Source organism: Colletotrichum karsti, assembly GCF_011947395.1.
Source record: "Colletotrichum karsti strain CkLH20 chromosome Unknown Scaffold55, whole genome shotgun sequence".
In the NCBI taxonomy this organism is placed as follows: Eukaryota; Fungi; Ascomycota; class Sordariomycetes; order Glomerellales; family Glomerellaceae; genus Colletotrichum; species Colletotrichum karsti.
In genome coordinates, this window is record NW_024065955.1 from 1 (window position 1) to 235,632 (window position 235,632).

At 54.6% G+C, this 235,632-nt stretch overlaps 52 protein-coding genes across 52 annotated transcripts; 27 read left to right on the plus strand and 25 right to left on the minus strand.

Annotated features, from left to right (window-relative positions):
• Positions 1-4,542: 4,542 nt before the first annotated feature.
• Positions 4,543-5,455, plus strand: CkaCkLH20_12145 (uncharacterized protein; the record flags this gene model as incomplete). The annotated part of the gene is made up of 2 exons (XM_038894858.1): positions 4,543-5,083; positions 5,142-5,455. 2 exons carry the CDS (start codon positions 4,543-4,545, stop codon positions 5,453-5,455), a joined length of 855 nt encoding a protein of 284 aa, XP_038739759.1.
• Positions 5,456-8,265: 2,810 nt separating this feature from the next.
• Positions 8,266-12,206, plus strand: CkaCkLH20_12146 (C2H2 type zinc finger domain-containing protein; the record flags this gene model as incomplete). The annotated part of the gene is made up of 5 exons (XM_038894859.1): positions 8,266-9,286; positions 9,355-10,104; positions 10,162-10,920; positions 10,979-11,020; positions 11,539-12,206. 5 exons carry the CDS (start codon positions 8,266-8,268, stop codon positions 12,204-12,206), a joined length of 3,240 nt encoding a protein of 1,079 aa, XP_038739760.1.
• Positions 12,207-13,379: 1,173 nt separating this feature from the next.
• CkaCkLH20_12147 (uncharacterized protein) lies at positions 13,380-14,528 on the plus strand (the record flags this gene model as incomplete). Its single annotated transcript, XM_038894860.1, has 2 exons — positions 13,380-13,530; positions 13,618-14,528. The coding sequence occupies 2 exons, from the start codon at positions 13,380-13,382 to the stop codon at positions 14,526-14,528; spliced, it is 1,062 nt and encodes a 353-aa protein (XP_038739761.1).
• A 2,171-nt stretch (positions 14,529-16,699) lies between these two features.
• CkaCkLH20_12148 (methylenetetrahydrofolate reductase) lies at positions 16,700-18,617 on the plus strand (the record flags this gene model as incomplete). Its single annotated transcript, XM_038894861.1, has 2 exons — positions 16,700-18,398; positions 18,448-18,617. The coding sequence occupies 2 exons, from the start codon at positions 16,700-16,702 to the stop codon at positions 18,615-18,617; spliced, it is 1,869 nt and encodes a 622-aa protein (XP_038739762.1).
• Positions 18,618-19,450: 833 nt separating this feature from the next.
• CkaCkLH20_12149 (RNase3 domain protein) lies at positions 19,451-24,427 on the minus strand (the record flags this gene model as incomplete). Its single annotated transcript, XM_038894862.1, has 5 exons — positions 19,451-21,022; positions 21,073-22,635; positions 22,692-23,645; positions 23,701-23,804; positions 23,854-24,427. 5 exons carry the CDS (start codon positions 24,425-24,427, stop codon positions 19,451-19,453), a joined length of 4,767 nt encoding a protein of 1,588 aa, XP_038739763.1.
• A 1,401-nt stretch (positions 24,428-25,828) lies between these two features.
• On the plus strand, positions 25,829-26,929 carry CkaCkLH20_12150 (tor signaling pathway regulator; the record flags this gene model as incomplete). The annotated part of the gene is made up of 1 exon (XM_038894863.1): positions 25,829-26,929. The coding sequence occupies one exon, from the start codon at positions 25,829-25,831 to the stop codon at positions 26,927-26,929; it is 1,101 nt and encodes a 366-aa protein (XP_038739764.1).
• Positions 26,930-27,359: 430 nt separating this feature from the next.
• CkaCkLH20_12151 (uncharacterized protein) lies at positions 27,360-30,462 on the minus strand (the record flags this gene model as incomplete). The annotated part of the gene is made up of 2 exons (XM_038894864.1): positions 27,360-28,994; positions 29,047-30,462. 2 exons carry the CDS (start codon positions 30,460-30,462, stop codon positions 27,360-27,362), a joined length of 3,051 nt encoding a protein of 1,016 aa, XP_038739765.1.
• Positions 30,463-33,837: 3,375 nt separating this feature from the next.
• Positions 33,838-37,551, minus strand: CkaCkLH20_12152 (cation channel family; the record flags this gene model as incomplete). Its single annotated transcript, XM_038894865.1, has 5 exons — positions 33,838-35,632; positions 35,684-35,752; positions 35,801-35,872; positions 35,921-37,196; positions 37,260-37,551. The coding sequence occupies 5 exons, from the start codon at positions 37,549-37,551 to the stop codon at positions 33,838-33,840; spliced, it is 3,504 nt and encodes a 1,167-aa protein (XP_038739766.1).
• Positions 37,552-42,122: 4,571 nt separating this feature from the next.
• On the plus strand, positions 42,123-51,073 carry CkaCkLH20_12153 (uncharacterized protein; the record flags this gene model as incomplete). Its single annotated transcript, XM_038894866.1, has 6 exons — positions 42,123-42,738; positions 42,791-45,261; positions 45,618-49,175; positions 49,229-49,266; positions 50,084-50,193; positions 50,358-51,073. The coding sequence occupies 6 exons, from the start codon at positions 42,123-42,125 to the stop codon at positions 51,071-51,073; spliced, it is 7,509 nt and encodes a 2,502-aa protein (XP_038739767.1).
• A 470-nt stretch (positions 51,074-51,543) lies between these two features.
• Positions 51,544-52,687, minus strand: CkaCkLH20_12154 (uncharacterized protein; the record flags this gene model as incomplete). Its single annotated transcript, XM_038894867.1, has 2 exons — positions 51,544-52,319; positions 52,495-52,687. The coding sequence occupies 2 exons, from the start codon at positions 52,685-52,687 to the stop codon at positions 51,544-51,546; spliced, it is 969 nt and encodes a 322-aa protein (XP_038739768.1).
• Positions 52,688-62,118: 9,431 nt separating this feature from the next.
• CkaCkLH20_12155 (uncharacterized protein) lies at positions 62,119-62,580 on the minus strand (the record flags this gene model as incomplete). The annotated part of the gene is made up of 1 exon (XM_038894868.1): positions 62,119-62,580. One exon carries the CDS (start codon positions 62,578-62,580, stop codon positions 62,119-62,121), a length of 462 nt encoding a protein of 153 aa, XP_038739769.1.
• Positions 62,581-65,800: 3,220 nt separating this feature from the next.
• CkaCkLH20_12156 (uncharacterized protein) lies at positions 65,801-66,610 on the minus strand (the record flags this gene model as incomplete). The annotated part of the gene is made up of 1 exon (XM_038894869.1): positions 65,801-66,610. The coding sequence occupies one exon, from the start codon at positions 66,608-66,610 to the stop codon at positions 65,801-65,803; it is 810 nt and encodes a 269-aa protein (XP_038739770.1).
• A 2,193-nt stretch (positions 66,611-68,803) lies between these two features.
• Positions 68,804-69,118, minus strand: CkaCkLH20_12157 (alpha-mannosyltransferase; the record flags this gene model as incomplete). The annotated part of the gene is made up of 1 exon (XM_038894870.1): positions 68,804-69,118. The coding sequence occupies one exon, from the start codon at positions 69,116-69,118 to the stop codon at positions 68,804-68,806; it is 315 nt and encodes a 104-aa protein (XP_038739771.1).
• Positions 69,119-69,276: 158 nt separating this feature from the next.
• On the plus strand, positions 69,277-71,359 carry CkaCkLH20_12158 (calcineurin-like phosphoesterase; the record flags this gene model as incomplete). The annotated part of the gene is made up of 5 exons (XM_038894871.1): positions 69,277-69,376; positions 69,913-69,952; positions 70,013-70,136; positions 70,193-70,283; positions 70,341-71,359. The coding sequence occupies 5 exons, from the start codon at positions 69,277-69,279 to the stop codon at positions 71,357-71,359; spliced, it is 1,374 nt and encodes a 457-aa protein (XP_038739772.1).
• Positions 71,360-71,613: 254 nt separating this feature from the next.
• On the minus strand, positions 71,614-73,191 carry CkaCkLH20_12159 (uncharacterized protein; the record flags this gene model as incomplete). Its single annotated transcript, XM_038894872.1, has 1 exon — positions 71,614-73,191. One exon carries the CDS (start codon positions 73,189-73,191, stop codon positions 71,614-71,616), a length of 1,578 nt encoding a protein of 525 aa, XP_038739773.1.
• Positions 73,192-82,109: 8,918 nt separating this feature from the next.
• CkaCkLH20_12160 (mitochondrial ATPase) lies at positions 82,110-83,933 on the plus strand (the record flags this gene model as incomplete). The annotated part of the gene is made up of 4 exons (XM_038894873.1): positions 82,110-82,359; positions 82,412-82,495; positions 82,560-83,007; positions 83,060-83,933. 4 exons carry the CDS (start codon positions 82,110-82,112, stop codon positions 83,931-83,933), a joined length of 1,656 nt encoding a protein of 551 aa, XP_038739774.1.
• A 312-nt stretch (positions 83,934-84,245) lies between these two features.
• Positions 84,246-85,058, minus strand: CkaCkLH20_12161 (uncharacterized protein; the record flags this gene model as incomplete). The annotated part of the gene is made up of 1 exon (XM_038894874.1): positions 84,246-85,058. The coding sequence occupies one exon, from the start codon at positions 85,056-85,058 to the stop codon at positions 84,246-84,248; it is 813 nt and encodes a 270-aa protein (XP_038739775.1).
• A 1,124-nt stretch (positions 85,059-86,182) lies between these two features.
• CkaCkLH20_12162 (uncharacterized protein) lies at positions 86,183-87,207 on the plus strand (the record flags this gene model as incomplete). The annotated part of the gene is made up of 5 exons (XM_038894875.1): positions 86,183-86,335; positions 86,387-86,424; positions 86,491-86,628; positions 86,683-87,102; positions 87,150-87,207. The coding sequence occupies 5 exons, from the start codon at positions 86,183-86,185 to the stop codon at positions 87,205-87,207; spliced, it is 807 nt and encodes a 268-aa protein (XP_038739776.1).
• An 821-nt stretch (positions 87,208-88,028) lies between these two features.
• CkaCkLH20_12163 (leucine aminopeptidase 2) lies at positions 88,029-89,353 on the plus strand (the record flags this gene model as incomplete). The annotated part of the gene is made up of 3 exons (XM_038894876.1): positions 88,029-88,217; positions 88,275-89,021; positions 89,078-89,353. The coding sequence occupies 3 exons, from the start codon at positions 88,029-88,031 to the stop codon at positions 89,351-89,353; spliced, it is 1,212 nt and encodes a 403-aa protein (XP_038739777.1).
• A 909-nt stretch (positions 89,354-90,262) lies between these two features.
• Positions 90,263-96,084, plus strand: CkaCkLH20_12164 (uncharacterized protein; the record flags this gene model as incomplete). Its single annotated transcript, XM_038894877.1, has 4 exons — positions 90,263-91,217; positions 91,699-91,769; positions 92,193-92,475; positions 92,534-96,084. The coding sequence occupies 4 exons, from the start codon at positions 90,263-90,265 to the stop codon at positions 96,082-96,084; spliced, it is 4,860 nt and encodes a 1,619-aa protein (XP_038739778.1).
• A 1,069-nt stretch (positions 96,085-97,153) lies between these two features.
• CkaCkLH20_12165 (uncharacterized protein) lies at positions 97,154-98,492 on the plus strand (the record flags this gene model as incomplete). Its single annotated transcript, XM_038894878.1, has 3 exons — positions 97,154-97,393; positions 97,469-97,703; positions 97,771-98,492. The coding sequence occupies 3 exons, from the start codon at positions 97,154-97,156 to the stop codon at positions 98,490-98,492; spliced, it is 1,197 nt and encodes a 398-aa protein (XP_038739779.1).
• Positions 98,493-98,971: 479 nt separating this feature from the next.
• On the minus strand, positions 98,972-100,387 carry CkaCkLH20_12166 (uncharacterized protein; the record flags this gene model as incomplete). Its single annotated transcript, XM_038894879.1, has 3 exons — positions 98,972-99,193; positions 99,248-100,024; positions 100,271-100,387. 3 exons carry the CDS (start codon positions 100,385-100,387, stop codon positions 98,972-98,974), a joined length of 1,116 nt encoding a protein of 371 aa, XP_038739780.1.
• Positions 100,388-102,319: 1,932 nt separating this feature from the next.
• Positions 102,320-102,771, plus strand: CkaCkLH20_12167 (acyl CoA binding protein; the record flags this gene model as incomplete). The annotated part of the gene is made up of 3 exons (XM_038894880.1): positions 102,320-102,416; positions 102,487-102,554; positions 102,622-102,771. The coding sequence occupies 3 exons, from the start codon at positions 102,320-102,322 to the stop codon at positions 102,769-102,771; spliced, it is 315 nt and encodes a 104-aa protein (XP_038739781.1).
• A 185-nt stretch (positions 102,772-102,956) lies between these two features.
• CkaCkLH20_12168 (tyrosyl-dna phosphodiesterase) lies at positions 102,957-104,620 on the minus strand (the record flags this gene model as incomplete). Its single annotated transcript, XM_038894881.1, has 3 exons — positions 102,957-103,369; positions 103,425-104,190; positions 104,246-104,620. The coding sequence occupies 3 exons, from the start codon at positions 104,618-104,620 to the stop codon at positions 102,957-102,959; spliced, it is 1,554 nt and encodes a 517-aa protein (XP_038739782.1).
• Positions 104,621-106,249: 1,629 nt separating this feature from the next.
• On the plus strand, positions 106,250-108,637 carry CkaCkLH20_12169 (thioredoxin; the record flags this gene model as incomplete). Its single annotated transcript, XM_038894882.1, has 3 exons — positions 106,250-106,440; positions 106,506-108,237; positions 108,290-108,637. 3 exons carry the CDS (start codon positions 106,250-106,252, stop codon positions 108,635-108,637), a joined length of 2,271 nt encoding a protein of 756 aa, XP_038739783.1.
• An 858-nt stretch (positions 108,638-109,495) lies between these two features.
• CkaCkLH20_12170 (uncharacterized protein) lies at positions 109,496-112,662 on the minus strand (the record flags this gene model as incomplete). The annotated part of the gene is made up of 10 exons (XM_038894883.1): positions 109,496-110,821; positions 110,880-110,982; positions 111,037-111,318; positions 111,373-111,472; positions 111,527-111,646; positions 111,705-111,728; positions 111,779-112,049; positions 112,126-112,136; positions 112,197-112,370; positions 112,425-112,662. The coding sequence occupies 10 exons, from the start codon at positions 112,660-112,662 to the stop codon at positions 109,496-109,498; spliced, it is 2,649 nt and encodes an 882-aa protein (XP_038739784.1).
• A 1,905-nt stretch (positions 112,663-114,567) lies between these two features.
• CkaCkLH20_12171 (GNAT family) lies at positions 114,568-115,191 on the plus strand (the record flags this gene model as incomplete). The annotated part of the gene is made up of 2 exons (XM_038894884.1): positions 114,568-114,984; positions 115,039-115,191. 2 exons carry the CDS (start codon positions 114,568-114,570, stop codon positions 115,189-115,191), a joined length of 570 nt encoding a protein of 189 aa, XP_038739785.1.
• Positions 115,192-115,967: 776 nt separating this feature from the next.
• On the plus strand, positions 115,968-116,598 carry CkaCkLH20_12172 (carbonic anhydrase; the record flags this gene model as incomplete). The annotated part of the gene is made up of 3 exons (XM_038894885.1): positions 115,968-116,147; positions 116,202-116,353; positions 116,418-116,598. The coding sequence occupies 3 exons, from the start codon at positions 115,968-115,970 to the stop codon at positions 116,596-116,598; spliced, it is 513 nt and encodes a 170-aa protein (XP_038739786.1).
• Positions 116,599-117,861: 1,263 nt separating this feature from the next.
• CkaCkLH20_12173 (DNA topoisomerase 2) lies at positions 117,862-123,246 on the plus strand (the record flags this gene model as incomplete). The annotated part of the gene is made up of 2 exons (XM_038894886.1): positions 117,862-121,542; positions 121,594-123,246. 2 exons carry the CDS (start codon positions 117,862-117,864, stop codon positions 123,244-123,246), a joined length of 5,334 nt encoding a protein of 1,777 aa, XP_038739787.1.
• A 1,462-nt stretch (positions 123,247-124,708) lies between these two features.
• Positions 124,709-126,078, minus strand: CkaCkLH20_12174 (cell lysis protein; the record flags this gene model as incomplete). Its single annotated transcript, XM_038894887.1, has 5 exons — positions 124,709-125,131; positions 125,203-125,504; positions 125,565-125,726; positions 125,808-125,840; positions 126,003-126,078. 5 exons carry the CDS (start codon positions 126,076-126,078, stop codon positions 124,709-124,711), a joined length of 996 nt encoding a protein of 331 aa, XP_038739788.1.
• A 3,625-nt stretch (positions 126,079-129,703) lies between these two features.
• CkaCkLH20_12175 (GTPase activating protein) lies at positions 129,704-133,060 on the minus strand (the record flags this gene model as incomplete). The annotated part of the gene is made up of 3 exons (XM_038894888.1): positions 129,704-131,687; positions 131,794-132,404; positions 132,458-133,060. 3 exons carry the CDS (start codon positions 133,058-133,060, stop codon positions 129,704-129,706), a joined length of 3,198 nt encoding a protein of 1,065 aa, XP_038739789.1.
• A 3,756-nt stretch (positions 133,061-136,816) lies between these two features.
• Positions 136,817-138,791, minus strand: CkaCkLH20_12176 (glutamine repeat protein-1; the record flags this gene model as incomplete). Its single annotated transcript, XM_038894889.1, has 3 exons — positions 136,817-137,267; positions 137,326-138,244; positions 138,530-138,791. The coding sequence occupies 3 exons, from the start codon at positions 138,789-138,791 to the stop codon at positions 136,817-136,819; spliced, it is 1,632 nt and encodes a 543-aa protein (XP_038739790.1).
• Positions 138,792-141,156: 2,365 nt separating this feature from the next.
• On the minus strand, positions 141,157-142,249 carry CkaCkLH20_12177 (gdsl lipase acylhydrolase family protein; the record flags this gene model as incomplete). The annotated part of the gene is made up of 2 exons (XM_038894890.1): positions 141,157-141,230; positions 141,289-142,249. 2 exons carry the CDS (start codon positions 142,247-142,249, stop codon positions 141,157-141,159), a joined length of 1,035 nt encoding a protein of 344 aa, XP_038739791.1.
• A 1,436-nt stretch (positions 142,250-143,685) lies between these two features.
• Positions 143,686-145,007, plus strand: CkaCkLH20_12178 (histidinol-phosphate aminotransferase; the record flags this gene model as incomplete). The annotated part of the gene is made up of 2 exons (XM_038894891.1): positions 143,686-143,747; positions 143,834-145,007. 2 exons carry the CDS (start codon positions 143,686-143,688, stop codon positions 145,005-145,007), a joined length of 1,236 nt encoding a protein of 411 aa, XP_038739792.1.
• Positions 145,008-148,571: 3,564 nt separating this feature from the next.
• CkaCkLH20_12179 (uncharacterized protein) lies at positions 148,572-150,186 on the plus strand (the record flags this gene model as incomplete). The annotated part of the gene is made up of 3 exons (XM_038894892.1): positions 148,572-149,713; positions 149,772-150,093; positions 150,145-150,186. The coding sequence occupies 3 exons, from the start codon at positions 148,572-148,574 to the stop codon at positions 150,184-150,186; spliced, it is 1,506 nt and encodes a 501-aa protein (XP_038739793.1).
• Positions 150,187-150,655: 469 nt separating this feature from the next.
• Positions 150,656-151,780, plus strand: CkaCkLH20_12180 (uncharacterized protein; the record flags this gene model as incomplete). Its single annotated transcript, XM_038894893.1, has 1 exon — positions 150,656-151,780. One exon carries the CDS (start codon positions 150,656-150,658, stop codon positions 151,778-151,780), a length of 1,125 nt encoding a protein of 374 aa, XP_038739794.1.
• A 463-nt stretch (positions 151,781-152,243) lies between these two features.
• On the plus strand, positions 152,244-153,935 carry CkaCkLH20_12181 (uncharacterized protein; the record flags this gene model as incomplete). The annotated part of the gene is made up of 1 exon (XM_038894894.1): positions 152,244-153,935. One exon carries the CDS (start codon positions 152,244-152,246, stop codon positions 153,933-153,935), a length of 1,692 nt encoding a protein of 563 aa, XP_038739795.1.
• Positions 153,936-155,262: 1,327 nt separating this feature from the next.
• Positions 155,263-157,077, plus strand: CkaCkLH20_12182 (cytochrome P450; the record flags this gene model as incomplete). Its single annotated transcript, XM_038894895.1, has 2 exons — positions 155,263-156,306; positions 156,370-157,077. The coding sequence occupies 2 exons, from the start codon at positions 155,263-155,265 to the stop codon at positions 157,075-157,077; spliced, it is 1,752 nt and encodes a 583-aa protein (XP_038739796.1).
• Positions 157,078-161,771: 4,694 nt separating this feature from the next.
• Positions 161,772-163,464, plus strand: CkaCkLH20_12183 (glycosyl hydrolase family 76; the record flags this gene model as incomplete). The annotated part of the gene is made up of 4 exons (XM_038894896.1): positions 161,772-161,868; positions 161,921-162,000; positions 162,070-163,065; positions 163,114-163,464. 4 exons carry the CDS (start codon positions 161,772-161,774, stop codon positions 163,462-163,464), a joined length of 1,524 nt encoding a protein of 507 aa, XP_038739797.1.
• Positions 163,465-164,499: 1,035 nt separating this feature from the next.
• Positions 164,500-165,260, minus strand: CkaCkLH20_12184 (uncharacterized protein; the record flags this gene model as incomplete). The annotated part of the gene is made up of 3 exons (XM_038894897.1): positions 164,500-164,866; positions 164,920-165,056; positions 165,111-165,260. 3 exons carry the CDS (start codon positions 165,258-165,260, stop codon positions 164,500-164,502), a joined length of 654 nt encoding a protein of 217 aa, XP_038739798.1.
• Positions 165,261-168,071: 2,811 nt separating this feature from the next.
• Positions 168,072-168,815, plus strand: CkaCkLH20_12185 (uncharacterized protein; the record flags this gene model as incomplete). Its single annotated transcript, XM_038894898.1, has 2 exons — positions 168,072-168,361; positions 168,476-168,815. The coding sequence occupies 2 exons, from the start codon at positions 168,072-168,074 to the stop codon at positions 168,813-168,815; spliced, it is 630 nt and encodes a 209-aa protein (XP_038739799.1).
• Positions 168,816-169,856: 1,041 nt separating this feature from the next.
• On the minus strand, positions 169,857-170,674 carry CkaCkLH20_12186 (large conductance mechanosensitive channel protein; the record flags this gene model as incomplete). The annotated part of the gene is made up of 4 exons (XM_038894899.1): positions 169,857-169,919; positions 169,978-170,122; positions 170,186-170,386; positions 170,487-170,674. The coding sequence occupies 4 exons, from the start codon at positions 170,672-170,674 to the stop codon at positions 169,857-169,859; spliced, it is 597 nt and encodes a 198-aa protein (XP_038739800.1).
• Positions 170,675-171,052: 378 nt separating this feature from the next.
• On the minus strand, positions 171,053-171,821 carry CkaCkLH20_12187 (uncharacterized protein; the record flags this gene model as incomplete). Its single annotated transcript, XM_038894900.1, has 2 exons — positions 171,053-171,616; positions 171,669-171,821. 2 exons carry the CDS (start codon positions 171,819-171,821, stop codon positions 171,053-171,055), a joined length of 717 nt encoding a protein of 238 aa, XP_038739801.1.
• Positions 171,822-172,664: 843 nt separating this feature from the next.
• Positions 172,665-173,628, minus strand: CkaCkLH20_12188 (SUR7 protein; the record flags this gene model as incomplete). The annotated part of the gene is made up of 2 exons (XM_038894901.1): positions 172,665-173,170; positions 173,226-173,628. 2 exons carry the CDS (start codon positions 173,626-173,628, stop codon positions 172,665-172,667), a joined length of 909 nt encoding a protein of 302 aa, XP_038739802.1.
• Positions 173,629-175,077: 1,449 nt separating this feature from the next.
• Positions 175,078-180,184, plus strand: CkaCkLH20_12189 (ABC transporter; the record flags this gene model as incomplete). Its single annotated transcript, XM_038894902.1, has 13 exons — positions 175,078-176,235; positions 176,286-176,502; positions 176,552-177,264; positions 177,318-177,491; positions 177,540-177,705; positions 177,770-178,120; positions 178,182-178,305; positions 178,349-178,420; positions 178,477-178,527; positions 178,580-178,644; positions 178,698-178,863; positions 178,928-179,887; positions 179,950-180,184. The coding sequence occupies 13 exons, from the start codon at positions 175,078-175,080 to the stop codon at positions 180,182-180,184; spliced, it is 4,452 nt and encodes a 1,483-aa protein (XP_038739803.1).
• An 84-nt stretch (positions 180,185-180,268) lies between these two features.
• CkaCkLH20_12190 (putative tafazzin) lies at positions 180,269-181,630 on the minus strand (the record flags this gene model as incomplete). Its single annotated transcript, XM_038894903.1, has 1 exon — positions 180,269-181,630. One exon carries the CDS (start codon positions 181,628-181,630, stop codon positions 180,269-180,271), a length of 1,362 nt encoding a protein of 453 aa, XP_038739804.1.
• Positions 181,631-193,656: 12,026 nt separating this feature from the next.
• Positions 193,657-195,204, plus strand: CkaCkLH20_12191 (putative NDT80/PhoG like DNA-binding family protein; the record flags this gene model as incomplete). The annotated part of the gene is made up of 1 exon (XM_038894904.1): positions 193,657-195,204. The coding sequence occupies one exon, from the start codon at positions 193,657-193,659 to the stop codon at positions 195,202-195,204; it is 1,548 nt and encodes a 515-aa protein (XP_038739805.1).
• Positions 195,205-204,107: 8,903 nt separating this feature from the next.
• On the minus strand, positions 204,108-205,610 carry CkaCkLH20_12192 (diacylglycerol kinase catalytic domain-containing protein; the record flags this gene model as incomplete). Its single annotated transcript, XM_038894905.1, has 1 exon — positions 204,108-205,610. The coding sequence occupies one exon, from the start codon at positions 205,608-205,610 to the stop codon at positions 204,108-204,110; it is 1,503 nt and encodes a 500-aa protein (XP_038739806.1).
• Positions 205,611-206,783: 1,173 nt separating this feature from the next.
• On the minus strand, positions 206,784-208,796 carry CkaCkLH20_12193 (N2, N2-dimethylguanosine tRNA methyltransferase; the record flags this gene model as incomplete). The annotated part of the gene is made up of 1 exon (XM_038894906.1): positions 206,784-208,796. The coding sequence occupies one exon, from the start codon at positions 208,794-208,796 to the stop codon at positions 206,784-206,786; it is 2,013 nt and encodes a 670-aa protein (XP_038739807.1).
• A 613-nt stretch (positions 208,797-209,409) lies between these two features.
• Positions 209,410-210,315, minus strand: CkaCkLH20_12194 (uncharacterized protein; the record flags this gene model as incomplete). The annotated part of the gene is made up of 1 exon (XM_038894907.1): positions 209,410-210,315. The coding sequence occupies one exon, from the start codon at positions 210,313-210,315 to the stop codon at positions 209,410-209,412; it is 906 nt and encodes a 301-aa protein (XP_038739808.1).
• A 2,309-nt stretch (positions 210,316-212,624) lies between these two features.
• CkaCkLH20_12195 (uncharacterized protein) lies at positions 212,625-216,180 on the plus strand (the record flags this gene model as incomplete). The annotated part of the gene is made up of 5 exons (XM_038894908.1): positions 212,625-213,241; positions 213,303-213,358; positions 215,162-215,627; positions 215,694-215,981; positions 216,048-216,180. The coding sequence occupies 5 exons, from the start codon at positions 212,625-212,627 to the stop codon at positions 216,178-216,180; spliced, it is 1,560 nt and encodes a 519-aa protein (XP_038739809.1).
• A 12,029-nt stretch (positions 216,181-228,209) lies between these two features.
• Positions 228,210-229,451, minus strand: CkaCkLH20_12196 (DNA-binding protein creA; the record flags this gene model as incomplete). The annotated part of the gene is made up of 1 exon (XM_038894909.1): positions 228,210-229,451. The coding sequence occupies one exon, from the start codon at positions 229,449-229,451 to the stop codon at positions 228,210-228,212; it is 1,242 nt and encodes a 413-aa protein (XP_038739810.1).
• Between the last annotated feature and the right edge of the window lie 6,181 nt (positions 229,452-235,632).

The window sequence follows — 235,632 nt, forward strand, 5'->3', positions numbered from 1 at the left end:
CTCTTAGTTTATTATATAAGAATAAATAAAGGGTTTACTCTTTATTTATTTAGTCGTTTTATTAAATTACTTATTTATATGTATAAACTAAGGATAGGTAATATATAAGATGCAATTATGCGTCTTTCTACCCACAGCAATCATATGAAGGATGCAATCTCTTAGCGGTTTGCGCTTGCTATCCTGCTACCCTTTATTAGTTGTTCCCCTTTTTAGAGGTTGTGGGTTCGAATCCACTTTTTGACTGTTTTTTATAGCTTTTATATATATATAGTATATAGTAGACTATTCTTTAGTCTTATATAAGTAGTAAAAAACCTATTAAAACCTTTTATAAAGGAGAAAAAGTAGGAAAACTACTTTTAAGATCTTAATACTTTAGATCTTTATAGCAGATTAAGGTATTATTATTATTATTATTATTATTATTATTATTATTATTATTATTATTATTATTATTATTATTATTATTATTAGTATTATTATTAGTATTAGTATTATTGTTATTATTATTATTATTATTATTATTATTATTATTATTATATAGTATTATATCTTTTAAGTTATTAAAGATTACTTTGCCTAAAGGCTTTATAAGAATATCTACTATATTATCTTTAGAGGCAATATGGTATAAGTATATATCTTTATTAACTATATATATTCTTATAAAGTGATATTTTATATCTATATGCTTAACTTTCTTATGAAATTCTAGATTTTCAGCAAGCTTTTGAGCTGCTATATTATCTATAAAGATTTTTAGTTTATTAATTTTATTAAAATCCAGCTTATTTAGCATATAATTAAAAGAGTTATATAAGTATATAGCCTCTTTAGTAGCATCAGTTAAAGCTATATATTCGGCTTTACAAGTAGATATAGCTACTGTTTTTTGTTTAGTAGTATTATAAGATATTATATTATTATTTCCCCAGCAAAATATATATACTGAAGTAGATCTTCAGTCTATAAGATCTCGACCCCAGTCAGAGTCAGTATAGCCTATTAAATCCATATTATTTATATTATTACAGTTATATATTAAACCGTAGTTAGGATATTTATTTAAATAGCCCTATATTCTATTTAGAGCTATAAAATGCTCTTTAGAAGGATTTATACTATAGCGCGAACAAGTTGTTATAGCTAAAGTATTTTTTACCCTTTTTATTAATTATATTATTAATATTAATAAGCACTTAGTACTTATAAGTAAGTACTTAGTAGTCTTAACTAAGCGTTTAGTTTCCTATTTTCTTTATTTAGTTTTATTTTATTATTATATAACTTATATTATAGTTCTTTTATTTTAAGAGATCCCTTTTATTCCTATAATTCTATATATAAAGTATTATCATAACTGCCTAGCTCCCTATAGGCCTTAGTCCTACTAATTATACTTAATAGGTTATAATATAAGGCTTCTATTATATAAGAGTAAATATCTTAAGGTCCTTAGTATTATAGATTATAATCTATTACTTCTATATAGGGCTATTAGTAGCTTAGGTCTTATTAGAGAAGGTAAGTAGTATATATATTTAGTCCTTAGGGTTAAGCTATTAAGTAAGGTAGGTATAATAGAATAAAACTTATACCTACTTATTTTATACTATATACTTAATCTTATATATCTACTTCTTTTTATTATAGCCTATTTTTTTAATGGTAGTATAGATAGTATACTTACTATATATCTTAAGCCTTAGGATAAGCTAGTAAAGGTTAGCCTATAGGACTATATAGTAGTAACAGTCCTCTATAAAGTAGTATATCTTAATAAGTAACTTATTAGGTATAAACTACTATATAATGCTAATTAACTTATAAGGTATTAAATTAAGTATATAGGCCTTTTATACCTACTAAATAATAAAGCTAATCTTTTTAGTAATTATAGTATAGTCTATACTAACGTTAATTTATAGGGTTTAGCAGTATAGGTAGTTATTATATAAGAGCTCTTTTAAGTATAGCTTCTTATTTTAATAGCATAGAGATAGTTACGCGCGCGCGCTAGCGCACTAGGCTTATATTTAGAAGAATCTTTTAGTAGAAGGAGATATATAGATTAAAATAGTATAAAGTAGGCCTTATTAAGTATACTAGCTACTACTACTAACTTAAGCAGTGTAGGTAGTAGCACCCTTAAGTATAAGTAGTATACTATTAATAATTTAGCTAATATCTATAATATAGTATTAAGATATTTATATTAGTAAAAAAGATAGGCTTAATAGGCTTAAAATTAGTTAAGTTAAGTAAATAAGTACTTTTAGCTAGAATTTATAGTAAAAAGAGCGGTAAGTAACTTTAAAGTTAAATAAATTAGTAGGGTAAAAAAGCCTGAAATATCCCCTGAACTTACCCTGTTTACCCCCCTGTCTTATATACGCACTAACCTTTCAGATGCCGGGATAGGTGTAAAGCCAGAACAGGTTTGGTGACAAGGGCGGGGGCTGAGGAGCTCTGATGAGGCTAAGTGCTGAGAACAGGGGTTGGAAGCTCAAGCCAAGCCGAAGCTGGCTTTCTAGGCAGGGTCATCCCGGAAGCTTCATTTGTCTTCCTCTCCCCTTGAAAATCGACCTCGCGTGTCTTTGGCTGCCATCCGCAACGTTTCCACGCTTTTCCCGCATCAAGAACTCGTGGAAAGTCTGTGAGTGTTGAACAAGTTTGTCAATCAAAACCCGAGCCGGGTCGCCCGCCTTACGTCAAGCGAGAAACTGGCAGCATCTATCTATCTTTCACTGGCTCATCATCATTTCTTGTGTAACCTGCTTTTGCTCTGGCCAGTACGAAGTAGACGGGTTGGTAGATAAGATGGAGCTGACAGATGCGGTAATCTTTCCTCACATAGCATTCTCTGATAGGTCTTTTTGGAAGAGCCACACCACCATTACACCTACGCGCCCGCTGCCGGCGGGATCAAGCGAAAGCTTGCAAGACGCATCAAAAGACTCGATCGTCGATTCGTACATGCGAGAAGTCCCCGACCAGAGTCAGCCGTTGCCAGCGGGAAAGGCTTGAGCCCCCAAGATAAAACGATAGCGGGAGCGCCACAAGGGCACAAATCATTGCGGCACACAATCAAACGCCTCTGCCTCTCGTCCGGTTTCTAATCTTAGCACTTTCACTCAGTAAGACAACTCGGACCAAAAAGCTTCGCTGAGCGCCGCGCCAACTTACGTCTGTCAACAACAGGCAGAGCGAATTGACGGACGTCAGAATGAAGCATGAAAAGTCACTCCGAACTTTGAAGCCCGAGAAGTCGGCGACCTACCCATGAATAGGGTTGCAATAGGCACTCAACAATCCCGGCTCAACTCCACAAACCATCTGCGACTTTCGAAATCATGGGTCCCCCGACCCCAGCCGGTCAGCGCTAGGAGACCGAACGAGATGTCGTGATGTCTATCTTTTCACGCTGGAGAATTCGATTCGGACTCTATGATTGGCTCTTATCCGGCCCTCGATATGTCTCCGGGGAAGTTTTCATGGACTGAACGCAACCCACCGAGCTTCCTCGGCCAGCCATCGTAACCAATTTCCGCTTAGAAATGGGTTCACAATCGCATTATTGAGTCTCCATCTGCCCCCCGTTGAAAGGGGGGAAAACACAACCGACCGCTTCATCGATCTGTCCTGATCAACCAGTCTTCGAGGGAGTGGCGTGGCCAAGACATGCAGATGCTGTGCCGTGCCTCGCCCACATACACTCACACTGTCACGTCAAGCTTTCGTGGCTGGCATTGTCCAACGTCGCCCATACCTCGCGGCTAACCCGTTAGCGAAGCGCGGGCTAGGCTTTCTGTTCAAAATCTCACTCCAGACGGCAAATTGGAAGGGTGACTAGCGCCAGACGTGGCCAACCAACCATGCCTCTCGCGATCGGCCAGTTCATCTCAACGAAGCTTCTTTTTTTGCCTGCCCTGCTGTGCCGTCCCGTCCTCTCGTTCAGCTCATGTAAGGATGACGCCGGCAGATGGCCAACCAGGCACCCAACATTGAGACCTGCGCCTAGCGGTAGCCCTGCAAGGTTCATGAGATGGAGTGCTGTGGTCTCGGCCCCCGTTCCCGCACCCTTGTAATATCTTCGCCCGCTCAGAGACAGTGTGGTGACCACGGATTGGATGCCGGCCCCCTCTAGTGTTGCAAGCTACGCAGTAGGCCCAGCTGCTGTTCATCTTGCCGAGTCGATAATCAGCCCAAAGGATGGGTAACATGGGGTATCCGCCGAGTTGTCAGATTTTACTGCAGACCAGACTTTAATGTCGTTCCATCCGCCGTTCCTCCGCCGATGTCCCTTCTTCTTCTTCCCGGTCTAGCCTCGCGTTTTCCCCATCCCGCCAACACCACCCTCCTGCGATCCTTCCGTGCTCTGACCTGAATCTGGCCGAGCTATATGAGTAGGGCGGAGTATATAAAAATGGCCCCTGTGGTGAGTCCCCGCCTGTTACTCTCGTCTTGGCTTTCTTCTCCCGGCTTCTGGCTCCTTTGGATCTTTACCCTTGACCGGTACCCGTGAAGTGCCTCACTAAGATGTCGAAACAACAGGATTACGACCATGGCCCAGAGTTGGCACCTCAGCATGCATACCCCGAGGTGTACCACCCTCCTGCTCCGTCAGATCCCACCTCACCGCAACCGATTCCCATCACGCCGAAGAGAGAGGATTCGACATATGGTGCATACACAGCAACGGCCGTCGACCCGTCCGTGTACGGCGGCACCGTAGACCACCGCTCGACATACCACGCGCCGGCCGGGCAGCACGTCCCGCAAAGAAGCAGGAAAACCATCTGCGGCTGCACATTCCTCGTCTTCATCCTGTCCATCATCATCGCGGTTTTGGCAGCGGCTGTCATCGGTCTGGCAGCAGGAACGGGCGTGGAAGCAAGCCGTGCGAACAACGCACTCGATCAACTGGCGGCCCTCCAGGCCTCGGGCACTACACAGGCATCCGCCACGGTGACAGTCACGGCGGCCAGCTCCTCGGCGACGGCGACGGGGTATGCGTCCATCACCAACAACTGTTCCAACCAGGACGAGACGACGACAGGTCAGAACTACACCACCGACTGTAAGTCACATACGCGAAACCTACCGTTGCGGGAACCCCCACTAACACTGTCAACCAGTCTTCAACAAGGTGACCTTCACCATGTTCTGCAACACCAACGCGCCGAACGCTCCGCTGATGTCGCTCTTTACCGCCAACTTCGACAACTGCATGGACGCATGCGCTTCCTTCACCTCGTCCGAGAAGGGCTTCAACGGCAACGCCACGTGTGAGGGCGTCAGCTTCATCCCGCTGTGGACGACGAGATCAGGTGCCGTCGCGGGCAAGGCGCCAGGAAACTGTTATCTCAAGCCCGGGCCGCAGAACCGGACGTCGCTCGAGACGCCGAATATTGGTACCGAGTGCCATGCCGCCATCTTGAACTCTTCATGAGAGAGGCGGGTCTTCTGGTTTCGGGGTCGGGTCGGGTTTGGGTTTCTTCTTCTATACCACCTTGGGTCAATGAAGGGTCTTGTGTATACAAATTAGATGCCGGCGCAGCGTCAGGGCTTCGGGGACGGACAGCACGTCTTGAGACGGCGAAATTCCATGAAGAAAATTATGTCAGCGATATATAAGTCGAGCCGTTTTTGAAGCGAGTGTGCGACTTTCGTTGGATTCTGAGGCACCACAAAAGTGCTTGCCCGCCATGACGAACGTCGTTGTGTTCAACTTGCCGCATGCCCGAGCCAATCAAGTGGCCAGGGAAATGATGGGAAGGCTTTTCTGTGTCGGAGAACATCGTTGCTGGCCCGATTCTGCCTGGCCTAGGTCGATCGTGGTGATTCTCCTAGATTGTGATTTGAGTTGCTGTGAATAACAAAATTGTTGTGAGAGGTCAAGCGAAGCGTCTGTAGATGGCTAGGTGATCCGTCTGCCGTGTGTGCAATGGACCGGCCTTTTCTGTTGAACGCTGAATTCTTTTTGGGCAGGCTTGGAGCTGGAAAGGTTATCGCGGCGGTGAGGTAGGTAGATCTGCTTACTGCAGAAAGGTAGGTGGTCGAAATCGAATGCGGGAAGGAAGGTCCTCTCGCCGCGGTCCTTCTCTCGACTCTTCGCTTGCAAGTTTCTCAAAAAATGAAAATCAGAATCGACTTCCTCCTACCAACATCACCACGGCAATCCCAATGTCTCGCTAGAGAGCGTTCCGAAGAACCACGTGCCGTTAATTAAGCTACAAATCTCTTTTTAGGTTGTCATCAATCAGCCAGTCAGCTTACCGGTCATTAGCAACGTCAGCCAAGCCAACCCACAGTCAGCGCTGTTCGAACATTGCACAGCACCAAACGCCGGGCTACGATTACCCACTTCCGCCCGATACTGAGCGATGCAAGCCATATAAGTCGGCCGAACTGCCTTATGCCGTCCGGCATTGACCAACCACATGTCGAAATCTCTGATGACCCTCCGACCTCGCAGACGGCCGACAAAGGGTCCAAACCAACCACGCCTCAATTCAAACTTGTCGTACGGCTGTGGGGTCCCGAGTGGGTGGTCTTCCGAGCCTAGCGCACGCCGAGACAAGGACCGACAGTGGCCTCGATCCATCCAAGACGGGCGGTCAGTCTCCAGGGACGGGATGCGGCTGTCGGCGAGTCGGCGTAATATGGTCATTCATGCCTGCATACGAGCGCGGAGAAAGCTGCCGCAGCGGCCCTCCTGCTAAAGAGATACGGATCGGAGTGTTCTCGACATCACGAGTCGGATTCATTTGCGGGCGACGGCGAAAATACCTGCAACAAACTCTGCCGTGCCGGGCGCGGGCGGGATAGCCAGAAGAAAACTGAAGTGGAAAGAAAGACAAGAAAGAACGGACAGAGGCGGTTTCTTTCCGCCAATGTCTTGGCATAATTGTTACCGACAAGATGATTCCGTCCGTCAATGAGTCGGCTTGAATGCTGAATCGCCCTCCGAAGCCGAAGCCGCTCTCCTCTGACATCAAACAATGGTTGCAGAATGAGGTTAGAGGCCAGCGCTGATGACTACGCGCTTGTTTCCTCCAACTGTCCGCGACACAGGATTCTTCCCTCCAGAGACCGGCGACCAGGTGGGTGGCTGCACTTGGCGGGTCAATTATTAATACGCGTTACACGGGAGGACGATACAGCGTCCGTAGTGACACGCCATAGGTTGGGCGCAGCGAAGCTTGACCATCAGCGTGTGGACGACCTCACCGTAAGACGGTTATGTTGAACGCCCATCAACAAGCAAAACATGGGCACAGCAGGCTGCAACGCAGCCTGCGGGAGGGGATTGCCAACCAGGTAGCGAGCCAGACCTCCAACCTGCAGCCTCTCTGCTGCAATGGCATGTTCAGTTCGTCCTTTGCAGTGCCTAGAAATGACAGGAGATTTCTAGAAAGCCCCCGGGATTGGGACCCGGACAGTGATCCCTCCAGTCCCCAGCCGCCTCTTGTACTCGAGATATCGTTGTCGACAGATGGAGCGGCTTTTACACTCATCGGCAACTCTCAACGACTCAGGTCTTGGTCGGGATAGTTGTCCGAGGAAGGATTGCTTGATTTGGCTTCTTTTTAAACCCGATTGCTCTCCAAAAAGACCACATACTCGCGGGCCGACAGACAGCACGGCTATCTTCAGCTACACCCACCAACTCCGCAGTTCCCTCCGCAAAACAGAGGCTATCATCCATGCATCCAAGCGGCACACCGGCGCCCCCCTAAATGTGGGGGGGTCCCCGTCCGAAGGGTGTAGACTTGTCGAACGAAGGGCGCACTCTTGACAAGTTGATGCACACGCGACCCATAGGGACCCTGGTCGGGCGAGCCAACCATTGATGACTCCCACCTGGGACATCCGTCGACGCTGGAGTCCATCTGGCTTGATCCGATCTACTACGGGAGTAGGAAGGCTTTGAATAAAAGAATTCGACGCCGGGAACCAGTTTTCCCACGTCTTGTATCCTTCATCTATATACCGTTTGTCAATTTGCCTCCGGGACGACTTGTATTTGTCAAAACACCGCCAAAGCCGGGCTAGCCTCTTGATCTTCTTGTCGTGACAAGATTACATTGGGCGGGGCTTCGCCTTTTGGTCATTGACAACTGACAAGACTCTTGACGCGACACACATCGAGCCTACGCCCTGTCGACTTACATCTGCAGGAGAGGATCAATGACACATACGCCCTTCCGCAAGTCGTTCCGTTCGTCCCGCGCCTTACACTAAGGGCGCTCCCTAATCATGACCACGATCCACGAGGAGATGGACGAGTTCGTCAACTGGGATGCGGCCGCTGCTGAAGTTGGCAACATCTTCAGCATGCCCTCGGAGGACGCCTCCCTCGCCGATCCCAACTTGGATCTTGTGCTGGAGAATGCCGACGACGACGATTTTGGTTTCTTCGCTCTTCAGCATTTCTCTGCAGAGAATGCCCCTGCTGCCGAGCCCTCGACCAACACCACGGGTCCTCTGGACCCTCAACTCCTAAGTGGCATGGATGATCGCACCAGCTGCAACTACGATAACGATCAGTGTGACGAGCTTCAGGACTGGTGGGTTGCTCCAGAGTTTCCTTGCAACAACTGCGCCCTCGGAGGCTATCAGTGCAAGAAGATACGGGAGGGTCGCTACAAGAATTATTGTACTTCCTGTGTCGCCCTGCAGAACGACTGCAGTTTCGCTACTCAACCCGGCATGTTCTCAATGGAGAACCTATCCCAGAACCCTTGGCCCATCACGGGAGACCATCCGATTGCTCTGCACCAGGACGACTCGATCCCAGTCAGCGCGCCCGGCACGTCAACACCGGACCTGCTGAGGAGCTTGACAACATCCTCCGAAGAGCATGTGCCTATGCCCAACCAGGCGCCACCAGCCAAGATCGGTGCGCGGTTCTCGAGGGAATCAGTTCGTATTCTTAAGAACTGGCTGTCTACGCACACCCGTCACCCCTACCCTAGCGATGAAGAGAAAGAGATGCTTCAACGCCAAACAGGCCTCAACAAAACCCAGATCACCAACTGGTTGGCGAATGCCAGGCGCCGCGGCAAGACACAGGCACCTCGTTCTACCTCACCCCATGTTCGCAGCAGCTGGAGCGGTCCCATTGATATTCCTCAGAGACGAGGAACTCCTGCCCCGGATGGCAGGACCAGCCGCATGAATCCCTTGGAGCGTTGGGTGGACTCCCCGCCCGAAAACGAACCCGCAACTGTCACGGCCATTGCTCGCGCCGTTGCTTCCAGCTCTGGAATCTCATCAGGTATGATCAACCAACTCAAGATCCTAATCGATCTTTCGCTGCACAAGCACGGGCTAACTGTTCCTCAGGCCTCAACAGTCCTTACAGCTTCAACTTCACCGACGATGGATCCGGCAGATCTCAATGCAATGCCTCCTCTGCAAGCAGTGTTGGCACCTCACACTCCTCCGGCGGCTCCTTTGCTTCTGCCTACTCTCACGCATCCCGCGGGTCGTTCGGCTCATTCAACTCCTTCAACCGCGGACGTAGGCGCCGCAGGAGGCGCGCAGACGGCAAGCCTGCAGAGACGACATCTCTTGCTACTCCTCTCAAGACTTTCCAGTGTACATTCTGTACCGAAACGTTCAGAACCAAACACGACTGGCAACGGCACGAGAAGTCTCTTCACTTGTCTTTGGAGAGATGGGTATGCGCCCCTGACGGCCCGGTGTCTCTCAACCCTCAGACGAACCAGCCTTCTTGCGTCTTCTGCGGCGAAGCCAACCCCGACACTGCGCACGTCGAATCTCACAACCACACAGCTTGCCAGGAGAGGACGCTTGAAGAGCGCACATTCTACCGCAAAGACCACCTCAACCAGCACCTCCGTCTAGTCCACAACGTCAAATTCGTGGATTGGTCCATGAAGGGATGGAAGGTCGCCACACCGGAGATTCGGTCGCGATGCGGTTTCTGCGGAGTGGTGCTGCCAAACTGGACGTCTCGTATTGAGCATCTGGCGGAGCATTTCAAGACTGGTAATACCATGGCGGACTGGAAGGGTGACTGGGGTTTTGAAGCGCCCGTACTCTCGATGGTCGAGAACTCCATCCCACCCTGTATGAGACCCCTCAGATATCCCGTAGATCAGCTCCCGACATCTAACTGGTAAATAGATCTCATTGATAATGAGCGAAACACTCCCTATCCGTACAAGGCCAGTGGTGCACCTGCCGAGACCCCCAGGAGCGCTTACGAACTCATCAAAATGGAGCTGGCGTACTTTATGCAAAACCACCACGACAAGACCGGCCGGATGCCCAGCGAAGAGGAGATGCAGCTGGAGGCCTGTCGTATCATTTTCGCCTCTGAAGTGTTGTCCATCAGAGAGATTTCGTACCCCTTCTCGTGGTTGCGTGATGTGATCATGTCGTCGGATGAGATCATGCGACAAGCCAAATTCGGTCCCTTGCGTTCGCAGATTGAAAACAGGCTGTCTACGTTGAAGATTAACGGCAAGGACAACTTGTTCGAGGCTTGTCCACTCGAGAATCAGCTCCACGAATTCGTCAGAGCGAAGCGCCTATTGGGTCTCACAGCCATGGACGAGGAGCTTCAAGAGGAGGCTTGTAAGATTGTGGGACGCATCGAAGAAGTATCGACGACCCCTTCCGATTTCATCGCCAACTGGCTGGTCAAGATGATCTACACTGGTACCGGCTGGCTTGCAAACTTCCGACAGCGCGCTCATCTCCCCCGAACGGAAGACATCGTGAATGCGAACGAACGATCAACCGACCTGACCAAAGTCGACTCGACCATCCATAACTACAGCAGACTGGAGCGGTCGTTGGCGGACTACATGAACTCACAGCGGGCCATGGGCATTGAGCCGAGTGATGCCGACCTCCAGCGACAAGCTCGTATCATCATTTGTAAGTGATATCATCGAAGGAATCTAAATTAAAGAGATGTACTGAGTTGCAATACCAGACGAATTCGACGACGGCTGGAATCAAACGGCGGCAGATGCTAGTTCGTGGTTATCGGCCTTTAGACAGCGTCATCAGCTCAACCCATCCGTATCAAGCGTTACCACTTCGCCTGACGGCCAAGTGGTAGTAGGGGGAATCCAAATGTCTCTGTCGGGAACCTCCCCTTCCAACACTTCCACCGGCAACGATACCCGTAGCCGGATCTGTCCGCTCGTTGGGGAAAGCTACACGGGTTCAGGTTCGGGCCATGCCTCATTTGTCAAGACCGGCCCGTTCTTCTTGAACGACGCAAACTGCTACCGACGTCTCGCGCGAGAGCTGGGTCGTTGGGCCGCAGCTTTGATGTCACCCAACAACCCGAACTCCCATGTTCCAACAGATGCGGAGATTCAGCACCAAGCTCGTTGGATTCTATACGATGAGTGAGTTTCTTCCATGGCCGACTCATTCCGATACCATGCTAATCTTTACAAAAAAGCGATGACCAATGGAACCAGACAGCGGCAGGCATGTTTATCTTGCGGTGCATCACGATCATATGCTAACAAACGGCTGCAGATAATGCTGAGTGGCTTCAACGCTTTAAGCGCGACGCCGGTATCGCAAAGGATCCCGGGCCGGGTCTACCGGTGGGCGACTCGTGGTCCCTCTCGCAAGGCGGATCCGGATTCGCGCCGCCCTACGCCTTCCCCAGGGGCGACATGGCCCCCTTCAGCGACGGATCCGCGGGTGTGCCGGTCCGGGACTTGCGCTTCGACACCGACTCGGCCGTGCTCAACACATACCTCCAAACATTCAAGACCCGGTACGCCAAGCCGGCGACCATCTTCTGCGCCCGAGAGCTCGAAGACGGTCTCATCCGTTTCGTCGAGTCGGACATGTCCATCACCGGCCGCTTCCCCGAAGACGACGCCATCCGCGCGCAAGCCAGGCTCATCCTCAAGCAGCCTATCACTGCGGCGGACGACCCGACTTTGTTGGAGAAGTTCAAGAGCTGGATGATGGCTAAGCAGGCGGGAACACAGCAGCAGCCGCAGTTGTCGGCTTCGTCGTCTGCGGCAGCTCTTCCCGCAGACATGAACCTGACCATCTCTGATGCGGAGATGAACAACATTCTACAGGACATGAACATGGATTTCAGCGCGGCGGACCTGGAGGGTCTCGAGATGAGCATGGGCATGGATCTGGGGGGTGGTGCGCCCCTTGGTGGTGGTCCTCCCAGCTAGACCGGGGAGGGACGATGCATGATGACTTTTCGTACATAGAGGCACTGGTTTTCCTCCGCTCTTGTGTTTTTCTGATTTTGATAAAAGTTATGGCCAGCTCAACAGGCTGTGTTAAAAATGGGGATGGAACGGATGGCGGTGATGAGATGCTCTTAGACGTATCAACACGTATACCCAATAAAGACGTAATGGAATGGAACGAAAATCAAACCTCTTCGGCCAGTGACTGTTGAATGTTATCTTCATTTCAGCTTTCTTCTCATTCTGACCGGTGCCATTGGCGACTGGACCAAGGCGGACGAGTGTTCTGCGCATTAGCAACTGATATAGCTCTCTTTCGAGCGTCTTCAAGACACACCTTTTCGGAACCTTCAGCACTGCTGGCGACGGCAGGATCATGTCTAAAATAACTCGGTTGCTGTATATGGTATGGCGGTGAAAAAGTCGCCGTTACGTGCTTACGTGATGCGGCAGTGCTTTTCGGCAAGTTTTCCGGACATGGGTGTGAGTCTCTTCTACTCGACCAAGATACAACGCAGTCTGAATGTCTTGCACAAGAATCCGATTCCAGCAAGGAAAAGCCTCGTCATTCAGACTCATTGAGGAGTGACTGAGATGTTGCTTTGCTGACTATTACTTGACTTGCGATTGTCCGGCGATGATGGCAGGGAGAGTTTGATTTCCAATAGGCTCAGCCCTGCAATTTCTCAGTTATATCATCGATCAAATACACGCTCGGAGAATAGTTACGTTGAAAGTTGCGTTAAACAGTGCTCCGATTTTGAACACAAGAAAGGGTATGAGAGACGCTGGTGGACCACGTCGGAAGACGACTGGAACGTCTGTCTGGCTTGACACTGTAACGAAGTCGAAGTCACGCAGAAATTGCTAAGGAGGACATCAGACAATGCGGAGTCCTGGCGCAGAATAGGGTACACTCTTATCCGTTATGCTTACACCGTAAACATAACGCACACTTTGACACGGTGTAAGGCAACGCCGATTGATCAACATTCTTAAATAACATGCTATCGGTTCGATGGCAAACGTCCCTTTAACGGAAATGATAGTGTTTTACCCGTTGAACCACCACAGCCCCCATCAGCAGTCCGACAAACCCGGTCTGCCTTCCTATTGACCTCTATCAAAGACAGGGGTCTCACGAAGCCGAGCATGACAGACGCAGCCAACCCCACCACTTACATCCGCCCCAGGACACGGCAAAGAGTCCACAAGGCGCCTCAGTCTCTGGAGGTGCCGGACATCGAAGACGACGCCCCCGAGAGGAAAAGGGTGTTGAACGTCCTGGCCCAGCGCAGATACCGTAAGCTCACCGCTCCGTCGCGCCCCCCCTGGGCGCCTCATTGGCCGCCCTTGCACGTCTCGAGCCGTCCAGACTGACCCAGAACAGGAGAGCGCAAGAGGCAAAACCGTCTCGCCAAACAGAAGCAAGGGGCTGCTGGCTCGGAATCCCAGGTGTCTCAGACAGTTCCTGACCGCCCTGCACTGCCGGTATCTGAGGCTGTCAACCCGATCGCGGGGCATGCAGACGACATCTTACCGTTCACCGGCGATGCAGGGGACGCTAGCGCGGCGGTGGTGAGTCTGGATGCGGCCGTTGCCTGGCCGGGCGATCTGTCAGACGGCACCGCCATGACGGATTTCATGTTCATGCCGATGCTGGATCACGGGATGAGCGGCGACGCGGCGGTGGCGGATTCGTACAGCTCGCGATCGACAATCGACCCAGCGTCTCTGACGACCAGCTCGTCCTCATCGCCGTCCCCGGACAGCTACCTGCTCCCGATGAGCGACCTCAAGGTGCTCAACGGCCTTCTTCGCATAGCGACGAGACTCGGGTCGTACTCCGTGATGTGGGACCCCGCCGCGAACTCGCCGTTCAACCAAGGCGCTGGGACGCCGTCGGCACTGTTGCCCGAGACGTGGAGGCCCACGGCGACCCAGGCCCTGACGCCTCATCATCCGATCATGGACTTCCTCCCGTGGCCGGAGGTGAGGGACCGCATCATCAGCTTGTTCAGTCTGCCCGACGCGGCACGACCGCCGGCAGCCCGGGGCCCGCTTGGGCTTGTCAACTTTGCATACGACTTGGAAGATTCGTCCGAGGGCGCGCGTATCTGGGGCGCAGATCCGTACGATGCTTCGAGCTGGGAGGTCGGCCAGGTACTCTTTCAACGGTGGTGGTTTGTGTTTGATAGGGGCGTCATTGAGCAGAGCAACAAATGGCGTGAGTTGAGAGGAGCCGCGGCTTTGCACATGCAACCCGGGAGCATTGTGGATGATTTGTCCGATTCCAGTTGAGGGAATTAAGTTGCATACAGTAGATTTAAGTGACGACAATACTGTCTCAGGTTATGATGATCACGACCACCTCGCCAGAGTTGAATATTCGTATGGGAATCGCGGTATTGGGAGATATTGGCATGGTCAAGTTGAAATGGTTGTCACACTGGAAGCATAGGGCAATGCAATTCACCGCAACATCAGAGAAGACGGCTCAACCAGAAGAAGAAGGCATAGCCGGAGACAAGTTAGCAGCGCGACATGCAGCAAGCAGGTCGGCGGGCTAGTGCATGTAGTCGCGGGTTGAGAGAGGCAAGAGCAGAGCTCATTGGTCTTGTTCGGAAGCGAGCGCGCGGGAGTGGATGAATGGGTGAATGCAACTCGAAACTGGCAAAGGCAGAGGCAAAAAGTGTCTCGGACTGAGAAACGAAAGTTTGCCAGTCACTAGTTGGCTGCTTCTCGAAGAGAGACTGGACCGGGACTGGGGCGGGATCTCGGTGCTGAGGCCGCTTTTGCGAGTCGGATTCGGAAGTCCCAGTGGCTCGGAGACTTCGGCCGTCCATGTCATACTGCGTAACGGAGGTTGAAGTCGCCGATGTATCAAGAGGGCCAACCCCCGATAAGTCAACCTTATTAGTAAGTGGCATACGTAGCCTTTAAGGTCGGTAGCATAAACACAGAATCCCATTGCGTCTGGGACAGCGTTTTGCAAGTCGCACAACCGGGACTGACAGTTGCGGGCTGCAGCCGCGGTTTGTTCAACCGACCAGGGATGAGTTGCCCAACAACCTTTGCGGCGACTTTTATAGTTGGTTTGACAAACATGGAGGTGTGTGAGTCGTGGTACTCTGTAGCAGTGCAGTGCAGGCAGTACTGGGTAGTATGTACTACACAGGACAGGAGCGGTCTCTTCCCGAATTGCGTGCTTTCTGTGTAGTTGATTCTGCCTCCGTCTCTGCGCCGTTTCCCCAGAAGTTTGCGCGGTGTAGTCGACAATTGAACCAATGGCAGAAGGGATTTGTAGCATGGCATCCAGGGATGTGTCATTGATAGGAGAAACAGAAACAAGACAGTGAAAAAAAACAAAAAAAAAAGAATTAAGCGGGTATCTGGAGATGGACGGGAGAGAAACGGAGGCTGGAGATGGCCGACGACGGCTCCGTGCGCGGTCCCTGGTCGCTGTTCAAAGTTTCGGAGGGGGCAGAAAGGCGTGTCGTCATTGGCAAGAGGGTTGGACGGAGGGACCTGCTTCAACATTTGTGAACCGGGTCTGGCGGTGAAGCATCGCCCCGAGGCGAACACCGCCTTCCCGGCACGGCATTCTGCCGCACATCCCGCAGGAAGGAACGGGGCACCGGGGGCCACAATGGAGGACACTCGTGGATGATGGAGGGGTAAGGTACGTTCCCGATGCAATTAATCGCCAAAGCGGGACATGTTCCCTCCATCTTCGGAGCTCAGCAGTCACAGTACCTTACGTAGCAGCCACCAGCAGCAGCACCAGCAGCATCATGCGTTGGTTCCCATGCTGTGAAAACAGTGTTCCTACGTCGCTGCACCCTCCCACACCCTCCCACGCCTCGCTTCTAGTGGCCGCTGCCCCTCCAAGTGGGGGTCCATGGCTACCTTAAGTACCTTTCCTGGTGAGGTATGGTGTGCGGTGGTGCTGTGCCACTGGCTCTTTGCTATCCTCCGGGACGTTTCCCCCAAAATTTCCATTTTCTTCCCATCTTCAAACCTCTGCGTTCTGGACTCTTGAACTACGTTGGAAACTTGGGCTGTACTTTTCCACACAGATCCGGGGTCGGTGCTAGGAGACAATCACTACATTTTTCCAGAGAGAGACTGTCTTGTAAGTTCCCAATGATCCCTTGCTTCACTTTGTCTAGCTTCCTTCCTCCGCCGTGCCTTAACCACGCGGTTTACCCCTCGATCATTCCTCCTGCACAGCCAGCCATTCCACCCATTACTTCTATTTGCCATCCCGCGTGGGCTTCCCTCCTGGTCTACAAAGCCTCTGCTTCTCCTCCTTCGCCGTTTTTATTCCGCATAGTCGGTCCTCCAAGCCAATTGACTCTAATAATCCTTCTTCCTAGCACCCTACGAAATCAGAGTGCCCTTTGGTGGCCTTCACTTGCACATCACCGTTTTGAACCACCCCGAGATAATCCCCCGCCCCAACCGCCAACATGCATATCAAGTCCATGCTCGATGAGTCCCGGAGGACGGGCGAGCCCTCCTTCTCCTTCGAGTACTTCCCTCCGAAGACCGCCCAGGGTGTTCAGAACCTCTACGACCGTATGGAGCGCATGTACGACTTCGGACCGAAGTTCATCGACATCACTTGGGGCGCTGGTGGCCGAATTGCCGAGCTCACCTGCGAAATGGTCCTCCAGGCCCAATCCGTCTACGGCCTCGAGACCTGCATGCACCTTACGTGCACCGACATGGGCCTGGAAAAGGTCAACGACGCCTTGCGAAAGGCTTACAAGGCCGGCTGCACCAACATCTTGGCCCTTCGCGGCGACCCTCCGAGAGAGCACGAGAAATGGGAGGTCACCGACGACGGCTTCCGCTACGCGAAGGACTTGGTGAAGCACATCCGTGCCACCTACCACGACCACTTCGACATCGGTGTTGCGGGCTACCCCGAGGGCTGCGACGACAACAAGGATGAAGACCAGCTGTTGGACCACTTGAAGGAAAAGGTCGACGAGGGTGCCACCTTCATTGTCACCCAGATGTTCTACGATGCCGACAACTTCATCCGCTGGGTTGGCAGGGTGCGCGAACGCGGCATCACCGTTCCCATCATTCCGGGTATCATGCCCATTGCCACATATGCCAGTTTCTTGCGCCGCGCCAAGCACATGAACTGTAAGGTCCCCGACGACTGGATGGCTGCCCTCGAGCCCATTAAGAACGACGACGTGGCTGTGCGTGAGATGGGCAAGGGTCTCGTCGCCAACATGTGCCGCAAGATCATTGCCGCCGGTATTCACCATCTGCACTTCTACACTATGAACCTGGCCCAGGCCACAAGAATGGTCCTTGAGGAGCTGAACTGGATGCCTTCGTCCGAACGCCCCTTGAAGCACGCCCTCCCCTGGAAGCAGTCTCTCAGCCTCGGTCGCAGAGACGAGGACGTGCGTCCCATTTTCTGGAAGGGCCGCAACAAGTCCTACGTGCTGCGCACACAGGACTGGGACGAGTTCCCCAACGGTCGCTGGGGTGACTCTCGCTCGCCTGCCTTTGGCGAGCTTGATGCCTACGGCATTGGTCTGACGGGTACCAACGAGCAGAACCGCAAGAAGTGGGGTGAGCCCAAGTCCATCAAGGACGTTGCCAACATCTTCGTGCGCTACCTTGAAACCGAGATTGACTCGCTCCCCTGGAGTGAGGCCCCTCTCACCAGCGAAGCCGACCACATTCGGGAAGAGCTCATCGGCTTGAACAAGCGCGGTCTGCTCACCATCAACTCTCAGCCTGCCGTCGACGGCGTGAAGTCGTCCCACCCGGTCCACGGTTGGGGACCCGCGAACGGCTACGTCTACCAGAAGGCCTACCTCGAGCTGCTGGTTCACCCAGACCTGTTCCCCGAGATTGTCGCTCGCATCGACAAGAACCCCGACATGACCTACTACGCGACTAGCAAGAACGGACCGCTGATGTACAATGCATCCAACGACAGCCCCAACGCCGTCACTTGGGGTGTCTTCCCCGGCAAGGAGATCGTGCAACCGACCATTGTCGAGGGCATTAGCTTCATGGCGTGGAAGGATGAGGCCTTCCGCCTCGGTACGGACTGGGCGCGCTGCTTCGAGGCTGGAACTCCCAGCAGAATCCTGATCGACCGTATCATGGACTCATGGTACCTGATCAACATCGGTAAGTTCATGTGACAAACAACGAATCGACTTACACTAACTCATACCAGTCAACAACGACTTCCACCAGAAGACTGCTCTTTTCGACTTGCTCGACGGTCTCTCCGTGAAGGAGTACACCGACATCCCAACTGAGCCTCAGGCCCAGATCAACGGAGCCAGCAAGGAGCATGCGACGGAAGTACCCAACGGTACCACGGGAGCTGCCGTCACCGCTTAGGTGACTTTCATTTCTTGTCTTAACTTACTCAACCCCCTTTACATTTTTCTAAGTATGCATCATGAGCGGCGTTTTCAACAGGTCAAACGGATGGAAAAAGGGGGCAACTCGTGTTTTTTCAACAAAAAGGCACTTTTCACATACAGTCATCCACAGCGGCATGTAAGCGGTAAACGCATGCGGCAGTGGGTGAAATCTCAACAACACACAAATCAAACCTCGGAGAAGGGAGAGTGGAAGGCTTAGGACGGAGCATGCATATATCTCAACGATACCCCCAAAGGACTATGAAGGTTTTTTCCCCAACGAAAAAAAGTCTTGGAAGCCGCGACAAGAGCTAGGAGTTTCAACACGGGTCTGTTTTATAGATGATTTCTTTCATTTCTGGATTTTATTCTTTTACATTTAATGGCAGACCATGCCATAGGATGGGAAGAGATGACGATGAGACGTAGAATGGATGGATATGAGAGGAGACGATGGAAGTGAGCGGAGGTAGCGAGAAGATGGGAACTGGTTGACTAGAACTTCGGCTTCGGCCGTTGAGTAGTAGTCTTTCTGCGAAGCCGAATCAACTTGGGCTTGATTGTTCCCTTCAAACTATTGCTTTCATGTTGGGAGGTCTGCGTGATCGCCATTGTGATGGACACAGACCTCACGTTGAGAAATGCCGCTTTACTAAATCTAAGTCGCTCCATTGTTTTGTATCTACTCGCGGGTTTGTACGCTATGGATGAGCCAAACGACCCAAGCAAATCAGAAAAGTCAACGCTCCCAGATTCTGCAAACCCGGGCATCGCAAGTAAACCCCCGGAACACATCCCTCGATCTCTCTAAACCGCAGTGCCATGGTCAACAGTGCCCGCTCCCTCCTCCGCCTTGCAGGTGCAACCGAATTCCCGCTTGTAATCCTCTGCACTCATACCCTCCAGGCTGGCAAGAGCCACCTTCGCAGCCGCGACCTTGGCGTATCGTCCGCTCTCTGAAGTCGCGTGGAAACGAACACCGCCGTGCAGAATTACTCCGCAGAGAACCTTGGTGTCCGTGAGGGCACCGATTCCCTCCTCGACTCCGGGGGCGACCTCGGTCACCATCAGGCGCCATTCCATGCAGCCGAACTCCTCGCTGAGGAGGTTGCTGAGCTTCGTGACCGGGTGGCGGCTTGCGAACGAGTCGTAGAGAGCCATGTCGGTGAAGAAGGGACGGATGTGCTTGTCGAAGAACTTGCGGACCTCGTCGTAGTTGTACTCCGAATCGACAAAGATGGCGCCGACGTACGCCTCGAGAATGTCGGAGAGGTACTTGGGGGAATGCTTGACGGCGGTCCAGTAGTCCTGAGAGAACATGCCGTCTTCGCCCTCGGCCTCGGCCTTTGCGAACTCGAGCGAGGACACGTACTCCTCCTTCTGATTGAACATTGAGGAAGTGCTGACCAGCATGTGCTTGTGAAAGCCCAGCTTCACAGACAGACTGGCGAGGAACTGGTTGCTGACCATGGCCATCTTGTGCTCGGTGAGCCACTGGGGGTCTGCGTTGGGGAACTTGTTGAAGAGAAAGTCGACGCAGACCATGTCAAGCAACGCATCGCCCAAGAACTCCAAGCGCTGGTAGTTTGGCAAGTTGTCGTACGCTCTCGGGTAAGAGGGGTGCTTGAAAGCACTCCGCAACAGGGCAGGGGACTTGAACTCGTATCCCATAGTTTCCTTGATCTGGCTCGCGACCTCGCGTTGCATCGCTGTCTCCTGTCTGAACTGCCAAGTCGGGGGGTTGTATGCGGCGTAGTAGTCTGTCCAGACGTTCATGCGGTGACTCTTCTCCTTGACCATGGCAGTCACTGCGCGAATGGCCATGTTGAAGTCACCAGAGTCTGCATAAGTGAGATACGATGCACCAATGAGCGCCTCGCAGACATCAGCAATGGACTTGTCCGCGAGCGCGTGGGTGCTGAGGGGTTTTCCCTGCTTTCCTCGCTTGAGGGTCAACCCTTGGGGGTACCAACTACGGCGATCAAAAGACTGTGAGCGCACGTATTCCTGAAGGCCCCTATCAACTGCTTTGTTGAAAAGGTTCTGATTGCAGATGAGAAGCATTCGCTGGACGTGGTACTGAAACTCGTCGTCATCTGGCCTGGACGTGAAAATGGCGATTGTCGTAGCCATCTTCAAGAAGCAGTCGCCGAGGAACTCTAGTCGTTCGTAGTTATTTCCCATGCCGCTCTGGAAGTTGATCTTCTCTTGGTCATGCTCATCGCTGTTGTCCGAATCCTTCGTCATCGCTTCAAGCGCTAGATCAGGACGGATTTCGAGTTCCAGCAGCTTGCATGCATCAAGTGCGATCATGACAGAGTCAATTCGATGGATGATGGCGGGGAACGCAAACGCCATGACCGTTGTCTCGATCGGAAGCTTTGACTGTTAGTTTATGCCTTTGATGGAGTAGAATGATTGGGACTTACAGTCGAAACTCTCATCGGCTCCAGAATGACCCAACAGATGCGCGACTCTTCTGCCGTATCTTGCATAAAGTCGTCGAGAAGGTTGCGCCTCAGGGAGACAACTTCAGCCTCAACAACCGGCTGAGTCTGTCGCCAAGTTCTCTTCTTTCGACTTCTTGCCCACAGACTGACGCTGTACTCAGTGATGTTCTTCTCCACGTCCTTGTCTTTCCACGACTTGTGGCCAGGATCAGGGACGCCGGGAGGAACCATGTCCATGGGTTTCATGTCCTTTCGAACTCCACGTAAATACAGCTTGCGAGATCCTGAATAGGGATCAGTGACAAGTTTGTCCTGGAAGAACTCATGCGGGGTATCATCGTCCCACTCCAAGTACTCCTTTCCCCTTGTTTCCCGAAGATGATTCCAGTCAACCAGCGAGGCGGCATCGTCAATCTGGGAAAGTTTGACTGAGTGGGAGACAGTAGTCGGAGCAAGGAAGTAGGGTACATCGGCGATGGGTGCCTCATACTCCTTGCTGAAAACGTCCTTGAAGACGCGGAAGGTGAACTCCTTCAGAGCTTCAGCGTCGTCAGCGGTCACTTTCACAGGGAAGGGCAAGGAAACAGGGTGGACTTCCGAGCGTTGATCGTTGCCAAAGAACAGCGGAATGGCGGGAAGATCAGGAAACTGCTCTCTCGTGAGGAGAATCAAAGGTCGCGAGGCCCGACCCATAGCTTCAGGCGTCTCAAGCTTCAGGACAGTGACGTAAAGCAGGTCGACGGGGCCCAACTTGGCCCAGATGCCTGGCTTCGACCGCATGTTGTACTCCGCACTCTTCTTGGAGCTGACAGCAAGTCTGGCGTTGCGCATGACGGGGAGTTTCTTGACAAACGTTGGGTTCAAGTGATGATCGATGTACTTCTTCTTGATCAGCTCCTTGCACATCTCGAACGCAGCCGAGCAACGTGCTGCTTGTTTGTTCTTGTGAGGGAAGCCGGTCATGCTGGTAATAGGCGATCTCGGAGGCAGCTGAACTTCTGCAAGGAACTTCTGGCCCTGGTTGATCACCACGTATTCGGGCGCCAGTACCTCGTCCTTGTTCTGACGAAGTGACGAGACGAAGTTGGATAGAACCTCAAGGCTCGACATCCATGTCAACCTTGCACCAGACGACTCTATGACATAAGTCTTGTAGTGAGATTCCCCGGCAAGCACGCTGGCACTGACGTCCAATCCGGCAATCTTTCGATCTTCGGGGAGAGCTGCGCAGAAACGTCGCAGCGTGGACTGGTCATACCCTGCCTGCGCAATCGTTCGACTATGTCTGCCGTTGCCCCCTTCGATGAACGTCAAGTATTCGGAGTTGTCTTGACGCGCCCGTCCCTTTGATTGAATGTACTGAATGGCAGACCGATAGAGGTCAAATCGGATGACGAGGCTACAGCCAGGAATGTCAATGCCCTCTTCGGCTACCTGAGTCGCGAAGAGGCAATTGATATCGCCGTGTCTGAACTTGGAGATGGTCCTGGCCTGTTCCGCAAAGGACATGTTGGCAACTCCGCCATCTGGGCGACTGCCGATCTAGACAGAATTATTAGCTAGTCTTCCTTGATGGTACTAATAATGGGACAGCTTACCAACACGGCTGGATTGAGGTAAGGCAGTCTCATTCCCTCCTGCTTGAACAAGTCAGTGAGTAGAAGTGCTGTCAGTCGCATGTCCACGAAGACGATGCATTTGCGATCTGTAGGCTTAGTGTATCGGGCCTTCAGCTCCTCCCAAAGTCGTAAAACCTTGATGGAAACGTGGTCGAGATTCGGTTCGGCAGGCTTGAACTGATGGTCCTTCACGGTCTCCCTCAGTTTTTGGACGGCTGCCGTCTCTTTGCCGCTCATGTCGAGACCGTAATATGTCATGTCGGTCCTCATTGTCAGTCGCGAGATCGTCGTGTCCGTGAGAAACAGCTGCCACAAGCGGTCGGAGAGCCATGGGCCAAGAAACGATGTAGACTGGCGCGCAAAGAGCAGCTCTTTGCCAAAGTGGTAGTTGTGCCGAACAAGACTGCAAATCTTGCGAAACAACTCGGTCTCGAATGGCATTGGTAGAGTGCTGTAGTGAACCTCCTTTTCCGTGATCTTGCGGACATGTGGTTTCAAGGATATGGCGTCTTCCGGGATTGTGGCGATACTACTATGTAGGAGACCCTCAAGGCGCGCAGCCGCTATCTTGACGTCGGTTTGAGCGTCCACGGGGGAGGCGGTCATGCCAAATATCTTTGGCCTCTTTTCTCTGTCCGGCTCCTTGATGTAGTAGTCCTTGATGATGCGGGCGTAGGGATGATCTTTCTTCGTGTGATGCGCCTCGTCGAAGATGAGCAAGTTGATCTGTTCCATACGGATGTAAGAATGCGCAAGGCACTTCTGAAGGATGGCTGCAGTGCAGACCACGACGCGGTATTCCTCGAACTGCTGGTTCCAAAATTCGTGAGACCACATTGCGTCGATCATATCTCCGCAGAATCGGGCCACGGGGTGGTCCAGGTTGCATTCAAGGACGGCATGTTGCTGGAAGACGAGGGATACTTTGTCGACCTGATGTGTGTAAGCTTCAGTCAGAGAAACCCAGCCGAAACTTCAAACGACTTACCAAGAAGAAAGCAATGCGCTTCGGCTTCCCGATCGCGCGATCCTCGACTTCCTTTTCCAGAACATGCTGCAGCAAAAGTGCAGCGATGAGGGTTTTTCCAGATCCTGCTTCGGCGTTAGTGAAACGCTGCCATCGAATTGAGAAAGAGCATACCGGTATCCAGAACTGCAATGATGTTCTTATCCTTTGCTCTCTCAAACAGCTCGATCTGGTACTCGCGCGGAGACTGGATGGTCTTCTGGATGTCTTTCTTGATAAGACCGGCCACAGAGAGATCATCGATCAGTCTTGCCTGAGTCTCTGACAAAGTCGCGGTCTTTGCGAAGTCCTGGAGAAGGGCCTGGTCCGCCCGCTTCTTCTGGGAGATTGTTCGGGGTTGCTCCGGGTTCAGTTTCCATTCACGGTACGCATCCTCTTCCTCATCCTCGTTATCTTCGTTGTCACCAAGTTGGTTCTTCTCGAGCTGCTCCTCAGCATCATGGAAGGAGTCATCCTCTGCTTCATGAAAAGAAGGAGACGAGGGGCGGGTTCCTTCCGAGTTCTCCCGAGAGCTTGCAGTTGAGGAAAACGGTGTGTCCTTGGGTGATGGGTTAGATGAACTGGTGTCGGTCTCAATGGTTGAGTCCGTCTTCCAGGGCCGCGACCGAGACATGGGGGGTGTGGTTGGCTCCATGACCTCGGTTGAGCAGCCGGCGGCTACGGCTGAGGCTTCCTTCGTCACGAGCATAGTGCTGTATCTGATTAATACCTCCGATCGGTTGATGCTCTTTTTGGGGTGAGAAGCTTAGTTGGATGGATGAGAATGTGTTACTGAGAAGAGGGTTAGCGATGAGAAGCTGAGGTTGAGGAAGGTGATCTCACCGGAGACTTCCTGAAGAAGGGACAAGCAGTGTGAAGTACGTAACTTCAAGGAAGGCGCAACCCAATGATTCAAAGTTCTGATGTCAAATGTAGAGAAAAGACAAGACAGGTCTGACGGGTGGGAGAGGAGGTGGTTGGGGCCCTCACCAGCGCCGCACCCGTTCTAATGTAGAAGAAGGATGGGGGAGAGTTCTGACGAAGTGGGTGGAAACGAGGGCCTGAATTGACTGGGTTCACACCGAACTTCAACACCAAGATTCTATAATGGTATCTCGTTGATACCTTACTATAGGTCTGGTGATGTGAAGTTGTTGTGATGTGAGTGAAGGGTGTTGGATTTGGGTGTGGAGGGGATGAAGTGAGGTATGGAAGGTAGAGACCGCACTTAAGTAGGCGGATTGCGAAGATCTAAGCCTGCAAGAGACATAAGAAGGAAGGAAAGAATAGAGCGAGACGACGGGGAAAGAGCAATCCAGAGTAAACTTAGGATTCAGTCAATCTCTCTGGTTTTCTGATTTGGAGCCAGGCTCGGGTAGCAACATAAGGGCAAACGGATCCAATACAGCAAACATAGAGCTGCCCGAGTTCCTGCCAATGAAAGGAAAAGTTGAGCTTGGCCTGATTTCTGGCTAAATATTCCATTTTCAATCACCACCACAGGCTGCCTCCAGCAAGACAAGTTAGTTCACGCAGAGAGCACCGTCAAAGCTACTTCACTACACCCAGAGGGCCAGGCCTCGTTATCATAAGTGAAGTGGAAACAAGTAATCGTAAACAGCAGAAATTTCAAACCAGGGGTTTATGAGTTGAGTTGAGTTAAAATAAAGTGCTTCGGCACATAATGCAAGTCATCAATACTTTCGCCATAAAGTGAGACTCGCTGAAGTCAATTCCAACCCGGAACTCTGTGATATTGTTGACCCCTGCATGTACCCCACTGTTCTAGACGCTAATGGAACATTAGATAAGATAAGAAGCTAGACCCTGGGGCGGGGCACCCAACAATCCCATCGCCACCAACCTAAGAAACGTCGGGGTCTAGTCGTGATACTTCCTTCCTACGGTTGTCGAGGTAGCGTTGGATTGCTAATTTAGCTCCAACCGTCACGCGCCATCAAAAGCTTCCAATCGCCTCCAGCCCCTCAAAAGACCTGTACTGTTCAGGGCCTCTCTTTTTACCCTCTGATACCCACTTCTCCTCTGCCTACCCTTCCATCCCCTCCGACAAACCACCTTGCTCGAATTCACGATACCCTAAACCGCCAGCATGTCGGACGAAGACAAACCCCAGACTCTGAAAGAGGTCTTCGCTTCGGCCGAGAAGAAGCGCCTCATCCTCGAAAACTCCTACGAAGCCTCCTCTCCCACCTACCACGACGACCTCCGCACCGCCATCACCGAGTACGAGTCCTGCCTCGACATAATCTCCCGTGTCGCCCTCTTCTCCCCCAACGAGTCGCTCGAAGACCTCCCGACAACCTCCCTGCCATACCTTCCCATCACCTTCCACCTCGCCGAGTTGCACCAGAAGACCCCCTCCCGCCGCCCCATCGAACGCCGCGTCGCCCTCGAACGCGCCCGCGAGTCCTACGAGACCTTCCTCGGCCTCCTCGACTCCTACGACCTCCTCGACGGGCCCAACAAGAAGCTCTACTCCCAGTACACCGACGACCCCGTCGCCTTCTCCACCCTCGGCGGCACCGACCCCGCCAAGCGCCGCGACGTCAAGATCGCAAACTTCAAGGCCGAGAAGGCCCTCAAGCAACGCCTCGAGACCCTGCGCCGCGACCCGCGGTACCAGGACGACGAGGGCGACGACGAGATCGTGCGCGACCTGCACCTCGCGCACGCCGCCTACGCGGCGCACATGGCGTTCCAGGGCCTGGAGGGCATCAACCGCGAGCTGGACATCCTGGCGCAGGCCACGGTGCCGCTGATGCCGTCGCCGACGTCCGTCGAGGACGACAACCGCCGGCGCGCCGAGGACCGCACCGCCGAGGGTTTCACGGACAGGCTGGAGGCGCCGCGCCGGCTGCACAGCATTTTCGGGCAGTCCGGCGGCCCGCTGCTGTCCAAGGAGGGTAAGCCCCTGCAGCCGTTCACCCTCGTGGGCAACAGGCAAGAGATGGCTGCCAACGTGTTCCGGCCGGGTCACAACCTGCCCACGATGAGCATCGATGAGTACCTCGAGGTGGAGCGCGAGCGCGGCGGTATCATTGAGGGAGGCGGCGACGCGAGCTGGCACAGGCCCGAGCCGGATGAAGATGATTACGAAAAGGCGGACGAGGAGACGATGAAGGCGAGAGCGTGGGACGAGTTCGTCGAGGCGAACCCCAAGGGCTCTGGAAACACGCTGAATAGGGGATGAAGAGAGGGCTCGGGCTACTGGAGTACATAGGACGGATGGGAGTTCATGCATAGACGGAGGGAAAATACCACAATACGATGAGAAGGCTCACAGTTTGGCGAGCTGGAATACACTGCATTAGCTGCTCGGCTTTCGGTTCCCGAAGGCATCTGCTCAGACTATTATGAAGGACCACAGCTTTCCTCACAAAAATTATCCTTTCAATTTATGTGTACGAAGTTGCTGTACAAAGCTGCCTGTCATCTGCCTGAGTGTCTGTATCATGAATGGTCATTTGCCCCCATGTTGGGGAGCAATACTTTTTCAATGCCCTCGAGTGTAACATCCATCGTCCATGCACATCCTGTGCTATCACAACCCCCCTGAACGCCCAAAAGAGATCACATCATGCAAAACAGAAAATATCAAAGCCAAGTCCTCAACGTGAAGCTCAAATCAAGACCATGTCATCATCAGAGTCGTCTGCCGTGGTCGTCATAAACTGATCAGAAAAGAAGGGCGCCTTTGTGGCCGACGTCGTGGTGGTTGGCTGCGCGCTACTCGAAGAGGACTGGGTGTCGACCTCAACCGTGGGCTCCGGAGTCGCCTCCCGGGATCGGCTATCCTCAGGACCAATCTCCGTCATGATATCATCCATATCGTCGTCCTCCTCCCCATTGTCGAGGCCGAAGCTCGCATCGGTGTCCGACTGATCGGGGGTTTCGTCGAGCACCAGTCTCTCAACAGCATCACCGATCGACTGCCCGTCGGCGGGAATAGCGTACTTGGCTTGCGCGAACTCTGACCCGCCATCTGTGAACGACTCAGAGTGGATGGAGACATCGTCCGCGATGACCCTGTTCGGGCCGTACACGGTTGAGATGCCATCCTGGACATCCACACTGCCGGGTCCAACGGTACTGCCACCGTCCAGACGGAGCTGCCTAAGCTCGCTGCTCATAGATCCGGCCACGCTCGACGTGTCGGACGGAATAGTAGCCCCCGTGTGGTAAGCTGGTCCAGGTCCCGCGGGTCCGTAATCGGCGGGTGGAAGAGAGGGTTCAAAGACGCCGCCGGTGCCGTCGTCGTTACCGCCGGCCCAGAGAGGGAGGAACTTGAACTCATTGTGCGTCAGGTTGAGCAGCAGATGCGATGACATGAACATGGGGATGCCGAAGTCGGCGCGGATGAACTCATAGCAGTAGGGGCGGAGGAAGTGCTTGAGATCTTGCTCGAACTTGGAAACGTTGAAAACGCGACGTCCGGGGTCCAGTGAGATACCGGGCGGCGCCCGCGCGGGCAACACCGGCTGCCAAGTCGGGTCCTGCCTGAACTCGGGGTGGTGGTGCATCACGATCTCCACGGCGTACCACAGCGAGCTCGAGAGGCTGTGGAGATTCTTTCCCGTCGCGAGGAATGTCATGGTGTCCCCGAGAGTGCCCCATCTCTTGCTGATACTCTCGTATACGAAGGGACAGAGGGCCTTCTGGACGTCGTTGAACTGGTTGTAGATCAGTTCGAAGCGATGGAAGTGCTGAACGTCGACGTATGTGGCGCGGTAGTCGTCGATCCGTATCAGCTGGTCGCCGTCAAAAAGCTGGTTAAAGCCTTCGCTGATGACGAGGCTTTTCCAGTTATTCTCCAATGCAGAGCTTAACTCCGTTGCCTTGGCAAGTGCGTTGCGAACGGCAAAGTGGCTGGAGATACTTTTGAGCATCTTGATGAGGCCTTGCAAACGAGTCCACTGGGGGTTTTCCAGGTCGTCGTAGATAGTGGGACTCGTGAGATTTCTCACGGAACGAGTGACGCGCTCGACCATGGCGCGGGCGGCATGCTGGATGAGGTTGTTGAGGTCGTCACCGGGGTCATGGCGCCGGCGGCCAAAGACGGTGTAGGGAGCAGCTTTGGGAATGCCGTTGGGGGCTGCGGCCTCTTCGATAGCCAATTCATTGACCAAGACGCGGAAGGCGCACTGCGTGATATCATCCAGCTTCAACGCCACACCGATTTGCAGACTCTCTTCCGGTAGGACTTCGACGAGAACGGTATTGCTAGGGCTCATGAGCCATTGAAGAACCTGATCACGCTGCGACCCAAGTCAGCAAGAAGCCCATGGGTAATGAGGAACGTGAACTTACAATGGCATCCGTGCAGTCCAGGATCTTCGCCACGGCCACCAGCGTCCAGACTCGAGGGGCAGAATCCAGGAGCACTCGCTTGTCGGCAATAATGCACATCAGTCGGAGAATGTTGACGCGATGGCGGACAGGGCAGTAGTCGGGAATCTGGCGCCAGGTAGGGATCGGATCAGGGGCTGTTTCTCCCGTCGACTTTTTCATCAGCAACCTCGCAGCAGCTCCCTTAACAGAGTAAGATGCTTTCGCCGGAGCCTTGACCTCTTCAGGCAAGCTGTCTTGCAAGCTCTGAGCGATTGCCCTCTCGATGGCGCGGTCCAGCTCGTCGTCTCGAAATGCGTTTGTGTCTGGCTTCTTGTTGTCGGTGTTAGCGACAGCTTCCATCGCCAAAGCAGCGTCAACTTTGGCTGCAAAATCCTGCGGTTCATCCCTCCAGCAACAGCAGATGTCGTCGTGTCCGCGGACAACGTAGTCGTCGACACCGTGCTTGTCGCCCGCTGTCCACCAGTTAATGATGCCGGGCGTCAGAGAGACCTCAGTCATCTGGAAGACGAGATCGTCTCCCTCGGAAGGCGGGGTTAGATCGAGGACGAACTTGACGCCCTCGGGAAGCTTGTTGACCAGCTTTCGGCGGCGCTGAATGCGGAACTGGTAAGACGGGTTGAGCATGTCTGCAAACTTGGACGATCCGGTGCCCAGGAGCTTCTTGGAGTCCATGCGGAATTGTACCGAGTCCCAGTAGTTGACAGAGCAGTCGACATTATCAGCGGCATTGCCCACGGGAGCCGGGAAGTCGACAAAGATCAGAGTATCACCCTCCGACAGCTCATTCTGGATCTTGTGAAGAAGGTACTGAGAGTACTGTCGGTCCTCGGAGTGCGTCATGTCGCGTTTGGCTGAATTGATCATCGGCACAGACGGTCCGGATTGAATGAGAGACGGGAAGGGTTCGCTGGGCGGGTAAGGCGTGGGACCGGAGATCTCGTGCTCAGTAAGTGTGCCTCCCCATGGATCTTGTTCAAAACCATGGTGTTCGGCGTCTTGGTTTATCACAGCTTCGTCGAGGTCGATAAGATTGCCTTCTTCTGAATCATTCGGGGCCGCGGAGCCGGGAATGGCGGGTGTCGGCCTGGCTGAGTAGTTCTTGAACGGGAGGGGGGCCACCTTGGACTTTTCGTACTCGTCCAGGAGGACTCGCCAGCGCTCACGTTGAGGAGATCCGTCGTTGGCTGTATCAACGGCACGGCGGCGTCTGAGGCCCTCAGGGATTTGGTTCGCCGCAAGATCGGTGACTTCGTCGAGATCGACATTGTCTCCATTCTCCGCGGTTCCAGGGCCGGTTTCGTTGGGAGACTCATAATAATCATCCCAAACCTGGTCGGACCAAGGGATGGGTCTGTCCATGTTCCGGTCTGACATCTTGGTGTCGCAAGAGTCTGGTGGGATGACTGTGGCTTCGGGCGCAAATGAGAGACGCCTGCGTAAGGACCGCCCAACGAGGGTGAGAATGTCGAGTTGCGCGACCTTTGCGGCAGAAGGGGAGTTGTGAGGAGGGGGTGCGGGAAAAAGATGTGAAGGAGAGCTAGTCGACAAAGCTCGTTATGATAAAGTGAAGCAAAGTCGGCTTCCTGCCACGCTTCAAAGGTCTCAAATCGGGCGCACCGAGTGGGAGGGTCAAAGTCGGGGTTGCGTAGCCTTGTCCAGGCAGCAAGGCCTCGAAGAGTCAGATGTCGAGGCAGATGAGTCTAGGCTCCCCACCTGGGCAGCGACCAGAGCAACAGTCTCTATCACGTATGGAAAAGCTCTAGAAAGCTCAAGGAATTGGGAATTTGGTCAGGGCTGGGGCTTTTTTTTTGTGACCAAATCTGTAAAAATGTCAGTCGTAGAAATAACGACCTCAAGGGTGTGAGATTCAAGTGAGGCTCGAATACCTACCAAGCAGAGAGGGGTTTGTGAGATAAGATATGGACGCGTCTCACAAGATGACTTGGGCTGAGGTACTTCTGTGAGAGTGTGGCGGTTCCGATGCAGGCTGGCGCAGGCCCTGGCGCATCAGCGAATGCAAAGGCAGAACCGAATTGGAAGACGAGGCAGCGAGGCAACCCGTGACACTCGGCATCGGAAATGTGATAGGTGCTTTGATCCACGGGTTGATTTGCATTCATTGACTCGATTCGCCCTTCGTCACGCTAGGTAGCTAGGTATCTCGTAGGCAACTCGTAAAAAGCAGAGTAAGCAATTCTCAGTGGATGAGAGTGATTGAGCGGCCTCATGAGGACCACGAGGCCTTACTGACGACAAGGGATGATTTCGAGACGCGGCCTCCTGAAGAATCGAAACAGAAAACTGGCGATTCGTCGAGGAAGGGAAAAAGAAGGATGCCTAGACGAATGATGCTGATCTTTTCCGGGAATGATCACCCAAAGTCTTTGCAATGGAGGAAACCTTCCCGCCCAATTGCCGTTGCAAGCCGCTAAGCCAAGTCTCTGTCAAAAGGTCTGTTTGTCCCGCCAAACACCCACGTCAAAAAAAATCACAGCTTTCATTGCTAACGCCAGGAACCAGTAATCTGCTCCTAAAACATGCCTCCCGTTTGCTGCCTGTCATCGGCTGTGGGGTATCGCGAATCGTGGACCCCCCGGGCCCCGTCCCGGCCGGCTCTTAATACTAATTAGCGGGAACCTCACTTGCCGCTTCTGGTAACCATCAGATCCCCACTCGGCCGGGGCCTCTCGTCGCCGGGAATTTAGGAATCTCCGAGTGGGTTAGAATACAGACTGTAGGAATAAAAGTCGGGTTTCTCTAACACGATATTTCTTAATGGCTTGGAAATTTTATCCGACACGATCGGTACACAGAATTCTAGAGCTGAAGAGGCATTCCTAACAGAGGTAGCGAAGCGGTCAACCCGGGTACAACTTTTATCTCGTACTCAAACTTCTCAGCTCAACTGCAAGGTAAAGCCATTTTTTCATCACCTAGAATGACTCAATCGATCTCATCTCTCAGCTCTCCACGTTAAATAAGCTTCTTCAAACATGCTGTTTCAAGCTACAAGTACATACCCCCAAACTCGTCAAGAACTGCTCGATAGACACTTTGCGGACACTAACCGTAAATCAAATCTCTTCAAGCACCAGTCCCTGTAACCTGTCAAATTCCAAACTACAAGAAACATCCTTGGAACACCGCAACTCGGTCCAGCTCAACTCTTCAGCCCGGAACCCCACATGTCGAGTTTCCTAGGTTCTTAGGCCGAGACCAAGATTGCTACGGCTCCCCCAACCCAACTCATCGGAGACATCGGCTGAAATCCTTCCAACTCTAAACACTCGGCTCCTTATCATCGAGGAACGTACTGTCACGAGCCGACGAGGTTTTCTTCCGAACTTCAGACTGTCAGGAATCCATCGAAATGATCTTCAAGTCCCTTGTCCGCGTAAAAACGCTTCAATCCGTGCAGCTTCTGGATTCGGGTTAAATTCAACATCCAACAACCCAAATTCTCTTGGAGGATCTCTTCCTTAAGCATGTAAACCGATCCCACGAACGTTAGCCACGTCGCGTGCGCAAGCCAGCCAAGCCAACGCCGCCAAAACTTACCGCGTTATCCAGTCGCCAACCCATCTCCCCTAACCCTCCTCCCCTCATCCTCCTTCCAAGAGCCCAACCAGCAAACCCTTGTCACGGCAGTCGTTCGTTACGCTTCATTCTAGGTTCCGCAGTACCTGATTAGCGTCACTAAAAACCACATCTTCCCCGAAATCTGGTCACGCAAATGATTCATCCAAGACAAGCTTCCCCATTTCCCCAACAAAAACACATATACACACAACTGTCCCCGCCCCTCCACATCCGCCCCATGATCCGGAGCTAGAGCTGTATGTGCCGAGGGAGGGAAGAGGGGGGGGGGGATGGCAAGCTCTGGTCCTACTTAACACACACATGTCTTCCTTTCACGACTGGCAGGTTGTTAATCTGACTCTTCTACAAACGCGTATGCTCCCCACAACTCTGTGATCAAGCTGGTTTAGCAATAACATCTACAACCGCACACTCGTCCGAGATGGACCCCAAGCCAACCATGACAGCATCCCAGATGCAGATGCGTCCGGCGTTGTTAGTCCGCCCTCCTCCTCCTCTCCCTCTCCGAACTGTCTCCATGTGTGAGAACCAAAGACTAACAGCCCCGGACACAGCCGTCACCGTGGTCTCCTCCTGGCCACCATGTTCATCACCACCGCCGTCGTCGGCATCAGATACCGAGCCAATAGCATCCGGACCAACGAGCTGAACCAGCGGTCACTTGCGCCGTATCATGTGAGCGTGGGCCGCAGCGGAGGCGGAATCTAAGACCCAACTTTTCACGAAGATCATTACGGCTTCGACGCCGTTTTACGGACACTTGGGCAACTACAAATTCCATGGTTGAAGCGCCCCAACCGACAGCACGAGGCAGCACGAGGGAATGATACGAGACAACGATGGAAGAGATAATGACTTTTTGTACGTATCAATACAGGAGACTTGGACGATCCCGAGTGGATGGGACTCGGGCCGATCCAGAAAGACTAAAACAACATCATTACTCCATCCACATGTCCAAACGCGTTACGCAGCCAGCTCGCGGTGTATATGCTGCATGCCTGTCAAAAGATAGAGAAATCGACAAACTCCCAGAGCACTCAAAGGCTTCTGGTTCCAAACGCCCCAGCGATGCGGTGATCACTAAACCGTGACCGAGGTATAGCGCGCCAGAAAATGCCCAGCAAATCAAAACGCGTTTCTCCCCTTTTACATAGAGCTTCGCTTCGTCGGCGCCAGGCTCTCGCTGTCGGATTCGTCGCCCGACGAGTGCGCGACCTCTTTGCCCTTTGCCTTCGCGCTCAGCAAGCCCACCTTGGGCTCCAACATGCTCTTGCGGCTGGGGGGGCGCTTCCCGGTAGTCCTTCTGACCATCTTGGGTCTGTCGCCGCCCCCGCCCTCCTTTCTCACGTCCGGGCTCGCGAGACCCGAAATTTTCTGCAACTCCTCGCCGGACGAGTTACGGCGGGTGGTCGGCGCAGTCGAGTTCGAGTTCGTCTTGAGCCCGCGCAGCTCCCTGGCCACGTCGGCGAAACTTTCTTCCAAAGTCTTCATTCGTGCAAGCACAAGCTTGCTCATGCGGTTGCTGTCGCCGGTGTCCTGGCCGCGTCCTGCTCCGCCCATTCGTGCGTCCTTCATCAAGGCCATGGCCATTTGCGTCTGGAAGCTCGACGGCATGCCTCCGGTGGGGTCGTCAGGTGCAATGTTATCTGACAAGATGCTCATGTCAACCGAGGATAGTCGCCTCATCTGGTTCGGGCGAAGCCGCTGGTCGATGCCCGTCAGGCCCGCACGGTTCGGCGCGGTTTGTGTCGCGTCCCGAGGCGGCATGATGGGCCTAGGTCGTGTGTTCGTCGTTACGTACGTTTGGCGGCGTGGTGAGCGGTGGCCGCTAGCAACGGCCGGCTCGACGACCGCGGTTCGACCATTTTGCACACGCGCGCGAGTCGGAGGCGGGTCGGGGGAATGAGAGGACGAGCTAGGTGGCCGTCGCAATTCCTGCGGGGCGTAGAGGATCGTATTAGTCGACATGGTCCGGCTGTGAGGCATACGGCGTGCAGAGCGAGGGGTTGCCGGTATGGACGGCCGTCCGCTTGAACCCACAGATGACGATGTCTGAGGAGGAGCGCTGAATCGCTTAGACAAAGGTACCGTGGTGAAGTAGTCGTCAATCTGGGTTTGGTGGATGATCGGCACCCCACGACTTTCGCCTGCGTTCGTGGCGACATCCTCCTCTTCTTCCTCGTCGTTCGTGACGAGCTCGTCGTCTCCGTCTGCGTCCGTCTGCTGGTTCTCTTCCTCCTTCGCTTTGGTTGCCGCGGCTATACCCCGGAAGAAAGAGCCGATGGCGGGCTGCGACAGAAGATCTGCAGGATCGCTCGCGGCAGATCTGATATCTGATATTTGACGAGATCTCTGCGATCGAAGCTCCCTCGTCAGACTCAGCCGCCTATGCCAGTCTGGTCGGATGCTTTGACCGCCATCCATCGTAGACCATTGACCAACCTGAGGGGACGCACCATCCGCCTCATCATTCTGATCCATCCAATTTCTGATGTGCTGCGTTTTCCTTCGCTCGTTACGCCTCTGGTTTCGCAGAGTGGTGATTCCGGGTCCGCGCCGGAACACCTCTTCCAGCGCGTGGTCTTTCTGGTAGCCAGTGACCGATTCTTCGCGAACCCGCACATTGGGGCTGAACAAAGCGGAGCGAGCGGCTGGGTCGGCGAAAGAGATGGTCCTGTCACGGCTGTGGAATTGGTTTTCCACGAGATCCGTGGGCTCGAACATTGACGGCGCAAGCCAATACTTCTCATAGAGGAAGATGGAGAAGAGCAGAGGGAAATGCGTGACCTTGATGATGGTTCTGTTCAGTCGGACGAAATGCTTCAGGGGCATGCAGTACCGCAGCGGCATGAGCAACCACGCGAAAATGTTTCCTGGTGCGACGTAGGAAAACAGGGCGTCGTTCTTGACCATGGAGATCGTGTTGATGGCGAAGAGGAACCTGATCTATGTTAGCAAGGCGAATTGAGGGTTATGGCTGAGTTTCACTCACTGATGCTCCTCCCTGGCGTTGGAAGCGATCTTCATGAATGAGTTGGTCAGAACTGTGATGAGAATTGTGCTGCGATTGTTAGCTGGAGTCGCCGCTGAGAGGTGAGGTCCAACTTACACAACAACGAAGTGGCAAAGAATTAGGAAGAAAGCCATGAGGCCCCTCTCAAGCCAATTGTATGTAGGCCATCTGTTAAAAGTTAGCGGGAGAAGTGCTGCCTGTAGGGAAGTAACTTACACGTCCCAAGCAGCCGGAGTGAAGCCCATCAAAAGCTGGAAAATCTTGAAGGCGATGTCTGCCGCATCGTTGTTGCTGTCGGCGAGTGTGAAGAAGACGAAAAACCCACTGCATGCTATGAGAATGAGAATGGCGACCGCCGCTAGGTCAACTGCCATCAAACGGAACGCGATGAGCAGTTGGGAAAAGTACTGGTAGTGATCCAGCACGCTGAAGATACGGGGCAGCAGCAGAATGGCATTCGCGGCAAGCACATCGTACGCAGAGTCATTCCAATGCTTCGGGTCCACAAGGAACACGCCGTACACACGCATGAAGTAGTAGACAATCAGCAAAACCAGGATCCCCAGGTCGAAGACGTTCCAGAAGCTCATGATGTAAAGCGAGAAACCCTGCTCGTTGAACCCGACAAGCTCATCCAGCATGAACCCGGCACTCCAAAACCAAAAGATCAGCTCCAACGAGCTGATACGAGCTGAACGCTGAGCGAGGACTGCGAGGAACAAGCCAATGAGGACGAGCAGCGATAGCGTCGAGAGGAAGAATCTGTAGCGAGGAACTCGTAAACGAGATAGCTTGAACAGAGACGCCTGACGAGGATCATAGAGAATGACGCTGCGTCTTCCAGCCGTGGTATGGTTCGGCAGTCCCTCCTTTTGACTCGGTGCTCCTAAAAGAGGCGTTCTCGCATCTGGCTGGCCTTGAACCGGAGAGGGTGGGGGGTCGCGATGTAAACTGTCTTGCGACGAGTAGAAGCTGATGGCTCCGTTCCAAATGGCCTCCAGCTGCTGCACAACCAGTGGGTGGGCCAAAAAGTGCTTGGCCGAGGCACGAATGGCAACTTCAAGAGTCGAGGTTCGGGCGGCCGTGAGGCGAGCCTTGTTCTTCACGTCGTTTTTCGGCGCGTTGGCTGGCTGGGCTCCGGGGAGACCTTGGAGAGGGTAGAAGTCGTACGAAAGGGCGTCGATCAGTTCGCGGGTGTTGTATTCCTTCAGGAGCTTCAGCGCAAGCAACTCGCACACCAGAGCCCTGGTGTAACTCGTCCCAGCATTGCCCGGGTACATTTGGCCCTCCTTGTTGAACTGCAAACAGTTGGCCATGAGACAGTACAGGGTCGCGCGGTTAAACTGCGCAGTCCTGATCTGTTGCTGCATAGGCTTGACCAGGAACTGAGAGACCTGCGGCGAGCGTATTTGGTCCCATGTTAACGTCGTTTCGGTTCGGGTCTGGATGATGATGCGGATTGCGTGGGTAATGCTGTATATAGGTAAGGAGTCTACAAAGAGATCAATGTTAGTTTGTCTGTGGCGCCAAGTGTAGAAGGCTTCTATTTGCGTACCGAGATACGTCTCTGAGAAGAGAGGCAGGACGGGCAGGGAGCGATTGGGCTGGTCCTCGTCGTCGAGGCCGTCGTTATCGTCATGATCGTCGCCGGATTGGCCTACGCCATCGTCCTCTTCCTCGTCTTCCTCCTCTTCATCATCGTCGGCCTCGGTGAAGTCAGCCGAGGGGTGTCGTCCGGTGCCGTAGTGGCGATAAGCCGGTCCAGGGGACGGCGAATGCCTATCGTGAAGGCGGTCGATGCGACGGCTGCGATTGCTCTGCTTGGGTCGCAGCAGAGAGGAAAACATTGTCCAGTCGGAATGATAGATGCAGCCCGCCGCCTTGTATTATCGCGTCTCACAGCGCCATGGGGGAGAGGCAGGGTACAAACAGATAAGGAGGCGCGAAGAAGGGGCGGCGGTTCGAGGGCACCGGCGCGAAAGAGTTGGATGCGAAAGGCCGAGGAGAGCACACCGGCAAGGGCAAAGCCAAGAGGAGGCGCGAGAAGGTAAGAAGAGAGGTAGGGGGAGGTGGCAGGCGAGGCGCGGGAGTAAATAAGAAAAGTCCAGGCCCGGTATTCGCAAGCAACCTGAGGTAAGGCCAGGTCCAGGATTCCCCGTGGTCGAGACGCAGAAAACGATGCAGTGTTTTGTGGAGAAGCCGGGCAGAGTCTTCCCTTTGACAAGAACAGACGAAGGACAGAAGAGGTCAAGTAAGGTAGTGTAGTAGGTAATAAGTGTACAAGGAAGAAAACAGACTAGAGGTTGGGAGGTGTTAGGTGATGAGGACGGCAAGCAACATGCGCGTGGAGCGCGGATCGAGATTTAGAGAGGACGATGGGATTTTTAGCGTCGTCGGACAACAAGAGAAAAGGCACTGGACGGCAAGGCGAGAGATACTGCATCAGGCAGTCCTCCGGTGTAAGGTAAGGTAGTTAAGGAGTCAAATATGGAGGTGCTGTCAGAGGAAGTGCCGGTCGTCCTTCTCCGCAAAGACTAAGGTAGGTAGGTATGTGTAAAAGATGTTGCTGGCCTTGGTTTTGGTTACTTCAGGGTGTTAGAGAGAAAGCGAAGCTGACGATGAAAATAGTCGGTGACGACGGCATTGCAGCATTGGACGGGATGGCCTGCGATAAGAAGACGTGACGCAGCACACCACCCACGTCGCCCGCCACACACCAGCATGCAGAGAGCAGAAAGGTAGTGACACCACACACACTCGATGCCATGGAATGCCCTTCTTGGACAGGTACAGGTGAGCAGTTGCAGAGAGGAGACAGAGAGAGAGAGACTTGACGCGCTTGATGAGTGGTGGAGTTGGGTGTCACGTCGCGCTCACTCTCTGTGGGGACCTACATTGAAGCATTGGATTGGATTTCAGCGAGTGAGCCCACTGTCCATCCAAGATCCAACGTCGCCCAGGCCTTGAGAAGTCGAGATTGATGAATCAAGTCGCTCGCAAGACGCTACAAACGTGCTAGTGCACGATCCCTGGGGGGGACTTGGGGGGACCTCAGTTGGCCTCTAAAAAGTGGGGGACGCTTGCTGCAAGTGCTCGCCAACATGGAAATCAGCAACCCACGGCCCTTCTTCTCTTCGCCTGCGAAATGACACCAATAAAACAATGCCGGGGTACCTTGTTCTTTGTGCACCTCTGAACCCACCACACGCTTACCGGCTTGGACTCCAGACCAAAAAGTATTCTTAGACCACTAGCTGAGTCGACGCAGCAATATTGAGGCAACAGGTAAGAGAGACGGACGAAAAGAGGAAGCCGAAGGAGGGCAGAGGCATTAACTAACAAGACGCAGCAACACTGAATAGCATCTGGCTCTGCTTCATCTCGACTTCAGGACGAAGAAAAATCCCTCGACATAAAAAACCCACGCCATCAGACGAAAAACGGGCGAGACATGCAACCGCATGATTTTTTCTACGAGCTCTCCTTCTCTACCACCCCGACAAAGAGTGGAGGACAGACATGGAGGGGTCGCAGACAGACAGCTGAGACTTGCCAATCGAGGCCCTGGGCTGTTGCGTGCAGCTAAAAGGTAATAGCCGTCGTCTTCTCTGCGACCACGGCCACGGGTATCATGGGTATGCGCGGCCGCGCTTCGTCACTTGATGCTCGATGCCGGGGTTCGTGTTTGCGGTTGGCCTGGGCCCCTTCCAATGGGTCGACTCTGCGTCTTGGTTCTGAACCTCTGATGGTCCTGAATCACCAACTGGATGGCACAATGGAACATGTACCAGACAATCGACCCTCACCGCATACTTCCTCCGATCACGTCGACGGCACTTACACCACAACCACACTTCACAACTTTCCAGGCGGGGAGACCACATCGGCGAGTCGGTCAACCCACGTCTAGAGCCCCAGAGTCGCAATCCTCTGCTCTAGTGAAGCTTGAGTTGCTCTCGTTCCCACCCCACCTCAGAACACCCCGACCCATTCGGCCCTCCCGTTGGTCAAGCCCGTCACCGCCATTGGCATCGCCCACACGCACAAATGCACAGATGGCACCTGTTCACGCCGGGGTGCGACGCTGCATTTGGGGGTCACACCCGCTTGAACCTGCGATGCCTGCTAATTCTTCCTACATGGTATTACACCAGCCGTTTGCGCGGTGCTTCTGCCGTTCCTCATCCCATCCTCGACGAGTTCGCCCTCGGCTCGGTACTCGCACACCACTTTCGCAAGACTCGGGAGCCGTCTTGGACAGCGCAAGCACAAGGAACAACCAGAAAGATCCGTCACGACGATGCCCTCGCCCCGTTCCCCAGCCTCATCCTCATCCTCCGCCTCACCGCACCGGCCAACGTCTCCTCCGCAATCTTGGATGTCCCATGTCGAGACCCTCATCAACGTGTCTAGGGCCTGCACGCAAGCAGCAGCGGAAGCCCGTCATGCCAGGTTACATCGGAACACATGATCATCGGCGATTTTGTCGATTCAGATCTCCTCCAGGGTTAGAGCCATCACCAGATTCAGCCCAGCCAGCACAGCATACCTTAGCACAGCACAGCATAGACACTACACCTAGCATGACATCTCAACGGTGGGCGGCCTGCGAGCTAACCCCGTGTTCCACCACCTGCCAACACAGAGACATGCGTCGCCGGCGCTGCAAGTGTGCGATGCGAACCCGATGCTGGGCAACAGGAAATTTCTACAAATTCCCGCAGTCTCTCCTCACAGTCTTTCCGACTTGACGCTGTGGGAGCCGGGCCAAACGTTCACGCTGTGTCATTCTCTCCAGGCCGGACCATTCCTACAGCCATTGGGAAGCTAGTCGTTCGTCTAGCGGATAGGTGCTCATTGTTCTGCAACTCACCCAAACAAGCCAAGCTTACACGCATGTTAATATTGCGGAATGCCAGCTTCGTCACTTGACTTGCCTCATACTGACACACTGCATTCCTTCTTATCGTCCTGAAGGTTCGGAATGCCAACCGAGACATGCGGCCCAGACTCCCGTTGCTGGGGCGCACCGTGGTACATTCCAAAGACTCTCAATCTAGACGCAGAAGACATGTTCCAGAGTGGGCAACATCACGAGATCAATACCAAACTGATGATGATGTTCTGAAATAGACTGACTGAAGAACCAGGTAGCGTGTGCTTCAGTTTTTGAAAAATGAAGTTCAATGAAGTATTGCGGTAGAAGCTACCACCACCACCACCACCACCGGAAAAAAAAAAAAAAAGGAAAAAAGAAAGCCACAACTGAACTCGTGAACACAAGAAGCAGAGCCAATGAGCCTATGCGCAATTCGCACACATCTGCGTTCCAGCCGTTGTGGTTGCCCCAGGTCTGGGACAGGCGCACTCCACTGAGACTGTCAGGGCCGGCATCGGCGATGCAAGGTGAGCGACCTTCACCTTGCCCGGTGAGCTTCAGGTGAACTCGCCTGGACCCCTCGTGCCCCTCCATTCACCTGCAACCCCAGCCTTTCGTCCCCCGCCACGCAACGAGAATAACACACAAATATTCCTATCAACCTAAGGACTCACCACATTTGTGTATACGAGTCAAACCAACGGTTCATTTTAGTAGCCCTATTCTCGGCCACAAAAAAAAACTCTCTCATGAGCAAATGCCTTGTGTGAGCTAGCCTACAGAGAATCTGGCAGTTTGGTGGCAGATCGTGACTCGGCCGTCGGGGTGATGCATCGCGATCCACTCGGCCACCGCATCTGCCTCCAAGCTTCAGCGCTAGTGTCGAGCAGAGAAGAGAGAGAAAAAAAATTCTGCAGGACAACAACAACAAGATTGATCAAAATTCTGCAGGTCAATCTCAGCCATTTGCATTTGGGCTTGGATTTTTCTGGGCGACGAGGCGTGCTGGGCTCTTCCCCGCGGCCCGCCTTGTGGCTAGAAGCGGCAACATCAATCTTTTCTGCCCACTTGGACGATGGCGCTAAGCCGGTTTCTTCTGACCGCCTGCTGTCAAGTGCCGTATTCTGCAAGTCGGAATTTGTGTCAGTGCAGCTCTCAGTCCCGCCGTCCAAGGATTGTGCCTGTTCATTGGCCAATCCACCCTGAACGCTCTCACACACCTGCCAGGGAGGGGACCAGACGAATTTTCTCAGACTATGTAAAAAAAACTTTTGGCTGCACCCTCTTTTTTCGTTTTTTCCTCCTCTCTCTTTTTTCTTCTCCTCCTTCTAACATGGTTGTCTAGAACCTCACGCGACTTCCCGAAGATCTATCGTGGCAGATGATCGCTGGGAAGCTACTGATCCATCCCACGAGCCTCTGACGACGAGCTCATTGAGCACTTCTTTTGCTGTACCTTCACGAGAGTTTCTTCCTCCCCCCCCTCCGTCGTTATTCGTTGCCCCGCATCACGCACGAAGATTCTCGATCACACACAAGATGGCCGCCACCATTTTCCCTCCGGCCTCGGCCCGCCTCGTCGGCTCCGATGACGAGGGCCTCATGGCTCTCGAGCTTCCGGACGGCTCCGTCTACCAGGGTTACAGCTTTGGTGCTCAGAAGAGCATTGCCGGCGAGCTGGTTTTCCAGACTGGCATGGTGGGGTATCCGGAGTCGGTGACAGACCCCTCGTACCGCGGCCAGATTCTGGTGATCACCTTCCCCCTCGTCGGCAACTATGGTGTCCCCTCGCGGGAGACCATCGACGAGCTCCTGGGCGACCTGCCCGCCCACTTCGAGTCCTCCCAGATCCACGTCGCTGGTCTGGTCGCCTCCTCCTACGCCGGCGAGGACTACTCCCACTTCTTGGCCGAGTCCTCCCTCGGCACCTGGCTCAAGGAGCAGGGCGTTCCCGCCATCTACGGCGTTGATACCAGAGCGCTCACCAAGCGCCTCAGAAGCCAGGGCAGCACGCTGGGCCGTTTGCTGCTCCAGAACAAGACCATCACCAACGGCACCACCCACGGCCATGTCAATGGTCTCGCCTCCTTCTCCGCCGATGATTTCCAGACCGTAGACTGGGTGAACCCCAATGAGAAGAACCTCGTAGCTGAGGGTGAGTTTCGCCGAACACTCCCGCGTCCGGCTCTTGCTCATCCTCTTTTTAGTGTCCATTAAGGCTCCCAAGCTCTACAAGCCTCCCGCGAGCGTCGCCGTGAAGAAGCACCCGTCCGGTAGACCCATCCGTGTTCTCTGCCTGGATGTCGGTATGAAGTACAACCAGCTGAGGTGCTTCCTCAAGCGTGGTGTTGAAGTCCTCGTGTGCCCCTGGGACCACGATCTCGTAAAACAAGCCGGTGAAGAATACGACGGTCTCTTCCTGTCCAACGGTCCCGGTGACCCAGCCATGCTCGACATCACCGTCAAGAACATTCAGGCCGCCATGGAGAAGACCAAGACCCCCGTCTTCGGTATCTGCTTGGGTCACCAGCTGCTTGCCCGCGCCTCTGGAGCCAAGACCGAGAAGATGAAGTTCGGTAACAGAGGTCACAACATCCCCTGCACGAGCATGATCTCCGGAAAGTGCCACATCACCTCGCAGAACCACGGTTTCGCCGTCGACTCCAGCTCTCTCACGGCCGACTGGAAGGAGCTCTTCGTCAACGCCAACGACGGTAGCAACGAGGGTATTGCCCACCTTTCCAAGCCCTACTTCAGTGTCCAGTTCCACCCCGAGAGCACACCCGGTCCTCGTGACACTGAGTACCTTTTCGATGTCTTCATCAGCACTATCCAGGACTGCGCCGCCGACCCCAAGAAGCTCAACGCCCCTGTCAGCTTCCCCGGCGGCACCATCGAGGAGAACGAGCGTCTGCACCCTCGTGTCCACCCCCGCAAGGTCCTTGTCCTCGGTAGCGGTGGTCTGAGTATCGGACAGGCTGGAGAGTTCGACTACTCCGGTTCCCAGGCTATCAAGGCCTTGAAGGAGGAAGGCATCTACACCGTCCTCATCAACCCCAATATTGCCACCATCCAGACGTCCAAGGGTCTGGCCGACAAGGTCTACTTCTTGCCCGTCAACGCCGACTTCGTCCGCAAGGTCATCCAGTACGAGAGACCCGATGCCATCTACGTCACCTTCGGTGGCCAGACCGCGCTCCAGGTCGGTATCCAGCTGAAGGACGAGTTCGAGGAGCTCGGTGTCAAGGTCTTGGGTACTCCCATCGACACCATCATCACCACTGAGGACCGTGAGCTCTTCGCTCGCAGCATGGACTCCATCGGCGAGAAGTGCGCCAAGTCTGCTTCTGCCAGCAACGTCGAGGAGGCCATGTCCTGCGTCAAGGACATTGGCTTCCCCGTCATTGTCAGAGCTGCTTACGCCTTGGGTGGTCTCGGCAGTGGTTTCGCCAACAACGAGGCCGAGCTTCTTGACCTTTGCAACAAGGCCTTCGCCGCCAGTCCCCAAGTCCTTATCGAGCGCAGTATGAAGGGTTGGAAGGAAATCGAGTACGAGGTCGTCCGTGATGCTCAGGACAACTGTATCACGGTGTGCAACATGGAGAACTTCGACCCTCTCGGTATTCACACCGGTGACTCCATCGTTGTCGCCCCTTCCCAGACCTTGTCTGACGAGGACTACAACATGCTGCGCACCACGGCTGTGAACGTCATTCGTCACTTGGGCGTCGTCGGAGAGTGCAACATCCAGTACGCCCTGAACCCCTTCTCCAGGGAGTACTGCATTATCGAGGTCAACGCCAGACTGTCGAGATCCTCCGCGCTGGCATCCAAGGCTACCGGTTACCCCTTGGCCTTCATCGCTGCTAAGCTCGGTCTCGGCATTCCCCTGAAGGACATCAAGAACAGCGTCACCAAGTCGACCTGCGCGTGCTTCGAGCCTTCCCTCGATTACGTCGTTGTCAAGATGCCTCGTTGGGACTTGAAGAAGTTCACCCGTGTCTCTACCCAGCTGGGCTCTTCCATGAAGAGTGTCGGTGAGGTCATGAGCATCGGCAGGAGTTTCGAGGAAGCCATCCAGAAGGCTATCCGCGCCATTGATTTCCACAACCTCGGCTTCGGCGAGACCAAGGCCTTGATGTCCATCGACGACGAGCTCCAGACCCCCTCTGACCAGCGCCTCTTCGCCATTGCTAACGCCATGCACACTGGCTACACCGTCGACAAGATCTGGGAGCTCACCAAGATCGACAAGTGGTTCCTGCACAAGCTCAAGGGCTTGAGCGACTTCTCCAAGAAGATGACCAACTACACCACCAGCGACATCTCCAAGTCCCCTGATATTCTCCTTCAGGCCAAGAGACTTGGTTTCTCTGATCGCCAGCTTGCCAAGTTCTGGAGCTCCAACGAGATTGCTGTGCGCACTCTGAGACAGGAGGCAAACATCATGCCCTTTGTCAAGCAAATTGACACTGTTGCTGCTGAGTTCCCTGCTTTCACCAACTACTTGTACCTGACGTACAACGCCTCAGAGAGCGATGTCTCCTTTGATGATCACGGTATCATGGTCCTGGGATCTGGTGTCTACCGTATCGGTTCCTCTGTCGAGTTCGACTGGTGCTCCGTCCGCGCCATTCGCACCCTGCGCCAGGATGGCTTCAAGACCATCATGGTTAACGTAAGTTCCAAATTTCTTCTTTATTCCCGTTACCTCTCAATCACACAACACCTGTTTTCGGTGAAGGTTTGGGAAGGTGCTTTCATGAGTGGCTCCCTCTCACAGGTCGGCCGTTCTCTTGCATTCACAATCCCATTCCTTACGCCCTCAACTTGTTGCGGTCGGTCGCTGCTGTCGTTGCTAGTTTTGCCGTGGTTCTTGCCGTCGTCCCTGCTATTTCTGTTGTTGCTGTTGTCGTCGCTGTCGTCGCTGGCTTATTCATCCCCACTGCCCACAACAAGAACAAGAACAACACCATCACCAACATCAACACCACGACGCACGCGCAATGAATATTTAGCTAACATGCCAGCCAGTATAACCCCGAGACGGTTAGTACTGATTACGACGAAGCTGATAAGCTCTATTTCGAGGTCATCAGCTTGGAGTCCATTCTCGACATTTACCAGTTGGAGGATGCTGCTGGTATCCTTGGTGCCATGGGTGGTCAGACCCCCAACAACATCGCTCTGCCTCTGCACCGTGCCGGTGTCAAGGTCCTCGGTACTTCTCCTGAGATGATTGACAACGCCGAAAACCGCTACAAGTTCTCTCGTATGCTGGATACCATTGGTGTTGACCAGCCCACGTGGAAGGAGTTGACCAGCTTCGAGGAGGCTAAGAAGTTCTGCCAGGCTGTGTCCTACCCTGTCCTGGTGCGACCTTCTTACGTCCTTTCTGGTGCTGCCATGAACACCGTCTACTCCGAGCAGGACCTCGAGAACTACCTTGCTCAGGCTGCCGAGGTTTCGCGCGATCACCCCGTTGTCATCACCAAGTACATCGAGAACGCCAAGGAGATCGAGATGGATGCCGTTGCCAAGGACGGTGTCGTGATCGGCCACTTCATCTCCGAGCACGTCGAGAACGCCGGTGTTCACTCTGGTGACGCTACTCTCATCCTCCCTCCCCAGGACTTGGAACAGGAGACTATTGCCAGAATCGAGGAGGCTACTCGCAAGATTGGTGCTGCTCTGAACGTTACCGGTCCCTTCAACATTCAGTTCATCGCCAAGGACAACGACATCAAAGTCATTGAGTGCAACGTTCGCGCCTCCCGATCTTTCCCCTTCGTCTCCAAGGTCATGGGTGTCGACCTGATCGAGATGGCCACCAAGGCTATCACCGGCAGGCCTTTCGTCGAGTACCCCCCCACCACGATCCCTCCCGACTGCGTGGCTTGCAAGGTCCCCCAGTTCAGTTTCTCCCGTCTGTCTGGCGCCGATCCTGTTTTGGGTGTTGAGATGGCTTCCACCGGTGAGGTTGCTTGCTTCGGTGTTGACAAGTACGAGGCCTACCTCAAGGCTCTGATGTCCACCGGATTCAAGATCCCCAAGGCCAACATCCTCCTGTCCATGGGTTCTTACAAGGACAAGAAGGAGATGCTGCCTTCCGTGGAGAAGCTTGCTCGCCTCGGCTACAAGCTGTTTGCCACCGCCGGTACCGCTGATTTCCTCCAGGAGCACAACATTCCCGTGCAGTACCTGGAGGTCCTCGCCAACGAGCAGGAGGACCAGCGCTCCGAGTTCTCTCTCACTCAGCACTTGGCCAAGAACATGATTGACTTGTACATCAACCTGCCTTCCAACAACAAGTACCGTCGTCCTGCCAACTACATGAGCAAGGGTTACCAGACCAGACGTATGGCTGTTGACTACCAGATTCCTCTGGTCACCAACGTCAAGAACGCCAAGATCCTTGTCGAGGCCATTGCCCGCCACTTCGGCTTGGATGTGGCTACTCGTGACTTCCAGACCAGCCACCGCACCATCACTCTGCCTGGTTTGATCAATGTCGCGGCCTTCGTTCCTGGTATCGCCACCCAGGCCAGCAAGGATCTCCAGGCTGTCACCAAGGCCTCGATCTCGGCTGGTTTCTCCATGGTCCGCATCATGCCCGTCGGTGTCAACGGCTCCATCACGGATGCTGTCACCCTGAAAGTCGCTCAGCAGAGCAGCAAGGCTGGTGGCTACTGCGATTTCAACTTCTCCGTCACTGCCACCTCGGACAACTCTGACCAGATCAGCCACGTCACTGGTGAAGTTGGTTCGCTCTTCATCCCCTTCAACCACCTGTCTGGAAACATCAGCAAGGTCGCCGCTGTGACTGCCCACTTCGACAAGTGGCCCACACACAAGCCCATCGTCACCGACGCCAAGCTGACTGACCTGGCCTCCATCCTGCTCCTGGCCAGCCTGCACAACCGCAGAATCCACGTCACCTCTGTCTCCACCAAGGATGACATCAAGCTGATTGCCCTTAGCAAGGCCAAGGGCTTGAAGGTTACTTGCGACGTCTCCATCTTCTCCCTGTACCTCTCCCAGAACGACTTCCCCGACTGCGCTCTCCTCCCCACCGAGGCTGACCAGAACGCTCTCTGGGAGTACCTGAGCACGATTGACGTTTTCTCCATTGGCAGCTTGCCTTACCAGCTTGCCAGCTCCCTCGGCAAGGGCGCCGATCCCTCGGTTGGCATCGCCGATGCTCTGCCTCTCCTGCTGACCTCCGTCACCGAGGGCAAGCTGACCATTGAGGACATCAAGGCCCGCCTCTATGACAACCCTAAGGAGATCTTCGAGCTGCACGAGCAGGTCGGCACCAGCGTCGAGGTCGAGATTGATCGTCCCTACGGTGTTCAGTCGACCTCCGCCAGCTGGTCTCCCTTCCAGGGCCGCACCATGCGTGGTTCCGTCCAGCGTGTGACCTTCCAGGACAAGACCGTGTGCTTGGATGGAGAGCTGCTCTCTCTGCCTGCCCTTGGCAAGGACATGTCGACTCACGGCGCTCTGCCCATGTCGCCCACCATCAAGCCTCAGCTCCAGTCCATGACTCACCCTGAGAGCCCCCGCGACCGTCGTCCTTCCATGTTCAACACCTCCAGGCCGTCCAAGCTTCGCTCTGCAGATGGTAGTGTCCCTAACAAGAGCGTCAGCACCTTCGACGAGCTCAGCTTGCCGCCCCTGCACCCCGCCATCGGCTCCAAGCTTCACGACCTCCTGTCTCAGCCTTCCTCATGGAAGCGCCACAGCGTCTTGTCGGTGACTCAGTACACTCGTGCTGATCTCCACCACCTCTTCACCGTGGCCCAGCAGATGCGTCTGGGTGTCCAGCGTGAGGGTGTTCTGAACATCCTGCGTGGCCGTGTCCTCTGCACTCTGTTCTACGAGCCTTCTACCCGCACCTCGGCTTCTTTCGATGCCGCGATGCAGAGACTTGGTGGACGCACCGTCGTCATCTCCACCTCGCACTCTTCCGTCCAGAAGGGCGAGACGCTCCAGGACACTCTCCGCACTCTCGGCTGCTACGGTGACGCCGTTGTCCTCCGTCACCCTGAGGAGTCCAGCGTCGAGGTTGCCCGCAGATACGCCCCTGTCCCCGTCATCAACGGCGGCAACGGCAGCAAGGAGCACCCCACTCAGGCTTTCCTGGATCTCTTCACCATCCGTGAGGAGCTGGGCACTGTTCAGGGCCTGACCATCACCTTCGTGGGTGACCTTCTCTACGGCCGCCCTGTCCACTCCCTCATCTACCTCCTCCGCGACTACGGCGTGCAGGTTCAGCTCGTCTCTCCCAAGGGACTTGCCCTGCCCGCCGAGGTCCGCCAGTACCTCATCGCTTCCGGACAGCTGCTCTGCGAGTCTGAGGAGCTCACGCCCGAGATCCTCGGCCGCAGCGATGTTCTCTACTGCACTCGTGTCCAGAAGGAGCGCTTCCCGAGCGTCGAGGAGTACGAGAAGGTCAAGAACTCGTACCGCATCGACAACCGCACCCTCAAGTCGGCCAAGAAGGACATGTGCATCCTGCACCCCCTTCCCAGGAACGAGGAGATCGCGCCGGAGGTCGACACCGACCAGCGTGCGGCCTACTTCAGACAGGTATGTCCCCCTAATCCCCCGCCGCTTGGAACGCACACTGACATTTCCCCCAGATGAGATATGGTCTGTACTGCCGCATGGCGTTGCTTGCGTTGGTTATGGCACCATAGACGTTGTGATTTGATTTCCTTGTCTCGGAACCGGAATATGAAAAAGGCATAAAAAGTTTAGATCTTCAGGGTTACGTTTGGAGTTATCGGGGTTTCTGTTTGCGCGATACATAGACTAAAAGTAGAAGCAACTACTTTAAACCACCGGCGTAAACGCGTTTAGACGTCATGGCTTGCGCCATGTGTAGGGTTATTTGGTTTTGTATTTGGTTTATTTGGGCAGAGCGTGATGCGTTGCGTACGTTTGTTTCGTACGTATACGTATTTGCGTATCTGAATGCGTTTTACGACGTTTACGATATGATACCCCCTCCCGTTACATATACGGAATGAAATACGTTTATTTGGTTTCTTACGTTATGTGTGTGTGTTATGTGTGTATGTGTGTGTCGTGTGTTTCGTAGCCATGGAAGTACCTCTCTTGGGCCCGATCGGAGCCGGGCTCGTCCCTGCACCGCGCCGCCGTCTCCACCCACCGTCCCATCCATCCGATTTTCTGCAGGCCGTGGAGAAGACGGGAGGACGCCACCCACCTGCGCCGACCACCGCATTTTACGCATGTACCTTGAAGGTGACGCGCCTGGGTGGAACATTCTACGCTTTCCTTGGAATGTGGGGGGGTCCCTCTTCTCCCCTCTTTCTCCGAAAATGCAAGCATCATGAGAGAGCTTCCGTGGTGTCATATCATGAGTCCTTCATCCCACCAACTCTTTTTTTGATATCACGCCAGCGACTTGCATTAGGCCCGTTGAATACGAGAACAGGAAGGATAGAACGCTCAGCTCGCCCTTTCTGTAGTCGTAACTACCAAAACTTCCTCTACCTTATGCGGCCCGGTCTAGCCAACAGGATATCGAGATCGCTCAAGATGGCTCTTCATCCCCCGCCAGAGAGCGAGAAGCTCATTTGTAAGTATTGTGCCGTTGGGACTGTGTAGTTGAGGTAGTGAGAGTGATAACGTTCGTGGATGAGATACCCCTAAATCGACTCCCTCACTCAATCACTCAATCACTCGCTCACTCAGACTCATACCATACTCAAATCACTCATCACACCAACTAACAAAACACAGTCGCCCCCGCCGGCTCGGCGCAAAACACGCGCGCAGACCAATTCACCCTCTCGGCGCTGCACCGGCGCGACCTGGACCCCTCGGGCTCCCCGATCCCGCAGTTCAACGCCTGGTTCCGGGCGGCGCAGGACTCCCGCGCCGTCGCGCACCCGGAGACGTGCACGCTCTCGACGGCGTCGCTCCCCTCGGGCCGCGTCTCCGCCCGCATGGTCTACCTCAAGGAGCTCGACGCCCGCGGCGGCTTCGTCGTCTACACCAACCTCGGCACCTCGCGCAAGGCCGCCGACCTCGCGTCGAACCCGCACGCCGCCCTGACCTTCTGGTGGGAGGCCCTGCAGCGCCAGGTCCGCGTCGAGGGCGCAACCGAGAGGCTGAGGCCCGAGGAGAGCCAGGTCTACTACGACACCCGCGTGCGCGGCAGCCGGATCGGGGCGTGGGCCAGTCGGCAGAGCCAGGTCCTCGAGCCGAAGAAGGACGACGGGAAGGAAGAGAATGACGACGGGAGGGCGCAACTGGAGGGCTGGGTGAAGGAGGTCGAGGAGCGGTTCGAGGGGCAGGAGAAGATCCCGGTGCCCGAGTTCTGGGGCGGGTTGAGGATTGTGCCGGACCGGATCGAGTTCTGGCAGGGCCGGGAGAGCCGGCTTCATGATCGGTTCGTGTACGACAAGGTAGAGGGCGAGGAGAACAAATGGACGATCAACAGGCTTAGTCCCTGAGTGCCGAAGCGCAAGGCGGGAAAAGGTGGCTTAGATTCATTCAGGGATGAGAGGTCACTGGTAGAAGATTGCGTGTGTTTCAACAATAGATGAACTTGAACGATGCGTCTCTGCAAGACTACATTACCAAATAGGGTATGTAAAATAAGATTCCGATCCCCACCCAAAAAAATGCCCATCGCCTCCGGTACGCCAGCCACCCGACCACCCAAAATTACAAAGATGCAAGTCCGTCAGACCTTCTCAAAGGCCGAGGTTGGTATCCCAAAAACGTACGACAAGAAAGCTGAAAACCGTTTTCAAAACAAAGACGTCCCATATAACCAAGGGGGCTCATGCAGAGATGTACCGTAAATCCGTATACAAGACCCATGCTCAATGGGGCACCGGTCCCGCTGGGGCATGCAAATCAACCATCGTTATACACACAAACAGACAGAATGCTCGCTCGCTCGATCGCTTCGCTTCGTTCAGACATCAAGCTCCTCTCCGACGGGTGAGAGTGCGTTCTGGTTTCCGGAAAGGGGAAGGGACATGTAGTCGCCGACAAAGGACGTCTTCTCCAGGGCGGCTCGTACGTCGTCGCCGAATTGGTCCACCTCGGACTTTGGCGTGTCGACAGGTGTGAGCTGCAGGCCCAGGCCGATGACGGCGGTGCCAATGGTCATGCTCTTGCTCTTGCAGTGGCCGCTCTCGTGTGGCTGGACGGGGCGGACCGAGCTGTAGTGGCGGGCGGCCATCTGCATGTCGACCATGGTGTCGGTGATGAGATCCTCGTCGTCGACCAGGGGCTTGATGCGGTAGTTGAGGTTCTCGTAGATGCAACGCTCGGTCACGTTGATCTGCTCGCACGACCAGATATCCTTGCCCCATTTCGCGCAGTAGTATGCTGTCGAATCCTGGCAGTCATCGGTGAACTTTGCGGCGATGATGAGGGCGGCGAGGATGATGAGCTCGGGCTGGACCGAGTCGATATGCATCTGCTGCTGGTGGCGGCGGTCGAGGAGGGGAGAGTGGAGGGTGTGGCGCTTGTTGTGGGAAGAGAAGGCACCGTCGACGAGCAGGGGACACTGCAAGCGCCAGCTCAGGGCGAACTTGGAGTTGAGAGAATCGAGGATACAGACTGCCAAGGCGATAGTCTCGAGCGGGAGGGCGGACCGACTGAGCATGGCCTGCACGAGGGGCACCGATGGTGTCGTGAGGGAAGCTGACGTGGGAACGAGGTTGATGAGGTGGATGGCGGGGCCTGCAAGTGGGCGAAGAGTTAGCATTACATTGCATGTAGACTGGCATTGCATCGAAGCACGCACACACGCACACACGCACACACGCAGTCGCCTTCCGGAGAGAAGGTTGCGCGCGCGGGCGCGGGTGGGTTTTCAATGGTGGAACGGGAGAATAGCCGGTCACGTAATACGTACCAAGGAATTTCTCTTGCAGGACCTCGCCGTCTTCCAAGGCCGTCTTCGGGCTCTGGTGTGCGGAGGAGTTCCTGGTAGAAGGCGGCGGGGTGGGAAGGTTGGAGAGGGGTCGGTAGGTGAAGTAGGCGTCCTCGGCTCCGTACTCGTCGTCCGAGTAGTCGGGGTTCTGAACGTGTCTCGCCATGTTGCCCATTGTGTCTCTCCGGCTTGATTGTTTCAAGTGATTCGTCCCTGGCGTGATTGTGTGTGTGTGGTTTACTGTAAAATGACAACGACAATTGGATTATCGTCCGGGATGAGTCGATATTATCTGTTCGTGGATCGTAGCGGTCGTGGGCGGTGAATGTCGTTAAAGCCAACTCTTCCTGTCCTCTGTCCTGAGCAGTAGGGGGCGCTGCTCATATTCGTATACAACGTATATTCGAAGCGAATTAGGTCGAAATCGTGTTTGTCTCGGGTGGTATCACGCAACGTCGGGGTTGGAGAAGTGAAGAGAGCAAGAGGTAGAGGCGTGGTGGGAGGTCGGGCCGGTATATGTAGTTGGCTTTGAAGGTGGACGGGGTGGGTTTGTATATGGACACTTGGGTGCGTGTGAAGGAATAGCAGGGCGCAAAAAAGAAGCGGGAAAGGGGTCGAAGGAGGAAAAAGTTATGCAGGGTTCATAAAGCGAAGTAAGGCTGAGTCCACCTCAGTCACGTCTTTCTTGAGTCGGCGGCGATGCGATGCGATGGGTCGAGCAGCGAGCCCAAGCCCGTGGTGTGCGGATTCATAGTGCAGATACAGAGTACCGTGGAGGTATCCATGTATCCCGTACCACCAACCACAACCAGCCCAAGCAAAGCCCAAAGCCGGGCTTGTGCTTGTCCAGCAGCTGCCAGTCCAGTGCCATGCAAGAAAACGGCTTCTCGCAAAGGGCGGGAAGGGAAGGGAAGCCGGCTGGGGTTGGGTCGAGTTGGAGGGACGTGGGAGGTATTCGGCGGTGGGCGATGCACCATGTGGGCTTGTGGTCTGTGTTGATGCTGCGAGAAGCTGCGGGTGGAGACAGTGGACAGTGCTGTGGATAGTGGACAGCGGACACCTCAGTGGACTGCCTAAGCCCCAAGCCCCCGAGATGTACCCGGAACGTACTAGCGTCGTATCTGAGCGGATGAGCGGACACTGGACGCCCTTCCTTTTTCCTTCTTTCTGTTCCCAGTTCTCACCAGTAAGAAGCCCTTGAGCTTCCTGTTCCAGCCTCCAGTCCAGGCCGTCTTTGACGAAGCTGACGGAATAGAGCCCGGAGCTTGGGTACAGCACAGCACAGCACAGCAGGACTCGGATCAGGGCAGATGGGACCTTACCGTCTGAGATATCAGGGGGTCCTCTTTTTGTGCGAGTTTCCTCGGCTCTTTAGCGTATCTGCAAGGCAAGAAAGAGAGCAGGGCAGGGGGTGAGAGGAAGAAGTGCAGAAAAGACATGCCCAGGGCAGTCAAGAAAAACAATATTGGGAATACGGGCACGACAAGCGGTCGGTAACCAAATAATGCCACGAAAATTGGCCGAATACGCGGCGCTTGCTCCCGAACTGAACTATTGACTATCTTTCTGCCGACTCTCGCATATCCCGCCTGCACCGCACCATCCAATATTGTCGATATCATTCGGTCATGGCAAAACGAAACATGCGAGTTTTCGCCAGAAGAAACTCGGCAGAAACTGTTTTCCTGGTGTTTGGTCCATGACTGGACGCGACGCAACGCAACACAAGGTAAGGCAAGGCAAGGCAAGACATCCTCGGACAATCAGCATCTGCATCTCCATCTCCAGAGACAGCAGTGACCGAGACAGAAACACATCAACCAACCGTCAGCCAGTTTCACTCGCTCGCACAGTCACCACCCAGCTCTGCAGTGACGAAAGTTGACGCAACGCGAGACAGGCATCCCAATCCCAGCCTCACACAAAATCTTGCTGTACAGAAAATAAAAATGTTTTCCTCCTTTTTCTCCTCCCGCATTTGTGGTCGAAACAACCATCCGTTGATGCGTGCTGGCTTGTTCCCTGGCCTCGGATCATAGCACGCCAGGTAATGCTTCCCAATACATGGCAGGATGACGTTGGACGCCGGCGGATGGCTGAGCGGCAGTTGGTCTGGTCCGGGTGGCCGTGCCTCATTCTCACCCCCCTTCTCAGAGATCAGTCCATCCCATTCATCCATCTCATCTCATCTTATCCCATCCCGTCGCGGCATCCCATCTTCATCTGACGCCCTTCGTTCGTTCGTTCGTCCGCTTTCGCGGTTAAATCAAGGTGAGCCCGCGTGGGCATGGCATGGCAGTTCTCCCCGTGCCACATTGCCTATCCGAGGCAAGATCGAATCGGGGAAAAGAGAGTGCCCAGAGACGTGTATCATTGTAGCCGTAGAGTGTTTTACCAGGCACATCCAGGAACGGCCGCGTCGTCACACAGATGGTCGATCAGATGGTGCCATTGCGCCCATTGCATCCTTAGTGGTGGTAATTCCCGATGATACCGTCCGTATACGGGGGTCGTACTCGACCACGCTTTGTATTCTGTGTCCATCTCGACAGGAGAATATTTCGCTCGCACAAGAACCATCCCGGGAACACTGGAGCATCTTCTCCAGGAGAGGAACCTCCCGCGACCGCAAGCTGCCTCTCGGTGTCGTGTTGTTGTTCCTGGCCACGGCCAGGGGGTGACCCGGCTCGACGGCCGCTCACCGTGACGACTGGTGCTAATTTGGGTGTCAATGGATGTTCGTCTGGTGGGTACGATGTGGAGTACGGATACCTAGGCTACGGGCAGAAGTCAGGAACCCGGGCTGCTCAGCTTGACTGACATTCTGGCAGACTGGCATTGCTTCAGAATTGGACCCCAATGACAAGAACAATGGTCTCTCTCAACGCTCAGGTCTGATCAGTGGGAACTCGCCAGGTACCTGCCCCAGTTCTTGCCTCCTCACATCTCGGGGACTCCTGCTGTCCACTCAGTCCGCGGGAAGCAATGGAACAAATGGATCAGTCTTGTCAACGTCTCCAGCAACAACATCTGATTCTGATCTTGACGGACGGGACAGCACAAGGGTGTATGCGTATGGCAAGGGCGGCAATTCTTCACCGTAGGCGGTAAAGAGAAGAAGCGATGCTCCAGACCCATTCGTTTCTTCGCATCGCACAATTCTTGCTCAATTTGGTCTCTGAACCGCGATGCCAAGTCATCAAATCCAAGTCGATATGATGAATCCGAACCAGCAGCTTCAATTTTCAACTTCCAAGCCGCCCGCTCGCCCGCCCGGACGATCCACGATGGTAGTATCCGTAAGGTATCGACAGCTTCGGTTCACCCCTCACGCTTCACTCACGCCCCCTTCATCCGTCTCATTCATTCATTATTATTCAATCGTCGATAATGGCAATGGAACTGACATGGACACGCCCACGGCCCCTGTGGATTTTGGATTTGCAGCATCATGCTACGCTGAGACCCCTAGCGTCCCCAGCGTCCCCAGCGTCCTTGGTCTCCAGTGACGTGCTAACCCAGCCACAACCACGCCAAACAGCAGATTTTTTTCCTTTGCCGGGACACGTCCATGTCCTGCAGCGCACATCCTCACATTCCAACCGACGATACCTACCTTACTACCTAGTTTATGCATTGCCTCATGCTCTATTGCCTCGCCCGTCTCGCCGCCCGTCCCTTTGTTCTTACCCCAGAGTCCGCGGCCCGGCGAAGGGGACCCTCGGGTGGGGAAGACTCGCACTGGAAGGAGCCGCTGCGAATCGCCTGCCGCCATTTTCATCGTCCTTTGCCATGCTGCGGCACCTGCTCATACATCCAGATACTCGGCTTCTTGTTTCTTTCTTCACTTCTTTGTTCGCCAATTTGATATTCATCGGTGACATAGAGTCGAGACCTTCCTCCGCCACAAGCGCGACCACAACCGTCAAAGTCGACGTCGAGGTCTGGCCATCGCTTACACCGCAGCGCTGAACCCGTTCTCTGCTCTAACGTGGTCTCCGGTCTCGACACCTCACGAAGCCTCCATCAACGCATCGTGTACACCACATAGCAACATCACGAGTCCGATATCTCGATCCCAACCAACCTCATGCCACCACCTGCACCACCACGACCGCTCATCTGATGTCTTCGTACCTGACTTGCTGGCCGCAACCAGCGTCATGTCATGGCCATGCACACACCACACGCAGAATCAACAGCACGCTACGAATACTCAACCAACCGATGTCCTCAACTGCATCACGAACTGCTCCTAATGCACCTCGGGCAGTAGCACCATCGGCAGCTTTCAGGGGGACGCTGGAACTGCACAGCACAACGTACGGATATCCCGACCAAAACCGTTTGTGCCCAGAGTCGATTGTCTCTACTAGCGCCTGAGCCTGAGCCTGCTGCGTATTCTGGACGAGTATCCGTACAGATACCCCATTTGCATAACACGCTCCGCGTCACTGCATAAAGCCGCTCCCTGTCGTGGCCCATCGACAATGCGCCCGCCATACGTCAGATCATCCCGTCCCCTATCTTCTTGTCCCAACACCTCGACCTCCAACTCCGACGACGGGCCAACTACGGATGCGCTACCCTACCTACTAGCACCCCAACCCGCCAAAAGCAAACGGCTGCCTTGCTAGATGCACAACTGAGCATCCCGAATGTCAGTGCGGCAACGTTGTCGTCGTGACCATGGTCATGACCGTGTCCGTGTCCGCGGGTGCAAAACTCGGAGAGCGCTCTGTTCGTCCCGGAGCTCCTGCACAGCGCGGCATCTCACCCATGCCACCACGTCACTGAGGTGCCCGCTCAGGGTCCTTTGCCGCGCAGTGCGATCTTGCTGTCCGTCGATTGCCGCAGTCCTGAGTCGGAGAGCCGACACCTCACATGAACCTTGCAGCTCGAGACCGAGAGGCTTTACCGAAGCAGCTGCCCCGTCCGAAAGCGGCTTTCACGATGCCGTGATGAAGCATTCCAAGGTCCAGACGTGGCGAGAACTGCCGTTGCCGGACTTGGACGTCAGTGAGGCAGCATGTCGTCGACTCTTGACTCTGACAACGCGAATCCCCTCTCGTACGAAACTCAAGGGTCCCAGTCCCAGACATCCGGGGGTCCAGATCGTCAAGGGTCGCAAAAGGCAACGCCGCATCGGTTGCCCACATCTCCGGGTCGATCCCAATCTCGCCGGCCTATGCCGCCGAGTCGGGAGACTTGGAAGCCTCTCCCCCACTTGGCCAATCTCACTCTGTGCTAATGATAGAGTCGATGTCAAGCAGAGCAAAACGCACCAAGCTTCGACGAACTCGTTCCATCCCTTTGAGCCCGGGGTTTTTCATGGTTTCTTGGCATGCGACATCTGACCCCGTAATCCAATTCTCAGGACTCTTACCTGAGCCAGTGGCTGAAGAGGACCGGATAACTTCAGTCAACAGGCGCCCGACAGAAGCAGCTTCGTCGCCGCAAGCGGCAGTGGCATCAAGCCACGAGGGAGCTACTAGCCACTCGCCAGGCGCGGCCACGCCCATCAGAGCGTCTGCCGGACTTCTGCTGGGCAATGCCAGATGCCCTGCCAGGCGGGAATCGTCCTTGGGACGGTCGTTTGTCTGAGCGCTCCCAGCCATGCCCAAACGAGCTGCTCCTTCATCTCCTTATTGTCTCGTTTGGGAGACAAATGATGAGATGCGATGCGATGCACATCCTCCTCAGCCGCGGAAGCCGATCTCTCGCAAACAGTGCTTTGTCAATGTCGCCTGCATCGAAGAAGCTTCTCACGACATCATAGCAGAGACTGCGATCGACCCTCACCCACGACCTGCAGCACATGCTTTAGATTGCCATGCACGCGACCCGGAAAATCACCTGCAAGCTATCTTTTCCCCAGCCCCACGCGACGCATGCTTCTTCCAGAACGGAAAGTGTGAACTCTGAATCCCCGCCTCCCTGCTGCAGACCCGTTCGTGCGTCCCGCGACCGGCCGTCCAACTAAAGCTCGCCCGTCCCACTCCCGACCGAAGGGGGGGTTCGTCCGGTCCGGGGCCGGGCACAAGGTGGTTGCTGTGTCCCCCGTGCGGCGGCAGCCTTCAGGTGAGATGCAGTCTAGGCGTCCTCCCAAAACAAGTTGTTCAAGACAACACTGCAACAGAAAACTGGAGGTCGGGGTGATGCGCTGGCATGCAGTCCAATCCATCTCAACTCATTGGTGACCTTACCGAGCTGTGCACTTTCACATTCAGCTCCGGCAAAGCTGACGCCTGATCGCAATCTTAAACTTCGGAATCTCACCAGCAAAGTCAGCCTTGAAAGGGCCGCTGCGCCTTGCGAATCCGTCCCGTCGGTTTGGCAACCGGGGGAGTAAGGGAAGGGAGGGATTCCGACCCTAGAATGACAGAAGACGTTTTCATTTCTTATTTTCGTCGATGCCTATTCCCGCTCCCTCCGTGCGGTCTGCCAAGCTCCGCCATGCATCGTATTCGAATTGAGGCAGCCGAAGGGGGGGGGGAGGGAAACCAACCAAACCCGCCGTGAGATTCTCTTTTGAAATTTCCATTGTCGGGCAAGAAGAGCACACGGACTTTTTTGGTCCCTTTCGCCCCCCTTGAAATCACTTCACTTTTCAGCCCGTTTTACGGGGTGACGGGGTCTCATCTATCTACCCGCTTCTCGTATTATTCCACAGATTTACCTAAGATCGGCATTAGATTCCTTTTTTTATTTTTTTCGCAGCTGTCAGTCAGGGCCACCTCTCAGCCCATGCTGCACATAAGGCGCGATTTCTCTCCAATAAACGGGATTACCTAGTGGGCGGCGGATGAGGCGAGCGAGGTGTGCTCCGCGCTTGTTTTTCTGCTCCGCATAGGATCGGTTCAGCTCCGTCTTTCGCAGGGCCTTGGCCCCCCCACTCTGTGCGGCGGCAGGCACAGTTTCTGATGGCATTGGTACATTAGCGTGCGTGTCTATGTGTGTGCGTTTTGCGTTTTTCTGCGGAGGTGGGAAGGAGGAGGAGGAGGCTCTTTTGCTGACTGAGTCCGAGACGGAGCCTCGCTTGTGCTTGGTATTAGGTCAGACTCGGAGGAGGGGGGGTTGGAATCCTTCTGAATGGCCGAGGTTCGAAGAAAGACTGGGCTGGGGGAAGACCTTTTGAGCTTGCAGACGCCTGCGTGTGATATTGGACTGGATTGCATGATCAGGGGCATATGCGGACGCGGTCTATCGTCGATTTCGGGGATGCATGTCGTGTCGTGGTTGAAGGACCGGGGCTGGTTGGCTGGGTTGGTCGCGGTATGACGACGGCTCAGGTGTGAGGTCTGTCTTGTTGCATGGGCAGCTTGCATGCGTACGAGGTGTTGCTCCTCGGGCTTATATGGCCGTCTTCGCCTCAACTTTCTTCTTGCGGCTGTTCAACCGACGGTTGCTTCTGTTGTTGTATACCTTGACTTGCATAGGTTTGATCTGTTTCCTCAGACTGGCGTACATGCTTCGCGCTGGTGATGTGATCGTCTTGGCTCCTTCGACTGCACAGATCATTCACGGTCGAATACTTGACAAGTGAGTGACGGGAACGGGAGACAGAGCCGTCAGACATGCATGCTATCCCAAAGACTTCATGTTGTAGTTGCCCTTCATGGTAGTTATAAATAAGAAACCACGCTCCCGAGTAGAGTCCCTCCCCAAGGCAGTCGACTTTTTGCCACTCGTTCTCTGCTCTTCTCGACGTATCGGACATCCTTCGCCCTTTGGCGGTAGTGTCAATTCAAGCTATTGTTAGTTGACTTGACTTTGAGCCGTTTGTTTTTCCTGTGGTCTCTTGCGAACTCTTCTAGCCGAATACTTGAAGGGTGACGAAGAGGGAGGGGAAGCAGGATAACTAGAGCTGTGTGTTTTCTCAAGACCTTGTAGTCCCAGGATCAGCCTAGCGACTCTTGATAACTTGTGAATTGCAATTCTCGACGTAATCGGCGTAAGCTTCCTGCAATTTGACCGTGATATCAGTTGAAATTGGTCCTTGACTTGAGCGTCAGTCGCTTTCCCTCGTATGCCTTCACATACTTAAGGCTCCATGGTCTCAGATGTCAGGTCATTACTGTCAACGTGATTCCGTCCCTCGATGCGGAGTGAGAGCATAGCAAGGTGCGACCACTGGTATACAGGCACATGATTTGCATCTTTGAGTGCCCAGGTTAGGCCTCGTCGCAGCACTCAGTGCCCACATCATGCAGGTAAACGTGATGTGTATAACAGGAGGCGGATGAGGGAAGAAGCTAGACGGGAATAACTCTGGTTGGAAGAAACGGGAGATCGACGTGGTGTGAAAGCAAGAGACACGAATGGGTCCCCTTGCGAGTGCTCGAATACACCTGCCGATGCTGACTTGTATGAGGAACTTCCAGTGAAAGGTATTGTTCGTGGCAGCCTCGGCTCGGGCCTGGCGTTCAGGAGCAAATATCCTCACAGGGTTGTTCAACCGACTCTTGGTGAATCGGCAACTGCTGGCTCTGCGGTGCCGCCAAAGTTTCGCCGAACACCTTCACGGACGTTTGCCAATGGAGGACGACTCGTCTATTTAAAAAGGCTCTTAATGACACGGTCCTCGCACTTCAAGAGAGGGCCGCCATCATCTGCTTATAGTGCCAGTTGGATTCATCAATTGGCCAGGGGGAAAAAATGTGTGTGGTCTGGTCTTTAAGGTGAGCGCGGTGTGAACAGAGTCTGCCCACATGAAATCAGTATACGTGATACGTATAATTAGGGGCGGATGGGAGAAGCGATGACGGAGGAAGCTTCTCTGCTCGGATGCGCAAGACCCAATCAGAAAGCATTGCATGCAACACGTCTCGCCGCGAAGCGAACTGAGGGTTGGCAGTTGGAATAGCTTCCAGATAAGATTAAACAACAGCGAGATAGACTTCTCCAAGTTTACCTCACAGCTGAAGGGGATTTGTGAGGACCACGAGCCAGCCTCACACAAACTCTTCCGCCTCTATAAAGGGCATCCGACTTGTGGTACCAATGCCCCGACGCCAAGCCTCTCGCATCCGAGGAAGTCCCCAGGAGACCAGCCCGCCCAATAATGTGTGAATTAATAGAGATGCCATAGCCTGAGTAACCTGGCCTGGTTGGAGCAGTTGAGCTGTGACAGGCAAAAAGTCGAGGCACAGGCAGCCACATGAACGCTGGATAGAGCATTGGCCAAAGTTCATGGAGCACCTGATTTCTGAATGTGTGCAAACTTGCTACTAAGTTTCCCATCTCCAATGACTCAAGAAAATTACCACAGAGAGTTGGTCAGCTACGGAGACCGGGAAAAAACGAACGCAGTGTGTCGTATCGTCAATATCATTTCCTAAGAACCTATTTCATCCTTCCATGTAGTCTAGTATGACCCAGTGCCGTTGGTAGAGTATGCAAACCAGACCTCGATGAAGTAAAACAAACAAAACAACGCCAGCATGCCTTGACTCGCAGTAAACCCTTTCTTAGTCCGAGACATCCTTCTCAAACCGATACCGCCTGGCTTCATGAAGCATCGTCTGTATCGAAATTTTACTCCTTGGTAACGATGACTAGACGTTCAAAATTAGCGCTCCGTAGTGCCACGGAATTCAATGTCGGCTACATACCAGAAGACTGCTGAACGATCTGAGTGATCTGGGGGATCACGGCCTGGTCGATGAACTGGCCCAGGTTGAGCTGGCCGACACCCTGGATGAGACCGAGGTTGAGACCGCCCAGGTTGAGGTTGGCCAGGTTGACATTGTTGAAGACGCCCTGCTGCTGGATGGCCAGGACGGTCTGCAGCTGCTGGAGCTGGAGCAGGGCGTTGAGGTCGAAGTTCTGGGCGGCGAAGAGGCCCTGGAACGCCTGGAGGTTGAGGTTGTTGACCTGGCCCAGCTGCGCCAGGCCCTGCAGGTTGAGTCCGTTGAGGGCGAGGACGTAGTTGAGGTCGAGGTTCTTGAAGCCCTGGAGGTTGTTCAGGCGGCCGAGGTCGACGTTGGCGCGGGGCTCGTTGGTGGATGTCGGGGCGGCGGCGGCGAAGACGGCGAAGGTCGAGGCGAGGATCGTGGAGAAACGCATCTTGGTGGTGTTGGTGGGTATATTTGTCGTCGTGAGAGAGGTCGTTTGTGATTAAAAGTTATTAATACGAAGCGAGCACAGCTCTGGATGTTCCGTTAAGGAGTGGTTTCGATTTCGACGGGCTTGGAAAGAGTGAAGCGAACAACGAGCACAGCTGTTGGTTGAGTTAGTCTTGATGATGGTTTAGCGGTATGTGAGGATCTTACCTCTGTAGAGAAAGAATGAATGGGAACGAAGAGATCGAACTGGAAGATTGGCTTGTTTGTGTGTGAGGATGGAGAGAAGAGAAATCATGTGAAGTCCGGCGGCAGCCGACATCTTATGTATGAAGGCAGTTGAGGCGGCGATGCCAAGTTCACGGCACTTGCGCAATCCGCCGAGAAGCCATAGGAAAGTTTGGACCGTTTCCAAGAATGATTAAGGTAAGATCGCTCGGAAGAGTCGTGGAGGAGATATCCGGTGCGTGTCAGAAGCCGGGTTTTGCTGGGACGGACAAGCGTTGGATCAAACGAGTTGTCGACGGGAAGTCCAGCCCCAGGGACTGTGGGATGTCTCCATGGCAGGGGCAGAGTCTCTTCGGATGAGCGAAGCGACGGAATGCCGGTATAGGATTTGAATTTAGATCTTGGTAGGAAAATTTTAAACTGCCGACGTGGATCTCCAGAGTAAACGCTGAGTTCGGCCGTCTACATGCAATTTTCCGACGGTGTCTCTTTCCCAGGGCGCAAAATGTTTTCCAAGCATGTTGTGAGCCGAAGGTGGGGAGATCTAAGGCATGAAGCCAGTGTGTGATCCGGCTTCATGTACGTCCGAACCATCAAGAATGACGGTGAAGACACCAAGACGACGGAAACAAACTGCATCAGGGTGTGAACCTTGCACGGCGGAAGATTGAAGTCCAAGACCCAAATAACCTTACTTGATGGGGCTTATGGCAGCTTCGTTGATAGGAAGATACGATGCTGATGGGTGGTATGGGGACGAACATGACCCTGGAAGCTGACGAGGCTGTTGGGGTCGCCAAGTCGGCAGACGGATCTTCCATCTTTCTTGTTCCTTCAACAGCCAGAGCGGACGGGTCTACATCAAGATCGACAACCAGGAGACTGAGGAACAGGCGCTTCCGTGGTTCAGCGAGAGTAGGGAAAGGAGGCATGATGGGCCTAAGAAAACGCGAGAGGCTCGGAGTCGATATTAGGATTTGCTCCTTTCCCTCGAGCCCTAACACACGGCGTTTCACAGAGGCGATGTTGCCGCCAGCAGCCGGCGTATCCCACTCCCCATATGGAAGATCGACTTAAATCGCCATGTAAAGTGAGAGGGAAACAACGGAAGCTTAGGATCTCTTCGTCTCACTTTTAACTTACGAATTGTTACTTTGCAGCTCATAGCTCATGTCTAGTGCATCAATGACCGATAGGGCTATCAAGATCAGTGGCCAAAATGCGCCTTGCACCGTAAAGCTGAACGCAGCCATATGCCAAGCAGCCGAAATTTAGTCGAAATGAGCAAGCAGTGTGATCTATGTTGATAGGTGACGCGATAGCGGATGGCGAAGACGTAGGAATAAGGTGAAAGACAACCTTAGCACTCGGCAAGGTCATCCCGGCCAAGATGCCGGGATCAGATGAAGATGAGGTGCCTGGAGTGCCATCCAAAGATTCGTGTGTGAAAACACACTTCAATGGCCATATCAGACGACGCTGAAAAAAGGATAGTTCAGCGTGATGTTCCGTGACAGTCGCAGATGGGATGAAGTAACCTTGACGCTCCTGCAGAGGTGTTACATCGTCTTGGTAGACCGCCCAGCCGGCGTGCCGGCGTTGAAAGACTCAAGCTGACCAGACGACACGACAGCCTGTCAATGCAGCCTTGGTGTTATAGAGCAGGTAGATGCGATGATTGGACCATGAGGTGTCATTCACCTGAGAGATGGATGACAGGAGGAAGAGACGTCAGAGCGGCTCAACTAAGGTTTAGTGGCGGTTTAAACTCGCCAAGTGGGCCCGGCCTGTCAAGCTCCTTTACATGGACCCCAAAACGGCCCCTGCATCGGTTCCCAGCCCCGCCATTGGTCCCGCGACCCCCGCATCCCGTCTCCGTCCCCCAGCGGCCCGGGCGCAGGTTGCAACGGTCTGGCACCGGGATCTCCTCTCCCAGACCGTCGATGAGGCATCTGCCATCCAGCGCATTAAGCCATTGATAATAGCGCGGCTGGCCAACGTCACCGTCCATTCAGTCCCCTTCTTTTGTGTCATCGCATCTTGATGGCTCGGATGTTGGGCGATTCCGTGGACTGGCGCACTTCGGTACCAAACTTCGGCGGTCACTGGTGGGTGACAAACGAAAAGATTTCAGACGACGCAAGGCGGTGTTGGCCTAAAGACATTTCTCGCAATTTTTCATGGCGTTTGTCGTGGGATAATCACATTCAACTGAAGTTGAGCTCAGCTAAGGACCCCTTCTCAGCTGTTTATGTACATAGGCTGAGAAAATGCGAAGTGGAAAATAGTGGTTGGTCCACTAATAGGCATGTGGAAGATTAAGAGCCGTGTCCAGAAACTGCTGGTGATGGGAGATAGATGGCAGCAGTTATGAAGACAGGAGAGAAGACAAAGACCGAGGTATACAGAGGAGACGAAGTGAAGGACCGATGTCAACGAACACCTCTCACAAGGTTGAGTCCCCTGAGACTGCATTTCCAGTGTGTCATTCTGTCATTTTCTGCGCACGTGCGACTTGTCAATTTTGCGGTGCACATTAGCATAAGCTTAAAAAATCACATCGGCGCCAAGAATCTGGTTCCATGACCAGGATACCCTGACTGAAACAACGAACCGTCCAAAGATCAGCAGAATGAGACAGGTTGGCAGCCAGACTGAGACGTCAATGTAATAATATTTTGACAGATGCATGTTTTTACAAAACCAATTAAGTACATGCTAACCCTTGTCTCCCAGGACAGCCTTTAGCTTTGCGCCGCGACCCAGACCCGTATCCCATGAGAAACCCCTTTTTCACTCCCACACCAGCCAAGCCGTCTCCAGCACGATCCGGAGGCTGCAGCGGAGACTCCGAGGGCTCAATGCTCAGTAGTCATGCGGCGCTGGTGTCCTCGCATCCCGCACGCAGGAAGCGACGCTGGGAGTATGCTCATTTCCCCGTCGGATTGTAGGCAGATTCTCTGCAAGTCTTCTAGAACTCGATCACAAGTGTCTATTTACAACTTGCCACCCATGCCGATCTGGATGCCGCTGACAACGATGCCCTGCTGCATGAGACCGACGAGCTGGACAGGGTTGACAAGACCGACGGAAGTGAGCTGAGCGAGCTGCTGGAGCTGGGCGAGCATGATGAGCTGCTGCTGGGCTTGGAGCTGAGCGAGAGCGTTGACGTTGACGACGTTGCCGAGACCCATGGAGGCCAGGAGAAGCTGGACGATCTGGAGAAGCTGGGCGTTGTCGTTGTTGTTGTTGTTGCGGTTGTTGCCGTTGCGGTTGTTCCTGTTGCCGTCGCGGTCGCGGTTGCGCTGGTTCTTCTGGTACTCCTCGGCCTTCTTCGCGGCATCCCTGGCAGCCTCCTTGCGGGCCTTGTCGGCCTCCTCCTTGGCCTTGTCGGCCTCCTTCGCAGCATCTTCCTGCTGCTTCTTCTCCTCCTCGGCCTTCTTGGCAGCCTCCTCAGCAGCCTTCTTAGCGGCTTCTTCTTGCGCCTTCTTGGCAGCCTCCTCCTCGGCCTTCTTCTTCTCCTCTTCGGCCGCGGCGTCACCGCCCGCGGCGGGGGGAGCAGCAGCTGGGGGAGCAGCCTCGGCAGGCGGAGCGGCGGCGGGAGGGGCGGCAGCAGGAGGAGCAGCGGCAGGAGGAGCAGCGGCAGGAGGAGCAGCAGCGGGCGCCTCAGCAACAGGTGCAGCAGGCGCGGCGGGGGCAGCAGCCTCCTGGCGGAGGGTAAGCTCCTCGCGAGCACCCAACTGCTTGGGGATGCTCAGACCCGACACCAGGCCGGTGGCAATGAGAAGAATCATGGAGGACCTCATTTTGAAAGGACTGTTGAGAATCGAAAAACTGAAACTTCTGATCTGTTAGAATATGACCGCTGAGAATGAGAGGAGGGTGGTCTTACGGTGGGTATCAAGGAATGACAAGAGAAGCGTAGAAAGAATGAAAACAGAGCACAGCTGCTTCTAGTTAGTTACTGATGTCCAAAGGGAGGAAACGACTTTCTTACCTCTTGAGAATAGAATTGAAAGATGGGGTAAAGACACTGTCCTGAAGAGAAGGGATGCAGATCAAAACACTGTCTGGATCGGGATCACGAAGACTATTTAACCTCCGGACGTTCTGGCCAAGACATTAAGCATAAGTCCTCGCGTGGACCTTGCCCGTTGTTGGGCAACCGTCCCAAGACCAAACATCACCCTTCAGATGGCATCTATCAGGCCCATGAGACAGATACCATCCGGGATCAGTCGCCTGTGTGACATGCCAACGGGTGTGTGGCGTCTAGCCTCCCAACCCGCAAAGCAGTCATCCGTCCCCACATCGTAGCCCGGCAGAGGAAGGGTTCACGAGAGCCGGTCTCAGCGGTCCCCGTCGAGAAACAGATGGCACCCGTCAACCCAACTCTGAGCCGCGGAGGCGCAGGCGTCCCAGCTCCAGCGGTTCGTCATGATTCGCTCCTCGGCTGTTTCGACTGATGTGAGCCGTGCTTGGCGGCTAGGAGATCAGACCGCTCGCCGCCCCAGCGATATTTCTCCGCGAGACGATGAGCTAAAGTGAACCTTGATCGTGATTGTGGTGCGCGGATGCCCTGGTTGTCGGTTCCCGTCCGTAGTATGAATGAGAATTCAACCTCCCGGACGCCAAGGCGTGCATCAGGGGCATCCTGCCTCAAAATTTGTTAGCAGGTGTTAGTCGTCGCAGCGGGGACACGCTGCGACTCTTAGCAGCACAGATCGCCACCCGAGTCCCTTCAGACGTCTCATACTCCACGATCGCCCGGACGCTGAACGGAACACAGTCGTGCCGCGAAGAATTGCGCCTCATGGTCTTGGAAAACTGCTATAGCATTATTATTCCATAGGATTCCTCAAGAGCTTCCGTGAAGATCCTACGTAATTTCAGACGCACGGCACTTGGGGATCGTGACTGAAGATGAAAGCAAGAAGAAACAGAATCCTGGGAGACTCTCAGCGATCATAACACATCTTCACCATATTGGAAGAGGCGATGAATGTAGAGGGAGTGAAATCTTTCCAACCAGCCGAGTAATCAGATTCTGATCTCAATTTTGGGTTTGCGACCCGTCCGACTGGGGCGCCCAGAACCGCAAGGATAAAGCCGTTGCGACTCTGTTGCAAGGGCGGACTGCACCTACGTTTCAGCAACGGCTTGTCGAAAAATAACCTTGATTTTAGAGCAAGTGCTTATTTGGACTTGGCGGGCCCTGACCAACGGCTCCCGAGGGGAGCGGTCGACGAATAAAGCAACTGTTACATGATCCTGGTTGCAGATAGTGCTGTAGATGAAAGAATTGCCCGTGGACTTCAGGAGCTACGGGATAAACGGAGGTGGATAGCGAGTCGCAAGGGCATATGTAGAAAACAACATCAACCGAGGAACAAAAATTCAAACAAATAGGAAACGATCCAACCAACCTGGTCAAATATCTTTGAGAATTGACTTTCGAGAAAATATCAAGACTGATGCTTCGCGGAGTGGAGGTGACATACCGCTACAACCCCGGCTTCACCCGATCGCGCATTTGCTATGAACGGATATCCGGATCTCAACCACAACTTCGAAGTTGAACAACCCTACCTCAAAGACAGAAAATGGCGGCAAATCAAGGTTGAGAGAAAACCGAACAGGATCCAAGAAGGGTCAGAATCGGGCTTGCTGCCGTAGCATTTTATTGATTTGCATGAACCGCCAGTAAAACGGACGATGACTGTCCTGTCATATCAGCCCAACATCCCCATGGCTGGCCGATGCTGCAAGCGGCTTCTACGCCGTGAGCAAATCCGTAGGTCTCCTGACGGCTGCTCCAGGTCGCGCTCGTTGCGTTGTAGATTTTCGCAGCTGCTCTGGTGCGGCATCCACCCGCGTTCGCAGCAGTCGTTGTCCAGAATGATCACGGGTCCCAAGTCGTCAAGTCGTACCACAGAAAGAAAAAAGGTATCTTGAATTGTACAGTTGTCATATGTGTCGTCACCAGTCGATTCTTCCCCTTATGCTTTACTCGGCCCATGGAATCCCAGCCACTCTCCCAGTATGCCACCCGGCTTCGGTACCGGACACTCCCTCTTTAACCTCTCTTCTCTCGCTCGTAATGTCTCCTCGTCGCCGACTTGATCGAAGTTGACGATGCCGTCCTTGATCTCCGGGGTCTCGCGGCGCTTCCGCCTCCTCCGTCGACCGTCCTCCCCTACGACAATATCTCCATCGGCGTATGTGACTCTTGGTGCCGGGCAGGGCAGGAGATGTGGCAGGCCAACAACGAAAAAGCTGGCGACGACGGTGGTTGCGAAGAGCGATGAGGTCATTCGCGACCGCGGGTGGAGGGGATGCGGTGGCATGATCGCGTCTTTTTTTGGTTCGGAAAGGAGGGCCGCTGATTTTGTCTGGTGCAATTGAGCGTCAGCGAACTCGATACAGCCATGTAAAAACCAATCGGACAAGCCTTCTCACCTATGACCGTGACATGCTCGCACAAGTGGGTGGAGGGTCCGAATTGAGTCCTCTGGAGAAGGCCGCGATGCACGTCGATGAGTGCCAACAGGCGAATTTCTCGCAAACCGGAAGTGAAGCTTAATGGCTGGATTGCTATTCAGCCCATCTGATTGGATTCCACTGTCCCGGAGTGGAGCCGAAAGGGTAGCATGACATTCGGCAGCGCCTGCCTGAGGATCTTGCCGTCGGGGACGCGCAAAAACTGTAGCTCCGAAGCAAAATCCCGTCATCCACAGCAGCTGCGGGCGGGTGACAAGGGTCCCGTGCATTCCCAGTGACCCACGTTCTCGCAGATCCACCAGGCCGGTCGGGCCTGCGCTTGCTGATAACTGATAAGACCCGGCAATTTAGCGTGGTTGGGGGTTCGGAGCAGCTGCCAACGCCAAACGGTAAGGCAGTATGCACGTCTTTTCCATTGACGCCATGCTGAATTTGCCTTGATCGTAACGCATGTGCTCTTCTACACCGACCGGACGAAAAAGACGCGTTTGAATCGCGTTGAAATCAGCTTCATCTCAATTTTGCGACATAGTGTGAAGCGTCGACTTTTGTGCTCTTCTATCGACGACCGCGACTCGCCGGCTTCGCGCGCCTCGACATAGACCAGGGAGCCCCTCCCCGATCATCGCCATGAGCGACCTCGACAGGTGAGCCTCTTTGAGCCGAAGATGGGTCTGATTTTAGTCAGATGCTAACACATATCATAGAGCCATCGCGCAATTGCGCGCCTGCCGTCCGATTCCCGAAGCGCAAGTCCGAGAGCTCTGCCACAAGGCACGCGAACTGCTCATTGAGGAAGGCAATGTCGTCACAGTTACAGCTCCTGTAACGGTATGCCTCGGCCGAATGCGACGGATACTCTAGACGGGAACTGATGGCGTATGCAGATATGCGGTGATATACACGGCCAATTCCACGACTTGATGGAGCTTTTCCGTGTCGGCGGTGACGTGCCCGACACAAACTACCTCTTCATGGGTATGCTGCGATACTGCTCCGTTCCTGCGATGGGCGCATACTGACTATCGCGTCCAGGCGACTTCGTCGATCGTGGCTTCTACTCTCTCGAATCATTCCTCCTTCTTCTCTGTCTCAAAGTCCGCTATCCCGACCGCATGACCCTCATCCGAGGCAACCACGAGTCCCGCCAAATTACCACCGTGTACGGCTTCTACGACGAGTGCCTGCGCAAATACGGATCAGCAAACGTATGGCGCTACTGCTGCGACGTCTTCGACTATCTCGCACTGGGCGCCATCGTCCTCGGCGCATCACATACCTTTAATTCCAGCCCCGGCCAAGAGCCCATCGACGACGAGGTCGAGATCGAGGTCTGCGACCAGAGCGGCCAGACCATGAGCCGCTTCCCCCGCCAGAGGCGACCTCAGAGACAGCCGACCCCCGGCAGCCCGAATGGTGCACCTTCATCTTCCGGCGGCGACAAGACCGGCCCCCCTGGCACCGGCGCGTCAGGGAGCTCATCGGGTTCCCTCGGCAACCCAGCAGGTGCCATTCTTTGCGTTCACGGAGGTCTCTCTCCGCTGATCGACAGCGTCGACAAGATCAGGCTCCTAGACAGGAAACAAGAGGTTCCGCACGAAGGAGCCATGTGCGACCTCCTCTGGTCCGATCCGGACGACATTGACGGCTGGGGTCTCTCGCCACGTGGCGCAGGATTCTTGTTCGGTGCAGATATAGTGCGCGACTTCAACCACAAGAACGACCTATCGCTCATCGCTCGTGCCCATCAGCTGGTCATGGAGGGATTCAAAGAGATGTTTGACGCGAGCATCGTTACCGTTTGGTCGGCGCCCAATTACTGCTACCGATGCGGTAACGTGGCGGCAATCCTCGAACTCGCCGAGGACGATTCTGGAACCGGCGTCTTTGCGCGCAGCAACGGCGACGTGGGCCGTAGCGACGGCGGTATAAAGGGCACCGACGACTACGTGCTCCTGCCCGGGCCGGCGAGGAGGTACCGGGTGTTCCAGGCTGCACCGCAAGACTCCAGAGGAATGCCGGCCAAGAAGCCCGTCGCCGACTATTTCCTGTAGCCGCGGCCGGGAAGCCTCGATAGCGGCTGTGCTATCAGACGAACAGAAATAAAAGACACAAAAAGAAAGGCAAATTCTTAGCGACAAGCACTATGGGCCACGGCACTCGGGCGAGTGTGTTCCGTTTTTATATGTATGTGTATGGGGCTTGACGGAGAAGCAACGGAGTTTAAGGACTTCACATCAAACAAACACAATTCCCATATTCGCAAATCCCATCAGTGCCCCTATTCCCGAATGCTAACACACAGATCTCACACCTCCCCGCTCCAATGTCTCCCGAATCCTCGCCCCTGGTAAGAACCCTTCGGAACCTGGCTGGCCCTCTCCCCAAACTCCAGCTCCTCAGCAAAGTTCTCTCGCGCATTCCTGATCCAGTCGGCGAACACGCCCGCCGTCTCCTCCCCGCCAACGAAGACCTTAGCGGCGAACTGCACTTGCCAATCCAGCGTCTCGTAAAGCTCGGCCACCGACGCCGCCGCGCCCGCCAGCGCGGCCTCCTTCTCTGCCTCTTCTGCCCTGTTCCTCGGCCTGGCGCGGTTTGTGGTGTCGATGTACCTACGAAGCTCCTCCATCCCGAGCCGCGTGTCGGCAACGTCGAAATATTCGACGTGAATGGCGTTGAGCGCGTCCAGGAGGGTTTGTATGCGTTGTCGCGAGCTTCCTTGGCGCGGGCGGTGGTCGTCTGGGTGTAGGCGGTGCGGTGACGAGTCGAAGAGCGCGATGAGGTCTCCGAGGGCGTCTCGGGTTGCTTTTGCATGATGGTCTGAGGGGTGGAAATCTGTTCGTAGGGCTGATATGCGGATTCGTCCTTGCTCGGGATCTTGGTGGGCGCGGACTTGGGGTGTTGTTGAGTGAGGATTGATGATGTGGTCGTTTGCCACGGTGTACGTCGGCTGATCCTCGACTTTGGAGGGGAACGGGTTGATTATCTTCAAGAGGTTTTTGAAGCCCCAACCCCCTTCTCCTTGGTTTTGTCCGCCCCAGAGACCCGTCGGGACAGACTCTTCGTTTACATGCGGCTTCTTGTTCGGCGTGTCTTGGAGCTCGTCGCGGGGTCTCTTGCGTGGGTTATCGGGTATGTCAGGGGCGAATTTGTCCTCGCCTATCTGGGCTTTCCATCCCGCAACCTTCTCTGCCTCGATTTTGTTTTCTTGCTCGTCGGTTTGTCGCCCGATGTGCGCGGCGCCGGACATGTCTCCGGGTAGACGAGGTGAAGAGCCGTGTTGCCCCTGGAATGTGATAGGTTCCAGCGCGGGTGCGGCGTAGTTCGGGTCGGCCGTCGGCCATGGTTCATACTTGCTCGAATCACGTGGGGGAGACAGAAGAGAAATAATGCCATCATTGGCCGGTCTTGGGGTTTGGATGTGGTTCCCAGAAACGGTCAGGGTGTCGAGAAGAGCATCTCGGTCCGGAGGTGTTTGAGGGGAAAGTGGCACCCTCGGCGGGGGCTGGTTCGGGGATGAACCGCCGGGCGGCGGAGTCGGCACGGCGCCGAACGAGTAGGCAATCTGCTCTTCGACGTCTTCAAGCTGCGTGGTGATGAGCACGAGCTGCTGCGTCAACGTGTTCTCCAGCGTATCCCGCGTGCGGCCTCCGTGGTCATCGTCCGGCACGCGCAAGCTCGCCAGGTCGGCGCTCGCATCCTGTATCGTCTGGCCGAGCCGTTGGAAGCAGTCGCGCGCGTCGTGGAGCTGGCCCCTCTGTGCCCTGATCTCGGAGAGGTGCCTCTCGATTTCGACGCCGTGCGATATCGCCAGGATGTTCAGGAGGTCTATTCTCTGTTCTGGGTATTGGGATGGTGGTGCTGTGTTTGGCCTTTTTTGAAACATTTTTGCGATCCGCGCTTGTGTGTTTGTGGATGAGCGAGCTCTCAACGTCTTTTGCAAAAGGATCACAACTGTTTGAGGACGGGGAGAAACAACAGCAAACAGAACGGGTGGAATCATGCTTCCTTTAAAGAACAGTAAGAAACGTTGTATTGTGACTTTGGTATAGTTCTTGTACCATTGGGTCGTTTGCAAGAAAACACCCCCTCCTCGAATAGCATCCTCTACAATGCTGCAATGTGACAAAGAAAATTCGTGAGTTCGTAGGTGATGGGGCCAGGTCGTCTAAAGAAACATCTGTTTTCGGTCGATGCCGAAAGAAATGGAGTGTCGGTGAGCGTTGTGTTACCTTTGTCGCTTGCTTCCAACTCAGGGAAGACGCAAGACAAAGTCTCATGTCCTTCTTCCACAAAGAATCCAAAACTCATCACAGTCGTTGCTTGACCATTGAGAGTTGTGCCATGCTGACCTCCACGGGGATGAGTGGATTTTGTTCCATTGTGACCGTTCCGAGCCCAGGCCTGAGTTTAATTGAGGTGTCGCTGATGGTTGAGAGGCCTTGAGCCACTTTCCGTCGAGGGAGGATGCAGCGCCCATGCTCTAGGATCAGCATTTACTCCAGTTGATCCAGCAAAAGCTGCCATGTTCTGTCTTTGGTATTCGTCCGAAATGTGTGCCTGTTCGGTCTGTTGATCCTCGTTGCTTGAGTCTGAATCATAGACAGAGGCGGGATCAGAATGGCCAGCACTTCCGGTTGCAAAGTGAGACGGAATATACGTCGGAATCTGATGCATTGTGTCGTATCCAGCACCTTGAAGCACGGTGTGCGTGCCGCTGTTTGGTGACAGAGAGTTCGTAGCATCTGTTCCCGGGAACGAGGAGTGAAAGTCGAGCGCCTGGTTCGCTCCATAGCCTTGCATATTCATGGATAGACCGTCAGTTGGCGAGACTGGGTTTCCCGGCGGCCATATCGAAGCTTGTAAGTTATTGCCATGACCTGGAAGACGTTGGCTCCCCGGCTGGATGTAGGCCGAAGTGGGGAAGCTCATCGAAGTTGCGGAGTTCACTCCGTAAGGTGGCTGCGGGGCATTGCTGGATATCGAGCCGAAACTTTCCGCCGAGGAGTCTGACAGTCTATCGTATGGAAGAGTCGGGCGGGTCTTTTTTTGTTGATCCCGTGGCCGAAACGTCTTGGAGAGGTCAAGACAATCTGGTCTCGTTGAGACCATGACGTTGTCCAACGCGGTTCTTGGTCTGCTTATTGTCGTAGCTTGACTCTGCCCATCGGGACTCAGACGCTGGTCGATCTGAGCATCACTTAGACCGTAATCGCCACCAAGAATTTGACGAAGTTTGTGGTTCTCATCCGCGACTCGACGTGCTGCTTGCTGAACCTCTGAAGAGGCCTCAATGCCCTTCAGTTGACACTCTCGGAGGCGGTTCTCGAGATCCGCCACATATGCCTTCTTACGAGCCCTGGACCGGCGTTGGTTGTCTCTGATGCGGTTCCTCTCCTTTTCCTGTCATCATAGAGTTGGTAAGTGGTTTTTGGGAACAGAACAAACGCATGCCCTTATGGGTCTTTGTTCAAAGTCAAGAAACTGAAGTACTGACCGACTCCATTGGCCTTCGGCTGCCTCAGCAACGCAGTAGCAAAACGGTCTTGGAGAAAATAGAGGGATGATGCTCAAGTCCAAGAGATTGCAACCGGGAAAGTCCCTTCCAAATGGGCACAAACGAAAGCCAACCAGATGCCTGGAGATATTGGGCATCTACTGGATGCAGAAGGTAGTGGGGTTGGAAAGCCTTAGCTCGCATCTGTCTCAGCCGTCGAAACGTGAGGACGGAGCAGCAATATTAACTAATGAGCAATGCGAGAGCCAAGAACCTTAAAGTAATGTATACTGCCGCAAGCAAAAGCAAGCATGAAGAGCCGGCAAATCATTGTAGTCTGAAGAGATTTACAACACGAATGAAGGGCCTGCCTAACATGGCCGAGGCTGGTCCGACAGAGGGGGACAAGGATGCTAGGGTTTGGTAGGGGCACCTCCAAGGAAGATGCGAGACTAGAACAAACCCGTGCCGCTAGGCAGAAATAGGAGGCGAGGTGGCCGACCACAGAGGAGGCCCGGAGACCGGGACTCATGCGTCGTCAGGTCAAACTTCTGACTTGATCGCTCTCGCCGGCCGGGTTGTTTGAGTTACATCTCGAAGGTGAAGAGCTGAAACGGTCCGAGAGAAGACATGGACGAATGCAACATGGAGGAGTTGACAAAGAAGCGGCTGGCGTTGAGGCGAATGAGAGGCTTTGTGACGAAGAAGAGATGAGGCAAGGAAGATGGGAACCTCGGGTCTGACGTTGACTCCGCATATGCGTGTTGGAGAGCACTCGCCTCTCTGTGGAGCTGGTATGAAGTCCCAGCTGAAGGTCGAGTAATCCGAGGCGAAGGCCGTGATGTAGTGACCAGTTTTCGTCATCTAAGCTGAATCCAAGATGAATGCTGGAAGAAACGTTACTCTCAAAAAGAGGTAGATGAGGCTATCTCGGTCGCGAATCTGACACTTCACACCTGTAGGGCCTCGGTACCGCTCTGAGCCTGAGCAGAAATAGGAGTCGGGGATGAATTTTTCGACACAGCCCCGCCGCCTTGGCCTGTGGTTGGAAGATTTTGAACAGCGGCAACACCGACGCAGCGGCGTGAGCGGAGTATCGTGCTTTTTTGAAATTGAACAGCAGTGACGTAAGAGTAGACGAAACTCCTCGGGCTCTCATTTCTTATCCTGCGCCTGCCGAAGAATCTGTCTTGACCTGATGACGAGGTCGAGGCCAGGTTTGAATGTAAGGTCGAAGTTTTCTTGAGTACTTCTAGGTGAGATAGATGCCCTGTAAATACATCTGGTGAGTGAGGCGACAAGGCTTCGAGGGGCGCGGAAGAGCATGGGTTTGTCCTGGGGAAACGAGCCCTGTCAAGCCGTAGATCTTGAAACCCAGGTAATTGGATTGGAACGACGCTTCCGGTTCGTTCTGTATAAGCCTAGTGCCCATTCTGCTGCGAGAAATCGTTCGCCATGCGATTCAAGAAAGGCAAACAGGTCGATGATCTGTACTTGGTGGAGACGTAGTGACAAACTCGATAGGCGAGTTTGTAGAAGGGAGGAGGTATCCCAATGAGAGAAACACTAGGCTTCCGAGTCCCGAACTGGGTTCTGCAGCTCTCTTGTTCCCATCCCGTCACTGGAGGGAAATGAGAAGCTTGACAGTGGCAGATAGAGGAACGAATGGCTGTTGGAGATCTCTGGTGCCAGTCAAAGAATTCGTGGAGCCCCTGGTGGATTGGAGGAATCGTTCCCTGTCGGGTTGGTGTCATGATGCAACGGTGTGTCCGCTCATGACGACGAGAGGTGCCAAATGTGGATTCACGGGTGATCCGAGAAGAAAAGATATGTGGCGGCAGCGCCGTTGAGTACGAAACGACATTTCTTTGTCTGAACCGTCGTACTGGTGGTTGGGGGCGGCCGAGAGGGTTGGCAGCTTTGCCGGGAAGTCCCTCCAGGGGCAGTGTAATTCCCAAGAGAAGGGTTCCATTCTCGTCGTATCTACCCTGGGGTAGTGTTGATGGTCGACGGCCGGAAGGACGAGGACGGGATGAATTGGGGTTGCTTTGCAGTGGGCCAAGCCGACAATGTGAAGCAAGGCAACGAAGGCGGTAAGGTAGCGGGCGGATAGAGCACTGAGACATGGAGACGGACTTACAGTGATGACCTGAGAAGTACATGACGGGACGCAGACGCGTGTTGAAGGCGTGGTGGACGGGATGAACGGAGACAGGTTCTATTCTCAGTCGGAGGCAGCCACATGCCACACGGGACACTCACCCGTGATGCTGCCCAGGTGGGATTTGAAGACCCCACGATCGGTGGAAGAGTGGATGGAAGACGAGAAAGTACCTTTGAGATGCTGGACTCTGGAGGAGGTGTACTTTAACGGACGCAGCGTCAACCCTTGAACCCGGACCCTGCTTCGCGCTAACAATTACTTCCGGGACCCATTATCTATTCCCAGCTCCACCACCGGTGACCCGGCCGGCCCATCACAGCAGCTTTCTTTCCTTGTCAACTCGTCTGTTGACGCACTACCTATGCAATCCCTCCGACACCTCTTCCGCCACACAATTATCACGCACATTTGACGACGCTCCTTGACTCCGTTTCTGTCTGCCAACCATAGCGCACGTAACGGAAACACGCCAGGTCCACTCATTCGGGTCGACGAGTCTTACTTGCCTCGAAGCACCGTAGCCTCAGCAGCACAAGGAAGCCCGTGGGGATGCCAACAGCAAATGACGGCTTAAAGATGTGATTCTCATTTCACTTCGCCTCTTGCCTCTCTCTTGCATCTACCACTCGACCAACAAAAATACAACTCATCGACCTAAGTCTCCTTAATTACTCACACATTCTATTTGTGTTTTGCTGGTTGGTGCCGCAACCTCTTGGCCGACCTCACAACTTTCTGGATGCGTCCCGCTGCCACAACACATGTAGCGAACCGGCCATCACACGCCATCTGCAGCCTGACGGCACCTGATCATCTCGGATAGGATTGAAAAGCACGCTGTGGCGTTTCCGGCCTACCCATCCCCTGAGGAACTGCAGCTTCGACCGCTGCTAGTCTGCGATCAGTCATCAATCACACTCAACGTACGGATACGGATACCACATACTACCCATAGACTTCAGCTTGGGGCCAGACTTTTGCAAACACAACATCTCAAAGATAGCATCTGTTGCAGTCTTGAGAGGCCTCATGTCGATGCCAATTTCCGGGACCTGGTCACGAGCACCCGGCTACAGGCCAACAGCATGTGATCCAGCATGTTGCTCTCGAAGGAGCCGTTGAAAAAGAAAAGAGACCCCTTCGAAGAAGCCTGTCGGCAACATCCATGGCTGAGACGATGCACAGGATACGCGCAATCCATGGCCGTTTACACTGCGTGTCTTAACACCCGCCGCCTGTCCAATAGCCGGTCATGGTGGCTGACGGAGCAGCTCCGTTGGTCCGCAGCGAAATCTTGTCCTCGGTACTCAGTCGCTCAACTGCAGTTACCCGGCGGACCTTCGTCCGACGCCTATTACCAGCAAGTCAACCACTCATGGGAAACTTTGATGTGATATTCATCAACCATGACATTTTCCAAGTCAGCCTTTCTCTGCATCAGGAGCCTGCCGTCAGAGGCGCTGTTGGTTTCGAGAAATCGGTTTCTTGCTTGTACGAACCGGCGCTTGCAAGCCTCAAACCGCGTCTTGGCCGTCTTTCTCAGGGCTTCTCTATAACATCCTTGACAGAGCTCCGGGATCTTACCTCCTTCTGGGATGGTTGTAGGAATGAGGACGATCCCTTCCCTTGTGATTTGGCGTAAAAGTATCAAATGCCCGCACTTCCCGTGCACAAGCTCCAGGCGGCAAAACGGACAAGTGTCGTGGTCACTCAACCATGTCAATAGACATTGACTACCCGCCACATGCCCACAAGGCATGATCACGGGGAAACTGTCGCGACTTACTCCTCCTCTCCGCACCTCCTTGGCTATTGGGAAGACAAGTCGACTCTCTTGACAAATCTGGCAGATTAAATCGTCCGGTTCATCGATCAGGAATGTGACCTTGGGGCTGGGGAAGAAACATCTACCGGCCTCGGGGGCTTCTCCAGAACCGTGGGGCCTGATCCAGCTGCTAATCAGGGGCAAGAACGTCTTGTTGAACCACGAGTCCTCTTCACTTTCGCGTGCTCTAGCTCGTCTTGTCGAGAGATATCTCATTTGGACCTTTCCAAATCCGGGGAAGGCCACCATTTTGATAGACGAATTTGGTGCTTCGTATGTCGATTGAATCGATATCGTTGGTGTCGTTCAGCGAAGATCGGAACTGTGTGGCAGAAAGTTATGCCTACCGAAAAGTCCAGTTAAAACGCCCCTATTTTTAAGCAGCGGTGGACAGGCTTCCGAGGCAGCACAATAACGTTGTCTCCGAGCTTAAGTTCGCTGTTTTTCACACAGAAACAAGGCTTCAAAGGCAATCACAATAGCTCGAGTTTTGTTCGACGTTAACAAAATTACGACTTCCTCGGGTTCGATGCTCCCGGACCTCTTTGTCCATACGCAGGTCCATCTTTTGTCCTAAACCAGGGCTCATCAAACAGAGGGTACGACAAAGCAGTAATCACCAGATGGTCACTCGCCAATCTTTCATCCGTTTTGAACGGGAAAACTATCTGGCGCTTAAGGAACGGCTGCAGCGGTAGTCTTACGCAACGGTCCGCCCTGCAAAGCGGATGTGTCACAGAGCGGCGGGGACCATTAAATGCTCGTCCTGTTAGAAGATCGACGTTCTCAACATTACATTACACTAGGTTCACTATCAACCAAGGTCGCATTGCGCGGCTTGATCTTCAGGGACCTGTCCTGGAGCCATTCACGAGTCACGGGCTCTCATTGCCATATATACTCCACAAAACCGCGGCCTCGGGCTCGATCTCCGATCTTTGGTTAGCACTGGAATCAAAGAGAGGTCCGAGTTGTGTTGATCAAATTTCCAAGAACCCCTAAAACCCACAGTAACCATCGTGGGGATAACGCGTGGGCCATGCTCCAGACGTACGATGATGCCTCTAGTGTGGGAAATGCCAGGCCATCAATACTATATATATCAATGTAAGCTTGAGAGTGTACTGACGGTCATAGCCAATCTTAGTCTGGGGCCTCTGTCTACACAGCCGAGCGAAGGATTACTCTCCGGCTACCAGGGGCATCGTAGCAGCGTACCATCTTCCACACGTTCCGTAGAACTGTGGATAACACCCATACAAAACAGGGACTTCTGAATTCTCACTTTGGCTGACAGAACTCGGGGTCTCACACCCGTCACTCCCTGTTCAAGTCCAGGCAACAGCTCTCCTAGGGTCAATATGGTCTCAATCTAACGCCAATTTCAACCCCTGAGGCCGTCATTGACTTCACCGCAGCATACTAATGAGCGTAGCCATCCTATAACATAGATGTATCATTCGCCAGATTCAGGTTCAAGTGCATGAGGAGAGATATTTCACCGATCTCAGCGTCTGACTTTACCAATCCGGGTCGGTGTGAGGAAGGGCAAGACATTGTAACGCTGTACACCACCGCTAACGCAGTGACAGCAAGAAATCGGCTGAGATTTGCATGGCTTCTGAACGCCGTCCTTGCCTGCACCCTGGTGTTGAGGGGGTGGTTATGCGGGTAGGCCCGACGTCCGTTGAGATGAAAGGGGACGGCAGCCAGGGGCGGTCCCTTGCGGTCAAGACTGATCGGACTAATCTACAACGGTGTTGTAGCATACAAAGGGTAGCATTTCATGAGGAAGTGTGGTTTCTTCTGCTTTTGGGGTTGGGTTATCTACGGACGGCTGCGAACGGGGTCCGTCGTCCGCGCCAGTTTCAATATCATCCCTGTTTTCCTGTAGTCATAGGTGCAGTAAGGAGTCCACGCCTGCCTGAAGGGCTTCTGCTGATGCCACAAGATGACACTCCAGTTGATTGGACCTTTGGAGAGACCTACTGTCGAGGGCCTCGTTCTGTTGCCAGTTCGAGGCCTTGCTTGGACTGTGGCAACTAAGGCGGAAGGTCAGCGGACAATCGTCGAGAGATCTAGACCCTCCCCCAGTCGTCGAGCGGTCGCCAGTTGGATCAAAGTTGGCGGCGAAAATACTGGTGTCAGACTCCGCAGAATGTCGCCCCGTTGTCTTCTTTTGAGCATCTGGACCCCTTATCTGGATCTTGTCAGCCATCGATGGCCAGAGCAGCCCGATTGTCTGCGAAACGCAACGATCTGATTTCACAAGATTGCGAACGAGAGTAAAGAAGTCGATTGCCTGTGTCACTTGCGCGCGACCTTGCATTAGCCTTTATATATGCTGCCTGACTTTGCCTTCCGTCACATTCCACATTTGCGGACGAGTTACACAATGATGATGGCACTGAACCTGGATTCGCCACTCGGCGCTTATGTCGTTACCAAAGGACTGGAAGGAATGATATATCACCACTGCATACTGATTTCGAAAATCGTCTTGAAAGCTTGCTGCTGCTGACTGCTGTTAGTGGAAGAAGACGGAACATATAATTCAAGGACTGATTGGAGACGGGACCACCTAAGCCCGCCATGACCAAGCGCAAAATAGTGTCCGGCTCAACAGAGACGGTCAGATGTACTGTGCAGGATAATCTTTCTTCATAAGTGCATCGCGCTCGTCCTTCTTTCCTGACTTCAACACTTTAGGTGTTATCCTCCTGATACTGGTGAGACCAACTTTTCCGATGCTGAATTCGGAACTCAACAGTTATGACTTCTCGAGACCCAAGTTGTTCTCACAATTAGGGTTAGAATTGGGTGTATACTCTCGAACAAAGCCATTCCATTCAAGTCTTGCGAAGGATGAAGTTGAACGGTTTGGTCTGAGCGCCAACGCTCGAGACGAAACGGGAAATTTGAAGCCATCACCAGCCACACAGCCACCAGTAAGAAGCGCGGGAAAGGAGATACTTCGGCAAGTTGGGGCCGCCCGGTTCTTCCCCCACAGCGTTACCTACCAGTACGAGCAACGGTCAGCGTGCTGAGTCTTCCCGAGGTCAGCCGTAACGCCCCGCCCTCTCCACTTACCGTTAATTCGGCACCTACAAGTATCGCCGGCGCAGCGGCGGGCAATAGCGTCATTTTTTCCAGGGACTGCTGGGCAACTAACTGTTTTTGTCGCTTACACACACGCGATCATTCTCTTTCATGTGTTTCCGTCAAGCCACTGCACAAAGCGCGCGCATCGCGTAACATGTCTTTTTGCGCTTCAATACCCCTAGATCTTGATTTCTGTTGATCTCTCTCCAGCCCACCATGCGCGGTGTCGCTGTTGCTGCTTCCTCCTCCCTTCCCCTCCGCCGACTGTGCCTCTCGCCGGTCGCCCGAAGCCTCCCGAGGCAAACCGCCCTCCGTCGATCCGTCTGCACCTCCTGCCTCGCGAACAGGAGAACCGCCACCGGTACCAGAGCGACGATCACGCAACGTATTCCAGCGCAATACTCCAGGAATGTCGAGCAGAGGAGGACAGCGTCGGCGGTAGCGGCGGCAACAGAGGGGAATAGTGGTGGGTTAAAGAAACAACAAAAACAATGGCGCCGAGGCTAAAGCAGGGGCAGTCACAAGCGACAATTTTGGTCCGATCCAAGAGTACGACCGCCGAGTAGACAATGGCATCCTGCGCAACGACGAACATCAGCGAGGTAAGGGCATTCGCCGCGGGTCGGGAGGACTAGGGTCACATGCTAATGCGACGTGGGGTAATAGGCATCATCCAGAGCCTCCAACACCTCCACGATGAGTTGGTGAACTACCACGCGCCAAAGGTCGTACGCCCGACCCTCGAGTCCTTGAAACCGGCGAAGTCGATGTTTGGGTCTTGGTTTGGCGGAGGGAAGTCTCAAGCCGCGATCGGCGCCATCCCGGCAAACTTGCCCCGCGGGCTGTATCTCTTCGGCGATGTTGGCAGTGGCAAGACGATGCTTATGGATCTGTTCTACGACACCTTGCCGAGCTCCGTCAAGTCCAAGACAAGAATCCACTTCCACAACTTCATGCAAGACGTCCACAAGCGCTTGCACAAGATGAAGATGCAATACGGCAACGATGTCGACGCCGTCCCCTTCGTCGCGGCCGATATCGCAGAGAAGGGCAACGTCCTCTGCTTCGACGAGTTTCAGTGTACGGACGTGGCAGATGCGATGATTCTGAGAAGGTAGGTTGGCAGTGCGCTGAGGCTGATGGCGTCGCAACTGACACGGCAGTAGACTGCTCGAATCGCTCATGTCGCACGGCGTCGTCTTGGTCACCACCTCCAACAGACATCCCGACGAACTCTACAAGAACGGCATCCAGCGCGAGTCGTTCGTCCCGGCGATCAAGCTTCTCAAGAACAGGCTCCACGTCATCAACCTCGACTCTCCGACAGATTACCGCAAGATCCCGAGACCGCCCTCCGGAGTCTACCACACCCCGCTCGATGCGCACGCGGCTTCCCACGCCGAGAAGTGGTTCCGCTTCCTCGGCGACCCCGACTACCCCGAGCCGCATCCGGAGGTGCAGAAGGTATGGGGTCGTGAGATCCACGTCCCACGCGTGAGCGGTCGCTGCGCGTGGTTCACCTTCGACGAGCTCATCGGGAGACCGACGTCCGCCGCCGACTACTTGGAGCTGGTTCGCAGTTACGACGCCTTCGTCGTCACCGATGTGCCCGGCATGACATATCGCCAGCGCGACTTGGCGCGTCGCTTCATCACCTTCATCGACGCCGTGTACGAGTCCCACGCCAAGCTTGTCCTGACGACGGAGAAGCCCCTGACGGAACTCTTCGTCTCGCGCGCCGAGTTGGAGGAATCGCTGAGCAAGCAAGGCAAGGATGGCAAGGCCGAGGTCGCGCAGGACAACGGCGCGAGCCACTTGCTGGAGGACTTGGATCAGAACATCGATTCCATCAAGAACATGTCCGGCCTGTTCTCTGGCGATGAGGAGGCTTTCGCATTTGCCCGTGCGCTTTCACGTCTCAGCCATATGGGCAGCCGTGAGTGGGTTGAACGAGGCATGGGCTTGGAGCAACAGGGTGGCAAGAAGGAGCGCGACGACTGGGCCAAGGTCAGGAGTCGCCAGATGGAAGACAGCATGTGAGCGAGCACATATACGGAGGGAAGCATATGCCCGCTGGGTCGCGGGTTGGGCAGCATTTCTGGCATTTTCGCGGGTTTGTCCCCGTTTCAAATTTTGTCCTCTTCATGGTGCATAGGGTTGATGATTTGGTTGTATAACAGCGAGTCCGCATCTGCAGGATACTCACATACCCCGGTTGAGAAGATGAGCTCGATATAGATGCCATTTTATGAGGATTTTTCATGAAGCATTACACTACCTTGCTGTATACACACGTTATCTTCAGACGGATGGGCAGTTGCCTCCATCACTCGCCAGAACGCATCTCGGGGCTCAGTAAATACCCGGGATCATCGCCCACTTCACATCCTTCTTGAACTGCGACCACTGCTCGCCATACCGCTTCGCGCAGTAATCATCCAACACCGGCACACCGCGCACAACGAAGTCGAGAGCCTGGAACATCCCCATACTCAGCCCGGCAACCCAGCCGGACGCAGCCAGCCAGTAGCCGGCGTGCCAGATCACATGCGCGCCGTAGTTGATGTGACGCGCCCAGTCCCAGGGGCCCTCGCGACAAACCTTGTCCTCGTTCTCGGGCTTCGCCTTGAATCTCTTGCGCTGCACCTCGGAAGCGCTCTCCAGGGCCATGCCGAGGATGGAAAGAGCGGCGCCCAGGATGACCTGGTACGGCAGCGCGGTGCCGGGGAAGTGGTAGACCGGAGAGCTCAGAGAGGATGTCGAGGCGGCGAGGAAGAGGAGCGAGCTGAGGCTGTTGCAGACCGTGTTGAAGGTGCTCACGTGCAGGGCGGCGCCGGGCTCGAACTTTTCGGCGCAGAGGTTCGTTACCCAGTAGGACTGCTTGGCGGCGCTGGCGAAAGATAAACCGAGGAGGATGAGGTGAGGCGGGATGCCGCTCGTTGAGAGTGCGCTCACGGGGCCGATGGTCTTGACGCCGAGTCTGGCGAGGATGGAGGTGCCCCAGCCGCCGGCGAGGAGCTTGTATTGTAGGAAGGGGTCGAGGCCGCGGAGGCCGATGAAGGTGAGGATCCCGGGTACGCTGGGCTCTTTGACGCCGCGCTGGACGAGGTCGAATTCGGTCAGGTTGGTCAGGTCGCGCCTGTTTATGGGCTTGGGGTCTGCCATATTGTCCGGTGCCGGTTGACTATGTCACCGGAAGGGCTGGATGTTATCACGGACAGATTTTCGCGGACTTGATTGATGAGGGGAATCGGAGCCGTTTCGTTTGTTGGTTCGGCCGTGCATGAGAACCCCTGACGAAGTCCATGTTGACAAGGGGCTTCATAGGTACGGATATGATGGCGATGATCCGGGTGGAGAACTTGCCCTTAGGACTTGTTGTCTCGTTTCGACTGTGTGTTGGGCCTTCTGTCTTGACATGGCCGAGTGGGAGCGCTGCATGGTTTTACAACACACAAATCGTAATCGTAGATTGTCGGTATTAATCAGATATTAAAATAGCCATCTGCTTACCATATAGCTAAATGCCCGAAATGACGGAAAGTTGTTTCTTCGTTGATTACGCACCCTCTCCAACGCCCCCTGTCCTCCTACACGCCTGCCATTGGCTTGTTGGTTGCGAGCGTTGGTTGCGAGCCGCATACTAATATTCCAGGTTCCAAGGAGAGGGGCCCTCTTAGCGACCACAAAGTGCAATCGGAGACCCCCGCCGATACAACACCTCATTTTGTTTCTCTCATCTTCATGAAATATATATTAAGCCAGTACAGCGCTGCGACGTAAATTGTCACGGCTGACGCGATGACCGGGTATCCTTCAGATCGGAGCCCTCACCGAGGCCCCATACCAGTCGATAGCCCCGGTGTGATTGTTGCTGACGAGGTGAGTCCGGCATTTGAAGACTTCAGAGACTCATGGCTGACCGCGAATGTTTCCGTTGCTTAGGCGTTTGACGACAGCAGTTCAGACCTTGGAAGTGTAAGCAACCCGCCTTTTTCTCATGTGCCTGTAACAGCCATAGTAATAAACTCCCTTGGATTAGAGCATCGCACCATCAAATTCCAGTCTAACGGAGTCAATGCTCCAATTTCGTTACGAGAATGGCCGGACGTACCACATATACAAAGACGGAAGTGAGTACTGCACTCTCGCTGAGATTGTCTGACATGTCTCACACAGCTAGAGTATACGCTTCCAAACGATGATGAGGAGAACAAACGACTAAGTACGGACGTGGAAAAAGCAATCCGCAAGCTCGCCTCCAGTATAAACTAACGGAACACGAAGACATGCAGCACCACCTGTTCCTTCGGACCCTGGACGACGCCCTGGGCCTGGCACCGCCCAACTACGACAACTCCAGATTGAAGCGCGTGCTTGACGTTGGGACTGGCACCGGAATCTGGGCAATCGATTTCGCGGACGACCACCCAGAAGCGGAGGTAGTCATGCTATGTCTTCCCCCTAAAATCTCAGTGCTAACATATTCGTAGGTTATTGGCGTCGACTTGTCGCCGTCAGCGCCAGAGTTGTAAGCATGCACCAACCCATTGGCTTCCGATAGGAAGTTGAGATGGAGCTGACTGAAACTTTCAAGCATTCCTCCTAACGTTAAGTTCGAGATCGACGACATCGAGGAGGACTGGACGTGGTCACGGCCTTTCGATTACATCCACAGCCGTTTCATGAACTCGTCAATCTCTGATTGGAGGGCATATATTCAAAAGGCATACAAGTGAGTTATTAAGACACTGCGTCTGATTTCACACGAGTCCTAATCGTTTCCTAGTCACCTCACACCTGGCGGATATTTCGAACTTCAGGAAGTCGACCTCAACCCTCGATCAGACGACGGCACGCTCAGGCCAGATTCTGCACTCAGCAGATGCATTGCATTCATGGGAGAGGCCTCGCTGAAACTTGGGCACTCGTATCAAGAGGTTCAGGCTCTTGTTCCGATGCTCGAGGAAATCGGCTTTGTTGATGTCAGGCTTTATCTGTTCAAATGGCCGATGAATCCCTGGCCGAAGCTTCCGAAGTACAAGGAGTTGGGACAGTTGAACCATGAGAATACCATGATTGCCATTGAAGCTTTGACGATGGCTCCGTTTACAAGAGGTCTTGGTTGGACAAAAGAGCAGGTTGAGGACTTTCTGGTGTACGTCAGGAGAGACTTGAGCAACCCTCAAATCCACTCATATTGGGCAATGTAAGTCAAGATTCTGTTCGAGGGGTTGGCCAAGCTGACAAGCGCAGTTACGACCTTTGCGCGAGAAAGCCAACAGAGGCGGAGTTGAGAGCGCGGGGATGGTGAGGCAGACGCAACGGGCATGTGACAAACATCACCCGTCTTTTGTCAACGTAATGTTTTATATGCGATGGAGGGCGTTTCTGAACCGACGAATAGTAGTAGTGACGTTGGAGACGACCGGAAAATGTCCGGCATTTAATGAAGTTATCTGCGACTGTCGAAGCCATCTGCCGTCGGAGGTTGAGCAGGCAAAGGCCATTGGTTCGTCCGGAGTTGGCGCTAAGTCATCTGCAGCTGCGCGCGTGAGAGGTGTCTCACGTTGCTGGTTTCCTTTTCGGGCGTCATCTTGGTGTCCTTGAACGATATCATCAGTGAATGTGTCGGAATCGCGAACACTGTGGCGATTTGATGTCGTGACATTTTGACTTTCAGCGGTGCGAAGTCCTTCTTTCGACACTTACCAGTCTGCTCTTGTGATGCGTCGTAGATGTTGGGAAGCGATCGCATAAATGACGTGATGTTTCGCGGACATCCGAGGCACGTCTTATCGGACCCTGGTAGCTGATAAGGACATCGTCTCCAGGCAACGACACCGCGGCATGCCGCGAGTGTGGATACTTCTTCACCGGATACTGTCCGTGATTGGTCCATAATCCGGCGGTACCTGTCGCAAGACAACAAGGGAGCTAGGGTCCTGCGTAAGCTATTGCTGTGGCGTACCTTACCTTCCGCTCCGTGCTTCTAGGTATCCGTATCACCTATTAAAGCAACCAACGACGTGTGACGACCATCTTTCATCTATCATCCTCCACCCGCCCACCTCCCGCATCATCCCCAGATTCCTAGTTCCACCTGAAATTCGCATACCTTACACGCACTACAACATGAAGGTCGCCAAAGCTACCCTCCTCGCCGTCTTGGCGCACTCTGCTGCTGCCCGCTTCGTCGGAGAGGACGAGATCAACCGGGTCCAGCTCTATCCCGCTGGCTCCGAGCCCGAGAAGTACCTGATCGAGCTCTCCCCAGGTGACACCCGCTGGGTTACCGAGGAGGAGAAGTGGGAGCTTCGCCGGGTAAGACCTCCATCGAATTCGTAGTCTTGGTAGTCATCTAATTCGTAACCTCTGCAGAACGGCAACCGTTTCTTCGATATCACCGACCACAAGGACTTCGGAGCTGCCCGTCTCCACACCAAGACCAAGTCCAAGGCTGTCTTTCCCCAGAAGTGCCAGCTCCAGGACACCGTGAACCCGCTCATCAAGAAGCTCGACAAGACCGAGATCCAGAAGAACCTCGAGAAGTTCACCAGCTTCCACACCCGATACTACAAGTCCGACTACGGCCGCCAGTCGTCCGAGTGGCTCCTCGGAAAGATCAACGACATCATCAAGGATGCCGGTGCCGACAAGAATGTCTTCGCGGAGCACTTCCCCCACACGTGGCAACAAAGCTCCATCATTGTCACCATCCCGGGCAAGTCCAACCGCACCGTCGTCATTGGTGCCCACCAGGACTCGATCAACCTGTGGCTGCCCTCTATCCTGGCCGCACCCGGCGCCGATGACGACGGCAGTGGCTCCATGACCATTCTCGAGGTCCTGCGCACTCTGTTGAAGTCCAAGGACATCGTCGATGGCAAGGCCGACAACACCATCGAGTTCCACTGGTACAGCGCCGAGGAGGGTGGCCTGCTCGGCAGCCAGGCCATCTTCAAGTCGTACGAGCAGGAGAAGCGTGACGTCAAGGCCATGCTTCAGCAGGACATGACCGGCTTCGTGCAAAGGACTCTCGATGCCGGCAAGCCTGAGAGCGTCGGCGTCATCACTGACTTCGTCGACCCCGGACTGACTGACTTCATCAAGAAGGTCATCGTCGAGGTAAGTCCCGCAACCCACACATGACTCGTGTCGTGTCATGCTAACAATAGTTTCAGTACTGCAAAATCCCCTTCACCGAGACCAAGTGCGGCTACGCCTGCTCTGACCACGCTTCCGCCAGCAAGGCCGGCTACCCTTCGGCGTTCGTCATTGAGTCTGCGTTCGAGGACTCCGACAACCACATCCACAGCGTGGATGATCTCATCAAGTACTTGTCGTTCGACCACATGCTCGAGCACGCCAAGATGACACTTGGTCTCGTGTATGAGCTCGGCTTCACCGACTTCCCGGCCCTCGAGAAGAAGGGCGAGACTTTCTCCGAGGAGCTGTAGGAAGCTTGATGGAATAGACCTGCGCAACTTAGTCATGATGCCATAGATACATAAACGAATGATGCTTGAACGTAATGATCTTCTAGTCGCCTTATCTTGATTGTTTAGTCGTGATATTGACATCACAACCAGGGAAGAGCCTTCAGCCTAAACCAGAAACATGTTTACAGGCTGGTTTTAGATATACGCAACTAGGAAACACAATAGCGACACCAGATCGGAAGAGAATTGCTGCAAGCGCCAAGCTTCTAGCCGCGGACTGACAAGAGGCGCCCATGTCAACAAATTTGAAGCACAAGAATTTTGCCTGTTGTGGAATCCCATAAAGTTCTGATGATTTTTCTCTTTGAACTAAATTTCCGAAATTTCTCCTTGTCCACCCTCTTGTCCGCATGCGCTAGTAAGGTAGTGATTTCCGTCTTTGGAGGCTACCTTGGTTTAAGTAAGGTACCTGGAAGAGAACCACTGCAGCTTCAGCAAATAGGTAATACACCTATCACAGTATCCAGGTACTTTTTCCTATTTTCATTCTGCATGTACTCTAATATTTTGAGAGGGGAAAAAGAAAGGAACGACGTTAAATTAAGCCGCAGGGGCACCCAAGCTCGGGTGCCTGCCTCAGCTGCAGATCCCACGTGCCTGGACTGGCTGGAGGCCCCACCACAGCAGTGCGGCGCCTACCTTCCATAGGTTCGAGGGGTGCAGAGTGACTTTCCCTCTCCACCTCCAACCTCACCTCTTGCTTCACCATACAAACATCTCGGCGACGACAATTGCCAGCACCTAGCACCGTTACTCCTCACACGAGTAACTCACTCCGTACGGAGATATCAAGATACTTCCCACGACTTTTCGGAACGAATCATTATCTCAACGCCCCATCGAGAGGCCAACATAATGCCGGAGCAAATGACCGAGGGCGTTTCCTCAGCTGTCCGCGCAGCTCCATACAGCCACAGACCACCCAGTCCACCCTACATCCCGATTCCCATGACGCTTCCTAGAAGCAACGAGTCCGCCAGTCTGAAGCCTTCTTACGACAACGTGGATTCAATGAGGTTGACCAGCGAGGATCTCGGCATCATCACTCGCAATGTGAAACAAGCAATCACCGATAGATCAACTAATTGGAACTACAAAGCTCGTCGCAAAGCGCAGCCGATTCTCGACTTTCTCTACCTGGGCCCGCTTTCTGTCGCCCGTGACGCAGAATGGCTCGCCAAGGAAGGCATCACCATGATCATTGCCGCCCGGCATTCTCGAGTCGCCCAAGCCCGGTTGATGAGCGTCGACAATGTCGCGAGACAACTTGGCATTCTGGTCGAGTATCTTGACGTTTCCGACAACGGAGAGCTCATCAGAAATTTTCCCGAGGTTGTCAGAAAGATCAATGATCACCTTCTCCAAGTTTATCGCTCCCAGGCCTTGGCCATGCAGCAAGGTCAAATTGTCATTGATGCGGCAAATTTCAAGCCCGGGAAGGTCCTTATCGTATGCGAGACGGGCAACGATCGTTCAGCTTTTGTCGTCGCCGCGTACGTCATGACCGTGTACGGAAAGGACATGGTCTCCAGTGTTCAGTTCGTTTCTTTACAGCGATTCTCAGTCAACTTCGATGAGGATGGCAAGAGAATGCTGCAGGCTTATGAAGACATTCTCAGTGCTCAAAAGCACGTCTCTTACGCGACGAGAGACGTTCCACGAGCCGGGCAACTCGATGGGCGTACGGGGGGAGGCAAGCGACGTATCGAAGCAACTCTTGATGAGGACGACAGGCAAGAAGGCGACGGCTACGACGCGTTTGTTGTCGACCGCGCTCGGTACGAGGACAGGGCCAAGTTTGTACCTTTCATTGATGGTGGAGGTAACGAGTAGTACGCATCGACTTATTGTGGCATCGATTTCAGGACGAGCCACGGATACATGGCGTTGGAGGCAGGGTGATCATCGGTTTCTTTGGGGTGGAGGTCTTTATAGTCGTGGAAGTATCGGGGATTCGGTTTGGCTTGGCAGCATGGTAGGCGTTGGGGTTCAGCATACCCTTTCTAGTCGGCAGCGTCTCATTGTCAGATATAGATGTTCATCACTGTACTACTACCCAGGGAAAAGAACACACAGCACGTAGTCAACAGACTGTTCAGACGGCTCGGCATCATCTACATTGTCTTCTGTCGGCGTCCGGCGTGCCCCCATGTCGGACTCGGCCATCCGAAGCTCGTAAAGAACTTGTGTTCCTCCGCCAGTCGAGCAACGGCGGTTCAGGTGCACTCTTCAAGTTGACTTGAGGAAGCTTCGTGTGTCCGAAAGTCGGCCCCGAGCGTATTGGTATTCTAATACTCGCCCAGAAACGTTGCAAGACGAGGACGACGACAACGACGATGAGTACGAGAAGTCGGGTAATCGTGATGAGTATGGGGTAAACTCCAAGCTACAGGCTACAACATCAGGCCGTCACAGCGTTCTCGAAGTTTTGTTGGCTTTCAATGGGGTTGTCATTGGATGTTGTCTCCAGCGTGCTAAAATATTCTTGAAGTTCGAAGGAAGGAGCGACCACCACCACCACCCACCCACCCGCTCTTGCCTTCTCTCTCCTCGGTTTTCAAAGTAAACAAACCCACCACCTCTGGGATTTTCTCCAGCGGCCTTCCACCTCGACACCTCTCCCTCCTCACCCCCCATCCCTGGCTTGTGCCAACTCACAACACAGGTACCTTGGCTTTGCTTCAACCCCATCATCATCCTTATTCGCTTGTTGGTGATGAGGGCAGACATACTTATCACTCGAAATATTTTTTGAGCATCGAAGTATTTTGCGCGCACTGCTAACATCACGATGGAGGAGGCTGAGTCTGATCCCGGTGTTTCGGGTAGACGGCTGCGACGTTCAACTCTTTCACACCAGCCTGGTCGCTACGCTGAGATGCTGGTGGCTGGTGTTGAGAAACCAGCTTTCACACTCCCTGATCCCATCTTTGATCCGGAGCCCTCGCGCCACTGTGCTTTTCCGACCATCGAGCTCGACGAGTACCCCGGCCCCAGCGAGCTTTTCCTGGAAGCCAGGGCCAGGGGCGAAACGGGAACTGGTGCTCATATGCACAGACAGTCTCCTTTTGCTGAAGATGGTAAGTTATTATCCATTCATGTCTTTGTTTTCTTTTTCATTGTTCTGACATACACCAGGCTTGCGAGATGAACAGGGTGCCCGCCCGGCTTTGGTGGCCCATCTGCCCCCTTATGAGAGTCAAGCCATTGACGATGACGAAGAAGATGGTGATCCCTTCATTGAGGATAATCATCAGTCTTCATCTCCCCCGCGCGACCTCATTAGAGGCGAAAGCTTCAAAGACTTCAACTTGGCTGTCACACAGGGTCTTGACTGGGGATCCCCTGAGCCTGAGCCTGAGCCTGAGCCTGAGCCCCAGCTCCCTGGCATCTATGGCTTCGACCGAGAAAACATCTTCCATCCTGAAGTCGAGGCTCCCCCTGATGACTGGTCTAAAATCGGAGTGGGAGTACAATGGGTGATTATTGCAACCCTCTGTCAGGCGTACCCATTCTCCGTGGCAGTCCAGAAGTTGCAACTCACGACTCGGCAAATCACCACTTTCGTCCAGACTTACATCCGATGCAACGAGAAGATTATTGAGTGGTGCGATAAGATCGATCGAACCCCGGTCTCTGATCTCATCCGAAGCGCAGAAGAGCGTTCCATGTCTGTGGATTACTACATGCAATTGGCACGACCTGAGCTCCCAACAGACATCATGTTCCGTTTTCAACTCGAGCAAGCCCGCGGCTTCTTGCGCAAGATCCGTCACGGCGCACTTGTCGAGATTCTGGGCAGATGGCGTGGCACCTCCACCAGCTTCGTGGAGCTACCCATCCACCCTGATATTCTGGACACTTGCCGCTCCATGTTGTACAGAGAGAGACCAATCAATCTGCAGGACTTTCGTCCCATCAAAGAACGCTTGCCGACTCCTTGGCTCGAGCGCCTTCACGACACGACGGACTTCCACAACGGTCTCGCCCATTTCCACGACTACTATATGGGACCTTATGCAGCAAACCCTTTTGCAGACCCCTTTGCATTGGATCCCAATGTCGTCGACACGACTGATCCGCAGAATGTCACGCAGCCCGAGGCGTCTTCGAGTGACCCGTCCATGGGATCAACTCAAGAGAGCAACGAGATACCATCCAGACCAAAGACCAGTCAACTGGGCCAGTCTGGTCGTGCCCAAAGCCATGCTTCTTCTTGGAACGCGGATGAGGCCAACTCTTTCCAGCTTGACCAGCAACCCGCCCCCGAGCTGCAGTTCACCTACAACCAAGCAAGCGTTCAAGATCCCCATGTTGCTGAGTCTCTTCGCAAGAATCCTTTCAAGCGTCCTGCGGATCACCACAAGAATGGCACGGATCATCCTGACCCTTTCCCTACATCCGATGATCCTTTGCAGCCCGCCAATGAAATGGGACCTTCGCAGGTTGCCTCCATGATGATCTCTCGACAGCAACGCAAAGATACACCTCGCCCTGGTCGGAGCTTGCAAGGTCCTGCGAAACACGGTGCCCCCAAGGTGAAATTCCAGGGCTTTGCTAGAACAGTCTCTTCGCATGGTCCCAAGCCATTCAAGGACTCTGCTTCCGGACTTGGCAGCTACATGTCCTTGAATGCCAACCGCGGAAGTGCAAGTTACACTTCGCCGTACCTGTTCAACACTCCTCCTAAGGAGTCGGTGCACTCTGCGCAGTTGGAGCCTCGTTTCGAGCTCAAGATGCCCGAGGCAGCGCGGCCTAGTGCGGAGCAATGCAGCTTTGGCGAGAACGTCCCTGGAGGCAATGGTAGGGGCACAGAACACGGCATGGACTCTTTCGTGAACGACATTGTCACTGAAGGTAGCAATGAGGTGCTCCCCGCGCAGCCACAAGACAGTGTCCCCACACAGCGATCTCGCAAGCGGGCTGCGGAGGACAGCGAGGAAGAGTATTACGAGCAGGACGACGACAAAGACGATGACTGGGTCCAGCCGCGCAAGAGACCTCGCAAGTCGAATGCCACAGAGCCGAGTACTCGGAACAACAAGAAGACAGGCGCGGCTAAGTCCAAGGCAACCAAAAACAAGAAGAAGGCGCCTGAGATAGGTCCGGACGGACAGCCTATAAAGCGTCCTCGAGGACGCCCCAGAAAGCACCCGAGGCCTGAGGACGTTCGCAATCAGTCTTCTAGCAACGTTGGCCTGGCAGGTGTTGCCGCGACTGGTCTCGAGAGCTCATCAAAGAAGGCTGCCTCAGAGAGGCAGGACAGCAGTCAGTCTTTGGCGAATGATGTACATCAGACGGCCGAGTCAACGGGCACTGAGGCTTCAGGAACGCACGCCTCCTCGATGTCTGAGTCTCTTGCGCCCACTACAAAGGCCCACGAGACTAAGAAGAAGACTCCGATCAAGCTGAAGTTGTTGAACTCAAACCGTCAATCATCCACTGCGCGTGCCCCGACGACAACTGCCGAAGCTTCATACGACCGCCAATCTCACTCGCAGCTGGCAGGATCGGGACTGGCTCCTTGGCAATCGTCAAACTCCCCACCTCAGTTTGGAGAGAATCTTGCTTCTACCGCTGGAGGTTTCCAGATGCCTACCGAAACTCGCGCCCCGGGTGAAGTTCGCCAAAATCAAAGCATAAGTCAGACTGAGGCAAGTACATATAGCCACTCACGCAATACACAGTACGCTAACTATCAGGAGTTCTGGAATGACTATGAGAACGGCAAGAAGATGTTCCACGAGGCCGCAATGCGCGGTCTGATGGCCGACAGGATGATGATGCGCCATAACGCTCATCACGCTCATCACGCTCATCGCGCCGCCACTACCAGCATCACCAATGTCCAGAGCAAACCTCAGATGTCTTCGGCACCTACTACGTCGGCCGGAAAGAAAACCCAGAAGCCACCCACTCGAGCCCAAAGAGCAGCACAAGTTAGCAGAATGTCTGGCCCGCAGATTCGACAAGCTCCCCCGCAGGAGCATGCTCAGAGCTGGGCTGAGAGTCTCGTGCTTAGAGCTCCAGTCACTGCCGTCACTGGTCGCCAGAGCCAGCAGGCCGTTTCTCAAGACCCCAACCAGAGCTCGGCTGAGACTAGCATGCTCGGAGCTCCTGTAGCCCCCAGTTCCAGTCCGCAAAGCCAGCAAGCTCGTCCTCAAGGCCCTACATACAGCTTGGCTGAGACTACCGTGCTCAGGACTCCTGCGACCACTGGTCCCTGTCCGCAAGGCCAACAAACTCCTGCACAGGCTCATGTTCAGCTTTCTGATGAAGCTCCTGCTCAAGATCCCACACACTGCTGGGTGGAGACTGGTATGCACGAAACTCCCATTACCACTGGCTTCAGTTTGCAAAGCCAGCAAGCTCCTACCCAGGGCTTTGCTCAGGTTCCTGCTGAGGTTCCTGCTGAGACTCCAATTCAAGATCTTGCTCGAGATCCTACACCTCTCTGGGCTAAGACTTTCGTGTTCGACAATCGTGTCAACGTTGGCCCCGAGGCAGCATCTCCTGCAAACACAGTCGGCTGGTCGGAGTATGGATCTACGTCTACTCAGCCTCCCCATGCCCCTGATGCGACCGAGCAGCAGACCATCGACCCAAACGCCTCCCTAGCCAGCGATATCGATCCGGAACTGATGGGAAGAATGATGTGGCTCAGGGACACTTTGGCTAACGAAGATTGAGCAGCTTTTGCAACAATGCAAGCTTGCTGAATGTGTGACACAACATACTTTAGCACGAAAAGACAGCTCGACAGCCGGTCAACAATTCGCTGCAGACTGCATTCATTTGCTCGGAGGAAGTTCAGAGGGCTAGGAGAAAAGAATCCCTCCACCAATACTTTGCTTATTCTTGGAAGGATTGTCCACTTGGATGCGGGCGGCGGATTTCTTTGGAGGATTGTGGATAACCACTCTTCATGCACTCCTCTAAGGAGGACCTGAGCATGGATTGGTTGGCTGCGGACACTCGCTTGGAATTCGATCTTGGCCTCCATCTTCTGGACAGATGCCTTTTCATGATGTTGAGATACCCCAAAAGAATTGACATAGCTTGTAGAGTAGAAACAAAATGAACTCAGGTACTTGAATCCCGCGTGCTTTGATTCATCACATGGGATGTCCAAAGATGAGTCGTTGGGGCGACTGACCCCTTTTGATCCTTTCTTTGTCCGGGGAGCGGACTTGAGAGGGATGGCTTCAATAGAAGAAGTTTTAAACCTTTTGATAAAACACTGGATATGAAAGCCCAAAGAATATCTCGGGGACAACACCACAGCACCGTGTGCCATGTTGAGGTGAAGGAGATGGCAGGTCACGATGTAGTTGCTGATGCATGGGCTCTTCGTATTAGGTAATCAGCCGATGAGCTAAGCTGGCAGGGTACCCCGGACGACGATTGCGGGTCGAGCTTGCATCACCGAGCTTCACAGGACATTACGCCCAGTCAAGTCAAGGCACAGAAGCACCGCCTCCCACTTCGAGAACCACACCCCGATTACCCCAATCCACGTCCTAAGCCAAGCTTCCCACGCGGCCCTGCTCCCGAACTGACGACGATCCACCAACCCAACGACGACAGCACCGGCTGCCACATTTCCATCTCCGACACACACGTCAGTTGCGCCCAATCTGTCTCTCCGCTGGTAGACGACAAACAACCCACCTTCTCCGACGAGGCCCGAGCAAGCCCATCCCTATCCCGCCCACGATTACGCCCTCACGACCGCAGCCAGCCGGATAGAACTTCATCATGGCTCCTCCTCGTATCGAAGCGCAAGAGATTGAAACGTACTGGAATATCTTCTCGGCCCGGACGGGCGGGTCGCAGTTCCTGACGGGAGAGCAGGCCGCGCCGGTGCTCAAGAACAGCGGCCTGACGGATAACCAGCTCGAGCGGGTGTGGGATCTCGCCGATGTGGACAACGATGGCAACCTCGACTTTGAGGAGTTTTGCGTCGCGATGAGAGTCATTTTCGACATTCTGAACGGGGTGAGTTGCTGCGCCGGCGTTCCCTGAGACGGTTCCTCGGGTTTTTGGCTAACGGGGTTGGGTACCAAACTGTAGGAATACGCAGACGTCCCCACGACACTGCCCGATTGGCTCGTGCCCGAGTCCAAAGCACACCTCGTCCAGGCGAATCGCGCACTCACGGGGAAGCAAGTGGCATTTGAACAGGTCGAGGAAGATCCAGACTCCCCAGGCTTGAAGGACGGCTTCGACTGGTACATGACCCCCCAGGACAAGTCCAAATACGAGTCGATATACCAGGAGAACCGCGATGCGCGGGGAGAAGTCGCATGTACGTCCAACCACGAACGAACATGATCCCGGGAACATCAATGTACTAACCTGGTGATGCATTGCAGTCTCCGCCCTAGAAGACCTTTACGAGTCCCTCGACGTTCCCGACACCGACATCCGTTCCGCCTGGAACCTCATCAACCCATCAGCCGGCCCCTCCATCAACAAGGACGCCTGCCTCGCCTTCCTCCACATCCTCAACAACCGCCACGAGGGCTTCCGCATCCCCCGCACCGTACCCGCCTCGCTCCGCGCCTCGTTCGAGCGTAACAAGATCGACTACCAGCTCGACAACAACACCCCGGCCGACTCCCGCTGGGCCACAAAGGCCGACGAGTCCACCGCGACGGGCCGCAAGGCCAAGTTCGGCGACCAGTACCTCACCCGCCTGGGCCGCAGCGGCTTCAAGTCCAGCGGCACCGACTTCTCCACCTCCAAGACGGACGACTGGGAGGAGGTCCGCCTCAAGAAGCAGCTGCAGGAGCTCGACGACAAGGTCGCGCGCATCGAGGCCGACGTCGAGCGCAAGAAGGGCGGCAAGCGCGACTCCAAGCCCGCCCTCGTCAAGCGCGAGCTCGAGCAGCTGCTCGACTACAAGCGCAAAGAGCTGAGGGAGCTCGAGGAGGGCTCCGGCAAGGCTAAGGGCGGCGCCAGCCTCAAGAGCGTGTCCGAGGACCTGCAGACGGTGAGGGAGCAGGTCGAGGGTCTCGAGTCGCACCTGTCGTCGCGGCAGCAGGTGCTAGAGCAGCTGCGGAGGGAGATTGAGGACGAGAAGCTCAGCAGATGAGAGGGAGGAGACTACCACCAAAAACAAAAAAAAGAAAGCAACTCATGGCGGTTCTCATCACGGACGGACGGGTGCGGCACTTCGTTTCTGGAGCTGGCTGGTGCGGCTGGAATTCTTGACGTCACAATTCACGCGGGAGTTTTTATTTTCCACAACTTTTTTTTTCTGTACTCAATCTTGTGCACACGCGTGCATGTAGGACTATAATGTTCATCATCATCATCATCGCTGTCGCCCACGAGGGGCCACTAAAAGACCGGCGAGTGAGTTGGGAAAGGACTGCACTAGATAGATGGCCGGAGTAGTAAATACAGTCTGAGAAGAGATCTACTCCGCAAACGACTGTTGGAATAAGGTGTTGTCTGATTAAGAGGTTGTAAAATGTAGTAGGTACACAGGGAAAAAGACAGGCATACAAGAAGAAACTATGAAGTCGTGATCTTTTTTTTCGGCATTCGCTTTCTACCAGCGCCAAAAGCTCACCACTGCGAGCCGTTGACGTACTTTGGCGTCCAGTCCGTCCCGAGAGTCCGGCCCTTGACGGCCCAGACGAAGAGGGACGGCACCTTGACCCAGCCGACGCGGCCGGCGCCGCGGCTACGGCCCGTGGAGCACACGAAGATGTCGACCGGCATGCCCTTGACGGCCTGCTGGTCCTTGCCCTTGATCGCAAGCTCAATGTTCTTGACGACACCCTGGGCCTGTGTACTGTGTTAGTCTTCAAAGCTTATGGGATGAGATCGGGGGTAACTCACCTGCTTATCCGTAACCATGAAGCCCGCGCGCGGCTTGGAAACCAAGTCGCCGCAGGCCCAGATGTTGTCTGTGCCCTTGACGCGCATGCAGTCGTCGACGCTGACGTATTTGCGGTCGGTGAGCAGGCTGGGGTCGAGGAACTCAGAGTTGGGAACGAGGCCCATGGTCGGGAGGTACAGGTCCGTCTTGAGCGTCTCGCCGTTCATGAGCGTCACCTCGGTGCGTCCGTCGGGGAGGGGCCGGGAGTTGGCGACGCGGGCGTTGCGCTTGATTTGGACGCCGAGCCTGACGATCTCGTTCTCGATGCCCTTGCAAGCCGTGTCGGCGCCGAGGATCTCGTCGTCGCCGCTGAGCAGGAGGACCTCCTTGTCCTTGTACTCGAAGCGGATCTCGGCGGCGGTCTCGACGCCGGTGGGGCCGGCGCCGGCGACGATGACGTGCTTGGCGGCCTTGACCTTGTCGGCGGTGCGGTGCAGCAGGCTGAGCGTCTTCTCGTGGGTGTCGGCGCTCTTCCACGGCATGTCCGGGCTCGCGGAGCGGGCGCCGGTGGCCAGGACGAGGTAGTCGTAGGGCAGGGATCTCGGGCCGGTGGAGGTGGAGACGAGGGCCGACTTGCGGGTGATGTCGAGGCCCGTGGCGGTGCCGAGGACGAACTCGAAACTCTCCTTGGGGTACTGGGCGAAACCGGGCTCAATGGGCTGGAAAACGGTCTCGTCTTTCAACACGCCCGGCACGATGGCGCGGACTGAGGCCATGTTCCAGTAAAAATGGGTTGTCTGCCATGCCGTCAGCCTCTGGTTCGGATTTCATCTTTTTTTCCCTTGGCGCGAGAATCGGTTCGCTCGTTATCGGTGTAAGTCACTTTTCCTCCGACGCACGGGATCACAGCGGAGCGCTTGCGAGTACGGCGGTGACCCCCCACGGGTGTCCGAAGCGTACAGTAGCGTCATCTCCGGTTCCTGCGAGGGTCGTCCGATTTCCCACTGGCATGCCAATCATATGTTTTGATTGAATTGTCTTACCTTTGAAACGAGAATCACTCTCAGGTCCTGCTCATGCTGGCGTGTGTACTTGAGCAACCGGTGAGCGACTGCCAGGCCGCCGTAGGCAGCACCGAGGATCACGACTGTCTTGACCATCTTGACTGCAGCTCGAAGATCGAAGCTTGGGCCGGGCTTATAGAAGAAGATTTGGCTGTTGAGATGTTCGACTCTCTGAGCTTTGTAAAGATGTTACCCTTCTGGGAGTCGACTCGATGTTCAATGGGTTAGCAGTAAGTATACAGAAGATTCGTCAAGTCGTCGAAGTATTGAAGATCAGGAGCAAATGCGTTGAAGGACTCGGGGTTGCGTCTGGTCTTTATTCACTCCCGCAGCCTGCGAGGTCCGAGACTCGCAGTGAGCGGCATGGATCTCACCCGTCCACCCATTCAGTCCGGATACGCGTCCTCGCGCAAAGTTGAGCTAACCAACGACGCGGATGGCTCATTAGCATTCTGGACAGGTTTCAGTGTCCAAGTCCGTGCCGTTGGTGATGCAACATAGGTGTGGTAGGTCAGCCCAAAGCTGCTGTCGGCCCCTAGTGTGGAAGGGTGTCGATCCCCCGGTGTCCGTCCGGGATTTCCCCACACAGGGGGCATGATTTGACCGGCCGTCAAGTGACGGCGGGAGGCAGTATGAGGGACGAGACGGAATTCCAGTGTGTACTCGATTCAGCAAACCGGTGTAAGTCGGAGGCTGAATGTAGTATTGTTGAAATTATCCGCGTTTCTTAATGGGCTGATGTCAGTTGGTTTGACACGTCAGCCTCTCTGAAGACTAGTGAGGAGCTCCTGGAGGCCTGCGCGGAGCCGATTCAAGAAGCCATCCGATTCTATGGGTTAAACGGCGGGAAAGCATTGCGCACAACCTACCTCAGCTCATGGCTATTATCATCTTCGCAGCAACCGTACCGTACCTGAATACACAGGCGCTTGCCTATGGTAATGGACTTCAATATCCCAGCCAAAGCGTGCCTCGGGTGTGACCAACCACTTGGTTTTCCAGGATGAGGAGCGAGCGCCTGGCGGCATATCGTAGAGAGAAGCAGTCCCGGTACAGCAAGCCTTGTTGCCATGTAGTCTTTGAGTAAACAGAGCCAACAGCGGGCAATGAAGGCACAGACAAAGTGCGGTTGTGAGTGTGAGGTTCCTCGACGTCAAGACAAGGTACTCGGTGTCGATCATAGACTGAGTGATATCAACCAAGACCAGGGAATCTCGCGCTTGATTGACTTCGGGCTCTTTGCTCCTCCTTGTCTGCTTCTGTGACGAGGAACTCGAATCAAGGCCTGTCGACATTGATGGTGCATGTATCAGAAGAATTTTAAGAAATGATGCTCGTGAACGGCTGCAATGCAAGCCATCGGTAGGGCGCACAGCATACCGTACTGCTGGGAGCTGCGGGAATCAACATGAACTCGTTCCCGCAAGAAAAGTCGGGGAGCGAGATGCATCGTCGAAGCCGAGGTCACTGTGAGGTCACGCTGGTCCCTCGAAATCCCGTTGAGGTTTAGGCGACTCCACAAGTGCTGGAGGACGACCTGAGGGACACCGCTCTGGTCCCCAGTCCAGTCCGTTCCTCCCCAAGCTCCGCCGAAGCTCTTGCAGCAAGGACCTGCACCTGTTCCTGAACTGTGCTGGTAGGACCCCGACCTGCAGCTGGAAGATTCCAGCCTGTGACATCCATTGGCAGATGGGAGTTGGGTACGGGCAAGTTTGCTCCCCTTGCCCCTGTGGCAGCTTGTGGCGGTGCAACAAATCAGCAGGACAGCAGCCCAACCTAAATGACAGCATCAGCTGCCCCGCGCGCATATGATGAAGCCCGGGCGTAGGCGTGGGCGAGGGTGGACCTCCCAGTCTTAACCCCGCCAAAAGGTGCCAACCCTTTCCTCCGCCTCCCAACACTGATCAACCTTCTCCACGAAACGCTCAACAATCCCGTCTTTGCGAATATCCTCGAGACCTCGACCTCCAGAATCTTAGACTTAGATCTTTCTGCCTTCTCAAGACCAATACACAACACACAGTCATCATGTCTGCCCCTCAGTCCGAAGCTTTCAAGCAGGCTGTCATCGACAGCAAGAAGCTTACCCAAAAGCCCAGCAATGACGAGCTTCTCGAGCTCTACGGTGCGCTCTACCCTCCCTTCTTTCCGCGGCCCTGAGGACTCAAACTGATGCTTTGCGTTTGATGATGCAGCCCTGTACAAGACTGGCACTGGCGAGAAGTTCGCCGATGCCCCCAAGCCCGGCATGTTCGACCTGAAGGTGTGTACCGATTACCCGCGACTTCGTGAATGCCTCACGTGCGGAGCTAATGAACCATGCGCTACAGGGCAAGGCCAAGTACAACGCGTGGCAGAAGGTCACCGACGAGGGCAAGACCGTCGAGCAGGCTCAGGAGGAGTACATCGCCCTCGTCAACAAGCTCAAGGAGTCCTACGGCTTCGACGCCAACAAGGAGCCCGAGGCTGTTGGCAACTAAGTGCTCGCGAGCGTTCGAACAATTCCCATGAGAAACGACACGGTTTGAACCGGTATGACGAGCCCCGCGGTGGACGAATAACGAGAAAGAACCAAGGGTCAATATAATGATACCATATCCATGGATGTCTCTTGACAAGATGCTGTATCATGCATCAGCATGTGAAATTGTGCTGCGCCGCAAGCCTACTCGACGCCCCAAACTCTACCCAGCCTGTCCGGCTCTGCGTGAACCAGCGAGGCGACCCAGGGTATCTCGTCCTTGCTGTAATGCTGAAGCGGGAGGTCGTACGGTATCCTCAATCCAACCACGGGATTGCTGTCCGAAGTGTCTTTGGGTGGTATGTCCGTCTCGAAAGTGCCCACCATCCTCGCGTTTTCAGCGATGAGCGATGGCCAAACGAGTACTCCAATTTCCCACGATGCGATCCTGACTTCTTGCGACGCACTAGCCGCTTCACCCCATGCCTGCTTCGATATATTGGCCGACGTGACGAGGGCCCAATCGATCGAGTTCTCTCCGTATCGGATGTAAGTCTTGATATGCGGCGCCGCTCTCTTCCTGCCAGCCTCTTGCACTGTCGCTGTCTCGGGCAATGCTGTGGTCCTGTCAGTCGAATTATCACTCAAAACTCACGCCAGTCCATCACATACCCTTCCCATTGGGAGCGTCATTTGCCCAGTGGCAAAAGATGGGCTGCAGGTAGGCTAGTTGTTTCGCTTGCTGTTGGGATTGGATCTTGGTATGAATCGACCCACCCGACGCATAACCATCCAGGCTTCGTCTGATTTCATCCGCCGTAGGAAAAACCACTTTGAATGTCGGTTTGGGCGTATTGAGCGACTTGTTGCTGGACTCGGACAGAGGCTCGAAGAGGCATTTTTTAAGCCAATTATCAGTTGCGCCCAAGGTGGCGATGGATGAGATTTGGACCACGACTTCTGACTTGCCCTCTTGTACAGGGACGTTGCGTAACGCACGCTTAAGAGCTGTCCAGCCCCATGCCGTTTGAGAAGTGTCGTGGGCTGAGTGTCGTCCAGGAACGCTTGCAACAAGCGCAGCACGAATGCTCGAGAAGTCGTATTGTCCCAGTTGGTCGACCAGATCCCGAAGAATGGGCTTTCGGACATTGTACGCCCGCAGGTAGCTCAGAAGGTCATGTTTGAATCTCTGGCCTGTTCCAATCGGGTGGTCTATCGTCGGGATATCTTTCTCCTTAAGAAGTGGAAGCATCGGGGATGTCCAGACAGCGTTGGTCATGTTGGTCCAGTCCTTGGCAATCATGTTTGCAGTGTGAATGATAACTTGAGCCGAGTCATCGTGTCGAATCAAGATCATCATCTTCGAGTGATGAGTTCCGAACATTTCGGGCATGAAAGCCCCGTGAAGCTCAACATTGCTGTAGGATGCAGCTTCTTCCTGTGTCGACGATGAGTGACCGTTTGTTTGTGGGTTGTTGACGTCTGCCACTTACCTGAAGAGCCAGGCGGTTGGGGTCTTCCTTCTTCCAAAAGCCGTGCACAACATGGACTTTGACGAGGTTCTTGGTGTCGTCGTCGAAGTGGCTCATCAGAAAGTGTATGTCGTGCAGAAAGTTGAACTCCCAGCATTCCGCGATTAAAGGGTCTCCAAGGATATCCTTGAGTGAGACTGCGTCCCGATTTGCCGCTTCTGGAAGGTCTCGGATCCAGGTGAGTTGGAAGGGAGATCTAATGCGTCGAGCTTCCCGGTTCCTCTTTCTTGGAGGACTGATCGGTTTCGTGAAAGATCGTGGTCCTTCGGAGGGAGTTGACGTTTCTGACTCCTCGACATCGTCAGACACGCGCACCCGCTTGGCAGGTCGCTCCATGTTAGTCGGTAGTCTCACGGCAGTTTGTGCTGGACGCTGTAGCGTTGGTGACAGCAGCCGTAGGTATTGAAGGTAAAGAAAAGACTATAGAGGTTTTGCAGGAAGCGTTGGCCTTGAGAGGATCAATTTCAATGACAGGGGGGCAGGAGGCAGGCGCTTCGCTGATGTTGCTTGCTTCTTGAGAATGGAAAGTAAGAGGAGGTTCCGGGATTCTGTGGAGAGCGTTAGCTTAGGTGCCTGGGCCACCTACCTACCTCAACGCCCTGTTCGTAGGCACGTTGAATTTGCTTCCCTTCAGCTACTTAATAACCAACCTACGGCCTCGGTCAGACCAAGCCGCGCAACATCGTAGCTGGTCAACAAGACAAACCGAATTTGGAAATATGTGGTCAAGTCATGATCTCGATTGACTGTTCCTTTGCTCTTCTTATAATCTGATTTCAATCCTCGTCCCTTCCCCTCTCACTTCTCCTTGTCCTTCGCTTGGCTGGGAGAGGCATAGCGAGACACCCAGAAGAACCCCGTTGACTGCTGAGCAATATCATTCTGTCGCGAGATGGTCTGAATTACGTGCTGAGTGGCTTTCTGGTGGATGCATACATGAGATTGTTCAAGAACGTCGGCCGGTTGGAAAGGCGCATGTGAGGAGTTGCCCTTTCAGTCAACTCGACTTACATAATCTGGGGTCTTTGAGTTAAGCACCCTGGATTCCTGATTTCTGGGTTGACGATCCGCAGTTGCCGGGAGGCAAGACTCCAGAGATTTTCCCAGTCTTTGAACTCCTTTCCCAGGTGGCAATCTGAGATGGATAAGCAACCGTTGCTATTCTTATCACTTGTGGATCTTCGAATGCGAGGTTGAGGTTTGCTGAGCTTTGAGTGGTGGAATGGAGGGCCATCACAAAGTGTGCAGCTGGCACCAAGCGTCGAAACAAGCTCTGGCTGGCTTCCATCTACCGGCCTTGGTCTGGCCAGACACATAGAAAGGCACTGGCAGAAAGGAGAGTGGGAGCTCACGTAATAACCGGAATTGCCTCATCTCTCAGGCAGCCCCTTCCCTGTTTGGCGCGCAGCGCAACGCAACGGCGGCGAGACTGAGGGAGGTGCTGAAGGAGAAAGCTGGACCTGGACCACGCTACAGAATCTTGACACACGGCCTTCTCCTGACCTGCCACTGCCAGTCCTGTCACTCGCTTTGTTGGTACCTACTTCCTTTTCGCTTGGCTCCCCCTTTGCCAAAGCACCACCACTACACTACCCTTTTTTTTCTTCCTTCGACGCCGCTGGACGAATTCGGGAGGCTTAGGCCAATGACGAACCCAAACGAAGCCTGATAGAATCGTCTCTCTTCGTCCTTATCCTCCCATGTATCCGACAACTACTCAATAGGTTTACCTAGACCCTTTGTGACCCCTCGACATCACGACACGATCCGATCGATCCACACCTAATCTGCCGCCGCATTCTCCCACACTCCACGTCCTGTCCTCGACGACGCTTGCGCGACAAGGCGCATCTTCAGTCGATCGCGTCCTCCCATCCGATCCGCCATCGTCATTGCGATATCCCTCCCGTTACTCCTCCTCTCCCGAAACCCTTCGCACCCTCGCGGTGCAACCTCGCCGCCGCCATGAGGTTATCTCCTTTATTCCTATTCCTCGGCTCGACCTTGCTTTCGGGCGTGCAAGCAGCAGCAAAAGAGGATGAGCGGGAAAACACCTACTTCAATTCCATCAAGGTTCCCCCAATACTCGAGCTGACACCCGACACTTTCGACAACGAGGTGAAGTCGTCGCAGTTTATGCTTATCAAGCACTACAGGTATGCCTTCGGCCCCTGGTGTCCTCGCCTGCTCGTCGCGCCGTAGCTAACTGTCAAACTCCTAGCCCTTACTGCCCGCACTGCATAGATTACGCGCCGATTTTCCAGACGCTGTACGAGTTTTACTACACTTCTAAGCCCGAGAAGGAGGACAAGTCCTTCACGGAGTTCTACGGCTTCAAGTTTGCCACGGTCAATTGCGTGGCATACTTTGATCTTTGCGCTTCTCACAATGTTCAATCATACCCTAGCACCATCCTCTACAAGAACGGCGAGGTCGCCGAATTGATCAAGGGCGTCAAGGAGATCGACCAAGTCAGCCCTATCCTGGAAAAGCACCTGGAAGCCGCCAAGCCCGGATCGAGACCTCGGAGCCTGGCGCTTCCCGAGGCTGGTGATAAATACTCCCCCGACAAGGATCCCGCCAAGGCCGAAGAACTCAAGAAGAAGGCTGCCGACGATAAGACCGACGCGAAAGCGGACGCGAAGACGGATGCCAAGGCCGACGAGAAGGCTGATGCGAAGACGCCGCTCAAGAACGAGCCCAACACCCCGCCCAAGGCCCCTCCCGCGGCTCCTCCCGCAAAGGACGAGAAGGCCACCGAGGTCAAGGGTGACGCAAAGGCTGCCCCCAAGGCTGATACCAAGCCTGATGCTGTCAAGGAGGACACCAAGGCAAGCACTACTTCCGAGAAGGCTGTCGCGACCCCTACCAAGGCCATCGTCAAGAAGCCGACCGTCACCCCCAACAAGGAGGGTATCTCGGTGCCCCTTACTGCTGAGAAGTTCCAGACTCTGGTCACCATGACCCAGGATCCCTGGTTCGTCAAGTTCTACGCACCCTGGTGCCATCATTGCCAGGCCATGGCGCCTAACTGGCAGCAACTGGCCAAGGAGATGAAGGGCAAGCTGAACGTCGGAGAAGTGAACTGCGATATCGAGTCTAGACTCTGCAAGGATGTCCGTCTCCGCGGCTACCCCACCATTCTGTTCTTCAAGGGCGGCGAGCGCGTCGAGTACGATGGTCTCAGAGGCCTCGGCGACTTTGTCCACTATGCCGAGAAGGCTATCGACATCTGCGACGGAGTGCAGGACGTGGATGCCGAATCCCTGAAGGTTTTGGAGGAGAAGGAGGAAGTCATCTTCATCTACTTCTACGACCATGCTACTACCAGCGAGGATTTCATGGCTCTCGAGCGCCTGCCCCTCAGCTTGATCGGCAAGGCCAAACTTGTGAAGACCAAGGACCCCGTCCTTTACGCTCGTTACAAGATCACTACTTGGCCTCGCCTGCTTGTGTCCAGGGAGGGACGCCCCACGTACTACCAGCCGCTCACACCCAAAGAGATGCGTGACGTTCGAGGCGTCTTGAACTGGATGAAGTCCGTTTGGCTGCCGATTGTGCCCGAAATGACGGCTTCCAACGCACGGGAGATTATGGACGGCAAGATCGTTGTTCTCGGCATTGTCAATAGAGAGGACCAAGAAGGCTTCCTGAGAGCCAAGCGTGAGCTGAAGAGCGCCGCCAACGAGTGGATGGATAAGCAGATTATCCAATTTCAGCATGAGCGGCAAGAACTGCGTGATGCCAAGCAGCTCCGTATTGATGAGGCTGAGGACCGCGGCGACCAACGCGCCCTCCGACAAGCCAAGGCTATCCGCATTAACATGGACAAGTCCGACCGCAAGCAGGTTGGTTTCGCTTGGGTCGACGCTGTTTTCTGGCAGAGATGGATTCGTACCACTTACGGCATCGACACCAAGGATGGAGATCGCGTTATCATCAACGATGAGGATGTAAGTTTACAAGTCCGCCTCTCAACTCACAGACGAACTAACGCAGCCATAGAACCGCCGTTACTGGGACACCACCATCACTGGTAACAACATTCTTCTGTCACGGACGTCGATCTTGGAGACCATTAACAAGGTCACAACATCGCCGCCCAAGATCAAGCCCAAGCTCACCATTTCGAGCTTTGAGAAGATCTTCTTCGACATCCGCGTCACCTTTGTCGAGCACCCGTACCTCAGCATGGGCTGCATCCTCGGTTTGGCCGTTGGTGCCATCTCCTGGCTCCGCGGCCGCACCCGCAGGGGCCGTGGTGGCCACTTCCGCCTGGAAGAGTCCTGGGGCAACAAGGAGCTGATGAAGGAGGGCCTGCTGGGACCTAATGGCAACGGCAAGGTGGACTAGAGCTCCGGCGCGCACGAGGAAGAGCTGAAGAGGGCGGAAGAGTCTCAGAATCTCCCCACGCGGGAGTATCTTCGAAAGTTGGACTAACGGAAGGCCATGAATGAGGCTACGACTATTTTGGGGTCCGACTTGGGCGTGTTTGTGTGTTCGGTTACGGGGAGAAGATGAAGAAAACAAAAACCTGAAAGCATTGCGATGCCTACTCACGGAGTTGATGGGGACAATTTCATGTGGTTTTCTCTTTCCTTATTTTCCTCTTTTTGTCCGACGAAACATGGGTGCAGGGCAAGAGGTCTGTATAATACTCTTTTGTTTGGTGGAAAATGCAACGCCCTGCACACCATTTGACAGATTATACATTGTTTATTCGAGTTTCCAACATGTTCTCCATGATGCGGCGTAGTTGTGAAGTATGATCAGGCTTCAACTATGGGATCAGTACGACGTGTGCTGTTCAGGTACGGGCTTGAAAAACATACCCAGCTTCACTTGAACACCGTTGTTTCGAAGCCCACTCTCCGTCGTGAGATTCGCAAATGTCGACCATCAGCATCTTGATCTGAAAACCCAAGGTACGTCAAGAAAGTGATGGTTGTAGACTCCTAAGGTTTGTAATCAGACTTGGTTGCACAAAAGTAAAGAGCACTTTTCTCCCATTTATTTCTACTGAAGGACTGGCGCACTCAAATCCGTTTGCCGAAGCCAAAAGTCCGACCGCTTCAGATCCAGCCCTAGGAAGACAGACGTAGCTTACTAGCTTTAGAGTCTTGTTTACTGTGTTTCTGTTCCCAAAATATCAGGGTTCCTCCCTCCCAAGCTGCTTGTTTCTTATCCTGTTCTCGTTTTATCGTGGCAATCTTATGTGTAGAGCTCGTCGGTGAAGCTGTTGAGAGACAGACCCTCCTTGGCAATGTCGTCAACGTCGACGAGGAAGTCGAGGGGCATCTCGACAATGTTTCCGCGCACGCGGTTCAGCCAGTCCTTGACCTCGCGCACGCCGCCGGGGAACTCCTCCCTGACGACGTGGCCGTACTCGACCTTGCCGGACCTGTCCTCCTCGCCGCCCTCATCGCCCTCCTTCTTGGCGGCGCCGGGGATGATGAAGTGGCGCGAGAAGAACTCGTCGTAGTCCTTCCACGTGCGCACGTGGTCGTTGGGCACGTTGTGGAAGACCTTGGAGAAGACCTCGGTGTTGGTGCGGGCGGTGCCCTCCCACAGGTTCCAGAACTCGCGCGACATGGGGTCCCGGACGAGGCGGTCGGCGGGGGAGTCCCAGTCGTAGACGTTGGGGCCGCGCTCGACCGAGGTCCAGTTGTCGTCGGGGCGGTCGCAGGGCTGGTCGGGCAGGAGGCCGAGGTGCTTGCGGAAGATCTGGCGGCGGAGGGAGGCGGCGAAGCGGGAGGCGGTGTAGGGGCGGCCGGCCATCTCGGAGTCGACGGGGGTGGGGTCCTCGATTACGACGGCGATCTCGGAGTCGTGGGTGCCGAGCTGGGAGCGGTCGTTGAGGTTGGCGGAGCCGACGATGACGAGGTTGTCGTCGGCGATGAGGAGCTTGGAGTGGATGTAGAGCTCCTCGCTGACGAAGGCGTCCATCTCGGCCTCCGGGTCGCCGTGCCAGGGGACGCTGTGCAGGTCCGGGCCGGCGTCCATGTAGCACGCCGAGACGGTGTCCCAGGTGTGGTCGGAGACGCGGGAGGCGGCCTGCTGGTAGCGGTCGTACTGGGAGGTGTTGCGGCCGTCCCAGTTGGCGCCGGTGCCCTCGCCGCGGGGGTAGTAGCCGGAGCCGACGGCGTCGTCGTGCTCGCGGCGGGCGTCCTCGTAGTTGACGCCGCTCTGGCGCTCGGCGTCGGACATGGTGGAGGAGACGTTGATGCGGTCGTAGTTGCGGAGGTTGTAGAAGCGGATGTAGCGGCCCGGGTCGTCGATCTGGCCCTCGTTGCGGAGGGACTCGATGATGCTGTGGCCGCCGCGGGAGATCGAGTTGTACTGGAACTCCATGATGGCGCGGGTGCCGAGGGCGTCGTCGGCCTTGAGGTCGCCGGCGAAGGCGGGCACGGCGGGCATGTTGACGATGACCTTGAAGTCTTCGCCGTTGCGGTGGGCGCGGAGGATGCGGTCGACGATGGCGCGGCCGATCTTGTTGGTCACGGGGTGCTGCTTGTCGCTGGTGGCGGTGATGAAGAACTGGGCGGTGTTAGACATGTGAGTGGGTTACTCGAAATAGGGGCAGGCGGGGACCGACCTGGTTCTCCATGTAGACGAAGTGCTGGGCCCTGGTGATGGCGTCAATGTAGGCGTTGGCGATGGAGTGCTCGGTGGGGTGACCGGAGGACCACTTCGTGCAGCTGTCATATCGTGAGTGAGTGTACATCGAAAGAGAAGGGGGGTTTCGGTCTTACCTTCGAGTGAGCTGGATGTTAGCTGAGCGGCCGTTGCGGTCCTGGCCCAGGGGTCTGCCGTCGTTCTCGGGCTGGTCATCGCTGACCATCAAACGGCTCATGCCGCGGTTTATCTTGTCTCCAAGGCCTCCAAAGAGGTGGCTGGTCTGGTGACCGGCACCGCCGAAGAAACCACCGCCCTGGCCTTCCTCTGCGATTCTGCCAGACTCTTGGCCGAAGCCATCGATTCTGCCGTACTTGCCGGGGTTCTTCTTGGTGTACTTGTCGTCGAAGATGAAGTTCCTTGTTCATAGTTAGTGCTCCGAGACATTGTGTTGTGTTCGTCAGTGGACAAACCATCTGTCAACAAAGTGCTCCGAGAGGCTCTGGACAATCGGGCCGCTCAAGCTGATGGCGACATCTGACCATCCCATGCGAGAGCTCTTGGTGCGGTCGACTAGAAGCAGTATGAGTCCGTCATTGCTATATCTAATGAAGGAGGTTCACTTACGCTTGTTCTGCTCCCAGTTATCAACATCGGCGAAGTCGTAGACACGAGCGTTGTTGTAGTCCTGGCCGGGGAAGATGACGGCATCCAGGTTGCCAGGATGAGCGTCCGCAATGGGATGGCCTGTGATCACACGTCAACTCCGCTCCTTGTGGTACTATCCCATGCAACTCGGACTTACTGTTGGTATCCCATCGTCCAAAGCCTTTGTCTCACAGTCAGCTGTGCCCTTCTCAACTAAGACTCGTCACTTACACATATCGAGACCACCCATGAAAGCAATCTTGCCGTCGATGAGGCAGAGCTTTTCGTGGTGGGCCCAGAACAGAACGACACCATCTGTGGCGGTACCGTAGATGGTCTTCAGCGCATCACCGGAGAAGGTGGACAACTTGAAGGTGTTCAAGGACAGGTTTGAGAAGTTCTCGCCAATCTCGCTGTGGAGGTCATATCCTGTGGGAACATGGTCAGGGTGTCGAAACACGCCAATGTTGGGATGAAGGCTTTCCAGGTAGGTCCTTGTGTGCTGAATGAGATGTCAGCATGAGTCAAGCGTTGGGTGTGTTGACGGGTGAAGGTGGTGTTGAGATGAGTGTGCTTACAGATGACTTCACTATAGTTCAGGATGTGTCAGCTTGATGATGAGAAGCGGCTCACTAACAGGAAAACTTACGGGTCAATGCAGCCTCGACTTCCTTGTAGACAATGATATTGACCTTGATACCTCTCTCGGCGGCGGCCTTGAGCAGGTTGTCGAGACGGTAGCGCTCGTTGGCAGAGGGAGGGCGACGCAGGTAGAGCTCCGGGCTCAGCCACCAGTCCAGGATGTAAATGCTCTCGCGGGCCTCTGCATAGTCACACGGTCAGAGGCAGTCAACGGGGATGCCAAGGTGATTCTCACGCTCAATGGCCTCGGAGACGGCCCAGAAGTAGGAGCATCCGTCGACATACCACTTGGCATCGCCGGTGGTCTGGGGAGCAAAGGACTGGAATCTGTTTCCGGAGTGGGCTTCGGAATGATGCTCGTCGCATGCAGAACCGGCGTGAGTGTGCGCGTGACGCTCTTCCCCAAAGAGGGCTTCGACGCCCCGCTCTACCTTGCGGAAGATCTCATCCATGGTGGCGGGGAGCTGCTGCAGTGAGGCGAGATGAGGTCGAAATGTCGGAGATTGGAAGATTCAGTTATGAGATTGTGGTACAGAAAGAGCGCACGGGAGAGACGATGGCCAAGGTGAAGTACGGTTGTTGTCGTTGGCTAAGCTTTTGAGGAGGGGAACCGGGGAGGTGAGGTTGGCGATGAAACAGGGTCTAAAATCGACGTCAGAGGGGTAGCTCTTAATTAAGCTACATGGCATGTGAGGCAACCTACGTTAGCTTCGTCGGGTGGTTAGCAGATGCGGTAAGGTAAGGTATCCGTAGTGTACATCGGATTTCCCTCAGTTTGTTGCGGTGAAGGAGGTGAGACGACAGCTCCCGGAGGGTCCGTGTGTCCGGCCTCCCGCAAGTGGACTGGGAACGGGATTGTCCCATTGCGCCGAGTTGTGATAGCCTATGGGAAAGGCCATCTTCGAGAGGGTTGCTTGGGTTGCAAGGGTGAGGTGGGCAAACCTGATTTGTTTGTAACATGTGTCCTTCAGCAGTTTGACGGCAGGGGAAGGGGGGAAATATACGGGAGCCACTTGGGTGGATAGAGGACGGTATGCGGTGGGAGCTGTCTACCTAGGAGTACCTACGTATAAGTAAGTTGTTTATTCCTGTTAATATGCATAATACAAATAAGCATCCGGAATTCCAAACGACTTTTCGATGCATACTTGCTTGGGTGCGTTTCTTTAGCCGTGTCGTGTTCCACTTCCAAGACAAACTGCGGGATCGCTTCGGGGATACAGATGCGCCATGCAGTCAGGATCACTCACTAGGTGCCTCATCTCTGCCAAGCCTTGCAGCTACCCGGGTCAATGTGCACTCAGATCTGGACTGTGACAACCCGAGTTTATGATCTAGAAAGGCCGAATTGAAGAACGGTTCTATGCTAAGGCCCGATGCGCTGCCGCAAGGTTCCAATACCTCATGTCAGGGACCGTAGCGAGTTGCCGGTTAATATCACGGCAAACCTCCAGCGGCTACAGGCCGTAGATGCAGCTGTGATCAACTGTCACTTCCTTCGATGCGGGGGACGGGCTCCAAGACGAAGACCCTGCCCCCTTGCACCGGGAATTCCTTCGCAGCGGGCAGCGGGCAGGCTTGGGGCCAGGACACGGCAACAGCAGACTTGCGCTAAGTTCAGCCTTAAAGACCGTCGAACGGCGGTCCTAAAGGGTTGGTGGTCTCGCGACTTGGACGACGCTCGTCTGCCATGTACCTTGACTTTTATGTTCAGGATTGGCTTCAACAGACAGAGCTACATTTCAATCTCCTGTTCCTCGAGAGAACGCAGCAATTCGCATTCCTCTCCTGCTGCCAACAACACCAAAGTCCCTTCCAGAACCCCAAAAGACCCCGTCCAACACCTGCCACTTTCAATTACATCAATTGACTCAGACAAGGTCTCCCCCACACAAACGATTTGTCGCACCTTCCCATCTCGTGCTCTATTGCAAGACACAGGCTGAGGTGAGCTTCTGAATTTTCCCCTCAATCGCTCATCTCCCTCCCCTCGTCTTTCCAACCTCAATAGCCAATACATGTGGCCTTCCATTGTCCTCACCTGACTTCAACTCGAATCTACTCTCGGACAAATACGAGCAGTATCTTAACCAATGATTGATATATCTAGCCAGCAGGCCGTTTCAATACCTAAATCCACTTAAGGTTTGGTGGATGCCCAGTTCCCCAACTCGACACCGGGGTCAGAACACTTACCCTCGTACCGTACCTGCGTTGTCGATCTCTGTCAGCTCTCGCATGCTCCTCTCCCGTTGCACAACAACTGCTTCAAGACTGTCGAATTAAACCTCTGCGTTGTGCTCTCGTCTTTCGCGCAGAGAGACAACAAGCAAACACCCAGAAAGCGCCCCCTCGGACACGGAGAAAACCCTGCCAACATGTCTGAAAGCTCAGGGACCCCGTACATCTTCTCACCGGCGGATCACAGCCATCTGATCCCGTATCTGGCGGCCCTGCACGCATCCTGCATTAGCCACGATCGGACGCTCGCAACCTTCCTACCACCTTTGTCTCACGAGAAACTATTGGGATGGTGGAAGGAGCGCATAGCAGAGGTCACCGGCGGCACTCGTATGATGCTGATCTTGTTGGATGAGTCAGAGCCTGGAACCAAGGCCAGAGGAACGGAGCTCATGGGAGTCGTCATGTTGTATATGCCATACTCCGAGACTGGTCCTTTCCGCGGTTACGTCGAGAAGCTTCTCGTCAGTCCCAAGTTTCGTAGGCGCGGTGCTGCCAGAGTGTTGATGAGTGCGCTGGAGGGCGAGTCCATCAGGATGGGACGGACGCTGCTGGTACGAAGCATCGAGCCCAAATCTTTTGGAAAAAGCTGCTGATCAATCACCCAGATGCTGGACACTGAGGCCGACAGCCCGGCCGAGAATGTGTACAGAAAGTTCGGATATATCGAGGTCGGCAGGGTCCCCAATTTCGGCATCAGCCCCGCGGTTCCACGACAGCTGAAGGACGAGGTCTTCTTTTACAAGCAGCTCCAGAATTAGGGGGCACCTCCTGTTTCTGCCGGTGGCGTTGACGGGGCTAGGGGAGTTATTCTAGACATTCGGCATGGGTGAGGCGACTCACTTTGTCATAATTCCGTGGAGTTGACAGACGGGGTTTGAAAATCAAGTGGTGGTCGTGCCACAAGTTCACGTCGCTTACTTGTCGAGATCCCGACCGCATGAATCACGGCGTCTGTCTGCAGACCGCGGCCCGGCCGAGATGTTCGGCGGCATCTCCTCGGGATGACGAGTCTTTTACGTCTGAATAAGCGTGCCGGCGCCGAAATGCAACTTTGACGTTTTTTTTCCATGGCGAGATCTTGGCTAAACTCTCCGCAATGCCGGTGACAGCTTGTCCGTGTTCTGTAACGCCGATCGGCGACGTCGAGAACCCCACCCCGAAGCTGAGCATTTGGAGAGCACTTCACCTTTCCCAGCCGGGACTGAACTGGCCTCGGGAATGCGGAGACGCCGAAGCTCGTTGGCTGAGCATATCTGGAAGAGACAGAAGCCGAGATCACGCAATCCATCCACAATCAGATACCACCAGTTCTCGGTGGTATCTTACACGCTGTACGTGGGGGATAGTCTGTGATGAACAGGACGCCTCGGCGGAGAGGGGAAAGCTGGGTACAAAGGGGGATATCTAACACAGGATCTCCCACTCCTGACATTGCCGAGACACCTCCCATCTAAATATCACTCATCTTCCTCTGACATATCATTCTGCTCTCATTATCTTTGCTCTACCTGTCCAAATCATCATCATCATCATCATGTCTGCCATTCAGAAGAACGTCGAGTCCGCTTCAGAGAGCTACTCCGCTAGCTTCACCAAGGGCCACTTGGCACTCCCTCCGGCGAAGAAGTACCTCGTCTTGACTTGCATGGACGCCAGAATTGACCCGGCACGGGCTTTTGGCATCGAGTTGGGCGATGCGCATGTCATCCGCAACGTAAGTGTGAGCCAACCGTGAGATATGAACGGCTGGCTGATTCTGGATGTTCAGGCTGGCGGCTCAGCAGTAGACGCGCTCCGCAGCATCGTCATCTCTCAACAACTCCTCGGCACGCACGAGATCGTGCTGGTCAAGCATACCGGCTGCGGCATGCTCATTTTCAAGAACGAGGACGCGGAGGCTCTCGTCGACAAGAATCTGGGGTAAGTTCACACGATTCTGCGCGCATACCATGCCATGGGTGACCTGCTCTTACACGAGCTGCAGTGCCGACGCTTCCGCCGAGCTCAAGTCTCGCAAACTGGACTTTTTGACAATCACGGACCTGGAGGATGCCGTCAAGAAGGATATCGACTTCATCAAGGAGACCAAGCTGGTCCCGGAGAGCGTGACGGTCAGCGGCTGGATCTACGAGGTTGAGACGGGCAAGACGAGGCGCGTTGTTTGAAGCTAGGCAAGCGAGCGGGGAGGCGGTGTGTTTTGGCGGCGGGAGGGCGCGGTTGGGTGTTCCGGAGTGTTTGTGAGGGTGCGATATTGATAATGTGTGTGGTTATGTTTCTGTTGGACAAGTTTAGAGAGAGTGATATCGATAATTGTGACCCGAAATGAGTCTGCTTGTTGACATGATTCCAAGGTGCAATTGGCTGAATATGCAGGTGCACAGGTGAGGTGTCAGTGACTGCCCTGTCAAATAGAAGAAGGTTTCGGCAGGTGCGCCTGCAGTGCTGCCCTGCCCGGGCGTTTGGTCGTTGTGGATTTTTGCTGAGGCCGCGGGCGTTTCCCCGCTGTCCACGTCTCTGGCTACGTAGCTGGGCGCTTACCGTTTTGGTCGGGATTACCTTAGGTAAGGTACCTAGGTAGCCTGAGGCAGTAAACAAAAGGAGACGCCTCAAGCGGGGCCCCAAACGCGGTCCAGTCAGAAAAGTCCAGGTCGCGACTTCCCAATGTTTACGCCGGGGCAAACATCAACATCCAGGGTTGCTACCAACAACAAACAGCCCATCACGCACACTTCCTTTCTACACCCTCCTTGCACGCATGTAAAAAAAGGGACCTCGTCGTCGTCGAGCTGGCCCCCTCGCGATACTCCCCCCTCTTTTTTCTATCACGATCTCTCGTGCCAATTGCGCGCCTGGTCCGCCCAGCTAGCCGTGTAGCAAATCCCATTGTCCGCTCTTTCTGTAGCCCACGATCGACTTTTCGACCTCCGTCGCCCTTCATTGCACCGACGTACCCTCCTACTGCCCTACGCCCGTTATCGTGCTCCTCCCCGCGCTTCGGGGAGCGCCAATTGTACAAGATGAGCTCAGACGATGAGTCTGTGTTCAACCTGAGCGAGGAGTCGGACTTTGCGCCGGTAGGTTTTGCTTCTTCTAGGCTCTAAAATTCCTCCTTCAGCTGTAGATACCCACCACCACCTCGAGCCCAGTCGTTTCTTCGTTCGCAGCTTGGGAAGGAGCCCTCGTCTCTGACGCGCCTTCCTCGGGATACTTTTTGCCTCAAGAAAAAAGCTTGCGCACGACCTTTTCAAAATACCCAAAATACTTCCAAGCTCCCAATCAGCACCCCGCGTCGCAAATCCTTCGCGACAACTTTCTCTTCGCTGAATAACCTCTACTCTCTTCCTCTTGCACCATCTTGTCTCCTTCTAACTCTTTCTTCCCCGTATTCCTGTACTCCTCCATGATCTTTGCGCTGCCTTACCGACACCATGTCTCCGCCGCCGCCCGCCGAAACGGCGTCGCAGCCAGTGCCATCCTCAACGGCCACCCTCGAGACCGCAGTCAATCCAGCTACTAATCCGTCGCAGAAGCCCAAGGCCAAGGCTCCCGCCAAAAAGGCGGCGCCAGCGAAGAAGTTGACGCAAACCACCCTCAAAACGAAGCCCGCCCCCAAGAAGCGAGCGAAGCCCGAAAGCGACGATGAAGACGGAGCGTCCTTCTCAAACACCCCTCCAAGCGCTAAGAAGCAAAAGAAGGCTCCTGCTGCCAAGAAGTCTAGCGGGAACCCCCTGGCAGAGATCGAGAACGACAGCATGGCCATCGACGACGATGACGAGCCCGTGGCCTCAGCGCCCAAGTCAAAAAAGAATGCCACGGACACATACCAGAAGCTCACCCAACTCGAGCACATCATCAAACGTCCCGACACCTACATTGGTTCGGTTGAGCCTACGGAGCAGCCAATGTGGGTGTTCAACCAGGAGACGAAACTGATGGAGTACCGCAAGGTCACCTTCGTCCCGGGTCTGTACAAGATTTTCGACGAAATTCTAGTCAACGCCGCCGACAACAAGCAGCGCGATCCCACCATGACTGCCATGAAGGTTACTGTCGATCGTGAGAACGGAGAGATTTCTGTCGAGAACAACGGAAAGGGTATTCCTGTCGAGATCCACGGAAAGGAGAAGATCTATATCCCCGAGATGATCTTCGGTCACCTCCTGACCGGTTCCAACTACGACGATGACGAGAAGAGGACCGTCGGTGGTCGCAACGGTTATGGTGCAAAGCTTTGCAACGTCTTCAGTGAACAATTCACTCTGGAGTGCCAGGACTCGAGCAACGGAAAGAGATACAAGCAGGTCTGGACCGACAACATGAGCAAGTGTGGCAAGGCGAAGATCACGAGCAGCAAGACTAGTGACTTCGTTCGTGTCACGTTCAAGCCCGACTTCAAGCGCTTCAGCATGACCGGCATCGACGATGATCTCGACGCGTTGATCCAGCGCCGTGTCTACGATATGGCTGGCACTATCCGCGGCATCAAGGTCTACCTCAACGGCACCCACATCAAGCTCGGGTTCAAGGGCTACTGCGAATTGTACGCCAAGGCTATCGCGAAGGAACGTGGCGCCGAAGAGGGCGTGGAGCCCAAGGTCGTCGTCGAGGTTGAAAAGAACGAGAGGAATGAGCGCTGGGAAGTTGCCTTTACAGTCTCAGACGGCTCCTTCCAGCAGGTCTCCTTCGTCAACTCTATCGCGACCACTTCCGGCGGCACTCATGTAAACTACATCGCCGACCAAATCACCGGGTCACTGCTCAAGACCCTCGACAAGAAGAAGAAGGGCCACGCTCTCAAGCAGAACCACATCCGCAACCACATCTTCATCTTTGTCAACTGTTTTATCGACAACCCCGCATTCACTTCCCAAACGAAGGAGCAGATGACCACCAAGGTCAGCCAGTTTGGTAGCAAGTGTCCCCTGTCTGAGGAATTCCTAAAGAAGATCGCCAAATCGGACGCCATCCAGAACATCATCGACTTTGCCGAGAAGAAGGCCGACAAGATGATGGCCAAGAGCGACGGCAACAAGCGATCCCGCATCAGCAACTCGAAACTGGTTGATGCTAACTTGGCTGGCACCCGGCACGGCCATGAGTGTACCCTGATTCTTACTGAAGGTGACTCCGCCAAGAGTTTGGCTGTTGCCGGTCGCGCCATCCTGGATCCCGACCGTATCGGAGTCTTCCCTCTCCGAGGTAAAATGCTGAACGTCCGTGACGCGTCCATCGACCAGATCACAAAGAACCAGGAAATCCAAAACATCAAGCAGTTCCTCGGTCTCAAGCACAAGGCCGTCTACAACGACACGAAGGGTCTTCGGTACGGTCACCTGATGATCATGGCTGATCAGGATCACGACGGTTCTCACATCAAGGGTCTCCTCATCAACTTCTTGCAAGTTCAATATCCATCCTTGCTTCAAATTCCAGACTTTTTCCGAGAGTTTATTACTCCCATTGTCAAGGTCTGGCAAGGTCCTAACCCCAAGAAGCCTCAGCGACTCAAGTCTTTCTTCACCCAGCCTCAGTACGAGGAGTGGAAGGAGTCTCATAGCAATGAGCTCTCCCGATGGCACTACAAGTACTTCAAGGGTCTGGGTACCAGTTCAAACGAAGACGCCCAAGTTTACTTCACCAACCTCGATGACCATTTGAAGGAGTTCACCACGATGAAGCCCGATGAAGCCGATCTTTTCGAGCTTGCCTTCTCCAAGAAGAAGGCCGACGCGAGAAAGGAGTGGCTCGGCAACTTCGTTCCCGGCACATACCTCGACCACTCGACCAAGTCCATCACCTACACCGACTTCGTCAACAGGGAGCTCATTCTCTTCAGTATGGCCGACAACATGCGTTCGATTCCATCTGTTGTTGACGGATTGAAGCCCGGTCAGCGCAAGGTCATGTACGCTTGTTTCAAGAGGAACTTGGTGAAGGACCAGAAGGTCATTGAATTGGCTGGTTACGTCTCCGAGCAGACTTCATACCACCACGGTGAAGCCTCCCTCCAGCAGACAATTATCGGTCTTGCTCAAAACTTTGTTGGCTCCAACAACATCAACTGCCTTGAACCCAGTGGTAACTTCGGTTCTCGTCTTGCCGGTGGTTCAGATGCTGCCAGTCCTCGTTACATTCACACGAGACTGTCGCCTTTCGCGAGAAAGATCTTCTCCACTCTCGACGAACCCAACTTGGAGCCCCAGTTTGAGGACGGAAAGCGCATCGAGCCTAAGGCCTACGCCCCGGTTATTCCCATGATTCTCTGCAACGGCGCTGACGGTATCGGTACCGGTTGGAGTACCTCAATTCCCAACTACCACCCGATACAGATTGTCGAAAACCTGAAGAGGCGCATGGGTCGCCTTGACCCTGAAAACACCGAGGATGCCCCATTCGAGCCTATGATGCCGTGGTTCCGTGGCTGGAAGGGTACACCCGAGGTCGCCGACAAGGACAGGTACAAGTTCAACGGTATCTGCGAAATCGATGAGAAGACCGGCGAGGTCGTCATTACCGAGTTACCCATTCGCATGTGGACAGACGACTTCAAGGCCAAGTTGGAGGAGGTCATCAGTGGTACCAAGGGCCCAAGCTGGATCAAGGACTACAAGGAATTCAACGACCACAAGAACGTCCACTTCGTCATCCAGATGGACGACAAATTTTCCAGAGATGTCATGGCCGATGGCCTTATGGAACGCTTCAAGCTCGCCAAGCAGGTCGCCACTTCTAACTTGGTTGCCTTTGACACTCGCGGCCAGATCCGCAAGTACGAAAAGGTTGAAGATATTCTCGAGGAGTTCTACACCTACCGCCTGGATATGTACGCCGAGCGCAAGAAGCACTGGCTCGGTGTTTACCACGCCGATTTCAGAAAGCTCTCCGAGCAAGCCCGTTTCATCAGGGAGATCATCGACGGAAAACTGGTCATCGCCAGAAAGAAGAAGGCGGTATTGGTTGAGGAGCTCGCTAAGCGCAAGTACGAGCCGTTCCCCAGAGGCAAAGACAAGCAGACCAAGAAGAAGAACACCGACGAGGAGATGGAGGGCGACGAGGAGGAAGAGGAGGATGGCGACGGTCAAGGAAACGCCTACGACTACCTTCTTTCTGTTTGTAACCCTGACTCGCGCAGACTGATTCTCACAGCTAACCTTTGACAGATGCCCCTTTGGTCTCTTACTCAAGAGCGCCTCGATAGGCTGCAGAGACAGATCGAGGCCAAGCAGGCTGAGCACGATTCTCTCCTCGCATTGAGCGAGAAGGATCTCTGGTGCAACGACCTTGATGAATTTGTCGCCGAATGGGAGACCCAGATGGCGCTTGACGCTGAGATTCAAACCTCCATCCGCAGACTTGGTCGCCGCGTATCCAAGAAGATAGGAGCTGGCAAGGGTCGCAAGGCCAAGAAGGATGATGATGCTTATGAACCCGGCGAAAAGAAGAGAGCCGGCGCGAAGCTCAAGGCTGCCGCTGCCCCCAAGGTCACTGAGAAGGCTGCTGAGAGGTTCGCCGCCATGTTCGAAAAGCAAAAGACCAAGGCCAAGAAGGAGGAGTCTGACGGGTTCTCGGACGACGACTTCGCTTCACTCGGCAAGAAGGGTGCTGCTAAACCTGCGGAGAAGCCGGCAAGGGCTGCAGCGACGAAGAAGAAGCCGGTCTACACGTTGTCCGACTCTGACGACGACGACGACTTTGCGAGCTTGGGCAAGACCAGTGCTGCCGTCCCGGTCGAGTCTACTGAGGACGTCTCGTCCCAGAGCCAGAAGTCAGCGGGAGCCAAGAAGCCTTCGCCCCCGGTCATGGAGTTGGACGATAGTGAAGACGACTTTGCCGACTTGGGGAAGAAGAGCTCCAGTGAGAAGCCTGCGGCGGCGCCTGCCAGCAAGACCAACGGCTCTCGCACTCAACGCTCTGCTCCCGTTAAGAAGTACGTTATTGACGACTTGTCTGACGATGACGACGAATTCGCCAGCGCCGCCGAGGAGAGTGCTTCTGTCGAGAAGAGCGCGTCCATCGAAAAGAGTGCCTCAGCTGAACCCGCCCCTGCCAAGTCTAGCACCGCTACTGGACGGGGTCCAAGGGCCGCTACGGCGAAGAAGTCGAAATACGTTATCGACGAATCTGACTCAGAGGCGAGCGAGGCTGACGACAACAAAATCGGAGACATTGATGACCTTGTTCGGGGCATTGGCGGGTCTGCAAAGGAGTCTCAAACTGGCCGACTTAGCTTGTTCGCCATGAAGAATTCCGAGGGTCGCAACTCCAATATGCCCAGGATTAAGACCAAACCTTCGAGGACTTTCGATGATGACGAGGTCGATGACACCAACTACGAGCTGCTCGCAAGGTCGTCTCCTCACAAGACCATGACCAAGGAGGACGACATTGACAGCTTCCTGAGCGACGATGGCGCCCCCGCCGCGAAGGCATCCAAGGCGTCAACTGCCAAGGCCAAGGCTGCGCCTGCGGCTGCCGCTCCAGTCAAGAGACGCGGCCGCCCCGCGGGATCGAAGAACAAGGCCAAGGACGATGAGGCCCCGGCCAAGGCCAAGCCGAAGCCGAAAGCTGCTGCCAAGACAAACACACTCTCCCCTGCGGCCAAGGCTTATGCGGCAAAGAAGGCCAAGCGCGTGTTGAGCGATGACGAAGACGATGATGTGGAGATGGAGGAGCCGGAGTCGGAGCCCCGCCCGGCAGCTAGAAGCCGACCTGGGCGAGCCGCCACCAAGAAGGCGAAGCCCACGTATGACTTTGGCGATAGCGATATGGAGGTGGACGAGGACGACCCGTTCGACATGGACGAGAGTGACTAGAAGTCAACCTGAGTGTCGGGGGAGGCATAGTGAAGCGCATGCGTGTACAAGAAGTGTGTATACCGGGAACGGAACGGCGAACGGGGTATGGGCGGTTATATGGAAGCAGCTACACTGCTGCGTTCCAATTTGCATTGCTTTATGATGAAGTATTCTCATGGACTCTGGGAACCTCTCCTGCTTTCATTACACGGGCTAGACTGCCCACTTGCTAGTATTATATCGTACCTAAGGAAAGCAAGACAATATTCGACGACTGTTCGTACACCTTTCTGTTTTTGACGTTGTGAATCTCGTGATTCGTCCGGTGGAAGAGAAACCAGATGCCCCAGGCTGTGTGTGATACGAGCGCCTTCCCCCCCTCGACTTACACGGTATTTCTTGATAAACTTCATCGAGGCTTGCGATTCAGTACTGACGCCTCTGGCTCTCGTGGACCGTGAAGCTACATAGTTCTCTCTTGCCAGCTTGACAAGTAATCTCGGCCCCGGCCCGGGCTGCCAAATACAAAAGGTTATGGTAATGGTTCGAGGGTCTCCCAGCCCCCGTCTTCAACGATCATCACCTCTCGGCTGATAATTCAGATGATGTAGAAATAACATGGTCTGTGGAAGGATGGATGCAGTTGATGCGTCTGCCAAGTGGCGCGTCCGTCTGGGAAACTCTCCCGTCTTGCTGAATCCACAGTTCCTCGACAAATCAGTGGGATGATGGACACCTCGACATGGGATCAGATCGGGTCAAGTACGCGGGTGAGCCGAAGTGCGATGAGTTGTTACTCCCACGTCGAGCCAAAGTTGGAGTACTGTCTAGTAAAGACTCGGCCGCACTGTTGCGGATCGAAGAGTTTAAATTTTGCCTTCTTTTGAGATAAGTACTGCTTTAGTTTGTAATGTGCGCGGGTTTGAAGTCGGCAACTCCGTCACGATGATCATGCAAGCACCGTCTATCTGGCGTGCTCGCGACCTGCCGTGACTGAGGCTGCTGTTCAGAGACGTCGGAAGTTGGTGTACATGGGAGTCATGGGTACGGTCGACACCCAACGGCTCGTCCTCTGAGTTTCACCACACGAACAGATGCATCACAAGTTAAAATGACTAGTCTCATTGCTTCCCCTAGACAATCTGATGATCCCCCTTTCGCCAAGCCGTGTGCCATGAAAAGAGAACCGAAAAGCCAATACACTACACGCGTACACGATAATTCGTTTCACGCCCTAGTCCCCCGTGTCCACTCGGAGCGACTACCTGATATTATCCTTTTGTTGCTCAATATGTGCAACCAACTCCTGCCCAAACCGACCGCAAAGCCTTACCACGCCAAAGATGTCGTAGAGAGAAAGTGGTGGTGCGTAATCTCATTCATGTTCGTCATGAGTCGTTCCGTTGTCGCCAGACCAGTGGCATACGTCGTATCCGCTAGCCTGTGTACACTCAGAAAACCAATTCGAATGAGAGGACGCTTAGGAGGCGACCATGGGAGTCTCCTTCTCGGGAACGACGGGCTCGTCGTTCTCGAGCTCGGTGCTGGGAGCGGCGGGGAAGTCCTTCTCCTCGACCTTGGGGGCAGCAGGGGCGGGCTTGGGGACAGCCTCGGGAGAAGCGGAACGGCGGCCGATCATCTGCTGGGCCTTGGCGGTGTAGTCGCCCATGTACTGCTTGGTGATGTCGGCGGCCTGGGCAGTGTGCTTGCTGGCAACGGTGCGGAGCTGGCTCGTCTGCTGGTTGATGACCTCGCCGGCCTTGTTAAGCTGGGCGTCGATGAGCTCCTGGTTGGAGGTGTAGATCAGAGGAACACCGAAGAGCGCGGTGGTGCCGATCAGGGCAAGGCCCCAGAGAGGGACGATCTTGACGAGGTAGTAGGCGAAGAAGGCGCTGATGAAGGCCTGTTGCGAAGATTGGCGTTAGTTCGGTGATGATGTCAATAATTGTGGAGTGGGTCACGCGAGCAACTTACAGCAACAGACGCAGTGACGTTCTCGGCAAAAAGGATGCGCTGGGCCTCAATCACGAAGAAGTTGATGAGCTCGTGGACGTCTCCTATCATCGCATCGAGCGTATCTCTGGGGATAACGTAGTATCGGCGGGGGCGCAGCTGAGAAGCCAGACCGTTATTCAGGACGAGCTTGCCGGCGACCTCGGCGAGGACCGTGGTGCCAAGCACCATCCAGGTAAGCTTCAAGCTGTAACGCATAACATCGAGGTAGCGAGCAGCGAAGATGAGGGTGACGATAGAGGCATAGGCAATGGCCGAGGCACCTGCGGGTAGCTAGCTGTCAGTCGGAGTCGGGTTGTAGGCGGAGCCCGAAGATCACGTACGAGGGTTGTTCCACGAGATAAGCTCGAAGAAGAAAGAGTGGTAGTGAGTCAAAGGCTGGCCGGTGGCAGCGGGGTTGGCAGGAGTTCTGCGAGAGGCAGCGAGGTTGCTGAACTCGGTAGAGGCCTTTGCGGACTGGTCTCTGACATTCTGGGCGACGGGGCCTGGAAGAGAGGAATGTCAGTTCAGGGCTCGCTAGATGCGCCGCGAATACGTCATGCGTGGCAGGAACCGAAAAAACATACCGTTGGCGATCTGGCTGTAGGCAGCAGCAGCGTCTGGAAGGTATTTGTTAGCTTATCGGCGTCGATGGGCATGAAGATAAAGCTTGAAACACTAATCGCCCAAGTTAGCCGAATATTCCTCAGAAGACGTGATGCCACGGGAGTCGCGGGACGACTGGAGCTGAGCTGGAGCTGCGCGGCGGCGACGTACCTTACTGTCCTTGGTGGCTTGCACGTAGGAGTTGCCGTTGGCAGAGGGAGCCGTAGTCGGGGCGTCCGGGAAGTCGGCCATTGCGATCAGATCACGAGGGTGTTGGTTGCGATGTGATTTGTGTGGTGTTGTGGTTTGGAAGAGTCGGGTTGGGTGGTCGTGTGAGGCCGGGATCTGCTTTAAAAAGCTACGGCACGAGCAGCGGGCAGCGTTTCAAGAAATCGGAGCTTGCGTTGGTGTGTGAGGAGGGAGAGCAGAGCAGGACAGGACAGCTGAGTATAGCAGGTCTGATGAAGATAAAGGGCGGAGGTAAGGCCAGGTGGTAGGTTGGATTTTGTTTGGATTGTGATGATGTGGAGGAAGGTCTGGAAATCCAGGCAGATAAAGCAGAAACCAGAGAGGTGTGTGGTGTGTGGGAAGACGGAAGGGAAGGGGAGGGGAGGACGAAAAAAAAAAGACTTTGTGTGTAAAGTAGCGCCCTGGGTGACAGTGATGCAAATGAAGATGGAAAAGAAAGGAGCACGCAGAGTCCACAGGGGCCGTCCGTGCCAACGCCAGCCCAGGCCAGCATCCAGCTCCAGCAGCATTCAAGCAAGGGCTGCCAGCAGCAAGCACCTCACTATCAAACCAAACCCGCTAGGTCAGGTCAGGTTAATTCTCGATTTGGCAGACAAGTGACGCTTTTGCCTCCAAAACAGGTCCCGGTGGCCGGCGAGAGGGCCCACGCCGCAGGCGCAGGCGCAGGAGCTTTCCTTCCTTCCTATGCGGTTCGTTTTATCACCTCTCCCTCTCCCTGAAGTATCTCACATAGGTATTCCACTCCTCTTGACTCTGTACACCCACGGCTGCGTACCTGACCTGTCGCACGTATCGCAACTCATCGCCACACCTGCTTTTTCACCTCTACTCATCAACATTCGCCGTCCAATTGCTCAGGTATCTTATCTCCACCTGCTGTCCCCAAGGACCCGACCCAAAACCCAAGACTGCAAGACGGGCAGAAAGAGAGGGTACTCCCCCCTGGTGTACGGATACCCTGGCTCGGTCGGAGTTGTGGCTAGTGCCCGCTCCAGCTTGGTTTGCCGCAACACCTTGTGATGACGCAAAAGGTGTGCCACAGCAACCAATCGACCATCAGTACTACGCAGTACCCATCGACTACCTCCCGCTGACGGCACTGCGGCGCCCAATGACGAGGTATCGCAGACGTCGTCCCTTTTTTATTGCATATGCGCCTACCGTTGGCCCACGTCTTTGGCGTCATCCCACCGTAGCTGCGTGCTTTCTGGGGGCCGCTAATTATGCAGCCAGCATGTGACGTCCATCGCGTCTTGCCGTGCTGGAAAAAAGTCCAGACCAACAATCCAACCCAGCCAGCCTGCAGCCTGCAGATACCTTGAGGTAGCAGTAACAGACAGACCGCAGCACGTCTGAAGGCGGCTGGACGTACGTACATACATACATACGTATGTCAATCCCTCCCAACCATCTCATCATTGCGACATTTGCAGCTGCCGTGCTGAGCTGAGCTAGCCCGGACACAAAACCAGAAAAACCTGAAACCATGGCATTTCGATATCTGATGTCGTGGCTTCTTTCTTTGCCCTCGTCTCTTCCTACCTACCCGCCACCTTACCTCACGCTGCCGTTAGCCGCCCGTGTTTCTTCAACCTACCACGACCTTCTCTTCTGCCCCTCCATCGATCGCATTTGAATTCGGGGATTCTCCAAAAAGGCAGAGCTGAAGCAGGCATGGCCCTAGCTCCAGAGCTATGCTGTGCCCGTAGCGCGGCGCATTATGTGGCCCCCGCCATCCACTCCAGCCCCTCCTCCTCAGCAACCAAACAACAAAAAACCCCACGATATCACCCTCAATCGCGGTTTTTATCTTGTTGCCAGGACGCCCGACCTCCGAAAAATCTCTTTTCCGTCCGCGATATCACGGTGTTATTGCCAGCTCATCAGAACAGACCCAAGCAAATATCCCAGATTTTACTAAGAACAAGACCCGCCCGCAGGAAAACGATCATCGGGAGGGCAACCAACAGACCGGACCGGACCCAACACACCGCCGCCTTTCCTAATCCCAAGCACTAACCAACCGTCGTTGGAGAAACAAGTCAACGGCAACCGCCAGCTGTCGCGCTTACTTCTTTCTTTCATCCGGGGTTCCACGCCGACCTCCCGCCCGGCGCGGATCCGGCAGACCGGCCTTCTTTCGACACCATGGAGAGCACGTGCCCCAACCCCCAGCACCCACCGACACGTGCCAAACGCCGCCCGGGTGATGGAGATGACAACAACGTTGATTCTACTTGACAGAATGCAGAACGAGAAGAAGAAATAAGAACGACACTCACCGCCTCGTCCGTGCTACTTCTGACACATCGTTCGCCTTCCCCGGTAAGATGCCAAAGAAACCTCCAACGCGAGGGTGCTTTCCGCAATGGCTTCAAACTCAGGGGAGCAACATGGGCATTCGTTTGCGATCAAAACTATTCTTTGGAAAACAAAAACATCTTGATAACATTACAGCCACTCACTTACCTGTACAGTCATGTCAAGTTTCATCAGCGACAATCCAAAAGCGCTCATCCATCACGAGTAGCAGCTTACATTACATGGCGAACCAGTCTACCACCCCTCAGCCAGAGCCCATACTATAGCAAACACCCCAGACATCAAAAACCAAACCCTCCACCATGTTATTAAAGTCACAAGTATTCCGCAAAAATCGCCCGAGAAACAAAATAGCACCTCTTGATAAACACCATCCAAATCCACTTCCACCACAGCAACATAACCAAACCAGCGATATCCCAGTCTCAGCTTCAGGCCTCGCGCCACACACACGCACCCATCACTTTCACATGTAAAACCACCTCAAGCTCGAGCTGGAAAATATATTAACCCAGGGCCAAGGTGGCAAGCTCTCCGCCGTCGCGAAGCGCACCGCCACACAGGGGTCCAAGTCCCCCAAGTCCCCCAAAACCGCAATCGTTGCAACGCTGGCCGCCGGGGCCCGGCCGAGAAGGGTAATCCGCCCCACCACCGGATAGGGGGCGGGGGGAAAGCCCGTCCAACTGAGTATGTTGTGTATCGCACATCGAACGACGAAAGGCTCTCTCTCACAGGGGACCAAGAATACCTTCACAGTGAACGGATTCCGTTGTCGCGTCATGATTCAATTCCTTGTCAACTACAAAACTTCTACTGGGTAAAGTTATACTCTTCTGTATTCTGATGGATCTGATGTCCCATTTTGCTCCGTCCGTCTGCCCCGGAAAAAACAAACAAATGGGGGGGGGGGGGCAGCGGCATAAAAAAACAACAACATCCCTAGTCATAAAGACGAACATCCATCCGTCTGGGGAATTGCGTCTCCCTCAACTCCAATGCTATGTGTAAGAATGGAAGTGGAAAGAACAAGGGCAACAATCTCTAGAATGCAAAAGAAGAAGAAGAAATGTGCTCCCCCAACGTGGAAAAAAAAAACGCTTGCCAGCGTCCCACGGATGCAAAAAGGTGTTCCGTTCCCTTTTCTATGCGATGATGATGAGCAGATGGCAAGACACAGGGGGCCTGGTACCCGTTGCGAATGCCGTCCCGACCAGAATGCAAAATGCTCTAGATGCTCCGAATGCTTCCGTTTTCTGTTCCTCGCGGAACGCCCGATGTAGTCATGATCGATCGCGCTTCCTTCTCTCTATCGTCTCCAGCCCCAGAATCCTCCTCCCGCCGCGGGCGCGGGAGTCGCCGGCGCTGTTGCCGGCGCTGGTGTCGGCGCCGGGCTGGCGGGCTTGACGGGCTCTGTTGACGCGCCCGTGAGCCGGCCGAAGACGCCCATAGCGGCTGTTGCGGCTGCTCCCGCTGCCGTCGGCGCTGGTGTCTCCGCGGCGGTGACCAGGCCGTGCGCCTTGCGCAAGCTCTCGAGCTTCTGCTTCATTTCTTCGGCCTCTTGCCTGGCAATAGCTTCGGCAGTCTTGGCCTGGACGAGCTCCAACAGGAGCGCCTCGGTCTGGTCGTCCACCGGCATCGGTGGCGCAGAAACCGGAGCTGGAACGGGAGCCGTCGGCGGCGGAGGAGTAGAGTCGTGGGGCTTGGACAGTGAAGAAGACCGTTTACTGAATATCGACCCGGCCTGGGATGGCGTCGACTTGCTCCTACCCAGTTTCAGCTCCCTCAGGCCGGTGCCGCTCGCAGAGCTCTTCCGCATGGGCCCGTCTCCGTCGTGATGATTATTACTCTCCGTGTCTGCGGCCGAGGCCCGCGCCCTCATAGTGTGTATCTGCTTCTCGAGTCGTTGCTTATCCTGATGGAGGATGCGTGTATGCGAATGGGATTCCCGGACTTGGTCCTTCAAGGCGGAAATCTCCTGGTCCAAATCGTGTATCTTTCGGTCGTACGTCTGGGACTGCGACACCGCGCTGGCCAGTTGATCCTTGAGTTGCTGCAATTCCTGTTGCATCTGCGACTTGGATCCACCTCGCGATTTCGGGCGCTCATCGCTGCTGTGTCGCCCAAACCTCCCTTCGACGACATCAAGCAGGCTCGACAGCTCCTCAGGGGAGGGTCCATCCAGTCCATCAGTCTTGGCACTGGCCACGTCTCCCTCGCCTCCCTCGCGTGCCTCAGTTGCGGGGTCGTTGTTCGCCTTGACAGTATCGACGCTCGCATCGGTGCTGACAGAGTCGTTGCTGGCCTTCTTGCGCAAGCCGTCAAGCAGCGACCGCACGGCCTGCTTGTCCTCCTCTCGCTGTTCCCGTTCTTGTTGTAGTTCGCTCGCGAGTTGGGCGTGATTGCGCTGCAATTCGGTCAATGCGGCGAGAAGGTCTTCGATTTGCGTATGCAGGTAGTGATCTTGCGTCTTTTTGACACCTGTTCCGTTGATGGATTTGGCGCTGTTGCCGACCGGGGTGGATTCGCGGAGGGAGGCATTGTCGTCGGTGGTGTTTGCTGAATCGCGGGAGACGGTGGTGGCTTCGGTGGACGCAGAGCTAAGAACGCTAACGGAGCTGGCTTCCATCGAATTGAGGGTGGAAGCCAGACTCTGCTTGGAGGTGCTCCTTCGTAACATGCTCAAAGGCCGTGACGGAGCGGTGAGGCCCGGGCTCAGGGTGGAGGAGGACTTCGGGGAGATGATGGTGGAGGAAGCCCAAATGCGGCCCAGGAAGCGGGAGGCTGCAGAGGTCACGTCCGAGGAACGCGCCGCATTCGCACTAGCGATCTGCGCGTCTCGGTACCCCTGTTCCAATTGTGCCAATTTCTCGCGGGTTACAATACCCGATAAACTGACAAAATCCTGGACGAACTCATCTGCGTTGTAGTGGTAACAATCCCACAGACCTCTCGAAAGGAGAAGTTGCATAACGTCCTCGAGCTCGGTGCACGCTAAAATCCGGGCCTGATTCTTCTGCATCAGAGATAGGGCGACCCGCATAAGGGTCTCCGGGGCCCCCTCGGCAAAAATGACATCGTAGATGCGAAACAGCATTGGCAGGGGGCATGTAACGGCAAAAAAGCTGAGGAACCACTGTGAAACGTACGCCGGATCGACCTGCAGTTCTTCCAAATGGTTCGATACTGGCGTCAAGTGCTCGCGCAGAAGCTCTCGAAACTGGTAGATGCGCACATGCAGTCCTGACAGGTCTGGCAGGAAACAGCTTCGCAGATCATAACGTTCCATCAATCTGCCCATCCCAATGTTAGCTTCGACGTTGCATCCCCTAGAAACAAGGTTTCTTCTTTGCCTAGAGCCTCCCTAAAGTTGGGATCAACTCTTTTTTTGACACTTACCGAACCAATACACAGAATGCCTGCTTATCAGGCATGTGCATCAATAGCGGGCCGACGAGGAAGGCCAGTCCTTGGCAGTAGCCAATTTTCGTGTCGTAGAGGCTGAAGCATTTCAGCACCCTGCCCAGCATGCGCTGTCCGTCGCCTTCCGGGTCGCGGAACATGTCGACCCCGGGGAAACTCCGACCCAGATCTTTGCCAATAGTGGCTTCGTAGGGGCTCGTCTCGCCCGAGAATCGCTCGTACTGTTCTTCCAACGCGGTATCCCTGGCGCCCGACATGCTCTGCCACACGACGCCTCGCAGCGGGGGAGGGATGCCTTTGCGGATCTTGTTGGACAGCAGCGTCGGCAGACGGGCGGCGGTCTGCTGGTAATCTTTGACCAGCGCGGCGTAGAACTCGAGGTCGGTCATCGGCGGTGGCGGCAGCATCGAGTATCGCAAGGCCGACGGCGTCGGCCCCGTTACCATGTGCTTTAGTTGTGCCATTGAGGGTGGTCTGGGGCGATTGGAGGCGGCGACTTGTGTAACGGGCTGTGCTTTGATGCTCTTTGGGTTCGTAGCCAATTTATCGTTTTCCTTCTCGAGCATAGCCAGCAACATAGCCGTTGACTGTTGGTGTTGTTAGCATAGCGCGCGGCAGAAGTGACGAGCGGCACACTTACTCTGTCGGTGTCTGCGTCCCTAGGCTCTTCTGCCTCTGTTTTTTGCAATTCGTCCCAGTTCACTTCTTCTTCGTCTTCTGATTCCTCGTCGACGGGTGTTCGGGTCTCTGCCTCGTCAAGTATGCCCCGCGGTGAGACCTTTGTAGGTGATACTCTCGACACCAGCTCTCCAACCTCGTCACTTTCCTCGTCCTCGAAGTCGACAAGCTCGTCCTGGAGACTCCTCGTAGCGCTCGTCGCTGGCAAAGGGGTCGCGGGATCGCTCGGCGGCGTTGCGTCTTCTTCGTCGTCGTCTTCGGCCTCGGGTGTGTCTTTGTTCTCTGCGGCGATGCTCTCTGGAAACGGTGCCTTCTCGATGCGAACTGTGCTAGGTCTCCTCCTGGGTGGCGAGTCGGGGCCGACGTTGGTGTCTATGGTCAGGACGGGCGGCTCAGACAGCCTGACGGTTACCATGGAATCGTGGGCCTCCATTTTGGGCGTCGTGTCCCGGCGGTGGGTGTCGTCGGCGGCGGCGGTAGTTGCTGGTCTCGACTCGGTTTTGGCATGCGTCAGCTCGGTGTTGTTTTCGACTTCATCACTTCGTTGCTGCGGCGCCGGCTCCATTGGCCAGGCGGACTATGCCTCGACGGGTATGTTGTTGGTATTCTGGGGAATAGCGAGTGTGTCGACTGGAATGTGGACTCCGTAGTCGGATGTGCAACTCCCAATGGCGGTAGGAGGGTCAGCGATGAGAGCGCGGCCGCGGACCAGTCACTGGGCGCGGTCATAAAACGCAGACCAATCTCGCTGGACCGGAATCGAGATTCGAGGTTCGAGGTTCGTGGAGTTGGGAGTAGGGGTTTGTTGTGTTTGTCGGCGGGAGTTCGGGAGTCGGGTCAGTCGAGTCCAGTCCGGGCAGTCCAGTTCCTCCCCTCGAATCGGGTGCCCAATGAATGTGCCGAGAAGGGAGCGCGAGCCTCAAAGCCAGGAGAAAGACACACACACACAAGACCACAAGCAATGCGGATCCCGGATGTGCACAAGGTTGGCGGCAGTAACACGACAGACCAGACAGCGGGTTAGGGTGGACTGAATGAGAGCGCGTGAGTGACGGGAGTGAGTGAATGGGTGGAACTTGAACGGCTTGGACTTTTTGGTGGCTGGCTCTCCCCCGAAATATCTCGTCCAACGGTTTCCCGGTTAAAGAGAAGGGGGAAAAAAAGGCAAGGGGGCTTTTCTGTTGGCGAAGCGAGGGAAAATGGAAGCAGAGCCTGGAATCCACACGCGCACACACACACACAGGAGCTCCTTGAAGGGTGATGCTCAGGCTTCGGCGACTCGGTAAGGAGTAAGGTCTGGGTCTGTGAGGAATGAGAAAAGAGGGTTTGGTTGGACGGCAGCAGAGGGGATTGGCCTGTCAGGCGCGGCGGCGGCGACGAGTTGTGACTTGGGGTCGTGAGTGCTTTCTCCCTCTCGCTCTCTCTGGTTGTGTCGTTTCATCGAGGGGCCAAGAACGCTGAAACGCTGGAGGGAGGGGACGGGGGAGGCGAAAAGAATGGTGGTCCCCAGGGTGAATTGAAGGTGGGCTTGATTTGCAGGCGGGTTCCAGTTCCAGTTCCAGTCTGCAGCACCTCACCTCAGTTGCAGCCTGCAATGAGTTTAGGGGGCCGTTCTCCGTTGCAATGTGAGAGCGAAGTCGCCTCCAGGCAACTCCTTATTACTGTGAACAGAAGCCTTTTCCGCGTCGTCAATGTCGGGTGTGCGAGGCAAGACAAGGGCAGTTGAGACTTTGGGAAGGGTGGCTACAGTCTAACGGTTCTCGTCTGAACAGCACCGTCCGAGGTCGAAGACCGGAAGCATCCACACCGGTAAAAGGAGCCGGCGCAAGTCGGTCGTGGTTGCCAAGTGATTCTTAAGATAGGATGCCTAGCCAGCTAGCTTCCCTAGCGCAGGTGGTAAGCAGGCAGGCAGGCAGTAGTAATGAGGAATTCTAGCTAAAAAGTCGAGTTACCTAAGATCACCGTAGGTCGCGTTCCTCACCCGAAGATCGGTATGGTGGGAAAAAAACAACATAAAAAAGAATGCGGGATGTGCACAGGGGCGGGAAGGGAAGAGGAGAGGGGCGGCGATGATCAGCAGATGAGATGGGGTTGCGTTGGCACTGGGGATTCAGCATTGGGGCGATTCGAGACTGGTCTGGAATGGAATTGAAGCGGTCAAGATCGACGACGCACTTCACAAACAAAACGCAGTGCATTGTGGTGCCCTCTGCCAAAACCCCCCATGTCATTCCAACGTGGTGTTACCGTTGTCAGCTCAAAAACACGAGGAAAACGGCCCTGAAGACTGCCCGGATATCATATCAGGAGATCATGCTATCATTATTGCGATGGTGGTTGTGCTGTTTCCGGCATATCTTGGTACGTGTAAACGGATTGGTGGACGGCAGACGGCACCAACAACACTGATGACAGCATCTCATAAAAGCCGAAGAGGGGGATGGGGTCTTCAATTTCCCCAAGGGCCAAACAAATCGCGAAATAGCACGCGTCTATTCGCTCACCTCATAATCGAGTATACGTCCCCCGGAAGTCATATCGATACTGACGCGTCTCGCCCTCTCGTCTCCTATTCCTGGCATCACCAATATCGCCACTACACCAACGGCATGTTACCACCTCGCTCAACTGTTGTCAATCTCCAGCAAACAAGCAAGCACACGTGAGGTGCAGAAAAGCTTGGATGAAGAACCGGAAGCCACTCCATCTGTTCCGTCTGCAAGGTACGAAGTGCTAGCGCGCCAAGTTGACCCAATCCCCCCAAAAACCCAATCACGTCCCGGCCCTGCGCCGAACAAGCTTCCTTCCAGCTTCCGCGCCTGCACCACCGCCCGGGAGCAGTGAAATTGCCCAACGACGGCGGCGGCGGCGGGTCACCGTCAATCCAGTGTCATCAGTCAGTCAATCGATCAATCCAATTGTCATCCTCTGTCCCCTCTCCGCTCGCTCCTCCTTACCATTTTACCGGGTATTACCGAGTGACCCAGCTGGAGCAGCCCAACGGCGGGTCTCGACGAACGACATAACATCATCGCCAAATCTCAGCCTGGTTTGGTATTACACGACGTCTCAGATCTATTATCCATCTCAAACACAACATCATCGACCTCATCTCACCTGATCCACGTCGAATCGACGGCTCACCCTCCACCACCGAAATCCAAATCCTCAAGCTCCCAGGTGCGTGTAATAAAGATAGACAGGGGGCGGCGTCGTGGTCCGTAGCTCACGGCCCGCGGGCTTGAATCTTAACCCACAGACCTTGTCCCCTCCGTTCGGGTCACGTAGTCTCGGCCACGAGTCCAGAGTCAGACGACGATTCCAAGACGAGGGGAGATTGGAAGGCCCTCCTCATACTCTCCGCCAAATTTGCGCCTCCAAATGAAAAGTTCACACCGGATCTCCTGTCCTGAACTCTACCAGTCGGAGTTTGTGTAAGCTTCTCCATCGTACACGTATCTTGCATGAACCCACACCCATCTGCATGTTGTGCAGTGGTGCATATTTGTGGATTTTTATGTCTCCTCGTCTCCCCCGCATCGTCATCTCATCTCCTTCCGGTGGCGGCACTGCAACACACACGTCCGCGGCGCGCAACCCGTGTGCCGCATGGCGTGGCACGGCCGTTGATGAAGCTACGTTGGTATCGCTTTCCCGGCCCGAGTCATCATCACGGGGTTGACCCGGGACGACTCGGGAGATGCCATCACACACTCGGTGCAATTCAGACGGCGAGTTGTACTCAAAATGAAGACGCGTGGATAATCCAAACCTCCGAGGTATATAGCGTAGGCCACCGCCTGTGTAATCAATGCTAGTCTATACAAACTTGGTTGATGGACATGATCCTGCTGTCAATCACCTCTCCCTCACCCAGCACCCGAATGCCGTTCTTGGGCTTCCAGCCAGTGCTGGACGGCATCTGCCTCGAGCATGGCCCTTGAATAGATACCATGTGCTACCGTTTTTCCCACGGTAGAGGGCGGTGTCATCAAGTAGACCCGTGAGGCCTCATCTTCTCCAATTTTACAGGTGGACTCTCCAACTTTATAGGTGGACTCTCCGACTTTACAGGTGGACTCTCCGACTTTACAGGTGGACAGCCGCTCGCAGGTCGATGGCTGGTTTTCTTTCCATCTTTCCAGTCAGAACTTCGAAGCTGCCCATTGAGGTTACCCGGAGCGTCATGGTCCTCTATAAATTGAGCTAGAGGGCTCGAGGGACCTATCTCATGTTTCAAGTAAATGACCGGAACTCTTTGAAAGCGCGGCTGACCACCACGTAAAGTCGGCCAAACTCCATGCAATGAAGGCCAGCCTCTCTATGACGGTGCCATTCCCTGTGCCTGGTGGGCGCCTTGCATATTCTGCATCTGCATGGGACGTTGAGCTTGAGCCATGCCAGGGCTGGCCTGGTGACCCTGTGCTCGCTGCCCTCGTCCCATCCCCGGTTGGCCCGGTTGGCCCGGGTGCTGGCCTTGTGGGCGTGCTGGTGTTTGGAAAGCCGGCTCCTTCTTGGGGTCGACGTTGGGGAAGAGAGCCTGCAGTTTGGTGTAGAGATCTGATAAATAGCTCGATCTTTCCTGGCGATCCGTCATCGGGTCCGGATTATTTTCTGGCACGTCGCCAGGTGGAGTCGATACGCGAACTTTGAGTGCCATGTTTAATGGCGGAGAAGAGAGGTATGCCGGAGACGGTGGGACCTGAACGTTCCCTTTCCTATCCGCGAGTGCAGCCAGATATGCTAGGTTCGCTTGAAGCCTTCGCATGCAACTAGATTTTGTGTCAGTTTGAGATTGTCCTGGCCTCTCGAGGTTCACAAAACACTTACTGGCTGTAATCTTGTTGCATCGCCGCCTCTTCCTGGGACGGTTTCCTCCCCTGGTCGCCCTCCCCTGATGACGCAGCTTCCTTCTTTAACTCAGTCAGGGTATGTTGCAGCTGCATAGACTCGAACAGCAGCTCTTGATTTATCTCCAGCAACAACGAGAACCTTTCCTGCTCCCGCGACTCGCTGCCAGGGCTCAGTGGCGTCGAAACCGTTGAAGTGCCGTTGACGGTCGCGTTCTGGTTATGGGATGGAAAAGTCGGGGTTTGAGGGGTCGTGACAGAGGCCGCCACATGCTGTTGCTGCGGAGCGGATGTCGAGGAGCTGTGTCCATGGGAGGGAGGTTGACTGGCGGAGAACTGAGGTTGTTGCTGCTGAGCATGTTGTTGCTGTTGATGTTGTTGTTGCTGCTGCTGATGTTGCTGTTGCGCGTGTTGCTGGTGTTGCTGTTGTTGCGGATGCGCCTGTTGGCCTTGTTGCTGAGACTGCTGCTGAGGCTGTTGAGGCTGACCCTGCTGGGGCTGGCCTTGTTGTTGCTGCTGGGGGTGATGCGGCTGGTGCTGTTGTTGAGGATGTTGCTGTTGTTGCTGTTGTTGCTGTTGCTGATGCTGCTGTTGTTGTTGCTGCTGCTGATGCTGCATCGCGTTATTCGGCGATCCGTGGCCTCCTTGAGCCGCGCTCATCGGTCTTTGTGGTGTCGAGCCGAGCGGCATGCCGCCCGCGTTTGCCTGCCCTTGCTGCGCCTGCTGCTGCGCCTGTATGCGCTGCTGCTGTTGTTGCATCATGATCTGTTGCTGCTGCTGCGGTGTCATACCCGCGTTCATCGGGAAGCCCTGCATTCCACCAAAGTTGGGATGTTGACCGCCCGGCGCGGGCATGTTACCGCCGTAGGGATTGCCCTGGTAGGGGTTCTGGAAGGACACTGGTAACGACATTGCAGTTAGCAAACGCGTGTCTCCGTTGGCAGATGGTGAAGAGGCGCGGTAGGGGCGCGACTGGATGTCTGAGGGCTGGCGGCGATGGTGATGGGGATGGAGACCCGAGACGAGGTCGACGATGCTGAGCCGCCACAACAGCTGACACGGCGGGCCGTGGGGAAGCACATGCGGCTTCGGGCAGCGTCAGAGGGCGCGACGCATATACGAGCGACTGCTGGATGGATTGGGCGCACAGGAGGAGAGACAGGACAAGGAAGGGGAGAGCTCACTCTGACCATTGGCGGCCATGTGCGGCATGCCGGCGTTCTGCATCATGCCTGCAGGACCAGCACCCGACATCATGGCGGGATTGAAGCCGGGCTGGCCGCCAGGCATGCCAGCGAATTGATTAGGGTTGTACATCATCTGCTGGCCGGGCTGAGTTGGGACAGAGCCTTGCTGCATGTGAGGGTTCTGGTTTGGAGGTGGGGCGGCGTTGTTGAATGTCGGAGGAACATTGGGAACCTGAAAGCCGTAGCCGGGAGCGTACATGGCTGGGACGGGATGGGAGGGATGGGCGCGGAGCTATTATTATTATTATGGTTTTGGGGGGAGGGGGCTTGACGTGACGGGCCCAACGCAAGGAACGAGTCGCAACGGGGGGTGCTCGAAAGGGAACCTAGTCGATAGAGCGTCGCAATAGACTCAGACTCCAGGCTCTCTGGCAAGTCAGACACGACGAGCTGGCTTGCTTGGTTGCTGATCGGGGGGCTGGGCTAAAGCTGGGCGGAGGAATTGAGAGAGAGGGCGCGGCGGCCGCAACGGGCGACGTTTCGATGTATCGGCCGCAACAAGGAAGAGAGCGGCGCGTCGGGAGGAGTGCGTGGAGCAAGCAGAGATGGTCCTGGCCAGTCCGGGCCGCAGGCTGGCGGGATGACTGGCTGGTTTGCTGCTGCTGCTTGACGTGCGTGATGGGCGGTGGAGGTGGAGAGCAGGGGTGCAACCATCAACCAGCCGGGCTATCTCTCAAATAGACAGACCGACAACCAGCAGCTTTCGTCCAGTAAACGGGCGATTCGACGGGACGACGAAGGAAGTATTTCGTATTAAGGTACAACCATGCATACGGTAAGGATTTTGGCTGTCCTTCCCAAAGGTCTCGGGGGTACCTGACTGGACAGTACGGCGCGTGCCTGGGATAGGGCTGGCCGTGTTTGTCTCGGTCTCGTCCGTACTCGTCTGTAAGTACTGCGTGTTTCCGCCTACCTCAAGGCGCGGAACACGGGGGTGTGGAAGAGCAAACCAGAGGAGTGAATGGCCGAGATGGGTACGGTGAGAAAGAAAGGAGGACTAATTCAAGGGATGACGTGGGTAGATGGGGCGTCAGGCGGAAAGGTTGCTGGCGAGAGATGAGGCGTATTTGCTGATGATAATTTGCGCCGTGGAGTAACAGAAAACGCGTCCTGTGAATCGCACAGCGTGAATCCGGTGAGACAGGGCTGAAGCAGAGGTAAACGTAGTCTCTGGGCGGACTGGGACTTGAATCAGGGCCAAGGCCGAGCTTGATAGTACCGTAGGTAAGGCCGGGAGGGCCAGGCAAGTCCCACGGAAAGGTACTTCCAGGAAGGAGACGACAACGAGGGAAAAGAGCGGAGAAGACTGCGGGTGCGATTCGATGCGATGCCGGTCGGTAGGTACGGTGCGAGGCGAAGCGAAGTGAACCCGCAGGAGACCAAAACCAAGAGGCGCGAGCAGAGGCAGGCCGCAGACCCGGCGGAAGGCGGAAGGCAACGCGGTGTGGATGGCGGTCCGCGTGGAGCAGTAGGCGGAGAAATGCCCTCAGACAGTCGGGCCGTGAAGGAGGGCGGGAATGCAATGAGAGACTGGCAGTAATAAGAGGCGGCAAGGTGCTGTAAAGGTGAACAGAACAGGCGGTATCCGTAGTCGGTGACGGATTCGGTGTGAGCGGTGAATGTGAAGTGTGGTCCTTGTGGTCCTGGGCGCGGCGGGCGGGCGCGGCGCGCGTCTAAATGACACGTGGTTCCAGGATGGGAGCAGTGCAGAGAGCAAAGTGCGCCAATTGGTGAGACGAGGGAGCGCGCGTATGAGAGTGTGTGAGTGAGTGAGTGAGTGACTGTAACTGTGACTGAGAGTGTGTGTGAGGTTCGCCGGGTGTGTGGTTGGGTTGAGAGAGAGGTGCCAGCAGGAGGGAAAAAAACACACGGGAAACCGAATTTTTTTTTTTTGGCTTTCCCTTGCGGCGTTCTGGGGATGACACTGTGGACTCTGAGCCACGGGGCCTGAGTGTGTGGAGACCTCACAAGTGTTCCCCCCCGCTCAGGGCAGGATTCGAAGTGGGGTCGCCTCCGAGGCTAAACAAGGGGCATTCGGTATCGAGGCGTCGTTGACTGGCGCAGACCGTTAGGGGCCCATGCAGCGACTCTCTCCGAGATCTCCATCCGGCGAACCAGGGGTGTGCCTGCAGCTACCCAGGGTCAACCTAACTCTGGAAAGGTACTTCTACCTGTCAGTCTTCTTTGAAAGACAATTGACAGCCCGGTTACCTATTGGTTTTGTTGTTGTTGCTGCTACTTGTTCGGGAGCTGGAGTTCATGTCTCGCCGGGTTGGATAATGCTCAGGACGTTGAGAGACCCTCTCCAAAACATATGGGACGTCTTATTCATCAACCGGATGACGTGAGTTGCTGTTGATAGAATTGATGGCTAGCAAGTCCGCTGGGAACTGTCACAGTATCACAAGCCTTCCTGGCTGGTCCTGGCATGCGTCTGAGTCCATGTCTGAGCTCCCTTGAAACAGACCATGGCACGAACCCAAGTCAAACCCTTGGCCATGTCTCTGGCAGACACCATAAAACGAACAGCATCTCCGGACCTTCTCTCCTGTCGTTCTCTCTCTCTAAGACGCATACGTCGTGCCGTATGTCGAGTTCCCATGGACAACATCCACGAAATGCTGGGCAACAATCTCGTCTGCAAACCCCGTGTTAGACAAAGCACCAGCACGCGATTCCCGGACAGAAGCACTTACCTGCGCGCTCCGATGGGTGCAGCTCGTCGTACCACAAGAAGCTCGCCTTCGATTCCGAAGAGTCAACGCAAGCCCGAGTGACCGGGTCGCAGGTTCTGTACACGCCCGTCACGTTCGCGGGAGACGACAGGTACTTGGACGGTTCCGCGTGGACGTCCCGCAGAAGCCTGTGGACGTCGAAGATGGAGAAGCTCGCGCCCGGCCACCGCTTCTTGACGACAAGATGGAAAGGTGCGCCGTAGTCGAACATGGTGTTGACGTTGGTCGTGTACTCGAGCATCTTGTACTGGTACTCCGTCGTGTTGTACGCCGTCTTGTTGGGCCAGAATTGGCTGTCCCCGAAACCCCCTACCCTCGTTGCGGCATACAGAGGCGACTGCTCCAAGGGAGCCAAGTTCAGGAGCACGAAATGGCGTCCGCCCGTCTCGTAGATGTTGTCGAATACCTCCCAGACACAGTCCACGTACGTGGAAATGGTCGTCCCGGGAGCCTGGGAGTCGGTGAGGAAGGCGCCGTAGCCCAGGTCGTTCGTGCCGATCCACAGCGCATACACCGTGTTGTTCGCCCGCCTACTCGGGTAGAGTGCCTCGAACGCGGTGTCGGCCTTGTAAGCGGGGATCTCGTAGTCGAGAACCGAGGGGAACGGCTGCCTGATGGCAGCAAAATCTCTGCTGATTATTTTGTTAGAGCAGGTAGCTCCTGACACCGCGTAGTTGTTATAGTTCGCGCCGGTCGACTTGGCCACGAATCGGCCCCAAGCATATCCGCCGCTCGCTGTCGAGTTGGATTCCCCGAGACGAAGACCCGGAGGCGGTGCGCTGCCATTGTTGTTAATGAAGTAACCCAGACGCGATTCGTCAGTGTAGCTGTCACCAAAAGTGACCAGGTTCTCCAGCTTCCTCAGACCGCATTGGGAGGCTGCGGCCGCGGAGGCGAGGGCAGCAATTGAAAAGAAGCGCATCCCGACTGTCAATTGGAAGGACGGCAAGCGTGAGGGTTGCCACAGAAACCTCTGGGAAAGCCACGAGTGTGGGAGAGAGACCAGAAATCACTAGATTGCTGGGTGACGGATCGGACGGGCAGTCGTCTTCATATGTAAGGCATGCCAACCTCGCTCATCGCGTCACTGCAGTCAATTGGGCCTTTTGTCCGGCAGCCCGGTAATGGGGGGTTGACGGAAGCAGAGACGGGCAGAGAATCACCGCCTATGAGATAGGTTAGATCGTAGCCAGGGCTACACACCTCTCAACGTTTTCCCCGCCGGGGTCATGAACAGTCAGTCGGTAACTGCAGAGTTCGGGTGAGAGAGTAGTTGTTGCGGCAAATCTTCCCCGGATCCGCGACTGGGATTGCGAGGAGGGAAATGAGGGGTAGTTGGAGACGGGCTCGCGAGAAGCCTGCCCGAGAGCTCCATCGCCGTCACATCGGGAAGCACTCGCTTGTTGATGTAGAGCTGCAGGTTGGCGGCAATGGTCGATATGCATTTGACTTTGGACCGTTTGAGGCGGGAAACGCGAGCGGTAGGAACCAGCGGGCGTATGGCCCGACGTAGTGTGGTTCGGTCTGATGTTGCCAAAGCCTGGCAAGAAGCTTGTTTAGACCGTGGTGTGGGCTGCGAGTTGGTGCGGTGGATGGCTAATCAGCCTGAATTCGAAGAGATGATCCGCAACGCTGGCTGGGTGACTAAGCCAACGATTGACTGATTTTTAGTGAAGCTGGGAATCGAGAGGCGGTTTGAGAATATAAAGATGTCGATGTGGATGCTTTCGATGCAGATTAACGAGAAAAACTTGACGTAACTCTCCTGAGAATAAAAGGTTAGCCAAAGTAGCGAATGAGTTGTGATCGACTGGAAAATCCTGTCAACTCAACCTAAACCTGGCTGGCCATTGGTCGGTTGAAGGAAGAAGTATGCCGCAGAATCAGCAGACACACACTCGAAGGAAGCAACTTTGAGTCCCGATTCTCATAATGATAGCGAGGAATAAAGTCTTTGGAAGGTATCGTCAACAGCTTGGCCAACTTTGTCTCGGCTTCGGCTCAAAACGTCACGGATTTCGGTCTCGGCTTCTTTTTCGCAGTGACAAGGATGACTCTTCTGAGTTATCGACCCCACCGGTCTTCGATTGACGTTGCTCAGAAAAATCGGAGCGGGGCAGGCGATGTCGAATTCCATCGCCATGATTGGCCAATGCCGCTGGGTCCTGAAGATTGGATGGCACAGATGCCGTGCCGATGGTCGGGGACAGGACGGGATCCAGATCTCGAATTTGTGATCCGTTGACTCAGCTAGGGTCTGGATGACTTCAAGGTACCAAAGCGACTGCTGGATATAAGGCGACTTCATATCCCGACATACGTTGGACAAATCAGCAATTCCGATCGCATCAAACCACAATGTCCCCCTTCAACCTCGAAAAGTGTGCCCGCCCGAATATTCTGGCCCTCGAGCCTTATCGGTGCGCAAGAGAGTAAAGTCGCACCCCTCCAAACTCACTCTGCGCTTGCATGAGTCTCCTGAACATGAGGCTGATACCCCTGGCAGCGACTACAAGGATGACGGAACCAACGTCCTTCTCGACGCAAACGAGAACGCCTACGGCCCGTCGCTGGAGCCCAGCTTCGAGGCTGGAAACCTGGGCATCGACTTCCTGGGCCTGAACCGCTACCCGGACCCTCACCAGCCGGAGCTCAAGCAGCTGCTCTGCAACCTCCGCAACACCCACACCCACACGACCAAGGACCTCGGCCCCGAGAACGTCTTCGTCGGCGTCGGTAGCGACGAGGCCATCGACGCCCTGCTGAGATGCTTCTGTGCCCCTGGCAAGGACCGCATCCTCACCTGCCCCCCGACCTACGGCATGTACTCCGTCTCGGCCCAGATCAACGACGTGAGCATCGTCAAGGTCCCTCTTAAGCCCGCTCCCGAGTTCGCCATGGACACGGACGCCATCCTCGACACCCTGAGCAAGGAAGAGAACATCAAGCTTGTCTACCTCTGCACGCCGGGCAACCCCACCGGTTCGGTCTTATCCAAGGACGACATTCGCAGAGTGATGGAGCACCCGACATGGAACGGTGTCGTCGTGCTCGACGAGGCCTACATCGACTTCGCCCCCGAAGGCAGCTCGCTGGCCGAATGGGTCCTCGAGTGGCCCAACCTGGTCGTCATGCAGACCCTCTCCAAGGCCTTCGGCATGGCCGGCATCCGCCTTGGTGCCGCCTTCACCTCGCCGCCGATCGCGCGCCTCCTGAACGCCATGAAGGCGCCGTACAACATCTCGAGCCCCACGAGCGCGCTCGCGTGCTACGCCGTCTCCGACAAGGGCCTGGCCGTCATGCGGGACAACCGCGCCAAGATCCTCACGCAGCGGGACCGCATCATCGCGGAGCTGCCCAAGGTTCCGGGCGTCGGCAGGCTGAGGGGCGGCACGGAGAGCAACTTCTTGCTCTACGAGATGCTGAACGTGGAGGGCAAGCCGGATAACGTCACGGCGCTGGCGGTGTACGAGCGGCTGGCCGAGAACAAGGGCGTCGTCGTGAGGTTCCGCGGTAAGGAGCACGGCTGCTTGGGGTGCCTACGCATCACGGTCGGTACGGAGGAGGAGGTTACACGATTCCTTGCTTCTATTGAAAAGACGCTGGCGGAGGTCCGTGGTGTCGGTAGGCAGCCGGACGAGGAGAAGAAGGAGCAGGCGGCGAACGGGGTGGTTGCTTGAGCCACGATTTACGACGACAATGCATTCATAGACGATAGAAAATTCAAGACACATTTCAGGATAGGAGCTGTTTCTTTTGGATTGCTCGGGTTTCAGGGAACGGTGCCCACTGAGGACGTCGAAGTCACGGCGGTTGCTTGCGATATTTCTTTGGGGTACCGATCCTTGAAGACACCGTATGTATGGTCACCAGATTCGCTCTTCCTGTATATGCCATCACTGACGTTCAGGATATGAATCTTTGCTTTGTGGCTATCTCATCTCCCGCAGTCATGTTCGTCGTCTGGCCCCCACTTGGATACGTGCGGCCGACAGTACGTTTCTGGAGTAAGACAATGGCCAATTCAACATCAGCTATTCCACTATCGGTTTGATCTGAAAGCTTGCGTTTCATGCCCGTTATATGCCTAGATCAAACTTCAGCCAACGACGCCCGCCAGATAACACATGCGAACCGGGCCTGCTAGCTGAGGTCACGGTCATCAGGTGCCTTTGATGCATCGAAACTAGTCGACAAGTTTCGCACCAGCTTTGAACACAGGGTATGGATCAACAGCAAATGAACAAATTTCTGCCGGACGCTGCCTCCCTAGGCCCCTTCACGTCAAAGTGCCCGTCAGGCAACTTTGACGACAAATTATTTCTTTACAGAATAGAGATAGGTGAGGACCATTTTACATCTAACACCGCTAATGAATGCAAGCGGCGTTGAGAACAGTAATCAAACAGACGCACACGTATTAGACGGAACAAGCCAAAATAGAAGACTTCAATATAGGCCATTTTGAGAATGGCGGGCCTCAAAATGGCGGACAGGGCACACTCGAAGTTTAGCTAGTCCTCAATCTACGTCTGGTCCTTTCAATATGTCTGTGACAAGACGGCTCTGGTGTTGAGTGACCGTTCATGTCCAAAGGCTCCAAAATACATGATGAAACTGGTTGAATCCCGGATTAAGCGCTTTCCATGCTTTGACCTCGTCAAAACTGGACGACGTTACCAGTTTTGCCTCAACTACAGCCAGTACCCAAACACCCAGGCCAATTATAGTTTCCAGTCCTATTGCTACAGCAACAGGCTTCCATTTGTTTACCAAATGACCTCCTTCCCATAATGCTGTTTCCTCGTCTGACTGATTTCCGCATTTGATCTGAAGAAGCGGCGCACCGAAAAGTATGAACGGTATGACGACAAGTAGCATCCGATACAGCCAGGTGAACAGAGAAGTTACAGTGGCGTGTTCTATGAAAGAACTTCCACAAGAGAAGAGAAGAATCAAGAAGATTACCGAGTGAATCATGATGGCGTTGGAAGCATCGAACATCCAGGCGTTTGAGGTGTGTATGATTGGGCAATAGGTACTGTCCACGTCTGAGGCAAATTCGCTGATCATCCACTCCTGCAGCTCAAGGTTGCTTGAATCCGGATGGCTATCTTTCCCGTCATCGTCTTCGTTTCCAAAGGCGTCATCGTAAAATTGTAGTGCTATCGCCGGGCTATTACTGGCATCTCGTCGATTGCCAGTGTCTCCAATCATCCAGTCGTAAGGCTGAATCATGATAACCAATGTTGCAATCATTACACCTGTGCCACATACAGCATAGACACCAGTTAAATGATCGAGAATCAGATTTCCACTGTCAAGCATTGTAGCCCTTTGGCCGTATATTATGCTTGCCGCGATTCCCTGGTAGACGCCTAGCAACAGCATCAAAATACGCGCCACGAACAGCACACGGCTGAAAGAGCCGGTTTTGTATTTGTTGCATCGAGAGACGTGTGAGGGTATCATAAGCGATAATTTGAGAGAGCTGGTTGGCGGCTCGCGCTCATCGCACTGGATACAGTGAACATCCAAGGCGCCGGCGACATAAAACCAACGTCCTTCTTCACTCTCCATCCTGTCGAAGGTACTTCTTGATTCGCACTGATGATAAAGAAGGAGCAAGTTCAAAGAGATTTGACAAAAGTAGAGCGCCGGAAAAAACGAAAATAGGAGCGGCATTATATAGTTCTGGCGATATGAAGCGGGTCTGCCAACGACAATGCCTAAATGGCAGTAGGCTAGAACAGCAAATAGCCAGGCGTGCGTAAAAGATGAAATAACATTTTTCATGTCCCTTTCATCGTCCATGCTGAAAGTTGTTTGTAGTGATAGTCGTTTGAATCGGTTTCACGAGATCACCTATAGATAGGCCATATGTGTACGTTAGGCCTCGCATGCGGATTTATACGGAGAATCAGAAGTAATTAAGGCACCCAGAACAGCAGCGGACCCGAATTTTGGTTGATATGGGCGAAAGGTATGACAACCGGCTTATCGACGCCTTCAGCCCACAAGTCTGCCTTGAACCAAATCGCAAATTGCCATTGGCTGGGTCTTCCACTGTTGGTAAGCGGCATGCAGTACGATGCAGCTGGCGTTACTTCGCTAGCCCGAATGTCCGCCCAGGCAGGAGGACCCTAACGCCCGCAGTCATACTTATTGAGCGTGGTACATAACGGAGTTTCTCGGCCTGCTCTCTACACCCCATTAGAATGCCTCGTCACCGAGGCCTTCGAACAGCTCGGCTGTTCTCTTCGAACTATTTCTGCGGGGGCCAATGTCGAGCGCGTATCCTATCTCCCTCAATATGAGCGCTTGATGGAATGGGCGTACGGTTTCCTCGAGACGGACGGCTGGTAGGTAGGTAGGAAGAAACAACTCTTTTTATTCTTAAATATGCTGCCATTTGACTAATCACAAGGCACTGGTAGCGTCTACAAGCATACTAAAAAAAAGTTGTTGGCGGTAATTGAGCCAGGAGTGAAATCCCAACAGCGCTGATGGAATCGAACTCATCCCAACCGGTCTCGGCTTAAGGGGTCCATGGCGGGGACAGGGAAGGCACCAGAAAAATAGGTAGTTGAACGTTGTTGCGGGGGGCTGTAGCGCCTGGGCGGAATAAACCACTTCATTCTTCCCATCTCGCGACATCGAGGCATTTCATGACCGTGGATCCTTCCATCAACGTCTTGCCTGTCTCTGACGCTTTGTCGACTCGATTGGAAGCAAACCGACTCGAACCGCTACATGCCTTACTTAACATGACGAACCAAGATATGTCGCACGGCATCACCACGTTTCGAGTGTCCCGGCCCCATCGGATCGCCCGCAACCGACCAACCGTTTCTTGCTCCTCCTGTCGAGCTCGGAAGTTGAAATGCGATAGGCAGCAGCCTTGCGGCGCATGCCAGAAACGAGGCAACGAGGACTCATGTCGCTTCGAGCCTGCCCCAAAGCAGCAGCTCACCTCTTCTTCCATCGGCGGCAGTCAGAATCGAATCAGAATCGAGCTGAGGCAGATGGAACATGTGCTTCAAGGTCTTCTCAACCAATCTGGTCAAACCCAAGCCCAAAGCCAAGTGGAGATTCCTTGCCGTCAGTTGATAGAGAGTATCAATCGCATTCAGAAGACGTTGGAAGACGACGGCCGCCCCAGAGCCCCAACTACTGCCCTGGACGAACAACATACTCCGGACCTGGTGTTTGCATCCTTTAGTAAAGCTACTCTGAGAGATATCATGGAAGCCTTGCCGTCCCGTCAAGTTGTCGACAGAACGATATCTGCCTACTTCAACGCCAAGCATGCGACCGTTTCTTTCATCCACACGCATCAATTCAGAAGACAATATGAAGCCTTTTGGAGTGAACCCGCCGCTGTGAACCTCCTGTGGGTCAGCATACTCTTCTCAGGTCTGGCCATTGGGGCTGTCGTCCTAGGTGCAAAGGCAGCATCTACCTCTAATCTACATCACCCTTCGGCCTACGTTACCATGTCAGCACGGTGTCTCGTCGCAGGCCAGTACCAGAAAGCTGGGGAGTTCTCGGTTGAAGCCTTGGTCATGCATCTTCACGCGCGGTCTTTCCAAAGGAGCAACAAAGACGCCGACAAGTCTCAACTGCAAGCATTGGCTCTCCGATTGGCACAACGGCGATGCTATCACCGAGACGTAGACGAGCTACTACTGACTGTCACGCCTTTCGAAGCAGAGATGAGACGCCGCGTGTGGTATGTGATCCAATACTACGATGTGCTGTTCTCCCTCGAGCAGGGGCTGCCACCACTTATTCACGAGGATACATTTTCTACCCGTCATCCGACAAATATCACCGACGATGACTTTGACGAATATGTCGACTACTTGACGCCTCGACCGATAGAAGAAGCTCAGCCCACGCTCTTCTGTGTCTATGTCTCTCATCTACTACCGATACTACGACACATAGTCCGCCATGCTCTGGGTTTCAAGACATGCACCTACTCAGACGCCATGTCTCTCGAAGCCGAACTGAAGACGTGGTACATATCGATCCCGCCTTGCTTGCGCATACGCGCCATCAAAGACACTTCGTTCACGGACCCGAACCACACTGTCATGCAACGTATCATGCTCGAACTCATCTATATCATGGGGACCGTCCTCTTGTACCGCCCGTTCCTCGACCTGATGAATTTGAAGAACCACGAGTGCCAAGTGGCGCTCAACGTCTGTCGGAGGCTGGCTGTGAGATCTGTCGGGGTCTATGTCGAAGTTGGTCGTGAGATGCAGGAAGGCGGAAGACTACACGAGGATCAGCCCATCGCCTCGGGCTTGTCGGTGAATGACTTCTTGATAACGACGATAGTGGCACCCCTCGAGTTCTTCGACTGTCCAGATCTACCGTAGGTGAAACACCCGTAAGGCTTGTTGCAAGTGGTTGGAATACTGAACTTTTCAAAGGCCTGGTGAAGAAGCTTACATTATCAACCTGCTTCAAACAGCAACGCAGCTGTGGGCCAAGAGATCAGTTACGTCTCCTCACGCGCGTGAAAGCACGAGACTGCTCCGGCTCATTGCAGCAAAGGTTCAAACGGGAAGCCAAAGACGACGCCAAGTCCCGTATTCGGTTTCAAGCTCGTCCATCGCTGCCGAAACAGAAACAGAGCAATATGGGCATTTGGCGCTGCAGTATTACTCCAACGGCGGGGGAGGATCTGCAGAATCGGACGTTGCTTTCGAAGTCGGCCTCATCGACTGGAACAACGCCGCGGCAATCGACTGGGTCAGTTAGCAGCTCAGCCAACTACAAGAGGTATCGCTAACAGATCGACAGGACTCGGTCAATCTGTGTCTCGACTTTGAGACGGTCAATTAAGCGATGTCAAAGAATCCGTCCCTTGACACTCAGTAAAATAAGCCGCCTGAGGGGACGATGAAGAAGGAAAACGACACCTTAAAATGCTATGCATCCCTCGCAACAGCACTGCGTTTGAGACCTGCCTAGACGCAACGGCAACGGGTGGTAGGCCCCACTTCACCGGCCCCGACTAACTGCGGGCCTCGGACATGGCGGATCTAATTATTGCCTAAATAGGCAATGCACACACCCGACCAACTTACTGATGCACCACATACGGGCACAAGAACTGATGCTCGGGACATAATGATGCAGATGAATGAGCTGATTTGGGTGTTGAACATATCGATGTGACTTTTTTGCAGTCCAAAAGTTCAGTATAAAGAAGCTGCTGGCAAGTCTCAGGAACCCGTGTCCTCAGCAGCTTGTCCTCAGCAGATACTGAATCCCGCCTCTACGCCTAGGTACATCATCACCATCTTTCACAATGCCAGACCTAACCATCCCCGAAACTACTACTGCGCTCGTTCTCCCCGCTTTCAACGAGCCACTCAATTTGGAAAAGACCCCAACACCAAAGACTACACCGGTCGGGTCGGTCCTGGTCCGCGTCTTGAGCACTGCCGTCCGGCCACACAACCGTGCCGGCTTTTCGGGAAAAAGTCCTCTCTCCCTCCCCGTCCCGTACAGCCCGGGGGAAAGCGGCGTCGGACGCGTCATCGCCGTCGGACCCGATGCCGTAGCCATCAAGCCGGGCCAGCTAGTGTATCTCAACGGCTTTTTCCTCGCACGAGACGACCCGGAGGGCACCCGAGTTCTCACCGGCCTTCATGACGGCTTTGGCGAACCAGGCCACGCCAAGCTGTTCAAGCAGCTGGGCGGGCTTTGGAGAAACGTGGCCACAATCCCGCTGGAGAACGCCATCCCCCTCAACGAGAAGCTTCTGGTTGATGAGCTGGGCTACTCTTTCGGAGATCTCAACTACATCCACCGCCTTTGTGTTGCCTACGGCGGTATCAGCGCTGCCGATCTCCGCGCCGGGGAGACCGTCATCGTGGCGCCGGCCACCGGTCACTTTTCCGGTGCCGTCGCCGAGACTGCCGCCCAGATCGGCTGCAAGGTCATCGCGCTCTCGCGATCGGCCTCCAAGCTGGAGCCGCTCACGAGTCGCCATCCCCGCATCGCCGCCCTTGAACTCAGCGGCGACGAAAAGAAGGATGTCGCGGCCATCCGGACGCTTGCTCCCGGCGGCGCGGATGCCTACATCGACGTTTCGCCGCCTCCCGCCACGGCTTCGCCCCATCACCTGACGGTATCCCTCGCCTCTCTCCGCCCGTTCAGCTGCGCCGTTTTCCTGGGCATGATGTTCGACGTCAAGGTCAACTATATGAGTCTGATGGCTCGCAACATTACCATCAAGGGACAGCACATGTATACTCGCCCGGAGCTGGTCTCTCTGATCAAGATGGTCGAGACTGGAGTCATCAAGCTGGGCAAAGATGCTGGACATAAGATTGTTGACAGGGGGTTTTCACTGGAGGAATGGGAGGAAGCTATCACCGTTGCGGAGAAGGCTACGAGCTGGGGACAGCAAGTGGTGATCTACCCCTAGGAATATTACACAGCAGAGGTAACACGTTAAGCGTCAATATAATATCTCGATTGCGAATACTGTTCAAGATTTTAAAACGGTTATGTATTGCCAATGAGGTCATACAGCATTTTCTTACTCTCTCACATCTTCAAATGCACCTGTATTCACAGCTCAGGTGATCCGAAGGGATCCGTGGATATCAGACCAAGAACCCTGCACCGGCAACGCAGCCGAGAGGGGCTTAATTTCGCCCAGGTACAACCTGTCATCCGAATGGCTTTTATGTGCCATGTTTTCTCCTTCTTCAATTGATACATCCCAAGTTCCAACACACACCCCGTCCCAACATCAGCACCAAAACGTCGACGGATGTATTCGATACCCCACCATGCTGCGAACAGCGAGAACCGCCCTGGCAGCTTCGCCGCTGCTACGAAGGTGGGCCACTTGTTCTCATTTTCAACCTTTGACTTGCCCACGAATGTTCTCCTTCTCTGCAATCAGGACAATGGACGAGCGATACAGAGAGGACCTCGCAGTTTACAGCGGGACTGCCTTGCGGGAAAACCAACCAGGGCGCGGCGATCACGACGACCTCCTCGTCCACGGGATCCGACATTCCAAAGGCTTCGCCATGTCCTCAGAAGTCACCAATGTCTGCTCGAAGAGCGATCGGTATGCCAGGGCTCGCAACGCCCGTCTCATCATGAGCAACATCGTTCCAGACATGACTTCCCAGGCAGTGAAGCCCTACTGCATTTGGTATCCCGACGTTGCCACCGAGGACACCTATCGCGAGCCTGTCCGCCGCTACCCAGAGATGCGATATCAGGCCGGCCGAGCCTGTGCCGTCGCAGGATACAAAAAGCTGTACGACGAACTCGACCTGCTGCCGGATATCTCAATTGCCGAGGATGCCCGGGACAATGGCCACACCGACATCTTTGAGGCTATTGTTGGTCAACACGTGCGATATGCTGTCATGGACGACTACACCCGATCCGTTGACCTACAGAACCCGCGACCGGGAGCTTATCTTAACGGAGACACCGCTGTCCGATCTTCTTTACAACCACATACAACCGCTGAAGAGATAGAAGCTGCCTCTGAGAAGGAGTTCGCATTACGATGTTGGCCCGACCACTACTTTGATATTCAAGAAGACGCCAATGCTGGTCCCTATAAGTGGCCACTGCCTGGATGCGCCGACTTACAAGACGGGGACATCGACCTGCTTCACAAGCCCCTCCCAAGAGACTTACCGCCCCTCAACAAAGACATTTTGGTCCTCATGGCCGCCTGGGACGGCAACATCGACCGCTACGCTCGCCTACGACGCCCAGTCACCATCCCCAATGAGGTCTCAGCTGTTGTGCGCGGGGCCTACCATCACACGCCATTTGCGAGGTGGCTCGAAACATGCGTCGACGAAATTTTCTCCTGCGACTCCGACAACAGCCTCGTGCGTCAAGCATGCCTCGCGAGATTCATCATGGACGACGATCTCTCCCGTATCGACAGTGAGGTCAGAGGCGAAGACCTTCCCGAATTCTTCTGGTGGCCTCACTTTCCACATGAGGAGACCCTGCGCGAGCTAGCGTGGCGCCGACCTGACTTAGAACACCAAGTCACGCTCGCCTGCGTTGTCGGGAACTACCGAGCTCTTTTCCTCCAAATTTCTGACCGTATGAAACCGACGCAGCAACAATGGGAAGCTGCGATTCTGTCTCCAAACCACTTCTACCGGGAGCATCTCGAGCACCGTGCCAAAGAAGAGGGGGTCGAGTTGCATCGGGGTATTGATTTCAACATGCGGCACGGTCAACCGTGGCCCCATGAGTCCGTCTGGAGCAAAGACTACCTGCGACCGAACAAGGAGTTATATAGAGGCGACTATGCGTTGACGATGTCGGTTGAGCTCGTCAATACGCCCGATGACCACAGCGAGGACTGGGAAGAAGACTGGAGCCCACCCGAGGGAAATCTTCTCAACTATCACATGCACCTGCAGATGGGCGCCTGGCAGCGACTGATCAGTGCCACTGATAGAAGGAGGCAAGAAGCGAAAGCCAAAGGGGAAATTCGTCTGTATACAACGGAGGAGGATCGGAAACGCCGAACACGACCACCTCCCCAGCCAAAGTTCCCGAAAACGTCGGTAATTCCTGGTTAGGTCTTGGACTCGACGCCACGTGAAGATCCTTTTTTTTTTTTTTTCACTCTTGGAGCAATGGTTTCCGATGGCATTATTTCTTCTTTCTCGTGCTCTTGCATAGAGCGTAAACGCACTATTAATCATATTCCTGCTGCATTACTCAAGGAAAGACGGACAAGCACCGCAACATTATCGAATCTACAGGAACGGGAGAATAGAACTATGGTAGCGAGAGGCTCCAGCAAGATTCTGCTGTACGATTAGCATGGTGGGGACATGGAGTGACGGCAGGGGATCATGGGCGTTCAGGGATTATGTATTGTTGGATAGCCAACGCATGACAACGAATCAGTCTTTGAAAACAGCACTACTCTTCCTACCACGAGAGGGGCGTGGATGTTTAATGAGAGTGACGGGAGACTGTCTTTGTTGCAGGCTGTGAGATCGATGATAGCATCGCTGTTTGGCTCAGAGTTGATCACTTGACTCTTGATAGTGATAACTATGGTATGCTAAGGAAGGGGTTGAGTAACAAAGAAACAATTCGGAAAACATGTTGGTAGCAGCATGAATCTTTAGAGCCAAGAATCGACCCATAAAAGAGGACGATGTCAACAACTAGAACCACCATAACAAGACGCAGAGAAAATCCCTTATCCTCAGTCGACTCTCATAGCTTCGTGACGATGTGGCGCTCGGGGAATTGCGGGGGTTTGCTTTCGTGTTTTGCCTTTATCTCCATCAATTTCCCGGGGAGCAAGGACGTAGACCGAAGATGCCACGGCGGTTGATCAACATTTTCCATCGGGATGCTTGCCCCTATCTTCCAAGCGACACTCGGTGTCATCGATATGTGCTATGATTTCTCACATCCATCTGAACACGAAAATTGTGCCTCGACCAATCAGACTACCTTGGTCAGCGCTTAAGTTAACAAATATGGCAAGTCTATCGCAGTGCGAACTCGGACTCCATACACTTCGCCCCGTCGTGGTCAAATGGATATCACACCTCGGTGAATTGTGGGGTCTTGCCTTTTTATCTTGCCTCTGCCTCTGCTAATCTCTCGGGGAAAACATTGACGATGAAATCTCCGAGTCCGTCTTTCACTCGCAGACGGGCTTCGACGTAGAATCCTAATTGTAGAGGGTGTTATATACATGTTGCACTGAGAGTTCCATCGAAATCCTGATAATTCGGATTATTGATCATGGCACGGAGTACATTTGGACTTTACTCTAGTAACTATAAGTGTAGGCATTCAAACCTCCTTCCAGTACATGGCCGTTCCAGTACACTAGTGTTACCAGTAACTTTGTTCTCTTGAACACGCAACATTGTAACCATGGCCTTTCTAAACCTCGATTTCTTGGGGCATGGACCCCAACTCCTCCTCATTTCGATGCTATCGGTTGTTTTCTACGCCCTTTATTACTACTTTCTTCCGAAACCCATTCCTGAAATTCCCTACAATGAAGAGTCTAGGCGAAGCTTCTTTGGCGACATTCCCAAGTTGCGGAAGGAATTGCCCCATTCAGCGTTTGCCTGGATGTCCAAGCAGGGTCATGGAAGCGGAAGCCCTCTCTTCCAAGTTTGGCTCGGGCCTTTCGCGAAGCCGACTGTCATCCTCTCAGACTTTCGGGAGGGCCAGGACATCATGATGCGCCGCAAGGAATTCGATCGTTCTGATGCCTTCGCTCACAATGTCGGGGGCGAGGCAGGAACATTCCATGTCACTCTGAAAACAGGATCTGAATGGAAAGCTCACCGCCGCCTACTGCAGGACTTGATGACACCGGCTTTTCTAAACGGCGTTGCGGCCCCTCAAATCTACAAGAGTTGCCAATGTCTATTGGAGCTCTGGACCAAGAAGGCGGAAATCGCCGACGGGAAGGCATTCAACGCAGAGCATGATGTTTTCCACGCTGCACTAGACGCCGTGCTCGACTTCGGCTACGGAGGTGCGGCCAAGATCAGGGCTCTTCCACCCCAGATTGAGACGATCGACTCGCTATCCGACCGAGACATCCAACAGCTGAGGAGCGCGTCGGCTGCGGCCATCGACTTTCCCGTTACACCCGATCATCCAGTCATCAAGGCGTGTATTCAAGCAGCAGAGAACGTCGCTGGGGTCGGCGCGACCGGTTTTCCCAGGCTGGCGTGGTGGGTGATCGGCTGGAAGCCCAGCATTCGAAGCGGGAGGGAGGCAAGAAGGAAGTTCCTGGACGACCAGATCTTTCAGGCAATCAACAGATACAAAGCCGGCGAAAAAGACCAGACCGACAAGTCCATCAAGTGCGCAATCGATTTGATGGTCCAGAGGGAAGACATGGCTGCCCAGAAGCAGGGAAAGCGTGCGTCCAATTGGCTTCAAACAATGCGAGACGAAGTAAGTGTCATCATTCCACATTGCCCGTATTGGTAATATCGTGCTGATAGTACCCGTCACAAGAGCTTAGGCTTCCTGATAGCTGGCCACGACACTACAAGCACGACGTTTTGTTGGGGACTCAAGTTCCTTGCAGACGACTATGCTGTCCAGCAAAAGCTCTTTGAAAGTCTCCGCGCCGCCTTCCCGGCGGCCGTCGAAGAGAAACGCCTCCCCACCGACCGCGAAATCACTAATGCAAGAGTCCCTTACTTGGAAGCCGTCATCGAGGAGATGCTCCGACTTGCCCATACTGCACCCATCCAGGACCGCCAGGCCACCGAGGACACCATACTCTTGGGACATCGCATCCCCAAAGGAACAAACGTCATCATTCCTAATATGGGTCCCAGCTTCACAGAGCCCGCCCTTCACATCGATGAGCATTTGCGTAGCCCATCCTCCCAAGCCGCGGCCAAGGAGCATGGTGTACGAGTTTGGGCGGAGAAGGACATGCACAAGTACAACCCTGATCGATGGATTACGCCGGACGAAAAGGGCATCGACGAATTCAATGCAGCTGCTGGTCCGACGTCGCCCTTTGGACTTGGCCTTCGAGGATGTTTCGGGCGGAAATTGTCTTATATGGAGCTCAGACTGTTGACGACCCTACTGGTTTGGAACTTTGAGCTGCAGCAGTGCCCTGCCAGTCTCTCAAGCTACGATTCCACCGAGGCATTGACGCGAAAGCCTGTTCAGTGCTACTTGAAGCTGAAGCGCCGGGAGATGTAGCAGAAAGAGGCGGCCATAGGGTTCAGTTAGGGTCACCCTGACGGATGGATCATTTGCAGCGGTTGAGACGGCTTTCGAGCGTAATGTAAAGTTAGATGCAGCTGTCTGGGGTCGAGTCAAAGAAACACCTTTGAAAATATGTTGGCAGCAGCCCGAAACTCCAGAGCAAAGGATCGACCCATGTAACATGGGCTATTCCTGGACCAACAAATCGCGCTGGCTATTGCGTCTGATAGGTATAACAAAGGTGATCAATCTGATAAACGCGACTCGTTGCCCAGGACAAACCGAGTGTTTCCTCCTTCATCAGAATCCCAACCGTAAGGTCCAACAGAAGCAAATCTCAGTGACCTAGTATCGTCTTGCTAGAATGATGGAGCCACTTTCTGGCGAATCTCCAGAAGAGAGCATCAGTAGTATCGACCCGAAGATCTTGGCTGGTCAGTAATACTATTTTTGCTAGCTTTTGAGCACCCGACCCATATTGACACGCTCGTCAGCTTTGCCCGATGTCGAGGGACTGTTGGACGTAAGATATCTCGGCGAATCTGCCTGGGCCAAGACATTTTGCATCACGGTCCGTCACACAAACGGGAGCGATGAAAACTACTTCACGAAGGTGGGAAATACTTAAGGAACTATCTCTCTTCAAATATCGGGAGACGCTCATCGACATTAGGTGTCTGTCGGGGACCATGGAAGAGAGGCGTTGAAGGGCGAGTTTGCCTCGACATCGGCCATATTCTCCTTCACTCCCACCTTTTGCCCGAGACCGATCGCCTGCGGAACGTTCGAGACTGACTCAAACTCGCACTTTTACATCTGCAAGTTCTACAACTTCACCGAGGGTCCGCCTAGCCCCGAATCTTTCTGCAAAAACTTAGCTCGACTTCACTCCAGCCCGTCACCCAACGATAAGTTCGGGTTTGATTGCGTAACTTACAACGGCAACATGCCCCAAGATAATGCGTGGCGCGACAGCTGGGAGGAGTTCTTTGCCCATGGCTTACGCCATGTCTTGAAGGTGAGGGAGGAGAGATCCGGGCATAGCCCGGAGCTCGAAGCACTCCTGCCACCGCTTTTTGAAAAGGTTATTCCTAGGCTCCTGAGGCCTTTGGAGAGCGATGGGCGTAAAGTGAAGCCATCTTTTGTTCATGGCGATCTGTGGTATGGGAACACCAGCATCTACGACGAGAGCACGGGGGAGGGCCTCATGTACGACCCTGCAAGCTTTTGGGCGCACAACGAATGTAAGTACGATTTGCCTTTCGGCTCAAACGTTCAAACTCAAACTGACAGAATTCTTGTTGTATGAAGATGAGCTAGGAAACTGGCGCTCGGCGAGAAACGGATTCACCCGCCGCTTTTTCGAAGCCTACCATTCTCACATTCCGAAATCCGAGCCTGTTGAAGACTACGATGACCGAAATGCTCTCTATGCACTGTATGGAACTTTCAATATTAATCTGTAATATCGCACTTATTAACACTCACGCAGGAGATTCGCTTTGCACACCACGTGTCTTTTCCCCGACAAGCCAGAGTTGCTAGAAGGGTAACTGAACATCTCAATCTGCATTAAAAGACAAGAAGTAATACGTCATCAGGGCCATACAAGACATCAAAGACTTGAATGCGAAGTTTCCCAACGGCCTGGAAGTTTGAGAAGGAAAACTCTTTCCTCCTCTGGTGCCTCTGACCTGGAGAAGTGAGAGACAGCAGAGACCCCAGGCATGGCTGGGCTTGGCCAGCAAAGCCGGATGATCATGGCTTCGGTGCTTTTGCTGAAAGAATCTCAGGCTTGGTCTTTATGATTGCAGTCGTTTGTATGTACGGTTGTTGAGTCTATTTGAATTTGAATGAGTGCAACCGCGAATCGTTTTTTGCCCCACCATCGGAAGAGCAGCACGTAGAGGCCGGGGTCATCAACCCATGACTCCGTGAATGGATGTAGGCGCAAGTGTAGCCCAACTCGCAGATTATTATGAGCAAGCTTACCGACCGCTTGGTTATCAGTGAACGTGATACAAGAGGGCTTTGGGTTCGGTCGTCTGGAAGTGTTTTGGCCTCCAGGATCACTGAGTCCATCTTGTCACAGCCAACACAAACAGCACCGCTTCAAGATGACCCATCTAAGCATTGCCCCGTGGGCCAGATACGGCGCCATCGCCGGCGACGGCCCCCAATATCAGTAGCGACGCATACGTTTTTCTGTCAATATCCCGACCGCCCAAGAACCCGGAGTCGTTGGTGATCGTGTCAGGAGACATGGTATGTAAGTTTGATTAGGCCAACTTCGCTAAGCTGACTGAGTAAATCAGCATAACTCTCCAAAGTAACGATGCCGAAGCTAAGAAATTCTGAACTTTGTCATGCCATGTCGGCTACTCTTCTTCTGGGCCTCCCAAGGTGCGCGCGTGGCCGGCAGCAGCTTTCCATCCGCCTTCGAGCCGAGCAGGGACTGCTGCAGTCGAGCCATATATTCAAGTCATTAGTCCTATGATCCGAAAGGTCGTGCGCGTTGTGGGAGGTTCGAGACTAGTATTCCTGAATGCAAATCTCTGAATCTGCAGAACGAACTGACAGTTAGCTACCGAATCCACTGCTGGAACAACATCCCGACTAGCTGGTCAATACAGGAGTTCGAGTCTATGGTCATCGGCATCGCTAAGAATAAACACGAAGTAGAGTGACATGGCTTAAAGGCGGCGTGGAGCTTTCTGAACGAGTGGCTATTGATATCGGGACCAAGAGGGGCATTGTAAGATAGCATGACAGTGGAGGATCACCAGAAGTAATGACAAGCGTATCACAGCATGGAGCCTGGTGTCGGGAAGGGAAGTATGAACCGCTATGTCTCAAAGTGGTGAGAAGGCGTAAGTTTATGGCGTAGTCTCCGAATCTCCTGTGGATTCCCGGCGTTTGCACGGAGACAGCGGGGCCGGGCTCGGACATGTCGCCCGATGTCTCGGTGTACTGCAGCGGAGAGAGCTTTTTGCTGCGTCATTGAACTGTGAATAGTCACCATCAAGTGTCCAGAATCTTCTTAGAACCTACTTCTAAATAACCGTTCGTCCCAAAATTGCGTTTCCCTGGTACCATGTCCAGCACATCAGGGATGCAGAACCCGGCTCCTCAATGGGCCAGGCTCAGACAGACTCGAAGACCGCCCGGTTAGCGACAAAACCATGCGACGAGAAGCACAAGTCTCTCAGGTGTTGCTGCTGATAACATCCGTAACTCAGCAACAGGTCGTCATCACCGGAGGCCCCTTTTTGGCATCACCAAGCCACAAGATCCGCAGTATTAACTCGGATTGAGGGTAGCATACTATGTTATGCGCAATAAGAGGAAGCTAAAATTGGTGCGCCGCTGTTTCAAATGTCGAGTCGAAAGCAACGGTAACCCGAGCTAGCGGCTCTCAAGTAGATCATCCCTAAAACAAGCATCCAATCAGTGGGCCAACGTCGCTCATTGACACCTGGACAGGCCTGTCGGACGAGCCGATCTTCCATGGGGTTGCTGGCAAGTCAAGGCTTGTCCACCACTCAACTTCCCCGGCGCATCCACGAATGGCCCCGTTCAACGCAGAGTGTCCTTCACAGAAGGTGACATGCACCCTCTTTGGGCGGCTCTAGACTGAAGTCCTGCCGCCCTGTTGCTCCTTTCAGCCATTGAAGGCGCGTGTTCCTGACTAGCGCTACTTCTCCGCTGGTCAGCGTCGAATGTTCTCAAAACATGCCGGTCCTTTTCTCGAGGGGAGCTTCCCTTCTTGGCCAACCGTCAGTAACAGGAAAGAGAAACAGCCAAACAAGGTGAGAGCTGTCATGGGAAAGCAGGGTATCTGGCCAGGGTTGATTGAAGGAAGGGACCGAGTCGACAGGAAACCCCTGCCTCAGTCGTGAAGCTGACTACTGCGAACATCGTCCCTGCTGTCCATCGGGAGCGCCAATGCGGGGAGCGCAAGTGCCTCCCCAGAACCCCTCTTAGCCCCTGGTCCGGACGTTCTTGACTTAAGTTGGCCGGTTCCCCGTCAAAAGACTCTGTTTCTCTCGTCAAAGGCAATTGTTGCTCTTTGCGTTCTTTCCCGAGGTGTTTGTGTTTGTCATTATCGGCAGCTACATTGCGTACCCGCTGTCATCGTTCTCGCTCGTTTTGACAACTGGCCGCCCACTTACACGCACCGCCGGCCGTTCATTCTTTCTGCAACTGGTTGACCATTGCTTGCTTCCTTGACATCGACGTCGCTGCCTTCCACAGTCTCTTCTTCAACCCTCTGCAACCAAGAGAGAAGCAGCTGCCAGTTCCATTATTGGAAGTTACCATCATCATTCCGTGCCGACGACTCCTATATCTACCCATTCCTTGTCGACACCCATCTGCATCTAACTTCTTCCACCCGACATCCAACATCCAGCAGTCATTCATCATTCTTTCAGCCAACAGTCGCCTCTTTTGCTTCACGACAGCTTGGGTTCTTCATCTTTACTCAGCCCAAGCCTTGCTCTCTCGTTCAAGCTACTGTCGTTGGATTGCGTTGCCCGCTTCATCTGTGTCGTCACCAGCATCGGATCTGACCAAACGACGTCGTCTCGTCAGTCGTAAGGGTCCAAACTTGACTTCAGACGGCCTCTGATCCACGTAAACCTCCAACGCATCATCGGCGTTGAGCTTTTGGACCTCTCGCCGGCAGCATGGTTTTCTTCAAGTCAGCTCTCGCTGCGTCTGCAGTGGCTGTTGCAATGGCAGCACCCTACGCCCAACCGTCTTCACTTGACGTCAACAATCCAGGTCAGTCTTGCTCCCTCATCGCCAGTCATCGCGTTACTGACCGGATCTGCAGACTCCATCAAGGCTGTCGCTAGCAGTCTCGCCCATGGAGCCATGTCGTACTACAATGGCAACGTCTCGAGTGACCCCAAGGTACGTTGGATCAATGTCGTCCCCGGGATGGCTTGGCAACCATTGACACAGCCCGCTGACATTCTCCAGATGGTCGGTGACCTGCCAGACCCTTACTACTGGTGGCAGGCCGGTGCCCTTTGGGGTGCCATGCTCGACTACTACCACTACACTGGCGACCCGAGCTACAACGAGGTCATCGCCCAAGCCCTCACCGCCAAGGTCAACACGGGTCCCAACTTTGACTTCATGCCCCCCGAGCACGCGTCCGAGGAAGGCAACGACGATCTCGGCTTCTGGGGGTTTGCCGTCATGGCTGCTGCCGAACGCAACTTTACTCAGCCAAACCCAGAAGCCCCGTCCTGGCTCCAGATGGGCATCAACATCTTTGAGTCGCTGACCTCACGCTGGAACACGACCAACTGCGGCGGTGGCCTGTTGTGGCAGATCTACGAGAGCAACCCCAATGGCCTCAACTACAAGAACTCGGTCAGCAACGGCGGCCTGTTCCAACTGGCTGCGAGATTGGGTCGTGCCACAGGAGAGCAGAAGTACCTTGACTGGGCGAACAAGGTCTGGGACTGGTCAGTCCAGGTTAGCTTCCTCGACGCCGACCTCAAGGTCTTTGACGGTGCCGATGCTCGCGACGAATGCACCAAGGTCAACCCTCTCTCCTTTACCTACTCCACAGGTATCTACCTGTATGGTGCCGCTGTCATGGCGAACCACACTGGCGACGCTGTCTGGCATGACCGCACTGCCAAGATGTTGAACACATCTCAGCACTTCTTCACTCCGTTCGACAACAGCACAAACATCATGTACGAGCCTGCTTGCGAGACCGTCGGCACGTGCAACACCGACATGAAGACATTCAAGGGATATCTCTCCCGTTTCATGTACAAGACGGCGCAGGATGTGCCTGAGCTCAAGTCTGAGGTCCTGAAGCTCATGAACCCCACTGCCAATGCTGCGGCCAGGGCGTGTGATGCCAGTGACAGCGGCGTCACCTGCGGTCAGAAGTGGTACACTGGCGGCAACGATCAGTCCGCGGGTCTCGGCCAGATGATGAGTGCCCTCGAGGCTGTTCAGGGCTTTGATGCCAAGACTCTGGAAACTGCATTGGGCGAGTAGCTCTCGTCTTGCAATTCCGATCGCGACGACGACGACAACAACAACAACAACATCACAGCCGAAGCGTTGATCGAGTTTTCTTCTAAGGACCATAAGAGCGAAGTGGAACAGCTCAACGGAACCATCTCAGCCGAGTTTCTTGGTCTGACCGGCAACATCAAGTGGGAGGCCACAGAGAACGAGACCGAGACTTCCGTAAGCAACCACACGTTCAAGATCAAGTTCGAGTATCAGGAATCGAACAAGCCATCAGCGGGTGAGGGCCGAATGTCGGGAAGCACTGCTGTCGCCGGTAACTTGGCAGTTCTTGCTCTGGTCTTCGGATCTCAGGTCCTCTTCTGGATGCCATGATGAGTACGCTTATCATTGGGGATGAACACAGGCGAGGCATGGCGCATGGCGTACAGGTGTTGCATGACTGGATGAAAAGGAAAATGGAGCATGGAGTATTGCTTAATGGGTAGCATTATTGAAATTGCCTAATGATCATGATAATCTCGACGTTGGCGCCTCGCTCTGCTATCGTGGTGACACTTTGTGCTTACGACAAGAGACTGACGGCGATGCATATGCAAACAGGTCGATTGATGTTTGAGACAAGTCCTTCCGATGATGTTCGTCCAAGGTTGGTTGTTTGTGTGCTGTCACATTGGTAGCGCAAGGATGAGGTCGCTTTCGTGCATGAAGAAATCAGGGGTTCGAGGGCTCTCGTCCCACTGCGGACGATAGGGTGGACAGAGGTGTGGAGCGGCGACACTGCCGATCACCTCATGATCACCGGCGAAGCTGTTCATTTCCATCGCCAGCTCACGTCGACCAGCCAAGACGGGTGGCCGTCGGAGAAGGACGTGTCTGTCTGGGCTGTGATTGAACGGCAGATGAGCGAGTGGTCACTAAGACAAGTCACAACTTGGCGAATCTCGATTTCCGGGTGACAAGATGGGGAGGGAGGTTGATACTTTCTCCTTCTCCCCTTAATTGTTGTTTCTGCCATTTATTTTAACGCTAAATTGTATGCCATGCCATTCGGAAGGCAGAAAAAGCAACTTGGTACAACGCCAGCCAATATGGGGGTATAACTCCAACGGGAGCACATTGTGAACAACAGACCGAGACCGCCTTAAAAAACAAGAACATTGTTTGTGTGGTGAGGAAAACGGAGGTGCAGGAGGGGATCGCTCCCAAGCGCTTCCGTCACCAGTATTTCGCTCCCAGGATAGTGATGAAAAGAATAAAACCCTGTGTCCCGCCCTGATCCTGACGCAAGTGCTTCTTCTTGTTTGTATGCTGTATTCTTCCTCTTTCGCCTTTTCCGACTTTCGTAGGTAGTGTGAGACGCGTACGATATTAAGGTATATGTATGCCCAATCGGGAGGGTCCCGTGGACTATGCGATCAAGCCGGCGACGAACATGGTGCATATTGACGCGGCTAGGGCGTGGCAGAGGCCGAGGCGCGATGCGGCGGAGCTGGGGTTCGTCTCGGCGGGCACGGAGGGTGTGGTGCCGGTGTAGAGGAAGTCGTCGTAGTTGCCGTCGGAGGGGGGCGTCGTGGGTGTGGCGTCGTCCGTCTGCTGGGGCTTGTCGGCGATTGTGAGAACGCCCCATTGGACCTCGGAGCCCGTGAGTGACGAGGTCCAGGAGACCTCGGTCGGGCCGGTGTACATGCCGTTCGAGTAGCCCTTTTTCAGGCTCGAGTAGCCGGAGCAGGTCGCCGCCGTTGTGCCGCCTAGTGTGCAGCCGAGGTCTGCGATGCTTTTTGGACGTTAGTTCAAAGCTGGCGCTGGAAGTAGAGAGAACAGGCTTACAGTGTTGACGTCTTTGTGCCGTGGAATTGGAGGGTTGATTGGCCCTCGACGAAGATGAAGGGGAACTCGAGGGCGAGGTCGCAGTTGGGAGGCGTCTGCGGCGCGCAGAAGATTGTGTATGTTGTTTCCTTGTCATTCTGCGAGCACGGTCAGATCCTCGAGCGGCACGGCATCATAGGTTTGGTTCATACACTTGCGAGTACGCTGCCCCGCACCAGCGACCAGCTCTTGGCATCGTAGTGCGGCAGGTAAATCGGGACGGTGGTGATGTCGTCGGCGAGGGTGGTCGCGGGGAGGAGACACAGCGAGAGCAGGGCGAGGAAGGGCTGCGGGTATCTCATGATGACGGTGACGGGGCGACGTGACGCGGATCACGGCGAGGGCGGAAGAAGGCGCAGGTTGGCGGAGGACGGGATCGGGTATCGAGGACGGCGGCGTTGACGTCAAAAAGGCTGCTGGATCTACCGTAGGCGGCTCATCGGAGGCGGACTACCTGGACGACGCAGGGTCCCGCGAACCAGCCGGACGGGGGGTGCGAGAAGTCGAATTGGACGGGAACGGGCGATGGTGATATTACAAGGTAAGGTAGGTAGCGAGCGGGAGGTGGAAAGTCTGGGAAGTCGGGAAAGTTGCAGCGTTTCGTCGGCGGAGAGTGGGTTTCTTCGCTTCGGGTTGTTCCCAAGGTATGTCCGGGTGGGTGGTGTCTTATCGAGGCGCGATACTGCACTTCGTCACTGCAACATCAAGCTGACCTTTAGCGTGAGGCAAGCGAGGGTTGTCGAGTTGAATCCCAGGTGTAGCTTGAGCAAGGAGCAAGAGACGACACGGGATTGGAAGAATGGACGAAGATGTGGTTTTGAATCTGCTCAAGATGTCGACGCGATGAAGATGGGACCTGACTGAGCAAGTGAAGTGAGCAGAGGAAAGAATTTAGAAAAAAACCAAAAGGGCACCTCAGTCTGCCAATGCGCCGCCCTTGCCGGCCAAGGCTGGGCAGGAGAGCGGAAGGATAAAAAAGATGAGCACATTGGCATGCTTTTTTGGCAAAATGGAAGCCAAGAAAACCCAAAGACCACAGCAGTCCACAAGAAGCCAACCAGCACCGCCGCCATCGCCCGCATTACACGAGTGCCCAGCCCATAAGTACCGCCGCCGGGCGCCCTCGCCCTCAGGCGGGTGCTGGCTGCTGCTGGAGAAGCGGCGGAACGAGAGCGCGCTGTGCTGGCTGGCTGGGGTGAGAAACAAACGATGAGAGGTGGATGAGAGAGGTGGGAAGGGGGGGAAGAAAGCCAAGAAATGCCAAGACCGCGAATTTCGAGAAAAATATGAACATGACCGGGGTGGTGGTGCACGGAGCACTGGTCGCATGAACTGGAGCCCTGAACACAGAACACAGCTGCATTTGACGCGCTGACCAACGGCAATGCACGGCGCAAGGATTCCGTTCGTCCCAATTCCCGCCCCGAGAAACTCAGAATCATCACCGCCAGCGCAGACGGGAGAGGGATTTCGGAATGGAAACTGCTCTCCTGCCCTCCTCCCCTAGGTCCTTGCTTCCTGCCTCCTGCCTCCTGCCCGCCGCCGCTGCCCACTTTCCCGGCGCGGGCGGCCGCGGCCTGCATCGACGAACCTTCTTTTTCGGTTTTGTTTCCTGCCGATCGGATTGAAATCTCGTTATCGTCTGGTCCTCCATTCCTTACAGTTCCCCACTGGATCTGGGAGTTTTCGATGTGATAACCGACTTTGGCAGGAGTGTCTTGATCTTGAACTTTTCAACGGATGACGACCATGGCACCTCTCTTTCTTTCCATTCCAACGATTGAACAAGGGAGGCAAAACTCGGTTTCCGCCCGTCACCTTTCGACTGCAAGAAGTCCCAGAAACCTAACGGATTGCCCGCGTCCATCGAGGCCCCTGAATCAATTTGTCTCGGTGCGTTCCCATCTTGGCAACGGTAGCGCTGATATCACTGACTGCGCTGTGGCTTCACGAGCTGCAGTACCGACGTTGGCATTACGCCGTCTAATCAACTCGCCGACCCCAAAGAGAAAATGGTTCGTCGCGTCCGTCTGACTTTGATCATCCGAAAAAAGCCGCCGTCCGATGATCTTCGTCTGATTCCTTCCCGCCCAGCGCCTGCCCAGGATATATCGTGTTTCCGGCTCACCGCAATCGCCTCGGCGGCGGAACCTGGCCTCGCCCCATCATGCGGCCGAAACATCGGAGCCAGAGACGTCTTTGCCGCGATGCCCAGACTCAATCTGCATCTTCTGCCTTCGTTCGTCCTGCGGATCAAATCATCGGATGTTGGAAAAGCTTAGAAAGCGAAGACAGAACAGGCCGGCCAAATGTTGGATTGCCGAAAAGGGAATGCAACCTCCCATCCCAGGGGGCCTGCAAACCAATTGGCCAGGTGCTCTCTCCCCTGAGATGATCGGCGTCCCGTGTGATCTGTCATTCGAAACAAATCCCGCTGTCGCCGCCGGAGGGCTGTGATAAAGCACAATCTTTGCCAAGCTGTTGCTTGCGAGAAGATCGCAGAACGCGGTGCATCGAGACGGGCGTTCAAGAAGGATCGGCATACCCACATTCCGGTGCCTCTGCCGACTCAGGTCCCCTAGGACGTCAAAATTGGCCCCATGCCCCCTCTGAAGAACGTCCGGGCTACCGATGATTATGCTTCTTCATAAGCTTCTTTCCCCCTCCCATTCCCAGTACCAAACCAAACCCCTCTGACCGCAAACAACAGTAGCCACTGCCCAAAAGGCCCTCGCCGTAGCGTCCAGAGCTTTTGCGCACGCGAGATTAAAGTCAGGCTGGTTTTCCTCCACAAACGGCTCAAACGCCGATTGCTTACTGGCGTGACCCAATCGGAGAATTGCCTCTCTGACGGTAGCCTAACGGTCCCGCCATGGAGACTTGTTGCTTTTGTTCTGGCCAAACCACTCGCACGATGCAATGCGAGCGGCTAGGCCAGCAATGGATAAAATACCAAAAATGTACCTTGCCAAGCGCTGCGGCACAGCAGTCGTGAAGAGATTAATTTGATGCATTGCAAACATATAACGCGACATGAAGCCCGCACGCGCAGCCATCGTGACTGAGAAGGTCTGCCGTCTCCTTCCACTCGTTACAGGTCTCGCTCTCCAAAAATGAAGCGCCTCACACCGCTCCTCCTCGCCGCCATAGGCACCGCGGCAGCCCAGACCACCACCAAAATCGACGTCGTCGTGCCGTACATGGGCGAATCGTCATGGCACGTCTCGGTCGAGGACGCCAAGCCCGCCGCGACCACCTACATCCTGGGCTGCGAGGTCGACATGGCCAGGACGGGATGCGCGTCGGACGACGACTCGGTCATGAACGGTGCGTGGGACGGCCTCACCATCATCAGCGGGCCCAAGACCTTTGCGGTGCATCACAGCTTCAGTGACCGCGACATGTGAGTTCTCAATCTCCTCCCTGACATTTCCCAATAGAAAAAAGCTGGAGAAAGAGAAAAAGAACCGTGTCGATTTGCACGTACCCGCGCAGCCGCCCTAACCCGAGAAACCAGGTCCATCGGCTACGAGGGCTCCACGGTGGGCAACGAGATGCGCTACATGGAGATCCAGACCATGAACGGCGCGACGGTGCGCATGGGCAGCTTCAACGGCGACAAGCGCGCCATGACGGTCCACCTCACGGCGACGGCCGGCCTCGAGAAGCTGGCGGCGGCCGCGACGATGGCGCCGGAGACGGGCGTCTCGAGCGGGCTGGCTTCGGCGACGAGCGGCACCGGATCGGCGGCGGGACCCACTCCGACGCCCAACGCCGGGTCCGGGCTCCGGGTTGCGAGGGCGGAGGTCCTGGCGGGTGTCGTCGGGGTTGCTGTTTTGGGAGTGATGATGATTTGAGGATTCTGTTGCTGGAGACCAAACGGAAAGATTGTTCAATGTGGATGTGTCAAAGACGGGCGGTTTGCGACGGAATGACTGAGTGGTTGTTTGATTGCCCACCTTTGACGCATTCCATATGTGTCATGGTGAAAGCCGAATATCCTCGATACCCATCTTTGTTTTTCTTCATTGCCTTCTTGTACCCTTTGAAACTCGCATGAGTAGTAATACCCAGTCAAAGAATCCGTTTGTCCGCTCACAACGGTCCTTCCACACGAACAGCCCGCCAATTCCATTGTTTCCGACATCGAAACGCGTTGAAGGTCTCTCTACGAATTCTAGAACTCCAGAGATAAATACGAGAGCAACTTCTGCAATATCTGGAATCAACCAGATCATCACACCCGTCCTCACAAGAAATACATTCTCAACCGCTTTCCCTGATTTTCCAAGGATTATCATCAACCTCTTTCCCTACATTCCCCCCCCAAGAATCACCGCCACTACCTCATTATCCCTGCGCCAGACGTCCTTTGCACATAAAAAAAACATACATAATGGCACCGGAAAACGTGACCGTCATCGTCGTGAGCTTGACCGTGTCCATCGCCGTCCTCTGCGGCGCCGCTTTTGCCATGTTCCGCTGGGTCATGTCGCCTCGGGCGCAGAGGCAGTACCACAAGCGACACGGCGTGTTTCCGCCGGAGGAGGTCCAGGGAGTTTGAGGGCTGATGGGGGCTCTCGAGGTGAGAATATCCAAAGGGTGGGAATGGAGATGGGACGGAGGAATCATATCACGGGTTCGGGGGGACTCATAGCGCAATTTTGTCTTACGGTCGATTTCCATTAAAAAGAAGGGATTTTATCTCCCAAAAGTGCCGCCGGCCTTCGCATATGAATTGATGAGAACAGCAATGCAAAAGAACGCAAAACCCACCTCCACGACTCCAAGCTTGCTATGCCGCGACCACCATCGTCCCTGGACAACCCCACAACACCGTTTCCGTCGCCCACAGTTCTCGACACATCACATAAAACGTTCAGGTGTCGCGGAGCCTCCTACATCAAAGGCCTGTCCTCGCGGCCATCCAGCCAGCTGGAGCAGTTGACGCAACGTTGCGCCTGCCCGAACGTCAGTCACGCAGCCCGCCAGAAACACCTCCGAACGTCATGCACATACCTTGATGCTGATCCGCTTGCGGCAGTACTTGCACTTGACGGTCGGTTTGATGATGGGGTCACGGGAGAAGAGCTGGAAGACGTGGGCGAGTCCGAAGAGCGCGAAGCCGATGCAGAAGAAGGAGATGAGCTGGTTGATGAAGGAGCTTGCGCGGGGAAACGATCAGAGACTCGGAAAGAAGCTGTCGGCGTAGGGTCAGCCGACTTACCCGTAGGCCAGGACGACGGCGCCGTCGTCCTTGGCCCTCTCGAGGGTCGTGTACTTGTTGTCGTGCGAGTAGTTGGGGCCGCCGCGCAGGACGGCGAACTTCTCCTCCATGTTGCGGTTGAGGGGGAAGATGATGGACATGGGCGGCATGAGGATGTTGTTGACGAAATTGTTGACGAGGGCCGAGAAGGAGGAGGCGATCCTTTGCACCCGGAGATTAGTCGTCCGTCACACACCCTAAAGGAGCGTCGATTACCGTCTCCCACGATATACGGTCTCAGACATAAAGAGGAAATACTCACATCAATCCCAAGGCGATGCCGAGGATGTCGCCTCCCGTGGCAAAGTCGAGGAAGTTCTGCCAGATGGTAGTAGCCTTGGCTCTTCCGCGGTTGAGGAGCGGGATGAGCTGGTCGTCCTCATCGTCGGAGTCCTGGAGGCGCGGGTGGCTGTTTGTGGACGAGATGCGTTCGCTGAAGGGGAGAGGCATCTTGGGCGGTGTGGCGTTTTGTCGGGCGTGTGTCGTACTGGGCGTGTCAGGCGTGTAAATTAGAACCGCAACGGTCGTCGGATGCTGAACTACGATGCAGTTGGGATGAAGTTCAGGCCGTGGACAAGATCTAAACGTTCAGGTAGAGTTGGGTTCAGACGGAAGGAGGTTAACTTGAGGCTGGGAAGGTGGTTTCCTGTTTGGGGAGGCATGACGTACCCCACATTCCGGGGTGGGACCTCGGCGCCGGAGCTGAAGACGGCGTAATGCTAGTGACAGGTTGCCCGCGCCTCATTGGTTCTTTTTCAAGGAAGATATAGTATTAATCCGTGCTATCTAAAACGCCTGTCTCTCTCTTGCCAAAACATCACCATACCCTCAGTTCAACTTGCTAACAGCCGGCATCTTCCCAATCAACTCAGGCGCTCCCGTCTCGGCGACATCAACCAGCCAGCGCGTCAACGCAGCCCTCTTCTGCGAAAGCCCCCACCCGCTCGCCCCCACGGGCCCGGCAAACGTCTTGCCATCGTCGCGCTCCTGCGCCCACGTCTTGGCGTCCTCGCCGCCGCCCTGGATGAAGCCGATGCGGTACACGGTCCAGTCGATGTCGCGCGTGGCCTCGCGGTCCCCCTCGAACAGCTTCTGGATCGAGATGAAGTTCAGCCAGGCCTTGTGGACCGCGAGGCGGACGAGCGTGGCCATCAGCCAGCGGAGGATGGAGGTCTCGTCCTCGGGCTGGTAGATGGAGACGGTGCCCATGGCGAAGATGCGCCGCACGCCCTGCCGCCGCATCGCGGAGAGGACGGTGCGGTACATGTCCGGGTACTCTGTCCCGGTGGACAGCGTCGTGGAGGCGTTTGGTCCGAGCAGGGAGACGACGGTGTGGCACTCGGAGAGGGCTGTCGAGAGGGCTTCCGCGTCGTCCATTCCTCCCTTGACGACCTTTGTAACGCGTGTTAGCCGACATGAGATGAAATGATGTTTTGTCTCTTACCTTGATCAGAGGGTTCGAAGTCAGATCTGCGGGGATTTTGGACGGAGTGCGAGCGAAGGCGACGGCCTTCAGGTTTCGAAAGACGAGCTCCCGCAGGAGACAGATCCCAGCAGGACCCGTCCCGCCGAGTACCAGAATGCTGTCCTTAGCCATGTTCGTGATGAGTTATTGTTGTTGTTCGTGTCTCTGGTCAAATGCAGCAGATATACCGACCTTTATATCAGCAGTCGCTCATCACGAAACCCCCATTCTGAAGCTGCCAATCCCTCCATGATTAGTAAACTTGTCGCTGCAGTATGGGAGCCTGGCAACATGGTTTCGCAATTCGAGGACGATATCCCATTAGAGTTATTGAAGGTTTGTGAGTGATCCCGGTGGCTTACACAACGGCGGCAACCAATGATCCCGCCTTCTCCGCACACTTTTGGCATCGTCCGGAGTTTGCGGATGCAGAACTGTATCCGCCGTCCACTCGGCGTCAGCACACGGGAGCTGGAGTGGATCACTGTACCGACCTGCTCCGGCCTCATCCCGGCGAATGCTTAATTTGCGCTCGGACATTCTGTCCCTCTGGTGGATGATGCGGATGCTTCGTGGATGACCTACACCTAGATAAAAGAGATGCTTTGTCAATCGACGAGACATTCACGATACCCCTGGCAATAAATAGCCGACATCCACAGGTTTTCTGTTAGTCACATGCCGCGGAAGAGAAACGTATTTGGTCGGCAAATCGCCGTTCAAGGTGGTGCATTCTTCTACTTGTGAGTGATCTATGCAACAAGAACATTCTATGAAATCATCCGTCGCAACAATGGTATCTTGAGAATTAAGGAAAAGGATCGTGATGTCGGCTGTGGCCTCAGTAGACCAGCTATCGGGCCAGTCCTGGCAAAGTTTCGCTCATAAATTCGCTTCCGTGTCGTGGTGTCCCAATCTAAAGAATTGAAGGCGCACACAGTTTACTGTTTTTTAGATCATAAAGGAGCATCCTTTTTAGAAGCTGCCCTTGTTGTGACGCTTCTCAGTGTACCCTCGCTTCTTCGCCCGCCTCGAGGCACAGCACTGGGTGACCCAGTAAACAGCCGCAGCAGCCATGACGGCGAACGCGACCCAGGAGATGATCATAAACTTGGTACCAACATTAGCCGAGAGGCCAATGTCGTCGCCCAAGTCGTTGATTTGCTTCGCGCCCTCCCTGGCGCCGATGGTCGTCACCAGACTACCCGCGAACAGGACGATGGCCGCCAGGATGGCGAAGACGAAGTTGACTATCGTCACGCCCTTGCTGAAGCCGAGGAAGATGGCGGCGAGGGAGCCGAGGATGGCGAGACCGGAGAAGCCGATGCCCAGGACGTAGAGGACGAAGATGCTCAGCAGCGCCTTGTTGACCTTGTCCAGGGCGTCCTCGATGGTTTCGGGCCAGTCGAGATCGGCCAGGCTCAGACGCAGGGGGCCGACGGAGAGCTCCTGGTCCAGCATCTTGGTGAGGTTGACGTTGGCTAAACGAGAATCAGCAAAGTGTCGGAGAAGATCGCGGTGGAACATGGTACTTACGGCCGGGCTTCGGCTGGGTGCAGCCGGAGACGTTGAGCCAGGTGCTGGGAGCCGTCACGTTGGGGGCGAAGTCGCCCTGGCACACGTCCATCAGGTGCAGAGAGTACCAGTGGGAGATGCCCAGCTCCTCGGCGAGGCGGTCTGCGACGTCGTTGCCGATGTCGTTGATGATGTCATTTGTCTTGTTGCGCACGATGCCGACTATCCTGTCGAAGGGGTTGTCGTCGTTGTCGGGCTGGTCGGAACCGATGTTGAGGACGTTCTGGCCCAGGCCGGAGGTGTTGAGGCGGATGACGTCGTAGTTCTCCATGAAGCCCTCCTTGTGGCCGGCGAAGAGAGCCAGGAAGGAGAGGACGAATGCCACTATGGACAGGACCAGCGGCAGTATTGCGGTGAAATGCATGATGCCGACGGGAGTGTTTGATCCGTGTAATACAAAAGAAAAGCGGTCAGGATATGGAACGGCTAGGCTAGTTGGGCGGCCGAAGCACAGCAGATATGTAGGAGTCAACCCGCGATATTAAGACGAGAGTGTAGGTGGTTAGGTACTGCTTTGAACCTAATGTTAGGAAGGGGGGAATTGGTTTTATCAAGAGCCAGAGACATTCGAGACATCAAATGGGCCAGTCACCTTAAAGAGGGAGGAGTGCGGCCTAAAAGTTGGGTGAATCACAGCGAGCCAGGCATCTGGACCCTGGAAAACCAATGATGCAACCAAAGAGACGCTGAGTGCCTGAGTGGGCGTCAAAGAATGCTGGGCGGTGATGATGGGTTGGTAGGCCAGGAACAAGGTCGTTTGTCTCCATCGGCGTCACTTGACTGGCCCGGAAAGATACCCATGGACCTGGGGCGGCAGTTGAGGAACGCTGAAAGGAGGCGAACATGATGTTGCTTTTTGGATGGGTGGTGGAACAGCACAGCAGGTTGTGGTCGGGCCTGACGTGGCCAAGATTTTTAGTCACATGCGAGTAGGGTCGTGTTGTCGGACTTGTTGTCGTCGCTCCAAGACATGGGGTTGGGAGAGTGAAGATCACGAAGTTTGCGTCATCGTCTTTCTGCCCTGAGCCACATCTTTTTGGGCACCAGGTACGTACCTTACCTAAGGTGGAGCCCAGTGTCCGTGGGCAAACGGAGGTGCCCCACACGCGCCGGTCTAGCCCGTCACCGTCACCCGTCCAGTCCATCGGATGACGCCCGGGAAAACCTGTTTGGACGACAGGGATGCGCCGTCAGGTTTTGGGAAGCTCGCAGCCACTCGAGACCCTGAAGGGTCCTTCTTCTGATGTCGCTGTTGGCGCCTGTGGAGGCTGTCCCCGACGCCCCAGCGCGAACCGAGACCTCTCCAGCTACCTTAGAGGCACATCTCACACCACGCCTAGCCAGGACGGAACCCGGGCTTGACCTGCGTTTTTCCCAGTCTGATCAACGGTCTTCCTTGGTTTACTCAATGGAGAAGAGGGATTGACTTTGTCCCACGTTTCTTTCCCCGTTCATCCAAACGACTTGAACAAAAATAGAAACAAGCTTATGGAGCTGTCGGCACATGCGAATAGCTTCGTTTTCTGGAGAACCGTCCCATCACCATTTTCAGGGAGGATTCCTTTTTCCGTTAGCTGTCGGACATACGTCTCTGAAGTTCTTCAAGACAGTGTTAGGGTTGCTCGTATAGACAGTTTGATTGCTGCGCTTACTCACCTTCCTTAATCGGATGTTGTTTCAGGGGGAAGCATCCCTAGGCTTACTTTGCCGCCAAACCGTTTAAATGGTTGATTCCCTCGACCCTAAATTCCCCAAAACTTCTCTTTCTCTTCCTCTTCAACTCTTGCACTCTCGCTTTCCTGCAGCAATTGCAATGGACAACTCGTCTTCAATCGTGTGCTCCCCAACAGCCGACGACGCCTTCGGGCCAATCGTCCAGAACTGCCGTGACGGCTTCGACTTCACCCTCACTTTCGAACAATGTCTTTTCACAATCCTCCCCGCCTCCCTCCTTCTTCTCGTCGCGCCTATCCGCCTCTTCCAACTCGGCAAACTCCCCAGCGCCGTCTCCGGCAACGCCCTCCGTCTAACCAAACAGGCCGCCATCGCCGCCCTTGCCATCCTACAGCTCACCCTCATCGCCCTCTGGACCAAACACGATGGCGCAGGCCGCCTGCGCACCGTGTCCATCGCAGCCTCCTGCGTGTCCTTCGTCGCTAGTCTGGTATTTGGTGGTCTCTCGTACATAGAACACTCGAAGAGCCTTAAGCCTTCGTCCGTCTTGAATACATACACCCTCGCATCGCTGGTGCTGGACGGAGCAATCCTCCGCACCATGTGGCTGTCGCACTTAAGCGTCGCCATCAGCGCCGTCTTCACCGCGTCCTTCGCCTTGAAGGCGGCCATCGTGATCCTCGAAGCCCGGGAGAAGACGCGATACCTCGTCGACGCTCGGTCGTATAGCCCTGAAGAGACAAGCGGCATCTACAGCCGCGGTCTCTTCTGGTGGCTCACGCCGCTGCTGTTGACTGGTTTCCGCCGTCTCCTGAAGCCATTGGACTTGTTCGCCTTGGACGAGTCCATGTCGGCTGTGGTGCTGAACGAGAGGTTCTGGCTGTTCTGGGACAAGTCCGGATCGAGCTCGCATGGCCCGTCGGACGGCTCGCCCCGTCCGCACAGCTATCAGCTCATCGGGGCTTGCCTCAACACGCTTCGGTGGCAACTATTGGCTGTCGTCCCTGCGAGACTCTGTCTGCTCGGCTTCACCATTTGCCAACCGCTGGTGTTGAACAGGTTCCTCGAGTTCCTGCAGAACCCGTCCGAAGATGTCAACTACGGTTACGGCCTCATCGGCGCCTATGGGCTCGTCTACCTTAGCATCTCCATTGCATCCAGCTTCTACTGGCACAAGGCCTTCCGTTCCACTGCTATGCTCAGAGGCATCTTGGTCGCGGCCGTATACTCCAAAACGACAGAGCTCAGGGTAGCCCCCGGCGACGACTCCGCTGCAGTGACTCTCATGTCAACTGATGTAAGTATTCACAATATTGGTTGTTGTTTACACATACTAAATCTCCTAAGGTCGAGGCCATCGTCCGCGCTTGGCGCGAAATCCACGAGTTCTGGGCCAACATCATCCAAATCGCTCTCGCAACATGGATACTCAGCACCCACATCGGCTACGCCGCCGCGGGGCCCATCATCGTGTCAGTCGTCGCGTTGATAGTGACTCTTTCGTTTGCGCCTGCAACCCAGAAATACCAAGTCGTCTGGATTGAAAAGGTCCAGAAGCGAATCGGTTCGTCTTCCCTCTCCTCAAGCTTTACGCATCACTAACCTTCCACAAGGAATCACCTCGGCCATGATGGGACACGTCAAAAGCATCAAAATGTCGGGCCTGACGCAGAAGCTCTCCCAGACCATTTCCGACCTCCGGCTCTCGGAGATGAAGGCAGCAGTCCCTTTCCGTGTCATTGCTTCCATCTCCTCGGCCGTGGCTCAGATCCCCCTGATGATCGCCCCCGTGGTCACTTTCGCCATGTACATGTCCATCACGTCAAAGACTGGTGAGACGCTCGACGCGACTAAGCTCTTCGCGGCCTTGTCTCTGGTCATCTTGTTGGCGAGCCCCTTGTTCTTCATGTTTGAGCTCGTTCTCGACATCAGTGCCGCCCTTGGATGCTTCCATCGGATCGAGACTTATCTCTGTGAACCTCCACGAGTCGAGTACCGAATCATGCCTTCGGGTTCTCAATCCGGATTGCATCTGGCAGAGACTAAGACCGCGGCTGGGGACGTAGAGTTTGAGGGGGACCTCCACGATGCCCCGGCTGTTCATGTCCAAGGAGCCTCATTTGGCTGGAAGTCGGATGCCACCGAAATCCTCGCCGGCGTCAGCTTTGGCGTCGATTCAGGCCAGCTGCTGATGCTCGTAGGCCCTGTGGCCTCGGGCAAGAGCACGCTCTTGAAAGGCCTGCTGGGAGAAGTCCCGAAAGTGACCGGAACAATAGCTCTCTCAAGCGATCGCATTTCCTGGTGCGAACAGAGCCCGTGGTTGATTGTAAGTAAAACCGAAGTATCTAGCCCATGCAATAGTGCTAACTTGATTATCAGAACGACACCATTCAGAAGAACATCATCTGCTTCTCTGACTTTGATGAAACCTTGTATCGCCAGGTCATCAAGGCGTGTGATCTCGACAAGGACATCAACCAGCTTCAGGGCGGAGACCAGACACTCATCGGCAGCAAGGGGCTTGCTCTGAGCGGCGGTCAAAAGCAGCGCGTGGTAAATAACTTCCTCCTTCAATTTGTTCTTCTTACTAAAGTTACATAGGCTATTGCCCGAGCCGTTTATTCTCGCCCTCAGATAGCCATCTTCGACGACGTCTTCAGCGGCCTGGACAACCACACGGCCAAAGCCGTGTTTCGCCGGCTCTTCAGTCCCGAAGAAGGCCTCCTGAGAAGCTGGGGCACTACAATCGTGCTCGCAACCCAGTCCGGTGCGTCCCCATCCTGCATCGGCTGTCGCTCCGATGGTGCTTGAGCTGACATGCGTGACCGCAGTTGGGTTTCAACCTCAGGCGGATATGATCATCGCGCTCGGGGAGAACAAGATCGTGGAGATGGGCACCTTTGAAGAGTGCCAAAAGACAGACGGCTACGTCAGCAGCCTCGTCGCCACTGAGGCCAAAAACAGCCAAGACGAAGACGTTAACCAGACTGACCTGGCTACTGAAGCCTCCGACGAGATGTCCGAGAAGAAGGAAGCCAAGCCCGCCGCAGAAGAACAAGATATGCGGCGTCAGCTCGGCGATTGGAGCGTCTACGGCTATTACTTCGGAAGCGTCGGCGTCGCTCTCGTCGCCATCATGCTCTTCCTCCAGATCGTCTGGGCCTTTTTCTCAACATTTCCCAGTAAGCCTGCCTCTTTCGCACCACGCCGTGAAAATATCATCGCTGACAGAAGCCTTACCAGCTGTCTGGCTGAAGTTCTGGACGGACCACACCGCCGAGAATCCCAACGAGGACTCTGGATATTATCTCGGCGTGTATGCTGCCTTGCAAGCCAGCGGCGTTGTGTGCTTTGCCGTTCTCATCTGGTAAGAGGCCTCATATTTCGGAGAATCCGTCTAACAGGGACAGGTTTGTTCTCGTACCAGTCGCGTCGAGGTCGGGTATCAATTTGCACCAAAGACTCCTCACGGCCGTCATGCAGTAAGTCGACCTTAGGTCCTGGTGTGACATGAGCAACGTCTGACAAACCTCTCCAGCGCTCCGCTGGCCCTCTTTACGAGCACTGATATCGGTTCCATCACAACTCGGTAAGCTCCCACGGTTCTTGGGACATCGTCTCCAGACTGACAAAGAATGCAGCTTCTCCCAGGATATCGGCCTGATCGATAGGAACCTGCCATTGGCTTTGGTAGTCTCGCTCGCCAGTACGTTACCCCCTCATGGAATATCCCCATCAACTGATCTGACGATACCGCAGGCTTCTTCACCTGTATCGGCAAGGCCTTCCTCATAGCCTCCGCCTCATGGTACATCGCCATCAGCTTCCCCGTCCTGATCCTCGTCTTCTACTACATCCAACGCGCCTACCTCCGCACATCCCGCCAGCTCCGGTTGTTGGACCTGGAAGAAAAAGCACCCGTCTAGTAAGCCCCCCCCCCAAAGCCCCCAAAATCCAACACGTTGACGAAGCTCACCTCCCAACCCCAGCACGCACTTCCTCGAAACCCTCTCCGGCCTCCCGACCCTCCGCGCCCACGCCATGACGACCCCCTCGATAACCCACTCCCACGCCCTGATCGACCGCTCCCAGCGCCCCTTCTACATCCTCCTCCTGACGCAGCAGTGGCTCACCCTCGTCCTCGACCTGGCGACCACGGCCCTCGCCCTCCTCGTCGTCGGCCTCGCCGTCCGCCTGCGCGCCTCCGTCTCCGTCGGCCTCACCGGCGTCTCCCTCGTCCAGCTCATCTCCTTCACCGAGACCCTCAAGATGCTGATCCAGTTCTGGACCTCACTCGAGACCTCCATCGGCGCCGTCGCGCGCATCAAGAACTTCTCCGACGAGACGCCCGACGAGGTCGAGCAGGACGCCTCGAAGCGGGGAGGGCTGGTCTCCACCGCAGCCGCGCCGGGATGGCCCGCCCGAGGCGCCATCGAGCTGCGCGACGTCTCGGCCTCGTACGACTCCTCCAAAACCGGAGGAGAGAAGACGCCCAAGGCCCTGGACGGCATCACCCTCTCCATCCGCGCCGGCGAGAAGCTCGGCATCGTGGGACGCACGGGGAGCGGCAAGTCCTCCCTCCTCCTCGCCCTCCTGCGCCTCCTGCCCCTGTCCTCCGGCACCGTCACCGTCGACGGCCTGCCCTCCGACTCCCTCCCGCTCCTGGACTGGAGGTCGTCGCTGATCGCCATCACCCAGGACCAGTTCGTCCTGCCCGGGACCGTCCGGCAGAACATCGACCCCTTCGCCGCGGTCCCGGACGATGATGTTGTCAAGTCGGTGCTCGCGCGCCTCGGTCTCTGGGACGCGATCGAGGGGAGCGGGGGCTTGGACGCCGAGTTTTCGGAGGAGGCTCTGAGTCACGGGCAGCGGCAGCTTTTCTTCGTCGCGAGGGCGGTGTTACGGCGGGATGTGGGGAGAGTTGTGTTGTTGGACGAAGCCACGAGCAGGTATGGACGTTTTACTCACGTATTACTGTTTTCTTTGCGAGTATGAAGCTAACTTTGAAAAGCGTCGATGCTCATACCGAGCGGATGGTCCGGGATCTCATTCGTGAGGAGTTCAAGGAGCACACCGTCATCGCGATCGCACACCGCCTGGATACCATCGCCGACTTTGACAGAGTCGTCGTCCTGGACAAGGGTCGCGTGGTCGAAGTTGGAGAGCCTCAGAGCTTGCTGCTAGAGGGAGGGAAGTTTAGGGAGCTGTGGGATGCGAGCAAGCAAAGCGGTGCTCCTGGTGCTTGAGAACGTGAGACGTGAGCGGCGAGTGACAAGAGGGAGGATGTTCGCGTTGGGGTCTTGTTTTCATTTTTGTTGTATTCCGATAGTCTAGGTCATGCCCGGTGACCGCACATCTTCTATATGATCCCTTTCGACGGTGATGAACCGCCCCTTCCCATCTCTTTGCGTGACGATGTATCTCTCAATCGTCCTCGCCATCCTCGCCGCCTCCCGGAACCGTTCGCCGTCGGCGATGGGCGTGTTCTCGCTGATCTCATAGCCATATTTCAGCTTGAGCGTCGACACCTTGCCCCACGGTCCGGCCCAGTCGATCTTGTCACCGTCCACGTTGGCCATGAGCGCCTTGAACCAGTCTCCGCAGCCCGTGAGATCGAGATACTCCAGCCCGTACAGGCACTTGCTCAGCTTCCGCAGCAGGATAACGGCCTCGGTCCAGTCGTCGTCCAGGGTGTGCGAGTAGGCCCCGGTGCTGGAGTACTGCGCCGTGCGTCCGTCGGGCGACACGATCGTCGCGAACTTCGCGTTGGGCGTCAGTGACGGCTCAGGCCAGTAGGCTAGGCTGAGATGCGTGAGCGTGGGCAGCTTGGCCGCGAGAGCGAGCAGCTGCTTCCACGTGACGTCGGGCCCGCCGCCGCAAGCCCCCGGCACGACGGCCAGGGATAGATGTGTGATGTTGGGCAGAAGCTTCGGGGGCAGCGACGGCGCCTCCGCCGTGTCCCAGGAGTCCTGCACCTCCTCAGACGCACCCGCAAGCTGCTGCGGGAAGAGCACATCGGTCAGCTCCCTAATGCTCATGGAGCGTCCAACGGAGCCAGCGAGATCGAGGGAGTATACGTCGTTATTCAGCGAGACGAGTTCCTCGAGGTCCAGCTGCAGCTGCTCGCCGCCCTCATCCTTCTCGTCCACGACGGGTGGTATGAGGATGTTGCGCAGGTCCGCAGCGGACAGTCCGGCCTCGTGCCACGTGCCAACGTACCTGACGAGGGAGGCGCGGACTCGGCTGGGCAGCGTGTGAAGGTAGTACCGGTCATAATCCCTCTGGAAGTCCCAGTTCAGGGCCATCCTGCGCAGCAGGAGATCCGTCAGGCTGCCCTTGTCGGGCTCGTAGGAGCCCGGGAGGCCCTTGACGGCGCCGGTCGCGGCGTGGGCGTGTGCGCTGGTGTAGCGGGAGTCATTGCTGCAGGCGCGGTTGAGCCAGCTGCGTGGTGGTGGCGGGCCGGGGGGCACTCGTCTGCCGGTCGCGTCGAATCGTGGGACACGCCTGGGTGCCGGGGGAGGCGTCTCTGGGATGTGGAGGATCTGTCGGAGGGCGGGCGGGACGGTGGGCGTGGCTGCCGAGGACGCTGCGGTGGTACGGCTCGAGGAGGCGAGGGAGGATCGGCGGAGATCGGCTAAGAGCTCGTTGACGCCCTTGCGTTGGCTCTCTGTTTGTCGTGGCTTTCGTGTCAGTTTCTTGGATATTGTATGGAAGAGGTCGGGAATGGAGAGGGGTGGGATTTGGGGGTGTGGGGAGATGGCGAGAAGATCCAGGTGTAGAGGTTACGCGAGGAGGGAGACTGACGAGCAGTGGTCGAGGCTGAAGCTGAGGCGCCCAACGATGCGGGGGCCGTGGATTGCGGCTTCGAGTATAATGATTGATGCCTTTTCTTAGGCATACCCGGGGAGAGGTCAAGATACGAAGAAGCTGTGGCGGAAGCTTCCGGGGGAGGGCGAGGTCGCGAGGAAGCTTGAGGAGGTCGAAGACGAGGGCGAGGGCGGGCGCGGCGGGGTGCAGAAGGAAAGCAAACAAACTCTGGCGTACTTTTTGTCGCTATGTACCGCAGTGGTTTGCTTCTGCCTTTGGGATTGGAAGGAAAGCCTTTGGTCAGCAACAATGACTCAATATCGCTGTTTAGTCACTGCAGTCACAGCCCCTACAGTCAAGCTCCTTCTGTTGTTGGAGTCATTAGTAGAATTACCTAGATGATGGAAGTTGTTGCTCATAATCCTTGGGGCGGAGGGGCGTGGCTAGTGGCTCGGACTGGCTGGCTCGGACTACATAGTACCTGGCGGCCAGGGAGGAACGTTACAACGCTGCTTCAAATGGAGCAGCAGGTTTGTCAGCGTTGGAGTCGGCCCTGATTCGCTCAAAGGCCTCTTTGGCTGTAATTACTCCCTGCGACCAAACATATGGTCCGTGCATTCCGGCCGGACCGGACAATGGGACCCGGACGAGTCTGAGGCACCGAGACCCCACGGTGCCCCCTTTGGCAGCGTTCTGGCCCCGCTTTGGCGGCGGCGTTTCGGTGACCCACCTCGGCGCTGTTTGAACCTTAGTTCGGCAACGACGCCCAACTTGCCGGCCCGATTTCGCAATCCCGTCCCATTATTCCCCAGTCCCAAGCTCCCAAAAAAAACAGTGACCCACTGCGATTGCTGTTATGGCTTGCTTCCTAGAGTTCAAGACTGCACCCGGCAGCCATGTGCCACAAACCTTAGTGCTCCGTTTCAGCATCGCGAGGGCGAAGGCACACCTAGCTCCCTGGACCCAATCTGTACACGCTCTATCCGCATCTGGAGGAGGCTGCTGCGGCCCCCAGTAGCCTACGTGCCCCGGGGAGGTCACGGCGCATCATGTTTGACTTTGACTCTGTTCATCGAATTTGACATCTTGGTAAGGCAGGGTTGGTGCAACCTCGAATAACCTGCCATGCTGTAGACCATGCCCAAGTCCATGTGGCAACAAGGTCCCAGACAATGAAGCTTGAGTGCTGCTTCGGGAACGCCATTGTTGATAGTGTGGGGTATGGGACGCGGACGATGACGGACAGGAACACTCATGGGCGCCACCCGTCTCGGACTTCGTTGATCACCCGCTCGCTCGCCACACTCCCTCCTGTCTTTTTCGTTCTGGGCCAAGGTGTTATCTTTCCAATCCGACAGGCATCCGCCGTGATTATCCCTTTAGACATGCCCTCTCGTGTCTAGACTGAGTTAGTGTGACGGGCGCAAATCAACACAGATTCAAGCTGTTTAGTTTTCAGCTGTTCCTGTCATATGATGTCTCGAAACACCGAGAGGAGGTCCTCGGTGAGTGGTAGGGAGAAAGTGAGCTGACATGAGCACCGGGTGCCCGCGCCATTGGCACTGTTGTCATTCGATCCCCTCACGGCTTGATTGGCCTTCTGATGAGAACGAGTCATTGGCCCGTTAAGAGGCTTCATCCGCTTGACCTGAACGAGGACTAGATCACCTTTGCAATCAGTTGTAGGCGCACAAGCAGCGGCCATCATGACGCCCACGCAGTGATCGTCTGCCATCTTCCTTCCCACGGAGAGCTGACAGCCGATGGATCCATCATGAAGATCCTGTCAAACGTTGCATCCACAAAAGCCTATGGTTGACTCCCGACAGGCGGGCCTGAAACCGGTCTGCGAAACAACGTGCGTCGGCGCCGCACACGGTGTTTGCTGCCGGCGCGCTGATATGGCGCCCAACTCTGATTTCTCGTGCTCCCGGGACGACGAGAGCATCTTGGTCATGCTACCAGCCACGTAAAGGCTCCTGGCAGACTACGCCCCATCAGGGGTTATCGTGGGTCGATGGTTCCAGACGGTCGACAGCACATGAGTCTCGACCCATTTCCACATCACACCCATCCTGACAGAGGCCTTCTGAGAGGGGAAAAAGGTGCCTTCCACAGCATAATCAGGGGCTTGGGTGCGGAGACGAAACATGGCGTTCTAGTGACGAGAAACTTGGCTGATAGAGACTTGTAGGTCTGACAGTTCAAGATTGACAGTCCCGATGTGGAAGGAGGAAGCGAACAAATCCGGAAATATGTGCCCTTACATCGACCAGATCCGACATCGAAGCAGAGCCAGAGCAACGTGGTAGGAGCCCTGCTCACTGAGGCCCATGAGACACTTGTCGGCAAATGGTCGGTCGCGACCCGTATGCCGTGATGATCCCGAGGGCATGGTTCTCGAGCAAGTGCTCATCTGCACCGTGTAGCCGCGCGAGTGGCCAAAGATGTAGCATCCCATATCCGCCCTGCGACATGCGGGCAGTCGATCCGCAAATTTTAGAACATGGCAGACTGAGCCCGGCTTCGACACGCTACGACTATGCAGCTTTTCGGAAATGAGGCCTGATATTCAAGAGCAAGTGGATGATATCCAGACCCTGGTCGTATGTTGGTAGGGAGATGTTCACCGAAACAGCCCAATTCGGTACCTTTCTCGACCTCAACTCATAGGTAGGGTCTGCATGCCTCCGCTGTTAACGCTCTTCTCGTGTCACCTCAACCTGGAGCTGCAACGCTAAGGGTGCTGACCACTCTCCTTGGTGGCGCAAGGTCTTTGTCAGTCGCGTTGTCTTTTTCATGCTGAAGATGATCGATCTTTGTGCCATGAGAGTGAGAAGAAGAAGAGGAAGAAAAACAAATTTGGTGCGCAATGACCAGTGTAATTAGCCACAAATGCGCGGGATAGGTTGAAGTTGTGCTGGCTCTCAAGTCCAGGTGGTCATGAAGAACGAAGCACGGTAGCTCCGAGAAAAAGTCTTCGGCAGGTAAGCGTCGGAAAGCCTTGATTCCTTGACCGCTTCTTCGAGGGCTTCGTGAGGCACCCGGCCTGCTGGGAAAGGCAACGGTGCTTTCCGTCATCAGTACAGGGTCGGGAGTGGCTCATTGTAGGCTAAGGACCTATGCACCCGTTTCGAAACAGAGAAGACGCGGCGAGCCACGGCGGTCCAATGGCAGCCAGCGCGGCGATGATTGTGCACTCGACAACATCACTGTTTCTTCTCATTCGAAGTTTGTAGAGGGCCAAGGCCAGGGATTGTTCGGACTGTGGTTAATTCTAAGAAGCGATTCCTCGCTCCTCGAAAGTGATAATCTGGTTCTTCGCCGGCATAAGGCTATGACGTTGAGGCAAAAGCCAGCCTATCGTTTGGGCTTCCGCTGTGCAAGTCTTCGAATCCTGAGTGTCAACGGCCGGTTCTGCACAGGAAGCCGATCCGTCTGGCATCCAGCTGTCGCGGTGCCGGACATGGTATGCCGGGGTGAGGGCTGGCCCTTACAGCGAGTGATAAATTGTCGGCTTGACAAATAGGGAGTAGAAGACGAGCTTGCATCAAGCTGCGTCGAAAGAGACAACATGGGCAAGCCGCAGCAGGGTACCAGAGAGGTCCCTGTGAGTACTTGATGGTACATTGAACGGCGCCGGAAACGTCCGGGCAGGGCTGATGGATGTTGTGTTGTTCCTAATGCGTGGATGTCGAATATAGGTTCAGCCCCGCACTTGACATTGTGACTGAGGTGCCCCTGTGAGCTGTTTATTCCTGTCGATAGGAGCTGAGAAACAGTTCAAGCTCGGGTTTGTTTTTGTTTGGAGAAAGCGAATGTGTGCCTGGAGCTTGCTCAAACATAATCGAGTTGGGCCGTTGCAGAGACAAGAGAATGGCCGAAGTCGCATCGAAGCCAGATGCCATGCCATCTACCTAGCAGTTTCCGTCGACTATGTCCTTGTCTCTCGGAGCAGGTGTTTGCCGACCAAAGCATTGTTTTTTTTCACCAAATAAAGTGTTGCTCAGTACACTAAGGGAAACAGTAGCAACGATATCGGCAAGGGCGGAAAAAGAACTAGATGTGAGGGGTACGATGTTGATGCCCAACAACACGCGAGAATCGAGACGATGCAGAGCGGATGATGAACGATAGATTGCCCCAATGAAGAGTCGGTGAGCGCCTTGGTGAGGGGTGGACAGCGAAGGATGCAGCGAGCCATGAGGTATCGAAAGTGAGAGGCAAGTCAACTGAAGATGTTTGGAAACCGCGGTAGGTATCTTAGATTCGGCAGAAATGCAGTAGCAGGAAAGAGCTGAGAGAGAAACAAGTGCTCTTTCCTTCTCTCTTCAGAGGAAAGATAGAGACACAGTGTGGGCTTAGCGACAGCAAGGAAGCTCTTCTGATTGGCCTTTTGTGCGTTGGAAAAGGCAAGTAGTGGGTCTGTTTCCTTAAAGCCGGTCGTTGTTTCCCGATGCAATCTCGTAGCTGCATATCTACTTTACAGTGCCAATCTCATCCACACCGCACTGCAGGAAGGTCCGCAGATGAGGTACTGTTTTCTGCCCAATCAGAAGCTACCATTCGCTTCTGCGTCCCATAGTTGGAGGATCCACTCCTTCACCGTACCGTGCGAACCAAGCAAGAATCAAAGTCCCTCGACACCGAGCGAAGGACAGTGCAGAAAACTTCCCCGTCCACCAACAACGTTTTTGACGACTAACCCACCTCATCTGGCCCAGCCCCCTTGACGGCTTGTTTCCTCCTTTCTTTCTATCAAGCCCACTGAGCCTTACAGGCCTGTCTTGGTGCACCAACATCCTAGCAAGCTAAGGTACCAGGCGACATCATCCTGGCCCTCGTCGCCTGTTCGGTACGGATAGAGAAGAATCGCCCACGCCGGAGCTCTGATGAGCATTATCACACTGCCGATAGCTACCATGCATCGCCCAAGTGGCACTGCAAGCAAGAAGAAAGCAACATACATGCATTCCGATCTCACCGGTCTCGTCATGCTCTTTTCAGCCGCGGCCTCCATCTCCAGCGACCAACAGAATCCGACCTCCTACGCATACCCTGCCATATCATACGGCTTCTTGGCTCCCGGATGGCATACGGGGCCCTTACCTACGCGGAGGCTGCCTGCTTCTTCCTGATGCTACGCCGCCAGTACGTATCTGTCATTACTTCTCCTCGCCGACATGGAAGGCAGATCGACTTCGGATTCAACCACTCCGCCCAGAATTACGCCCCTAGGCAGCGACCCTTCTCCCGCCGCACCGCTCCAATCATTCCGCCAGACGTCTGTGTAACAATTCTCGCCGCCCCTGCTGTGATCCCATGCAGCAGTGACTTGCTTTCTGCACGCCAGCCCATCAACATCGGCACCCGCTCCCACTCGAACCAGGCCTTCCATCAAGTCTTCTGCTGCCTAGGCGATATCCGCCTACCGCTCAGAGAGAAAGGACCCTGGCATCCGTGATACGTCACATCACACAAGATCTGATCTATGGGCGCAGGCAGAGCAGAAACATGGGGAACTGGTACCTTTTCCACCTTCAACTCGACGACGACGGAGATGGATCTGATCACGGTGACGACGCGGGAAACAATAAGCTACCCTTCACACCTGTGGGCGTAATATGATACGAATATCGATGAACACTGCTGGCCACGGCAGAAGGATCACCGGGGCTCCTCAGTCTTACGCCATCCCGACCGCGAGAGCAGCTTTGGATCCAGCTGGGAATACGTCGCAGTCAGACTCTAGCGGCCCGGTCCGACAGGACTGGACCATACTCGATAATATGCTGGCCAGCACGTAGCAAGCGCGTCGTCTTGCCTTGCTTCGGAAATTGTTCCACGGGTGTTGCGTTGGTCTGCTCTGCTGGGAATCCCAGCTCCAGAGCTCTGCAAACAGCCCATCAGCTACCTTAGCTGTTCAACCTGTGAACCCTGCTCTGCTGGAACTGCAAACTCGCCGCCGCGGCCGCGAACTCGCTGCCAACGCGGCCAGTCCGATTGACTGAAAAGCCCCGAAAACCAAACTTCTGAAACAATCAAGTCGACTTGATGCCTCAAGTATGGTGGCGCGCATCAAGTACAGTCGACTAGATCTTTCCGGACTAGTCAACGGGAACCTGCACAAACGACCAATCCAACTACGTATTGGTCTATATTGAGACTGCATTACAGAACAGAACACGAGGTGCAGAAGCTATCTCTTCGGCCCTGGGCTTGACCTTCTCTGGCTTGAGATTGGCCATTCATGACCCTATGCAAAAGAGCCCGACGGTTTGGAAATGGGCGATTCCAGTTTTCTTTACCCTCCTCGGGTATTCTGCCGTCTCATTGGCTCAGTGCGGAGAGGCACAGCTCAACCGCTTCTGTTTCCTGCGCCCCTGCCTGCTGATGCTCCGATCGATACCTCCTTGCTCCATGTTCCAAGGCTAAGCGGCGTGGTGGATTTCACGATGAGTTCCTCATGGAAGCAGACGCATATATTTGCCTAGCGACACAGCAGCCTGGGGGAAATGATCCGATGCCACCTTGTCAACCAGGTTCAAGCGAAACCCTATTCTCATCGCACGTGTCATGTGGCGAGCGTGTCTCTGCAACCGAGACACGCCTCTTCACGCTTCTGAGCTCACAGACATGAGGGGCCGACTTAGGACCTCGAACGTTATGTTCAGAGATAAACAAGCCACAAGGGCTGTTAGCTTGACGTGGCATTTTTTAGGGCCGAAAGCTACGTGGTGGATCTTCAGCAAGTCAACGATTGCTACCAAACATGTCTTTTTGGGCGTGGCAGTGGAGGAGGACGCGAGGCTGCCTCCGTCACCCCCGTCAGCCCAGACTGCAAGTTCTCTGGCTGCATACAATGGTTCCGATTACACGAGGCCCAAGCTTTCGACATTCACATTCAGTGCCTTTGACTACCTCGACCTAATCCAATGACACCGGCGCAGGGTGTTGGTCGAATCTGGACGTCATGCAAAACTTCGATCCCAATGGCCGAGATAGTCCGCTAAACGCCCACGACCTGCTTTCACGCCTGCAACGTCCCGTCGAAAGTCCACACTCCCTCGTCAAGGCAAATCCCTTCCCTATCAGAGGACTTGTTTGTGGCGTTTCATCCAGGCCCTTGACGGACGGGTAGCTGCAGGTTTGATGCATGGAAGAAGAGGTCAGCGAGGCTTGGAAGACGCTCTTCCGTCCACAGCGCGAGACCTCGACGGACCCGGATACACACCGACGCAGGTCAGTAGATCCTCCGTTCCATGGCCTGAGGAGGAAGAGACTCCCGAGGCCCGACTCCATCTGTTGTGTCATTAACAGACCAGAAGGAAGGAAACTTCGGTTTGGTACCGTCGATAGCAGCTCGCATGATGAAATCTGCCAGTCAGCAGGTTGTAAGGGGAAGGGGTCATTCTGCCACGATTGCGTCCTCAGACATCGGACGTGGACACAAAGAATTGCTTGCTTGAATGCCCCCGTGGCCTTGGGCCATTGAGAGGCTTGGCCAGCAAAGTCAAGTCGTACATGCTCTCGCCCCCTGCAAAAAGACCTCGTCTATGGCGGCTTTGGTCTGTCCCCGGTACGTTCTCTCGACAGCTTGGCGATAGCGGCTTTCTATTTTGCGCCAACAGTCTACACGCCCTGATATCGTATTATGCCAAAGGAACCACGGAAGCAAGGCAAAGCACGCCTTTTGAAGTAGGAGACTGGGGGTCTTGGTGCTCTCCACACAATCCAATGTCCCTTCACGGCTGTCTCAGAGTCTGCACAACCGATTTGCTCACGCGTGGAGACTAATCCCCCGCCCGACATCGTCTTCCTTGCCCCTTCGACTCTGGGGCCATCGGCAGTGTGCTTGCAAAATTTGGTTGTCTGTTATTGCTTGGTCTGTGCGACCTCTATTGAGCAGTCAGTCGCATGTTGAGCCTCCAATCCATCTTCGCTGCTTCTGTACGATCTCAAGTCAGCCACATCTGGGGTTCTGGTATATAGATACCTGGTTCCAAGATCCTGCACTCTGTCGGTCTTTTCGCATCTTCTTGATCTGTCACTTTCGCCATACCAAGAATCGCCTCGGATATTGAATTTTTTCCAGTCCAGGACTTGATATCAGATCGTCGAAGCTTCTTCACATCAACCACGCACGCCACAGACACTTGACTTGGACGCCTGAGTTTGGGACTCGCTTACATATCTGGACGTACGCGGCCACCAACGAAAGACAACTAGACGAAACGTACCAAAAGGCAAGCCTAGTCCACCGTCCCTCTTCTCTCGGGTCTTGATCAGTTTCTTCCATCGAAATATCGTTTTTCGACGAGTGGCGATGGCCCCCCAAAACCATTTACACCAACGGTTGTTGGTTTGGACCCATCTTGCCGGCTCTCCCACGCGGGACCCCCAATCGCCTCTATTACGGCGGGCTATCGTTGCTCGCGCGGGGTTTGCCATGGAAATAACGGCGTCGGATTGGTACGCAAAAGAGCAAAAGCTGACATTCACCAGGTAGCATAATTAGTTCTGCTCTTCTTCCTGCAAGTGAGTGAGCCCCATTTCAATCATTTTGAGTTCTTGGGGAAACGTCCGAGTGGATCGTTTTGTCCCAAGACAAGTGGTCTGGCGCAAGACGACGATTCATAGCATGTCGTGCTGTGAAGAGCAGACGTCGAGTTAAGCTGGACGGTTTGTCACGATTTACGGCCCATCGGCGTGGCTTGCGCCGTACCCGTCGATGAATGGCGGTGTCCCTAACATGACCAGTCATTCCGGCTTATGGGGTCCAAAAGAAACGGCCACCTTCCTTTCTGACGAAAGTCATTTTCCGTTGCTGACAGCAGATTTGAAATGGACAGTTCGGGCAGGATAAAGAGCTGCGACCAACCCCTTGGCATGACAGGGGCACTTTTAGACAGTCAACCGGTGAGTCTCCAGGCCCCAAATCTCCAAAGTGAACGAGGAGGATAAGACATGTTGGATTCGAATCGAGGCAATTCCGCGTCAACTCGCGGTACTTTGCCAAAAGACCAACAACCAACAAGCAGAGGCGGTTTCGGCTCTGACGGGGGTTGGAAGGGAAGGATCTGACAAGGATGTTTTCTGGAGCGTTACAGTCCCGTCTGCTAACAGCTGAGGGGGAGAAAAAGAGGATCGAGGAACTGGGGCGAGAAGACCGCTGCTCCAGCACCAGCACCAGTACCAGCACCGGTACGAGCACCAGCATCAGCACCAGATCTCCGCCTCTCTATTACGGTGCGACACCCCTCGTTGCCGGAGTCGACCGTCGTATGAATCCTCAACAGCTACCCAAGGTACCTGAGCTTTTATCTTTATTTTTTCCGGATCCTGTCCCGTTCCCTAATCCAATCCGATCGCTTCCTGTCGCTTTCCCCTGCAATGCGACCTTTGACGCTTCGTTTTTCCCCTTTCCCACTTTCCCTCCAATCTCTCGCATCAGGACGCTATGCCGGACGGAGGACAACGGCTACGACAACCGCACCGAGCAGCAGAATCAGCCAGGAGCCGAATTGATTAACCCAACCCAATTTTTGGGGTCTCGGTCGACCAGGTGGTCAGTCGACGGGTTTTGCACAACACAGCTCTCGGCCTAGTACAACTCGGCGCAACAACCGTCGGAAGAGAGCCCTTTTTTGGTTTTTCAAAATCAACATAGCCAACGGCGCTTGACGGGGGTGGCAGGCAAGGCAAAGAGGCAGACAAGCACTGTTACTGGGCCAAGCCGCTTCCCGACGGCGTGATCCTGTTCCGAGGGGCAGACAGGCGAAGAAGCGGGCCGAGAGTGAGGCTTCGCGAAAAAAACCAAAGGTGCGTACGCGATTCGACGCTCATTGCTTTTTCTTGTTTCTCCCGCTCAGTACACCTTCATCAACGGCAGTTTGGATTTTGTTTTATTCTCAATCATTGCCCCTGTTTTCCGACACCCTCACCAGCCTGCATCTGGAGTATGAGACACAGAGAGAAAGAGAGAGAGAAGGCGGGGATATTCTACACATGCACCTGTCGAGGTCGGATGCCCTCGTGCCTTATCCGGTCTTGGGACGATCGACTTCACTCCTTGGACTTGGTGAGGTGCACAAGACTGGAGGCCGTGGCCTTCTCATGCGGATCAGTACCACACCAGCGCCATGCGTCCGGCACCTAGGAGGCGCTGGCAGGCATCGCAGCGCCTCTCGCTCTTGAATGAGGTGAGGTGGGCTGGGCGGGTGTGCAGGTGTGGGCGTAGGTGTGTGTGCGTCTCTGCGTCTCTGCCTCTCTCTGCCTCTCTCGCTCCCCGTCTCTTTCTACTTCTGCAACTGCCTCTCATGTGTGCGCACCGCACGACTTGTCACTCTAGTCTGTCGGCTAGCTGGCTTGCTGATATGCAAGCAATTGCGAGACGGCCTGCCAGCAAAAGCGTACACTGAGGTGCCTGACGGTAGTGAGCTGTACTGTTGGTGTCCCATGTTGCCTCCTCTTCCTATCATGTTACTGCACCGGTCGGCCTCAACAAGAAGAAGTGCAGACCGACCAAATCATACCCCTCCGCTGCCACCGCCTCCTTCGTCTCCCCATGTTGTTCCTACTCATGTTGCCTCCTTGTGCAAAAGATGTCTCTCTTTGGCGTCTCGAGCTGACCGAACGATTTGCAGGCCACTCACTCACTAGCTCGTTAGCCTGCCTGTTCAAGATGGATCACGCCTGAAGCGGCCCTTCCATTTCTATCACGGCTTTCCGAAGGTTGCAACGGCACAGCGTCTGGATCGGATTGCGAGATCTTGTTGACTGTTTCATTGTCCGTTTTTTTTCTCCTTCGAGAATGATGGTCTAACACGCTCTTCCTTCCACACAGGAGTTCGAACCGTCGACGGGGTATGAATACCTCCACATACAAGCATCAGGCAATGACATGCGGTAAGTGGCGATTCCATTGGCTTCTGCATCCCCGTCTGCCGGGGGGATTCGTTGAAATAAGGTCTCCTGCTCTGTCTATGTGCCCTGCCTGCCTGCCCGGGCTGCAGTGCGCCAGTCGGCTCTGGTTCCTCTTTAAATGTCCAGACATCTGCAGCCCCCAGCAACAAACCTATCCCCACCATCCCAGCACTCCCTTCTTTTTACAAGTGTAGACCACAGGTTCTTGGCTCAGCCTCTTCTCTTCTGCTCAACCTTCGGCTCGAGTTGTCTTGGTTGACGAGAGGCTCGGCTCGGCTCCAACAGGAGTCGCGTTGCAGAGGCAAAAGAAACCTGGCTCTCTCTCTCTCTCCCCCCTTTCCGCGACAAAAGACAAAACAAGTCCGAAATCAGAGAGAGCAAAAAAGACATGAAGAGGCATGGGTAGCTGCTTTTTGGCACCCAACGTGCCACTAGAAATCCGCAGGTGTTGGCGTTCCCGCCTATCGCCGCGAGATGGTGGTGTGTCCTCGCATTTCCCGATCCTGTATCCGCTGGCCGTTGTGCAACGCGCTGCTGGCAGTACGACGAGCTGGTCGCTGGTCGCACTGACACTGTGTCTCGCATGCGGACGCAGTACAGCAGTTGTTGTGCCAGGCTTCCAACGCTCTGTTTTGTGTTGGCGTCTCCTTTGCCTTGCTTGTACACTGTTCTCTCATCTCTGAGGGCCACCCGGGCTGACCTGACGGGAACATCAGATACGAACACAACGTCAATGCTCCTCTGTCGACGATCGAAGGCCCTCCACAGCAGCCGACGGCACTCTTAAATCTGTTCAATCCACCTATAACCACCACCACTCCGTACTCCACCGACGGCGGCTTCTACCATTCTGCCGCCTCTCACGTCTTTCCCAGCCTGGACGTCAGGCCGCGCCTGGGCTCAAAGTAGGTCGCACACCGTCCCCCCGACAGCGCCGAATAGGATCGCTCCTGTCCAGACCAGACAGACAGCTCCAGATCAAACCATGGCCAAACTCACAGACTTACTTGACAGTAGCACTTCTTCGACGGGTATGGCACATGCCCACCGCTCCACAGCATTACCCCATCCTGGCACACAGATCAGTACGAGAGATCAGTATTCTCCGGCAACGCCATCTTTTAGGAGGGTCTCGGAGCACCAACCCAGATCGCCATCCTACCCAGCCGCTCTACGACGCCATCCCATATCTCCAACCTCCAGCCCTATCACCGGTTTCACTGCACCGACTGCCTTGAGGATGGACGCCTCTGGTCATTACCCCCCGTCCTCGTCCAGGACACCCATGAGCGTGCCTCCGTTGGGTCCCATTACAACTCTCGGCACACTTTCGTATAGCAACGAAGGCCAAGGAGTACCGCCGATCAAAATCGACATCCACGGAAACATCGACAAGGGCTTCTTTCAGTCGGACGGCGACTGGACCTGCTACAGGAGGAATTATTTCTCCTGTATCTGCTCCTTCAGCCTCAGCCCACACTATCCCGGGCAGCCGCTGCAATTCATGGCATCAGGCTCTACGCAGGCTTACACGGTTCTCGGCTTTGCCATGTCTATCTCAGCCGTCGTATCAGACAACGACTCCCACAGGATCGAACTTGTCCAGCACACGCCCAAGAGAGACAAGGGCCCCATCGCGCCGCCCGAGAAAGTCCGCCTTCACCCCAAATACCCTCAACAGTCCCATCCGCTTGGGCTCTATCCTCACGACAGCGGGCTTGGGGGGCCACCAAGAATTGGATACGCAGAGAGCGGAGGCTTCTCGGGTAGTGCTCCGCAGGGGAGCGACTCGTACCAGACGGAGCACACGTTCGAGCGTATCCAGTTCAAGCAGGCGACGGCAAACAACGGGAAGAGAAGGGCAGCCCAACAGTACTACCATCTGTTGATTGAGCTGTGGGCGGACGTCGGCTCGCAAGGTCCTGATCAGTTCGTTCGAATAGCATACCGAAAGTCGGCCAAGATGATTGTGCGGGGTCGTTCGCCGGGACACTACCAGAGCGAGAGGCGTGCCAGCACCAGCAGCGGACCCGGTGGTTCTGGCGGCAGCCTGACCGGATTCCCCAGCAGCACGATGCTGGGCTCGGATTACTCTGGTGGAAGCATGATGCCGGCAGGCGGCTATGGGGGAGGCTACGACGCGCGTGGGGGGACTCACTACGGAACAGCACGCCACCATCCCGAACTCGAGCCCATGATTCCTCCCGAGGATGCGAAGACCATCGACACGGCGAAAGAGTACCGTTACTTCCCTGGCGCCATCTACGAACATGCCGACTCGGCAGGAGGAGTGGAAATGTTCGCGCACCACCGAAACGGACAGGATAACATGGGGCAACACATGACGTCGACCTACGATCCTCTCCACGACAGAGTCAAGCGCGACCCCGAGGTCGGCATGCTCCCGAGCATCTTCCCACCCGGGCCGCTCATGTCGAATCAACGGTGCGGTCCGTACGAGAGCAAGTCGTCCTCGAGTGGCTACTACCCAATGGTCCCGCAGCCAGGGGTCAATCTCACAAACATGACCTGAATGACCGACGGTGGAGCCTGGGCTTCGGGGGTGGATCGACAACCCAAGCATGCGCAAGGATAACCACCTCACAGTACGAAGAAAACGACCAAGCATGTTGGCAAACAATCGTTCTGCTTTTGGCATCACCCGTTCCTCAATTTCCTTTCCTGGAGAAATATTCACAACTTTTGGCATAAACTCGATGGCGAGACTTTCGGCGTATGGAAACAGACAGTATGGGCATTTTTTGGGACGAGCGCGATATCCGAACGAGACAAAATGATGCATGTTGGCTGTTGGGAAAGACACAGACAACCTGGTCAGGCAACAGGGGTCAATGGCGAACCGGCGCGTGGAAAACAGAAAGATAATTTGGCGGCTTGGCTTGGGAGATTTGGGACCAACACACCTACCGAGAGGAAGAGAGAAAAAAAAAACACGATACGGGATGGAAAAGTTTCGGGGATAACGCTTGCTGGCTGGCTACATGGCCAAGGGATACGGAGAACGACAGGCATTATTAGGGATACCCGCTTGCGCATTCATGGATCTCCTTTTTTTTCGGTTTTCTTTCCTTTCACGTCATCCATCCCTCCTCCCCCCGGGGTATATGTCTTTCTGGCTGATCCCCCACTCTTCTTTTCTCTGGTCATATGGTTTTGTAATAATGCGAGGATATGGAACATTCGCTTCAGAAGACAACCTTTTATGATATCACACCTTTTTGCGGACAATAAGTGGAAGAAACCGGCAGAGGGACGACGAAGAAGAATGGGAGATATGGCGTTCAGAGTGAGGGAACCGAGAGACGAAAAAACGGATGGGTCACGTACCGGGAGGTATTCGCGGGCGTCGAAGCCAGGTACTTGGCATGTTTTTGTTCTGTTTTTTCTCTGTTCTGTTTGGGAATCAATCGCAACACTTTTTTGCTACGTATTATCCCCCCAGTTTTCGAAATACCAGCCGTTTGGCAAAAACTATGACATTCTCCCCCCCCAAAATCTAAGCATCCGACTCGCCGTGATGGTTCATTCTGTTGAGGCATGTTCTATTGACGCCTATCTATTCTTATGCTTGATTGCCTCAATGTTTGCGAGTCATCTGCACGTTGGCTCTGGGCAATATCGATGTGTGATCTGGGTGTTATGTCCTCCAAAGATTATCTTCTCCAGACTAAGCACGTAGCGGCCGGGCCCGGAGGAGACGAAGGAATACCGAGCTTCCAACCGGGGGCGATTTAGTTCATTCAATCCATCGTGAATGCAAGCATGGGGGGTGGCGAGCAAATGGGAAGGCAGGGCAAGAGGATTCATCAGCCTAGTGTAAAAGGCAAACCTCGCATTCCTACTGTACTGTTGCGGTAGTCGTGGTGGTAGTTTTCCCTGCATCGTGCCTTTATTACCTTCGTCGGCTTGGCCCGGAGATCCCTGCCTCGCCATCGGGTAGATGATGGGTTGGCATTGGACGGCGCACGGCTTGCTGGCTGGCTGGCTGGCGGCGGTTAAGGACGAGACGGGGACCAGCGACAATAGGAACGCCGGAGACTACAATAAATGGTATTGGAAAGGGGGGGGCTCAGGGTGAGTGAGGGTGGCCTGGAGGGAGATGGGAGTGGTTGGTGCGGTGTGTGTGTGTGTTGCACCGGCCCAACGCGCACGACGAGGACCCCTCTTCTTCTCTCTCTCTTTCTATGAGTGTGTGTGTGGATGTGCCTTTCTGTTCCCTCGCTCCGTTTCAAGGAAGCCGGCCGATTACCTGCCGCCCCCCTCTCCTCCCAGTACTCTCCTCTCTACTACCCTAATTTCTGACTCCCGCCCGCTAGCTAGCCTCATAAAACAGTCCCGGGACGGGGTGTGCAGATTCGCAGCAAGGGAAAAAAACAGACAGGAACAAACAAGGAGGAGGGTGGGCGGGCGAGGAAGGCAGAGCAAGAGAAACAACAACAAGAAAAACCCGCTGGTCTGGTTCTATACGAACCTTGTCGGAACACAGCATGAACGACGGGAAAGGGGCGTCGACGCCTCGAATTGCGGATGGCTGGCTCTGGGAGTCGAAGGCGAGAGGCGTATTGAGGGCGTGGGTGGTGATGATGTCGGGAGCCGTGGGTTCATGCGAGCTCGCGGGCGGGAGACGCCGGATGTTGTGTCGTGTGTGTGTATGCGGTCAGTGGTGAGAGGGAGAGAGGGGTTGGGTTGGTACAGATGGAGATTGAAGGGGAGCTGTTAGTTCCCGCGTTGCTGCTGATGTGTGTGGTTCACTGGATGTCGTTGCTGCTGGCGGTATGTGTGTGTGCGCGCGGCTACCCGTTCTTCGCCTTGGGATGGAGGGGTGAGAGGGGGGGCGATGAGGTGAGGTGAGGTGAGGTTCGCTGCGAGGGGGAAAAGGGATGACGGGAGGTGGCTTCTCGGATGGTTTGTGGGTGATGGAGGGTTAGTTGCACCGCGTCAGAGAATCCCGGCGCACTTTTGCTGTTGATGTTGTTTACCTCTTCTTCTTCGTCGTCCTTTCTCCTCGCCCTCCATCCTGTGTGTCACCCGCCATCCAGTTCCTGAACGGAGAATGTGATAAGTGAGCTTGCGAGATTAGGTTTGGTCGGAGCACATCTGCCAAAATTGCATATCAAATCAGGTTCAGGTGCCAGGAGATTATGGATCCATTCTGATGCCATTCGACCACCGTCTTCCTTTCATGTAATGCATTCATGCGATGTGATGAGATGGCGAGGATGGCAATTGCTTCCGCGTGTGGGAGGAGGAGGAGCAGAAGAGGGGTAAAGGGAAGTGGGAGGTCGTGGAATTGATTGTCGGCGGTTGTTGAGAGAGGTAGGTAGTGCTATGAGAATGGGTGAGTAGGTGAGAAGGAAGGCTGGACGTTCGGAATGGCGGGATGAGTTGCTGCAAGCCACGCATCCGGTACTTTGGGAGCCTAGTCACCAATCTCGATCTCGCTCCCCTGACTTCAGAGAAGAAAAAAAGGACCCCTGTTGTCCGGTCATGATTTTCTTCTCAATGTTTGTCGCTGCTGCTGCTGCTGCCCTTGCCCTGCCTAATAAGATGCATTACTGCCGGGGCTAGGTCCGGTGCTGCTGCTGCTGCTGCGAGGTCGCGCGCTAGATTGCATTGCTTACGAAAACGACTTGCGTGTGAGTCTGCTGCTGCATGTCTCAACACCCATGACGAGGACGAGGGGAGGGGGGGAAGAGAAATGTGAGGTAGAGTTTCCGCACCGGGAGAAGTGAACTCCACCGGTTCAACTGATGTCCAATTAAGGTTTTTGAGTGACATCCCGGGACCTCAGACTCGTTGTTTTAGTTTAGGGGCTAAGAGCGTTTTAGTGAGGAGTCTAAGACTCTAGAGACAAAAGGAACGGTTTTTTTTTTTTTTTTGTGCGTGTGTGTATGAGCCTTAAAGTGAGGGGAAATGTGCGATGGCTGGGCAGAAAAAAAGCAACGAGGGATGAGGGACGAGGGACGAGAACGGTCGGCGAAGCGTGATGGTTGCTTCTTGCCTGCCGGCCGCGAGGTAGCCCTGCACCTTGCTCCCTGTTGCTTCCCACCTTAGTTTGCTTTAGTTCTGGCTATAAAAAGGGAGCATCATCGTGTCGACGTTGGCGCGCAGGAGAGGGGGGGCAAAGACCGGGGCTGGGAAAGGTATTGGCATTATCCTCCGGTCCGGTGAGTTGAATGAAATCCTAGGGCAAGGGGGGCGCGAATTCCTACTCTTTCCATCATCATTGACTACCATTTTCGGATGGCATTCTGACAAAGAAGGAAATGTGAAATGCACGAGGGTCCGGGGTGCCATGGAAGCTGTCATCGGCCAAGCCCGAGGAAACCTGCTCCGATGTGACGAGATCGAGGTTCGGGGAGCGTCGGTGATGTCGGGTACGCTGTCCTTGTCGTCTAAGCGACCAATGATGAACATCAAGTTCGATGGACATGGGGAAGAAAGAGACAAGCGGGCGTTTTTTGAGGGGTGGATGGAATGCTGTTGGTGACGGTCGGTGAGAGGTATCCGTATATGGGGCGCGGGCGCGGAGGCGGGGGCAGATTGTCTGCTGAGGTGCACAGTGCGCGGGGTTTGACGTCCTCAGTGGAGTGTCCCCACTACCGCCGGGGCACCCCGAGTCCGGACGTCAATCCGGAGTCACAGTGGGTCTCTTCGATTTGATTGAGGGTGATCATCCGACACTATCTACCCATGCTTGCTGCCCAGGGCAGTATACCCACCGGACTTTACGATTTGCATGACTTCAGCTTCCTTTTGCAGATGCTTTTTTGGATATTCTGAGAGGTGACGTCGGTGAGCTGGACCGAAAGAGGCCTCAACCCCGCCATTCCGCCCGGCGCAATAGCATTGTCTGTCTGCTAAGTGCGAATACGCAGACGTTTCCCGCATTTGCAATCCCGCGCGGAAAGAGCAGAATAATTGTCAGCAGCTTGCATATCTCATGGCCCAGTTACTCGTCTTCAGTTCTCGGTCTGATACCTCCCACACCGACTTTCTTTACAGAAGTGCTGTTTGGTGAGCAGGCACTAGCAGGCGGCTGTCGATGCTCATCACGGGGAGATAGCTAAGCGTCATCCTCACAGCCAAAAGCCGGGCTGACGTTACACAATCTTCTCCCTCTCTGCCTCAGCCTTATAGCAAAGTCAGAATCCTCCCGTCTTACTCACATTTCCTCATATCTACCGCTGCCGAGCTGAGCGAATCGTCGAAAGTCCCGCTGGAATGACAGCAACTTCCGGTCTTCCGTCGCGAGAAGGGGAAAAGTGCGGTCTCACCGCATGTAGATCACTCTTCCCCCTCCCCTGTCCTTCATCAACGTCGTCATTGGGTCTCACGAGCGAGCTTCTCTATGTTTTCTTTTTCTTTTTGCCAAGTCCACTCTCGCGCTCGTTGGATGGCCTTTGATCCCGAGTCGAGGCGCTTAGTCCAGTTCCTTCAGCAACGCCCAAGATGCTGAGTCCGTGTCCCGCCACAATGTGATGCCATCCAAGGCCACGCCGCCAATCGTGCACTTCGGGGAGAGCTTGTTCCGGGACACCTCGATCGTCACATTCTTCTCCTTCATCGCCCTCTAGCCTCAAAGTGCATGATTGAGCAGGCGGCAAACGCCATAGGAGCAGCTGACTTGCTCCGTGTCACTCCATGCGACGAGACCTGCAGCCTCACCTAGAGAAGAGACAAGTTCTCACCCAGTCTTCAGGGATCACCTCAGTAGCGCCCAGCAAACCGGATCGCTTTCTGCAGCATATGCACAGCCCATGAGCCGCTCCTCTTCCTTGGAATCGGCTCACGTCTTCGGTGAGTCGTCACCGAATCTACGACGTTCCATCGGGGAATCGTCCGGCCTTGCTACGTTCCAGCCTTTTCCTCGCTAACCCGCCTTTCCCGACCCCGGAACTTGGCCGAGATCTCACGCGCAGGTGGCCCCGTCGAAAGATGATGAATGACCTGATGATCGACGAATCTCGGGTAGATCCAAGCAGATCACAGAGCCCAGTCCCCAATCGTCGTCATCCGTCCGGACAGGATTGTTGGCGCGGCGTTCTGCGACGGCGCACAGCAGCGGGCATTTACGATGCGGCCATCACGAAATGTGTTTTGCATGTCCTGTCTCACGAGAAGCCCGAACGTCCCCGGGAAGGGATGGCCGCTGATTCCTCTCCTCAGCTGCCTGGTCACTGGACCTGCTCGTGTAGGAGGGGGATGACGAATGGACGCCGTTGTGGCTGACGAGATCCCGACGTCCCCGATTGAAGCGTTACGGTTGGCTGTTTTCTCGTGTGGCTTCGCGACATCTTCAGACGCTGGAGGAACGGTCGTATTGGAACGCATCATGCATACGAGTCGCTATTTCGCGTTCTTCATCAGTGGATTGATGACCTTGTTGATGTACTGGCGGCCTCTTCTGGTTGACTCGGACAAAATGGATGGTTTGTTGACAGCTCTAATGGCGAACTTAATGGTCAGACTAAATGGTTCTTCAAACGTGTTTTGACCTGCAACTCTGAAAGACATGTTTCTACTTGCCATTCTTGTATGCACACGGCATGTGAATGGCATCTTTTGGCCTACAGCTACAATGTAATTCCAGCCAGCATCGAACCTTCCCACTTATTTGGAGCAAAACTTGGACATCAATGTTCTGCTTTCTTCTCAAAAGATCACATTTGTGGGTTAGTTGACGTTCATTGGATCCGAGTGCTTGTGCACGTGTTGGTCAGGCGGTTGAGGTTGAGGTGGATGCCCGGTCTTGACAACGCCCTCGTTTCCTCGATTGTATTCACAACATCTATCTGAGTAGCCACAAAGCCCATCGTACCATTCATGTAACTCCGGGATGTCTCTATTATACTAAATTCTAAGCACCCGTCACAGAACAAACATAGACCACCAGCGCAAACCACAAGCTGCAAACACCAAATATGACAACAGCACGCAGGGACCAAAAGAGACTACACGTCTCCCTGTTCCTCGCCTTCTGTCTTCTTCTCTTGTGGGCTCATGCCAGTGGAGTATGTGGGAGAATGTCACGCAAATACTGGATGCCAGGCCCGAGATCTTCACCAAACAGGCAGCTGACAACGCTGGAAAGATGGCTGGTGAGACTTATAAGGACGGGCAAGACCAGCAGCGGGGATATTGACCCAAGCGATTCACTTGCGCATTTTGCGTTGTCCTTGAAGCAGGAGCTGAGCGTCTGGGCACTCATAGCTAGTTAGTGGGTTGATGGTCCTGGCTGCGAGGAGCCAAAGGTGACAGGGCGTGGCCGTTATATCTACCTTGATATGCCAGTGTATGGAGGGCACAAGCGTCTGTTTTAATGACATTAATGAAGATGTAAGTGAGGTCGGAATGAGATTTGATGACGCTGCACATAGCTGAGCATGCGACACTGACTGAAATCCAACAAACCACTTGTGATGTTCTTCCACAAGTGTCAGTTTCAGTGGAAGACAGGTGTAAGAGAGATATACTGCAGCTAGAACTCGGATGTTTATAATTAACGCCCATTGGTATGAACGCGGACAAACAAAGAGCTGAACTAGGTTCAACTTCTTTAGAATGGCCTCGTCATCTCTATCTATCACGCAAAATCTCTCATCTCAGTGTCCAAAATGCCGATATCAACAAGGCCGGTGTTGTCGATTACGTCTGCACCAGCGTTGAATAAGCATGAGACGACAACGACAAAAGATGAACACGGTAATTGGAGAAGTCGACGATGAGATAGATTCATGCATTATTTATAATACGACACTGGCCAGAGCCAACTCTTGGTTGCCATCCTTGAAAGCTGCAACAAGGAATTGAGAAGTCTGATGCAATTGCCGTCTGCTTGGTTGTACGTCGTGGAGTATTTGTGCTTAATTATGACTTTTAAAAGCTTAGGCAATGGGTGGCTACTGATTGATCCCATCTCTCTATTAGCAGGGATTCGGTGGTGTCTGTTGGATTTGGCCTGGAGGTCGCGAGACTACATGATTGCTAGGGGAAGAGACAGTGTTTGCGCTTTCGCAGACGTCGATCTAGACGGGCTGGTTTGCATGCTGGCTTCAATTGAGGCCAAATCAATATTACTTTGCTATACGAACAATCTTAGAATCTGATGTAAAGAGAATTCAACTGAGGAACCGTCATGTTCAGGATATTGCGGTGCTGTCTTTTCGCGCTATTGATTGGGTATCCAGATTCTTCATTAAGAGGATATGAATCGTGAAATTTCGAGTGCCATGCTCAAGACACGCTCGAAAGGAAAGTTTTGTGTTTCATTGTACCCTTCTGCGTCTACATGGCTATTAGCACATTAGTGTAATCTGCAAGATATATCCCACACTCTCGTTAAAAAACATGTAGAAGCCGTGGCCTAGCTGCAATCTTTAACCTTCAGGAATCGTTTATGTCCCCCGAGCTTCACGCGCCTGTGATCGTCTGGGAATAGCAACGATCTAACATCGAGTCCGTTTTATTCAGGGACGCAGCGGCTCCCATGTAACTAGAAGACACCCGCCAGGGAACCACGTAAGACGCAATTTATGGATGAACGCCTATCGTTGTTACGGTTGAGATATTGACCTTCAATACTGTATTGTGAAGCTGTGGTATTGCGGAGGATTAGTAGGGTTTGGGTGCGCTCCTGGCTGTTTAGGTAGGTCACGGGGTGAACTTGTCTGTATGAGAAGCTTCGTACATCTGTGGACTTCTTCTCTTAGCCATCGAGGACTCCTGAGACCTTTTGACTGTCAGATTCAAGAAAGAATCCAGTGTATTACACTCAGGATCTCCACCAAGCGATCATCCGCAGTACCATTCCACCTCAGCAACATTAAATATGGTTGTCATCACCGAAATCACCTCTTCCAGCAAAAAAACAGACGCAAAAAGCAAAAAGATCTCCTCGACGGGGAATTGAACCCCGGTCCCCTGCGAATCGTGTTTCCATGACAAGCAGATATCCTCACCACTAGACTATCGGGGATTATTATTGTTCGATGTTGATCCTGAAGCGGAAGGTGATTATGAAGCTAACGATACCCACTCTGACCAGCCCGCTTGGGGTTAGCTGCGTAGCGTCCGGCCCCCGAGAGGAGACATAAAAAGTCATGTCACGAAAATGAGCAGAATTTGGTCTTGGTTATTGTGTGTTATGTGCAAGGGACGTCTGTGGGTGGTGATTGATGTGCATCTGATGGCTGCGCGGTTGGAACAAATTGATATCTGAGTTTATTGGTGTCCCTTACTCTATTCCCAGAAGACATCGCACTCTTAACCATTGCATCATATTAATCGTGAAAGTAGTCTCTAAATCATTCGTTTCCTAGGTATTCCGCCCCGAGGTTGTATTTTCTTCACGCAACCACGACGTTACTCCATGTCCTCGCGACTCATCCCCCGCCAACATCGCAAACCCGCCCCTCACAAGACCGACCGATCAGCGAGCAGATTGAACAACGGGTTCTTCAGCTTCGCGACGCTCATCCAGCCGCCCTCGGGGAGCTCGACGATCGTCCCGTCGATGCAGACCTTGCGCCAGCGGGGATCGCTCTCCCCGATCGTCACCCTGATCTCCTCGGCGTCCTCGTACCCGACGTAGTCCTCGCCGCCGTCCGCCGTCTCCCACCTCATCCCCACGTGTGACCCCTGCTTATACGCGGCCATCATGATCTCCATCGTCTTCTCGGCGCCCACGTCGCCGAAGTGCACCAGCTTCAGCCGGCCCTGCAGCGGCCCGCTGCCGGGGGAGATGGCGAAGGTCTTTTCCAGGTTCGAGACGAGGGCCGCCAGCACGTAGTTAAACTTCTCCCTCCGGATCGGCGTGAGGGTGTTGCCGTCAGTACCGCGTACCTCGACCCGCGCGGCGTACGAGTGGCCCTCCTTCAGCAGCTCCTGCGCGACCATGCCGAAGCGCTTGTCGCCGTGCTTGCGGTACTCGGGCGTGTCGCTCTCCCAGACCAGCTGGGCGTGGAAGCCGTAGCTGGCGACGAGGGCGCCGAAGAGGTGGTCGACGCCGACGTCGTGGCGGGTGACGTCCTGGAACTTGTCGCGGGCGCCGGGGGCGGGGGTGTAGGTGACGAGCCGGGCGCCGGTGGAGAAGGAAGCGCGGAAGCTCGGGAGCGGGGCGGGGGTGCCGAAGAAGAGCGTGCGGAGGCCGAGCACCATGTGGGAGGGGCCGTTGTCGGTGTACAGAGGCCTGTGGGAGGAGTGAAAGTTCGAGTTTCCGGTGCCGAGCGGCAGGATGGCCAGGGTCGGCAGGGTCGTGGCCGCGTCTGTTTCTTCGCAGCCGTTGAGGAGGTCGACGACGCCGCCGTCGCCGCTGAGGAGGACGATGGTTTCGGTCTTGTCGGGGGGTGCGCCCTCTGCGGCTTGCGTTCTCGCGGCCCAGCTCTGTTTTGCGAAGTCGCGGACGCTGTCGGCGTCTTTTGTGACCAAGACGTTGAACCTGTCGGATAGGCCGCTGGTCTCTGAAGACGAGCCGCCTGGGGCTTTCTGATCTGCGAGGATGACGAGGGGCTGGACGACGTTGTCCCAGAACTTTGGCGCGCGGCCTAGACCGGATTTGGTCGAGACGATGAAGTGCACATCGTGGCTGCCGGGTTTCGGGTTGAGGTGGTCTGGGAATTGTGAGAGCAGGAGACCGTTGGTGAGTTCTTGGGGTAGGTCGCCTGAGACGAAGAAGACGTCCAACTGATAAGGGAAGTCCGTTGCTTCGGGGTCTTCTCTGAGAGCGCAAATAATGGGGCTCGAGTTCCGTTGGTGATTCGGCGGGATGATGAAGACGATTTCCTCGGGTCTGACGGACTCGCTGCCGCGCTGAGAGGTGAAGCTCAGCTTGCCGTCGACAAAGGTGGCATCAAGGGCTCGGCGGGGTACGAGGCCGTGATCGCGGGGCTCAAAGCCCAGAGGTTCCGCGACATCCATGCTGGTTGACTGTGTGCTCGAGGTGGATTCGAGCGTGTAAGTGTTTCTGGGTAGGTTCTCATGAGATTTGATGTGTTTTCGGTGAGATATCGGTATGAGTGAGAAATTGTCGTCGGAGGGTTTCTAGCAGACAGACAACCTCCTAAAGCTCCCTTGGACGAAGGATATGATGGCGCCCGTTAGCCCGTTAAGGCAGGTGGCGGTATCTCTGAGAGGATGAATTCACCGTATCCGTAGTCTCAGATTATTAAAAATAAGCCGGATGCACTGGGCCAAGCGATGATGTACCTCCTACATCCAATTCCGAGCGAGCAAACCGGAAGCCGCAGCGAAGTGGAATTGTAAGCAGCACACATGAGCGTCGTGTTGCATGTGCCTGACAAGGTGTGTCATCCGGCCACCGATTGCGTTATTTCGCGCGCCCTTTCGCTCTCGCCAGCCCCCCTGCCAACTCTACAGGCCACCACCTGCTGGCAGTTGAGGCCTGAAGAGCGCCGAGAATGCGGGGCAGATCTCGCTGAAATCGAGGCAAGATTAGGAGATAGCGCCCCAAACTCTAGCGGTTGCCAACGCCAAACTAATCGCACCTTCGCAGTTGCCGTCAACTCCCACCGCACTCCCAATTCACAAACAAACCACCGCAACAACCAAAAAAAAAAAAAAAAATCATCAACCTAGCTCGCGGAGCAAAAGATAAATCGCCAAAATGATGGGAGCGGGGTTCGAACCCGCGCACTCTCACGAGTAACAGAGCTTAAATCTGTCGCCTTAGACCACTCGGCCATCCCACCGCGTATTCCGATTTGGGATTATGTTGACCGCGGAAGCGGGCTATACGCGGGGGTGTGAGGCTCGCCTGCGCGCGCAAGCGGGCTCCTCTTGGGCGAGGCATCCACCTTTGCGTGCGTGGTGGTGGGCCGCCGCATGCCAAAAGCCTGGCAAGGTCACAGGTGTGTCTTGTTCGGCCGGCTGGAAGGGAATGGCGCCGGTCGATTAACCTTCTCCGCGACGGTCCGGGTCAGTGTGCGATTTTCGGCCGATGCCACGGGCTGTGAAGTTTGGAGCAACGGGGGACTGTTACCTCGCAGTGCATTGTTGCTGTTGATGTTCAACTGTGGTATTGGCTTTCTCTCCTTGGCTAAATCACTTTTCTCTCTCGCTTCCTTCCGTCCATCACTCCCCCTTCGCTCGCGTCATCGGGCCCCAGTTCTCCCTCGGGTTCATCTGGTATCTGACCAACTTCCTGCCCTGCGTACGCTTACCCAGCTGCGCCAGCTTCTCGTCAAAGACAAGCGTCTTCTTCAACTCCTCTGAAAATGGTTTCTTCTCGCTCTTGTCCCCCGCCGTCTCCGTCTCCGAGGTCTCCTTCATCTCCGTATCCGTCTTCTCGCCCTGCTCTGCGCCGTTGCTTTCCTTCGCTTCCGCCGCAGCTCCTTCGGCTTCCTCGACCGGCTTGGCGGCGCCGTTGCTCTCCGCCTTATCAAGACCAAGCAGCCTGTACGCCGGCATCTGCGGGTTGAGCTTTTCCGTACGAACGGGTGCCTTCTGGCGGACCCACTCGCGCATGATGAACCAGATCGCCTCCCACGGCGCGTCCGTCTTCACGCTGCCCGGTCGGCAGTGGCTGCGCGTGACGCGGTACCCGAGATGCCTCAGCGCGCCCCTGAAGACGTCGTCCGGCGGCTGCTGCGTGTTGAGCGTGCCGGCGAGCCTGCTGGGCATGACGAAGAAGGGATAGTCGTCGACCCTGGCGAGCTCCCTGTCCTTGGGGTCCACCGCCTGCGCGGGCTCCGGCCCGGGAATGTACTCCTCGAGGGCGGTCTGCAGCATGCCCTCAATTCTCGTCGTCGTCTGGTAGACGCTCTTGTCGACCGTGGGGATGAGGTCGAGGATGCGCTCGATGAACTCGGCGTTGTGCAGCGGGCCGCCGTACATTGGTCCGGCGATGTGCTGCGTAGACCCGCAGTGCTTGCAGTGCGAGTCGGTAGGAGGGCCTTGGGAGAGGCCGTGTTTGTAAAAGTATCCGTCCTTCTTCTTGGGGTAGGGGCGGCTCCTCACCATGGGCTGCGTTTCCCATGCGGAGCATCCCGGGCAGTTGTACATGATCATGGTCTTGCCGCCCTGGTAGTTGACGGCGTCCTTGGACTTGCGGACCTTGAGGAAAATTCGGCAGTAAAAGTCGATCGAAAGAGAAAGCTGCGGCTCCACGGTCAAGCCGTACTTGGCTGCTGCGCTCGCCAAAGCGTGGATGATGATGCGCAGCCCGACTTCGTGAGAGTGAAGACCCTTGATGGGGACACCGCCATACAACGAAAAGCTCTTCTCGGCGTAGCAGTGGCCGGCCCAGTGGCTCGCGTCGGTGCAAGTGACGCAGAGCAGACCACCATCGTCCCTGACGGCCTGGACGGCGGCGTCAATGAAGGGCGCAGCAGTCCCGTAGGGATCGAGGTCGATGACGTCGTACTTGTTCTCCTTGCTAGGGTTACCGAAGCGATCTCTCTTGGACAAGTCATCGGCGATGCGCCTGTACATGTGAGCAATCGCATCGTCGTGGTTCGCCACGATCTTGTCCTCCAGGCCGTTGTGCTTCGCGTTCAACTTGATAGACTCGACGGCAGACTTGGTGAGGTCGTTGGCCGTTACAGACGTCACGAACGGCAGCTCATGCGAGTAGCGCAATGCGCGGAGTCCGGACGCGGAGAGGGCGTCGAGAATCGTGAATTTAGGGGGAGGCTTGGCGGGGTTGGACTTCTCCTCTCCACCATTGCCCTCGTTCGTAGTTGAAGTCTTCGCCTCTTCTGTCTTGGCATTCGCGTCGCTGGTAGTCTTGTCCTCAGCACCGGCGGTTTGCGCCTCGCCAGTCGTGCTCTCTGCAGGCTTGCCGTCTTCCGTAACCTGGACCTTAGCCGGCCTTTCGCCGCTCTCATCCCCAGCAGGACGCCGCCTCTTCTTCTCTTTGCGCTTGGATGCGGGGTGCGTCGCTTTACGCTGAATCACCTCCTCACCATATGCTCTGATGGCCAGTACTGAAAGATCGCGGTTGAATTGCTGAATCGGGTTGTAGAAGACCTGTTGCTTCCCCTCCTTTCCTGCCGCCTCGACAGGGACCAAGATGGTGGCCTTGCCCTCCTTCACTCCCTTGAAATCCTTGCCATCGTAAGTGATGACGGGATCTTCGGCGCTCATCTTGTCGGTTGCCGTATCCTTGGTGGCTAGGTCACTGTTCAGTCTGGCGAATGCGACGCTTCGTAAACCTGGTAGACTTTGGCAAGTGACTGCTTGAAACGTAGGGAGTGTTCTCGGAAGCCTCAATGGTGCAGTTTGATGTAAATGCCGGCTCGCAGCGCGTGTGCCTTGGCGGAAAGCTCTTCGAAGGTACGAATTCAGCATGCAGACATGTGATGTGATGGGTCTTGAAATTTGGGCCGATACCTTCAATGGCTCATTGAAAGTCAAAGGTTGTCGTTCGTCCGAGAGAAATTTCAGTGGGTCTGTTTATTCTGCCGAGGGCGGTGAGTCATTCGGTCACCTTTACCGAGCGATTGGATTGAATCTTAACCTTCTCTCAATTACAGCCATATCGAGGCTCCTTCATTAGTGCTTTACAGTAATCACCGTAACATACCATTCTCGGTTCGCACCTACTAAAATACATGGCCACTTTGCTTCTGTCGCCACCAAAAACACAATGAATTATGTTCAACATCCCAATCGTCTCTCCTCAATAACCTTAGCTCAACATCCATAACACAAGCTTCTAGCAGACTGTTCCTTGTAAAAAAATAGCGCGAGTTTTCCCTTACTTCTCTCCATCCTTGGTGCCAGCCGCGGCATCAGGCGCAGTGGCCGATCCAGAGAGCCGGGATGCAATGATTGAGTTGCGGCCGTTGTTGGCTGGCGTCTGTCCTGGCGTTGCCGGCCCATGGTCTTGCTTCTGACCCTCGGGAGCCCGCTGTCCGCTCTGGAGTACAGAACTTGGAGTGTACACTGCAGGAATGTTGGCTTGAATGGTTTGCTTAGCTTCCCAGTAGAGATCAAAACACTGGACGATGACCTGGTCGACGGTCATGTCTTCAGGGACGACGCCAGTATCGAGGACTTTCTTGATATGGTCTTCAACGTCGCTGAACTCTGCTTGGTCGGAGCGGTAGCGATCAGGAAGACCGCTGTTGTGCAGGAGAGCGAGGATGCCGGCGTTGACGGTGTTGGTTGCTGCAATGACAGTGATCGGGGTGCCATCTTTGAACGAGATGGAGCCAATGGCTGTGAGGACTGCGCCCAGGATGATCTGAAGGATGTAGCCGAACCAGCGAATGGTGCTCATGCCATGGTAGAAATAGAAGTACTTGGTGCGCATCCAGATGACATCTCGGTACAGGCCGTGGGGAATGCCCTTAGGCGGGTAGTACCAGCAGGTTGCGTGAAGTGCAATATGGCCTTCGGTATCCTTGACACCACCGACGCCGTGAGCGAAGATGGCCCACTCAGAGGGTGTGAGGAAGCGGTATTTGATGCGGCGCTGCTTCTTCTTCTTGGGCCCGGGATTGGCCTGAGGTGAAAAGAAGCCCGTTATGGCTTCAATGGCGCCTTTGCCTTCGTCCTGCTTGGCGGCATTTTCGGCATCTTCTTTCTGGGCCTGGATTTCCATGGCTTCCTCTCTGTCGGACTCGATACCGTCGAGCTGTAGGGGTGGAAGAGTTCTCATGGTTGGCAACTGAGTTGTACACCCTTGAGGAGCAACGTGCTGGAGGTTGGAGGTAGTGTATGTCTGTGACGAGGAAGGTCAGCGATACAATCCGACCCATGTACTTTCACGGCTTACCGAAGCAGGTTGCAGATGAATGCACGACCAAGAAATGCCAGATTCAGCGTCCTGGGCTGGGTGTCGACGTTTAGAGGTCGTTGATGTAGATGAAGTCGGATGAAAGGCAACATGGTGAGGTCTTTCGAGGACGTTCTTAACAAAGCTCCTGAAGCGACTGCGATGCACCTTCTCATCGAAGAAACGAAGCATACCATGCTTGTTGTGGAAGCCGCGCTGGACTGTTGCAAAAGGAAGAAAGAGCTGCTCTTTGCAGTTCACGAGAAGGAAAGAGCTTCTCTAGTCAACGAAGGCGGAGCTCTGGAACAAGACAAGGCCGCCACTTCCATTCTTCAAAGATTACATTAGTAGCAGTAGGAAACATCAAAACTTACAGTCGCCAAGTGGTAAACAGAAGCATCTGTCCATTTTGGACAGCATCCACGAGTTGCAATTCCATTGTTAGTCTTCACGATGTGGCAAAACAGCTAAAAAGACATACAACACCAGGTATTCGCTGGTCGTCACCGACCTAACTACTAATCCGGCCCTCATTACTTATACCTATGGGCAGCTATCATCTCAAGGTTGAAGCATATTACTATAACTAACGGACGATGGCTATCTCAAAGTAAGCGTCTGGGCGGAATCCTAGACAAAGCTAAGCATTAGGGGGAGACTATAGGTATACTAAACCATCACACAAAGCACAAGACCTCAATAGAACCTAGACATACATATACATTAGTAGAGAACTACAATCTACACAAGGACCCAGCCAAATGTAGTGGAGGTTGGAGAGCAAAGCGGGAGTTTTGGAGACAGCTGGTCGACGTTTTCATCGTTGGCGAAGTGGGGCGATACGGATTAACACCCGGACCGCGTCGGCTGTCGGCCGAATCCCGCTATCCGAGCATAGGTACAATCAATCAATCAATCACAAGTTAACTTCACCCTTAGTCTACCAGGACACTTCGCCATCCATTTTTGCTGTCGGCAACATGTTTTCCCATGATATCTCGTCTATGATGATGAGGAAGTTCGGCGGCGGCCCGGACCTCTTTGGCAAGGAGACTGGAGCGCGCCTCCCCCTCCTCTTTACTAAGGTGATGGAGGCTCGGCCAGCTGCGTCACAGAGTTTGCTCTTCCGTCTTCCACCAGAGATCCTCGGCGACATAATGGACTTGATTGCAGATGAAAAGCCTTCTCTGGCGTCTCTCGCTCTTGTCAACAGTGACTGCAGGCAGCTCGCTCGATCCTGCCAATTCGCGGTGGTCACCTTCGACTACAGCCCAGCATCTCATCAACTTGCCCAGCTCCTCTCAACAGAGGCCATCTCTAGAGGTCCTCAGTCGCGCGGTCGAATCGGACCATGTATCCGACGTGTGAAAGTGGCGTCAGACCCTGGCTGGCTCATGGGTTTCCATGAAGAGCTCTATAACTCGATTTGGGGAGCCGACAGAGGCGAAATAACCAATGCTTTAAGAGAGTATGTTGGTTCACTGAAAAAAAAGGCCGAGTTGGAGTACATGGCCCATCACCAGATGCCCATTCTTCTTGGCATCGGAGCGATGCCAAATTTGGAGGCCATTTCCTGGCTCGACCGACTGTGCCAGAGTCCCTATTTATTTACGACTCTCGCCGGATCTTCCGTTCAACATATCAAATTTCACGGCACAGTAAGCGAGGGACTTCTAGGGATACTAGGCCAGCTTCCTGCACATTCATTTCAACAAGTTCGGTGTTTGGACCTCAACTTTAACCTTTGTCGAGATAGTCAACACAAGGTTGAGGAGGTCACAATCACAGATTGCGATATAGGCACCGCCAAAGCACCCGACAACGGAAATTTATTCGCAAAACGGAAGCTTCAAAGCGATTGCGATGTCATCGCAGCGCTTATCAAGCGGTGCGAGCAGAGTCTTGAGACACTAGTCGTGGACAGAATGTTCCAGATGGACAAGACTGAAGAGAGACTATCATTGTCAAGCCAAGATATCAACCTCCACAGTCTACGAACTCTCGACTTGTCGTCCTGCGACGTGGACCTGACTGCTTCGCGTGTCATGCTCTGCCCATCGCTTCGCCATCTCTCCATACCATGGGATTGGGATGAGTCCTTCTTGTCTTGCGAGACACTTCGAAACCTCGATACCTTAGTTATTCCATTCCTAAGGGAAACACCGGGGAGGCGCTCTACTGTTAGCCCGTGGATGAAGTTCCTCAATCGCCACTCGCACATCAAGAAATTGTGTCTGGACCGAGGCACAGACACCTTCATTGACGATCACCTCCTACCCTGCTTGTCCAACGGTAACTGGGCCAATTTGAACTCACTATCGTTGACATGGGAGGGGCCAGGCATGGAGAAATCAACTCGGCCACACATTGCCCGGGTGTCCGAATCTGCACTAGCCGCAATTGGGTCCTTGGATAGCCTCGAGCAGCTCAGTTTGACCGCAGGGGTTACTTGTGGCTGGCGTCGCCAATGGCTGATTGACCACGATGCTGTTCGAGAGTCTCTCAAAGGCCTCACGCGATTGAAAAGACTCGCCATATCCCGAGATACGTACCCGGTTCCATTCGACCTGGAAGAGCCGGAGTACTACTACGCGTTCAAAGCCGCCGATCCGGAGGACCGCAAGCTTGCCAAGAAGCGAAACTGGATAAATGAGCTCGAGCCGATTGGGGATTCTGGCGGCGAAACCGTGCATGAGGCGGATAAAATTTGGGAGTACGCACACCGCTACAGAATGTTCAAGCAAGCCGAGAAGTACGCCGAGATGATTCCGACGCTGGAATGGGTCTACTGCGGCGAATGGCCGATGAAGTTCGTTGGGGACCGGCAGACGAGGCGTAAGATTGCCTGGCCACTGGCTAAGACACGGGAGTCGTGCTGGTCGTATCTACGTCGCACGTTTGGCATGGGCCATGAAGAAGATTGAATGTGAGTCGCAGGTGAAGGAGAGGAAAGGCCGGGAGGAGCGGGAACTAAGCTATATCAACGATTGGCGTTTATCCCGAGGAACAGAAGAAGCGAAGGTAGAAGGGAAGAAGCGACGGTGGCAGGCAAGAGGCAGCAGGAACCTTATTTTCGAGTTCTTAGAATTAGTATTATCTGCTACCACTCACTTCTCTACACGTTACCTATACACACGCCTCCCGGCCAGGCGGCTACTCGGGCTTCCGGGCTTTCGGGCGGGTCACGGAGGCGGCCCCTGTCGCCGAACCGCACCCCGATGTAGCAAAACAGCCAAAAAGACATACAACAGCAGGGATTCGCTGGTCGTCACCGACCCAACTACTAATCCGGCCCTCACTGGAATCGTCTAGATAGAGCGAACGCGGCTCATTTCATAATAGATTCACCAACTGAAAGCGGTGGGCACAGTTCTTCAAAGCGGACGGAGTGGAACATAAATTGACCAATTAGATACCGTCTTTGATGGTGAAATTCCCGTCTGCTTAGCTTCCAACGTTGGCAAACTATCTCTACCCCAGGGGGTGATCTGAGCAAAGGTCTCAGGTGCAGACAAGAACAGCTCAGACATCTACAATGGTACTGCCTGGGCGCTTCTGGCTGAATTCAGGTTCATCGCCAAAACGACAGGGTCTCGACCTTCCAAGGTAGCCAATGCCCTCTTTCTCTTCTTCCAATGGCTGATGAATCTGACTTTTGGTGCAAAGAGCTGCTCAAGCATTGGGTAATTGGCGGGGTTTGCCTTCCTCGAGTGATGTTTATCGCATACTGTTGGGACAGAGCTCGTCTTGGCCGAGCAGCGTGTTGACGTCTCCGCTAAGTGGGCAGCCTCGTTCTAGCGAATCTATGAGTCTATGCCGGCCCAAGGCTACAGCGGAGGCCAGCGGAGGCTGACGTACCGGCGCAGTCTCCGGAGAGCGACGTTGACCAAGGCTGGTACGCATGGTATGCGCACAACTCACAAATCGTGGTGGGAGAATTTAAGGGAAAGGATCATCGGTGGTCACCGGTGTTGTATGGGCACCCGGGTCGCTCAGCTAAATAGGGGCAGAACGAAGGGGAAAAGATGCAGCGCAGTCGGGAATACATGTCGATGTCGTCCTTAGCCAATTCGAAAGGGAAGAGGATATCCCTAATTTCGTTCACGCCTACTAGTACCATAGAAAACGTCATTCCTTGCATTAGGTAAGATAAGGAAAGGTTATCTTTGCCATCTCCGGCGGGGAGGAGACTAGAAAACAGTCACAAACGTCCCGAATTTGGGTGTCGTTGCTTGCCTTTTGATTTGGACCAAAAAACCATCTCCAGATGCATCGGCAAGTCGCCTCTCGCATACACAGACCACCATGAGGTCTTTTTGATCCGTCAGCAATGGAATGCATCCTGGGCCCGCCCAAAGCAGTCCGAGTCCGAGCCAGGCAGGAATCTGGATTTTAGGTCAGAAATTGCCTGCCTTCTGTAGGGAAAGGATGGAGATTAGTCAGCTAAGCCCCTGGTGCACAGAGGGGACTGCTGCCTCTGGCTAGCCCTAGTCATCCACGTTCCCAGCCTGTTTTCTCCCTCCTTCCCTCCCAGCATCCCAGCCAGAAATAAAGACACCAAACCACACGGCCACCACCCAGATTCACTCAATAAAACACCTGATAAGTGTCCCTTTGCCGCCATTCGTCACTTTGGTGCATCATTAACATATGCACATTCATCACCTTGTGCGCAATGCCCTTGTCCTTTCTTTAATCTCTCGTTATTTGCTGACGATGCCATGGACAGGTGCACATACTCTCGTCGAGATGGCTGACAACGCGTATATCTGCTCCCTTAAGGCCGACCACGTCGACGAGACTCAAGGTCAAGGGTTGCTCCCCCAAGGTCACAGTATACTCGACCAATGTTTGGATTTCGCAATCGAGCTCTCCAAAGGCCGTTTCTTCCAACTCTCATCTCAATTCCCATCCAATGAATTTTCTCTCAACACCACCGCCTTTGCCGATCTCACACACCTCCTCCGAGACGACCCCCGAGTCTCGATTGACGAGATCCGCCTCGAGTATGACCCAAGCTCTGCCTGCGCCCGTTTCAAAATGCCTGCTTCCCGAATCCACAACTACATCGCCAACCAACTCTGCCAGGTCGTCGTCACTGCCAGCGCCAGCGTACTACCTAACCTCCAGTGGGCACGAGAGGAGAATTTGGTCATGGACGACGACCAACGGGCTGTCATCGTGGACGCGGCTTAGTTAGTCAGCTTCAAGGATCGCAACCCTCGCGTCGTTGCCGAAATCGTCCATTCCTCACCCAACAGCCAGGCAGCCATCGAGGATAGGTGCACCGAATGCCTCCAACGTACGAACGGGTTCATCCGCGCCGCCATCGCCATCAAGATCCCGTACGAGTCGTCCTACGCCACTGATGCCTCCCCCCTTCGCGACCGCCTTCACGAGTGTCTCGTCAGTCTCTGGGTCTGGCGTGAGGGCCAAGTTCAATGCGACATTCACTGGAAGAGCATCAACACGAGACGCGCCTACCTGACGCTGAAGAAGTCTTACTTCACCGACGACGTCCCCGCGCCTCCGTTTCCCACTCAGCACAGGTAAGCCTCTTCACTCTCATATCCGCTGAATGCTTCTCATGTACTGACCCGATGCTTTTCCTCCAGCACCCGCAATCGCAACCGCCTATCCACGCCTTCCGAGCCTACTGAGCCCGCCGAGCCCGCTGTCTGTATCCCTTTCACCCGGTTGAAGGAAATCATCGAGCAGGCCATAGAGTATCAGATCAGCGTCCAGTAGAAAGCCTGAACGACCCCAACTCGGCATAGTATCGGTTCGACATCGTGGACGAGGCAGCAATGGGTTGGGCCGTGATTGGGTGGCCAATAGAGTTCCTGACGGCATGAGACGCTTGTCATGGGGGCGGGAGAAAGAAAGCAACACACCGATTGGGTGGGTGTGGGCTGGAAAAGGTCTTGTCTAAGTTGTCTTGTCTAAGTTGAGCATGGGGGTTGCCTCGACTTGACTCGATTTATGCCATGGGGATACATGGAAGTATCCGCCGTCACGGGCAGTAGGCTTGGATCATTTAGGTATAGAAGAGGTCGTTTCACGGAAATGCTACTTGTAGAGAATAGAAAGGAAAGCATACTATCGCGATACGCGGCAGACCCATCGAGAACGCGGCAACAGCGTTCGATTTATGATGTGACATCCCTCCCCGAGACGTGACACGGCGCGACGCCACGACGGTAACCAGACACACTTGACCTGTTTTCAACACTAATGCAGAGGCATGGCCGGATCCGAGTCTGAGTTGACTAGTCTGCACACTCACTCCCGCGAGCCGCTCGACCATGTTGCGTGGCGTCTCTAGTTTTAAGCAGTAAGGACCTCACAACGCTATTGCAAGAGCTTGGCAGTTTCAGTCAGTCGTATCCTTCTCGTGCTGTGACTCTCCAAGTACCACCAGTCGGCTCAGCGCCGATGTCCCCACACCTCTGAACTGGAACCGTGCCGCCGGGCATGCGTGCTGCCCCAAGATGACGTGTCGATGACACATCTTCTTCACTCACTATACTGGACCCTCTCCCCAATCAACCCAGCACAGAAGAGGGTTCGCCAGGGGAGCTCCAACTTCATACATTGCTAATTAACGTTGGGAGCGCAATCACAAGCTCGTGGAGCCTCATCACTATCTCTTCAAGATGAGAGACAGCAGCTTGCTCATTTCCTCGTCCCATCGTTATACTCTTCACTCGATTCAGAAAACTGTTTCCCTCGTGCGCTTGCGAAGGCGCAGAGAGGACGAGACCTCAGGAGGCCTCTGGCACAAGCCGTCTATCCACCGCCTGGGGTTGCATTCTTCTCAAGGTTCACTAGCATATCGTCGCAAGTTCCTGTATCTAGGGACACGATTGACTGCACATTACCAGCCATGCATGCATGCCGACTTTGTTCTCATTTGAAATACAGTAGCAGCCTGAGAAAATCGCTGAGATCCCAGCCTTTGTTCCATCTTTCGTTCCAGCTAATGCATCACATCCAGCCTTAATGCCCCTCCATGGCATTCTCAATCACCTTTCTCAATCCGTCTAATAAGGCTTGGATAATATCACCCAACCTTCGCGTGAAAGGGCGAGGAGCTTTTCAGAGTTCGGTTTTACAGTTCCATCCCCACCAGTAACCGTGGCGTCGGGGCGGGTGGGCGGATGGAAGTAGTTACGGGCGGAGGACGGTATGGCGGCGCGAGGGCGGGGCGCAGCCGAGCCACCGTTTCGCGTGCTGAGTCAGCAGGGATCCTGCTCTTCTAGATGAGCCTGCCCTCATTGGCTTATCTAAGGGAGAGCGGACGGGATCCCGAGTTTTCCAATGGGTATGGTCGTATGTGGCAGAATGTGACGCGCAAGATGTTTATATCGGGATCGAGGTGACGACCGACTTGCTGGGTAGACTTCCATAGCAGAACCATTCCATAAGAGACGCGTAAAACACAAGTTAGCCACGGCCCGTATTTAGTATTTCTCGCATTGAACTCCTACTATTAGACCTGTAATAAAAGTTTAGTTCCTATTAGGCAGTCCTTAAGATATCTACCGTCCGGCCGAGTGACTCACCCACGACGTCAACGCCACCTACTTCGCCTCTTCCTGTCCATCTCAGTCACAATCATTCCCGTTTACTGATGTTGGATCCAATGCTCTTCAACAAGTTACATTCAAACCAAGGCCGGTTTGTCCAGTGGTAAGATCCTTGCTTTGGGTTCACATGAAGTTCAGCAAGTGACCCGCGTTCGATTGGCGGACCGGCCCTTTTTGTCAGCATAATGTCTTTCTGCGTTGTCAGTGATATTCTTCATCACAGGTATCACGTTGATATTCATCTGGGCCAACCGTTTAAGTCTCAGCAGACGTCGGTCGATCTCTGGTTGTAAAAGCCTTAGAGGGAAACAGTGATGACAATACTAACGGACGACATGATATTGACGAGAACATTATTCGATGTGGACTACTAAGTTCGAACAAGACACCACTTCCACCCATTTCAGGGCGGCGGGAGCGGAGAGCAAGAACGTTGTCACTTAACGAAATGACATTCATAGAGACTGTTCTAGTCCCGGAGTCCAGATACTCGCCTGCAGGTTGATTCGAGACGACATGTTGGCATTGAGTTGCTACAAGCTACAACACCACCGCACATTGACTACCCGGAGAGAATAATTCAAGTTTGTCTGACTGTGTTACTGTTTTGACAACCTATGCTGCAAGTTGATATTGGATTGGTCTCAGTCGATGAAAGGAATGTCTCGATGCGGGATACGGAACATCCTGGTCCTATCTGCGAACTCCACGTCGATCCGGAATACTGATTTCGGACGAACTCCAATCCTGTTATATTGCACACGAGGCCCGATGCGACGCTCTATTAGAGAGAATCCAGGTCGTTGGATCCGATCAGACGTGATGCTACCCGAAGTTCTCTGGCTACGAACCGGATCTGGCATCTGCGCCAATCTCCATCATCGGTGACGATTGCGTATAAGCCGGTGAGTTGCGCCCTCCATCACCGGTACACTACCCGACGGGGAGACGAACCAACCTGCTCGGCCGGGCCGGAATCCGTGGAAATTGCCACGCGGGTGAACAGCATAAACGACATCCCACCAGTCGCTTGCGACGGGTTCCTGGACTGAGTTACCGGACCGATCTCAGATCGCGGGGAAGATGAGAGGCCGTCAGACCGAGGCGGGCTTCGAACGTCCCAGACCGAGTTACCCGTCAAAGACATGGTGGTGTTGTGGAGGACACCGGTGAGCAATCGCGGGCTGCAAACAGGCGGGGAAGTTGGGACGGGATTGATCGGACGAAATGTGCTGAGGGTGTGATGCTGTATCTTTATTCGTACGTACTGCGATACGGCCAGGCCCAGGAACGTGAAGCCGCTTGGCTTTCCGGGGAGCCACACCGGCAATGCAGGAGGGCGCATTCGATTCGGGAAATGTGAAATCTCAATTGGACAAAGTTGTGCCCAGAAGGTGCTCTCGGGCAGCTGGTTCCTGGCCATTGCAGATATCACGCACCTGGTCCTGAAGCTGAATAAATTTAGGAAGGCCCGATGTGAGGTACTCTCGGGTCTCGGGGTCAGGGAGCTTGGCTCGTATCGATGCAGGTCCGGAAGGTGAGGGAGCGGGTACTAATGGCACACCGTTACGTGAGAGGGCAATCTGATGATGGGGGAACACCGCTGGGGTAGTTAGTGCGAACCCCAGACTGACAGAAGATGAGGAGCGGATAGATGCGGAGTGGGAGATGGAGAGCAATCCGGATTTCCCTTCTAGTTGCCTGTACGGGAAAGCCGGGCTTCTCGGCGGTTTGTAGAGACAATGGGGTGATTTGGGGTCGTGTTTCCAATTCATTTCCTGGTCAAGTCGGGAGCATGATCTGGTTGGCGATGGAGGCTCCTTTGCGCGCGTATTGGTGTCAGATTTCCCGGGACTTTTGGGGTCCGAATCAGCGTCGTGGGGGGAGAAACGAGGGTTCTGATTGAGGCGGCAAAGGATTAGGGAGGAGGCAGGGCAATGCGCATGTCCAGCCACAGTATGGGAAGCCTGTAGCGCGTGCGTATCTGTATAGGTGCGCAATTATCGAAGGTCACGATAAGGCGCGGACATGAGTCCGTTGGAGGTGCCCTGAGCTGAGGTTAGCAAACAAACACGCCACCGGGCGATAGCGGCTGCGATGCCCTCGGCGGTCTTTTGTGCGCTGGATCTGAGGCGGAGAAAAGCAAATTGCAGAGACGAGAACAGCTGAACAGGCTGTGAGAATCCGGATCGAATTGGGAAAGAGGAAGCACCACGGCCAGGAGCTAGCATACCTCACGGATAGGGATAGGGAGAGGAGCAGTGGGGTTTATCGGCGGGTATTCCCATCGTCACCGTCACTGTCAGTGACAGGCGCAAGCCCAACCATGTCGCTATTTCGAGACCCTTACCCTGCCACTGCCACTGCCAGCCTGGAGACTGGATACTGGAGACTGGGGGAAGTCAAGGCTGGGGTTTGGGGATTGTTTGAGTGGAGGAGGGGCGAATTTGACCGAGAATCCCCATGAGCCAAGAACCACTCACGAAGCCCAAGCCATCCACGGACCACGGGTGGGAGAGAGCACCTGGAGGAGAAGGAAAACACCAGGGCAGGTCCATTCGGCTCGGGTGAGGTGATATCGGTAGCCAGAGGGGTCCGGAGCCGGGGTCGGGGTCGGTTGAAAACACTTCAGGGCGAATCTGGAAAGTAAGGAGATCGATCCCCTGCTTGCCTGAAGTGAACTGACTGCCACCCCAGTCCGGGGCACATCTTTCGATGTTTCCCCACAGATAAGGTCACAAAAAAAAAAGAACAAAAAAAAAAAAGATCCTTCCTTCCTGCCCTTTCCATGCCGCACACCCTCCCCCATACCTACCCTTGTCCTGATTCCTTCAACCTTGCCCCTTCCTTGCTTCCCTTCCCCAGTCCTTTCCCCCAAAACACCACTTCATTCCTAGCATCTGCAGGCGCATCGCACCGCAGCATCATGGCATGGAACCACTAACCATCAACCCGGCGCCTTTCCAAACTCCTGATTGACGGAAATCCTCCTCCGACGACCTTCTATTGTGCTTCCATTCCAGGGAGAGAAACGATACCTGCGTCGCCTATCTCTGGCCCAGAACCTCCCGTCCTCCTCAACTGTCGGACACCTTCCTGAAATCTGTATCCGTACGTACAGGGCTCTGTCGGAACAATTCAATCAGTCACAACGAACGAGGAATAATGCACCTCCGGCAAAGTGCAGCTTGGACGGAATGAAACACACACCGCGTCCTCGCAGCTCCGGAGCCGCAGTTTGGAGCATTGCTTCTGCAGGGGCACCTATCTGGATTCCCGCTCACCACAATTCGGCTTCGTTGCCGCCTCTCCCATATTTGTCCTTACCGATACAGGTTACTTGTTGGACAAATCTAGCCACATGTTTCCTCGCCTGATCCCGTCTTGAACATGGACGGACTACCTAGCTGGCCAGCCGTCGGTGGCTCCAATTCACCCGGCGATGCTCGACGTCGTCCCGCTTCTCCGGATCGCCGCACATTTACCCGACACTTCCTCGCTGCCAACCAAGATAGCAATCAAGGATTCGGAAGACCTCGCAGCAGCTTCAAGCTGATCCGCCGCACTGTCGCCTGGAGACTTACGCAATCAAGTGCAACGAGGGACCGTCCAAGCCTGGAACGATCCATTTGGCGCCTCTAAAACTACTTTCAAACAGTGATTGACAGAACGACAAATCGTTCTGCTCGTTGCACCTTGGAATTCGGACAACTTTAGTCATGATCGTCCCGGCTCCGACATGTCCTGGATTCAAACAGGTCGGCTGCGCGGCTCGAGGCAGGCGCTAAGAAAGCACCCAAACCCAACTGGAGGTCGCCTAATATCTGATGTCAGATCACCAACTCTCCGCCCAACCTATCGGGCTTCTGCGTTATCTCTTCCGCAGAAGCACGGTTTTTGCAGGATTGGGGACTCGACTATGGTGATAACGTCTTAACGTCGGCCAGTGTCGTCAACAATGTTGCGACTGGGCTACCACACCTCATCAAGCAACTCTCTCTATCTAGACCTGCCAATTCGCCGTGGTTCTTGGCTCAAGTGTCACACAAATCACAGGCCGACTGGTAATTTGATTGGCAACTCGGAGACAACGTTTGATCAACAATGCCGTTTACACTTGCTCGGATGCCGGAGCCCGCCCCGGAGGACCCTTCCACTACGAGTCCGACAGTCAACTTCCGTCAATGCACCTTGTCGACATTGGTTGCAACCATCTTGACGATTCAAGGCATGAATGGGCTACGATCGACGTTATTGATGTTTTCACTTGCAGCCAAGACATCTTCCACCGGTCATGTCGTTCTCCAACGACAGCTGGACTCATTTACCCCGGACCAGCACTTCTACATAATCAATATCAAACTAGCGGTGGATTCACGATAAGGCGTGCTGTCCCCCACACTCTGGGCAATTTACAACCCGACCACTGACGAGTCGTCGATGGGATTCATGATTCACTACGGCATGGGATCTACCCGCTGTGCAGCATAGCTGCGTCAAGAGCACCGCCGTATTGCGCGCAATGATGTCTGCAACGCAATCTGCACCACGCATTCGACGGATCTTCGGCCCTGCACTATCTGGCGCATTGAGTCGACGATCTACTATGGGTAAACAACAACGCACCAAGCTCATGATGCCGATCCGGCGTGCCATGCGCATACTGAGAACGTTATCTGGCAGCATCTCGCGTAGCGCAATGGCCGAAGCCTTATAGCCGGTATACAAATGCATGCAAAGACGCGCGGAGAAGCTTGTCCGAGTGATGCGTTACGAACGGAAAAGCCCCCGGATCCTCCGCCAAAGCTTTGTTCGGAACGGATATTGGGCCTGAGCATCTCCCTAGAGCTGTATCCATAGCCTTGCGGGCAAAGCGTCGATTTTCCCTTCAACCCCACGGAAGCACTGCGTCGTAATTCTTTCAGCAAGTGAGTCGCTCACCCCGCTGGTTACACGACACGGTGAGTGGCCGGAAAGAACGGCCAGGATAGCGCTTCGCCTCAATCTAAGGATGGTCTAATTTTTGCTGCAGCCTGTCATCGCCGCCAGGGCCCTTGCAAGTTTCTCTGCTTACACAGATGGACGGACTACTTGGCCCTCGGCATCGTCATTTACTGCCACCTTGCCCACAATCCCGGTGTACCCCGGATACCTTCCTTTTCACCTAAACACCCTCTCTTTCGGAATTTCGACCTACCATTGTGTGCACACAATCTCTAGAATGGGAGAAAGCTGCGTCACGACAGGGATTGAGCAAATGGGAGCTGATCTCATCCCCCATTTTGGCTCAAGGCTCCGGATGTTCCAACAAGGTTGCATGAAGGCGCCTTTTCCCCCACAACCCCATAAAACGACGTCAAAACGCGCTTGGGATGCTGGGGTAAATTTCGTGGGGCAGCTCGTGGGGGCTCACAACGTCGACACCACCAACTTGCCCGAATTGCCTGAAGAGGGTGTGCAGGAAATGGCTAGACCGAGGACGGCGGCCGGGAGTCAGCCACATGTCCATCGGAGTTACGATAAGGCAAATCATCGGCATCAGATGTCCTCGGCGACGGCCCTTACCCTGCCCCTGGTGTCGACTTCGGAGCGGATGGCGCCATGGCTTCATGCGCGTATTATGCGCATTGCAAATGTGCTACAGCCGGAAGAGAATCTGGCGGAGACGATTCAACGTACTGCCATGTCCGATGCTCAAATTCAAGCGCGAGTGAACAGACAAATGACTCCCTATCGGTGGCAGTCGCTTACGCGCATCATCGATCGAGAGTCTTTATCCTCAGGGACAGGCGATCATCCCCCCACACTGTCATCATTCAATCCAAATTCGGCCTTCTCCCTCGAATCGCGACTCCGGCCTTTTCCCCACGCCGAGACTTCTGCCGGATTGAAAGAGGGAGAAGAGGGAAGCCATGTCCGCCTCTCAGCTGGTCTAAACATATCTGATGTTGGCACATGCGCTTTACTGGAAGCGCTGTTTAGCGCCATCACACCATTTCCCGTTTCCTGGTTCAGCATCAGGTGGAACGGTCAAGTGGAGGGCAAAACTTCCCTTTCGTCTAAGCGCCCGCAAATTTGTCTCAACCCTGAGATCTCGTTTCGACAAGGTAATCGGGGCCGGCGCCGGTGTGTACAGCATTTCATAGTACAACCCCATAACCAGTTGCCTTGTCCAACTGTAGGGTCTTGGTTTGGCAAACAAAGCGATATGTACCCAAATAGCTTCTCGTTTGCTTGGTAACCGAAATCACAAGTCACTCAGCTCAGGCATTTCCCAGGGCTCTGGTTATGACCTATCGCCCCGGCTGTCTTAGCAACAAGATATCCGCGTCATGTCTCGTCTCGTCTCTCCCGCATCCGCATACGTTCCGCAGTTCCCCGGTGGCATTGGCCGCCTCAGCGTACACGCCAAAAAACAATGCCCAGCCTTCTGACACGGCCTCGCCCGCCTTCTCTGTCTCGAGAAGCAATTCATCTCAACCGTCTTCGAATCGGAACACATTCCAACTATGCCAGCGACGCCATGCCGCTCTCCCCAGACTCCCTGGGACTTTACGCCCCACCCCCTAGCTTCGTGGCTTCTGGTGATCGAATTACAGAGACTTCGCTCTCGTTTTTCGAGATTGTACGTACCGCATCACCCATCCATCTCAGGAGAAGCAACCTGCAACCACCACACCATCCCGCGCACCAGTGCGCCCAACTCGACGTGTCGCTTTGGACATTCTAGCGGTGAAGAGCCTTCTCAAGAACGTAAGCGAGCAACCCGTACACGCGTGGGCTTAGCTGCGCGTTGAGGGAGGCCAACGTAAGACCACCTTTTCAAGATATCGGAAAGGTCGGCCTGCGTGCTCAGGATACCGTCTTCCGCGGACTAGGAACGCCGCTCCGTCAACACCTGGAAAGACAGCTGGTTCGCACAATGTTTGGTGTACGTCTTCGGCCGAGTGCCCAACATAGAATCACTTTGCAGCTTTGCGGTGACCGGACGCCAGCGTTGCACCACGTCCGAAACCAGGCTTGTAGATCTCCTATACGGCATCAGCTGTCGTAAAACAGCTCCCCTGGGGTTCTCGCGACAGGCGGACTGGTATGTGCGCACCCGATGAGCAAGCCACTACTGGCGCTCTCACATGTGACGAGTCTTCGTAAATGCAGCCTCACAATCAGGTTCTGCGCAAAGCATGCGACGTGGTTCGCGCGGTGCCGTCAGGGAGAAGTATACGGCAGGACGAAGCATGCGCGACATGTGCCTTGACTCACATTGTGGTCCAACAAAAAATACGGCTGGCATTCAACGACTCAGTCACAGACTTGGAGGAGAGTCAGGGCTGGAGCTGCCATCCGGCGGAGTCATCTCCGGAGTAAGGTTGAGAGGGAGAGTATGGACGATGGTGATGATGATACGACGCGAATATTCTCAAGGTACTCGACGAGAGAGAGCCCGTCGTTCGGTGAGTAACACGGCACCACCGCGCCTTGCGTTCCTGGCCCAACCCAACATAACGCCACCCAACTACCGAGCCGGCCCACCATCCCTTCGGCCTTCAGGAGAGAGCAAAAAAAAATGCCAGCGCAGAAGAAAGCAACTATCCCCAGAAATTTCACCCCGCCAACAAAAAACATGGGGAAGGTCCGGGTATTGGGGTTCCTTTCTGACGGCGTCGCAATTCTGAGTCATCATCTAAGTGCTCTACACCACACGCCCCCGAAAACTGGGGAATCCAACTGTCATCGCCTTCTTGGCCGTGGGCTGTACAACAAGAAGGAGCATACGTAGGTATCCGCAGGCTCCGGTATCATGCTGTTTCTTGGCCATTCAGCTGGTGTAGCCGTAAACATCCGATGGAAGCACCGGGAAGAAGGCCAGCAAACGCCTCCATCGGCATGCCTTGGTCCCTTACGAAGATCCTATGGGGTAAAGTCAATTTTTTTTTCTTGTGTTCTTCCTTGGTATTAGGTATTATCTTTTTCCCCACGGAAGGGGAAAATGTCTGAATCGACGACACACTCATGCCAGGGACGGTGTGGGGCCGATTGTGATATCATCCCCTCGAGAAAATACGTAATGCCGTCGTTCCAGACCTTTTTTGTCTCCCTTCCCCTTGCTTCTGACAGTAATGTCTTGACCCTGGGGAAGAAGAAGGGGAACGGTAACTGACTCTCTCACTGCACATCCTACCCCACCCAGAACCAGAAAAAAACAACCCGTCAAGGAAGGAAGGGAAAAAACAGCTTCTGCTCGTCAAAACTGCCTTGTTTCGGGGGCCGCATATGATGGCACGATCGAGTGGTCCGTTTACGTAGTCGGAGGGGCGGGCGCGCGGCGGCGCGCATTGAGGGGACTGGACTCTGGGGTAAGGAAAAACGTGCTTGACTCGCGCCCGGCAGGCAAAGCAAGTTTCAACAAGGCAGGCCACCACGATACACCACCAAAGAAAAAAATTCGACGATAACGCCTATGGATCGCGGAACGAAAGGCAAGAAAGGGCGTGCAGAGACCAGACACACACACACCCCTTCCATCTTTTCCCTTTGAAATCCTTCCGATCCTCTCTGTCAACTCAACTTCCTTTCCCCGGTTTGAACCCCAACCCCCGGCGCCCCAGCCACCCCGGGACCCAGCAGAGATACGTAGATAGGGATATAGTCGTTCGTAAGATAGGGCATAGGGCCAAGAATGAGCTGGAGACCGGGGGCCAAGATGGATCCAAAGAGAGAGGAAGAAGAAGATACTGGAGGATCAACGGGGAACATAACGTGGTTTTTGACAGTTCGAAACGGAGGGTCCTTTTTTACTCCTCCTGCTGCTGGTGCAGTTGTTGCTGCGCTGCGTCGTTGTAGTAATACGACCCAAGTAAGGCGGCGAGCGCAGGGCGAAGCGGGAGATCTGACGGGTTACACGTCACTTTTTTATCTCGTTGCCTTTTCACAGCCGCGAACTATTGATTGTTTCTAATTCTGTCCTATCCGCCTCTTCCGATCGAAACGAGATGAAAGGAGTTACAGAGGACAGGATGCCTTGATGCTGCCTCTTTTCCGCTCTTGTGTACCTCGTACGTTTCGCGGCCGGAGAACGGGATTGGATCGAGCCCGGAAGCTGCGCAACATGGCGGCGGTTCAAAGAAAAAGAAGTCGGGACCTGCCCGCATGCGCGCAGAGGAGCTTCAGGTGTGTGGGGGTTTGGTTTACCTTATGACCCAGGTTTTCATTCTACTCGGGGAAGAAAAGGTTCTGTGTGTGTAGAATAAGACATGAAACAAGACAGAATAAGACGTCAAAAATAAAATAAAATAAAAGTGGCAATTAACAAACAGACGATGCTGCCGCCCGAAACCAGGTGAACAGCCAAGCTCAGGTCCGATCATCGGTCGAGTTCCTCTGACTTACTTGCGCGGGTGTGTGTGGTGTGGGTGGGTGGGTACTCACTCACTCAAGTCGTCGTCACACACACAACCAACTCACTCACTTCACTCACTCGCATCGGTCACGTTCGCATTTGAGAGTTGAATATGAGGGTTGAAGTGGAAGTGGATCTCTTCAGATTCTCTTGCTTTCTCTCGAGTTTGTATCGAGGGAAGGACTTTCTAAGTAAACAAGCTCGCATCAAGCCATTCTAGTGTGGCGACGCTGTCATAAGGAAAAAACACCCAACGGGCGCGATATACGCGCGCCGGACCCTGGAGGCTCGTTTCACGAGCTCGTCCATATACACCGATTCCCGCCCGAAGTTCCCGCCGTCCATAGGTTTGATATCTTTGTAAAGAGTCCCCCGCATACAAGCAGCCATGACACATTGAAGAGACGGATCTGCCGCCGCCGTCTTCATATACACACACAGGCACACACAGAAGAGTCCCGCCCAAAAAGGAAAGATAAGAGAAAGTGTAGACACATGAAAAAAAGGTTTGCTTTTCGTTGTGGTGGAGGAGGGGGGTCGCGAATCCAGCCTCTGGTTGTATATCCGTCGAGGAATGGAGTTCTATAAGGTTGAGGTGTAGCCGCCGCCGTAACAGGCGAGACCATCGCTTCTTTGGTTTGTGGTGGGGAGTGTGGTTGGTTTCGTTGATTAGGTAACAAGTCGTGGTCGGCCACCTTTCTGAAAAAATTCCCAAAACGCCGTAGTTCTTCTATCCCGTCTATAGCCCAGGTCGTCAAGTCATGCCACTTTGGTGAAAGCCGTTTCCGTTACATCCGGTCCGCGAGGTCGCCGCCGGCAATGCTGCCGGTGGTTGAACTCCTTCCGCTCTGGAAACCGTCGTTGCCGTCGAGGAGTTGGTGGACGCCAATCTTGGGGACAGGCAGTTTCCTGCTGGCGTCCGGGCGGCTGATGATATCCGTCAGGGAAGCGCCGTTGGGGCGAGGAGTGGCGGCGCTGGTAGGCGCGGGAGGAGGAGGCAGGTACGGGGTCTCCAGATGAGGCTCGAGAGGAGCCAGGGCAGGAGGAGCAGCGTGCTGCAGAGAGAGGTTGCGGAGAGAAGGCAACTCGTAGCCCATGGGTCGAAGCCTCGGGGAGTGAGCGGGAGTAGCGATGGGGGTGTGGTCCGGGGTAGGCGACAATGAGTCGTGGGAGAAGGTGGGAGAAGAGGGAGCCGTGGAGTTGGGCGAGTTGGGGCGAGAGCGCTTTGCGTGACGACCACCGTTCTGGTAGTGGTCGTCGTGCTCGTCGTTGGAGGTAGATCTCGACATGTGGTAAGAGGCCAGAGAAGGGAGGTGGCCTCGCGAGTTGTGCAGGCTGTGGGAGTAGTAAGGGTGATGTCTGGCGGCGGGACCGTGGAAAGGAGGCGCGGTGAGGGTCTCGCGCTCGACCTGGTTGGCGGCCTTTGCGAGGATGGAGATATCCATCATGTTGTTGTTGCCCTGGGGCTGGCGGCTGTAGGGGCTGCCGAGGTTGTGCGCGGGCAAGACATATTGGGAGTAGGAGTGCGGCGGAGAGACGTTGGGCGAGGAGAGACTCGACGTGGGAGCGGATCGAATCGTCTTGGGAGCCGGGGGAGGAGCCATCATGCCGTCCTGGGGCATGTGAGACTGAGGACCCGAGTTGTACTGGTTCTTGCCTCTCCTGGAGTTGGGGTTGCTGTGTATCCTCGAGTGACGGGTGAGCTCGTCAGAGCGGGAGAACTTCTTGCTGCAGCCAGGGTACTGGCAGGCGTGAGGCTTCTCGCCGGTGTGGGTGCGGATGTGTCTCGTCTGGTGCTCGAGGCGGTGGAAGGCCTTATCGCACAAGGGGCACTTGTAGGGACGAGGCAGCTCGTTGGGGTTCTCGACGGTCTGGCCGGGAAGAGGACCTTTGGGCTTGAGCTCGTTGAGCTGGCCCAGACGAGTGGTTTCCATGGCGTCACCGGAAATCATGGTGTCGGCCTTATCGGGGTTGAGTAAACTTGAAAAGTTGAAAGGAGACGAATGTGTCTGTTGCATGTGATCGCCCATTGGCCCAGATATGCAGAGCTGGGCTTGGGAAATAAAATGTTGGACCCTTTTTCTTCTTCCTTCCGGCAGTCGGTTTCTGAGATTGAGAACCGAATCGACTTGTTAGAAGACGGTTCCAGGTTGGCGATGTTGTGTGTTCGTTGTTGTTGTTGGTGTGCGAAGAGTGGGTTGTTGGAAGCTGAGGCTGGGTGGGTGAGGTGGGTGGTGTTGACTGATATATAAGTTGGGTGAGCCGGAGTTGTGTGTGTGTGGGAGCTTTGGCGCTTGGGGGGACAAGTATGGGGTGTCCCGGGGTAGTGATGTTCGTTCGGCAAGGGGTGACAGGAAGTTGGCGTAACAATTTTTTCCAAAAGAAGGAACAGAATAGTATGGGAAGGGAGAAAAGGACGGGGCAGTAGTTTTAAATGGACGAGAGAGCGTGAGGAAGAGGAGGGTAGGTATGGTGCAGAAATAAGAGCGAGGTGGGATAAGGAAGAAAAAAAAAAAAAAAAAAAAAAAAGAGGATGGGGTGGTGGGTGTGGATGTGCGGACGGTGTGGAAGGGGAAAGTGTGGAAGGTACCTACCTACCTTACCTCCAGTCGTTACGGCGGGTAGGTGGCAGGGGATGGAAGGGAAGGGAAGGGTACAGGGACTTGACGGGGGAAGGGGTGGCTCTTTTCTTTCCCTGGCACCTTACAGATACCTCACCTCAGTTTCCATTTCTCTTGTCACTGCCTACCTTTATCCATCGGATTTGTACATGTTGGGTAAGTGCTGCTGAGTATGCTGAGTGCTGGTACTGGTGCTGGTGCTGAATGCTTCCTGGCGAATTGTGCTTGGTATTGTGCTGCTGATGTTGCTAGTGAAGGTACTTGTCCCTGCACCGTTTCTCCTGGCATGAGGTGCTTGCTTTGCTTTCCGACTTGCTCCAGGGCGGGCGACATTTTCTTCCCTCCTTTGCTTGTGCTTCTGGGGCACCGCTGCCACTCCCCCAGTTGGTTACCTAAGGGCAACAGGACAGCGTCGCCATCGAGGAGGAGATACTCGTCAAAGGTACATGGGGAATGAGAGGTACCTGCGAGAGACGGCGCGGGTGCGAATGCGGGACCCCCATGGATGGATGCCGATGTCCCCCATGTGCTCCATTTCCAGCGTCAAGCTCGCCAGTCAAGCGTCAAGCGCACCATCAGCACCAAGCACCGGCAGCAGTCATGCGTTGTACCTTACTGATGCCGCGTCTCGTTATCTATCCTTCAGCTTCAGACCTGCCTTACACTCGGCAAGGTAGGTCAGACTCGTCTTGCCTGACCAGCCAGCCAGCAGCCAGCAGCCAGAGACAAGAATCAGGGCTGCCGCCAGACCAAAGACACACATATGACGACCGGCGAGCAAAGTGGACGGTTTCCTTTCCGTTTGGAGCACTGCCAGGCCAGGTCACAGCAGCCAGGTAGGGATGCTTGTTTTAGGGGGGGCGGCAATGGCATCAGAGGCCAGCCTGTGAGAGATCAAGGCCGGGTATCCGTACGGCGCGAGAGTGAGAGTGACAGTGACAGTGACTGATGATGAAAGTGACTTGTTATCTGACTCTCTGTCTCTGTGGTTTGTGGTCTCCGGCCTCTGGCCTCTGGCCTCTGGACTCAGGACTCAGGACTGGTCTCTGGAGCGGGTGAAGGGGGAAAGGAGAGGGAGGGGTGTGCTTCGGAGAAGCGGGGAGGTGCGTATCCAGCGAGGGGGTTAGTGAACCTGCACTGGGGACCCCACTCTTCCCTCCCCACTCGCAAAAAAGCCAAGAGGACGTGCTCTGTCCTTCTCCCGAAGGCATCGACCGGTACGTACCTTTTTCCTGCTCGTCTTTTTTTTCCCTTCTTTTTTTTTTTTTTCCCCTTTCTGGGTCCTCGGACAATGGCCAGTCGTTATCGTAGGTACAACTACCTGTTTGCCGCCTCATCTACCCGCGAGAGGAACGTACCTCCGTAGGGCAGGGTATCTAAAGTAAGGTACGACGACAACGCAGCAATGCCGTGCCGTAGATACCGCCCTGGTTTCGCGACAGAAACAGCCTGGCCTGGGGGAGAGAGAACGAGAACTGGGGGCCATAACGTACTCACCTAGGTACCGTATCGTAATTGTAATGGAAGGCATACGGATACCACTCACCCAACTTGCGATGTGATGTGCTAATCATTAGCTCTTTGCTTGTGCTGCTGCCCTGCCCGAGGTCCAAATCTGTTATGCAACGGCCGCCCGTCTTTGTCAAGACCATCGTATTGTCATGTTCGAGGGCCTCGTTTTGGAGTAATTCCGTCGTAGTAAAGCCGCTGGTCCTCTCGTCATAGTCCAGACTCCAGAATACCGCCGTTCCGACCAGCAGTATCCATCCACAATGAGCCTGTGTGTATCGTCTAGTCTTGAGTCCCTAGTCAACTGGTCTCAAGTCAACATCTCCATGCTTTATTTTACGCGGAGTACGGAGCACTCTGTAGGGATCCTTATCCTCCCCTTCCGTCTTACCTGGCCTGGGCGGGAAAACCGTCTCTCGCTGGCCTGGTCTCGGTCTCTGCCTTGGGGTGCTTTTTGGTTTGTCAATGGCGTGTCGTGTCGTGTCGTGGCCGAGTGGGAATGCATGCCTCAAGTTCGCCTTGGCCTGTTCGTGGTCAATCCTCGGCCTCATTCGCAATATTGGCCTATCCACCCGCAACGTATCCGTGTCGTATCGCCGCCGCTATTCCCGCTCGACGATAATTTTCTTTCCCTTCTCCCCAGCGTCCCCATACTCAAATTTCCTTTCTCGAGCCACATCTCGGTCTACTACCGACACGTGCCTCCTGTTTGCGGCAAACTCCATTACGGTATCCGTAAAATATCGACGAGGCCCGGTGCAACGTGGGCTCTCACTTCGGTGAATGGAGAAGGAGGAAAAAAACCAATTCCTTGGCCTCCACGCCTTCACATCCCGCTTTCCTTTCCCCAGGCCGCCGAGATTAGCCCCAGCCCGGTCCCGGTTGACCTCTGACGACCCTGAGCCTGCCTGACTTTTACCATTGTGCGGGCGGGCGCGGGGCGGTGAGGCGACGGAGGTGGTGGCTTAGTCGTAAATAATCCCAAGCTTGTGCCACCATCCGTTATTCTGATTGGCCTGCCGAGGCCTGGAGAAGCTATTCAGGGAAGTGAGACTGTGAGAAGGCCGACCGATAGTCGTCGAAAAGAAAAGAAGCACAAAAGATATGCCCCCCTCGTCACGCAATCGCAATGCGCCGCCCTGTCGTCCTCACCAATGGCATAATCCTGCCTGGCCCTCTCCTCATCGCCAGATTTTACCCCGTGGGATGGACGGGGGCTGAACCTTGAACCGCGGGAGCCTGCATTTATTGACAAAAGGAAATCCGGGGGAGATGTTGCCCAACAAGATTTCCTCGTTCCGTCTCCACGGGGGAATCCAATCATGCTCTCATCTCGCGAGCATCAGCTGAGGAAGTTTGCCGGCCTTCAGTCGCCTTGACTCGTCTCCGGGATCGCCCATGCCAGTTGCCGCGTGCTCGTTGACCACTATGTAATGATCATGGCACTCTGTGTCGTCAGGCATGGGCAAGGCGAAGCGCATGCCCAAGGAGTCCAATAAGCATCATCTATGCCGTTCTCCTTTCCCCAGGCCACTGCTTGTACATCCTCGCCGGAGCTTGCGGTTGGTTCCCATGCGAGCGTAGAGCTATCTTTGTGCCGGCCGTATCACGGAACACAAAGCCGCTCGCGCGAGCTGATACGGCGCCGCGTTCCGAAATCCTCAGCTCACGATGGGATGAGGTCGGGGTAACAACCCCGCGGGGTGGGGGCCGACGTCTGCTCGATCCGCCATTGTCAATCCCTTCCATCCTAATAAACCATCAAGATACCAATAGGCCAGCCATGGCGGACGGGAAGGTCGCCAGGTGGGATTTCGAGCAGTAACACGGCTGGAGCTGTCATTTCGCGGCCCAAGTCCAGACTAAACCTGCACATTTCTCCTTTCTGCCGCCTTTGGCTTTCCACCCGTAGCATTCAGAGGACCAAGCGAGGCCGTCGCACGAGCGCTCATTTGAAGCCCGACATTCTAGTCCGTCGTTTGCGACGCCAGGGAACACATTTCCGAGCCCATTCGCAACTCCACGTCCGGGGGCCCGCCGGTGATGTGGGGGCACCGCTCTGTCAGATTCCTTTTAGCTGCCCTCCTTCGAGATAAGAGTGTCGGAGCGGTACCGGATCCCAACCACCAAATTCGAGCGACGTTTTCCTATTCTGAGGCGACGGAGGAAGCCTGCAGGCGTATGTATTCGTCACCAGACACACCCAATTCGAGACCCTTCACGCATATCGTCGATCAACTTTGCACCTCCTTCACCGCAACATCACCTGCGTCTTTTGGTCATCAGAAACCTTCCGATGACACCCTCAACTTCTCAGCGGTATAGTCTGAGCGAAGACAACGACTCTGTTGAGACTACTGACTTTATGCTGTAGGCATGTCTCGGCCGGTCTTGTCATGTCTCCACTGCGCGGTAAGCGCGACCAGAAAAAGTCTTGCTCCAGATGAGTCAAATTTCCGTATCGTGACTTTCTTCAGCGCTCGTCAGCGCGACGCCAGACGACGTGATCCGCAAGAGATAAGCCGCCTGAGCTGATTTATGGGGTATTACTGCGCTTGTCGGATTCACACACACACCAGCCCTGTGTAGCCGCCACCTGGAGCCGACCGGCGGACACAGGGTCGGCGGGCGCTGCTGTAATTCGGAGGCCCTCGGTACTCCATGGCCGAGGGCAAATGGAAGTTCTGACCCTCGGCTCGCTCGTTGCTCGGTCTGTGGATACCCACGAATTTCTCCTTGTCTCGGCCAGCAATGGTGAGGCTCACTCACCGGCGATAGTTCTTGGTGGAGCAAGTTGTTCTGTGGCCAAGTCTTGCTTTCCATTGAGGCAACCGCAAGTTGTCTTGTCTTTGCCTCTCGAGTCTCTCTCTCTTGACTTCGACTTTCGTAGACGCCCAGTGAGATTCAGCTGCCATTATTGCTGACCTGGTCGAACAGGTAAAAGCTTGCTTACTCCAGTACCCAAGGTCAGGGTTCAGCTTCCATAGCCCAAGGCAGGGTCTTGATCTGGTCGGCGCTGATGATTTTGAGAGCAAAGACCCCTCACTCGGAGTAGGGCGGCACACCACGTGGGGGCATCGCATCCTATGGGCTGCGACTGAATGCTGTCGTGTTGATATCGCCATCGCAGCCTTCATTTGCGCTCGCATCTTATTCGCGCTGCAAGACGCCACCTTCTCGGTCTGTAAATCCCCCCATACAGCGGCGTGTCCGCAATCGCACTTTGAGCTCTTGGCTTGTTAGATAGATCATAGTCCCTCATCCAACTGCCTTTTCAAGATCAGACCTTCCTTCCAGGTACGGTCGATCCCCCGAGCTGCCATTTGCGCTAAGCTTCATTCAGAATATCCGGGGGATACCCCAACGACCCTGTCCCAAAATTTGGGGAACGGTGAGATCTCTCATCCCCAGACTCATTCCGCACAACGACGTCGCTTGGCATCTTTCGGGCGGCAAGCTCCGTCGAGTGTTGCGCATTGCTATCCGGTGCATGCTATGACCTTCGTGTAGAATTAGCCCATGTTGTTGTGAATTGAACCGATTCAGGCTCTTATCAACGCCAGAAACATCTGAATGGCAGGGACATCGGAACGTAGAGTGAGGTGATCCAGCTCTCTGTGAATTTCCAACATTTGCAATGAGATCTGCTGCACAAGCGTCGCGGGACTTCGGCATCCGTAGCTTGGGATATGCTCCGGCCGAGAAACTCCAAAAAGCCTGCGTAGGCTTGACAACGATGTCTTTACGAACTCTTCGAGGTCTACTGCCGTTGATTCTGAGCAAGACTCGACGTCAACCCCGGATTTCTCCACGCGGCTATCAGGTTGGTTCGGACGTCGAATTCTGCGCTACTGGGACGCATCAGGTGAATTGCCGGTCACCTCCTGGTCATCAATGTGCCGCTGGTCCAATATCTCGAGAGAGGGCCCGCTCGGATTGAAGATGATCATGCAGAGCCCTCGAGTCGAGGCACCGCGATAAAGCTGGGATGCCGGGGTAAGTTGCTTATCGTCGAGTAACCCCAATACGTAGAGCTAAGCCGCCCGGCGTACCCTTCCCACTTGTTTGAATATCACGTAAT